The 240,202-nt window shown below is 41.4% G+C and overlaps 10 protein-coding genes and 1 long non-coding RNA gene across 18 annotated transcripts; 4 read left to right on the forward strand and 7 right to left on the reverse strand.

Moving 5' to 3' along the window:
- The first annotated feature begins 4,514 nt into the window (after window positions 1-4,514).
- On the forward strand, window positions 4,515-25,926 carry USP8 (ubiquitin specific peptidase 8). 2 transcript variants are annotated; one of them, XM_081337683.1, is made up of 19 exons: window positions 4,515-4,682; window positions 7,545-7,703; window positions 8,934-9,078; window positions 10,166-10,251; window positions 11,084-11,222; window positions 12,481-12,532; window positions 13,719-13,863; window positions 14,681-14,843; window positions 15,775-15,919; window positions 17,035-17,258; window positions 18,069-18,647; window positions 19,547-19,627; window positions 20,135-20,394; window positions 20,952-21,164; window positions 21,373-21,583; window positions 22,349-22,585; window positions 23,847-23,989; window positions 24,163-24,295; window positions 25,192-25,926. In XM_081337683.1, exons 2-19 carry the CDS (start codon window positions 7,600-7,602, stop codon window positions 25,375-25,377), a joined length of 3,246 nt encoding a protein of 1,081 aa, XP_081193809.1. In that variant the 5' UTR covers window positions 4,515-4,682; window positions 7,545-7,599; the 3' UTR covers window positions 25,378-25,926. The 2 variants fall into 2 exon arrangements, with proteins under 2 accessions (XP_081193809.1, XP_081193810.1); XM_081337684.1 differs by having other exon boundaries at window positions 13,725-13,863.
- Window positions 25,927-26,349: 423 nt separating this feature from the next.
- USP50 (ubiquitin specific peptidase 50) lies at window positions 26,350-35,642 on the reverse strand. Its single transcript, XM_081337692.1, has 7 exons — window positions 35,611-35,642; window positions 33,436-33,636; window positions 32,125-32,320; window positions 30,213-30,419; window positions 28,549-28,691; window positions 27,753-27,885; window positions 26,350-26,772 (listed from the first exon to the last, which is right to left on the reverse strand). Exons 1-7 carry the CDS (start codon window positions 35,625-35,627, stop codon window positions 26,581-26,583), a joined length of 1,089 nt encoding a protein of 362 aa, XP_081193818.1. The 5' UTR covers window positions 35,628-35,642; the 3' UTR covers window positions 26,350-26,580.
- A 393-nt stretch (window positions 35,643-36,035) lies between these two features.
- On the reverse strand, window positions 36,036-92,031 carry TRPM7 (transient receptor potential cation channel subfamily M member 7). 2 transcript variants are annotated; one of them, XM_081337681.1, is made up of 40 exons: window positions 91,748-92,031; window positions 70,555-70,634; window positions 70,034-70,072; window positions 68,991-69,189; window positions 67,289-67,502; window positions 66,435-66,559; window positions 65,253-65,424; window positions 63,393-63,567; window positions 62,362-62,485; window positions 62,068-62,140; window positions 61,104-61,204; window positions 60,677-60,811; window positions 60,164-60,217; window positions 59,778-59,918; window positions 58,914-59,048; window positions 58,399-58,679; window positions 57,678-57,906; window positions 56,360-56,515; window positions 54,853-54,996; window positions 54,613-54,741; window positions 53,821-54,105; window positions 52,419-52,593; window positions 52,053-52,179; window positions 51,328-51,512; window positions 49,236-49,368; window positions 47,712-48,823; window positions 45,815-45,891; window positions 45,261-45,320; window positions 44,716-44,812; window positions 44,212-44,282; window positions 43,368-43,405; window positions 42,904-42,929; window positions 42,440-42,490; window positions 42,285-42,350; window positions 41,337-41,620; window positions 40,413-40,495; window positions 39,807-40,012; window positions 38,781-38,832; window positions 38,577-38,683; window positions 36,036-37,943 (listed from the first exon to the last, which is right to left on the reverse strand). In XM_081337681.1, exons 1-40 carry the CDS (start codon window positions 91,748-91,750, stop codon window positions 37,813-37,815), a joined length of 6,075 nt encoding a protein of 2,024 aa, XP_081193807.1. In that variant the 5' UTR covers window positions 91,751-92,031; the 3' UTR covers window positions 36,036-37,812. The 2 variants fall into 2 exon arrangements, with proteins under 2 accessions (XP_081193807.1, XP_081193808.1); XM_081337682.1 differs by having other exon boundaries at window positions 48,111-48,823; window positions 91,748-92,030.
- A 7,065-nt stretch (window positions 92,032-99,096) lies between these two features.
- On the reverse strand, window positions 99,097-122,157 carry SPPL2A (signal peptide peptidase like 2A). Of its 3 annotated transcripts, XM_081337528.1 has the most exons (17): window positions 122,088-122,157; window positions 117,591-117,710; window positions 115,974-116,153; window positions 115,127-115,210; window positions 113,503-113,636; window positions 112,908-113,056; window positions 112,011-112,107; window positions 110,725-110,826; window positions 109,225-109,306; window positions 108,362-108,436; window positions 107,081-107,137; window positions 106,622-106,675; window positions 106,085-106,184; window positions 105,738-105,815; window positions 104,800-104,960; window positions 100,138-100,182; window positions 99,097-99,392 (listed from the first exon to the last, which is right to left on the reverse strand). In XM_081337528.1, the coding sequence occupies exons 1-17, from the start codon at window positions 122,139-122,141 to the stop codon at window positions 99,327-99,329; spliced, it is 1,638 nt and encodes a 545-aa protein (XP_081193654.1). In that variant the 5' UTR covers window positions 122,142-122,157; the 3' UTR covers window positions 99,097-99,326. The 3 variants fall into 3 exon arrangements, with proteins under 3 accessions (XP_081193654.1, XP_081193656.1, XP_081193655.1); XM_081337530.1 differs by lacking the exon at window positions 106,622-106,675; XM_081337529.1 differs by lacking the exon at window positions 100,138-100,182 and having other exon boundaries at window positions 122,088-122,156.
- A 6,679-nt stretch (window positions 122,158-128,836) lies between these two features.
- On the forward strand, window positions 128,837-134,626 carry LOC308673588 (nicotinamide riboside kinase 2-like). Its single transcript, XM_081337379.1, has 8 exons — window positions 128,837-129,071; window positions 130,233-130,323; window positions 131,351-131,396; window positions 131,591-131,765; window positions 132,641-132,712; window positions 132,828-132,934; window positions 133,446-133,537; window positions 134,451-134,626. Exons 1-8 carry the CDS (start codon window positions 129,046-129,048, stop codon window positions 134,454-134,456), a joined length of 615 nt encoding a protein of 204 aa, XP_081193505.1. The 5' UTR covers window positions 128,837-129,045; the 3' UTR covers window positions 134,457-134,626.
- Window positions 134,627-135,684: 1,058 nt separating this feature from the next.
- SQOR (sulfide quinone oxidoreductase) lies at window positions 135,685-151,135 on the reverse strand. Of its 2 annotated transcripts, XM_081337378.1 has the most exons (10): window positions 150,647-151,135; window positions 143,974-144,234; window positions 142,603-142,773; window positions 141,966-142,019; window positions 140,713-140,907; window positions 139,690-139,899; window positions 137,822-138,005; window positions 137,339-137,406; window positions 136,730-136,908; window positions 135,685-135,853 (listed from the first exon to the last, which is right to left on the reverse strand). In XM_081337378.1, exons 2-10 carry the CDS (start codon window positions 144,205-144,207, stop codon window positions 135,796-135,798), a joined length of 1,353 nt encoding a protein of 450 aa, XP_081193504.1. In that variant the 5' UTR covers window positions 144,208-144,234; window positions 150,647-151,135; the 3' UTR covers window positions 135,685-135,795. The 2 variants fall into 2 exon arrangements, with proteins under 2 accessions (XP_081193504.1, XP_081193503.1); XM_081337377.1 differs by lacking the exon at window positions 150,647-151,135 and having other exon boundaries at window positions 143,974-145,684.
- Window positions 151,136-153,807: 2,672 nt separating this feature from the next.
- On the reverse strand, window positions 153,808-159,805 carry BLOC1S6 (biogenesis of lysosomal organelles complex 1 subunit 6). Its single transcript, XM_081337380.1, has 5 exons — window positions 159,430-159,805; window positions 157,688-157,832; window positions 157,263-157,350; window positions 156,349-156,435; window positions 153,808-155,181 (listed from the first exon to the last, which is right to left on the reverse strand). The coding sequence occupies exons 1-5, from the start codon at window positions 159,497-159,499 to the stop codon at window positions 155,062-155,064; spliced, it is 510 nt and encodes a 169-aa protein (XP_081193506.1). The 5' UTR covers window positions 159,500-159,805; the 3' UTR covers window positions 153,808-155,061.
- LOC308673590 lies at window positions 154,461-155,686 on the forward strand. Its single transcript, XR_014027684.1, has 2 exons — window positions 154,461-154,586; window positions 155,110-155,686. It is a non-coding gene; the product is annotated as an uncharacterized lncRNA (long non-coding RNA).
- A 6,047-nt stretch (window positions 159,806-165,852) lies between the features above and the next one.
- On the forward strand, window positions 165,853-184,930 carry SLC30A4 (solute carrier family 30 member 4). Of its 3 annotated transcripts, none has more exons than XM_081337225.1 (8): window positions 165,853-166,967; window positions 167,883-168,543; window positions 170,905-171,051; window positions 175,284-175,437; window positions 176,936-177,149; window positions 179,720-179,825; window positions 180,158-180,292; window positions 181,737-184,930. In XM_081337225.1, the coding sequence occupies exons 2-8, from the start codon at window positions 168,162-168,164 to the stop codon at window positions 181,883-181,885; spliced, it is 1,287 nt and encodes a 428-aa protein (XP_081193351.1). In that variant the 5' UTR covers window positions 165,853-166,967; window positions 167,883-168,161; the 3' UTR covers window positions 181,886-184,930. The 3 variants fall into 3 exon arrangements, with proteins under 3 accessions (XP_081193351.1, XP_081193352.1, XP_081193353.1); XM_081337226.1 differs by having other exon boundaries at window positions 167,991-168,543; XM_081337227.1 differs by lacking the exon at window positions 165,853-166,967 and adding an exon at window positions 167,143-167,364 and having other exon boundaries at window positions 167,991-168,543.
- Window positions 184,931-198,612: 13,682 nt separating this feature from the next.
- Window positions 198,613-204,444, reverse strand: LOC308673541 (normal mucosa of esophagus-specific gene 1 protein). The gene is made up of 5 exons (XM_081337286.1): window positions 204,427-204,444; window positions 201,072-201,126; window positions 200,782-200,867; window positions 199,556-199,616; window positions 198,613-198,992 (listed from the first exon to the last, which is right to left on the reverse strand). Exons 2-5 carry the CDS (start codon window positions 201,105-201,107, stop codon window positions 198,921-198,923), a joined length of 255 nt encoding a protein of 84 aa, XP_081193412.1. The 5' UTR covers window positions 201,108-201,126; window positions 204,427-204,444; the 3' UTR covers window positions 198,613-198,920.
- A 1,291-nt stretch (window positions 204,445-205,735) lies between these two features.
- On the reverse strand, window positions 205,736-215,076 carry AFG2B (AFG2 AAA ATPase homolog B). Its single transcript, XM_081337284.1, has 8 exons — window positions 213,719-215,076; window positions 212,754-212,939; window positions 210,726-210,881; window positions 209,951-210,160; window positions 208,497-208,724; window positions 207,178-207,312; window positions 206,376-206,501; window positions 205,736-205,992 (listed from the first exon to the last, which is right to left on the reverse strand). The coding sequence occupies exons 1-8, from the start codon at window positions 214,790-214,792 to the stop codon at window positions 205,849-205,851; spliced, it is 2,259 nt and encodes a 752-aa protein (XP_081193410.1). The 5' UTR covers window positions 214,793-215,076; the 3' UTR covers window positions 205,736-205,848.
- Window positions 215,077-240,202: the final 25,126 nt, after the last annotated feature.

A 240,202-nucleotide genomic window follows, 5' to 3' on the forward strand; every position in this document is an offset into this window, starting at 1 on the left:
ATTTGGCTTTTTTGTCCACCTATAGAGGCCTTCCCAAGAGCCCAGGATAGACAGGTGGTAAATATTATTAGACATTGCAGGATGTCAGCTATTCCAAGTAAAGCTGCCTTTTGCAATTGACCAGTGGTGAGTTTGTCAATGTTGATGGCGTAATCAAGTGGTGCTCCAGATGTTTTAGATTGCATCCAAGACACCTATTACTCTTGGTACTGTCTTGCCCATTTATTTTAGATGTTTGTGGAGCTTCTCAGTCATCCAGGTCATGGTTGTCCCAAAAGTGCTTTTTCCAGAGGCAACTGGACTTTGTTGTTTTACTTTGAAGAAGTTTCGCTTCTCATCCAGAAGCTTCAAAGAAAAACAAGGAAGTCCAGTTGCCTCTGGAAAAAGCACCTTTGGCCATGTTTATTTTACTTCTATTTGCAGGCCTTTATATTTAGTGATTTTCTCCAGTGTTTTTTTCTGCTGTATTGTAACGTCCATTGTCTAGAGATTATTTTTTTTGGTTGTATGGCAGATGTTTGTCTGCTTGAACTCTAAAGACTCAGCAATTTAGCTTCATTTTCTAGTCACCAGGAGCCAATGCTGACTTGAAAGTACAAAATTATTATAGCTACATCGTGATGTACATTATTATATATAACCATATTTATCAGATAACTATAATGCTAACTAGTCTTTTTGTTTCAGGCAACTTATTACTTGAGACAAAACTGAAAGAGTTTGAAGATTAAAAAGGGTGTTCATCTCTTTACATAAGAGGATCCTGTATTTACTGATGGATCATTTTGGATAAATTCCAAAGGCTGTCCAGTTAGTAGATGGAACAATGGCTAACTTACCATGAAGATGCTCAAGTAAGAAAACGTATCCCATTGCTTGATGTAGGGAAACAGAGTTGACGTAACTGGATTATATACAGAACTTCTGTGATTTACAATATAATCTGAACTTCATTTAAGTCCTATCAGTAGATAAAGAGATTCTGATTAAACAACATATCAAACAGTATACTGTGTTGTTTCTTTATTAAATACATTGAATTAATATTCAGTCTTTGTTGGGAGAATTATGTGAAGCATGAGTAAATTACATGTTCTACTCTATTACAGTCATGCCTCTTCACAAAAACTCACTGATAGATTTATACTGTATTACATGAATAGTTCATTTTGAGTCATGTCATATTTTGGGTGGGCTACAATCAGTACCTCGGTCATTCAAAAATTGGTGTGTTTTTTTTCTGGTTAAACTATCAATTGTAAATTGTGGGTTTAGGAATGTTGTGCAACATAGCCCATGCTCATTTAATATTCAGTTTCCAGACAGATACCCTGAAATTCAGTACAATTTCCTAATATGCTCCAGAATCCATTGTGGATATAACACAGTATATTGTTTTGTGTATTATTTGTGTAATCAAAATGTTTTTGTTAACAGAACTTAGATAAAAGAAGGAAGAAATGAGGTGTATGAATGCATTTACATGTTCAGTGACGAGAAAAAATCTGAAAAGCAAGTAGGCTCTACAAATGAGAATTACTTAAACTATATGCTTGTGTGTTTAAAAAAGACAATTCAGTTTCCAGTTGGGACATTGTTATCTCCCATTAGTGGCTATCGTATAATAAATTTGCAAGTTTTAACAGAAAAAAGGAAGTGAGATAAATAATAAAAACTTTCAAGAAAACATTTTTTATAGGAAGTTTGAAATGGTTAAATCTGGCTTCTGAAAAGTTGATTGTTAGTTTGATGCATTGGATGGAACATAGAGTGTGTAAGCTAACATGCTGCAATATCAAAAAGTCATTTGGACTTAAAACACAGTTCTACTAGCAAACTGGATCCTGGGTCCGATTTGCAACTACTGTTACTTCAAGCTCCTGGTAAAAAGATGGAATAAAACTGCTATCAGTAATTATAATAAGTAGGATCTACACAATATATGCCACTGCAGAATAACTTTGAATAATAAGCCTAAGGGGATAATAAGATTCTAAGGGGATCTACCGTTCATTGTTTTCTGTCTTTAATAAAACCATGTTTGCAGATTTGAATGAAACTGATTTTTAAGTCATTTGCCTTCTCTAATCATTACATTCCACTTATTTATTTCTGAAGAATATTTATACACCCAAAGGCTTTTTTTTCTTTCTAATTTGTGATATAGTTTGTAAAATCTAGTTTTGCCCCCTTGTTCTGTATTACACGGCAGAGGGTCAGTTATATTAATAGCATCGAGTAGGTTCACATAGCACGCTAAGTTAAAATACAACAGGCTGGTTTGTAATTCAATGTATTGCCTAAATCCAGACATTTAGATTCAAAAACCTAATTCAATACATCATGGATAACATGTATAAATATAGTAATATTTTATTGGGGCTTTTACATGTCATTTAACTATAATTGCTTATAGCAAGCAAGATTAGTTACATTCTGTAGTAAAGAATTAACAGAATTCTTGTAAGGAGTACTGTACCACCACACAAAATAGAATAAATAACACTCAAGATTAGGGGATATTAATTGCTTAACTTAACATACTATTGAGGACAGAGCCTTGACCACTGATTTGCTAAAATTTAGAGTAATAATAAAGGGCTTTTCCCTTCCAAAATTTAATTCCTAATATTGCCCTGTTGCGTTTATTGGAAGATTATAGGGATTTTTTTTACTTGCATGGCCTTTTATTGAAGAAACAAAAAACAAACTGATGAGGAACCACCACCACCCAGTCTTCAGTTGTACTGCTGTTCATATTGTAAGCAAAATAGACAGTTTAAATTCCATTACACTCACTAAGTGATCTAGTCTTTTAAGTGTCCTCATTGATTTTGCAATCCAAGGCTATTATGTATGTGTACAATCAATTTGACATTCCATAGGGTTCTCACTTGATACATATAGCTGCCAGCATATTCATATTTGGCACTTTGTGATCACTCTTCATTATTTAGACATCATTTTTAAAATGCGCCTCCAAGTTAATTCATAATGTATTAAGCACAAAGCATCTCCATATATGTACAGTACTGCAATTAAATGACTACAGTTGTGACAGACCAAATACAGCCAGGTGCTCCAAGTCATATTAGCCTCTGTGGGCTGGAAGGGCTAGTCCTTCCCTCATGCAAGTACACGTAGACATAGTCTCATCCAGTGTGCAAGTTTCTCACCTGTTTTGGTCAACAGGTAAACTGTGGTTTCAAACACAGAATTAACTACCCCCTCCTTTCCCCATTGGAGTTTGCAGAAAAGTCTGAGAGCACACACACACACACACACACTTTATTACATTCTCCAGCAAAGTCCCAAGTGGAGAGAAGCAGAATAAGTTGCAGCAAACCGTGGGTAAAATAAAAGACCAAATAATAAAAAAAATGTTTTCTGCAAGAACAGAAAATTAGAACTTGCAACAAAATGCATTATTCTTTTGGAATACATCATTCCAAAGCCGATTTACACCTAACTGGGTTAGGCATACTTGCTGACTGAGGAATGTGCTTGTCTAGAGAGCTCTCACTGCTACTCCTACATAATGTTGTTTTCAAGGTTCCAGCCAGGTTCCAGCCTCCCAAAGGACTGGCTGACTTGCAAAGCATATAAATCCTTCCATTCCCCACCAGTTAGTTAGAACCGAAAAGGTTTCTTGAATGAGAAGGGAAGCATTTTCAAAGTAAATAAACAAGACTGCCCAGTTACCTTTTGGAGGGGAAGGGGAAAAAAAAAAGCACCTTTGGGATGGTTGGGTGACTTGGATCTGGCCCTTCCTTCTTCCCTTCCCCCAAAGGTAGTTCTGGGCTTCCTGGAGCTTCTGCAACAGAGCCCTAGAAACCCCCCCCCCCCCCGCCCAAGATCGAGGCCTGGCCCCGAACCCCAGCAGCTGCACCCCACGGCGGCCTTTGGAGGCGAGGGCCCGGCAGGGCAGGAGGGGCCAAGCAAGCGAGGCAGCGGCGGCTGCAAAAAGCCAACCCGGAAGGTAATAATAATAATAATAATAATAATAATAATAATAATAATAATAATAATAATATAAAGTTGGAAGGGACCTTGGAGGTCATCTAGTCCAACGCCCTGCTCAGGCAGGAAACCCTATACCAGGGGTCTTCAAACTTGGCCCTTTTATGACTTGTGGACTTCAACTCCCAGAATTCCTCAGCCAGCAAAGCTGGCTGAGGAATTCTGGGAGTTGAAGTCCACAAGTCATAAAAGGCCCAAGTTTGAAGACCCCTGCCCTATACCATTTCAGGCAAATACCATTTCAGGCAGGTGGCGATGGCCAGCCGCTTCCCACGCCAAAGGAAGAGGCCGGGCGCTCGCTCGCTCGGAGGCTGGCCGGCCCTCCGCAGCCCAAAGATCCGGCGAGGCTCTCCAGATGCGTCCTGGCGCACGAGCCGGGCAGGGCGCCTTCGCCTTGCAAGCCACCCGGAGGAGGAGGAGGCGGCGGCGTTGGGGCGCCTGGCTGGGAGGAAGCGTCCGGCAGGCCTCTACGCCCGGCCCGGCCCCTTTCCGCGGAAGGCCGGCCCGAGCCGCGCAGGGGAGGCGGTTATCCCCGCCCCGGCTCAGTTCCGCCTGCCCGGCCATGGCTGCCTAGCGCGTCGGCTGCCCGGCTGCGGGACATGGGCCTGGCCCGGCTGGGAAGCAAGAGGAGGAGGAGGCGGCGGTTGCGGAGGCCCCAGGCGGTGAGCGGCGGCGGCGCCGGGCGAGGGTCCCTGGCGAGCGGCGGCTTTGGGGCTCCGCGCCGGGCCCGGCTTGGTGGGCGGACGCCGAGAGGGCTTTGCGGGGCTGGGAAGGCGGCAGAGGCCGAAGGGGCGGCGGCGGCGGCGGCGTCTTTCCTTCCTCCTCCTCCTCCACGGGTGACCTTGATGAGTCACGGAGGGCGCATTCCCACGTTACGGAACTAGGGAGTTTTCACGCGCGGGTTGGGTGAGGTGGGGGAGTCCCCCTCCGGGCCTTGACAGCCCTAAGTTGGAAGCTCCCGCCGGGCGTTTTCTTGCTGGGGCTCTGCGGGGTTCTCTCTGCGGCTGTGCGCGTGTCTAGACGGGCCAGGGGCTGGGTTCCCACGATGGACTTAACCGGGCTAAAGAACGAAGGGCTGTGCTCGCGGGGAGACTCGGCTCCCACCCGTCTTTTCCAGAAACTTTGCGGGGATGGTGTGTGTTGTGTGAATGCAGCCCACGTGGCTGGACCGCACTGGGTCGATCTGGACCAGGGGTCTTCAAACTTGGCCCTTTTATGACTTGTGGACTTCAAGTCCCAGAATTCCTCAGCCAGCAAAGCTGGCTGAGGAATTCTGGGAGTTGAAGTCCACAAGTCATAAAAGGGCCAAGTTTGAAGACCCCTGATCTGGACCATAGTTGCACAAAAGCCGCCGAACTCAAAAGTGGTTGGCTTTTTTTTTTAGTTTATCTTAAAAAAAACCCCATTCTGTAAACAGTGAGCAATTTGTCCCAGAATTGTACCAAGTCCTGCTATTAAAACATGAACATTTATGTTTTATTTATTAATGTGTAACTTCTTTGGATGGCCATGGCGGGCGGGGAGACCTGTGGCTCTCCACTTCATCGCAGCTTGGAGGTGGCCGAGTCTCCTCGAAAACATAGACTAACAACATCTGGCCCTGCCAGGTGTGCAATCATGTGCAACATATCTGTACACTGACTGGGAGGAAGGGACAATTATGACTCCCTGTTGTGTGTATTTGCTGTGTTGTGTACACATTCTTCCTTTGTGACTTCCTTTGTGGGGGAAGATCGTGTGGAAGGCAGAAAAAGATGCTTGCTCACGCATTTAAATTATGCACTTATAGTTTTGGGAGGCTGTTTTGTAAGCACACTGTGCCTGAATTTTGGATGTGTGTAACCAGACACCAGAATGTGTGTGTGTGTGTCCCTTGGGGCTCTTTGTTTTCTATAGAAGTAGGGATATGTGATGCTGTGGGGTTTTTTTAGGAGAATATCTGTGGTGGGCAAAAGTTTATGGTGAAATCCTGAATTAAAATAGCCAGCGGAAACGCCAGCCTTGTGTTAGTTACCGAATAAACTCATTTTCTGGGTTCTCACAGGATGCTAAATCATATTCTTCAGAGTCTTCGGAGAAGGGCGGGATATAAATGGAATTAAAAAATAAATATTCTAACCAACCAGGCTGGGGTTATAGAGGCAAAGGCCTTGACCAGGCTAAAAACTGGGAGACTGTGAGTTCTAGTCCCATTCTAGGCATGAAAGCCGCTGGCTTGGCAATTTTGGGCCAGTCACGGTCTCTCAGCCCAACTCACTTCACAAGATTGTTGTGGAGGAAAAAAATAGGAGGATTGGGTATTAGGTACGTTTGCTGCCTTGAGTTATTTATAAAAAATAATAAAGTGGGGGTATAATAAACAATCATACACATACATAGAAGTCAACACTGTATTATGTCAGCAGACATCACCAAAAATTTATTGATTTGGGATCTGGTGATATTTTTGTCTTTTTTAAAAAGAATATATATATCATGTAACCTGGGTACTTTTGTACTGTCCGGAGCAGTGCGCACAACCCCACTAAAAAAAACAAAACTTTACCCTATAATAACAATGATCTATTCTCGTACTCTTTGAGAAAAATATTCTTTTGGAAAGAAAACGAATAATATTCTAACCAAGAAGCTGTGACTGCGGTTAATGTATTCGGAGAAAAGCTTTCGCAACTGAAATTAGTCTGGGCAAACAACGTGAAATGATAAGTTATTTCTTTTCTTTGAAAATGTCAGGTGCCTGTTTAGGGAAGCTCCAAAGGGTTTATTTTTTTTCATAACTTTATCTCAAGTAGCCACTTAGGATATTTCGATCTCTGATGTCTGCAGCCGAAATGTTTGTGTAGGCTATAAGTACTGAAAAAGTTAAGTGCTACCAGCAAAAGACTTTGCAGAAGAAACAGAAAGGAAATACTAATTATTCCTCTGCTGGCTAAAGTGTCAATGTCCTGTACAGGTAGTCCTCAACTTACAACACGAGCCCAAAATTTATGTTGCTCAGTGGGGAATTCTGCAGCGATCATAATGTTAAATGTATTTGATATTGGGGTCTTTTTTTTCCTTTCTTGTACCCATTGTTTTTCCTTTTTTTGTTGTTGTTAGTGTTGGATGTATGTTTTTCTGTTTTTTTTCTGCTTCGTGTTTCTTGTTGTTGCGCTTGTCCAAGGACGTCTCCGTGGACATGTGGCCGGCATGACTAGACGCCAAAGGCACATGGAACGCTGTTACCTTCCCACTGGAGTGGTCCCTATTTTTCTACTTGCATTTTTACGTGCTTTCGAACTGCTAGGTTGGCAGAAGCTGGGACGAGTAACAGGCGCTCACTCTGTTACGTGGCACTCGGGATTCAACTCGCCAAACTGCCGACCTTCTGATCGACAAGCTCAGCGTCCTAACCCACTGAGCCACCGCGTCCCTTTTTTTATGATTAGGTGACCAAAGTTGGCTGCAGTATTCCAGGTGTGGTCTGACTAATGTTTTATAAAGCAGTACTAACACTTCTTGGAATCTTTTCTTTTTTTTCCCAGAAAACAACGACTCAACCTGTAGCATCCTTTTGAGGGGACCCTGTGATACGTTAACATGCCTACCTTGGCTTCTGTGCCAAAAGACCTCTATCTCTGCACTTCGTTGAAAGACCTGAATAAGAAGACAGAAGTGAAACCGGAGAAAACAAGCACTAAAAAGTATGGATGCAACTAGATTTATTTTCCTAATGTTGGTTTGATGAGCGGGATTGAAGGGAGCACAGTTTGTCCTCGATTTACAACAGTTCGTTTAAGTGACCGTCCGAAGTTGCGACGGCGCTGAAAAAGGTGACTGGCAACCGTTTTCCGCGCTTATGACTGTTGCAGCATCCCCAGGGTCACGGGATCACAATTCAGATGCTTGGCAACAGGCATGTACTTATGACGGTTGCAATACCCCGAAGTGATCCCCTTTTGTGACCTTCTGACAAGCAAAGTCGGGGGGGGGGAAGCCAGATTCGCTTAACAACTGTGTCGCTCACTTAACAACAACAGTGATGGACTTAACGGTCATGGCAAGAAAGGTTGCAAAATGAGGCAAAATCCACTTAACAACTGTCTCGCTTAGCCACAGAAATGTTGGGCCCAGTTGAGGTGGTAAGTCAAGGGCTCTTCACAGATCCTTGAAATTCTTCTCACTGTTTAGGAGGCCTTTGTCACTGACATTTTCTGGCCAACCAGTTTTATTTAGTTATTTTTATTCATTTAGAAAATGGATATGGCCGCCCGCTGCCTCTCAGTGACTCTGGGAGACTAAAATTCCAGCCATGCTCCGTGTTTTGCGGATCATAAATAACCATTCCTGGGTCTGGATTATTGAGAGCTGTTAGACTAACTTAAAACAGGGGCATCCCTTTCCGTATGAAATTAAGATCCCTTCCTGATTGAAGCGTGATGCTGATTCATTTTCCAAAAGCTGCCTCATCCTTCCTCGAAGAGCTGAATTCGGCACACTCTTGGGTCTCTGGCAACGTAATTATTTTACTCTTAATTCGTATGCGCGACTGCTTAGCCTTAGGAGAAAGGCCAGCATTTTAACGGGGAGTAAAATCGATGGAATTCACCAAGATTTAAACTTGCAGTGGGATTGTGGTATAAATGATTAATGATGTGTATTTAAAATAGCAGCATGGAACTTAGCAGCTTGGCAGCAGTGACAGAAGATAATTGAACAAAAGCAGATCTCCCCCCCCCCAAAAAAAAGCCCAAATGGATGGATTTTATCAGATGATCATTTTTAATCTTGTTCAGGCTCGAAAACAGTTTTCTTACTTGCTTCTGTAGGTGGGGTTCTTTTTTTTTTCTTTTTTCAAAAAAAACCCGGTGTATATTTGCAGAAAGTAAAAAATCCAGCTTTTTATGACTTCCATTCTTTGCTTCAATTTCAAGTTATGTCCAGAGTGCCATTAAGATCTTCAAGGCCGCTGAAGAATGCCGGTTGGACAGAGACGAAGAGAAGGCCTACGTACTTTACATGAAATATGTAACTGTATATAATCTTATTAAAAAGAGGCCTGACTTCAGACAGCAGCAGGTATGGATTCAGTTACCCAATGCCTTTTTATACGTTTCCAGATCAAGTATTGGGCCGAAGCTTTTAAAAGAACTGAAGAAGACCAAAAAGCATGATACTATTGCTTAAGAAGTCTTTGTAATTATACAGACACAGATATATAGATATAGATACAGGTAGAGATATAGATCCATAGAGAGGGAGAGGGAATCAATCTATATATTTTGGTCCCATCTGTTGATAATTGTCGTGTTTAACTTGATCCATAATACTTCCGCTTTGGAGCTCTTCATAGCTTAAAGTTACAATGCAAGAAAACATAGAAAACCGACGGCAGAAAAAGATCCAGTGGTCCATCATGTCTCCCCTTTGAGTTATTTTGTTTGTTTGTTTACTTTTGTTTTCTTTCTAATTTATTTATATTGCTTTGTTACCTTTTTTAAAAAAAAATATGTCCAATGTTAGAAATGTGTTTATCCCAAGCGTGTTTCGGCTCAGTTACAGATGATTTCAAATGAAAAGTGCATATAGAAAAGGTAAAGGTTCCCCCGCACATGCGTGCTAGTCGTTTCCAACTCTAGGGGCCGGTGCTCATCTCCGTCTCAAAGCCGAAGAGCCAGCGCTTGTCCGAGGACATCTCTGTGGTCATGTGGCCGGCATGACTAGACGCCAAAGGCGCACGGAACGCTGTTACCTTCCCACCGTAGTGGTCCCTATTTTTCTACTCGCATTTTTTTATGTGCTTTCGAACTGCTAGGTTGGCAGAAGCTGGGACGAGTAACAGGCGCTCACTCTGCTACGCGGCACTGGGGATTCGACCCGCCAAACTGCCGACCATCTGATCGACAAGCTCAAGCGTGTTTCAGCTCAGTTACAGATGATTTCAAATGAGAAGCGCATATACATACAAACACACACACATACACACAATGTAAAAGAGCAAAACCCTGGATGTTTTCATTGCAAAGGAGAGGGCATATCTGTCTGTTTTATGAAGGCAGGGCAGTATGTATGTCTTGATAAGTTTTGGTCCCAGCAGGACTGCCTGTATGTATTGGACTGGTGATACCAGAGAGAAATGGCTAATTAACGCCTCTTCTAATTTCAGGACTACTTTCATTCATTACTTGGACTAACAAATATCAAAAAGGCTATCGAGGAAGCCGAACAACTTTCGGAGAGTCTCAAGCTCAGGTAGGCTTTAAAAGGCATTCAATGTTAATAAGTGTGCTCTACACTTTTGTACTCTACAAATTTAGTTCATCTACCATATTTCTATCTGTTAGTCACAGGGAGGGTATTCTTTCTATTTAGCATTATGTTTCCAAGTATCAAGAATCTGGAGACTTTTCTGCACAGTGCCCTACCGTGGGGGTGGGGGTCAGCTCTGTGTCACATATAGGAAGGGAGAGTGACTGCATAGAACAAAAGGTTTTAGATTCAGGTCCCAGACTGCAAAAGAGTTTAGCAAATGTGTCAGACCTGACCTTTTTTGTGTGTTCCTCCAAATATTGCTCTTTTGGGGGATCTTGGTGTTCTCTGAGACGGATGGTTTTATGGGAGCCTCGATGCTCTCTGAGCTTGGCTGTTTTCTTGCAGACATTTCATTACCCAACTAGGTAACATCATCAGTGCTAGAAGGGCGGGTTGGCTTGTCCTGTCAGGTTGGTGGGAGCGTACTTGATTAGGCTGTCAGCAGTATCTTTTAAATGAGGTTGGTACGCTTTCCATATTTGGAGCATTGTAATAAAAAAAAAAGATAATATGAAAGGCTTTATTTGGCAACCCTCTGCCAACCCGCTTCAATTCAATTTCCATTTGAGCTGCTGCTGCTGCTTCATTTTTATTTTTAATCTAGTCTTGTTCGCATTTTTATTGCTATGACATGTATTTGCCTTCACGTGAACATATGATAGCCAGTCATTTAAGAAAGGCGTTGAATCCTAAACAGTCTGTGTTTAAAAAGCCACCCTTGCCACGCTGCCTAATGCTTGCGGGGGGGGGGGGAAATGTCTCCTTTAATTAGATATGAAGAAGCAGAAGTACGAAAGAAACTGGAGGAGAAAGAAAGACAGGAGGAGCAGCAGCAGAAAAAACAAGACTTGAAAGACAATGCTAAAACCTCTTCCGAAATTTCATCGGATCCCAAAGGGAAAAATCAGCTGGTAAATTCAGCCGCTTTTTTTAATCCCTCTGATATTTCTGCTCTGTTCCATTGGGGAAAGAAAAAACAAACAAACCTCTTTGTAGAAAAGGAAGCTTTTTAAAAAAAAAATTGGTTAGCTTGATTGCAACTACAAATATGACTTGCAAGGTTAAGATCGAAATCTGACCTTTAGCTTAAATTTGGAGATTCCTGAATTATGGAAGTTGAACACCAATCCATTTGGAGAGAATTGGATTCAGATATTCTGAACTTAAGAAGATCCTGTTACAGCTAAACCTGCATAATGAAGGACGTATTGGCAGTCTAGTTCATCATGAATACTCATTTCTGTTCATTCCCTTTGATTGTGTGAAAATGCTATTGAGATTACTGTTGAATTCCATGTATACATACATTATATCTATATATCTATCTATCTATCTATAGATATATAGATATATAGATATAGATATAGATATAGATATAGATATAGATATAGATATATAGATAGAGATAGAGATAGAGATAGAGATAGAGATAGATAGATATATAGATAGATATAGATATAGATATAGATATTGTCCATGTTCCATATATATATATATATATATATATAGATATATATAGATATATATAGATATATATTGTCCATGTTCTATAGCCAGAACATCATTAGTTAGAAAATGCCACATGACGTTTAATCCCTGTCCTTATTAAAGCCGCCGTGTCAACTCTATTTACTATTGAAGTCAGATGATGATTTCTGTCGCCCAGTGCATAGATGCTTTACGAAGAGTTTGATGCCAGCCAGCTAGACACTGTATATTCAGGCAAGAGAAAGTCTAAGTATCCAGTCCAGACAGGAACTTTTTCCAACAGAATTCAAATATGACGTTAGTTACGTTGCATTATGCTAGAAATGCTTCGATGCAAACAATATAAGGTTGATTCACAGTGTTTCCTCGGTTTGTTTAAGGAACAGGGTGTTTGCAAGACAGAGAAAAAGATAAAAACAAAATCTAGTCTTTTGAAAACCACCAGGAAGAAAAAAACTGCTCCGGATCCACCTTCTTATTCTCTTACTAGTTGTATTGTATCCCTCTCATTTGGCTCCTTGTGTTAAGAGTCTCAGTCTTCACATCTTCCTGAGGGTGAAGACCCAATTAATGGAGATTCTGTCACGAGGCGGGTGGCATAACAATAAGTCTGGGAAAGCTCCACTTACGATGCCTTTTTTCTTACATTCCAAACTTATTTTTAATGCTGAAATAATGCAGGTCAACGGAGACAAGAAAAATGGGGCTGATGAAAAGGATTTTTCTGAAACCGGTGAGCATCATTTCTTCATCAATCCCTAAAAAGTAGGGAGCACAAGTGGAAGATGTCCAGAGACGTACATTATTTCAGAGAAACATCTTTGATCTCTGATAGCCCCTAAAAATTGGTGGCTCCCCTTGGGGAAGGAAATATCCATCTCTTTGTGATTTAGACCAGAGGTCCCCAACCCCCGGTCCGTGGATCAGTACCCGGGCCACGGCATGCCAGCAACCGGTCTGCACAAACAAGCAAAGCCCCATCCACGCGATGCAGGCAGCACACAAAACCATGCACCCTCCAGTCCACGGAAAAACCTTTCTCCACGGAACCGGTCCCTGGTGCCCAACAGGTTGGGGACCTCTGATTTAGTCTGAGATCTCCTTCACAAGGTTAACCCTCGTAGAGCTATTTTGCTATAGCAGCAGTAATTTTGATTTCCATACACCCATAGAAAAGAGGAGAAAATCGTGCGTTCCACCATGTGCTCTCAAAATGTCTGCTTAAGAGATTTCTTCTGCCATTCATTCTGTCACCTGTGTAAGTGGTCAGGACCACACACCTCCTACTACCTGGGTGATAAGAGAAGCTCATTTCTTTATTTTTTTGCATGGCACTAAACAGCATGACGATTACAATAGTGGAAGAATGGAGGGAAAGAACGTTATGGCCTATTTTCAGAGAGGGCTTTTTAAAAAAATTTGGATTTTTTTTAAAAAAAAAAGTAATAGAAGCTTACCAAAGCTGTTGAAAGATCAACATAACTATTTTGATTTTTTTCTTTTATTTTGTTTTTATCTCCCCGTAGATACCCACAACTGCCATCAAGGTTTGATGGTGTACAAGCTGCTGACATTTGAAAATTCAGGGTGGAAAACTTTGAGATACAAAACAAATACCGTATAATTGTCAGAACTCCTGTTCAGTTCGAACTTCATGCTCAGTTCACAGTGTTTTAATTATCTGTCCTTGCCAATCATAAATTTGTAGCCCGTTTTAACTGTTATTTTCTCCAGTGGGAAACTAGTAGACTGTTGCCAAGATGAATGCTGAGTCATATTATAAGTCAAACTGTACGTTTCTTTCAGGGAGGAAGTTCATAACTCATTGCAAAAGCTTAGATCTAGCCGTTTTCAAAATATTGTATTGAAAACGTCTGCCTTTCGTGAGTTTTTGTTAAATGGTTTTCTGTCTCTTAAAGGAACAGTCACTGCTGAGAAGCTGTTTACAATGATGATGGATAAAAGCATCAAAGTTATGATCATGGATGCCCGGTGCTTAAAGGATTACCAGGAATCCTGTATTATAAATTCTGTTTCTGTTCCAGAAGAAGCTATCAGTCCTGGGTAGGGAACAAATTTTTCTCTTAGACCTTAAGGCTGCAGAGTGCTAAATAGCTTACCAGGGATCAAGCAAAGAATAAAGGAAATGTGAACAGGGATCATTAATTTGCTTGGCCATCATGAAAGGTTTAAAGTACAAATAGTAGTTTTAAATGTTTTCTTTTTTAAAAAAATGCTTAATTAACCCATGGAACCTTTGGCCATGTGATGTGGCGATAGCAATAGCACTTAGACTTATATACCGCTTCACAGTGCGTATAAAACCCCTCTCTAAGCGGTTTACAGAGTCAGCAACTTGCCCCCAACAATCTAGGTCCTCATTTTACTGAACTCGGAAGGATGGAAGGCTGAGTCAACCTTGAGCTGGTGAGAATCGAACTGCTAGCAGTGGGCAGAAGTAGCCTGCCGTACTGCATTCTCACCACTGTGACACCACGGCTCTATGGTGACAGTCAACTAGTAATAAATGCATATATTCAGAACGGCAAAGAAACCCTCGAGTTGCATGCATATTGATAGCGGTGCAGATAGTTCTCGACTTAACAACCGTAGCAGAGCTTTCTATTATGGTTGTAAGTCGTAGTGGTCATAAATCAGGTCGCCCATGCAACCGACCAGATTTTTCCGACCTTTGATTGTGGCAGTTGTTAAGTAAATCACTGCAATCATTAAGCAAATCCACGGTCATTAAAGCAAACCCGTTCATTATTAAGAATGCCAAGGAAACTCTTGAGCCGCATTCATTGCTCTGTGTCTGATTGACTGGCCAACTGTACCTTCTTTTCTTGTTTCCTACTTTATGGCCCGCATCAAACTTCAGAATCACTGCTAACTGGATTGAAGCTAAGCTGCCAGACTCATCCAGGGAGCCATGGAAAGAGAGGGGCCAGGTTGATTATGTTGTCTTGCTGGACTGGTTCAGCTCAGCAAAGGACCTACAAGTAGGCACAACTTTGAGGAGCCTCAAAGATGCCCTTTTCAAGGTAGGCAAGTTCGGATTTATAGTTGGATACTTAGCTTGATATATGAGCAGCCCCGTCGTGATTATATAGTCGAGCGGGGAAGTGTTGGAGAGCAACTGTCTTGAGTTGGCAGGAGGGTTCAAGCAGGGAATTAGCCTAGACCAGGGGTAGGCAACCTTGGCTCTTTTATGACTCGTGGACTTCAACTCCCAGAATTCCTCAGCCAGCATGGCTCAGCATGGAAACCTCTCCATTTCCCCTCAGCGTGGCTGGCTCAGGAATTCTGGGAGTTGAAGTCCACCAGTCATAAAAGAGCCAAGGTTGCCTACCCCTGGCCTAGACTCATTATGTAAACACAAGAGGCCAAGATCTGACACACACACACCCATGCCTTTGAGGCTGGTCTTTCCTAAGAAAAAGCTGCCAGTCTGGGTAGATTCCTGTAAAATAGGCATACAATAATGAAAGTAGCTAGTTTGAACCCCACGCATGTGGGTCCAGTTGTTCGAGCCTGACAGGAAGTGACTGGTTGATTCTAGCCTTGATAACATGGCATCTTCTTTTTCGTTGCATGCAAAAAGATCATGGCTCTTAGCTTCCTCATATGCGTAAGCAAGCCTTTAAGTAGATTAGATGAGTGAATGAGAAAGGGGGTGAGATGAGTTAAAATCCAGCCAAAAATTATCTGCCTTTAGACACTTACAGCAAGGCTGTTGCAAAGCTGAACTGCTATTTTAATGCATTGGTTCTGAACAGTATGTATTTCTTCACAGTGTTCCCTGAGGATGTCAGAGTAACCGCAATTTTGCATTGTCCCTCGCTCTCCCATCAACAAATATTGGTTGCGAGAAATTTAATTGGGGAAAGGTTTTACACCTTCACATGCTCTGTCGTTCGGCCCAGTGCTTGGGCCTCCTCTTGCTTGTGGTCAAATCTGTTTTGCCTTTTCCAGTGGGAATGTAAAGCCGTGCTACAGAATGAGCCTTTGGTCCTAGAGGGAGGTTATGAGAACTGGCTGCTGTGCTATCCACAGTATACGACCAACGCCAAAGTGACTTTGCCCCAACGTAGCCAGGAGGAGAACATTTCTGTCTCTTGTAAGTAGACAAGGCTCTCTCGTTTTGTAACCTGGGCGGTTTTTAATCAGTTCTGCAATCCCAAGGACAATTACAGATAGTCCTCGACTTACAGGGAATGTAGTTCGGCCACATTGGGTTTCATAGGTTGTGGGAATTCAGTCACCGAAGTTGGGAAGCTGCAGTTTTAAGGTCCTGCGTGTTGTGTGAACCTACCGGGCTTATGCAAGAAATGATGGTTAAACCAAAATACAGTTTAGCACAGTATGTAGACCTTGCCTTTTAATTGACAGCCAGGTTCGTGCAGATAGACCTGTAGGTAGCACTACGGCATATATTACTTTGTGTAGGTGTTAGTTTGTGTGTGTGTTTTGACTCAAAAGGCTAGGCCCTGCGGTTTTGTCAGTAAGATTTTGAAAGTGGCTTGACTTCTTCCTAGGGCTGAGAGAGAGTAACTGGCTCAAAGTCACCTAAGGCTTTATGCCTAAGGCAGGACAAAAACTCACAGACTCAGTGCCTTAACCAGTACACCAAACTGGCCCTCTCTCTCTCTCTCTCTCATATATATATATATATATATATATATATATATATATATATATATATATGAGAGAGAGAGAGTCAGTATTATTAGCCTGCAGTACTGCATTCTAACCACTGCGCCACCACGACTCATCATGATTTAGAATTACACTCCTCTTAGCTGGAGGGACGCGGTGGCTCAGTGGGTTAGGACACTGAGCTTGTTGATCAGATGGTCGGCAGTTTGGCGGGTCGAATCCCGAGTGCCGCGTAACAGAGTGAGCGCCTGTTACTTGTCCCAGCTTCTGCCAACCTAGCAGTTTGAAAGCACGTAAAAATGCAAGTAGAAAAATAGGGACCACTACGGTGGGAAGGTAACAGCGTTCCGTGCGCCTTTGGCGTCTAGTCATGCTGGCCACATGACCACGGAGACGTCCTCGGACAAGCGCTGGCTCTTCGGCTTTGAAACGGAGATGAGCACCGGCCCCTAGAGTCGGAAACGACTAGCACGCATGTGCGGGGGAACCTTTACCTATATATATATATATCACATAAAAAGTATATAGTATATGCCTCTTAATACTTAGCATCTTCCATTTGTATCATTGTTTCAGTGGACTTTACTTACCCGTCATTGGAAGAGCCAGCTCCAGCTCCCCCACCTGTTGTCTATGTCAAACCATCCGTGGTAGAAGCACCTGAGAAATCGGGCATGGCAAGCGAGCAGCAGGAGAAGAAAACGGATGTACTTAGGTCGCTAATTCCTAGCGGCACCATCGCTGCTGCTCGTACCGGTATTCTCAGCCAGCCAATCTCTGCCATGAAGGTTATTCCTCAGGTGAGCAATCTCTCTCTTCCTTTTTCTTTTTCTTTTTTTTTTGCAAGCAATGATCCTATGTTTAGACTGCATCATAATAACACTGGCAATGTATCCTTCTCATTCCCATAGGCTGAATGTGTGTATGAGTTTTGTTTTTAAAAATTGGTATAAATGTCCAGGGCGGGAAACCAAGAACAAAACATGTGAAAGCCAAGCAGTATAGTAGGGAAGGGAAGGGAAGGGAATGCCAAGCAGTATAGTAGGGAAGGGAAGGGAATGCCAAGCAGTATAGTAGGGAAGGGAAGGGAATGCCAAGCAGTATAGTATGGAAGGGAAGGGAAGGGAATAGAACAGAACAGAACAGAACAGAACAGAATAGAATAGAATAGAATAGAATAGAATAGAATAGAATAGAATAGAATAGAATAGAATAGAATAGATATGGAGGAATAGAATAGAATAGAATAGAATAGAATAGAATAGAATAGAATAGAATAGAATAGAATAGAATAGAATAGAATAGAATAGAATAGAATAGAATAGAATAGAAAATAATAGAATAGAATAGAATAGAATAGAATAGAATAGAATAGAATAGAATAGAATAGAATAAAATAGAATAATAGAATGGGATGGAATGGAATGGAATAGAATAGAATAGAATAATGGAATGGAATAGAATAGAATAGGACAGGACAGGACAGAATAGCATATCTTGGGTTTGGCATTTTCCCGAGAGGCCAAGCTATTTTTAAAAAAAGCTATGAAGCAGAAATGAGAAAAACTAGCAAGCAAGTGAGTCCATTAATTCTTTTTCTTTGGGTCCAGGTTGATCGTAGCAAAAAACCCTCTGCAAAAATTCCAGAAGACCATAAGGCAAAGGTTGAAAGCCCAGCGGTGGTTAAGCCGCTAAATTCCAACGGGAAACTGGTTCCGGATCGTTCCAGGAAGCCACCGCTGGATACAAAGCCCAACCTAACGGACGAAGAAAGGAGCTCGGGGCACTTGAGGAAGACTACTGCAGTAGAAAAAAACGAAGGAGACGAAGACGCAGAAGAGCAGAGAGAGGTCCAGAGACGGGAAAGGGCGGAAGAGAGGGCCAAGGACGATCATGGAGACTGGGAAGGAGAAAACCTCCAGAGATATCAAGAAGATCAAGAGAGGAAAGAGAAAGAAGAGCCCGGCAAAGGGGTCGAGAGAAAACAATCGGAGAAAGTTCCCAGAGATTCAGCCGACTTGAAAAAGAAAAGTATCGCTGGCAACGAAAGCCCTGAAATGAAGAAAGCCGACGTTGACAGAAGCACGGCCAACGAAAAGGAGAAAAATATCTGGACCCCCGAAACACAGAGGCGCAGATTCGCAGAGGAGCCCCAAGGTCCTTTGAGGGGGGATTCTGGCTTGAACAAGGTGAGCGACCCGGCCGCCACCTGGCGGAGGGGCAGAGGAGCCAGGCGGCCTTTGCGTTTTTCCAGCCCCGTCTGGGAACAGTGGAGGGAGGCTTTACAAAGGTGAAAGTCCACTATAAAACTCAATAAAACCCATGGTGGCAACAGTCAGACCAGTCATTTGATGGGCTCTGTACCACTCTGGGGTCCCCAGGCCCCTCGGCCAAACCAGGTCTTGCAAAAGAGGGAGCCAGTCTTATCTCCGCAGGGATGATGTTTGCCAGGGAGGGAGCCACCATGGAGAAGGCCCTTCTTCTTGGTCAGACTAGATGGACCTCTGTAAGAGAGAACCTCTAATACTCGTTGCCTCCCTGCTCTGGTGGGCCAGGTAGATGTGACTGGGAAGGTATTTTGGAAAGGTGTGAAGAATTAAATTATAAGAGAATCTACTTCTCTGCCTCCCAGTGCCCCCATGGGCTCATTCCACGACGGGACAAAGTAATCATTCCCTTGATGGCTAGGAAAGGTTAGCCAGATTCCCCTCATGTAAAAAAAAACAAAACACAGAATTGCACTGTGCTTCCTACTTCCTAGTTCTTTGTATTCTCACTGGTAAAGCAGATTCCACGTTCTCACCTTCTCTTGCAGAGATCATTTCTTAGTGCAGCCCGTTCCCAGATCAACAACAAAACAAAAAAAGCTGAGGAAAGCTCCCCACCTAGAGATCTATTCTTCTCCCAAACAAACGTTGCTTGTCACTGAACGGCTCGAATCTATTTTGTATGATGTCAGAGAGAACGTTTAGTATGTCAAGAGTTTCCACATCTCAGTGAAAATCAGAGAAGTGACACAGTATGTTATCTTGACAGGGTTTAATCTTGGTTTTTTTCCGTGGGTGGGGTGTATTTATTTTATTTTTAGTCCCAACGAGAGCCGTTAACCAGAGCCCGGAGTGAGGAGATGGGCAGGATCATCCCAGGATTGCCTCATGGCTGGGCCAAGGTCAGTGCAACTTTTTTTAATTTTATTTTATTTTATTTTATTTTAATCCCATTTATATCCCGCCCTTCTCCGAAGACTCAGGGCAGCTTACAATTTAAAGCACAAATCAATGTGCTTACCAGTAGCCTTCATTCTATGTGTATGCCTGCTTATTAGGGCTTTCACACACACACACCCCAAGCGGCATTATTACAAAGTCAGCTTATTGCCCCCAACAATCTGGGTCCTCATTTTACCTACCTCGGAAGGATGGAAGGCTGAGTCAACCTTGAGCCTGGTGGGATGCGAACCTGCACTAATTGCAGGCAGCTGGTGTTACTTAAGGAGGCATTAGCCCACTGCTCCAACAAGGCTCCTTCTAAGCTTAAGTAGAACTTTTAAGTATCCCAAGAAGGTCCGGTCATAAAGACCAACTCTACATATTTTACTCATCCAGTCTTAGAAATCTAGCTGAACTTTCCCCCTCTTTGTTTTTGTGCTATTGTCTTCTGGGTATGCCCTTTGAAGTTTCTGGATACAGTCACCGGGACTTTTCGGTACTACCACTCGCCCACCAATTCAGTCCACATGTACCCACCGGAAATGACTCCCTCGGTTACTCCGCCCACTACTCCACCAACTCATAAGGCAAAGCCTGCGTCGGCCGATCTGCGGGACAGGGAGCACTCCAAACTGAAGCGGTCCTACTCATCCCCAGACATCACTCAGGCTGTGCAGGAGGAAGAGAGGAAGAAGATCCCCACTCCGACAGTTAATCGTGAGAATAAGTACGTTGCTTGCCCATTTCCCCAGGGGGTTTTGGTGGGATAAAAGAAGGATTTTTTTTTTAAATCCCATTTATATCCCGCCCTTCTCCGAAGACTCAGGGCGGCTTACAATTTAAAGCACAAATCCATGCACTTTCCTACCTGAGCCTGTCTGGAGTGTGTAGGAACGAGTCTCCTTCCGTGATTTTTTTTCTAAACCAGATTTTCTAAACTTTTTAAGACCTGTGGACTTCAACTCCCAGAATTCCCCAGCCAGGTGTGATATGCTGGCTGGGGAATTCTGGGATGGGAGTTGACGTTCACAGGTAGTAAAGGTGCCAAGGTTGGATACTCCTGTTCTTAATGGAAATCCTTGACCGAAAACAATCAGGCATTTAAAAACCTTTGTCCCTTGTGATCCTTATTTCCTGATTTTATCTGATATCATTTCATCTGTTTGTGACCTACTTGGTAGGTACCTACTTGGCACCACCTGACCACAAGCAAAAGTCTGCTTTTACAGATCTTTAACAGGGAAAGGCATCTGGTTTTACTTTTTTCTTTTTCTCCCTCTACAGGCCTGTGTGCTACCCCAAAACAGAAATTTCCAGGCTTTCGGCTTCACAGATCCGCCATCTGAATCCTGTGTTTGGCGGGATGGGACCGGCTCTGACTGGCCTTCGCAATTTGGGAAACACTTGCTATATGAATTCAGTCCTCCAGTGTTTGTGCATTACCCCCCACCTAGCTGATTATTTCAACAGGAATTTCTATCACGAAGATATCAACCGGTAACTGGCTTCTCCTGAACCCCCATTTAAATGCCAGCATGATTGCAGTGAATTATTTCCTTAATGAATCATAACCGCTCCTGGGCTCCATCCGTAACTAAATCGTCTTAAACTTGCAGGCAATTCTTTTGTAAATCCCTCTGCCCCCCCCCCCACCGCCGCTTTCCCCAGTACCCATTTTCGGAAATGTCATTCGTTCCCTTTGCAGGTCCAACTTCTTGGGGTACAAAGGAGAAGTGGCTGAGGAATTTGGCATCATAATGAAAGCTCTCTGGACCGGACAGTACCGATACATCAGCCCCAAAGACTTCAAAATCACCATTGGGAAGATCAATGAGCAGTTTGCTGGCTACAGTCAACAAGATTCCCAAGAACTGCTTTTGTTTTTAATGGACGGCCTTCACGAAGACTTAAATAAAGTAGGTTTCCATTTTCCCCCCCAATATTTCTCATTGAAGTACTGCACAGCACTAAGAAGAAGAGAAAAAAGGGAAGGTGCTTTTCACCCAAAGTATCCAATCTTCATCCCTCTCAGAAAGAAAATGGGTTTTGTTTAAATAATAATAAAAAAGAGGCATCTGGTGTCATCTGCTGCAGAAAATAAACCTAATTTGAAAACAGGCTGTTTCTGCTGCTTTGCATGAGCAATAAGAAAAAGGAAAACTTCCCCGTGCTGGCTGGGGAATTCTGGGAGTTGAAATCCAGAAGTCTTCATGTTGTCAGGGTTGAACAGCATTGGTTTAGGACAGGGGTAGGCAACCTCGGCTCTTTTATGACTCATGGACTTCAACTCCCAGAATTCCTGAGCCAGCATGGATTCTGGGAGTTGAAGTCCATGAGTCATAAAAGAGCCGAGGTTGCCTACCCCTGGTTTAGGAGAAGAAGGTGGAAAGGTTATCGAAGTCTATGGACTGCTTTTAGAGCCATAGACTTTGATAATCTTTAGAACCAAGTATCTGTGTGGATGTTCTCCATCTCTGTCTTTCCATAATAAATAAATGCGGGTAATCATAAATAATAACGAATGATGATTGTTACTGCTTTCTGCCCAAAACATGCCTTCCAACCCTTCAAGTGGGTATTTTATTTATTTATTTATTCAATTAATTAATTAAATTTATATGCCACCCTTTTCCCTGAGGATAAAAGTTACTGATAAAAGTTTTCGTTTACCAATGTTCTAGGCGGACAACCGAAAGCGCTATAAAGACGAAAATAACGATCACCTGGATGACTTCAAAGCAGCTGATCTTGCCTGGCACAAACACAAACAGCTCAACGAATCGATTATCGTGGCCCTCTTTCAAGGCCAGTTCAAATCCACAGTGCAGTGTCTGACATGTCACAAAAAATCGCGGACTTTTGAGGCTTTCATGTACTTATCGTTGCCACTGGCCTCCACTAGCAAATGCAGCCTGCAGGTGGGTCTTTCATTAGCAACGTATTGTCTGGGTTCCAACATTTAACTTACTAATACATGTTAAATTCCTTTCTCTTGACTCGTTTTTCTAGCCATTGATAAAAGGTATCCCATGTTCTAAAATGTACTGAATTTTTTTTTAGTTAACTCTTCCTCCGTTGGTAAATCTTCATTTTTCCAATGTTGAGCGAATACAATTCTCGTTGCAGTTAATACATGTAAAAATTAGATATATGTATGCACTCTTTCTCATAATTTCCTACAACTATGCCTAACAAAAATAATTCGGGCTTAAAATCTATATGTTTTTTAGTCATTTTCTCTAACCATATGTGTATTCTTGACCAGAATCTTTTGGCTTTGGGGCATGCCCACCAAAGATGATAATAAGTGCCTGGTTTTTGTCTACATTTCCAACAGTTGCAAGATGTATTATTAAGCATTTTTTGCTAACCTTGTTCTTTTGTTAATGCAGCAAGAGACTCCACTCACATTGCTGCGTCTTTAAAGGAGGAATAAAACGGGGAACACTGTTCTTTGGCTTCTCCCAAGAATAGGGAAAATAAATGACCATTCGCGAGACTAAAGAGTTTTTTTAAGCATATAGTTTCTGCTCTTACCTACCAGTGCTCCGGCACCATTTAGTTTTGCCCTGCCATGTCGAAAATAGTAAAGGCAGGAACTCCATCTCTCCTCCTACCAGCAAGAAGTTAATTTCCAAACAAGCTTTTAATGTCCGAGGTTGTCTTTTGGTTTTTTTAATAGTCCTAGTTTTACTGTACAGTTTATCCATCGGGTTTCTGAGATTTCATTGCATGCGTTAAGTATATTATCCTAGTATTAAGGGCTAGGGTTTTAACAATAAGGGGGGAAAAATGATCCCCCAGGGTGTTATATATTTATGGCTAAAGTTTGTGTAGCGCCTCGAACAATTGATCTGAGTTGGAGTAGTAAAGAATTACATCTATCAGTGGCATTGGATGGAGCTGACTGAAAAATGAGCCGATTTGCCATTTTCATCCCTGAAAAATGGTTTGCTGTTGAATCTTCACATTGATCTTAAAGTCAAGAAAGTAGTTTGTTGTTTTTTTTTAAAAAAAAATGACATTCTCTCTCTTCATGAAAGGTTAAGGCCTCTGTCTAATCCTTGAAGCACTTACCATCAAACACATATTAAAGATACCAGTGAAGGAGTTTGTTTATTTATTTTGTTCGTTGAATTCACCCGGAGCATTTTTTTGTTTTGTTTTGTTTTCTTCCAGGAATGCCTTAGATTATTTTCCAAAGAAGAAAAACTGACGGATAACAATCGATTTTATTGTAGCCATTGCAAAGCTCGAAGAGATTCCTTGAAAAAAATAGAAATATGGAAGTTGCCACCTGTCCTTTTGGTACATTTGAAAAGGTAAGGCTGGATGTTTATATCTGTTGTGTCTCCAATGATTATGTGCACCCAGAGTCACTGTTGGTGAGATGGGTAGCTGTGTAAATTTGATTAAGGAATGAACCAGTAAATATTGATTACTTTTGGTAGACCCAGCATTGTCTTAACACTTACTCCCTGTTGCTCATGGTTAGATTTTCATATGATGGGCGATGGAAACAGAAGCTGCAAACATCTGTTGATTTCCCTTTGGAGAACCTTGACCTGTCACAATATGTCATTGGCCCCAAAAGTACTTTGAAGAGATATAACCTGTTTTCAGTATCTGTAAGTAACAGCCTCTGGAATTTATTGTTGGGGAGGGTGGTGGCACAGTGGTGAGAATGCAGTATTGCAGGCTAACTCTGCCTACAGTTTGGAGTTCAATCCCGACAGGACTCAAGGTTGACTCAGCCTTCCCTTCTTTCGAGGTTGGTAAAATGAGGACCCAGGATTGTTGGGGGCAACAGGCTGACTCTGTAAATCACTTAGAGAGGTCTGTAAAACACTGTGAAGCGGTATCTAAGTCTTAAGTGCTATTGCTATTGTTCAGACACTTAAGTCGTGTCCGACTCTTCATGACCCCATAGACCACAGCACGCCAGGTCCCCATCCTCCACTATCTCCTGGAGTTTGCTCACACGTTCACGTTCGTATTCATGACACTAGCTAACCTTTCTCCTTTTGCCTTCCATCTTTCCCAACATCAGGGTATTTCCCAAGGAGTCCTCTCTTCTCATTTGATGGCTGAAGAGTTGAGCTGGGTATTTCCTTTAGGATTGACTGATTTGAACTCCTTGAAGTCCAAGGGATTCTCAAGAGTCTTCTCCAACACAATTCGAAAGCACCAATTCTTCCATATGGTCCAACTGTCACAGCCATACATCACTACTGGGAGAACCATAGCTTTGACTAGACCAGGGGTAGGCAACCTTGGCTCTTGCTGGCTCAGGAATTCTGGGAGTTGAAGTCCATGAGTCATAAAAGAGCCGAGGTTGCCTACCCCTGGACTAGACGGACCTTTCTCAGAAAGAGCCTTTTGAATGCTATTGGCTAATTAGTTAATAAACAGACTCCCTTGTGTTCATATATGTTAATCAATAACTTCTATTCCTAGAGTGTTTTGCCACATGTAGCTTTCCTTAAAACTCTTGATCGTAATTTATTTTTTGTTTCCTCCGCAGAACCATTATGGAGGGCTGGATGGTGGACACTACACAGCTTACTGCAAGAATGCTGCAAAGCAACGATGGTACAAATTTGATGACCATGAAGTCTCGGATATCTCTGCATCCTCAGTGAAGTCTTCAGCTGCTTATATTCTCTTTTATACGTCTTACGAGCAACGGGCTGCAGATATAGCCACTTAAAGGAAGGACCGACGGATACTTTAGCTGGTTTATAATGACTGAGCTGTGACCAATGTAAAAGTTGCCTGAAGAGGGCTGCAGCAGTTCCTTGTCCAAAAAAATGTATTTTAGTGCTATTGCTGAAAAGTAAATTATTAACTCTGCTGCTTCGTATGGAATAATATGTTTCAAACTGACTTATTTGTAGCTACGCTCGAAAATTATAAATCTTGCTTAGTCCTTTGAAAAGTATTAAGAGTTGGGTTCAAGATGTGTTAAAATTCAAAGCGTATCTTCCTTTCCTCTTTCCCACGATTATGGCCTTTTCACACTAACCTTAAGCTTGATTCTACTGTGAATATCTTAGCCAGAGATAAAGATTGGAATGTATGTGTACATACCGATTGCAGAATTGCACATCCAACATGTATATAATAAAGAAATCTGATCCTTTGACAAGCATTGCTAACAAGAGAGATGGCTGCTTTCTCAAACTAGGTTTCTATATGACTATCTCCGCACTTTACAATGTACTCTGGAAGACTGAAGCATTACATAATTTTTAATATGTGTCTTGCATTCGTGTCTTTTTTTAAAAAACAAACAAAGAAAAAATCCTACGCAATTGTCTCAAAATGCATTGGCCTGATAAATATTCCTTGCTTTGCAATTTAATAAGCGTACATTATTTCAGGATGAGTAGACTAGATGAGAGCAAATACAGAACCTAGGGTTGCTGGAATATTGTTTTTAAAGAAGCATGGGTTTTGGAAGGGGGGGAAACCATTTCATAACTAACTTTTACTCCAGGAACACTTTTTGAGAGGATGTGGTTGCGATTTATTAAATAGTACACAATTTATTTTTTTTAATCAGAAGGCTGGCAAACTTAGGAGCTTCACTCAGCAATGTATAATCCGTTCAGAAATGTAATCAGCAGGAGGAGGCATCTAGTTCTCGGTGGATTCTGCAATAATAATGAACACTCAAGTCTGGCTGTCCAAGAAGAATTTATTTAACTGCAGGTGTCGTGTCACCTTTTGTGTAAGGCTGGCCGAGTAGCGTTCTTTTCACTGAAAGAAAGTGGCTTGGAAGGGCCAGCTTCTAACTCACTCCCATCAGTACAATCCAAAGACACGTGGGGGAAAAATGCAGTTGTTCCTGAATGACAACCAAAGAATAGGCCAACTCGGTGTGGCCACTGGAACCTACGACTTGGTTCTCCTAGACATTTTGGTTCTTTACGGGCGCCGAGAAAGCTTGACTGCTATAAAACAGAAGGTAGGCAGCAGATGTTTGCACAGAGGATTCTGGGATGGCTGTGATCTGGGAATCGTCAAAGTCGTACCAATTTTGGCTAAGAGTGTGTCTGCAGAATGCCGTGTAATGGCCACCGTCCAGATCTCCAAAATGATTCTGCAACAATAACACATTTCAAATTTACCAAGGAAAGGTTTCTTTCAAGCCACTCAAGGCAGCAATATGGGCCTCATCTCCTTAGTTGAATAATCACTTATCATTTTTGGAGGGAGGTGGTCCTGAAAATTGGTAAAGTGGAGATTTGTTTCTGACTCCCCAGCCCTACAGTGTCCATTCTTCAACATATATTTATTAGTTGTGCAGTGAGACACACACACAAACACACTGTAATTCAGAGCCAAATTTAACTGAGATTAACTACAGTACGCCTTCTACTGTTATGGAGAACAAGCTTCGCCCAGCTCTTTGTACGAGGTATGGACGTGCAAAGGTTTTACGTCATGTTGCATATGAATTCTGTCATAAGGACAAAGTGGTAGAGATGGATTTGTTTTTGTTTGCTGTAAACGTCGTGTGACCAGTATGGAAAACCTGAAAGTGACTTTTTTAAAAGAATAACTTTTCTTCATTGAAAAGCATATCTGGGGAAGCCATCCAGCATGAAGTGTGGATCGGAATATTGCTGTCCCCTCTAATAATCTGTTTTAGGCACATACCTTTCCTTCCGTTCTCACCCACCCACCCGCTTCTATTTTTTCTCCAATAAGAGAGTTATCCTGAATAAAAACTGATAGTAAACATCTGCACCTTACAGCTGTAATTTGGAAAGCATTTTGCTATTTTGTTTTTATAACATCTTTATTTATTTAATTTATTTAATTGGATCTTCTACCACTTAAAGGTTTTTTCTTGGCTGCATCCCTAGGCAAAGCTTGCTGACAATCTGCTCAAGCAATAGCACCATACATTCATCCTTTCTAGTTACTGAATAAAATTATTTTACTGAACTCAAGTTTTCTTACTGTCTATTCATTTTTATCCCGCCTTTATTAATTTTCAGGAAGTGAACATTCTTGCATACAGATAACTGAAATGTTATCCTGGAAAAACACTAGAATCCTCTATGTGTCACTTACCACTACAGCAAATAAGTTGTATTTTGGATTTTTCCGAAAAAGTGGATATATATAAGGAGACAAATCCAGGTTATTTAAAGGATAGTAGATGTCAGTTTTAAGTTTCTTTTTGTAACTGCCTTGACAATCAAATCTGAAAATAAAATACGATCTTGATCAATAGTACAATAGAAATGGTTTTTTCAATCATCTTGGTATATTGTTTAGAGTCATATTTATAATGGAAGAAGTGGGTAGAAATAAACAGAGACCAGACTAGCATCTAGTTCTGGTTTTAATAAATTTCATTTCTGAGGTGCAGAAAAAATATATATGAAAAAAACACTGGTTTTGACGATGAGGAGTTTGAATGGTTTTCTTTGACAGAAATAGAAGCAGCTTCTAATCTTTCAAATAAAATACAGTGAGAGAGATATCAAGATGGATGCTCCAACTCGAGGTTTTAAAGAAGAGATTGGACAACCCTTTCAACTCTGTTTATTCTATTCTATTCTATTCTATTCTATTCTATTCTATTCTATTCTATTCTATTCTATTCTATTCTATTCTATTCTATTCTATTCTATTCTATTCTATTCTGGGTCCCTTCCAATTCTGTTATTCTGCTAAGTGCCGAAATCTCTCCTTAATCTGCTTTTTTATTGATCTAATGAGGTCCAATTTCTGTCCTGTTAAGTTGTCAACAACTTCCTAACTAGTCAAACTCTGCCACTGAGATCCTTTCAGCATCTGTAAGCAATCTATTCTAGCAGAACGGATATTATGCAAGTCAGCCCATGAAGAAAAAAACGCCTACCTCTTTAAGTGGAAGATGACCATCTTGGGTGCTTTGGCTATGCTGGCTTTCACTGCAGCATCTGTCTTGATCCCACAGCAGGAGCAGTTGATCTGGTTATTCCAGGTCAACACATCCTGCTGAAAGAAGCAATCCAGACATTCCTGCAGAAGAAAGGAGTTTGGGAAAGAGGCATAATTAATTACAGGGATTACATGCTTGCAATGAAATCCTACACTGATTATCTTTGAAAGGGTGCATTGCATTCAACGTTTAACACAACAAGTAGCCTTTTTTTTTTTTTGCTAGTCGGTGGATATAGCTGAAGTCTGGCAAGCTTCTCATCGTTCCATGTGAAGGTCTCATTGGATTAACTTACCCCATCATAAAATGCCCTTCAGTTGGTATTCTACACTACTGAGGTTGGCCCCACATAATGTCCCAGGTTGCCTTCTTTTGTTTTAGAAAAGCAAGCACATGCTAGAACAAAGCTCCGCTATGCCCCTCCTACCACTTTTATTTTCTAAGCATGCCCCACAAAGCCTAGAACTGGTCTTGCGAATAAACATAGGTGAAAGTTCAGCATTTGTAGCACAGCATGCTACTTCCTCCATTTAATTTATATAAGTAAAAGGTAAAGGTTCCCCCGCACATGCGTGCTAGTCGTTTCCGACTCTAGGGGCCAGATCATCCAGATCTCCCCCCAAATAAACCAAAGGTAAGATTTCTCTATAGCCTCCCCTTCATCTCTTAGTCACCCCCGCACATGCGTGCTAGTCGTTTCCGACTCTAGGGGCTGGTGCTCATCTCCGTTTCAAAGCCGAAGAGCCAGCGCTTGTCCGAGGATGTATCCGTGGTCATGTGGCCGGCATGACTAGACGCCAAAGGCGCACGGAACGCTGTTACCTTCCCACCGGAGTGGTCCCTATTTTTCTACTTGCATTTTTACGTGCTTTCGAACTGCTAGGTTGGCAGAAGCTGGGACGAGTAACAGGCGCTCACTCTGCTACGCGGCACTCGGGATTCGACCCGCCAAACTGCCAACCTTCTGATCGACAAGCTCAGCGTCCTAACCCACTGAGCCACCGCGTCCCTTTTTAATTTATATATATATATATATATATACATATATATGCAGGGCTTTTTTTGTCATAGAACGCTCAGAACGGAGTTCCGGCACCTTTTTTGGACGGAACCTTGTAGAGTAGGCAAGGCGAGTTGTATGGCATGTGTGAGTTCTGGCACCTTTTTCTTTTACAAAAAAAGCACTGTATATATGTGTTAGATTTCTTAGGTAATATCAACATCATCACTTCTTAGGATCAGATTGCAGATGGAAGAATGAATATATTTTCCTTTCCTTTCCTCTCCCCTTTCCTCTCCTCTCCTTCCCCTCCCTTCCCTTCCTCCCCTCTCTTCCCCTCCCCTCCCTTTCTTCCCCTCCCCTCTCTAACCCTCTCCTTTCCCTCTTCCCCTCCCTTCCAATCACTCTTGACTCTGAGCAGAACACATACCTGATCTTCATAGATCAGGGTAAAAGAGGAATTTTAAAAATTAATAAAGAACAAACAATGCTGTGACATACAAAACAACGGCACCACTCTAACCCACTAGATTAGGCCATATGTGGTTTGTTTAAAACAACTGAATAGGGACGGTTTTCATCCCTGGAGAAAAGCCAGTACCTCAAGGGAGCACTCCGATTCATAAGGTATGGGTAGAGATAGCACGGTGAAGATCTCAGTTTTGTAAGTAGTGGTTTGACATTCCAAACACATGATATCATAGCTAAGATGTCCTTCGAAAAGTCGGGTGATAATGGAGCATTCGCTAAGGCAACTCCTGGATTCCCAAGCAGTCGATGAGCTTCCCTGGCTTTTTTTCTTATTTGTCTACAGAAGACAAATGGTATGGAAAAGTCAGACAATGTCCATCAGGCGCAAAAGACCAGGTCCACCCGTGAAAGTTCAATCAAACTGATTTTTTGTTGCTACTCATGCCAATGCACGGGAATCTTCTCAACCAATGGTTGGCAGTGGCTTGGAGTCTCAGATAAGGATGGGCCAATGGAATTTTAGCGGGGTTGGACTTTGTTCATTTATGGCTACATAGAGATTCTAGGCTGATCACTCTTTCAGCTCCGCCCCCAGGTTCCGCTACATCTCCTACAAGTTCTCACTTGCTACTGCACCAATTCAAAGCTAAACATTTTATGCTTTCATCCTCAAGTGCTGACTTTTTAAAAGTGTAATGCAGTAATATATTTCAGATTCACCATGATAACTTCACAATGAGTTCAACAAAAAACCGTGGATTAGGACTGGGGAAACCCGAGTTATCGGCCTCCATTAGGCATGGAAGCCAACTGGGAGGCTCTGGACCAGACACTCTCTCAGCCCTAGGAAGGAGGCAATGGCAAATCCCTTGCAGAAGTGTTTTCTAGAAAACCCCCAGGAGTCAAAATCTGGTTTTGAACAAACCCAAACCACCCAATGAGTTAAATAGGCATATATTGACACCCATAACTTGAATTGTGAAATACCTTACAGATTAAGTGGAAAAAAGGATATCGCCATTTCCTACAAAAAAGGATTAAAAACTCCATATGGAAATATGTTATGAACAGGTTCAAAACATGGCATGGCATATACTCCAGTAGTTTATATATACAACAAATGGCTATTAAGGATATATTTTCTGTAGCATTGACATTGTTTTTCTTTTCTTTCTTTCCTTTGCTTGGTTCTTTAAACCAAATTCCAAATCACAATATTACACGGATAAGCCCCATGTACGTACAACATTGGACAGACTATAGTTTATTATGCCTTCAAACTATGATCGAAACCATCATCGAATAGGATTTTGCCATCCTGCAAAAATCCTGTAGGTTATTCAAACCATACTTTAACCTTCTCAACACATGAATCAGCAAAACATGACTTGCTGAAAGAGAGAAATTAAAATAGGAGAGCAGAAAAAACTCAGTGTTTGGTACCGTAGTACTAGAAGCAAAAGATATCCAGGGTTAATTATGCCTGATTTGGCTGATCAGCATTCTACCTCTAGATGTAGAAACTTTTTCCAAGCTTGGCGTGTTACATAATCCTTCTTTCAAGGCTGCCTAACTTCCATAACCCAGTTGCAATGTATGGCAGTGAAAGTTGGACCATAAGAAAGGCTGAGTGCCAAAGAATTGAGGCCTTTGAACTATGGTGCTGGAGAAGACTCCTATGAGTCCCTTGGACTGCAAGGCGATCAAACCGGTCAGTCCTAGAGGAGATCAACCCTGACTGCTCTTTAGAAGGCTAGATCCTGAAGTTGAAACTCAAATACTTTGGCCACCTAATAAGAAGGAATGACTCACTGGAGAAGAGCCTCATGCTGGGAAAGGTTGAGGGCAAAAGAAGAAGGGGACGACAAAGAATGAGGTGGCTGGATGGAGTCCCTGAAGCAGTAGGCGTGAGCCTAAATGGACTCCAGAAGACGGTAGAGGACAGGAAGGCCTGGAAGAATGTTGTCCATGGGGTTGCGATGGGTCAGACACGACTTCACAGCTAACAACAACAACTTCCATAAAAGACGAACGCTCTTTACCTTTTTGAGAGCTTCATGAAGTTCATTCAAGACATAGATCAGAAACTCTTGAGCATCCTGTTGGGTTTTCTTGATGAAAGCAGGGTATCGTTCACCAATGACCAATCTAAAAACCTCTGGAGAGACGCAGTCAAAGTCCCCAAGCCACATGTCATTCATCAGGTAGGCAAAGGCTGTTGCAATCTCTCCATTCTCCCTTAGAAAAGAGGTAGCATATATAAGAACGTGACAATATTACCCACACCTTGCTGGATCAAACCTTGGCTCATCTACACTGAGTATGTCCTCACTGGGCCAACCACCTACTCAAGGAAACCCGCTGGTCTCCCAGCCAATGCCCTCCCCCACCCGCCACCATCAAGGCTTGAAAACCATGTTGAAGAAATGGATCAACCAACAGAAAAACACTGGAAGGATTATGTATTTGCAGGCTCAGCCAATCAGGCTAGATGCCAACTGTTCAAGCAGCTTTGTTCAATTTCTATATTTTCCATCCTGATTTTTTTTTACAAAAAAAATTAATCAATAATGATATGACTTGATTTACTGCCATTACCATTATGAGCATCGCTATTTTCTAGCCGCATTATAGATCACCTTGTAATTTCCACATGTGCTTCTCTAGGGCTTCCTCAACCTTGGCAGCTTTAAGTTGCGTGGATTTCAACTCCCAGAATTGCCCAACCTGTCATGCTGGCTGAGGAATTCTGGGAACCGAAGTTCAGACAGCTTAAAGTAGCCAAGGTTGAGGAACACTGCTGGGTTAGAGTGACAGAAGATTTCTTTTTGACACCGTTGAATTCTGAAATAGTATGAGATAGCAATTAACTTGCTCATGATACTACATGTAGTCAGCATTACTCCAGACTTCCTGGAACAGAGATGAGTCCCTCTGTTCAAACCATGCATGTTAAATATCTTCGTACGTTGAGAACCAATGTAAAAATTAGGGAAACTGCTTTTTTGTATTAAATTCACAGGTCAAAAGAAATGTCTTACTTGCTTTTTAATTAAACTTTCTGTCCCTCTCTCTATTTAGAACCACTTTCCCATATTCCTTCAAAAAAGAGATTAGTCCAAAGCTTGCTTGAGATAAATTCATGGTCCATACATTAATAACAAAGTGTTAATAAAGATGGCAATCTCAAACAGGAGTCATTAAAAAAAACAGAAAGCCCTAAACAAACGCGAGACTTGTGAATTAATTCCTATGGAACTTTGTGGCTTCAGGGAAAAAGAAATTATCTTTAGCTTAATAATAGTGAGCAACGTCCTAAAGAACATTCTTGCATAACAAAGCAATCCACTTACTTGTCTAACGAGGCTATATATTTTCCAGAGAGGAAATATTCCACCAACGGGGATACACTGCAAAGGCACTGAATTACAGCATTCATATAACATGTGTTGCCTAAATTACGCAGGCCGGTAAGTCCTTGGTATTGTGGGTTTGTGTCATCTCTGGATATATCCATAGATTCTTCTGAAGGCTGCCAGGGAAAGGCACTCTTGCTGTAGTTCCAAAGCCAAACAATCGTCAAAGAAATTTGAGTCCCAGCATGAACAAAAATATTTATTTACAAGTGTTTCCATTCCAATTTCTATCAGTTAATGAGTTTCCTAGATAGCCAAACAATTGATAGGATAACCTTTATTGTCACTTTTTTACTGTGGGCGCAACAGCACACACCAAAAATGAAATTTAGTTGCCCGCTCTCAAAGTGAACACGTACAATTTCAAACAAGTTTTTCTTTTTGGTTCACGTCCTAACATGAACTAAATCTTCTATTTATGAGTTTTTGTTCCAGTTTGTATAAATTAATCAGTCTCCTAGTCAACAAGGAACTGAATATAGGACAAGGAAGTTGTTTGGTTGATACAATAAGCACATGAGAATTAAATGAGCCAGTTGGTGCTGAAATCAAACATGTTCAAAGCTGCTCAAGCCAAACTAGGATTATCATCATTTAGGGGTGGGGGACTTCCAGTTCTCATCCATACAGGAAAAAATATATAACATAAACAATAACAGACTTTTCCTGGGTCATATCAATCCACAAACTATACAGAAGACATTGCCTAATAATGCTAGCTTGCCTGCCTGTATTTTTACCGTAATTTTCCTACCACACTGACTTGTTAACACATTTTCAGTTCAGCTTCACAATTTATGGAAAGTAGTGCAAAATCTGTAAGATCTAGGAGTCAACACCAGAATACAAAGTTGGAAGGGACCTTGGAGGTCTTCTAATCCAACCCCCTGCTCAAGCAACATACCCTGTATCACTCTGGACAAATGGCCATCCAATCTGTTCTTAAAAACCTCCAGTAATGGAGCACCCAGAACTTCTGGAAGGAAACTGTTCCACTGATTTAATTGTTCTCACTGTCAGGAAATTTCTCCTTAGTTCTAAGTTGGATCTTTCCTTGATAGGTTTCCATCCGTTACTTCTTGTAGCTGCCTTCAGGTGCCTTGAAGACTAGGATGACCCCTTTTCCTCTGACAGCTCCTCAAATATTGGAAGACCATTATCATGTTGCCTCCTTCTCTTTGTTGAAGTAGACATATCCAATTCCTGCAGTCATTCATCATCCAGATCTCCCCCCAAATAAACCAAAGGTAAGATTTCTCTATAGCCTCCCCTTCATCTCTTAGTCACTAGGTAAAGGTAAAGGTTCCCCCGCACATGCATGCTAGTCGTTTCCGACTCTAGGGGCCGGTGTTCATCTCCGTTTCAAAGCCGAAGAGCCAGCGCTTGTCCGAGGACGTCTCCGTGGTCATGTGGCCGGCATGACTAGATGCCAAAGGCGCACGGAACGCTGTTACCTTCCCACCGTAGTGGTCCCTATTTTTCTACTTGCATTTTTTACATGCTTTCGAACTGCTAGGTTGGCAGAAGCTGGGACGAGTAACAGGCGCTCACTCTGCTACGCGGCACTCGGGATTCAACCCGCCAAACTGCCGACCTTCTGATCGACAAGCTCAGCGTCCTAACCCACTGAGCCACCGCGTCCCTTCTTAGTCACTAGATAGTAATTAATTAGAAACAAAAAAAAACTCACAGAAGATAATATATATTGAATTCTTCTGGCATATTTGTTGACCTGGAAGCCATCAGCTGGCTTGCAAGGAGACAAAGCAATGCTTGAATACTTCAAGTTTCAGGGGAGCCAATTTACCACCTCCTCTTCATTTTGATGCTTGGTTTCTGGGTTTTCTGGTGCAATGATCAGATGGTTTCATCTTACTTGCAGTTCAGGAGGGCTGCCCCCAAACATAAGGGTCTGTCCCTTCGACTATTTGCAGTTCTTCCTGATGTTTCAATATAGATTCTTCTGGCATCATAAATATACTCTACCTTGTTGCTAGGCAACGCCATTGGGATATTTCTAACAAAATACAACACCCAGTGATTCCGGAATCCCTAGTTCACAATTCTAGTCAATTGCTTTCCAGGAGCTGATTTATTTCATACACAGCATACCTGAACCAGAGAGACATTGGTTTCCGTGGACTCAAAAAGCTTCATCGATACAGCTTTCTCCTTCCAGCATTTTTTTCCTACTTTCTCCTAAGCAGATGTTACCTTATTTTGGGCTTTATAGCAAGGCAGAACTTTAGCAAACAACACGGACAACTTTTAAGCCACTCCTTGTTCCTCAATTAGTAGTCATGATTTGATTTCTCAAGAAACCAGAACAAAAAATAAACACTTTGATGGCTGCACTAGCTTCTGTGACTAACGCCCTACGACGTCTTGAAAGTTTCAGCAGCTTTGACTAAGCTGCCATGAATGCCCTTGTTATAGGCCACTATTGATTACAGAGCCCAAACAATTCCCAAATCAATAAAATTTCTCTTTTGCATTCCCCTTTCAGGCCATTCAAAGAAGGAAAGAGGTCAGCAGTCTAAACAAGAATAAATTTATTTGGGATTGTTTAAAGATTTATTGATATATAAAATGTATACAGTTTTATAGCTTTAATACATTATTTATTTCCTCCCCCAGCGACATAAACCACCATTTAAACAGCTATTGTGTTCGTGCCTTAACGTCTGTATCTATAAGATACACTACAAATTTTTTTAAAAAAAGAATTACTAAGCGTTATGATGCCTTTTAATTAAAAATTACAATTAGTACCTATTTAACAACAACAAAACAAAACCTTGCAGCATGAAACTTTAATTGGACAAAGAGGTTCTTGTTGAATTTTCAACAAATTTGGACAGGTAAATTACATTTTATTGGCATAAAGTTGCATTGCAATCTCCCGTACAATACATAATGTAAATTCAATCCTATTTTTTCCTCTCTCTCTCTTTTAAATAAGTCCCATAGATAACATAAAAGATGCACTCTCACAGAATAGCAAATACAACTGAAGGGCTCTTCTGGCATGTCACCAGAACCAGAACACACTTCTTTCAATATCTCAAAAAGTTGCCAGGCACGGCTGGTTCTACTCTGCGTCGACTTTGCTTCTCGCTGAAAGCTGGGACAAAAACGGACGTAGCAAGAAGTCCCAAAGAAGACTCTGTCTGCATCATCTGAAATGTTGGATATTTCCCAGCAGTACAGGAAGGCACGCTGCAGGGGTAACTTGGGAAAAAGTCCTAAAATCCATGTGTACATTCAGGTTCTGTGTACAGGTTGAGAAGATCTTTGGAAGGCAACATTAATGAAGCAGCCGGTAGGTTTCAAGAACACTTGTTCACTTCACAAAGACAACTTCTTATCCCAAACCAGATCTTATACTATTTTTTCTTCTGCCGCTGTGATTAACATACACACCCCCGACACACACACACACACACACGCACACCCTCTTTCCAAATCTGGCTTCTACTTTTCCTACTCATAGACAGTGCCTTAATAAAATTGAAATGTGTATCGGTTTGATTTTAAAAAGGGAGGGGGGGAATTCATTACACACAATCCATCCCATGCAAACTGGCTCCATGCTTCAGTGGGTGAATCCTGATGCAGGAGACAAGGCCATTGCACGTCTGGGGAGGGGGGGTGAGAAACCAGAGGTCTCCCCCCCCCTTTGTAGCTCAAAGCTTACTGGCACAATGATCGATGTTCTTAGGAGCAGCTTGTTCCCAACTCAGCCACATAAAACATACATGGCACATTGTCCAGAGAGCAACTTCGGGACCCCCTGAGATGTGTCAAAGAACCCTTTGGCAATGGAGCAGGGGGTGGCAGCTCTCTCTCTCCCATTTCTCTGGTCAGATTGACAGAAACCAGCTGCCAATAACCTGGAACACCCTCTGCCTTAGGACCACTGAAAAGCCAAAATGTCATTTTGGTCATGGACACGTATTGCACTACAGCATGAAGGGGCCAAGAGGGGGGGGAGAGAGAGAGAGAGAGAGAGAGCGCCCCTCCGCAGACCAAGATAATAAAATGGACAGTTTATTCCTTCCGCTAAAATGCTTCTTTTAAAAAAGCTACTTCATAAATACTTAATTCGACTCCACCTTGGAAAAAGGAACTTGGAGAATAAATTGACAGCTTGCCAGCTCTTCCTCTGAAGGCTATGCCCGTATTTCACAAGAACCCCTTCTTAAACTACGGGTCAGCTTCCTTCCCAGGGCCGGAGCCAGTGCAGGGAGAAGCAGGGGCACTGGGACCCAACCGACCGTTGCAAGCGTTTGGTAAAAAGCCAGGGTGTATTTGTTACAGCATCAAGTGTCTGGAACCAGTTGAGTTGGATTCTTTGGTGCAGCTCCCGGGCTGAATATTTAGCTCTGGGGAATCTTCTTGAGGCAGCAGGATTTTATCAGGTGTGTAGTCATTTCTTTTCAAATCTGCCAAAGAATAAAGATAAAAAACAAAGAGCCATTTTCCGAGAAGGGAGGGAAGAGAAGGAAAGGAGCCTAAATTACTATCAATTAAAAAGAAATCTGTGTGTGCCACTAGTAAACGTTTTCTGGACATTTTTTTTTCCTTCCCCATAGCAGCAATACTACACTTTACTGATTCTCCATGCCAGATTGCCTAACTAGCACTTCATCTTAGAAAAGATGCAAGACATTAAAACAAGACAGCGGCAAGCTTTGGTTTGGCTATTTTGTCACCTGTTGCGACATGGCCAAATTTGCCAGCAAGAATTCGGCCTCGGTATGAAGGAGAGCTCAACCTATCTGTGGCCAGGAGCCACACCTAAAAGATGACACTCTTGAGGCTCACAATGGAGAAGACAGCGATGCCAAGGGCGGCAGGGGGGGATCCTTGAGATTTTAGATGGGAGTTTGAGGAGCTCTCTCTTTTTTTTTTTAACCTCAACGTTATTGATTGTGTTGCAGGAAATCACGACAAAATGATCAAAATGAGTTCTACCCTCGCTTGGAGCAACCACAGAGGTGTTACGTTTCTTTTCTATAGGAAAAAGGAGCCGCGAGGGAGAAGTTCCTGTCCTTTAAATAGAGCATTTCGTTTACCTGGGAGTTTAAGTTTCCTACAGCAGGAGTTGCAGTGATGCTTAGCCCTGAAATTCTTAATGGCATCCTCTCCCAAGTTGGCAGGACCAAATACCATATCGCTTGACCTTGAAAACAAAACGGGTTTCCTTTCAAAATCCCTTACAGGCACAAGAGGACCGCTGCCTCCTACGCCATAGGAAGAAGAACCTTTAGCAAACTTACCTTTTTTCTTCAGCTTTTATTACGGAAGGGTCGGTCAGGTTTTCTCCAACACCTTTGCAAGAAAGAGCAAAAGTTATAACGGTGATCGTTTCCGCAAAAGAGGGAAGGGCCAAGCCAAGCACCCTATTTGCACATAGCATGTTTTAAATGGGTGTTGTGTACGTGTACACTTTGAGAGGAAGCAACTAAATTTCATTTTTTAATGTGCGCTGTTGTGCCCACAGGACAAAAATGACAATAAAGGTTAAAGGTGAAGGTAAAGGTTCCCCCGCACATGCGTGCTAGTCGTTTCCGACTCTAGGGGCCGGTGCTCATCTCTGTTTCAAAGCCGAAGAGCCAGCGCTTGTCCGAGGACGTCTCCGTGGTCATGTGGCCAGCATGACTAGATGCCAAAGGCGCACGGAACGCTGTTACCTTCCCACCGGAGTGGTCCCTATTTTTCTACTTGCATTTTTACGTGCTTTCGAACTGCTAGGTTGGCAGAAGCTGGGACGAGTAACAGGCGCTCACTCTGTTACGCGGCACTCGGGATTCGACCCGCCAAACTGCTGACCTTCTGATCGACAGGCTTAGCGTCCTAACCCACTGAGCCACCGCGTCCCTTCAATAAAGGTTATCTGATCTAAAAAAAAATATTTAATGTCAAGAAGCACCTCTCCAGCCTCGCTTTCTCTCAACTGCTGAATTGCAGGTTTTTGCCTAAGCGTTACAGGTGGTCCTCCACTTACAACAGTTCACTCACCGTAGTAACCATTAGAAGTTACAGCAGCGCTGAAAAAAAAGTGGCTTATGGCCATTTTTCACACTTACGGCCATTGCAGCCTCCCCGTGGACACGTGATCGAAATTCAGACCACTTGGCCCCTGGCTCATATTTATGATGGTTTAAAAGATTCTTTTAAAGAAACAATAAAGAGGAAGAAGGAAAAGATAAAAAGTTCTCCTGGAACATTTAACGTCACGAGAAGGAAGTAGGCTGGCACAGTCTTTCTGTACATAAAGCTACAAGGAACAAATCTCAACCTGCCTTGCAAATCAAGGACTAGCAGCTCTCCGCGCGTGTATTCGTACGTCCAGTGGCTGAAAGCCAGCATGACCTCCTCCAGCATGTTGGTTGGGATGATTTCATCCCCATTGTTGTTGTTGTACTTTCTGAATTCTCCAGTCATGCATTCTTCGACGGCAAACCACTGCCCGGCGGAGTGGCAATACAAGAGGAACACTTCCAAAAACCTTGTGAGGAAACAGTATAAGTAGTTTGAGGGGAAAGCTCATTTTCCCCGCATACACACAACTAAAAAAAAAGGGAGTATCACAGATCCAAATCCTCCTTAATACATTAGTTATTTGTTTAATATCCAGGAGAATTAAATTAGTCATTTGGGTATATTTTTCTAGAAATCTGTTCTGTTTGTACACACACACACACACACACACACGCAACAGCTGGCAGCAGCAGTTATTGTAGATGAGCATAATCTACTATTTTCTGCATCCAAGTAAACAATTTTCTGCATCTAGACAGCAAGCAATTAAATCCACCATCTCTGGCCTTACCTTACTCCTTGCATAATTTAGTCTAGAAATGAAAATACGAAGGTTTTTAATATGGAGAAGACATTATAAGATTTACCTCGGAGAATATGGAATTGATTTGGGCTTCATCTGATTGAAGGCAAAAGTGAGCTTCTGTGCAGCCCGTTGCTGCTGAATTTCCTAGGTGGGATAAGAAATCCACTTTTGTAGCACAAAAAAGCGCCTCCCAACCATATTTAAATCTTTTAACAGACATTTTCTGTGCCACATATTCACGTAAGGTACACATGACATACACATCTGTGTGTGTTGACACGACCGAGCTACATTTGCCATTGTGAACTAGAGAGCAACTACAAGTGGCTTTGTTAATTTGAAGGGGAAAAAAGAATACTTCTAGAACCATCATATAAGATTAAAGGTTGTCCTTGACTTTCAACCATTTGTTTAGGGACTGTTCAAAGTTACAACAAGCATTTTTTTAAAAAAGTGACTGGACACATGATGAAAATTTGGACGGTTGCTAACTGGCATGTACTTATGACAGTTGCAGTGTCCTGGGTGTGGGTGTGGGTGTGTCTGTGTCGTGCGATTCCCTTTTGCGAACTCCTGACAAGCAAAGTCAATGGGGAAGCTGGATTCACTTAACAGCCGCGTTACTAACTGAACAACTGCAGTGATTCGTTCAACAGCCGTGGGAGGAAAAGTGGTAAAATGGGGCAAAATCCACTTAGCAACCGTCTCGCTTAGCAACAGAAATTCTGGGATCCACTGCGGTCGTAACTCGAGGATTACCTGCACACGGAAAGCACTAGCTTGGATACAGGCTGACTCCACTAAAGGGTACGCGACGTTTAGCAGAGGAGAACGGAGGCGCCTTTGGCAGAAAAGAAAACAGAAGGGGGAAAAAAGAACGAAGGAGGAGAAAGAAACCACAAACAGAAAATCCTAAAGCATTGGCTTTGGCCTCTGTGGTAATGGCAAGCATTTGCCCTTTCTGAGCAAAAGTACGACGACTTACTCTCAAGCAAAGGTGTAACACTGTGTCTTCTTTGTAAATGCTTGACCAGGTATTGACAACCTCAGGGAGAAACGATTTGATGATGTAAAGATGACCTGATTTCAGAATGTCGTACTCGGACCAAGTGCAAGCCACCTTGAGGGCGCGTCGCAGACCCCCTCCCATCTCCTCCTTGCTCAGGAATTCGATCTTGGCACAGAGACCCAGCTGAGACCAGGAAGACATGCTGTTGTTCAAAATGCTGGGAGAGCTTTCTTCCAGACGGTACACAGTGACTGGTTCTCCTGCGATGTCACCAGAACAAAGTTAAAAAATACGGGTTAAGTGTAAGAGAATTTTAATGGAATGGCCTTATGGGCCAGTGACTAACCGATCCAAGGTAAGCCTTGCCTGGGAGAAAGGAAATCTAAAGCTCGTCTTGACCAGATCAGCAAAGGACAAATATAAATTCATGAACTCAACATTACAGTATAACGTTTGCTTTTAGATTTTCATCTCCTGTGACTCAAATCTCCTGTTAAGAATCCGAAAAAGGACAAAAAAGGGAGGGAGGAAAGGAAGAAGACATGGCGCTCGTCTATCTTGTGCAAATTTCATGGTAAAATACAATAAGCATAGTGGTCTCTTTATCAGAAATTGATTTTATATCAGGAAACCTCCTGGTATGAGGCCACATTCCCTAAAAAAAAAAACCCACCAATGTTAGAATCTTTTTGGTAGCCAGTGAAGACAAACTATATTTACTCAGGCATTTTAGTTTGCACGATCCTTTAACCTGCTGACATTCTATTTGCTCTTTTATATCACTCTTGTCTGATTTTAGGGCCTTATTCGTTTTCTTGGGTTTTAAATGCTATATTATCTAAATCATTATGTCTGCCAGGCCTGTTTTGACCTGATGAAAGGTCATCTAAAAAAAACTTGAAATGAATAAATGAAAATTCTTACCTCTCGGAGGCACTGGAGTGAATGGTATGCTTTGTGATAACCTCATCAAATTATTTCTCTCCACAGCTGTAGAGAAAGACAAGGCAATCGGATGTAGATTAGGCATGACACTGCTTTTAACTTTTTATTTCATTTCAGGAGGTTAGGAGACTGACCTGAATAGTAGTAGGTGGTATCAATAATGGGTTTGAAAGGGGAAGCTATACCTAAAATAAAGAAATAAGTAAATATCTGCTTCAAGCAAGTACATACTTGCTTCATGATTAAATTAGTAAAATGTATTGCATTTTTAGAAAGACAGTAACGCAAAAAAAGGAAGCTTTTCAAGTAAAGTTTCATCAAACTTTAACAAGTTATAAAGTGAACCACACTCAAATTTATTGTATAAAAAACCCCCATGATGTTCAAAAACACTGAGGAGAATTTAAACCCCAACAAAGACAACTTCATCTTGGCTTGTATGGAATGAGAACAAAGAGAAAATTTCTTTCTGAAGAGCTGAGGTAATAAAATGTCCACCAACATTTCTATTGAGATACTTTTGGTCTGCAGTTAAAGCTGAATGATTATCAATTATTATCAAGACTGAAAATACGGCACTCTGTTAGCAATAACTTACCATTCAGTGCATCTTCCTCAGAAGACCTACAAGTAATAGAGATACCATTAAAACCTTAGTGATATTTGCATTTCTTGGATTTTAGTTCTCTCATATTGCATTGTTATTTAAAGGAACAGAAAATTGCTCAGGAAGAATATCCTCAAAACAGGGAATGTCTGTACAGGAGTATTCTACCATGCAATGTAGGCTATAAACCCAACCAACCAATTCAGAATATAGGGCTTCAAATAAAATGTAATTTATGATTATAGCTACCCATGTCTACTATTAACATAACCTGGCAAGCGTAAAATATTGTAGCCAAACTGTATTTTTCTCATGTTTCCTCATTTGCTCTCTTTCTTGTATGAATTCTTATACATCAAATCAAGATAGCCTTAGCAATCACAGAGTTACTAACCAAAGGCATAAAACGTAATCCTCAGTACAGGAAGTTTTAATGCTGACAACGGTTTACTTACATTTCATTTCTGTAGGAAGTTCGGCCTTTCAACCAATCCTGGAAAGGAATACCAGAAACGAGTCCATGAAACACAGATTAATTGCTGGGTTTAATGTCAAACCATGATACACAGGAGCACGCTAGCGATACGGTTATCATGTTCTTGTTGTGTGATCTGTCATGTTAGGTTTCTCTAATGATGTTTTGCTGATCAAGGACAAATCATTTAAATTGCTCCAAGTGGCTGAAGGGGCAGGCCAATTGTAACGATTTCAGCTATACCCAATTGTCTATTTTTCCCAAGTTCTTTCATAAGGAAGATAGAGATGACACTCAAGAATTAAGGAATCCAAAAGTTGTTGAGGAACTGCATTTCTTTTTCAAGGTTATCTCCATACTGCAACAAATGCTAGATTTCCTGAGCTGTCCTGGGATTGCAGTTCACAATAGTCTTAAAACATGAGTTTAATACAGAGGCGGAGTGGATGGATTCTCTCTTGTGATGCTGCTGTCAACTTTCCCCTGATGTTCCCATGCTTAAGTGAAAGTGTAAACAACCACCATACCAATGGGGTCTGTGAATATTCTACTCAATGATCTGTTTCAGTTTGCTCCTTCCCTGACAACTACAGAGGTCAAAATTTCCCTGCATATTCTAAAGGCATTTTGAGATGACATATCCACCATTTTGAAAAGCATCAACACCATGGGTGATAATGTGTATTATTTTGCAAGGAATAGCAAAAATTATCTTGTATTACTTATTGTCAATCACCAAAAAGTTTCACTTTTGTATTCTTGGGTTCTGCTCCTGAACTTTCAAGAAAAACACAGCACAACAATTTGCATTATGTTTTACTCACTGTGAGTAAGGCTGCCTTGGAGTCTACCTCTTGAGTCTCTTCAGTAGATGCTCTTCTGCTCTTATTGTGAGCTAAAATAAATAATAGATCTTACAATTAGGATTTCCACTCAATTGAATAATTTTGATGGATTTATCATCTAGCATTGACTGAACACATTGAAATAAATATTAAATTGATCCAAGTAAATAACTCAAAGATAAGGACAATGTTGTCTATGGTTTGCTAAAAAAAAACAACTACTTATAGGGGTAGTATAGTGTCAGACTTTTATTTTAAGAATTGTATTTTAAGGAATAGAATAGAATAGAATAGAATAGAATAGAATAGAATAGAATAGAATAGAATAGAACAGAATAGAATAGAATAGAATAGAATGGAATGGAATGGAATGGAATGGAATGGAATGGAATATAGAATTTTTCAGTATTTAATACTATTATAACTTTGCAGTGATATTATACTATTCATCAATTAAAAATGAAAATATTTATGAATACTTACTTTGCTCTGATTTTGCAGCTAATGAGTTTCTATAATAGTCACTAAAGCCTTCACAAGAACTAACATGTCTTAGAGGGCCTTCTGTATTACTGCTGACCTGTACATTAAAAAGAAAACAATTCTAGCGATCATCAGTATTCTACTAAAATCAGTGGTGCACTTCTTGGTAGCTACTATTATTTAACAGTAGTTATGCCAGTTTCTACCAACCTTGCAAGAATTCCTATCATCCTCCACTCGTATTCTTAGAAATAGGAACAGCTATAGCGCTTAGACTTATATAGCGCTTCACAGTGCTTTACAGCCCTCTCTAAATGCTTTACAAATGTCAGCCTATTTCCCCTAACAATCTGGGTCCTCATTTGACCGACCTCGGAAGGATGGAAGGCTGAGTCAAACTTGAGTCGGTCAGGATTCCTGGCAGTGGGCAGAGTCTGTAATTCTGCATTCTAATCACTGCACCACCAAGGCTCTTGTGTTAAAAACAAAATACGAACAATGCCACCCAACACTTGGTGCAGAAATGAACAGCTGGAATATTTTACCTTATCTTTCGTTTTCTCCATGCCTTCCAGAATTGCTTTTTTGAAGTCTTCCTGTTGTTCCTATAAAAGGGAACGTGGACCGCATTTCAAGTTACTTTCGATGTGGCTTTAACCTTTTTTTAAAAAAAAGTTGTCTGTGCATTTAAAATCCAGAGATTAAAAAAACCAACCATAATCAGTTTGGCACAGTAGTTTCAAGCACCAGACTGGAAACCACAAGGCTGGGAGTTGTAGTCCTGCCTTTTGCACAAAACTCGCTAGGTCACTTTGGGCCATTCTTTCATGGCCCCAATGGCAAATAACCTCTGAAAATCTTGCCAAGAAAATTACAGGGATTTATCGAAGCACTTTCCAGGATCAATCATGATGTGAAAGCAAACACAAACACAAATACACACACACACACAGCTTGTTTTCTGAAACTACAATTCAGCTGGTGCTTCAAAAGTGGCATTTGCACATTCTGTCCCTACAGGCTATGTCTCTCCTTACATTATCAGCCAAGTTCTACATCAATTATCTACTGCTGGATAGTTCCGGTGTCTTCCACTTACCTCAATGCTATCACTTTTCTCTTTACTCATTATCGGTGTCTCCTTAAACCGCTGCAAATCCATGCTGTCCCTGTGACCTTTGGTAGCAGCATCACCATGCAAAAAAAAGGGGGGGGGGGAGAAAGGAAAACAATAACATTCCACTTCGCTGTATTCAAAAATAACTTCTCTTCTTGTTTTCTAGGAGTACGTAACATGGATGTGCAACATTTTTACTAAGGGCTGTTCAGCGGAAAATGCAGACTTTGATATCAAAATTTCAAAATGTCAATATCCCTTAGTAAAAATTATTTGACATGCAGGTGTGCAGACTTTAAAAATACACCTATCCTAACTCTTATGTAAGGAACAATGATGGCTTGCTCTGTCCACATTATACACTGGATTGCCCATCCACAAATACAGAGACTATATTTGAAGTGTACAGATTGTGCCATTCAAGGTAAGATGTATACGGCCTGGGCTCTCTGCAAAGATGGAAGTGATGTAGAAATGGGAGCTATCACGAGGAACTTTTACTATGTGTACATTTTAAATGTATCAGCAGAACATTTAAGTCACGGATGTCTAACCTCTTGGCTTGCTTTGGCCACACTGAGTGAAGAGGAATTGTTTGGGGCCTCATATATCATATAGTTTTACAATGTAAAATCACATAATAATGTTAAAAGAGTTTACAATTTTGTGGGGTCCATTGTTAGCTGTCCAGGACTGCACGGGGCCACAAAGTTGGGACACACCTGATTTAAGTTAACCTTCCCCAACTGATATTCTTACAATGGTGGTTTATGGAACCTGACATCCAACAATCAATAGGTTTGCAAAGGGCCCCAGAATTTCCTTGGTTAATGACATTTAAATTAAATGTGACCTGGTTATATTATCAATTGTTTTTAACAACACAAGATAAACCATTACAGTTACGAGCCACCAAAACAAAAATGACTTACAAGGGAAAAAAATCTGTATTATCTAAACTCCACATTTTGTTAGTACACCTCTTTCCCAATATCTCAACGAACACCACCCTGCCACTGTTTTGTTTTTGTTCTGATTTTTCAATTAAAAGAGGATGCAAGTTAAGTAACACAATTTAAGGGCCTTTTTGCTATTAAGAAGAAAAAATAGAATACTAAATTTTGATTTGCATAGAGAATTTGCTGTAGTAGCCCGTTCGTCAAAGGTGAACAAAACACTGGCAGGTTACAGACATAGCAACAGAAGTTAACAGACCCCGTTACAGAAGCAGAAATTTGTACAAGGAATTTTACATTTTTTCATGGAACTGACAATATTTTTGTATAGATATCTTGATATTTTATATCAAGATAGAAATAGAACATTTGAGAGCAGCACTATTCTAATTATAAGCTCTGATTTGTAGTTGATAGACACAAACATTATGTCCGAAAAATATTGTCTACATATCAGATATATGTAAATATATACGGTATGTTTTCGTAGATTTTCACGGGTATAGGTATGTACGTCTTGGCGTGTTCGGGTCTTTTCCCGTGTAGGATTGAGGGTGTCTTGGCGACGTTTCGACGAGGTCCCACTCGTCATCTTCCGGCTGGTGTCTTCGGTGCAGCACGAAACCGAAGACACCAGCCTGAAGATGACGAGTGGGACCTTGTCAAAACGTCACCAAGACACCCTCAATCCTACACAGGAAAAGACCCGAATATACGCCAAGACCTAATATATATATGATATATATGATATATGATATAATATATATATATATATATTGATATATATGTATGTATGTATGCATGTATATATAAAAATGGAGTTTATGGAGAACTTGAGGAAATCAAGGTAATTAAAAACAGAGTGCACCCAAAGTACCACAAAATCCAAAAAAAGGCAGCACACAATTCTTGGTAAATCAAACCTTGCAGTTTAGATTTGATCCACACTTTCTGATGATGTACAGTGACACTGGAACTTAAACTGGAGTCCTTGCTTGACATTTCTGGACAGCTTCTGTTTACCCTTTCAACTTCCTGTCTGTTTTTCAATCCACCACAAGGAACACTTCTGACTTTGTAGGCAATAGACAAGCGTAATTTACTTCGGGCAACAGTCTTCACAAAACTGGAAGCAGCCTGGCCATTCTCTTTGTCTGGAAGGCTTTTCGCAGCCGCATCATTTTCGTCCTCAATAAATCCGGAGTTGACATAACCTCCGCAATTTTGGGAGATGGGGGCAAGACGAATGAAGCCAGGGGGTGGAACTCTGCAGCCACCCCCAGCCATAGCTGGATGCCTACGTTTCAGCTGGCGATACTTACCCACAAACGCGCCAAACTCAACGGTATTTTCTCCTTCGGCAGCCTTTGGGATCAGAATGTCCTCCTCCTCCGCCGCCTTTGAGGTGCTTCCCGACTGGTTTTTACAAATGGGTTGCGAAGGAGTGCTCACAAAAAACTTAGCGGACAAAGATGACAGATACGGTAGACTGTTTAAAGAACTGCCGCCCTTTTTACCTTTATTACTGTATTTGGCTACTTGTATACCCTGTACTCTTTGACGAAGTTCTGTGGGAGAAATAGCTTTTGGAAGTAAGGCACCACTTGAGGAACCTGCCTCGGGAAAGTTGAACTCGTCCCCCTTGGTGAAACCAGTCATCTTGAGTCCTGGATCTTTTTCTTCTTGCATAGATATGTTGCACAGTACAGCATTATTGTTTTCAAGGCCTCCTTGGGGGAAAGAAGAACCGAACACATTGCCGATACTGTGCTTCCTCCACATGGAAGATCTTAAGGGAACATCGTCAATAAGGTTCTGGGCCAAGTGTTTCGAAATACTCAGTTCCCGGGTGATTTCATTGTGGACCTTGCTCGCTTCTGAGGCTTTCTGTGCCGTGAGAGTTTTCAACGTATCGACGGTGAGAGCAGAAAGGTCTTGCAAGTGGCCGATCTGCGTATCCAGAGACTGCAAGGAACGTTTGATGTAGTTGACTCTGTCACCAACCTCCTTGATTTGGATGCACATCTGCTCAACGCTGGGGAAAAATAACCAGAGAGAGAGAGAGAGAGATCTAAGGCATGCTTTGATAAGATACTAGACATCTACAAGTTATAAACCAGAGGACTTTAATTCTGCCGTAAAAGAAGAGATCTGTGGGCATAAAGCTACTTTCCAGAGATGTCATGGAATATTTCTACTTGAACCATTATTCTGGACTTACCTCCTTCTCAATTAACACCATCCGAAGATGATTTTCCTGTTATATTGTGTACAAATGGCCCAGTATATCAGTTTTCCATGCTGTGGTGTTTTTTTTAAAAAAAAAAAAAATGGCAAGGACAGAATATTTTTTTTAAAAAAGGAAGCTCCCCTTAGGATAAGCAATGCTTATTTTTTTACTTCAATTTTTTTTTAAAAGAATTTTGTGGGTTAAATTATTTGCCTACCGTTCAGAGGTGACTCTAATTCTTTCTTCGCTCCGAGAATGGAATTTGTCGTCTTTTTCATTGAAATACATCTCAACACACAACTCTTCAAAATCATGGAGCTTCTTCTGATCTTCTTCTGTTAGAAACAGTTCTACAGAACAGACAAGAGGGCCAATTTTAGAAGGTCTACGAACAGTCTGTCAGGCTTAAGAAAAAAAGGCAAGATACTCAGTGCAAGAGAAGCAGTAGCATTCGGCTCTTTTATGACTCATGGACTCATGGACATGCTGGCTCAGGAATTCTGGGAGTTGAAGTCCATGAGTCATAAAAGAGCTGAGGTTGCCTACCACTGGTCTACACTCTACAGATAGGTGTAGTCTGTGTAAAGTCTACAGATTTCAAGATGAGATGAATCCAGCCTTACAGAGGAACGTTAAAAAGGAAAGGAGAAACCTCCCTCCACAGACATAACAGGAAGAATTGACGCTGGAGCCTGTGACTCGCAAAAGCAAAAATTGTTTCTTGACCCTCCTTTAAGATCACCCCCAAAATAGCAGTTCCCACTTTCTTACAGTCAGCAAGTTAATTTAAATAGATAAATAAATGCAAACTATGTGATTTTTAACAAAGTATCCATCTCCAAAGGTGGGGGGCCCCGAGATGGTGAAAATAAACAGCTTTGGGCTAATCTCATGTTTAAACCTTATCATTTTGTCCCATTCATAGATCAGAGAGACCTGCTCAAGACAATATCCAAGTCCGGATTGGGAAACTAGGGGAGGAGTGCAAGATACAGAGTTCTTTTTGTAGTACAGATTACTTATAAGTGTGTTGGGGGGAGGGGTTCCTTCATTACTTTGACACACACACACACACACACACACACACACACACACACACAAACCCAGTTGATAAGCGACTGGTCATATGTCAAGGACTACTTTTAAGCTACTTTTGACTTCTGGAAAGGAGTAAGATGAACTTGACAAAAGAGCCTTGGTGGAGCAGTGGGCTAATGCCTCCTTAAGTAACACCAGCTGCCTGCCATTAGTGCAGGTTCGAGTCCCACCAGGCTCAAGGTTGACTCAGCCTTCCATCCTTCCGAGGTAGGTAAAATGAGGACCCAGATTGTTGGGGGCAATTAAGCTGACTTTGTAATAATGCCGCTTGGGGGGGGCGAAAGCCCTAATAAGCAGGCATATACATAGAATGAAGGCTATTGCTAAGCACATTGGTTTGTGCTTAAATTGTAAGCCGCCCTGAGTCTTCGGAGAAGGGCGGGATATAAATGGGATTAAAAAAAAAACTTCCCTTCCACTTTCAATTCTTGCAGTGGTTTATTTTTTATTTATTTTTTTTAAAAAAACTGTTTAGGATGCTGTTTGAGAATCAGCCTCAAAAGCGCTTCATGAGTCAAAGGAGGCAGTGGCTTAAGTATTTCACATAGTCATTCTCCAAACTAGTCGATATGCTTGCTCTTACAATTCCCATTCCCTGGAACGAGGATTTCAAGCAACTTCTAAAGATATCCCGTGACATTTTTTTTAAGGCGAAGGAGGGGACTGTTGTGATTCAGGGTCAGCCTGTGGGTTCGGCAGTTGGGTCGGACGATTCAGAGGAGGAGGAGGGGGGTGTTGGAGAGGTTGCTGAGAGTGTTGGAGAGCTTGCTGATGAGAGCCCTCAGCCAGGCCCCTCCCACCTGGTTACGACGCAGACCCAGCTGTGTGAGCCTGACAGCGTGGATGAAGATGACCCACAGCTGGCCCTGTTCAAGGACGCCCGACGCAGGAGGCAGTCAATCAGGAGTAAACAGAGGAAGGCAATGGGGCACCTCGGAAGGAGGCAGAGAGAAGCCACGCCCTGAACTGTTTAAAAGGGGAATGCGTGGGAAGGCTGGTTTGCTGAAGGCAACCGTTTGAATAGCTCCTGTTTCATGGTTCGTGTTTGCTCTCTTTGCTCTGTTTATGTTTTTATGTTAATAAATTTGGCAGGCTTAGTTCCAGCCTCTTGCCTTCTTGTAAAGGGGTTGTCCCTGCCTTATCTGCAGGGCTGGTAGTAGGCTGGTACAGAACAGGGACAAAACGACACTACATATTCTGCTGGTGCTTACTTGGCCCATCTGAAGTTTTATCTCTCTTTCTTCGTTTGCAGATGCAGTAGCACAAAGAACCCATATGGCTGAGAATAATCAGGGGGGGAGGCAGGATGGGTTTCTCATGATAGGCCATGACAAAATGATAACGCTGATATTTCCACACAAGGTTAGAGATGGCTTTCACTTGTAAATACACATTGCTAAAAAAAAGAAGAAGAAGAAGAAGAAAAACAGGTAAGTGTTTTAGTACAAAAATATCCTACAAACCAGTTTTGGCCATACGATGCTGGAAAGAGTCCTTCAAAATCTGTATTTACAAGAATTCTATTGTGGTTCGTGAGCAGAGATGGCAAAATTAACGGTTTTCATTTATCTAGTTTTGTTTCTACCTGGAAATCGCTTCTAGACTTCGTGCCTCAGACAGAAAAAAAAATGAAATGCTGACTTAGGCATTTGCTGATTAGATAGCTAGTATTTACAATTATGTAAAAAAAAAGTTGAGGCTGCAATTTTAATTTGCATTTTAGTACGCTAAAAAAGTTTGAAGTCAATGGTTTTTTTTTCCTTTTCCTCTTTATCCCACACTTCTTGTTTCTTTTCCTTTCACTAGCTTTATTTTCGTTTATATTATGATAAACTTAATTTTTTTAAAAATGACTTCTACTATGGTTCTACAATCACCAAGGTAATTTCTAAACCTCAGTTTAATAATCAAATGATCGTGTGAAGTTCATACATACTTAAAAAAGGCGATGAGAAGGTTGACCATAATGATGTACTGCACAAAAAGGTATACAGACTGAAGAAATGGTGTTAGCCATGATCCTGTCACACAGAGGTGCTTAGATTCGGAATTATTCGCACATACTAGGCAGATTTAAAAGAAAAAAAACAATGATAAAATCTGCAAGACACAAAGGCGACACAAAGCCTACAACAACATTAATCTGTTTTTAAAATCAAAAATTCTGAAACATTTCATTCAAAAACATCCCTTGTTAATCATCTGAAGGTTTGTAAAAAAACTCTTGAAACGTAACTGTCGAATGTCAGATCAAAGCTCATTTTTTTCTTATAAATTAACAAATGAAATCCTAATTACCCACCGTCAATTTCATAGGCATACACTTCACCAAAGATCATCCAGTAAGGCTGAAATACGATATCTTTTGCTAGAACCCAGGATGGTTCTTCATTAGGATAAAGTATTGCTTTCCTAGGTACTCCAAAACTGAGCAGGACCAGGGCCATGATCACTACAATATAAAACATGTTCGCCACCTGTTAAAAACAGCAAGAATCAAGAAATTGACAGTATTAGTAGAAGACCAACCTTGCCCAGCGGGGAAATATTCAAGATAGGGATTTCAATCTGCTACAGGAAGTCCTTGACTTAGATCCATTCTTTAATGATCGTTCACTGGAAAAAGTCACTGATGACCAATCTTCATACTTACGACCATCACAGCATGGTCACATGATCAAAATTTGGTTGCTTGGCAACCGGCATGATTTACAGTGGTTGCAGCATCCTGGGATCACGTGAGCTGCCATTTGTGATCTTCTGACCAGAAAAATCAATGGGGAAGATTCACTTAATAGCCATTGGGGATGGGGGGGAGAGAGATCATAAAATTGGGCATGAGTCACTTAGCAAAAGCCTTGCTTAGCACTGAAATTCTGGTTACAAGTGTCGGCGTATGTCAAGGATTACTTGTATGGATATTGCCAGGAAGTCTGTTAGCAAACTAGCAAATGCTAAAGATTACTAAGTGGGTTTCCATCTTCATGTCTGGGGAATGACATATTCTTATGGTTTAACGAGTAAAGAAAATTCAAAACTTTCAAATTTGGTTAAGATTCATATAATGCAAAACTATTCTTCTGCAGATAATATATAAAACCAGAGAGGAATGGAATAGGATCCTGATCCTCTTCGGGCCACTCAAATTTTTGGATAATGCTTTTCCATTCCTCCTCATAGTTGTCACCAAACTGTAACTGGAGCTAATGTTACATCTTCAAGATGAAAATTATTACAATTAATGGGAAATACTTGGACTAAATCTGGGAAGCAGCTATTTGGGCTTCATCTGTAATTTCTGCATATCAGTTCTGATCCATGTTTACCTTTCTATGTATAAATCCGTGATTTCAATGCAGAAAACAGTCCAGGCCACACATGTGGACTATATCTATGTAAAGTCTGTGTAAATCACACATGTGCAGCAAATACAATATGGGGGATGGGCAAGCAATAAAATGTGATCATTCAATTTCAGACATTTCCATTCTATATCATATTGCATATAAGATCAAATACACCTATATTTGCTTATATCCATAGATATATTCATATTATCCCTCCCATACAAAGAATTAGCTACTAAATTCTTTTTTAGCTATCAATCTTTATTTACGGAAAGTAAAATAAAAACTAAATTTATATGCATTAAAAATTCAAGGAACAAACCACAATAATATTTTTCTTATAAAAAAGAAACTTACCATTTTCCCAATCATCATGACATAGGGCCCAGCATGTTGGTTTACAGCCAGAAAATCCAACAGTCTCACATACCAAAAGATTATATTCAGGCAGTAAGTGAGTCTTCCAGCAACGAAAACATAATTTATTTGGTAAGTATTTTCATGGAAGTTCCCTTTTGCTCCAAATCTTAGTACAAAACCAATGAAGAAAGTGATAATGGCGATTGTATCGCTGACGTTGAAGTAATCGTTGAACCACACTTTAACCTTCTGACTAACCTTCCCAGCCTCTGACATAAAGATCTGTATTAAAAATAACAAGAAATTGGGCATGGTCAATTTTGTTTTGTATCGAGGACATGAGCGGCCTGATTAGATGGCCATTACATGTGAATCACAGCAATCTCTGTTGTATGCCAGAAAGCGGAGACCAAAAATCATGGCAGTAGCTTTACAAACCAGGGTTATAAGGCAGTGGTTTCCAGGGGGCCCCCTTTTATATAGCAATAGCAATAGCTTTTAGACTTGTATGCCACCCAATAGTGTTTTACAGCACTCTCTGGGAACATATTGGCCTCAACAATCTGGTTCCTCATTTTACCAACCTGGGGTTCAAACATTATGCAAACATTATTCACAGGGTCAGATGAATGTCCAGCCTTGAACAATTTATGCTGGACTGGCAAAGTACAACTTGTGCATACCATCTTTATACAAATAATTCAGACCACTGATTTTTGATTTTTATTTTTTTGGGGGATGAAGTTATCTGAAACCTTCTTCAGTGGAACAATGTTAAGGTGGACATACCTCTCGGATTTTCTCAACCGCCAATGTGAAAATGTAAGCAATGACAATCCATTCCTGAACCGAAGGCAATTCTTCCATTTTCACAAGAACCACAAAAGTATACAGCATCAGGAATCCTATATAGGCCAACTACAAAAACAAGCCAAACGTTAAGATACCCATCTGGATAAGTAAAAAATAAAAAATAAAAAATCCCGGGGGGTGGGGGGGGATTCCTTACCACAACTAAAACCAACTCACCGTGTTGAACCAGAATTTCACGATTGGAGCGTGATAAAAAGCATAAAACTTTCGTGTAATGGGGAGCCTCTTAGGTTTTATGATGCTCTCCATATCATGCTTTCCGTCAGAATGATCCAAGACCCTCACTTCTTTGAACACTTCCTAAGATTGAAACGATATGTTTAAATGAGCTACATTTGGAAAGGGCTGTATTTTTGTTATTAAGAGTAGCTGACTGGATCCAGACATAGTCATAGTCAGTGACAGAGTGGCAACACAATTCATTGGCTCCCAGTTGTCTTCCGAGTGAGATTCAAGGTTCTGGTAATGGTTTTCAAGGCCCTACATGGCATGGGTCCGGAGTACCTTAGGGATCACCTGCTGCCGGCATCAACTTCCCTCCGCCCTGTGCGTTCCCACAGAGAGGGCCTCCTCAGGGTGCCACCGGTCAGAGAATGTCGTCTGGTGGCCCCCAGGGGGAGGTCCTTCTCTGTGGGCGTCCCGGATTTATGGAATCGGTTGCCGGTTGAGCTCCGGATGGCGCCCGACCTTTGCTCCTTCCGGCGCGATCTGAAGACTTATTTATTCGAAGAAGCCGGCCTGGCCTGATGGGGGATGGGTTGGGATTTTATTGTTGTTGTAAATATATTTACCTATTGTTTTAGCTTGGGCATTTTGTTTAATTCTTTTTTAACTTTTGTATCTTTGTACTTTTATATGTCTGCCCTGTTCACCGCCCTGAGTCCTTTGGGAGAAGGGCGGTATACAAATAAAATTATTATTATTATTATTATTCACAGACCAAAAGTCCCAATTCAGTGCTCAGGATTTCTAAGCAGGACTGAAGAAACATCTGAGGACCCAGATTGTTGGGGGCAATAAGCTGACTTTGTAATAATGCCGCTTGGGGTGTGTGTGAAAGCCCTAATAAGCAGGCATATACATAGAATGAAGGCTACTGCTAAGCTTGTAAGCCGCCCTGAGTCTTCGGAGAAGGGCGGGATATAAATGGAATTAAAATAAAAAATAAATAAAATCTACTGAAGCTCCTGCTATCCATCACTATCAGCAATACTAAGCTGAACAAACCAGTGACTGATCTCGGTCTACAGCAAGTTATTTGCTATATAAAGCCTATTTTCCAAAGTTCCTATAGTACCTATTTTGGAAAATATACTATTTGGAAAATAATACCTATTTCCCAAAGTACCTGAAAGCAAGACAAAAAGCAAGGGATGGAATCTAATCAAGGGGGGAAAAACCGACCTAGATCTAAGGAGGAATTTCCTGACAGTTAGAACAATTAATCAGTGGAACAACTTGCCTCCAGAAATTGTGGACGCTCCAACACTGGTTTTTAAGACGAGATTGGACAAATATTTGTCCGAAATTGTATAGGGTTGTATAGGGTTTCCTGCTTGAGCAGGGCGTTGGTCCCTTCCAATTCTGTTATTCTGTTAAGTTCCTAATTTGTCCCATTGGCTTTAATGGGGCCTGGATCCATTGAAAGATTGTGAAGACTTACCATTGGTATTTCTTCTGCCATGTTCTGAAAATTGTTTTCACTGTCTTCCATTGTCATTTGATGTGCATCTTGGGACTGAGGAATGTGTGACATTTCAGCCTTGGTTTTGTACTCCAGCATTAATATAGTAGGAGGAAGAAGGATGCTCAGGATTACCTGCAAGATGTAACATTCAAACAATTTAAAGAATTATTTCCATGTAGAGGTACTTAGAAAACAAAACAGAAGGGGGAAAAAAAAGGAAAAAAAAACACCCAGCACACAGATTCTCTGCTTTCTCTCCCCACCCTAATTTCAGCAAAATATGTCAGGTAGCAAGTAAAAGATGTAGAAGAATGCTTATATTGAGCAGCTTACGAATATATGCAGACAATTTCATAATACTCTTGAGGGGGAAGAATGCTCACCATGTCTAAATTATTATCTTAACTAAATGGGTTTGTACAAATTTCCATCCCTCGTCGTATTTTTCCCTCCACAATATTGCATTCTGACTTCTGCAGCCAAGTTTAGCTGATTCAATCTTTGCAAAGCTTCTTTTCGTATCATTTAAGAAATGAAGCACGGCCACTTCTGATGATTCTTTGCTGATGAGCAAAGCAAGCGAGGGACCCACAAACCAAACCCAAGAAAGACAATCACGTAGCCTGGCTTAAAAGGAGACCTCAGAAGGTTGTGTAAAAGCACAGGTTTTGTTTTTTTTTTAAACAGAAGCATCTTCTTTCATTCTAACACGGTGGGGTAAATTTTCAGCCTGGTGTCTGGAGAGAAATGGAACCTCCTGTTGTTAATCTAGTCTATGTGGTTTACTTGTCTTGTACCATTCTGAAAACTTACCCCATTCACACCCTGATGCTTTGTCTGAATTCTGAGGAAGCTCTCACTTGCTCAGCTCATGCTACTAAAATGAAGCATACATGTGAAGACTTTCTACATCGCGTTTTACTTTACTACCTGTAGGAAGCTCAATTATAGTTCAGTTTTACACAGGGATTGAGTCTGTTAATGGGTCACCACTAAGGTTTTAGTAGAAGATTAGTTCTCATGATGAACTAGAGATTCATCTCCACTTAAGGACTACTTGCCTGGATTCGGCCTTCTATAGGACTGTACCTTTTTCAAAAAAGATAATAAAGCATCAACAGAAAAGTTATTGTGCATTCCAACACCACCTCTAGCTTTGATTTTTACACATCCCTAAATAAAAGATGATACCGACAAAGACTATAGAACTAGCTTGAAGTTGTCTCCTTTCTTCATATAACTCTATTGCAATAACTCTCAAGGCAGACACTGAAAACAAACATGAAAGGCATACCTTGTACCATGAATTTTTCCTCATGTTCAGTCTTCCCATCCACATATCTGATAGTAACATCTGGGTACAAGTGTGTGCTACAAAAGGACGAAGGCGTGAAGAAACGGCTAGTTTAAGGCAGGTGGCATTACTCCAGTTTTTTAGCTCGTAGGTTAGTAACTTCATTGCCATAGTTTCATCTTGTCGAAAGGACTGCTCTAATAACTCAACAGCCAGCTCCCCAAATTCACTGAAGAAAGGAGAAAAAACCCCCAAGACACTTAAAGACACATATGAAGAAAGACAAACTTGTTCACCCATAATGAACCCGACTTGCCTAGACTGAGGGAATGTACCCGTTTTAAAATTCTATGCGTTTGAGAGGAAGATTTTTTTAAAAAATGAAAGATTTTCTTTCTAAAATATAATAAAAGTTTTAATTTTAACTCAAGTCCAATTACTTTTCTTCCTGAGGAGAACTAGTATCTGATTCAGGAAAATGCTTCATTTATTCACAATGTTGCTGGAGCCGTTGCTGAATTTCCACAAAAAAACGTATCTCACCAAATCAAATGTGAAAAACTAACGCAAATGATTGACTGGCCATTTTGAAGAAAATAAAAGGAAACGTCCAGCGTTAAGAATGAAAAAGACAACTGACTCTTAACTGTGGGACTGTTGTTGTTTTTACGAAGTGTAATTTTGTCGCACAAGAGATGACACAGCACAAGAGATGACTCACCTGGAGTATTCTTTTAGTTCTTCTGAGGTATCGTCAACCAGGTCATTTTGTTTTGATTCATAGGCCATGGAACGGTAAAGCTTGCAGGCCACTAAAGCTTTCGCCATGGACTCTTCGCCGTGCTGCCAGAAAAAGAGCGCCATTTTTTGTCTCTTCATTAGCACCGCCCAAAGTAACAACTCATTAAGAGGGTACGGAAAACGCCTGGTTTCCGGATCATCAATATCGACAATGTCATCTTTGGTTTTTTTCTTTTTTCCTTCATCTGTGGCAGTGTCAGCCTTTCAAAAGAAAAAGGAAAAAAAACACAAACACAAGAGCCTGTAATTGAAGAACTTATAATTTATTTTTTTAAAAAAATATATTGTGTTGGACCAATTACGCGCTCAATGGCCAAACCACCCACGCTTATACTCTGACGATGTTAGCAGGGGCTAACGAAAGCTTAGTATTTAATAAAACACACAAACACACACACACACACACATGCCAAGGGAGCAGCTGCTATTGCATACCTTTGGTTTGTAAGGCTGTGCAGTTTTGATGAAGTGATTGTGCCGCATTTTTTCTTTCTTATCCACCCTGTTCCCAAAAGGTTCGTGGCTTTTACGCAACTGAGGGGTGCTGCCTGAAGCATTTCGCCCGGAGCGCTACATATACGTTACATGTATGTTTTTTAAAAGGTTAAAAACAAATTAAAAAGAGGGTTATTCAAATACGTTGCCAGGCTTGCACAAAACAATAGAAAGCATTACCTAAAGTTATAAAACCCAGATGGGTTTTAAATACGTCAAGTGATACACAGCCTAATTATAACCACAGAGGTGAGAGAATGTGGACATCAGAGATTAATTGCATATCAGTTATGAATGCACTGGAAGGAAACTTCTCATCCAGCTTCTGTCTACAAAACTGGGATAAAACTCGCCTATCTTAAAAGGCTGTTTGAACATTCAGTGGAAATAATATTTCTGTTCTCTTAGAAAACACATGTGAATTGCTCTGGACCTAATCTAAGTATCCAGACGGAGGCCACTTACCATGAACATTATCACTTCAGTTCTGAAAGCATTTCATGGGCTGCTAGGTTTCTACTGAGATGCTTGCAATGTCCTGCAGTGCTTTATACAGCTTAGCCTTGAATATCTGAGCGAGGGCCTTCTCCCTGGTGTACCTGCACATCAACTAAAATCTGATGGAGATTGCCAACTGAGGGTGCCAGGTTTGCCTAGGATTAAAGACTACAATTGGAGCATCTGCACAAGATCTTAATGGACAGGCAGATCCACAAGGGAGAAAGGCTGATTCGTAAGAAGCCAACTCTACTTACACATTGGAAAACACGCTTTCATTTGTCACACAAAATAAAAATCATGTACCCGGCTGCTGCCACTGAGGCTGTTGTAGATCACTCGGAAGCGTTTCCTTGTGTATGTGCACCGATAGGTTCCTCCCATTAAGTATTCAACAACAAGCCCAACGTCAATCAGAGTGAGCTTGTACCCTGGAGGAAGATTTCCCTATGAACGAAAAATAGAAATTTGGAACTGCGTTTCAAAATTTTTTGGCATTGTTGAAAAAAAAGAAGAAGGATCTGCTAAATAAAATAGCCTCCTTACCCTTGATTAAACCCCTTCCCCCAGGTGTTTTGGAACTGCAAACTCATCAGAAACAAAACTATACTAAACTGGGAGAAGGGAGGAGATGAATATGGTTTGTGAGATTCTGAAGAACATGAAAACATTTTATCAACTGAAGCCTTTACCTGTTTGACATCTCGGACAATGTGAAACAATGCTGGATTTGTTGGGCCTTGTTTCTTGATGAAGAAAGTAGAAAATGAAGAATTTTAGATAGTTTCAGGCAAGCAATAAATAGAAGAATTACAAAATGCTGATTGTTCCCTTATTTTGGTTTAACTAGCCAAACGGCTATACTGTTGCAATATCTAAAATGAAAATTGAAGCACTTTAAACCGTTATAAAATAGTTCTGCACAAGCAAAGTTTTCACTCAGCAGAAGGGGGAAAAATGTACAAATTGATATGGAGGAGCAAAATTTCTGTTCTGCTATTGGATTCCATTCCAATAAAGGTGGAATACAATAAAATCATCTATTAAAATTATCTTAGCAAAGAGTTATTGGCCAAATTTGTTTTTCCCCTCAAATCACCCAATACGTTTTGCTTGGTTTCCAGATGAAAACGTAAACCTCGTTCCATGGCAGAGATTTTAAAAACAGTGTGTGGACATTTTGCAATGGATGATCCTCAACTTACAGTGTTGTAAAGTTCTTCCAGTCTGGGAATTGTCAGAAATTTGTGCATGCTTATTCCATTTTCAATAAGAAGTTTCACAAAGGCAACTCTGTCCATCACAAGAGCATCCAACATAGCCTGCTCTAAAGAGCCAACCTGAATGAAATGTTAAGATGACCATGCTTAAATTGAACAATATACAGAAATACAAAACGTGACGCAATATTGCCCGAATATGGCAGTATTATGCAAACAAAGAGTTTATTTTTAAATGACAATTCCTACTTTGAAAATACTGATAAATTAAGAATCTGCTTAAGTAAAAATTAATGTTGTTTAATTTGCCTTGGGGTTGTGGAGACGAGGTAGCCCAGCACTCTGTTTGCTCATTCTGGTTATCAGCAATCTTATTTATGTTGTCCGTATTCCAACTGCCAGCTTTACTTACCAGCCACTGTTGTCCATAAACAAAAACATGATTTTTGGCAATGTCAACTCGATCCCAAGCAAGGGTTAGAATAAGCTGATCAAAGGCAGAAGCATTTGTCCCTAAAAACAAATGTAAACAAACAAAAAAAGTTTTGAAATTCAATCTGTTAGCCACAAAAGTCTAATTCCAAAAGTATCCAGAGCCAATACAATTGGCTGATTTTAATATTTTGCTAAAGGGAAATAACACATGTGGATTGGAGGAAAGGCCCTGAAGCTAAGAAAGATCTATTATTTTACAGAGCTACAGAATGAAGTGTACAGACAGAAGAGAATATCTGTAGCTCAGGTTGAACTGTGGGGGTCCTTGATGCTCTCTGACAGTTGGTCTTCAAACCTGGCCCTTTTATGACTTGTGGACTTCCAACTCCCAGAATTCCTTAGCCAGCGTGCCTGGCTGAGAAATTCTGGGAGTTGAAGTCCACAAGTCATAAAAGGGCCAAGTTTGAAAACCCCTGCTCTATGAGCTTGGTTGTTTTCTTGCAGATGATCCCTCAGTGCACTGATGTTACTTAAGTTTGGCAATAAAACATCTGCAAAAAAACAACCAAGCTCAGAGAACACCAGAGATCCAATAGAATAAAGTGTGCCTGAAATTAATAGATCGGTGAATGTTGTTCATATCTGACCACCCCATCAATATGCTGGAGGGTACCATAAAAGAAATGGCAAGTTTATGCAGAATTAAACCAAGAGTTATCCAGCATTCAGACAATTGCATATAATTGTCACACCCTTATAAAGAAATGATGAAATCAGGATCTGAAAGAATCAATCAAATAAACAGCAAAAAGATGATTATTATTTTTTTCCTAAAGGGTATTCCCGAAACAATTCCCAATCAGAAACAAGACAGCCAAAAAGTAGCGTGGAACCATCTTACCTTCTAAGATAAACAATATAACTTTAAAAGAAAAATGTACCTTTCAGTAGAGCTGTAAGGATGGCAACATCAATATCCTGATGTTCATCAGATCCAATGTGGAACACTGTAATCTGTTTTAAAAATTAAATTAAGAAAGAAAGAAAGCAAAGTTTTTTAGATGTGGACACTGCCTCTCACGTACACAGATTGTATCATGTTAAAGTGAAATGGGAATTCTAACTTCAGTAATATTTGCAAGTAGACCAATTATCTGGATTTAGTAGAATATATTTGAATTCTTCCCAGGGTAAAATATTCATTGAGCAAAACCTTGTAGCACGTGGAGGCTTACCAGTTCCCTTTTTTTCATGCATTCCAGCAGTGTCTGGAATAAATGAACCGCTTCACTCTGACCAAAATTGAATGTCTTTTTGATGGTTGAAATGATTTCTGGTTCAGCTCCGTCAGGGATACTCCTGAGGTTAAATAAAGAAATCAGAAATTTCTGCATAATTATCATAGGTACAGTATCAGATATGTTTACAAAATAAATTTCAAAGCTTAGAGGGGAAAGACAGATTCATTACAGAACTAGGTCCCAGTAAAATGTTTCTCAGGCAGCTGCGCTTAGGTCAGGCGTAGGAAACCTTGGCTCTTTTAGGACTCGTGGACTTCAACTCCCAGAATTCCTGAGCCAGCACAGCTGGCTCAGGAATTCTGGGAGTTGAAGTCCACGAGTCCTAAAAGAGCCCAGGTTGCCTACCCCTGGCTTAGGTTAAAGATTCAACTGCAGAAAAATTGCTCTCATCCTAGGGAGACGCTATAGTTCAGTGGTTGAGCACACATGCTTTTGCACAAAGGAAGCCTCTACTTCAGACATGTCAAACTCACGACGTCACGTGACGTCGCACGACGTATCGGAGCTTTTTCTCCATTGCCGTCAATGGGATAGGCGTGGTTTTCTGATGACGTGTCCGGCCCACGGGCCGGCAGTTTGACACCCCTGTTCTACTTGAACACATTTCAGGGTAGCAAGGCTGAAATGGATTCTAGTCCACAAATCTGGATGACATTTGGAAAAGACTGAGCAAGAAGGACAAACGACCCAATTTGATAAGATAAGATAACCTTTATTGTCTTTTTTTTTTTTACTGTGGGCACAACGGCACACATCAAAAATGAAATGTAGTTGCCCGCTCTCAAAAGTGAAGCACATACATGACACACACCTAAACATACTACATACAACATATGTATAGACCCACACCCCTACATATACATAACAAATAAATATTAAATACTGTCCACCTTGAACGTATAACGGAAGGAGATGGAAATGGAGATCAGCCCCGCTGTAGGTGGCTGATGCTTCAAAAGGCTTACCCGCCTTCTTCTGTTTGCTTATAAACATAAGCCAGGATATCCGCAGCTCTGCCAGTCCCTTCGCAGACCACCACTGGAACAGGAGGGCTTTGCTGAAGATACTCCAGGACAGTAAGGACAACATTGGGACCCCCTTCAAAGATAAGTGCCACCACAGGAACACCTTGACCAATTCCTAGGTAAAGAGGTTTTAAAGAAAATATAAAAATGCTCTGTTCACTTGAAACAGATTTCTTTTTTTTTTTAAATTAAATTTTAAAGCCCCAGCTTTACAATATAAAAAGCTGAATGTGCATCCTCTACACAGCAGGGCTCTTCAAACTTGGCCCTTTTGTGACTTGTGGACTTCAACTCCCAGAATTCCTCAGCCAGCCTGCAGATTTTGTTGTTTTGTTAAATTGACTTCGCAGTTTCTGTTGGTTGGCAAAATTAATTTTACTGCTATTCATCAGTAAGCAATGAACATTATTGCTTAACTGTATTGAGCAACTCTAACTGAATGATCAATATGTGCCGGGGATACAGACTGAACTATGGAGGATATGAGAGCCTTGCAGAAATATTTAAGCACGTACATAATATTGCTGAGATATTTCAATGAATGTTATGAGTAGGCAAAGAAAAAGAACAATGAACAGGCATTAAAAAGTAGAATGCAAATGAATAATGAAAAGATTTACAAAAGCCAGAGAGGTCACGATTTTCCAGTATAGTTGACTATGGAGAGCTGAACACATTATATCATTTTAAAAGCCTGAAAAAACACTCAGGTTTGCAGAAATTAAATAGGCCCGGCTGCTGCTCACAACCACATGAAAGAACATGTAGGAAAGCTACAGTGACTGCCTTGAACAACCTGGCAGAAAGGTGAAATACATTTGCAATCCTTTCTATACTCAAACTCTCTTTCCTGTAACCTGTAATTGGGTGAAACGGTGCAGCAGAGGGCAAAACCTTTTGAACCAAGGTACCGCAGGTGGACTAACTTGCAGAAGGTGTCCAAAATCCGGGACCCAAGACTCCCATGGAATTGAAACATAGACTAGCCTCGACATTTGCCTTTCATTGCACAAACAAGTCAAAAGTTGAACAGCACCCATTTTAAATATAGGTAATCATGCACAAGGTCTGAAGTGTGGTTTTACCACAGTCAGCTAAGTCAGCATAAATGCAACCCAAACACTGTAAATACGCAATCATTTTTCACAGCAATTTTTTTTATAATTACGAAACATTGCACTATCGAAGTTTTACCATAATCTATTTGAAAAATTGAAATAGATGCATTGCATGTCTTACCAATGAATATATGTGAATTGACCTTCCACAAGTAGAACAATTTTTTTAAAAAAATCAGTTCCTACTATTACACAAGCTCCATAAAACCTTTACCACTTTATCACCCATCTTCTAGCTTGAAAGTCATATTATTTCATCCACATTAAAATAAATACTCAATAAAAAGGTAAAGGTAAAGGTTCCCCCGCACATGCGTGCTAGTCGTTTCCAACTCTAGGGGCTGGTGCTCATCTCCGTTTCAAAGCCGAAGAGCCAGCGCTTGTCCGAGGACGTCTCCGTGGTCATGTGGCCGGCATGACTAGACGCCAAAGGCGCACGGAACACTGTTACCTTCCCACTGGAGCAGTCCCTATTTTTCTACTTGCATTTTTACGTGCTTTCCAACTGCTAGGTTGGCAGAAGCTGGGACGATCAACAGGCGCTCACTCTGTTAAGCGGCACTCGGGATTTGACCTGCCAAACTGCCGATCTTCTGATCAACAAGCTCAGCGGCTTAACCCACTGAGCCACCGCGTCCCTATAATACTCAATACTATCATTATAATCATATACCACACGTACTTGCATGAATTCGTTGCTGACTGATTGTTTTTTCCAGTTCTCGCCGCAATTTCACTTCTGCTCCGTATTTTCCCACTGTGCCATCATCCACCAGTATGAAATGGGAATGAAGATTATTCAGGACGTTTAATTTACTTAAAGGATTTAGCAGAGTTTGATATGGAGCAACAACCTAAACATAAAACAAAATTAATCTGTTCCTGTGTAATAAATCAAGGTTGCTCTTTCAAACAGACAACAGACTGCAATCTCCAATGATCGTCCTATCAATTAGTGAAGGGCCAATCCTCTGTTCTTCAGAAAAGGAAATGGCAATACAAGATGAACTTGCAGGTGGCTTTATTCAAAAGTGGAATACTGTTCCACTTTTATATCTGATGGAGGTGGTGGAGAGAGAGGGGCATGGGGATTGCTGATCCACAGAGTGGTCAAGGGTCAGACATGATTGAATGCCTGATGATGATGAAAGACTATTACAATTAAACTCCAATGCATTGACACATTTTTTTTGCAATAGTGGTGAATATCTGTAGCTCGGATGGAGAGTGAAGGTTCAATTTCTGAGCTTGTGGGTTGGTTTCCGAATGTTTCGTTACCAGGCTAGGTAACATCTTCAGCGGAGTTTAAGAGGAAGATGTTACCCAGCCTGCTAACGAAACGTTTAGAAACCAACCCACAAGCTCGGAGAACAAACCTTCACCCTCGCATTTCAAAATATTTATTGCAAAATCAAGGCCTTCTATGTGTCCAAAATAGAGTTTTGTTTAAGTATCTTGCTTTGCTCTGATATACTGTACCAGTTTGTTAACTAACACAAAGTATAAACTCTCTGCAAAAAAAATCCAGCTTTCAACCCCATTCATTTTACAATTACATTTTATAACCTTAAAAATTCAGATCAAAACCCGAACAGGAAAATGGCCTGGTTATGTGCTGGGCCTTGGGGTCCCAAGCGTGTTATGGACCCTGTTTCCTGCTTATCTATGGATTATAATTTTTCTCAGCTATATTTAGTTTTTCTCATTGGGTTTTTCTCATTGGTTTCAATTGGTTTTATGTTTTGTGACCCAGAATCGCTTGTTTGAAAACGGCAGCCATGTAAATTGAACGAACGAATAAACAAATAAAATAAACAATTTTCATCCCCAGTTAAGAGCACATACAATGATTTTAGGAACTTACGTCTTTCCCAACGAGGTCATTTCTGTTCTCAATCACTCCCCAAGGAGCTATTCCAATAGTGCAAATCTTTCGAGATGAGTGGGAGGCATGCTCCTTGAGAGCATCACCAACGTGTTTTGCAACTCCTACGCAAGAACAAAAGTACACGTGCATTGAGAATAAATCTCCACAAAATTCAGTACATAATTCAGTACATTGGTTCATACAAGACAACCAATTAATACTTGTCAATTAAAAAGCAATTCACTGTCATCCTTTTATTAGTCCTTTTCATCCTCTCCCTAGTCTGGTTCACTAGCTTCGCCCCTCTTCTGATCACGAGAATGTATATACTTAATATACTTACAAACTTTCGTTCAGTGACCGAACTTACAATGACGCTGAAAAAAAGTGATTGTTTTTCACGCTTACGACCGTTGCAGCATCTCCATGGTCACGTGATCAAAATTCAGACACTTGGCAACTGGCTCATATTTACGACGGTTGTAGTGTCCCGGGATCATGTGATCCCCTTTTTGCGACCAAGCAAAGTCAACGGGAATGCCAGATTCACTTAATAACCGTATTACCAATCTAACAACTGCAGTGATTCACTTAGCGACTGTGGCAAGAAAGGTCATGAAATAAGGCAAAACCCACTTAGCAACCGATATTTTGGGCTCAATTGTGGCCGTAAGCCGAGGACTATCTATGTTATCTCTCAAGCTCGGTGTCATCCCAGGGTTCCAAATATGCTACCTCCATGGACCTTTAAAAGAAGTTCTGACTCATTGTGACATCAAAACAGTAACACGACTCAGGACCAATTGTCTTGTACATGTACATCAAAAATAAGTTTCAAGTCAAGGCATCACCTGTGTTCACCCCTCCAGTTATAATCCAGGCTCCGGTTGTTACTGCAGCTTTAATAAGGCCTTTCCCAAGCAACTGTTTGATCCGTGGGTGAAGCTCAAATTTTTGCATCCCTCCGTGTACAGAAACAACTAGTTTTGGCAGTTCCAGCTGCCATTCTTTAAGCATCAGTTGGAGAATGGCCTCAGGCCTGGTGTCATATGATAATCGTACATACTGTCAGAAAAAGGGAACGAAACAAGCAAAATATGTAAAATAATTTCTGCACTGACACACAAATATACAGCTGAAAGACTCCTTCAGATTCAGAATAGTTTCTAATGAATGTTTTCAGAGATATGTTTGGATTCATAAAATGATTTGTTCGATTGTGGTTTAGCATATTCTACAAATACAAGCCATTCTAATTTCTACCCCTGGGTTAATCATTTAATAACGCAAATCTAGGCATAAAGGCTTAGTTAACAAAGAATGGTTAAAATAAAATGGAGCTCAGCGTGATACACCAATGACTTTAAGACTTAAAATATAAGGATAAGCTAAATTCTCTTCAAAATAGCATTTAAGAATACCAATTTTGACAGACTTTCTCTGGCTTCCACAATACGTTTGGTGTGAGTTCAAGGTATATATGATGACTTCTCAACAACTGGAATTTTTGCACTGGAGGAAGTAGCACTTTCTCTATGTTTTGGGTGCAATAAAAAAAAACAGTGGAAGGAGGAAGTGTTTTCTCGGTTGTGGCACACAGTTACCGAAAACCTTCAGTTTTTATAGACACAAGACCAGAGGTAGGCAACCTCGGCTCTTTTATGACTCATGGACTTCAACTCCCAGAATTCTTGCGTCAGCTATGAGTCCATGAGTCATAAAAGAGCCGAGGTTGCCTACCCCTGCACAAGACTAACAAGAGAGGTTTTCTTTTATCACAAAATAAAAAATATATTGCGAAACAAGATTGTCAGTGGGGTTGTTTCTGTATTAATTGTCTTAAATATGTTTAGTTCATGAAGTTCAGCATGGTGACTAAGCAATAAATGCCCACATCCCAATGACTAATTCAAGTGTGTGTCTGTCTGTGCGGGCATATACGGACATGAACTTCCTACAAGGGAGTATGAAGAATAAACAAATGGAATAAGGCAGAGGTGGGGAACGATGGCACTTTTATGACTTGTGGACTTCAACTCCCAGAATTCTTGAGCTAGCCATCCTGGCTCAGGGATTCCGGGAGTTGAAGTCCACAAGTCATTAAAAGGGCCATCGTTCCCCACTCCTGGAATAAGGTGAAGTGCTTCAATTATGCCTCCATTTCACTGAATTATCAGAATCAACAAAATGCAAAGAAAAACTGAAATGCTGCATTAAATAAATGGACAAATGTAACATCCATATTAATGGATCAATTAATAGCCACTGATATGGATATAAAATCCAGTTCAAAAGATGGAAGTATAAATAATTGTTAGCCCCATCCATGGAAGCTTACCAGAAGACAAAAGAGTTTAGATAATATTTTAAACGGAAGGGCAATTCAGTCGTATGAGAACTTGACTCAACTCCCATCTATTTCTACCCTGTCACTTCTGGCTTGGATGGCCAATGCTCCTATTTTAATCTTCACTTGATATTGCATTTTAAGATGATTGCAGAAGCACTCATCAGCTCCACCGTGAGAAGACAAACAAAACTCTTGGTACAAACCTTAGCTCGGTAGGAATGAGAGCCTCCTTGAAAATTAATTATACCGTAAGCATCCGTTGAACTCTGCTCTGTATGTTTCTCTACAGACCATTCCTCGTGTTCCTGATTAAAGTTTTCACCTAGTTTCACATCGGAGTATTTCATGGCCAGGCTTGCAGTGAAGCACGCATGTTGCCGTACCAAGCGACCACAGCAGCACCTAAGGACAGGAATGTCACTTCAGGAAACTGGACAGGCACATTGCAGTAACATTACAAGCCGCAGGATATATTCATTGTACTTCACAGTCTCAACCTGTTAATTTCCACCAAATTTAAATCAGATACTTTCTTTCTCTGAAAACTGCAATTCTGATTTTTTTCAGAAACTTGGGAAGAAGTTCCCCTTTCAGAGGTCACATTAAAGAAATCAAACTGCAGTAGAATGAAGATTCATAATGCTATTAGGAAGAGAGATAATATCTAAGGGCTTGAATGCTATGATAGCAGGGATAGTTTTGTCTACTGCTCACTTTTAATTCATGCCTACATTCTCCATGCTCTTCATGTAAACACCTTTTTTCATTTAACCTTCTCTACATTTTGACTTATTTCTGCTCCCAGAGACTCTTTAGACCAGGCATGTCAAACACAAGGCCCGGGGGCCAGATCCGGCCCGCGAAGTGGTTTCATGCAGCCCGCAAAGCCATCCTGGAAACAGTGAGGGAACGGCCCCCACTGCCATGGCCCTGGCCCAGAGACCCTCCTTCTGCCAGAGACCCTCAGATCTGTCCCACTCCTGCCCAGGCCCCCATAGGCACCCTTGATGCGAATGAGGTAGAGCTGGCCACGCCCACCCAGTAGGCCATATGCACTCTAGCCACGCCCACCCAGTAGGCCACGCCCACCCAGGCCATACCCACCTGGCAACTGCAATGCTGATGCGGCCCTCAATGAAATTGAGTTTGACACCCCTGCTTTAGACAGACTATAGCTTACAGATATTTTACTTATATTATTCAACCTAGCTTTTAAGAATATTTTATTTCATGCAAAACTACTTACCTGACAAGTTGCTGACATATCTGACATCCTGGAAGACATCTAAGATTAAAAATGTAAAAAGATAATCTAAAACTGGTGACAGTTTCAAAAAGTACATTGATAAAACAGGATACCATATGACTTTTTTTAATAAAAAAGATTATTTTTGTTCACTACAGAACAACAGGAAAAAGAGTAAAACAAAGCAAACATGATGTAAGCAAAACAAAAAAATGGTATTGTTTCCAGCTGTGGGATATATTCAATAAATTAGCACAAATTAAGAGAAAAATCATAATTCCTTCTTCTCAATTATATCCCAACCTCAAGGAAAAAAAACCCCTCTTTTTACGTTCCTATTTATTTTCCAATTCTTAAAGCATTCCCATTTCATGCCATAGAATTTCCTCTTCAAATTTCTTAAATCCAAATTGCTACTGAAGAAATTAATAGACCTCTCAGATCCCTCATGAGAATGCTTAAATCTTAATTCTGAAGCGGATACCAACAGCTGCAATATTTGTGCATCTCTTTTCATTTACCTGTGAGGATCCTTTGAACTTGGTATTATGTAGACACATTCCCGTTTGGTGAAAGTATTTTCTATCCAAGATTTCTGGGACTGTAAAATAAAATGTTTTAAATATCATACCAAGGCAATAGTGGAGTTGCAGAGAGTTGTTTTTCCATGGGATCTATCGCCCATATTTCTCAGTAACTTAATGTCTAACTATGTCTCTCCCCTGTCAGTGTTCAAGCATATACAATTCAGGCCGTTAGATAAATCTACCGTTTATGCCTCATTAACCTGAAATAGATTAATCTTGCCAAATACGTTATTGCGTACAATATCTGATTCTTAAAGTAAAAATGTGTTTTAACTAATTTGTTATGAAGCAACACAATCTGAAGTTTTTAAAAATCAAGCTTAAGTAGGTTTTAATTTGTTATTTTCCTATAATGTTATATTTGCAACAGATATTTTGAGACTTGGTTTAATAAGAATATTTAATTCTTATTAGAGATTAATTCAAAATCCTCCCCATCCAGATATTGTGCAAAACACAACTGTAGTTTTCCAATAAATGTACTTTATAAACATCTTTGAGATTGTTTCATCTGAATTTCATCTGACTTTTCAAATTAACAGTATGTTTATTAGGCAAAGAGAAACACAAGACATCCAATTGGTAAACAGCTCACAATTTAGCACAAACATTACTACTTTACCATTAACAGGGTTACATTGAACAGAGAAGAAAAATCGGTCTGCTTTCAAATACAAAATGCCTGTTACATTTTCTCTTTATCTCTGTAAGGCATTTAACCACCTCTTATCAACAGCTCATTTGTTGATAAGAGGCTGAAATGAGCTAAAATCTCACAAACAACCCATTATATCAAACAAAAATAGGATGTTTAAGGCAGGATTGTAAGCAAGAAACCAACTGCTGGAGGACTCCCTAGAAATTGATTAACTAAAAATTAAATGTTTTACTCCAAGCATTCAAGTGAAAACGTACCCAACAAGTTTACCTTTACTTAGCTAGTATATTTCCTTAGGGGAAAAAGACAAAAGCTGGTGATAGGCAAGTTAGTCTCCACCAACATTTACCGGCATGCTGTTAAAACCTCTCATCTCTAAACATAAGAAGAATGTTAAACTCTGTTAATATAGTTATTATTCTAGGTATCTTAGGTATTTGTATAATATTAAAAGGAAAAAGGTAAAATCATAAAGCTAGCAAAATATTTTTTAAAAATACCTGATCAAGATACAAGGTCCACCTTATTTTGTTTTTGCAGAAATCCATGCCCAGCAACTACTAGCAGTCTCCTTTGAGGATCAATCTTATACCACAAAGTTTACTCTAATTTAAGGTTTTAGAGATGACAGGTTATAACAACGCACTGCTGCCTAAAATGCAGGATGAGATCAGACCTTAAAATAATTTAACATTACATTATAGGGACCATTCTATTATTGCATTTAAATGAAGTTCGTATTTTAAGGGGTTTTCTCTTTAATGTACCCTTATTATTTAACTATAACTCCAGAAATTAAAGTCTGTGATGTAAGAGAATGGATATGTCAGAAAACATTAAAATTAACATGAATGTTCTGCCATACTACGTTAAAGTTGTTCTTTGGTGACTGATGGTTATGCTTTGTTAAAGGAAAACATTTTAAAATTCACTAATATTTAATTTTTGGTTAATTAATATAACTGAGCACTGGTTGGCATCCAAGAATGGCAATTAAAAAATTCAACGAATCAATTTGAGCCCTTCAATAAACACTGAAATATAACAGATGTTTGATCCAGAGTTCTGAGATTAGACTATAGCACATGTGTGTTTGTTTATAATCCAACTATATTCTGTAACCATCAGTTCTATTTATATGGAACAGAAAGCAGGAATTCCCATTTATACGTTTAGGAAGATGACTGTGCATTGTTCACAAGATTCAGAAACTGTATTACCGGTAGACCTAAGTTCCTAGTTCATATAATACAAGAAACAAGTCATAAATGGAGTTGTCTGAAAATCAGACACATCCAACAGCAGGAGAAAATAGATGAAGATTAGAAAAAGTTTGACAGCATGCCAGTCATTCATCTGCACGTTTGACTTATGGTTCTCAGCAAATCCAGACATGTATTGCTATTCTATCATCAAGGACTGAGCCTATTCAAAAGACAAATCCTTCCCATGGCAATTTATTCATTTATATTAATTACTGCAGCATTTCACGCTGTGTAAATTGCCTTATGAATAAGCAAACAGTGTTTTCTTGTATTGGGCAGTTATTCAAACGTATATTAAGTGTAATGGAGTATGTAATAGCAAGCACTACAAGTCAGATATCTATGACAAACTACCTCCATTCAACCCTGGGTCACCTTATCTATCTAGAAAAGCAGAGAGGTCAGATCAGTAACAGACACAAACTAAAAGAAAAAGATCATGTTCGAATCAGGAGAAAGAGCAAAAAGGCAGCATTGGATAAAATGTTTCCTCTGTCTGAATTAAATGGAATTGTAGACATGTTTACTCAGAAATGCCAGAGTTTCTTACAGCTTATCCTCAAAAAAACCACGCATGAAATTGCACTGTCAACAGGAACTTACAAACCAAATGGGATGTTTGTGTCTCCAACTTATTAATGGAGAGAAAAAAAGTCACAACTGCAAACAAAATCACAAGGTGATGTAAAATCCCTGTCCCCATCACTGATGTAAAACTTGGGGCAATTGAGATGCTACTTTCAACCTCCACATGTCTCTGCCAATATTCCAACGTTCTTCATTGTCTCATTTTTCCCCCCCAAAGAAAAATAGAATGAAGTCACTGGGGGATACAGCATGTATATAAGTGTAGCCCTTTTCTTCTCTGTAAACAAACTCCTCAAATGCAATAAGATTGAATGACCTTTACAATCAGATATACCACATTTTTCTGTCTCACACCAATTTTCCTTCTCAATTTGGAAACCCCTTATACCAGAGGTCTTCAAACTCGGCCCTTTTATGACTCATGGACTTCAACTCCCAGAATTTCTCAGCCAGGCATGCTGGCTGAGGAATTCTGGGAGTTGAAGTCCATGAGTCATAAAAGGGCCGAGTTTGAAGACCCCTGCATACTGTATGTGAAAGCTTCCCTTAGAAATATGTACCGTATTTTCCGGCGTATAAGACGACTTTTTAACCCATGAAAATCATCTCAAAAGTTGGGGGGTCGTCTTATACGCCCAGTCGTCTTATACGTCGGAAAATACGGTATAATATACTTTCCTTCCTTGCATTCTGCAAAGTCTTTCGATTTGATGGAGTTTTGGAACCTAATGGACCAAATTGTGGGTGTTCATCTTGATACGAATATTGCTTAGTAATGCTTGCTTCAATCAATTTCTATTTTGTTGAACACTGGGGTTATACAACTGGGACAATCTTCATATGATGTAGGTAGATTAACAAATATTTTTAAATATACAATCCCCGTTTATTAAAAACACATGCGTACACCTCTTATGATATCCACACAACTTTTAGGCCAAAAAAAAGCATACATTTCAATTGTAAAGTTCTTCAGTGTAAGTGACAAAACCTGACCTTAATTTTTCAATTAAGAAAACGTATTATGAGGAACAGTGCATTTTCTTGCAATACTTATGTAAAATCACACACTATATAGAGGTTATCTTAAAAAAAGATCGCCACAACTCGGACAGTAAACAAGGATACATTAACAAAACCATGAATTTCTCCAATTTGCAAAAGGCCTAACTGAACAAAAATACTTGATTAACCAAACACATGGTGATCATGGGAGAGAGCTGTGACCCATAGCTAGTTGACTGTAACACCTCATTTTACAAGAGGTTTCTAGAGCAATAGCTGCAAGGCAAACATTCCAGACTTCGTTTTCCCATCATCCTGAATCTCATTTGCAAACTGAGCACCTGGGGACAAACTAAGTTCACACATATAAAGTAGGTAGTTAGCAGCATTTCTTCCTTGCTCAATAGTCCAAACAGAACAATTTAGCAGAGATTACAATGTACACTTGGTACTTTGCAAGGAATTTCTTCTCAAGGAGACCTGTGTAATATCTAGGGAGTTACATTTTCTCCAGAAATGTCCCAGAACGGTATTATGCATTCTCTTCCTAATAGATATTTTCCTTGTGATAAATAACTCTTATTTCAAAAAGACCTTTTCTCAGGAATACTCAAACAGTATACATTAGCAATGCAATTTTTTTCCATATTTTTATCCTTTAAATAGTCTCATCCTGGCTTTACACATATACTATCAACACTAGCTTAATTTCGTTTGTGAAAACTCTGAACACCCATGGGAAGTCTAGCTTTTTGCCATGTCCCAACTACCAGACATGGTGGTCTGTAATACCCATTGTAACCTCACCTAGCAATGGCATTTAGTTGAAAAGGTGTTGTCATATTTGTACTTTTGTGTGTTATGCTAAACTAACCATATCTCACTGGCTTAAAGTATGAATATCAATATACAGAATGGAATCATCTAACTTTGTTGCCCATCTTATCCTGGAAGATATAAGAGTTTGTGGGTCCCAAATAGTGTGGAGTTTTTTGTTGCAAGGAAATATGCAGGAAGAGGAGGAAGTTGCCCACAGTCAGATATTATCCTTCATCCCGTCAAAGTGCTTTAGAAAAGGTTTCAAGGCTGAAATGTCCTGACCCCAAAACATCTTGTTCAAATCTTATCAGAATGTTCACATGTTGGAACAGCCATGTCAGAAGCCATCTGGTGTAGAAACAGACCATGTTAACTGCACAACAAAGATCAGAATGGCTCATTTCCAGGTCAGATCAATTTTGATAAGGTAAGAACATTTCCAAGGAGGCTGGAACAGCTCTTCCCATGCTAGAATGGGACATTTGGAAGTCCAAATGATTTCAGTACACCTCTACCTTCCATTTATAAAAACAATTAAGATATTAATTAAATTAATATAATATTGTTTGTTAAGGTATTAGAATGCCTGACTTATAACATTTCGTGCTTCTTTGCAATCACCGGTTTTACTGTGAGAATTTAGCCTCCGATGGTACAAATGAAAAAGGAAGTTTGATTGTTTTGTGATGCAAAATCTTAACTTTTTTGAGATCCCTCTTAATTAGGAAAACCTTTTGAAGGTGCTACCTCAAGGAACACTGCGTGTAAAAAACTACACTGAGTTGCTTGTGCATTTGGAAACAACCTACTAAGAAAGCCTGATTTTATTTTATTTTTAAAATGCCCCAACATTTCAAGCTTTTTTTAAAAAAAAATATACATACTCCAAATCGGTTGTATTTTCAAAACAATTTTGTTTCATTTGGGACCAGAGAAAATAGCAGAAGGATAAACATCAAGTTATGTATTTCCTACAGTTGTTTAAACATCTAGGCTCCAACAAACCCAACAGACGCCTCAGTGCCTTGCTGCCATAGCAAATGCAAGGTTACCTATTCCTATAATTACTAAGTCTTAAGCAAGACAAAGAAGTACCAGCTAGCTAGCTCCTGTACCAAGCTATATTTAAAGCGATCTTCCAAACAGCAAGATCCAAGAAGTTACTAAAATATGATTTGCACTGTCAGATACACGATTTCAAGAATTCTTACTAATCATGAAATCTACGGAGGACAGAAGTTAGGAAATAAAACTGAATTTAGATAAGTGCAACCTGAAGCAACTGCTCTAACCTGGCTTGTTTCAGCAGTCAAATAATTTAGGAACTTTCATCCACTTTTATAGCATTATACCCAAGTTAGGACCTTTGGTTTGCCCCTCAACAGGTAGTCCTCGACTTACAACAATTCGTTTAGTGACCATTCAGTTACAATGGCACTGAAAAATGTGGCTTATGACCATTTTTCACAGTTAGGACCTTTGCAGCATCCCATGATCATGGGATCAAAATCCAGATGCTTGGCAACCGGTTCATATTTATAACCATTGGTATGTCCCAAAGTCAAGTGATCGTTGTTTGCGACCTTCTCACGAGCAAAGTCAATGGGGAAGTCAGATTCACTTAAGACACAGGTTACTAACTTATCAACTGCATTGGTTCACTTAACAACTGTGGCAAAAAAGTAATAAAATGAAGCAAAACTCACTTAACAAATGTCTCACTTAACAACAGAAATTTTGGGCTCAATTGTGGTCATAAGTTGAGGACCTGTATTATCAACTGTAAAAAATGTACAAGCCTTGCAATGCAGTCAGAAACCAGTCAGGAATCTAACTTGGACAATCTCTTCCTAGTTTGCTTAATCAGTAATGCCATCAGGAGCCAAACAAGAACAACTGCTTATCTACGGGAAAACACTTGCTCATTCTAGAAAATTCTGGCACCGGGTTTATGAAAGTGTCTGCAAGAACCACACGCTGATTCTCAGGTGCAAAATAAGGAAGATAAACTAATCCACTTGTAGAGACTGCTACGTCATTGTTAGGACACTTTCTCATCCTGGAGACTTGCTAAGCATCAATTTCCTTGTGGACCAATATTGCAAACTGGAAAAAGTGACTTACGACCATTTTTCACACTTATGACAGTTGCAGCATCCCGCGTGGTCACGTGATCAAAATTCAGACCCTTGGAACTGACTCCTATTTATGACGGTTGCAGTGTCCCAAGGTCATGTGATCCCCTTTTGTGACCCGCTGACAAGCAAAGTCAAGGAGGAAGCCAGATTCACCAAACAACCATGTTATTGACTTCATCATTGTAGTGATTCTCTTAAAAACAGTGGCAATAAAGGTCATAAAACGGGGCAAAATTCACTTAACAACTGTCTCGCTTGGCAACAAAAATTTTGGGCTCCGTTGTGGTCGTAAGTCGATAACTACCTATATTAAGCAAGGGCAGATTGCTTCCAGTCTAGAACATACATTTCTCCATTCTTTTATTTGCTACAGGCCTTTTAAGATATGCAAGCAACCAAAATACCCACATTTTCAAAACACAGAAAATGAAAAGGCTCATTTTTGAGGTACAAAAGGTGTCCTTGGGTGCAAATCTCTATAATTCAAAACCTAAATAAGGAAGTGTTTAAAACCGGCTGCTCCTTAACATGCTTACCACTTAGATAGAAAGCTATGTTATTATTGCTCAGAAGCCCTTATCTTGTATTATGATGATGCACTAAAAAGCAGATGCACAAACACTTAAACACATTTTTTTTAGAATTCAATCTTGATTATAACTATTGAAGAGCGAGTCTTTGCAGTGTGCCATAAATCTCTGTAACGACAGAAGAAACAATACACTATCCGTTTTCCTCACTTTTCGAGAAACCAGAACAAGAGGTTCTATGTTGATCCTGGCACAGTTTATTTAAGTCAAGGGGTCTTCATACTTGGCCCTTTTATGACTTGTGGACTTCAACTCCCAGAATTCCTCAGCCAGCCTGCCTGGCTGAGGAATTCTGGGAGTTAAAGTCTACAAGTCATAAAAGGGCCAAGTTTGAAGACCCCTGGTTTAAGTGGTATGCTAAAAACAAGAACTTAAATATAGAGGCTGATTTAATAGGGTATGGACAATTGATCTCCTCCAACATCATTGATTACATTGTTCTAAAATGTTAGTATATTTTACTTGCACGTTGGTTAAATTGCATGAAATTGCAGCCAAACAGCCAAAGATACACATTACTGAAGGAGTATGACTTCTCTCTTCTACAACTTTGCAAGGCAACATTTGGAGACAAATAAATAAATAAATACAGAGCTCTCTCTGTATTGTATCCATCTTCAAAAACAGATAATATAAAAACTTTGCTAGTTACCAAAAATATCCATTCCCTAACAAATATTTGGGTTTGTATCAGAATGGTGCTCATCATTCAGGCTATAGATGTAAGCACAATTAAAAGAAAATAATCAGTTTTAATTTTTTTAACTCTAAACTTTATCCACTATAATTACTTTTCAAATAGAATAATTCCCATTAGGGACACTTTTAAGCCTTCCCCCCCCCCCCGCCACTACTATGAGAATGTAACAATCTTCGTAAGATGATTTATGATCTCCAATAATATTGTTTTCCCAAGCCAGAAGCAATACTTAGAAATCTCCTGACTTATCAATTCAACGGGTTTAAAAGTCGCATCGTTCTTTGTTTTGGTCCTTTCAACCATTTCAGCCCAACAAGAGGCCCCTGATTAAGTTCTTAGTTAAGTTTTTTGTGGGGTTAGGGAGGGGGGTGGGAGAAGACTATGGTTGCTCGGGAAAGGCAGGCCTTCCAGCTACCATAACGCAGGCCAGGCCTACGACCATTCGCGATGGTGAAAAACGAGGACCAGTCGCCGATAATACCCAGTGGCGTACTGACGAACAGCCTATTCCCAGGATGGTGGGGAACGGCAGAAGGTGCACAAACAGAGGGCCGTATCGTCACCGGGAGTGTCATCTCCGCTCTGTACAAGCGGTGAGACGCTCCGACCCTCTGTACTTCCCCGGAGGACCCGGGAGCGAAGGTGTGCAGCCTCCTATGCTAAGGCTGGTCTACCTGAATGCCAGGTCCGTAGCTAACAAGGCTCACCTCGTTCGTGACCTAGTGGAGAGTGAGCATGCGGACCTGGCTTGCATCACGGAAACCTGGCTGGGCCCAGAGGGTGGTGTCCCTCTGGTTGACCTCTGCCCGCCAGGTTTCCAGGTGCTGCACCAGCCTCGGACCCATGGGAGGGGCGGGGGAGTGGCAGTTATCATCAGGGAATCCCTTAGCCCGCGAGAGACCACCGTCCCTCAGATGGTCGGGTGTGAGTCTCTCCTACTGAGATACGGCCCGGGGGCGCAGTTGGGCCTGCTGCTGGCGTACCTACCACCTAATCGTGCAGCGGCAGCCCTGCCCGAGCTACTCGATGTCCTCTCAGGGTTGGTGGTTGAATTCCCAAAACTCATGGTCTTGGGCGACTTTAACCTACCGTCCCTGGGAGGATCGTCCGAACTGGCTCGGGAGTTCATGGCTTCCATGGCGGCCATTGACCTGTCGCAAATAATTTCTGGACCGACTCATGAGAGAGGCCACACCCCAGACTTGGTGTTCTTGTCTGGACGGTGGCGTGATGATATCGGTGGGGGTGCCACGACTGTTACGCCCCTGTCATGGACCGATCACCACCTCCTGCGGCTAGACTTCCCCTTTGCCACCCCCCGCCGTGGGTGCACGGTGCCAACCAGATGGTACCGCCCTAGGCGCCTAATGGACCCTGATAGGTTCCAGGCAGCGCTTGGGGACGCACATGCACTCCCTGCTCACAGCTCGGCGGATGCCTTAGTGGAAGCCTGGGAAAAGGCAGCCACGGAGGCTCTGGACCGAGTTGTACCCTTGCGGCCTCTGACCCGGCGCAGATCCCAGCGAGCCCCATGGTTCACCGCGGAGCTCCGGGAGATGAAGCGTCGGAGACGGGGCCTAGAGAGCCGTTGGAGATCTAGTCGATCCGAATCCGACTGATTGCGATTAAGAATCCTCACCAGGTCTTATCTCGCTGCGATAAGGGTGGCAAAATCCAACTACTTTTCCACCCTCATCGCGTCCGCAGATAATCGCCCGGCTGCCTTGTTCAGGGTGACTCGCTCCCTAATGAACCAAGAGGTGAGGGAGGAACCCTTGCAGGGTCGAGCCGAGGAATTCGGTCAATATCTGCTGGATAAAATTGCTCGGATTCGAACCGGCCTGGACTCCAACTGGGCTGAGTTGGAAGAACAAGACATGGACAGTCTTGTCGACGTCATCTGGGAGGAATTTGATCCTGTGACTCCTAAGGAAGTGGACAGGATTATGAGGAGGTTGAGCTCCTCCACATGCTTACTGGACCCGTGCCCTTCCTGGCTGGCTTATGCAGCTCGAGAGGGGACACGAGGCTGGTTCCTGGCGGTCATCTCTGCTTCTCTGAGTGAGGGTCACTTCCCCACCTCCTTGAAGGAGGCGGTTGTGAGACCTCTCCTCAAGAAGCCCACCTTGGACCCATCCTCATTGAATAACTTTCGTCCAGTCTCCAATCTTCGCTTCCTTGCGAAGGTTGTTGAGAGCGTGGTGGCGCACCAACTTCCTCAGGTCCTGGATGAAGCGGTTTATCTAGACCCGTACCAATCGGGTTTCAGGCCGGGCTACAGCACGGAGACGGCATTGGTCGCTCTGATGAATGATCTCTGGAGAGCCCGGGACAGGGGCCATTCCTCTGTCCTAGTCTTATTAGACCTTTCGGCGGCTTTCGATACCATCGACCATGGTATCTTGCTGCGACGCCTCAGGGGACTGGGAGTGGGAGGCACGGTTCTGCGTTGGTTCTCCTCCTTTCTCCAAGGTCGCTCGCAGTCGGTGCTGGCAGGGGGACAGAGGTCGACCCCGAGGCCTCTCGTTTGCGGAGTCCCTCAGGGGTCGGTCCTCTCGCCTCTCCTGTTCAACATCTACATGAAACCGCTGGGTGAGATCATTCGCAGCTTTGGAGTAGGGTACCATCAGTATGCTGATGACACCCAGCTTTTCATCTCAACTCCAAACAACATCAGTGATGCCTTCGACGTGATGTCCCGCTGCCTGAAAGCGGTCCGGGAATGGATGGGGAGGAACAGGCTTCAACTGAACCCGGACAAGACTGAATGGCTGTACGTACCGGCAAGCCAGGATACTCAGAGCATCCCATCCCTTAACATCGGGGACAAGTTACTACCCCCTGCTGATAGGGCCCGCAACCTGGGTGTCCTCCTAGACTCACAGCTCTCCCTGGAAGATCACATAGGAGCTGTGACCAAGGGGGCCTTCTCCCGGGTTCGACTGGTGCGCCAACTACGGCCTTATCTGGACCTGGATGCCTTACGTACAGTCACCCATGCCCTTGTGACCTCTCGCCTAGACTACTGTAACGCTCTCTACATGGGGCTGCCCTTGAGATCCACTCGGAAGCTTCAACTGGTGCAAAGTGCAGCGGCACGGACACTTTTGGGAGCCTCCCGATACTCCCATATCACACCTCTCCTCCGTGCGCTGCACTGGCTTCCGGTTGCCTTCCGTGTGAAGTTCAAGGTGCTAACAATGACATACAAAGCCCTACATGGCATGGGTCCGGACTACCTACGGGAGCACCTTCTGCCAATGTCAACACCCCACCGCCCTGTGCGCTCCCACAGAGAGGGCCTCCTCAGGGTGCCACCGCTCAAGGAATGTCGGCTTGTGGCGCCCAGGGGGAGAGCATTCTCAGTGGGTGCGCCAGCCCTCTGGAACTGCTTACCAACTGAAATCCGGATGGCCCCCGACCTCCGCACCTTCCGGTGCGACTTAAAGACTTACTTATTCCAGCAGTCCGGCCTGGCCTGATAGCTCTGATAGCTCTAATTGGGGTCCCAGTTTGTTTTGTTTTGATTATTGTTTTTCAATACTGTTTCGTTTTGTTGCCTATCTTACTCTGTACACCGCCCCGTGTCCCTCGGGAGAAGGGCGGTTTATAAAAACAAATAAATAAATAAATAAAATAAATACTTAGAAATCTCCTGACTTATCAATTCAACGGGTTTAAAAGTCGCATCGTTCTTTGTTTTGGTCCTTTCAACCATTTTTGTCTAGTAGCTTTACACAAAATCAAATAGAGGTAGTCCTCGACTTACAATAGTTCATTTAATGACTGTTCAAAGTTAAGACACTGAAAATGTGACTTACGAGCCTTTTTCACACTAATGACCACTGCAGCATCCCCATGGTCATGTGACTTGTATTCGGGTACAAGTATTCGGATGCTTGACAACTGACTCACATTTATGACAGTTGCAGCGTCCTGGGGTCACGTGGTCACCTTTTGCCATCTTCTGACAAGCAAACTCAATGGGGAAGACCAGATTCACTTAACAGCCGTATTGCTAATTTAACAACTGCAGTGATTCAGTTAGCAAATGTGACAAGAAAAGTCGTAAAATGGGGCAAAACTCACTCAACAAATTTCTCACTTAGGTACATAAATTTTGAGGTCAACGGTCGTCGTACGTTGAGGACCACCATATGGAAATTCCTCTCAATTTTGGCTCTGATCAAAACTGTAAAAAGCACCTGGGGTTTGTGCTAAAATAAAACAAGCAGCAACGGAATCTTTCAGTAGTCCCACATATTTCCAAATTATCACAGAGCATGACACCTAATCTCAGCGTGGAAGAAACAACAGTAGCAGAGATAAAATATATTCCTTTTCCATCTCCCTGGGTAGTTAAACTGTTGCATGCTAAACTCTCACCTACAAAAACAAATTAGACAACATTACTAACTGAATGGAAGCATTATATTTTATTACCCAAATATTTTAATATGAAATCGAACTTACTTCAGTGAGTTCGAATCCTGATCTCTTAGATCGCACTTATCTCTTAACCTGATACCTTTTATAAGATTTTTATCAGGATAAAATTAATACTAGAACTGAAATAAGCATTTTAAATAATTACATTAATTTAATTTTAATTAAGTACAAAAACTAAATATAAGGAACTAAAAGGGTCCATTTCTATGAGCATAATTTGCTACAATAAAAGCTGCACAATTGTTAACTGTGTTACTGGAGGCAAACAACAAGTAAGTTAATATATATTGAAAAAAATACTAATTTTGATTGCCACAAATCGCCAAATATAAGCAGAACGATGAGGGTTGATTAAGTTTAATCCTTTTAATTTTAAAAAATGCTTCCTTATATACCAATCTCCATAAAGATCAGAAAAAGGCTCGTGTCACAATTCCGTCTTTGACAGATACTAGACAACAATGCCAGATTTTTAACAGTACGCAAGTGGTACCTTTTTATGATTAAACAATGAAAAGGCATCATAATATCAAGCACAGCAGCTTCTGAATTTTTTGAATAAATAAAAAGATAAGAATTGACGCTCATGAAATATGAAGCTCTCCTTCAACTACAATGAATGCATAAGGAAAGCATCCAACAATATCTTTTTATGGTCTCCTGTAATTCTGCTAACCGAACAGAATTCGAAAGCATGCAAATGAGTGTAGATAAATGGGTACCATTTTAGCAGGAAGGAAACAGCGTTCCGTGATGTCACTCTAGCCACATGACCGCGTAAGTGTCTTCGGACAGCGCTGGCTCAATGGCACTAAAACAGAGATGAGCAGTGCCACCGATAGTTGGCAACAACTAGCCGAGTAAAATCCGCAGGGACCTCTTTACCTTTTTACCTTAAGAAGCATAGCATAGAACAGGACACAGAACGCTATGAGAAACAAATATGAAGTAATCTAAACTGGCTTAGCATCTCCCGCAAAAACAAACACCTACACGGGCTCAGCCACCTACATGGGCTACATGTTAAGAGGCAGAAGAGGAGGAATCATGTACCATCTCCTCTTAGGCTTAATGTCCCCAAGACAAGTCAGCTGGCCTGTATACTGGTTGCAACTGGTCAGTAGCAGGCACATTGCCTGAAGTTTCTGCTTTCCAACCACCAGCTCCCCGTTTTTAACAAATGCAGGTGATGATCTATCTTTGTATGACTAACTGAATACGGGATGTATTTCCAAACAATCCCGTATCTTATTTGGAGGGTGTATAATTGAATCATACTCAAAAACTTCCCAAGCCTCAAATGTAATGCCTTGAAGAAAATGCTCACAGGCAACAGAATGACAAAGTTTACGATCAAGGTAATTTGGCTGGGGAGTTTTGGATTCCAAAGTTTTTACACAAGGCAAAAGGTGAAACTTGTTAAGGAGAAGCTATGGGTTGGATACCAAACTTACTTTTTTTTTCTTTTTCCTTTTATTGCCTTGCCTAAACTATGAGATCAGAGCACAGCAAGTGAGCATATGTTGAGCGTGCATCTCGGATTACTTCATACGTATCTTTTACTTCCCTCTGGGTATGCACGCCTAGAAACTGCTCCTTGGCTGCCCAGAGAGGAAGAATTTTAGTGACTTAAAACACCATAAAGCTAGATTGCTAACGATGAATTTGGGATTATCTGAATTAAAACAGTTGGCACTGACTCCACTCGTGCCTTTCCCTAATCTTAAAAACTGCAATAGGCACAGTATCAGCATGAGCTCTGGCAGTAGACCTGCTGTGGATGTGCACTGTGTAGGCCTCGTCCCTTCCAACGTGAACATTTCTTCCACTAGAATTAAGTACTGTGCAGTGCCTGTTGCTTTCACAACTGGATTTTAAAGCAGAAAGGAAGACTCGATTGCAAACCCTGGTAAGCACAATAAGCAATACAAAATGAAATCGTCTACAGGTAGTCCTCAACTGACCACAGTTCATTTAGTGACCTTTCAAAGTTACAACGGCACTAAAAGTGATCAAAATTCAGACGCACGGCAACTTGACTCATACTGAGGACGGTCGCAGTGTCCTGGGCTCACGTCATCACCTTTTGCAACCTTCTGACAAGCAAAGTCAGTGGGGTAGCCAGATTCACGTAACAACCATGTTACTCACTTAACAATTGTGGCCGTAAAATGGGGCAAAACTCACTTAACAAATGTCTCACTTCTCAACAGAAATTTTGGGCTCAATTGTGACCGTAAGTCGAGGACTACCTGTACTGTGGTTAAAGCTAAGCATCAAAAGGAAGGAGTGGAAATGTTTAACTACAGTGAGACGGGGATCCCGTTATGCCTGGAAAAGATTTAGTTCTACCATGGTATAAAAGAGCAAAGCTCAACTCAGAAATTCTGGATTTGCCACCTAAACAGTTCTAAAGCCAGAAATATTTAAGTATAGCAGGGGGCATTGTGTATTACTAAAAAAAAATACCCACATGTAAAAAAAATCTTTATACACTCCTATTGGAATAACTGAGCTTTGTTCTTCATTCTAATCTCCAGTGTTATGCCAAAAGACGCATGATTCATCATGTAGAAAAGGCAGAATGAAGATTAATTGAAACTGATATATCCAGAATAATTCCTCCTAACTGGTTTGCCCCCTAAATTCTTCCACAATTTGCATCTATCCTAACAAAATGTTTTGTGCCTTAAGAGATCCACAAATATAATGCAACAAAAATTAAAAGGGATACAACACATATCATTTAGTCAAAAATAAAGGGGGGGGGGGAAATACAGAAGTTGTTATAATGGACAAGTTAAACTTACAGGAAGGCATATATAATCAAACAATAAGAAAGCCAATGTGCTTATAACCCACAAGATTTACACAAGTTAAGGCAAAGATACAAAGTACGTAAGTATATTTATAATTATCTCACATAAGCCTGGATTGGAGAGGGGAGAAAAACTTTGGGGGGGGGGGAATTAACGTGGACTACAGTATTTCTGCTAGGTGTGACAACCCTGCAGGAGGAATCTACAAAGGATGTGGTGCTGATCAGATTACTAAAAACCTCAGAATATGATTGTAGTAACATCAGAGTAAACTTCTTAACCTTTGCTAAAAGAAAAGATCAATGGAACATTTAGCTCTAAGGGCTGATTCAAAAAGCATTAGCAATCCTTGGGATCAAAGCAAATAAGCAAAATTACTGTCCCTCTTGCCTCAGCAGGTTTATTATTATTATTATTCAAAATCTTCTTGAGTAAAAATTGGGAAGAGAAAATAAAGGAAAACAGAAATTGGAACAGAAGGATGGCTTCATGCTGATTCATTAAAAAAAATGTGCCAGGGCAATTTTTTTCTCTGTGGTATCGATGTGCAATACACAAAAAGCTTCTTAATACTGCATACTAGAAACTGCTAAGTTAGTCTGAAGTAGATGATTTGCTGTAATTATGCCCTTTTCTTATGCTATAAACTGAAAATTCTTAAAATTGTACTGCTTGGAGTGTTTTTTTTACCCTTTTAATCAAATGTTCCTCTCTGCTCAACTCTCTTGCAAAAGGAGTTGCTCAACAAGGATATTTGATCTGAAAGACAATAACTGATTCTGGGAAATATGCAAAACCCAGTCTCACTGCCAACTTCCATTATTAAATCTTTGAGTCTGACTAATAGATAAAAAGATTATTAGGAAGGAAAAATGGAGTTCTTACTCAACAGCCGAAGTAATTAGAAACTACAAAATTACGGCATATTCAGATTTGAAATGTGTTGAATATTAGTAGCTCAGGATGGTAGACGGGCTGTTGGTTTGATCACTGAGCTTGGCGATTTGGCTGCAAACATTTTGTCCCCATTTGGGGGGTGGGGCATCTTTAGCATGCTTTGAATTGTGCTCATCTGTCAGAGACCTGGCCTTTAAAATACCTTTTTGTGTGATGTCATCACACAATGGATATGAAATGTTTGCAGCTACATCGCCAAGCTCGGAGAACAAACCAAAGGGCTGTATGTAAAATTCTCTACAGCAAAAAGTTTCTTACTCTGCTTGGATCTATTTGATTAGGTCACCCAGACACATACTGATTACCTTCCCCTTCTAACTGCATGTATGTATGTATTGACTCTGCATACTGCTGAATGCAAATACTCATGGCTGCTGACAGAATAACATTAAGGAGATAGTGAAACAAGTCACATCTATTTGGCTTGTCAAAAATAACTACTTGTAAACTAACTGCAAAATATGACTTCAATTCAATTCTCATTCAAAGTCAATTCAAACATAACCACTTAAAGGAAAGCACATTTTAGATTATTTGGGAGTGTTAAATATAGATCCTACAATGCCTACTCTGAAGCCTATACAAAATAATAATGCTCTATACCAGGGGTGTCAGACTCAATTTCATGGAGGGCCGCATCAGCATTGCGGTTGCCCTCAAGGGACCGGGTGGGTGTGGCCAGGGTGGGCGTGGCCTACTGGGTGGGCGTGGCTAGAGTGCACATGGCTTACTGGGTGGGCGTGGCCAGCTCTACATCGTTGGCATCAAGGGCGCCTATGGGGGCCTGGGCAGGAGTGGGACAGATCTGGGGGTCTCTGGCAGGAGGAGGGTCTCTGGGCCAGGGCCAAGGCAGTGGGGGCCGTTCCCTCCCTGTTTCCAGGATGGCTTCGCGGGCCGCATGAAACCACTTCGTGGGCCGGATCCGGCCCCCGGGCCTTGTGTTTGACATGTCTGCTCTATACTCACCAAAGGGGGGGGGAAGCACTTTTGAGTCATATTGCAGTTGCCAAATCTATTGACTATTTTAGTAGAAATGTTTAGAAACTATTAACAAACACTGAAAATGTAGGAATGTGACACTTCAGAATGTATCTGTTTAATTCTTTGTTTGGTTGATTGTTTCAAAAATCGACATGCTTTGTAATTACTTTTTTCTTTACATAAACAAGTGGTGACTCACCGCCACACCAAAGAGAAAATTTAATGAACTATCCCAATGTAAACTGTTAAGAACTGAAATTAAAGCAATTGGCTATTTGAAGCCCAACACCAACTATTCTACACAAAAGAATAGTTATAAAAACAATGAAAAAGATCTGCTGCTTGATATTTATAACCTAACTTTGAAGTTGTTCTGATCATCTACGCAAATGATGCATTAATCATAGTTCTACAGATGGAGCTGCATTTATGGAATAGCTGCAGTGATGTTATAAAATAATGTTTCTCAGGATGGAACTTACTAACATATGTAATTGTACTTGATCGGCAAGCTCTAATTTTTCTCTACTAAGATTTGAGGATATATTCAAGAAAACAAATTCCCATATTTCTCTTTTAAAACTTTCATTATTCAAGATAAGAATGGTAGCATTCAACTTAACACAACCCTAATGTCTGAATCTTTCTGAATCCTCAGAGGTTGGTTCTAAGCACAATTTTTCATATTGCAAAACTTACTGATGAAGTACCAATAAAAAATGACTAGATAAAAATAGCATATATTGCTAACGTCTTAAACTGAAGCATAAAGATGCTGAATATTTATATAGCTCAAATAATGCCGCTGGGGTGTGTGTGTGAAAGCCCTAATAAGCAGGCATATACATAGAATGAAGGCTACTGCTAAGCTTGTAAGCCGCCCTGAGTCTTCGGAGAAGGGCGGGATATAAATGGAATTAAAATAAAATAAAAATAAATAAATAAAGGTTTTATAACACAGAATTGTGTTGAACATTCAACATCGGGGAAACAAATGGGCCTCAGGAAAAATATGAATTAATAATAACTGGAGAATTTGTTCACATATCTCAAGAAGTGACAGTACTTGGCCCACCATGCTTCAACTCAAAAAGATAACTCTGGTTAATACTTGTATAGGCTAAGCTGGAAAGTAAAAAGAAACTGAAGAGAATGGCAAATCACTTTTGGTTTGGTCAAGAAAACACAGCCACTTCTTTCTAAATTGTGGAAAACAAGGCTCTGACAGATATATAGAGATCTATAATTAACCAAAAGTGACTATTTCCAAAATTATCTTTAAGCTCAGCTTAAACATTTTTGCTTTCCCTTAAAATATAAAATCTCATATCTGCAATCAACATAGTCTGTTATTAAGCATGCTTATTTTAAGAACCTCCAGGGAAAAAGAATAATGGTGTGCCAGTAAAATTTGTTCAGATCACGTTAGACAGAAGACTACCTCGCCCTGTTTACATTTCCACTGTCTATTCTGCCCCACTTTGCAAATCAAGGATTGCTTAACAAGGATTTACTGAATAAACCACTACTGGTTGATTTTGCACCATCAACCTTAAACCAAGTTTACCAATCACAACAGTTAACTTCACACAAAAAATTAAGGCAAACAAAATTAAACCTCATTGTGACTTAGCATGACTTGGAAATCTAAATGGCATGTGGAATCTTCACGTTTTGAGAATACTCTACAATTCCTTTAATAGCTTTCAAAATGACGTGTACCTCTTTCAAAGGATTGCAGGGCTACTAGAACTGAAATAAATATATCTTCACTATTGTATTGTATGTCTTAAACTGCATGAAGAAGGGGTTGATGCATTTTTTTCTCTACAGCACCTCTTTTAACTAGGTAGGTTTGATGGGGTTATTTGAAGATTTTATCAGGATGCTACAAGCTCTCAAAGTTTCTTGTTGGGTGAATTCTAGAACTGAGTATTTGTGTTAGAACTGGGAGGCTCTGATGATTCCTTTAATCCAGACATGTCAAATTCGCGACATCACGTGACGTCGCGTGACATATCGGGAGTGTTTTGCTCAGCAATGGGATGGGTGCGGCTTCCGCGTGACGCATCCGGCCCATGGGCTGGCAGTTTGACACCCTTGCCAATCCATACAAGTTAGTTATTTTGAAACCGGTAAAGGCATATGATAATTAAATCTGATTATCTTTCAATTCTTCTCAACAAAACATTCAAGGTATTCTGTAGGGATAAGAAATACTGTTAAGAGATAAACTCAGCTGTGGTCTTTTTTTTATGAATCTCTCCACTATAAAGTCAACAGAATACACAGAGGCAAGGTTAACAGTCACTTCAAATAATCCTTCCTGTCTCTTACGATAAATTATTTACTTAACGTGGGAAAGTTTGCTTATGAAAAGTTTCAGCTATCAAATTGGGTAAGAGGTGGGTGTTGGCAGTTATAACAGTAGTTGAAAAATACATACAGCAAACAAATTTAACCAGTCACATCCCACTAACAGGACTAAGCCATACCTTTGAAGCTCCCTTCAGCAGGAAGCTGAACATGGGACACTTTTGAAAGCCCTAGAAAATGGCCTTAGCTTGAACACATTTGAAAGGGCAGGTCAGTTAACTGATCCTACAATCAACCAGCCGATTCTGCTTCTTCAAAGTTCACCTCAGATGAGAACCTACAGGCATGGAAAGCATGAAAACCCACACTTTCAAACATGCTACTGCAAAGCTGGACAGTTACTCAAGAACTTGGCAGGAGAAAACTCATTTAGTCTTTTCTGGGATGCAGCCTGTGAGTCTTTACTCCTTTCCCATGGGGAGGGGTAAAAGTCCTTGACGGAAAAGATCATTAAACTGTCATTTATGGGGATTACACTACTTTTCCAAATGCAAAGAAGTGAGAGAATTCTACCCCACTGGCCTCAAGTGAGAAGAATTCAAGGCATCCTGTAATTTCTTTAAACAGACCGTCTAGAAAATTAGGCCTAGAAGGCGGATAAATGTTTCACATCAAACAGTAATACAAATTGTTCCATCTGAACTTAAGAGTGTGAACCCAGCCTATTGTAATTTGCTCCACACAGGATAAGCAAACCTCACTGAGCATAATTTGATCCCAACAAAATGTTCTGAACACGTGCTGAAACTCAACTCTCAGCCTTGTCCCGTCCCCCCCAAAAAAAGGTTTCTGCTGGACATCCAAAGCTTTGTTTCAACGAAACCGTACAGACATCTATCCCAATAAAATCAAACGTCTGCCAAACCTGCCTTACAGATACAAGAAGAAATTTCCAGGTTTATTTTAAGAGGCATTCCTTGAGGACCTTATCGTAAAATAAAACTTAAGTGTTAGCCCAAGGCTCTCTCCTCTTCGGGAGATGGCAGAATCCATGGAATAATGTTTGAAACATACATTTATGAATATGATATAAATGGATTCTGACACCAAGGACCAAGTTGTGTTTTGCATTATTATTTAAAATAATAATAAGGGGTTTCTGAATAGTTGACATCAGAAAAAACCTGGATATATTAGACCACACATCTACCTAATCTAACATGACCGGCATCCAGAGCTCCGAAGCAGTTCTTCTGCCCATGTGGCCACCCAACCCCAGGACCGGGTGGCATCCAGGACTATTCTCTGGAGACACCGACACATTGCAAATTAAACCCTATTTTATGCAGGTAACCCAGTTTGCAAGGTTGGCACAGCTTGCCAAGCCCAGTTCAAGCAGTAAAGAAGACAAGGGGAGACCTGATGCCTTGGGAAAGGGGGCTGCTACCTCTTTTCCCCTGCTCTTTTTCCAAGGGAAGGAGCAACTTTGAATAGGTTTGTTATTTAGTGGTGCCTTATACTAAGACACAGATTTTGTTTTAAAACAAAACGAATTCATTTAGGCTGCCTTAACTGCTAACAGACCCCAGTGCATCCCATTCCCCCCCCCCACCCAGCGATTCCCCCCACCGCCAACCTCTCCCTTCCTGGACTACAGTTCCCATATGGGGCCCAATCTGCGGGGCGGGGAAGTCCGAGGGAAAGGGAAGGAAGCGAGTTGGGCAACCGCCAGGCGCCGTTCCCACGTTCCCCACCCCAAACACGGGTCTCCTCGATTTCACCCAGCCCCCGCCCGGTTGCTAACGCCGCTGCCGCGGATCGAGGCCGGCCTGGAGGCCTCACCATCCTCCTCAGGGGCGTCGGGCGGCGTCGGGGCTGTCTGGTGGCCGGCGGCTCTGGCTCTGCTCACGCCGGGCGGCTCCGGTTCGGGCTTCGGCTCCGGCGGCGGCGGGGCCTGTCTCCATCTATGGACGCCGAGCCCGGCAGCGGCGCGAGGCCGGGGCGGCCGGGCGCGAGCGGCGTCGTCGTCGTCGTCGTCTCCACGCCAGAAGGCCGCCGCCGTGGCGGGAGGCTGCGGAGGGGGCGGCCGCCGAGGCAGCGGGCACGGCTCGCGGCAGGCTCCGGCTGGGGCTCCAGAGCGGCGGCGGCAGCGGCGGCAGCGGCAAGGAGGGCTGGAGCGGCCTGGTGGCTCCTTCTCATAATTGTGCGACTGGGCCGGCGGCAGCAACAGCGCCGCGGCCTGGCGCGTCAGCTCGCCCCGCCCTCCCTCGCGCCGCCGCCGCCGCCGCCGCCGCTGAGGGGAAGCAGCCCGCGCGGCCTGGCTGAGCCCCGCCTGAGGCGGAGGGTGGGGGGCGTGTTGTGTGTGATTTGGGGGCTGTTGTGTCGCTGTGGTGGGGCTTGCGTTGCTTTATGCACGCGGAGGGCCGAGCGGCAGGCGGCTGTGTGAGGCACGCACGTGTGTCTGTCTTCACACACACACACGCAGACACGCAGAGCCTCTGCCGTGCACACGTGCCCCCTGCCCTTCTCGTCCCCGAGGGGTGTCTCGTTTCACATAAGCCCCGGGTTTGTTTTTTTTGTCCCCTCGCCCACCCTTGTCACTTTTGAACGGCTTTCCTTTCAGTGTTCACGTTTTGGAATCGTTTTGTTTTGCCTTGTATGTGGGGTTTTTTTTTTCCCCACCTGGGTCTTTTTTTCTGTTTTGTCTGAAGTGCATTTTCAAAACGTGGGAGCTTTGACATTAACATGGATGAGTTACAAACTGTCACACCTTTCTTCCAGCCCTAATAGCAGTGATGTGGTTGAGAAGGAAACAAAAAAAAAGATTTTTGGTGGAAAAGCAAGTTATAAATCTATTCAGATAAAAACAAAAGAAAGAAAGAGGTAGCAATAGCTTTGTAACTTCTCTGTTCTACCGATCCCACCCAATCCCTTCAATTTTCAGCTGTCTTTCAGCAGTAAACATGTCCAATTCACTTTCAACCCTCATTCATAATAATAATAAAATAAATAATAATAATAATAATAATTAATAATAATAATAATAATAAAATAATAATAATAATAATAATAATAATACAACATTTTAAGAAGATACCTGGTTGATACCTAGGATGCTGGCAGCAACCCGTGTCAACCATTAGTGCCAGTCAATTTGAGTGTTCAGTAGACTGAGTTTCATGTTTTATGAATAAAAGTTTTATAATAATAATTTGGAAGGGATCTTAGAGGTCGTCTAGTCCAACCTGCTCAGGCAGGAAACCCTGTACCATTTCAGACAAATGGCTGTCCAGTCTTTTTAGACTGAACAGGTTACCATTTATTCAAACTAAAGTTGCTGGAGGGAATGATGCTATCGCTTCACAAGTTGTCCTGTTGATGATTTTTTTATTTAGCATTACTTAATACTTGAGTTGTATAATCCAAATAATGAAGACAATATGCCTTTGGGCGTTCTTGGAACAGAGCTGTGTTTTCAAGCTATTCTGTCCATCTAAGGAAAAGTTACTTACATTGAGTAAAAGCATTCCAAAATTCTTATATATCAACTGCAAAATCAGGAGCATCTTCATTATGAAATTCTTTCCCAGAGAAAGTATATACCCTGCTGGTTTTAAATGCTCTCAATGCATGTTAATCTAAGCATTTCCAAGAAAAAATATTCTTCCAGCTCAAAATGCTATTCTACAGAGGGCTGTCTCTGTTGTTATTTTTAAGTGAACATAAATGGTTTTGAATTGTCATAGAGATCTTTATCATCCTCGCTCTATTGTTATCGTTTTGTATTTTGTAGGACATTCTGGGAGACCAGGAAGAATATATGCAGTAACTATTACAGCAAGGGGTACATTAATACTACAAATTTCGAGATGCTGTCAGTTTCATAAAAACGGAACTAGGCCAGTACAGAAAAGAAAAATCTTCAGTGAACTCCTGTTTGATGTTGTGAGCACTCAAGATTCACTTATCTAGAAAAAAATATGTGTGGATAAATTATTTTCCAGTTAAATTACTGTATACCACTTTTGAATCCAAGAGACAGAGAATATTTTTTTAAAAACCCAGTGGAAGAAGGTTGACACATGGAAAGCACCCTGGAGGGGGGTCTGAAAATGCAAAGTACATTTTTAATATTCTGTTTCAAGTATATATTTTATGAACAATTTTCACATTCACCACATCACTCAACCTGGCAGTGATATTAAAGGTAAAATGGATTTTCACCCAGCATACAGTATTTGTGTTTATGGGAGGGAAAGGATGCACATACTAAATTCTGTTATACCAACTCTGGTGATTCATCTTTCCAGCCCAGATGTTCTGGAGGAGTAATTAGATACACAGTGTGAATTTGGGAACATAAATTTAAAAGCAGAGAGGAAGAATGGCAAAAATACCTTGAAGGAATTTTCCCATGCAAACAGCCATCAGGTATGCTATAACTGATCTGCTGATTAGAATAAATTAACTTCTCACACCGCATCAACAGTAAAGTAATCCTGGTGTCTTCTCCACCCCCACACTGGTGGATTGTGCTAGTAAAAAGCAGCATTGTTGAGACTAATCCCAACCAGGCAGACAATGGTCAGACCTGTTTTAAGATTTACGATATTACACAATCTGGTCAATTCAGAACTTTCTTACTTTCTCTTTATTTCGCTGGGTTAAATACCAACTTAAATGAAAACAGAACTAAAAATACCCAGAGGGGTTTATCTGGAATCCTTTTGGTAACAATTTGTGAATGATCAAATGTGCTAATGAAAATATCATTTCTCTTGATATTGATAACAGTGAGGACAATTAACCAGTGGAATAGCTTGCCTTCAGACATTGTGAGTGCTTCATCACTCGAGGTTTTTAAGAAGAGACTGGACAACCACTTGTCTGAAATGATATAGGGACCCCTGCTTGAGCAGGGGGCTGGACTAGAAGACCTCCATGGTCCCTTCCAGCTCTATTCTGATGCTGATTCTTTGTAAATCCCACTAATATCACACAATCTGCCAGATTAAGCCAAGGCATTATTTTTATATACTGTATACATTCATGGATAAATCAAGAATTTTAGGTCCCAAGATACTTGGGTTTGGCTTATCTGTGGATGGGCTTATATGCCGGTATATACGGTAATATAATTGAGCCTTCCCCTCCATAGGCGTCTCTTCTAGTACAGTGTACAACCTCTAGAACATATTGGATGTGTTCCAATTGGCACACTCACTCTGACATCCACTTTGACCTTCCACTTTGAGGCTTTTAAATCCTTTGAAATATACTTTATTATTTATTTAAGCAAACAAGATTGCAGACTGGACAGAATTGCTCAGTCTTACCTGGTTCAACTATGCCCTTTCCAGAAGGCAGGTAACTTCCTCTTCCAGTGCAGGTAAAACCACCCTTTCCCACAAAAAAAGCATTAAGCAGTGCGTGGACCCAGTTGCATTTCACCTCTTGGGAGAACTTGACCAGCTATAAGGTAAAGGTAAAGGTTCCCCTGCACGTGCGTGCTAGTCGTTTCCGACTCTAGGGGCCGGTGCTCATCTCCGTTTCAAAGCCGAAGAGCCAGCGTTTGTCCGAGGACATCTCCATGGTCATGTGGCCGGCATGACTAGACGCCAAAGGCGCACAGAACGCTGTTACCTTCCCACCGTAGTGGTCCCTATTTTTCTACTTGCATTTTTTACGTGCTTTCGAACTGCTAGGTTGGCAGAAGCTGGGACGAATAACAGGCGCTCACTCTGTTACGCGGCACTCGGGATTCGACCCGCCAAACTGCCGACCATCTGATCAACAAGCTCAGTGTCCTAACCCACTGAGCCACCGCGTCCCTCCAGCTAAGAGGAGTGTAATTCTAAATCATGATGAGCCGTGGTGGCGCAGTGGTTAGAATGCAGTACTGCAGGCTAATAATACTGACTGCCAGCAGTTCGATTCTCACCTGCTCAAGGTTGACTCAGCCTCCCATCCTTCTGAGGTTGATCAAATAAGGACCCAGATTGTTGGGGATAATATGCTGACTCTGTAAACTACTTAGAGAGGGCTGTAAAGCACTACAAAGTGGTATATAAGTCCTAAGTGCTATTGCTAACTAACACTTCCAAGGTCCCTGTCCTTTTCCTCAGGGGTAACATGCTTGAAGCCTCTGAAGGACCAGTACTTGGCTTCCGTAATAATATATAATTATTCTATTGTATTTTCTGGAGAAGATATCTGTGAATATTGAAGTGAGACAGGTGAAATTGATGACAAATGTTGCCTTTTTTTTTAGTTTTCTTCCCTGGAAAGTAAATAAAGATGATTAACAGCCATATTGATGCCAAACAAGGCTACACTTTAATGTGTAAATCACACAGGAAATAATAACACAATATCCCAATTATTGCTGAAAGTTTATTTGATACAAAATGTTTTTCCAAATTATAATAATCTTAGAAAACAAAAATGCACAATGTTTCAAAAATAAAGCAGCAAAGATGATGATTATCAGACTGGATTATTGCTTTTAACAGTGTTATGATTAATACTATTCTTATTACTAAAGCTGTTAAAGTGAAAATGGACAACTTGATTTTTAAGCTCTTTTAGTAAATTCCAATGTAACCCCTAGCATATTATTCAGCAGCCAATAATTAAAGCACCCAACTTTAAGAATATTGTTAAATAGTCCATACAGACACTGTTAATTTGACATTTCAAAATGAGAAGCTTGGAACATTTGTCATAATTTGAATCATACTTATTCTACTCGTTATTCCAAAAAAGCAAATGCATGTTCAGTGGACAATATTATATGATTTGTCAGTTCTATTCCTTACAAATGTAATTCAATGAACCTTAGACATTAAAACAAAATTAAATTTGACATTCCTCCACAAATTAAATTTATTGAACTTAATTTCCAAAGTAGCAAATAAAATAATGTAAAAAAATAGACAAAGTCAATTCAGAAAGTGTATTCATTTCTGGCTGTCTTTCACTCTTCCAAACACAGCAAAATTAAAACTAAAACTAACCTTTTTACAATTTCAGCTTGCCTCTTGTCAAAAGACATTTTAGAGAAAAGGATCTGTTTTCTGTCCCATCATGCTAATATAAGCTTCAGGTTCCCTTGATTTATTACAACCGGTGTTAAAAACGAGAAGTCTATTTGAATTCATGTTGACTAAGGGATAATTAAAAGGAATACAGAAAATGAAAGATGGATCATGTTGGGGATGGGATAATAAAGCTTAGTATTAATTGTTTCAAGTTTCTTAGATCTGTAAACCTGATGTTCCGTCACCAATTGGATCCCTGTTCTGCATCCCTGGTTGTTTTAAATGTGTCTCATATGATCAGTAAGACTTTTGACAGAAAGGACTCAGGTAATAATTAAAGGTTCATCAATTATGACTGGGGAAAAAACCAAGAAATAGCCCAGCTGTGTGCTTCCGCTCCCTAACAAGAAAACGTATACAGAAGACCCCAATGGTATATCAAGAAAATGTAGGCCATTTTCCATTTCTATATTCTGCTCAACAATGAATGGAAACTTTCATAAAACGGTCCAGGAAAGTCCCTAAACATATTATCTGATATACGGATTAAGGAATTGTAGCTACGGTACCTCAATCTATTTTCCCCTTCATTGCCTACATCTTGGGATATGGGAGAAAGGTTTCCATGAAGACAACCTTCTTCATGCAGGTGTCACCTCAAATCAGAAGCCCACACAAAATCAAAACTTTAAATTGTTATGAGACAGCCTCCATGTTCTTAGGGAGATGACTTACAAATATGCAACTATTAAGAAAGAATAGACAGTGCTTTTAAATTGCTTTTTTAGACTTGTTCTCATTAGCTTAAATGAAGCTTCATTTAAATGAAGCCTATTTCTCCTGAGTGAAAACATCATGAAAAACAGTTATTTCAAAAGCTTCTGGTTTCTTCGCTTGAGCTACAAGATCTATGCTACCTAATTATTCCAGCTTTTCCTAACTCAATGGCTTTTAAACATGTGTAGAATACAATTCCCAGAATTCTTAACAATATTCTGTAGCTGCAGTCCTAAGATATTTGGAAGACACCAAATGAGGAAGTTTATGTTATACTGTTGTTCTTATATTACATCTAAACTAAAGTCTTTTTTTCCCCTTTTTTTCTTATCCACATTTGTATCTTTGGTTTAAAACTATGCTGGTCCTCAAAGTTACTAAACTTCTGTTCATTAGCACTTCCAGGAGATGCTAAAAGTAGGAAATCTCTTTCAAATCAAAATGCTAGAGCTGAATTTATTTTATTAATATTATGATGACCGTTGTAAAAGCTTTGCACTAAGGCACAAGCTGAAATAAAAATTCAAATGATGGATGTGTTAACAGTGATGACAATAAAAGGTGAGTTAGGGAGAACTAAAAAATGAACCTCTGATTTTTAAACTTAGACTTTGTGCTTACGTTTAAAGAGGAAAAATAAGTTTCTGGTTTTTATCTTCTTTTATCTTCTTCCTGTTTTTATCTTAAGTATTTTTAAAAAATAATATTCATTAGCTCGTGATGGATTAAGTACAGGAACTCCCAATTATAATAATAATGAGTTAATGGGCTCATCCCAGCTGATTCTTTGTCCATCTTACTCATTTTATGACTTCCTAACCCCTCTACATCTTATTATCATACATTATAACATTATTATTATAATACGGGTAAGGACCTGCTTTGCGACCACACGTTGTATATCTTTTTTCTTCCAGCCACTGATGATAAAGAGATTTGTGACAGTGACTTTGCTATAAAATGCAAAGGGCAGGGCTGAACATTTCAGGTTGTTGTTTTTTTCAGGATTTGATAAGCTTAAAAAGGGGGAATGTTGAGGCCTCAGTGCCACTGATTTTCTCTTTTGGGGAACAATCATTGCATGTAATCAAATATATATTTTGCTGCAGAATATTGGCATCAACCTGGAACTTTGGGAACTGTACTCATGGGATTACATGGTTGCATGAAACTCTTAGTTGCCCATTGTTACTTTCTTGTATTTGCATAGTAACCTATGGCGTTTTTTGCTAGCTGGACCTCTGATAAGACACTTCTGGTCTGCATTATTCAGCTCCCAAATGCTTCAAATACAAGAATTAGGTGGAAAGCCTGGGATCCAGGAGCAAATTGGACGGTTGATTAGAAATACTATCTATCTCATAGGCCACAAACTTTTGAATTGAAGCAAGGCACAGGTTTATTGAATATGGTTCGGTACCTCAAGAGATAACGTTATAACAATTCTGAGAATATCAATAGTAAACGTTTCACAAAAATATATGTGCAAGTGTAAAAAAGGTGATTCTTTTCATAATAAAGTGTATGAAATATTCCAGTTTAAAAATTAAACCAGTCTCTATTATTTGAGTAGAAAATCATAGTACATTATTTTTGGTGATGCGTTATTGTCCCTCATGGTGTTGGGTGGCTTGGGTGGCATTTTCTTCATTAGAAGCAGAATTCATCACCTGGGTATAAAAGAAATGGTATGTTAGCGATCCAATTGCTGGCTTCGTATTTCTGCTAGGCAATTACAAGGATCGTAATATAATAAATGTGATGGCATTCAGCCAGAACCAAAGATAAAGTAGGTTTGTCTAAGTGAATAATCAGAACCCCTGTTCCGAAGCAACAAAACAAACAGTAAAGTTTTACTATCAGTTTACAAATTCATATATTTGGAAAATGTGAGTAGAACAATTTGCACCTGAAAATTAAAAATGATTGCTTCTTCTTTTAAGGAATCCCTGGAAAATGAACTGAGCAAAAACATTAGATGTTCTCAGCCAGGTACAATTTGATGTACTTCATACACATAGCACATTTATGGAAATGTTTAAGAAAGCATTAAAAACTATATTATAGTAGAGAAGCTATACTTAAAAACTGCTGGGAGATTCTAAAAACAAATTGATTCATGGGAAGAGGACAAAAAACCATTTCTGCTGAAAGTCAGAAACAGAAGAAGCAAACTGAAGCATCCATTGGATTATACAATTATAAAACACAATGGCTGGTTTCAGATTAACTGCAGGAGTAAAAAAAAGTGTTAGTTTGGGACATAGCAAATTGTTTGAATTAAATATTTAGTCAATAAATCATGCGTAAGCAAACATGTGAACCTGATGTACATGTTGCTGAAGTATCTTCACTCTTACTAAATGTATACTCTTACTATCCAACTATGAGAGAAAGAAAGCTGTCATCACTCACAAAATCAGCAGCTGATATCTTAGTGTTGGAGAAAAAACCTGGGGACTTAAAAGAAAAACAAAAAATACCCATAACTCCCCAGAAAGGAAAGAACCAATAAATAGGTAAGTCATTAGTTCTCTTGAAGTTAATCAATATTTTCTAAAAGCTAATGGGGGAGAGGGGGAGAGTTTTTCTGCAATGTATATTTGCCAGAAAATCTGTGAAGCCAAAGAGGGTGACTTTAAAATAAATAAATAAATAAATAAATGCAAGCAGAAAACCAGAGGGATGAACACGCCTCCTTTGCTTCTGTTTTAATGAGTCAAATATTTTCCTGTGTGAGTTAATTCCTATGGCTTTCTTAAACAGGGATAGACGCCAAATAAATCTGAATCTGTTGCATGGTCAGAGCTGGGATAAATTTTTCATCTTAAACTGGCTCAAGACATGAGGCTAGGGTAGCCTGCAGCTCACCTGTTGCAGAAAACTGGGCATCTGAACCAGAGGTCTCCAAACTTGGCAAATTTAAGACTAATAAAAGAGAATATTTATAGCTCAGGATTGAAATGAGGGGTCCTTGATGCTCTCTGAGCTTGGCTGTTTTCTTGCAGATGTTTCATTACTCACACTAGGTGACATCATCAACGCTAGTGATGATGTTGATTTTCATGATAATGATTAGCTCTGCTGATGTCACCTAGTTTGGGTAATGAAATGTCTGCAAACAAGCTCAGAGAGCACCAAGCACCCTTAACTTTAAGCCTTGTGGACTTCAACTCCCAGAATTCCCCAGCCAACATGGCTGGCTGAGGAATTCTGGGACTTGAAGTCCACAAGTTGCCACATTTGCTGACCCCCGATCTAAGCAGATGCTGCTAGAGAGATATAGTTCTACTCATTCAAATGCCCAAACATCTGGCTCTTAACACATCCGACACAAGAAGTCTCCCAAAACTGTGGCTGGAAAAGCAATGAAGGCTCTCTTTGCAAAAATAGCATCCCAACCCAGAAAAAGATCCAGGAAAGAAAGAAATCATGTAACCGCTATACTAAGCTGAAGACCTGGGCAAACAGACCCAGCCTGAAAAATGTGGCCCTGACCTTGTTCGTGGACAGAATGCTGGTGTCCAATTCTTTCCATGTCAAGAAGCAAACCAAGTGCAGACTGAAAAACCATAGGCTGCCAACTCAGACCAAAAGTAAACATGGGGAGGCGGGAAGTGGACGAGGCAACCTTCAAGCTAATTTTTATTTGCTAGCTGGCTCCATCAACTCAAAAACAGAGGCACGCTGTTGTGGGGAGTGGGGTGGAGAGGAGGCCAGCTCGGCAACCTCAGAGTTTGGCATGTGTGAACGCCTCGAGCTTGTAAAAGCATCCAGTGCAACTTGTGGATGGTAAAAATCAGCCTCCAGGAACCAGTTACAGTCGTTATGGCTGGCAGGCAAAAACAGGTCTGGAAATATGTGGGAAATAACGTTCGACATTCCAAAGAGGCCAGAGGAAGCTAGCTAGGATTTCGCTATCCTTTTCCACCACCAGCAGAAATAAAAATAAAGACAAAATATACTTATTCCTTCCATTTATCCCCTGCCTTTCTACCACAGGTGTACTTAAGGCAACGTACAAACATGAAAGCTGCAGAATTTATTGTGATGCAGAGCTGAACGGAAGTTTCTAGAGGGAGAGAAAAATATCAGGTGCACCTGCTTCCATTTAAGCACCAAGCCCGTAAAATTGCAGATTATTTTTATAACATTTACTAAACTATCACATGGCTTCTTTGGCTGATTCAGCATTTATCATCCTCGCTAAGTTAGACTAAAAGGGCCGGATGGAAAAACACAAGTAGGCAAAACATGGTGATTATTCAGCTCTAACTGTGTAACGGGTTCCAAAGATCTCAAAGCAGACTTCAGGAAACCCCAGAAAGATTCTATTCACATTTAGCCACACGCCTAACTAGAAATAAGACCAAAAAGCAAGCTCCAAATAGCATCACTTTGTGCCACTATAATGTAGGACAATGAGAGTATATCAGTTCAAGAATCAAGATCAGTGCCCTTCTTAAGATTTCCAAAAATATTTAACAAGGAATTATGTTCATCCAATCACTGCTTAGTTAGTAAACACTTTGGGTATCTTTGCCAAAATCTGGTTGGCTGGGAAATTTATTCAGAAACGACATCACAAGATCGCTCACTACACTTTGCAACGAGCATTAATTTCAGTGCAGGTAACTTGGAAGTAGAACTGCCTCCAAAGGATTTCCCACTCAGCAAATCTGGATGACCGTTTACCTGACAGTTAATCAATTCCGGTGACTTTTCCCCTTCTTGGTGTTGAATGTTAATAGCTGGTTGAATCCCACAGCCTGAGCTTGCAGGAAATAAAGTGTGGACTTTTGCTTTGAAAAAGTGCAAGGTAGATAGGATCACGCCAAATGAAAAGATGTCTTGCCGCCGAGAACTTACCGACTAGATTAAAGGTCTCATTGAACTGAGCCCTGTTTGAACTGCCTCCCAATTCTCCTATGGGGAGTTAGAATTTTCATTCCAGACTAAGTCATGCTGACACAAAGATCCAAAGTTCAAAGCAATTTAAATCCTTGCTTGCTGAGAAAAGCATACGAAACTATCGCTATGGCAACTTAAGCACTTCTAAATAATGAAACCTGCAATTCCGAGATACGAGTAGTCAGTTGTTAGTTTAGAAGTGGGAGCGAAGTAGTAGGGGCGGGGAGGGGGGGGGAAAGGCTGCGATTGGAAATATGAATTGTGTTGCATTTTGTTTTCCTCTTTATTTCCCAGGCCCAGCTGGGCCCATATGGGAGACCGGAGAAAGAGGCACAAAGTACATATTGAACTAAGCGACACTGCTTTGGTGCCTACAACAATGATTGCTTCCCCGGTTGATAAAGGTTCAGAAGACCACTCTGTAAACATCCAGCTGCACAATCCTCCATTATCAGTGAACAGAACTGTGAGTTCACTAGTTTACAGGAAGCAGGCTAAAAAGAAAATTTAGGTTGACTCAGCCTTCCATCCTTCCGAGGTAGGTAAAATGAGGACCCAGATTGTTGGGGGCAATTAAGCTGACTTTGTAATAATGCCGCTTGGGGTGTGTGTGAAAGCCCTAATAAGCAGGCATATACATAGAATGAAGGCTACTGCTAAGCCGCCCTGAGTCTTCGGAGAAGGGCGGGATATAAATGGGATTAAAATAAAATCCCTGATTTCCATGGTAATATCAAAAACAGGACCCATCATCAGATGACCTTCAAATCTCTGGTGTCACATCTTATTGCTGAGTAGGTTTGGGTCAAGACGGAACATAATTCTGTCTCTATTTCCTCTTTTTTTCCCCCACCGTTTCCCTTTTTTCTCTTTTCTTCTCTCCACCCACTCACTACAGCTGGGTAGATTTCACATGCCCCGGATATATAAATTATATCCCGGACCTTGGACAAAATGGACTACGACCCACCAAAGCTTACACTGGAATCAACTTGTCGGGTCTTTAACCAGATTGTTTTAAAAATCGGAAGGGAGAAGGATTTCACAGGTCTTAACCGCTACACCTGGGTAATTGACCCACATTGAAGATACACACCGTTGATCAGTTTGAGGATCCCATCCATGTCCTGTAAGGGGAGGGGGGAGCAAGGGAGGAGGTAGAGACCACAGAAGGCGGCAAGGAGCTGGAGAAGATGAAAACAGATTGGACAGGATTGAGCAGAGTTGCCGGAAGTCTGCAAATGAGGAGGAAGGCTGGGTTAACAGCAAATGAGATGGAGAACCACTGGGCAAAGATTAGGGAGTAGAGTGCTGGCAAAAAAACAGTTTGGATGAAGGCAACATCTGGAACGGGGAAGCTACAGAACAGCCAAGCCAATAGGCAGATATGCAGGTGGCAGAGAAGCAAAGCAGTTGAGGACATGGAAAGAAGAAGCACAGACCAAAAGGAGAAGAGAGTCAGATGCACAGAAAAGCAGTGAAGGCAGGACAAAAAAAATAAAGCAGAGCGCAGCACAGGAAGTGGATGCGGGCGGTGAGCGAAGGAATGGGGCAAAGGGCATTGCAAACTGGCTCTGACCCTCTCAGACCCACTTTCTGCCCTCCTGGTCTCCTTCAAAAGAGATTCTCTTTCAGCAAGGTATTTTGGGAAGATTTACTTTATTTGCTCTTAGATTACGGCTTGGTATAGCGGATTAAGGCACCAAGCTAAAAACAGGGAGACTGCGAGCTTTAATCCTGCCATAGGCACAAAACCAGCCAGACGACTTGGAGCCAGTCCTTCTATCTCGACCCCAGGAAGAAGGCAACGGCAAAAACACTTCCAAAAATGTTGCCAAGCGAACTGCAGGGACTTGTCCTGGCGGTCCCAAGAAGTCGAGAGTGACTTGAAGGCACACATACTACTAGACTGATTATCTCCCTTTTTCTCCGAGCTCAAGGCAGCATATGTAGCATCCCAGCCTCAAAATTATTTTTACAGTCACAACAGTCTTGTGAGGTACGTTGGACTAAAGGGCACTGAGTGGGTCAACATCGGACAGAGAATTATCACAACCAAGAGCGACCTTGTCCCTGAACACGCCAATCCCAACCCAGCAGCTATGCCCCTTGTATGAAGAAGAACAAGCAGCATCTACTCCCAGGACCCAAATAGTCTCTCCTCACCTGATAGCTGTTACCATTCCAGAACTTTTTCATCTCCTTGCGGTACAAAGCAATCAGGACACAAGGGATGAGTGTGCAAGGCACTAAATAGAGAAGAGCCGGTTGAGCCTTCTTCATCAATACTAGACACACGAAGGTGAGCACCATGCCGACACCATAAGCTGTAGAACAAGGCAAACATTTTTTTTTAAAAAAAAAAATGTCACTGAATGCCACAGATTTTTAGGCTCCTTGGTTTAGGCTAGGCATGGTAATTTATTTTCATTTATTAAATTTGTATGCTGACCAACTCACCATCAGGCGGTTCTAGGTGGCTTACACAACAAGCCAAAATGAGCATAACTATTCATCAGGCGCAAACAACCAGACCCATGCATATAAGGTTTGAACAGACTACTTTACCGTTTTCTGCCTCTTAATAGAGGAATCTCGCCAGACTGGCAGCTTTCATATGGAAACTACTAGATAAGGCCCTAAGCCAGGGCTCTTCAAACTTGGCCCTTTTATGACTTGTGGACTTCAACGCCCAGAATTCCTCAGCCAGGCACGCTAGCTGAGGAATTCTGGGAATTGAAGTCCATAAGTCATAAAAGGGCCAAGTTTGAAGAGCCCTGCCCTAAGCATTCAGACAGGGTCAGACCTCGCTCTCTTGTGTTTACATAGAGAGTCCTGGTGTATTCTGTGCTTCAGCCCTTCCAGCCAGGATGGTTGCTCTCCATCATTAAAACTAACAAAGATAGCTAGGAAAGAGCAACACACAGAGGGGTAGAGGTGAAATAATCTCTTCATCCACTAACCACCTACAACAGGGAACCCCAGGCCAACGGGCAGAGCCAGGTTTTAAGGCTTCTCCTAAAAGGCCAAGAGGGTAGGATTGGCTCTTATCTCAAGGGGCATTCCCAATTCTGTTTTTCAAAATAATTATTGGGATAAATTACCTATGGTGCATAAAATGAAATACACAGAGGAAGAGCTGGTTTGCACATCAAATCTGTTGCAGTACGCAACCAGGAGACCTTAAAAAAAAAAGAAAGAAAGAAAGAAAGACAGGTCAGAGAGATTTTGTCAGGAAGAAAACAAAGTCCTCAAAACAACAGGATTACAGGCGGTCCTCAACTTAAGACCACAACTGAGCCCCAAATTTATGTTGTTAAGCGAGAAATTTCTTAAGTTGGGTCTTGCCCCATTTTACGAATTTTCTCACCACATTTGTTAAGTGAATCACTGCGGTTCTTATATTAGTCACACCGTTGTTAAGTGAATCTGAACTGAAAGAGACACTGACCTGGAATAACAACATCACCAAATCCAAGTAATGAAAATGGTCTCATACACAACACTGCTGGTGATAAGTCCAACCTCGGCACCTTGAAAACCACCGGCAACTGAAAGACAGTTGTTTTTAACAACTCTGTAGACCAATCCAAAGGAATTTTTCACGAAAAATAACATTTTATCAGAATCATTTACTTATCTAGTTCACATACAACATGTTATGGAGGACCTACATTGAGAAAACAGTAACCAAGATGCAGAGTGTGCAAAAGTATGATCAAACACAAATGCCACAGAGGAAACATCTGTATATAGCAGACAAGACACCACTGACAAATGATTGATAAAATGCACCCCAGGAGAGGAAAGATTTTAGCTTGATCAAAATTGATTGGGCAACACTTAGATCCAAATCCTGAAGAAATTAACATGGAGAGAACAGAGAATCGAGTTTTTTTCCCCTTGCCCCAAAGAATATTGTTGGGTTTTTTTTTTTCAAAGGAGGCCATTGAAAATCAATGGAATGTATCTTAAACACAATCCTTACTTTCTCATGAGGAGCTGACTGTTCAGCAGAGGCATCCATCAAGTTTCCATCATTCTAGGATCAAACCCAAGTCAACAAGCATTTAATACTTGGAAAAAAAAAGATTAAAAAAATGGCTATATTTTGTAAGCAGTTTATATTGGAATATTAAGGGCAATACCCAAGCACACTTTACATGGAGGAGGAGAAAGACTAGTCCTGTATTCACTTTCTCTCTCCCCAAAAGTTTAAGACAATGTTTCTCAACCTTGGCAACTTAAAAGACGTTCTCCAGCCAGAAATTCTGAAAGTTGAAGTCCGCACATTTTCAAGTTGCCAAGCTGAGAAACACTGGTTTAAGAGGTCTCTAAGATGATTTTAGCCAAGATTGCATGTTAATGAAAAACAAGTGGAATATTATAATATAACCCAACCTGTGAAAACAGAAGCGACTGGTTTTCCAAAAGATAATATGCCTACCTTTTCACTGCTTTCAAGCGGTCCGATCGCCACTTCAACCATGATACTTTCTCCACTCTGAAAGTTTGAAAAATAATATTGATGCTGAATCATTCATTCTGGAAATACTTAAATATTAGGCATTTAAAACTCAATGCATTTTTTTCAGTAGACGTTTGGCCAGGACACTCCCTGGCAAAGTCATATAAAACGGAATGAATTAGGAACCAGGATTGTTCATAATCCAATAAAGATTAACATGAGATGATGACATGAAAAAAATCAAAATCAGAACAAACTTGATGACACAGTTGGTTCTATATGATTTGCAGGAAATGCTAGCTGCAAGTATATTTCATGAATTTATTGGAAACAGGCATCAAACCAGGCTGATTTAATGCAATTTCCATCAGGACAGGAAACTTAAAACACATAAACAAGACACTAAAACACTAGGACATGAAGCCTAAATGCATATTTTAAAATAAAATAAGCAGAAGATAAATACAGTAGATATGCAAATGTTTATACAATAAATAAATAATGGACTTTTAGTCTCCGTATTTTGAGAATTGGACTACTAAACCTGAAATAAATTGTTTGGAATATTTAAAAGTCCTGGAATTAAGAGACTGGGATATTATATAGTTCGCTTTATCTAGACCTTATTCTAATTTAATGGCATCACAGTGCCACACAAAGGCAACTAGTGGTATTGAACAACAGCCAATATTCTACAGGTAGTCCTTGACTTAAGACCTCAATTAGGGCCATCATTTCTATTGCTAAGCACAGAGATCATTAAGCGAGTCACGCACAATTTTACGACCTTTTTCCCCATGGTTGTTAAGCAAGTTCTTAAGTGAATCATGTGCTCAATAACCAAATCCCAGGTTTGCCCATTGACTTTGTTTGCCAGATGTTGGCTGGAAAGATCACAAATGGTGATCACAAGATCCTGGAATGCTGCAATCATGATAAATATATCCCAGTTGTCAAATGATTTGATTGTGTGATGGTGAAGATGTTGCGACAGTTGTGAGGACCTGTTGTAAGTCAGTTTTTTCAATGTCGTTATAACTCCCAATGGTCGCTAAACAAATAGTTTTAAGTGAAAGCAGTACCTGTACTGCTTAAGTCTTCCTATTCTACACCAGGTATGGATCAGATTAAACCAAAATGTTGGACTTGTACACTTAAAATTGTCACTGAATTGGAGCATATTTTTCATAAAAACACTACATCCAAAATCGAATCCCCTCTGCATGATGAAAATAATCGTTATAAAACCTGCATACTTACTTTTGTAATGTAAGGTGTGATGAAGACAAAAAATACATCATATAAAAGAAGGAGACCTAGAAGAATCACACATGACTAGAGAACAAAGAACAGATGTTTATTTAAAAAAAAACAAAACAAAATGTATGCAAAACCCTTTCAAACTTAAAGACATTCATTCATTCCATATTTCAGATTCATTTTCTTTTCTCACGGTCTATCTAGTAGTAGCCATACACCTTGCGTTAAGTACAAATTCTTTGGCCACAGAATAAACAGACTAGTTTTCCTGGGCATCCAGTGAAAGTTATCTTGTCCAATGTTTTCGATGGGTTAACTCTAAGTACGATTTACTCTAGATTTAGCCCAAAGATTGTGGTTCAGTAAAAAAAAGATTACATAGCCAACCGATTTTTAGAAAAGTAAACTGTGATCTATTGTTATATTAATATATATTAATCTATTTTTCTTTTTTGTTTTTGTTTTTTTAAAAAAACCATCCCACACATTCCTGCTATCCCTTTCAAATGTATATTCAGGACTTCAAGTCAACAGTAGAAATTTTATTTTTGCCCTTGTAAGTGCTGTATTTTTAAATTTGATATAACCCAATGATTGTATCCCTCTCTCTCTCTTTGACATCTATTAATAATGGCTGAAAACACATTTCCTTCCTGAGCCTTGCTGCCTGCGGAAGAGCAGCTGAAATCCAGCACCTCCGTAACAATTCTTTGCAAAGAAATTTAACTGTAATGGGGAAAATCTTCACGAGCTGCTCTAAACACAAAACGTAAGGCTACAGTGGGAGGCAAATTAAAATACTCCCTTTCCTTCACTCTATTATTTACTATGTCCATATAGTTTAGCTAAATAAGTTACTGTACCTTGAAGTTGGGCATTTTGAGTGTTTTAATAAAGTTCAGACAGAAAGAAATTCCCAGGATATTTTGTAAAATCCAAGCCCAGCTAAAATTAAAAAAAAAAGATTATCTTTAAGCACGGGAACAAGAACACTACACATGCTTGTTTAAATTTCAGCTGTAATCCTCAACACACTCAATAAAAGATAAACTTCCTCTGAATGTAACGGCAGAGGCTTCTGAATAATGTAACGGCAGAGGCTTCTGAATAAATACACACACAGAAGGTTTGGGCAAGCGAAGGATTCCATTTCATCTAAAACTGTTATCAAAAAAGAGAAACCTTGATCCTTGTCCCTGGTTACTCAGTCATGCTTCGATAATACGGGGGAATTAACAGCCAATTTTATAGGCTTGAGCTCCTGGCCTAAAAAAAATTCCCTTTTCAACCCTTTGAAAATTTAAAATACAGATGTGGATCCTAAAATGCACACGATTTTGGCTGTTTTAAAGAGAGGGGGTGGGGAGGAAGAGCTATCCCGGCAGAGACTTCCACAGGGGAGAGTGAGAGATCCAAACTAGTGGGTACACCTGTGTGTGGATGGGATAAAGGGGGTGGGTGAGATTTCAGTTGCACAATCGCCCATACACCCTGCTGCCGCTTTGCCGAGCAGAAGACATGATTTTTTTTTCTAGCAGTGCTTATTCCAACATGGAAAAAACCTAAAATTCTTCACTTTATTTTGTTTTTTATTTATTTGTGACCCGCCTTTATTATTTTTACAAATAAAGGGGGCAAACATAGCCAACACACCTTCCTCCTATTTTCCCAACAATAACCCTGTGAGGTAGGCTGGACTGAGAGGGAGAGGGACTTGGTTCAAAGTCACCTAGCTGGCTTTCGTGGCTAAGGTGGGACTAGAACCCACGATCTCCTGGTGATTGGCCGAAAGTCACCCTGTCGGTTTTCATGCTTAAGGTGGAACTAGAACTCACGGTCGCCTAGTAAGTGGCCCAAAGACACCCAGCCAGCTTTCATGGCTAAGGCAGGACTAGAACCCACGATCTCCTGGTGATTGGCCGAAAGTCACCCTGTCGGTTTTCATGCTTAAGGTGGAACTAGAACTCACGGTCGCCTAGTAAGTGGCCCAAAGACACCCAGCCAGCTTTCATGGCTAAGGCAGGACTAGAACCCACGATCTCCTGGTGATTGGCCGAAAGTCACCCTGTCGGTTTTCATGCTTAAGGTGGAACTAGAACTCACGGTCACCTAGTAAGTGGCCCAAAGACACCCAGCCAGCTTTCATGGCTAAGGCAGGACTAGAACTCACAGTATCCTGCTTTCTAGCCTGCTGCTTTAAACCACTAGACAAAACTAGCTCTCATGAGAGCTGTATGCAATGAAATTTCCTTTTAATGTATGCCAATCAGTGTACATTCAAAGTAACAATAAAGTTATTATTCTGTTCTGTTCTTTGTTTTTTTTTTTTTGTTCTGTTCTGTTCTGCTCTATTCTTCACTTACCTTTCCTCGTTCCGAAACACAGCCCAGGTAACGGACAGTGCTACGCAAAACAGAAAGAGGAAAACCAGTCTGACTTCAAGGGCGCGGTTCCAGCACGGAAACCTAAAACAATACGGTTACAACACCAGATCAGCCTGGCAAATGCAGGATGCGAGTGCACATTTTCCAGCAAGAAAGGCAGCCTTGCAAATTCAGTATCACACTCAACGAATTTCAAGGATTTCCCCCCCCCCCATTTCCATCTAAGATATAAGTTATACTGAAACAAAGCAGAAGAATATTAGTGCATGTTCACTTCAACTGGAAAGACGGCCGGTGTATATATTTAATTAATTAATAAAAAGTTCTTTCCTCAAGTTAAGGGTGAGCTGCCTATAGATATCCTGGCATGTGGCTTCTACATTGACATACATACATACATACATACATACATACATACATACATACATACATAAATGCCTGCAGACACCTGTGATCCCCAGGTTGCTCCGTGACTAATTCTGAGTCATTCTGTTCACAACTTTCTACAAACTAATAGTTCATCCCATCTACCTTTGCAAAATGTGTTCTCAAGGTTTATTTTCCTTTTCAGCTTTCTGATCACTTTAGCTGCTACTTGGGAACAGATTCATGTCTAGCCTTTCTCCACCAGGAGCTGTTTTTCTCAATCTCTTGAAGTTCCTCCATAAATTAAGGAGATCCTTGGTGCTCTCTGAGCTTGGTTGTTTTCTTGGCAGATGTTTTACTGCCCAAGTAGGTAACACCGTCAATGCTAGAAGGGTCACCTAGTTGGGCAATGAAACATCTGCAAGAAAACAGCCAAGCTCAGAGAGCACCAAGGACCCCACCGTTCAACCCTGAGCTACAAATATTCACTTCTATTGGTAAGTTAAGGAGCAAACCAAGATCAGCCACGTAGGAGTTACTAGGTCAAAAGCCCAGGTCACTTTTTGCCAGTTGTTATGTAGGCAATCAGTGGACCTGTCCACCAGACATTCCTCAATCAGGTTTCTTCTGGATCCATAAGATCCCTGGAACGTGCCATTTTAATAGGCCCACAGAGTTTACAGGCGTATCAGTTAATCTCTTGTGGACCTGGAAGTGATCTGAAGACCACAAGGGGCCAGCTGATACACTTTCCATAGCCATCACTAAATAACCGATCGGCTGCATCCAAAGACTGATCAGCTGGAGGCCAAATTGAGATGTCACCGTGATTTTCATCTGCAAAAGGGAATTATTTTTGCCTTCTTTTTAAAAAGTCATATATAACCAGAGCACTTTACCTGCATTGTCCATAAGGTATTTTTTTCATTAGGGCAGAGAGACAGCAGTACATGCTCGAAATAGATGCTATGCAGAATATGGCAATGACAACATACACTAGACAAGAAAGGAGAACAAGCATGAGAACGTGGTTACAAACAAACTGGCTAGAACCAACTATCAATCTTTCAATAACGGGAAAGAAAAATTCATATAAACATGGATACAGGTAGTCCTCACTTAGCAACCATAATTGGGACCGGCTACTCAGTCATTAAGCGAAGTGCTCGCTAAGTGAAACCACGAATATGCTTAAGATATTACTGCAGCTTTCCTTTTCTTTACAGACCAGCGAAGGTCATAAAGGTGAGGATTGTTCACAAACTTAATTTTTTTTTCATCACCGTCATTAACTGGGAACCGTCGTCCAAGGCAGTCACTAAATAAGGACTACCTATACAGAGGTATCCTTTATTCTTCCTGCTTTTGAGCTGCATTTATCCATTTTCTTGAGGAAGTATCCTGTATCACATTCAGACACAATATTCAGGCAAACCACAGATTTCTTCCTCCAGGACTTATAGCCAGCCTAACAATAGGGGAATTGTAACAACTGCCGCCACGCAGGGCTGTTGTACAAGTTACTCAAAAAATGCTTGTAAAAGCACTTTGGGGTCATGAACAATCTGCCTAAATTGCATTGGGAAGATTTGCTTTTTTAAATGTCCATAATACTTTTGGCATGCAAAGCTGCCTCAGGAAGTAACAAAGACCAAAATCCATCCAACACTTATTTTAAAATAACAAAGGCCTTCAGGTAATGCAGCACCCTGTCTGCTCCTTGGATAGAGATCTAGCAATCTGGCAACAAGTTTTCCCTTCCAATCCCAGGCTAAATAAATTCATATATTTTTTACCGAGCCATTTGTAGAAGAAATACATCAAGACCAGCATAATGCAGCAGAAGGACACAAATATGACAACTGTCAAAGGGGTTAAAGTAAGAGCTTCTTCATCCGATAATGAGTCATTGCTTCCAGGGTTGGGGCCTCGTTTCAGCTTCTCACTGGATGGACAAAAATAAGCACTTAGGAAATTGCCACAGATGATAAACTTTTTAATCTGGGCAACTTTGCCCTAGTGCTCTTATAATTCTTGAGAAAAATGTACCCTCCCAGTCTCTGTTCTTCAAAAACACATGTTTTGATATTTACTACTTGGCTGTGTGTGAACAAGTTGTGTACATTGCACAGATACTCAAGGGGTGGTGTGTGTATCACAATGCCTCTAGCTTTTTGGGCCCGCCTAGCAGATTTATTAAATTTATTTGCTGCCCATCTCAGATCGAAACCACTCTGGGCAATGCCCATTCTTCTGTTGTTCCATTTACTTAAAAGAACTGAAACAGCGTGCAATGAATTCGCAGGGTGAATGGAAGCCCAACGGATGCAACTCTAAGCTAGCAGTCAGCTTTAGGAATGTTTTTCATATTACAGTAAAAATTAAACTCACAGCTCTGCCCTACCACTCCAGTAGCCTCCAAGAGACACACAGAACATCGCGATTAGGAAAATGATCACCATACTATAATCAAAGAGCGGTTGAGGTGGTAAATATAATCCCACATTAACATTTCTTCCAAGACTCTAAAAATTAGAAACATATCAGTTAGAAATTTTGGTTGAACATTAGACATCCTTCCTGCATCTGAATAACCCATCCATAGTCACCCTACGTTAACATAAGATAACCTTTAGTGTCATTATATGCCATGTCCTCCTACTGACTCATGGACTGAACTTTTCTGCTGTCCTCACCACTCTCTGCGCCGTATTCCTGTCCCAAGCAGTAATGCTTCCAAACCAGACAGTAATGCCATATGACAAGATGCTCTTGACTGTCCCTCTGCAGAAAGTGGTAAGGACAGGGAAGGAAGATGTACTTTTCTCATGCAACGCAGAAAATGCAGGCGCTGCTGTGCCTGCTTCACCAGTGTCTCTCACTTTTGAGTGACCAAGCTAGCCTACTTGTTAGCTGCACACCCAGAAACTTGATGCTGCTAACCACCCCCGCAGGTAAATCATTAATACACAGAGGTATGTGGCTGTGCCTGCCTTTTCTGAAATTGACAGTGATCTCTTTCATTTTTCCTACATTTAGAATGAGGCTGTTTTTGTTGCACCAGTTCACCAAACCCTCTACCTCCTGGTGGCAAGCACCCTCATTGTTGGCCAACCAATTTAAGCCCACTTAGAATCAGAGAATCCAGTGGACAAGCATGATTAAAAAAATAAACTCTGCAAGCCTTACAAAGAAGCCGTGCAAAAAGCCATGAGAAAAAAGAGCTAAATATAAGATGGCTCTTAGTTACAAATAAAGTGTTGGCTATTTAATAATATACACAGAAAAGTTTAGAGATAAATTCTCCTCTGCTTCAAAGAAAACTAATCAAGATGTTCTTAGTGTGGTGTTCTCAGCCATTCTGAATGCCGAAATCCAAACATTTTAAAAATGCTAAGGTTGAAATGCACTGCTCAAGAAGATCCTGAGAAAAGCAATGGCTAGGTCTAGAGAGCCTCTGAGATCATCTCTATGATTCTGAGGGGGAATCAGAGGCGGAGGCGAAGAGAACAAGGGCGAAAAGCAAAAGAAGACGCTTGAGAATGTCATCTAGACAAATGCTGCAAAAATCTCATTGAAGTGTTACGTATAATGCTCGTTTCAGGAAGGAAGAGTTACTGCTTTATTCAGCGTCTCTTTAAGGAACCCACCAAGGGGTGACAAATACCGAACTATGATAGATCAGCAAAAGAAAGGATTTCTTGGTAAAGCAATCCTTCTCAAAATACAAGTTAATTAACCCGCAACCCCAAAGTATTAATCAGAAAGGCAAAATAATGCAAAGATACCACCTGCAGCGCGTGTCACTAAATATTTAAAGATGGAAGCAGACCAAGAAAAAAAATTAATTTTAATTTTTAATTTTAATTCCATTTATATCCCGCCCTTCTCCGAAGACTCAGGGCGGCTTACAAGCTTAGCCTCAGGGTGTACTAAAAATCTATTATTTCCCAACAGAAGCCCATTTGTTTTTCTCGCTCACACACCCAAAAAAGTCACTGTGAAAAGGAGGTACCTGTTCCAAATCCTTTATATCTGTGTCTCTAACGAGCGCAATGGGAATAGTCAGATTCTGGGTTTTGTTTCCTCCAGGAGGACCCTAGAAAAATGGAAAATAAATTTTTCTCTGCTTACCCGAGCCAAGACTTATTAAATCACAGGCATTTCTCGAGAAAACGGCTCCCGATTCGTCCAATCTTTTCTAGATACCATTATTAACAGAGCCACACACCCCAATTCCACCACTATCCACTATGTAGACATTTTGGCTTTTCGTATATCATACATAATTTGGCTTTCATTCTTTGCCTTTATTAGCTCTTGAAAAGACTCCACGTGCCTTAAGTTAAACCTGTCTGGATAAATGGAAAATTTAAACTCCTAAACGAACAGTTGCAAGTCAAGGATTACTGATCATTACTAATTTTTTTAATTTACAGTCATTCAGGGGGTCCCTATTAGCTGAAAATCCAGGAATGATAATTTCACTTAATAAAAGATAAAGAAAACTGTAGAATATATTTGTCTAGTGTGTTTAAACATCATACTGCTTAAAAGTTACATAGGATACCATAGATTCGGATTCTAGTAGGCCTAACCTACTAGAACAGGGATAGGCAACCTTGGGTCTTTTATGACTCGTGGACTTCAACTCCCAGAATTCCTGAGCCAATATAGCTCAGGAATTCTGGGAGTTGAAGTCCATGAGTCATAAAAGAGCCAAGGTTGCCTACCCCTGTATTAGAATAATCGGTGAATGTTGATCCAAATCACATAACAATTGAAAAAAATGGGCAAGTCAGTTTCCAAGCACCAAAAGACCGACAGAGAGCAAACAACTGTGCAAAAAAACTGGACCTTACTATGGAAGTTTCGCTAGCCACCAGCAGTAATTTAGCACCCAACCGCTGAGCAATCTCTGCCTTCTCTAGAAAAGTACAATTTCCCCTCTTCACTACGATCGCTTTGTTCTTGATGTCTTGCGTAACCTCAGATGGGCTGCAGAGCATCTTGGGGGTCAAAAACTCCAGTCTTGCATAGGCCTGAAAGACCATAAAAATAAGTCGTTTGAAAAAAAAGGAAAGCAAAAATTAAAGAGCAAATATGCAAGAGATTTCCGCAGTTTATTTAAAAAAAAACCTTTTTTTTTCTCACTTCCTATGATTTACAGGAACCAGAATTAAAATCCTGGGTCCGAATGCGTTTTGTGAGAATGCAAAGAGGACACACCATTTTCTGTTAGAGGCTAGAGCTGTGCAGGGCTTCGGATTCCAAAGGGAGGCATTCCTGAAGCTCACTTTGCAATCCCTTAAAGCACCCAGGGCTGCTAAAGCTTCCTCTCATGCCTGCAACTGTTTCCGGGGGGAAAGACGCAGCTGCTTTAAAGAGCTGCAGCCAAGTCCTATCTGAGGGTCCCTGTTTCCTGACTCAACTTTCTGCCTTTGCATCTGAAAGGCAAGTAAAACTGAAAACCAACATTTTCCTACGGGGCTAGCTTTCTGCTTACCGAAACTTAACAAGGATGGTATTCCCGGCATTGCTACACCCAGCCCAATCTTATCATTTTCAAATATTTCACTCCCACGTTCTTCTACTACGTGTATGAATACAGACTTATCTGCGTTGTTTCCTTACAATTCTACTATACCACACTATAGCTTGGCCAATGACGTCTTTTAAAGGGATGCCAAATGCTTCTGACTATGTTCCTACACTATACCAACAGGATTTACTGGCTTATTCCTTATTATAATTCAAGGTCCTGGTTATCACCTTTAAAGCCCTACATCAGACATGTCAAACTCGCAACGTCACGTGACGTCGCGCGATGTATCGGAACTTTTTCCCCATTGCCGGCAATGGGGTGGACGCGGTTTCGTGATGCGTCCGGCCCGTGGGCTGGCAGTTTGACAACCCTGCCCTACGTGGTTGGGGACTAGGCTATTTGATGGATGGCCTCTCCCCTATTAGAGTCACCCAACCACCAGGATAGGAAGACAGGGCATGTTACAGGTCCCATCAATTAAGCAGGTAATCCTGGTGCAACAACAAAAAAAGGCTTCTCCTTAGTCTTTATGGAACATCCTTCCTGTCAAGCTATGGTTGGACCCCACCCTGTTGTTTTGTCTGAAAGCCCCTGAAAACATGGTTTTATTAGGAGCCTGGGACCACAAATGGAAATAGAGACAGTCAAATGGCTGGTTTGATTCTGTAGTTGCTGCCATGGAGGGTGGGAGATGTTTTTTATCATATGGGAGATTTTTTAAAAAATTATAAACTGGCCGGAGTCATCAACATGTGAGTTGGGTGGCTATATAAATTTGCTTAATAAAATAAACAAGTAATGTGGTTTAGTATTACGCATTGATCCAATCACGATGGGTTAAAGAAAAATAAAGACAGCTTGGCACAATGTCTGAAACTTGACAACAGTCCCCAACTGAAATTCATTCAGTTCTTAACAGTGTATAAATACTTACAATGTTAGATAAACTATCAGGAAGGGAAGTCCAGGTATAATTGTAATAGATGCAATAATCCTTTGTTAAATAGGGGCTGTCAATTTGAACTGCATGCAGAACCCCTCCCTGGGCACTTATCTATTATCAGAAAAGGGGGAAAAACAGATTATTTAAAAAGTATTATTGTTACATTTTTTTGTTATGAACTAACAAGAACCACACAAGGCAATAAATAGATCTCACAGACTTTAAAAAATGGAGTATTGCTTAAAGTTGGGGCTAAGAAAGCTGACTTCAACAAGACCACCTCCATCCCAAAATTGATTTATGCAATGAACTCAATTATTATTATTATTATTATTATTATTATTATTATTATTATTATTATTATTATTATTATTATTATTAATCAAATTTCCATACAAGTCATTCTTTATTAAGCCAACCAAAACTATGCAACAGTTTTAGGTTTTTGAGTTTCTCAAACCCTTTCTCAGCCAAAATTAAAACTGCCCCCCAAAATAATAATCTTTCAGTCAGTTCTTCAAACACTTTCATTCGAAGAATTCAACAAGATTGTAGGTTGAACTGCTGGACATTTTCACACGTTGTGATTTCCCTTAACTAATTTTAAGATTAAGCAAAAGTTGCAAGACCATTTAATAGATGGCCCAGGATTTAACTTAACTTTAACTGGGATCATTCTTCATCCAGAAGAATTTAGCATTAACCATTTCCATAATTTTGTTGCTGTTACCACTTCATTGTTTACTAATAATGTAATGTCTGTTTTGTTCCTTGGAAATATGTAATCAAAAACACTCTTCAGACACCAGATGCTGATTGGCTGAGTCAACAGAATCCAGAGAGTGACTCAGATTGTGGCTCGGGAGGGAATTTAACCACATGTCAGCCTGTTTTTTCTGTCCATCCTTGAAACTGTGCTTGATTTAGGATGATCTCAGGGACACAAAGTGGTTTGGTTCTGTTTTCTGGGTTCTAGACTACAGCTCCAAAATCCTACTCTAATTTATTGTTGTTGTTGTTAGTTGCGAAGTCGTGTCCGACCCATCGTGACCCCAAGGACAACGTTCCTCCAGGCCTTCCTGTCCTCTACCATCTTCTGGAGTCCATTTAGGCTCACGCCTACTGCTTCAGTGACTCCATCCAGCCACATCATTCTCTGTCCCCTTCTTCTCTTGCCCTCAACCTTTCCCAGCATTAGGCTCTTCTCCAGTGAGTCCTTCCTTCTCATTAGGTGGCCAAAGTATTTGAGTTTCATCTACAGGATCTGGCCTTCTAAAGAGCAGTCAGGGTTGATCTCCTCTAGGACAGACCGGTTTGATCACCTTGCAGTCCAAGGGACTCGCAGGAGTCTTCTCCAGCACCATAGTTCAAAGGCCTCAATTCTTTTTTTTTTAAATTAAACTTACATACCGCCCTTTTCCCGTAGGACTCAGGGCGGTTCACAAGGTTTTTTAAAACAGTCCAACAAATTACATAAATTAAAACAATTAAAATGATTAAACTAACCTTGAAACTAAAAACCCCAATAACAATTAAAATACAATTAAAACCCCAGTTAATATTCTCAGTCCAGGCCAGAAAGCTCGAAGAGCCAGGTCTTCAGGTCCCAGCGGAATGAGCGAAGGTCAGGGGCGCTCAGCCTTTCTTATGGTCCAACTTTCACAGCCATACATTGCAACTGGAAAGACCATAGCCTTGACTATACGCACTTTTGTTGGCAGGGTGATTTATTAACCTGACCATTTTAGTTTCTGAGTCCAGACTAGGTTAGCCTAAAGTTGTAACCTATTAATATGTGATTATTATACATTATTTTAACCAATACATTAAGAGGAAAGATATTCAAGCAATTCAGAGAAACTTAATGACTTGACCATGAAATGACGGCTAGAGCTTTGTTTATGCAGTTTGCAATACTCTGTATCCTAACTTCCTTTTTTCCTGGCATCAAAGCTGATGAATGAAACACTGTGTGAATTTTGTGGTCCTGATTGTATGTTGTTGTTTACGGACTATACACTTACTCGTGGCCACAGTATTGGGTAAGCAGCTATTAAACCTCTAGAAAAATGTTATGGGGCAAATTTGTGTCTGTCGATTTTGCTTTTTTTTTAAAAAAAACCAGGAACTGTCAATTACTGCAAAGATTTGGTGCGTTGTGAATCGAAATTGGAAACATTTAGATTTCTGTGACAATTCGTAAGTTTCATGCTATCTAAAAAACATCACCAGTCTATGCTGGCTACAACTGCATTTGTCCTAATTCCTTCATTTGTTATTTGTCTCCTGCCTTTATTATTTTTACAAATAACTCAAGGCAGCAAACATATCCAACACACCTTCCACCTACTATTTTCTCCATAACAACAACCCTGTGAAGAAGACTGGGCTGAGAGTGAGTGACTGGTCCAAAGTCACCCAGCCGGCTTTCATGCCTAAAGTAAGACTAGAACTCACGGTCTCCTACTTTCTAATGTGGTGCCTTCACTACTAGACCAAACTGCTCCCAGGATGGAATTAAGCCAGGCATTTGGGAGACTGAAATACCCACCAACGAAACGATTCCCAAGACAGACCTACTAAAAGACAGACCACAAAAACAGAAGCCCCGCCAGTTGTCACCTAGACTAGAGCTCACAACTGAAATCACTCAAGTACAATCTACAGCCCACACTGGACAATCTACATGACACTTTCTCAGGCACTGGGTGGCAAGCCCGTAACTGATTATAGAAAACCGCTGAACCTGAAGCAGATTTTCACAAGCCACAAGGAAACAACAGGACAAGGATGCCAACTTGGAGACCCTGAAGTAAAGCCAGAGGTCTATTTTGCCCCCACATCTATACCAACAGCACCATCACAGGCCTCAACAACTTTGTACCCAAGATAAGAGGTGCCTTCACATGGTCTTCTTCTTAGGTGATACATGCCACCATCTGCTGACAATGCCTCTCTGGATTCTATGGGGGACAAATAGGAGAAACATGGGGCAGAGTTTGACATCAGGACTCAAAACAAGGACAAAATAGTGTCTGAGAATTTCAACCTCCCAGGAGGCTCTGCTACAGATCTTAATTTATAATAATACACTTATTTACAATATATTTATAAAAATAATCTTCCTTGGGAGCCCACGCATGTGTTTGCCAGACTATTTAATACTGCAGGGGTCTTTTCCAGCACAGAATGAAAGCCTCACATGCACATTTGCTTTCAAAGGACTAATAGAAACCAGGATGCAAAATATTTGGGAGTCACCAGCCTGCCTACCTCTGCCATATTCCCACACTGCTACTGTTCATATCACTCTAGGCAGAATTAGCCCAAGACAAACAAAGCACAAAGTAACCCTGCAATCCAGCTAATGTCAACACAGCAAGAGTACGTCCACACTTGGTGTCCAACAAGATGGCTTTGTTGCCATTCATCATTGATCATTTCTGATTGAAACCAGAACCTGACCATCTACTAGCCCGGGGGGGGGGGGGAGGGGGGGGGCAATGAAGAAGGCAGTGCGGATCCCCATGGCCGTTGAGAGCCAGTTTTCTAGCTAGCACCTGGGCAGGTAAACAATGGTCTAGGCCAGGGGTAGGCAACCTCGGCTCTCTTATGACTCATGGACTTCAACTCCCAGAATTCCTGCAACCTCGGCTCTCTTATGACTCATGGACTTCAACTCCCAGAATTCCTGCAACCTCGGCTCTCTTATGACTCATGGACTTCAACTCCCAGAATTCCTGAGTCAGCTACGCTGACTCAGGAATTCTGGGAGTTGAAGTCCATGAGTCATAAGAGAGCCGAGGTTGCCTACCCCTGGCCTAGGCCAGCAGCCCGTGAGCAGGCAGGTGCCCCGTTCCCCGAAGCTGACAGAGGCAAAGGCCAAATCCAGCCACCAACGCTGTCAACTTCCGGGACCCGTTTCTCCTCCCTCAACTTCAACCACCACCGCCGCTCATTCTGGGGGGGGGGGAGCCCGAGTGTCCTGGCTGAGACCGGCGCGCACGCGCAGACGAAGAAGACCCGGAGCAGCAGCAGCAGCCTACCTGGCGGCTCTTTTTACGGTTCGGACGGAGCCGCCGACGGGGATGCACGGCAAGCCCGTCCCTGACCGGCCGGCCCCACGCTCCCAGCTAGGGGCCCCGAAGCCTCCGGTCTGGAGGGGGGCAGGGGGGGGCACTCAGGACCGCTCTCTCCCCTTGCCCTCCTCCTATGCTCAGAGGCCAGGTGCGCAGGAGTTCGAGTCCGGTTCGGGGCGAGCTATATCACCCAGGGGTCTCCCGACCGGGGGCTGGGTGGGAAGCCGCCGGGGCCCGGCCCTGCAGAGAGGCTGGTTGGCGCCCACGGAGGTTTCACTTCTAGCGCTGGAAAGCCCGGGAGCCTCGGCTCCGGCAATCGGCGCGCTTCCCCCCCCGAAATTCCTCCCTCCGGCTCCGCCAGGAGGTCCCGGCGCCCTAGCCGCCCCCCACCCAGCCCCCGAGCCCTTACCAGCGGCAGGAAGAGGGCCCACAGCGCGGCCCGCAGCAGCCGGGCGGCCCCCATGCTCCCCCCACCCCCGCGCCTGCCTTCCACGCCGCCCCCGCGGAGGCGCTGCGGCCAGCCGCCCCCCGCAGCCAACCGTCCCCCCCGCCGCCGGTTCCGCCGGCTGCTGCTGCTGCTGCTGCTGCTGCTGCTTTCTCCGCCGCCGTCGCCGCCGAGCGCGTCTCCTTTCCGGGGCGGCTGCCGGCGCTTCGGCGCGGCCAGGACTTCGCCTCCTCTTCTGGGCGGGCTTTCCTCCGGGGCAGAGGCGGCACAGACGCCGGCGGAAAAAGCCGGCCCGGAGGAGGGGAAGAGGAGGAGGAGGAAGCCGCGGGGGCGAGCGCTTCTCCCGGGCCAAACGCCCCGCACCGGTTCCCGGGGGCTTCCTGCCCACCCCGAGCGACGGTCCTGAGCACCAGCAGAAAGCCAAGCAAGCAATCAATGAGTCAAGCCAATCAATCAATCAATCAATCAATCAATCAATCAATCAATCAATCAAATCTCTTGTAGGGCAGGAAACCTGCTAAGGATCCACCGCCAGGTTAATGGTACCTTAGGTCAGATCTGGGGGGGGGGTGATCCTAAAGGGATGCTACACTGCAGGCAGTCCTCAATTTACAACCATAATGGAGCCCAACATTTATGTTGCTAAGCGAGACATTTGTTAAGTGAGTTTCGCCCCGTTATACGACTTGTCTTGCCACATTGGTTAAGGGAATCACTGCAGTAACACGGTTATTACGCGAGTCTGGCTTCTTCGTGGACTTTGCTTGTCCTAAAGTCACAAAAGTGTCCTGGGACACTTGTGAGCATCATAAATGTGAACCGGTTGTCAAGCATCCGAATGTAAATCACGTGACCACGGGGATGCTGCAACGGTCATAAGTGTGAAAAAATGGTCAGAAGTCCCTTTTTTCCAGTGCCGTTGTAACTTTGAACGGTCACTAAATGAACTCTTGTAAGTTGAGGACTGCCTGTACAATGCTGTCTCAGAACCACTTGAGCAAGATCTTCGCTTAAGCTCCCCAAAATTGTTACTAGACATTCCCGGTCTAAGATAACAGTATTAATTCTCCCTACAGATGTGCTTTCATTGGCCTTTCCCCAAGCAAAGCCGGACTGTGGCTGCAATTAAAATCTCTGCCCTCTGAACCATGAAGAGCTGGCTTGGCTGCCCACTGTTTTAGGGAGGTTGTTGAATTCACTGCCTGCTCTTACGGGCAATGACAACAGCTCTCCTTTTCTGCAAGACCTGACTCACTGCCCAAAAAAGCCCCGGCTGCTACAAGGGAGGAGCCTCACGCCGATTTATTTTTGGTAGGAGAGAAATTGTCAGCTGTAGGAAGTGAGCACATGACTAGCCTGCTCCCGAAAGGTGGACTAAATTATGACATTTAAGGCAGCCATTCAGAGATGTTAGATAACATTCAGACACAAGTGGAATCAGTGGAACTTGTGATAGCTGGAAAGCACTATAACAAGTGCAGGTCAAATGATCAAGCCACAACAGAGCAACTCTTGAACTGCTTAAATAGCATGTGCTTAATTTCTTTTTTTGGGCAATGTTTCTAGGAAAGTTACCCCTTTGGGCATATTCTAATAAAACCTAATTGGCTCTCGCCTTGTAGTATTCGCCATGCTATCGTGTTGTCCTATTTTCTCCCCTAAGAAGAGCACTCTGCCAATTTCAGGCTTGTTATGCAATTCAGTCGATAACATTGAATCCTTTATAAGAAACAATATTGAGATAGTTGGCAAATAACACACTTGCATTGCGCCTCATTTTAAAGCAACCTTAAAATTCAAGGCAAAACTGGGTTTTCAAAAGTGTTTAATTCATCTCCAGTACCTGATCTATATTATTTAATTCCATATGTATTACACGGACTGCTACAGCACCTTCCAGTCTGTAATGCAAACCTTAAGACTTTTGCACTCAATAGTTTGACATATTAATAGTCAAGAACAAGGACGAACATCATAAAACTGTCAAATACTTGATCTGTTTTCACAAGAGTATAGAAGCCTTCTGCAGAAGACATGCTATCCTGAATAATATTCACACAAACACACAAACATTTTAGTAAGAGCGAGTTACTTAAAACTGTAGGCAGGTCACTTGTTAAAAATGCCTATTTTAAAATTTGAAGCACTTGTTTGGTTTTCACAGTAAAATTAATGACAACCAACTATTTAAAGCAAATTTATTTTCCAATAATAGAAGGTCCATTAAATCTAGGAGTTCAGCCCTCCGTTTCACCTCATGCAGCTGAAATGGACTTGAGATAGATTATATACACATTTGGGTGCATCAGTAGAATGCTTCAGTTCTGTTCTACAAATACCTTTTGTTTCGCGAACTAAAATTTGATCACTTTTTAAATTATAGTTCAGATACTAGACTGCAGTTTCAGGCAAGAATTAATAGCACAAGAAAACTGACTGAATTTGACTCAGGCAAATGTGTCTGGATTCATTTGGGTCAAAACTCAGTAAATTCAGAGTGTGCACCCATCTTCCAATGGTAGAAAATACAGCTAAGCAACACTGTGTATAACAAGTCTTGAATTTTAGAACAGAAGCCACCACTGTTAAAAGACTTTCATCACACACCTTACATATTCTGCAGTTCCCAGTAGTAGCAAGAATCCTATCTCACAGTCCTACTTCAAAAGCTCATCAATAATAAAGTATTGTCAATTTTTACATTATTATTCTTTACCCAATCCTTTTATCTGACAACACATTCACAAAGCTTTTTAGCATCTAGCATGGCTGTGATGCAAAACCTCTTTCAAATATTTAGTTTTTGTCACAACAAAGTAGACCTTAAGGCATAGTATGGGCTCCCACTCATAGCCGAAGAAATATATTAGCCAAACAAAACAAACCTTTTATTCTCATTTTGTTGAGTCAGCAAAGGGCTATTTAATCTGAAATTCAAAATAAGCTCTAAAGTACTTAAATGTCTTCTCAAGCATTTTTTTTTTAGAAAAATTACACCAGGTTAAATAATCTATGCCCACGGTCAGACTGAAGATCATTTTCCCAAGACAGAATTCTCTGTGTTAGTTTTAGAACTGAATAGAGTATTATTTCTTCATCATCCTCACAGAATTTAAAACCCCAAGATTTATAGATGGGAAAGAGCCATTAATTAAACCTGTAGCTAAATATAGTACTTTAAATACTATATTTAGCACAGATTTCAAACATGTTGCTAACCATTAACACAGCTTTATAGTTTTGTAATTGGATCCCCAATATGTACAGACTGTCACAGAATAATGAGGTTATTTTAGCAGTTAACCAGTATGCAAATAATTAATAAACTTAAATATACAATTTTCTATCTGAGGAAATTGGTTAATTACTTGGACACCTAATATGAACACCTTCTAAATCTGCGTACTCATAGAATTGTTGCTGTAGCCTCCTTTGGAATTCATTCGTTCTTGAATATGCCCAACCTGCAAAAAGCATAAGATTATAAAAGGCTAATTAGTGCTACTAACATTATATAGTATATTTTGCACTTTAAAAATATTTCAGAATGTTTTTGTAATTAGTAATGGGTCCCCCTTACCCCCAATATCGGTCACTTATTCTACTCTCATATATTCAGTATTTTTAATGTAGTTCCAAACTACTTTTGGATATACATATTATGCTGAAGCTGCAATAAAGTAACTTACATTTCATAGGTTTACTATATCTCGATAGTCATATCTAAACATTGATAAAGAAACCAAATGTAACACTTTGTTGCTTCTCTCCCCGACATACTTACTGATGGGCGGTTACCGGCCATCTCTTCTGCTCCAAAATGAGTGATATGAACAAAGTTCTTTGGTTCTCCTATCATTCTTCTGTCGAGTCTCTTCTTAAAGAGAACAGAGAAACAAATATTTTAGGTTCCTCATAACAATTACCATAAAAACCAGTGATATCTGAGTAGGGAGGGAAAATATACCAAATCTTTGATTTTTATAATAGAATTTTATTTCAGATTTCCTATTCAATAGTTTGTTTTTTCTCTATATCCAAGTTTTGTATTACAAAGTCTGCCATAAAATAGGTCTTGAATTTAATATTGATATAAAATGGCTGGAACTTAACTGGTCAGTCTTCTAGCTGTTTTAATATATTTAAAAATTAAATTGCATTTTTTAAAACCTGTGTTCTATATGATGGTTTGAGTATGCCGCCTAGGATTGCTCTCTGAAATACAGCATATGCATTTTTAAATAAAGCAACTCACTGTTTGAGGCTGATCTCCAATGCAACAGCTAAAACAAACCAGGAACTCTGTCATTATGGCACACGGTAATAGCTTCTAGAATTAAAAATTAAAGCAATTGCCATAGTTACAAACATGCTATTGATATTTTTTGCAATAAGTTATTTTAATAGACGTTAGAATGGTTGAACCTTGTTGTTTCTTATCCCACTGACCTATACAAAAAACCCATCATACTTGATTTTGCCTATGTCCTTTAATTTTTTTCCTACCTGTGTGCCTGAACAAATGAAAGAAAAATACAGCTACAACAGCTGCAGTATTCACATGCCACATGTAAAAAAACCTATAAATATCAGTATCAACTATATATAGCTGTATGAAAGTAGGAGAAAAGACATTAGATACAACTAGCTTTCTGAGGACACAAAGCAAAACTTGAATATTTTTAAATGTCATTATTGTAGTCTTAATCGCCATATACCAGCTACTAAATTTAGCAAAAATAGGTCACTTCTACAGATTCTTACCAAAGCTAGTGACTATACTAGTTCATGCAATATATAGTTTGTGGCTTTGACTACTCATAAAACCAACCTTTGTAGATAAACAATGAATTATGGTTAAGCAGATGAAGTAGCTTTATAACTTATTCAAATACAATAAAGCAAACTATACCTCAGAGTACTATAAAGGTGCTCATGTTTCATAGTAACTTAGAATATTCTATTAAATAAACTATTCTTTGCATAGTTATTCAAAACAGATATAAATTCTCTTATCCTGACATCTCATTGTATAACAATCTTGGATAAAGGTTCAAACCTGATTCTAGTATCTAATTATTTCAAAACAAGAATACAAGTCTTTTCAACCAAATTATACTAAGCCACAGTTGTAACAGTTAAACATAACATAAAAACATAACTTTTTTCAGAAGCTGATTCTGTACTACCGGTATTAACCCCAAAGACACATCTACATTTTATATCCACAGCCTATTACTAACTCTATTTTATATAATACAATAACATGTATTAGAACACACACAATGGGAGATTAAGAACTCACAACCACAATACTTCTGTAAACTTTAACTTTCTTAAAACAAAGACTACTAAGCAATCTCTGCTCTTATACAAGCCCCAAATTATCCAATTACCACTCTTACATCTTCCTTTTAACACAACTGCTCTCTGGGTGGAGCCATTTTCACAGCTGATTATTTTCCCTTCAAGACTCATTCCTAACCTTGAATTTGGATATCATCTTTTGGTTCATGTTTATTCAAAATCACATTTGTAATTTACAAATAAATACAGTTTAACAAGTATTATATAGTTCTAAAGAAGACACAGAACAAATCTAGAAGTGAATCTGACTTGATAAACTTTTGTGTGCTTATTTTTGCACACCAACCTTTGGCCTGGTTCATGGATAGATACTAAACTGCTTAAGTAACACCAGACTGTCCACAGGAAGCACAAGAAACAATGCTGAAGCCAGTATTTTGGACACATAATGCAAACACAAGACTAATTGGAGAAGATGCTGATGCTTGTAAAAATCAAACATTAAGACACGTAAAACCACAATGAAGATTCAGGAACTCAAAAGAAGCAATTACAGATAATCCTGGCCAAATTATGTCATTATTTCCCAAAGACCTACTGAACACCTGAATCCACTAGATGGCAGCAAAGCATTAAAAATTCCTGTATCTTTGCTGCCACCTAGTGGCTGCTCAAAGTACAGCAGCCCAGATCTAGCATTCCTACATTAGGCCAAAATTTGTTTCTTCGTATGAAATATCTGCTACGGCAGTTAGCTGTTTTATATGTAATCAATTGTGGAAATGGGGCCAGCAATATCATGTTCTATGGATGAGCTTGATACACGAACCTAGCCGTTTTTCCCCTCAAAGAAATATGTAATCACGTTTTCCAAAGGGGCGATATCTAATTTATTTATTTTAATTCCATTTATATCCCGCCCATCTCCAAAGACTCAGGGCGGCTTACAAGCTTAGCAGTAGCCTTCATTCTATGTATATGCCTGCTTATTAGGGCTTTCACACACACCCCCAAGCGGCATTATTACAAAGTCAGCTTAATTGCCCCCAACAATCTGGGTCCTCAGGGTTGGGTTTTTGTATACTTTTTGTGGAAAATTCCCTCAAAATTCGTATTTAAAAAAGGAGCAGGCAACGCCACCCAGCTCCCACCCGCCTCAGAATGCAACTGTTGAGGCGCGGAATCGCCACACGCCGAGAGGCCGGGCCAACAACTAAAGCGACCAATCGGAGAGAGCCTGCCCTCGTTTCCAGTCCTTTATTGGATGCCAAGGCTTGGGTGGGGGGAGAAGGGAGGCGCGGAAGGAAAGAAAAAAAAAACCCGGCGCTTTGAAGCCGTCGATTGGCGGCACCCTTCGCCAATGAGCGCGCTCGAGGGCGGGCGATGGGTGTGTGTGGGGAGGAAAGAGCCGCGCGGCGTTTGCGGCGCCTTCTTTCGTCTCAGGGCTCGGCGGGAGCGCGGTCGGCTTCCCTCCGTTGTCGCCCTTGTCTCCGCCGCGATGGCTCCCCTCGGCAGTTGACGCTCGTGGCTCTTTCTTTCCCTCCCGTTTTTTTTTCCTCCTCCTCCTCCTCTTCCATTTCCGGGCTCTCCGTGAGGCCAGCGCGCTCGCGGCACCATGAAAGTCATCATCGGCATCGGCGGGTGAGAGGAAGGACGAAGAGAGGGAGGGAGGGAGGGGGAGGGGGGGCTTGGGCGCGGGGTGCTCCGGCGCCTGCGCAGTGGGGAAGGTGGTGGTCCTCGGTCCTGCACGTGCCAGGCCCCCATTCTGCGCTGCAGCTGTTGCCGCAGCTGCTGCTTTTCCGGGCAGGTGCCGTCATATTCCTGGGTGCCTTGGGTGGTCCTCTCCCGCCGCATCATCTATCTATCTATCTATCTATCTATCTATCTATCTATCTATCTATCTATCTATCTATCTATCTATCTTTATTTATTTATTTATTGAGACTTGTATGTCGTCTATATTGGTGGGCGCTCCATCACTGGAGGTTTTTAGGAAGAGGCTGGACAGTCCCTTGTCTGAGATGGTTATAGGTTCTCCTGCTTGAGCAGGGGGCTGGACTAGAAGACCTCCGAGGTCCCTTCCAGCTCTATTCTATTCTAACTCTCAAGAGGGTGGGGTTTTTTTTCCCCACTTCCCCCTTTTCCAGGGATGATCTTATGACTTAACGCAGTCGATGGGCAGAGGGTGCGGCCGCATCCTGTTTAATTTTGAGACTTTTGAGCGGCTGGTGGGTTGGCTTTTCTTTTTTTTTTTGGAAGAAAGCGAGGTGCGCAGCCACAATTATCCTTTCGTTTATTTCGATTTTCCTCCCCGGGTCTCAAAAGTGCCTTTTTTTTTCAAGAGGCAACTGGACTTCCTTCGTTTTTTTTCTTTTCTTTGAAGACGTTTCGCTTCTCATCCGAGAAGCTTCTTCAGATCCGACTGGATGGTGGGGCTGAAGAAGCTTCTTGGATGAGAAAGCAAAACGTCTTCAAAGGAAAAAAAAAACGGAAAGTCCAGTGTGGCCTGTTGAAAAAGCAACTTTGAGACAAACCGTGACCTGGATGACTGAGAATCCCCATAGACATTTTCCTGCCCGAGAAAAAGCATTGGAGAGGTGGTATGAGAGCCAGTGTGGGTGTGAATTAGGAATGGGGGAAAGTCGTTTCTGGTCTGCCTTCAGTCCTGGAAGCTGGATGGTCGAGTCCCTCTCACTTCCATCCATCTTCAAAATTCTCTACCCTGACAGGAGTTTCTGTTATCTGCAGAGGTTTTGATTCGCTGCATTTGTTGATACCCATTGTGTGAAATTCCCGTTATAGGATCACTAATGGCGGGAAGACCACTTTGACTAACAAACTCAGACAGTCGCTGCCCAACTGCAGTGTGGTCCATCAAGATGACTTCTTTAAGGTGGGTTGGGAAAATTTGCTTTTGCTTTTCCTCCCGATTGGTTTTGCTTTTGCTTTGTCAGGCATCCAAAAGCCGTTATGTAATTTCCTCTCCCTGGCTAGAATATTCTAGTGGATAAAGGGTACCTTTGGAAGTATGTTAACACGTGAGCTTATACTTTGTGATGGTGTCAATACAACTGGGAACTGCTATGACATTTGCAACAAGACAGCTGAGGAATGGAATCACATGGGCAGAATTGTTCCTGCACCTTTTGGAGTGTCTACTGAATAAATAGATACAGAAGCAGTACATTCAGTTTTAACAGCAGGAGACTTAAGGATTCTGATTGCTTGCTCCTTTCAAGTGCATACTGGTTTGCTTACACTTAACTTAGAAGAAAAGACAGCAGAAAAAATGGCAGATGGCACATTAAGAAACCCCTTTATTTTGCTCACTTTGTACTAAACCCTCTTTGGATGTTGGGATGCTTTTTTAAGTGCATAGCAAGCTATACAGTAATTTGCCTCTAAATGAACATCTTCAGCCTAGGTTTTTGTCCATCCTTGCAGATTGTTTCAATCTTTTCATACTTTTCTCCAATCCTTTCCCATCATATCAAGTACACTGAATTCCATGTGTTTGCAGACTTTTGTTTTCCCATGGAGTTTAATGTTTTAAGTCTTAAAGCATTGGTGTTCCCTTTAATGTGTTTATCTTGTCGTATATTGGTTTACTTCTGGAGGGTTGGGATATAAAAGGTTTTTCTGTAGTTACTGGATAAGATCCTAATATACAGTTGGCATGACTACTGTTTTGAAAGTAGGATAGGTACCTATTTGTTAGTGATGAGATAAAGGACAAACTCATTTGTCGTTGCCTTGTGACCCTATATTATGTAAAGTTATTGAAACTCTAGCTACTGTCTCTTAATGTGAGCTTTGAATTACCACAGAGTCAGTTTGAACATGGTTTTATCTTGCAATTCTTAAAATTAGCCTTAGGAAATCTGTGACGAGCTCTACAGACAGTTTTTATTCTGTTTCAGCCCCAAGATGAAATACAGGTTGAAGACGGATTTAAACAGTACGATGGTAAGTCCTATTCATATCGATGCAGTAACTCATTATTTAAAAAAAAACCTTTAGTTGTATCACAGAACTACTTAATGAACAGAAGAAAGAATAAGAATGCAAGCTTGATCACCAACTGAGATCGGGGCATTTTATATCTCGTTATACTGTTTGTCTCTCCCTTCGGAGCTAACATTTCTGTTCTTTTGCCTTAGTTATTAGTGCTTTGGATATGGATGCAATGATGAATACCATCAGTGCCTGGAAGAAAAATCCAATTAAGTTTGAGCGATCTCATGGCATTAACACACTTGATACCAGAATCATAGAGGAAAATGATGACACCATTCATATTCTTATTGTGGAAGGATTTTTGCTTTATACTTACAGGTAACTGTAGTCAAGGCAATGCCTTCTGATAGAACATTCTATGGCTTCTGGTATTTTGGTCGCTTTTGGCTGGCGCATAAAAGTTTCAAATATCCTGAGAACTGTCCCAGCTTTCTATATCTAATCAAGTACCTGCTGACACTTGTTTATTCTTAGCAAGCCTTTGACAGATAATGCAACAGGCGTTGTGCGAACCGTTTTGATTGTACACGAGAGCAGGTGGCGATTAGATAAATTTCACTTGTTCCAGTGCTCTCAGATTATATATAGAAAAAAAGCATGAAGGAGGAGCGCTTTCTTGAGGGATTCTTTGGTTGCGTTTAACCCATAGCTGATAAGCTATTTTATTACAGGGCATAAACCAGGAAGAAGAGGTTAAGGTAGGTAGGACATCCCTGGAAGCTTACTGAATAAAGAAGTCAGAAAAAACAAAAAAGCAAATGATGTACCTCTGAAGTAATATAAGTGCAGCCTAAAATATTCCAAAATTCTTTGGAGAGTTAGAAAGGCTAGTGTTTCTCAAACTGGGCAACTTTAGGATGTGCGGACTTCAATTCCCAGAATTCCCCAACCAGAATGTGAAAACAACTAATCACGATTTCACATGGTGTGTAGGTGCAGCTGTGATCTTCAGAACTGGACACTGACTTAAAATGTTTTTTTTTAGAAAAAGCATTCAGTGTTTTGTAAGAAAATTAGATATTTAAATAGTTTGAGCTGCACTTAAGTCAATGGGGAGGGCTTCATTTTCTGGTGGTGAGCTTCCCAGAAGCTTTCAGATACTGTTAAAAATAGAATGGTGCACAAGATGGGACTTTGCCCACTCTTGTGTTTCTGTTACGTAACAAAAGCTGAGAAATTTTCCTTCTTTTCAGACCCCTGATCGATATCTTTGACGTCCGGTATTTTCTTTCTATTCCTTATGAAGAATGCAAGAGGAGGAGAAGGTAAGTCCATGATGTGAGAAGCTAAGGTTTACAGGTGGATATGTAGGAGGACTGGATGGCTTTAAAAGATCTACATAACAACCCAAATGCAAATGGATTTTTTTTGTTTCTCTAGTTCAAGGAATTACACCGTCCCAGATCCACCTGGATTATTCGATGGTCACGTCTGGCCCATGTACATCAAACATAAGAAGGTGATGGAAAGCGTTAACGTTGACGTTGGTAAGTTCAACTGGATTTTGGAAGCCCCTTTTGAATTTGAATTTCTTGTGTCACTAAGTTGGATAATTGTGTTTCAAAATGCAGGTCTTTCAATAACATTCCCAGGGTTGTTTGCAAATATGTTACTGTTACAAAAAAATAATAATTTTACTTAGATGTTACTGTTACAAAAAAATAATAATTTTAGTTAGACTGCAACAATTTATAGTTAGTTCTGATTATCATTTACCTTTTAGCTCTACCTATGGACTGAAAATGAAAGGGAGAGGGATTGCTTGGGTCAGGAAGTCAGAATAGTTTTGCTTAGTTGTCTGGATTGTAATAGCCATGTTTTTTTTTTTTTTTAAAAAAAGATAGTTTGAATAAGCCATCATTTACTAAATTTGTAAGTGAAAAAGCTGAAATATCTTATTTCTAGTTTCTAATTCTTATTTCTAATTATTACCTAATGAAAAATAATACTGAGCCCAGCAAAATTGTTATTTTCAAATGGTGCCGCTTTATATTCCAGTTCATTTGGATGGGACAAAATCCAGGGAGGAACTTTTTGACATCGTTTACCATCACATCCAGAACAATTTAGAAGAACTAACTCAGATGGAGGTATGTATTTTACTTAAAAGATTGGGAGCAAATCACGTGCAGATTATTATGTGCAAAGAAATCCTAGCAACTTTTTTGTTTTTTTAGCACCGATTCCTGAATTGTTCTGGACATAGTTCAAAAAAGTGGTTGTTCCAAACAGTGGTATGGAATTTGGCAAAAATCGAAGACGTTAGGGATTGAGGAAGATAGGGAAGGTGCTAAGGATTGGGGGACAGAATAAGTTGCACTTGCTGCCTACTGATGAAACTGTATAGCTCATTAAGTATACAATGAGCTAACTGGCATTTTCGGTGGTTGCATCCTAGAGGAGGCACAGAAAGGATGGCCTGGGAAGCTGGTGGAATGTGCCATACTGGGACGTGGGTGGTAGGTCAGGAAACTTTAGTTTATGGGGTATGTTGTGCTTGCAAACTGGCTGAGGGGAGAATTGGACAGAGGGTGACAGCAGCCTTTCCCTGCTCATTCTATAAAATCACTTTAGGAAAAAATCACTTTAGGATCCCTCTGCTTTTGTTTCATTGGAAACCTGGAGCCACTAAAAATATTCTGGGTTTTTGTTTTATCAAACTGTAGCTAATTTGAGATGGTTCTACAGAACTTCCACAGTACAGCGGCTTATTCGGATTTTGAAAATAGATTTTCTGGTTTGTACTTCACACCTTTTAAAAAGGCATTATAGAGTTGTTACGTTAAAGGTAACCCTCGTTTACCAACCGGTTGTTCAGGGGCCATTAGAAGTTACACTTCTGATAAAATCATTTTCTCTTTACCGTGAATTCCTAAACTGCTGGAACACACTGCTGTTGATTTCAGTGGAACTTTTGGTTCTGTGAGACTAGGAGGAGAAGCTTTGCTGTATTTACAAAGATGTGCAACAGCCATTCCCCATACTTTTTTTTTCCTTCTACAGCATTAAACAAATAGCTGGGACACTCCCGAGAAGATATTTTCTTCGGTAACTGTGTTTTAATGTGTGTGTGTGTGCGTGCGTGTGCTGACGGTACAGTTGATTTTGTATAAATCCTGATTGTAAGGGTCTAAAATCTGGCCTTGATTAAAACACGTCTCTTACTTTTTTTAACTGTCTCTTTGTGGAATTGTGCTTTTTGCTTAATGCAGTCTTCAGAAAGCTGCTTTTTATCAGGACAGGCATCTTTTTATTCACCTGGATAGGTCCCTTTGACAGGTGCCAAGTCAGGAAAAGAGGGTTTTTTGAGGTCTCCAGCTACCTGACTTTTTCACAGCTATTCTGTTGGATACCGAAGCTGCCCCTTCCCTTTGCAAAGTTCTTAACCGTCCACTGACCTAGGACGCTTCACCAACCACTGAGAAACAGTGCTATAATTGAGCAAAGACATGGTAGCTGAAACAGGAAACCTTGAAGTGGGAAGCTAATTTAGTCATGCAAATCCTCCCATTCATTCTCACAACAGAATAACCATTGTGGTATTCAAATGGAACAGGTTAGAGCAGGGGTGTCAAACTCAATCTCACTGAGGGCCACATCAGCATTGTGGTTGCCCTCGGGGGGGGGGACCGGGTGGGCGTGGCCTACTGGGTGGGCGTGGCTAGAGTGCGTATGGCCTACTGGGTGGGCGTGGCCAGCTCTACATCATTCGCATCGAGGGTGCCTATGGGGGCCTGGGCAGGAGTGGGACAGATCTGAGGGTCTCTGGCAGAAGGAGGGTCTCTGGGCCAGGGCCAAGGCAGCGGGGACCGTTCCCTCACTGTTTCCAGGATGGCTTCGCGGGCCGCATGAAACCACTTCGCGGGCCGGATCTGGCCCCCGGGCCTTGTGTTTGACATGTCTGGGTTAGAGTGTTTTCTGTTTAGTGATCCGTGCCTCCTGTTTAGAAACAAAGCAAGGGGTTCTTGATATGTTAGCAACAGTTCGGTCAACGGATTATTTTTTTAAAAAAAACATGTAAAGTTCATGAACGAGGTGAGATGAGTTAAATGAGGGTCATTTTAGGTTACAGCAGCAGTTAACTGAAGCTTACAGAAGCTAATTCTGTCAACTTGGCATTGCTAAAAATACAGCTGCTGGCTGTGCTTAACCAGGCAATCCTTTGCTACTTGTTAAGAGCAGAAATAAGGAAAAAACTGTACCTGTGTTTTAAGGTGCAGAGGACTCTGGAGGTTGATTCCTACAGAGAAGTTATTTTATTAATTTCTGTGGAGAATCTCTGAATGCTTTCTCTTTTTTAAAAAAAGTGTTTACATGATTTGTAGCTGGCAGAAGATGGTTTCAACGATTACTTCAATCCAAGGTGAAATATTTTCCTCACTGGACCTGGACCACCCCAATATCCCCTGTAAGAAAGGAGGGGAGGGAAAGGAACTTACACCTTCACAGAATTAGACTTGTTAAATATTTCCCAACATTAAATGTAGCACTGTGTCAAGAGTAAACATTGCTGCTCATTATAATGGAAACAAAGGAAGCAGGCTCAGCATAGACGTTACCCGTTAAAAAGTGATTTTTCTACACTAAAAGTAATGCAAGCTAGTTTGGTGGAACAGGCTAAGACAGGGGTGTCAAACAGCCAGCCCGCGGGCCGGATGCGTCACGACGAAACTGCGCCCACCCCATTGCCGGCAATGGGGAAAAAGCTCCAATACGTTGTGCGACGTCACATGATGTCGTGAGTTTGACATGTCTGGGCTAAGACAATAATTTCTGGAGATTCAGTTGATATTTATGTATAAAAAACTAGGGTACACCTTTGTTCATTCCTGCAGGAAGTGGCCAAAGTTAAAATTGGCACACAGGAAGAGATATGACATTAATAATTCAAGTTTGCGATAGATAGATAGATAGATAGATAGATAGATAGATAGATAGATAGATAGATAGATAGATAGATAGGGACAGATGATAGAGAGATGGATAGATAGAGACAGATAGATAGATAGATAGATAGATAGATAGATAGATAGATAGATAGATAGATCGAAAGATAGATAGATAGATAGATGATAGAGCAGATGATAGAGTTTACAGTTCAATCTATCTCATAACATTCATATCTTCTTTACCATTATTCAGAATTTTTTAAAATAAATGGCACTGCTCAAATTAAGCCTACCTTTCTATGCAGTTAATAAATACAGAATTAACTGTCTTCCTGGGAGTCAGTTCCCCTTAACTCCTACATAGTGTGGACTGTGGTACGGTAGAATACTTACTTCAGAAGTCCATACCAATACAGATAGGGCATCATATTAGCCTTCAGATGAAAACTTATCAGTCTCTCTTTGCTTTGATCAAACGGAAAGGTTTCTAAAGGCTGAGCATTGTAATCAAACTCAGCCAGGATTGCTCGGTTGTAGTTGGTTATGAGAGGACAGGAAGTATATCCATCATACTACAAAACATTAAAAATATATATGCCTTTTAGGACAGGAAAAACACGGTATCTTGCATATTATACTTTAAGAACTTCATGCTCCATAATTTGTCTTAATTCCCTTTTAAACTAATTCAAACTGGTAGCCCTTGTTAAATTTAACGGATTGCGGAGTTGAATGTACTGTAAGAAGAAATTCTTTTTCTCTTTAATCTCATAATTCACTATCATAGGGGGAATCCAGCTTCCAAAATTAGAAGCCATTATTTCACTATCAGCTTTACTATACTGTTTGGAGATGTATATAAAACCTCAGTCCAAGGAGCCTTCTAAATGAGTTTTAAAAATTATCACATTGCATTGCACATACGAATATTTCCCCCAAATAATAAAAAGCCCATTGTTTCAATAAGAAGCAAATACATTGTTCCTTTTCAGGAATAGTTACCTTCTTAGTGGGAGTTTTGCCCTTCATGATACATGAAATTGTTTTATCAAGTACACCACACTGACCAGCTGTGGAAGAGATAAAATGTTTTATTTTGTCCCGTATTTCTGCTGAAAGGAGAGTAGAGTTATAACTTTTTAAAGGTAGTTTAACTCTTAAACCTGGTGGCAGGTAGGAGATTTTTAGGATCATGCCGGGAATGGTCCCAGTAGCAGCTAAATTGTGGATAAGCATAATAACGTAGCCATTTATATAAATTGGTGACTTTAGTGACCTGTCCTAGGCTTTGAGGCCCTCTCTTTTCTGCCCTATTCCATAGAAAACTGTCTTATGTTGAATCCTATTGGGGACCTCTCTGCTGATCGAATTGGTCAAATACTTTCAGACACAGCAAGATTCAGTTCAACATTTAAAACTGGCTTTTGGCCTCGCATCAAGGAGACCAAAATGCAAATACCTAAAGTACCTAAAAATTAATCTCACCTATAGCTGCAGCAGTCTTGGAGGTAGGGAGGTTGGTGCAGTCTCCAATCCCAAAAACATTGGGGTATTTCACATGTTGCAGTGTCTCCTTGTTTACATCCACCCAGCCAGCGACGTCCGAAACTGGGCTGTTTAGCAGTACGTCAGGGGGACCCATGGGTGGGGTGACATGAAGCATTTCATACTGGAGCAGAGCAAAAACAACGAGATTCCAATAGAAGAGAATGAACTGAGGGGGTCTTTGGTGCTCTCCAAGCATGGTGGTTTTCTCGCAGACGTTTCATGACCCAACTAGGCAACATCAACAGTGCCTGAAGTTCTTACCTAATTTGGCAATGAAATGTCTGCAAGAAAGTCACCACGCTCAGAGACAACACCCCCCCCCCCAAGGACTCCTCACAAATGAGACTGATTTGCAGTCTCAGGTTAGACGTCGCCAAATTCCCCAACTGAGATGAGGGTTCCTCGATTATGAGAAACTGGGAAAACTAAACTGGGAAACTTCCAGGTTTGGCCCTTTCTTCTGTAACAGCATATGGATAATCGTTGCTTAACAGCCATTTGTTCAACAAGTTAAGGCAGTGCTGAACGAATGGTACCTTGTCATTGGGTCCTTGAAGTCAGGTCTTTAGATAGTCAGTTAGGGCACTTGGCACCCTAACCGCAGAAACAATAGAAATAGCCCTTAGACTTATGTGCTTTACAGCCCTCTCTAAGCGGTTTACAGAGTCAGCCTCTTGCCCCCAACAATCTGGGACCTCATTTTATTAACCTCCGAAGGATGGAAGGCTGAGTCAACCTTGAGCTGGTCAGGATCGAACTTCTGGCAGTGAACAGTGAATTAGCCTGCAATACTGCATTCTAACCACTGCGTCACCACAGCTCCTAGAGAAGGCCATAAGCAGCCAGCAGCTGCCTTCTACAGGGCCGGACTTGGTCAGCAATGGAAAAAGGAAAGGAAAAAGATGGTGAAGGTCAGTTGGGGACAGCAAAGTAGCAACTTGGAGAAGAGGGGAAGACAGAGGGATGCGGGGATGTTAAAAGAGACAAGCGGGGCAGGAAAGGAGAAGAGTGATGCCCTTGAACTAACAGCTGAAAATGGGACTGGTGAAACTGCTATTGCTAAGTGGTCAAATCGTGTGATGTTTCATCTAATGCAGAGGTCCCCAACCTTTTGGGCACCAGCGACTGGTTCTGTGGAGAGGTTTTCCTGCGGACCGGAGGGAGCGTGGTTTCATGTTCTGTCTGCATCCCACAGACGAGGCTTTGCTTGTGTAGCTTGGTTTCTGGCATGCCACAGCCCGGTGCCGGTCCACGGACCTGGAGTTGGGAACCCCTGATCTAACAGCTGCATTGAATTAAAACTATCCACCAAGAATCTTGCTGCCTCTAACTTCCATATCATAAGGATGGATAGTGCTGCATAAAGGTAAAAGGTAAAAGTTCCCCTGCACATGCATGCTAGTCGTTTCTGATTCTAGGGGCCAGTGCCCATCTCCGTTTCAAAGCTGGAGAGCCAGCGCTTGTCTGAGGACGTCTCCATGGTCATGTGGCCGGCATGACTAGACGCTGAAGGCGCACGGAACGCTGTTACCTTCCCACCATAGTGGTCCCTATTTTTCTACTTGCATTTTTACGTGCTTTCGAACTGCTAGGTTGGCAGAAGCTGGGATGAGTAACAGGCGCTCACTCTGTTAAGCGGCACCCAGTGCTTAATGCTGCATGGGTATGTTTAAAAAAAAATGATCCTATTCTCCATCCACCATTTTCCCCCCCTGCCAGTTCTAAAGAGACAAGCAACCACAAACAAGAATTTACTAGTCTAAAGAAATTCACCTACAACCCTCTAAAAAATTCCATTTGCTCACCTGATAAACCTGCGTCTCCCCAGCTTTGTCCAGGTTTTCAAATACGGCTTCCTGCTTATCTGCTCGGACTTCTACCAGGTTCCACCTGTAGTTCACAGCGATATCTCTTTCTTTTATAATCTCTAGTAGAGCATCAGCATACTTCTTAACACCAAATATCACTCCAAGAGAAGTATTGAATATGATCTTGGCTTTGGACCGTTTTCCAGTCTAGGGAAAATGAGAAGGAAAAGTGATGCGTTCTTGAAAATCCCTGAATTCACAATTCTTGTTCTTATTGGTACTTTTATATTTGAGCAGTCAAATCACCATAGACTCGAGAGGGCTGGAAGGGACCTTGGAGGTCTCCTAGACTAGCCCCCTGCCCAAGGGAAGAGTCCTTATCTCTTATCATCCATAAGTGGGTTTATATAGTCTGCCCAAAATGATTTAAGCCAGGAGTAGGCAACCTTGGCTCTTTTATGATTCGTGGACTTCAACTCAGAATTCCTGAGCCAGCCATGCTGAGGGGAAAGGGAGACGTTTCCAAGCTGAGCCATGCTGGCTCAGGAATTCTGGGAGTTGAAGTCCATGAGTCATAAAAGAGCCAAGGTTGCCTACCCCTGATTTAAGCTAACGGGTTTTGAAGAAACCACAGTAAATGATTCACCCAACCTATCGGGTGAATGGCACCTAATAAAACACAGTTTACACTTGCAGTAAAGGGATTCATGATACATACAAAATGAAACTGAATCCGAATGTCTCAATTTGACATCTGCATCAATACATTGGATGTGCTTAATTAATACTATAGTTTTTGTCCTATGTGCAAATTTATGCTGATTTTACTAGTTGGTCCTAATTGCTAATAAAAAATTGCTTGTATTTTTTTCAGTTGGAGGAGCATTCTAAAACTACCCATACCTTACACTTATAATCTAACAGTTTAAACTAGAATAAGTGCATTTTCAATAACCTTGGTCTTTGGGATTACATTTTTGTTACCTGTTTAGGCAACAACATTAGTTGGCTGGTACATACCTTTCTCAAATACGCCTCTGTCAGGTACATGATCTTTTGTGGAGCCCCTGCGCATTTCACCGGAGTATTTGGAAAGGTAAAAATGGCATTTCCTTCCTGGAAATCCTGCAGAGCTTTCCATGTTTTTTCCACTGTGTGAATGGAATAATTGGAACCAATTTTAGGAAATTTAAACCCCTCAGGCAAGCCTTTGATCTGTAATGAGATAAAATCAGCAGTATAGTATTTCACTGGATTAAACATGCTGGCTGTCACATGCTACACTCAGGACCATTTAGTTCCAAGCCTCACCAAACATGCTAAGCCATAGTTCCTTTAGCAGTGCTATATTGAATAAGCCACCTCTGGATTCAGTTCACACAACATACACATCATCTACCAACCACAATAGCAGAGACTTCACACAACATACTACATCCAGAGTAAGCTCAACTGAAAGTTTAGCATATTGTGGTGGTGTCATGCATCTGCTCAGACTTCCCTAGAGCCAAGATCATATCCCAGAGATACTCCGTTCACATTGAACTTGATTTGTGAATATTATCCTGATGTGTAAAATATTTGCAAAATACTCGGATTAAATCATCACATCTCCACTGGATAATAAAGGGTAAAACTGGCACTGACTTACATCTACTGTAAACCGTTGGTTGAATTAACAGGAGAGATGTATGGCAAAGAGATTAAGATGTTCCCTTAGCTATCATCTATTCCAACTTGAAGCATGATTTAGATAAATACATGAATTTAAAAAGTTTGGCTGTGGGTTTCATCTTTATTTTAACAGATGAACCCAGAATAAAGATAAATAAACTCATTTCCAGTGCCGAATGATAACCTAGCATCCTTAAGGAAAAAAAATACTACACTCACACAGCCTCCCAAAATCCCCAATTAGTGATTTTCTTTGTGTTCACTTTGTGCGTCCACCATTAAAACGAAGCTCATTTCCCATTAACATGGTTAGGTGTCCTTGGATGCCTTCAATTTCCTGATAAAGCACTAGAGGTCTCTCATGGGTTCCTTCCACTGGATTTATCTATTGTACAGGCTGCACAACCTCAGTTGCACAATTTCCATCGAGTGCTTCCTTGTGGGAAAGACGCAATGCTATTTCTCACATCCTGCTCAGAATGTGGGGGCTTTCATGCGAGGAGCAGGCAAGCCATGGAGCCTTGCTTCCTATCAGTAGAGAAAATTGCCAAGAAAATGCTAACAGAGCAATTTAACCCATCGGATCTTAAATAAAATACCTTTTCAAAATTCAGCTGCAGTCCGAGAGCGACAATCAAATACTTGTAAGATACCTGCAAAAGAAAGAAGAGAACTAGTATCTTAAACGGAACCAAGGATTTGTTCAACAGACTGTTTTTCTCAAAACCTGGAAAAGCAGTCTCTCCTATACGCATGGAATACAGCTGGTCCTCAACTTACAAGAGTTCATTTAGCGACCATTCAAAGTTACAATGGCACTGGAAAAAGTGACTTATGACCGTGTCCTAGGCTCATTTGCTTTCAACCTTCTGATAAGCAAACTTAGTGCGGAAGCCAGATTCCCTTAACAACTGTGTCCCTGACTTAACTGCAGTGATTCACTTAACGGCTGTGGCAAGAAAGGTCATAAAATGGGACAAAACTCACTTAACAAATGTGTCACCTGTCTTACAGGCAAGATAACACAAAAATAAGTAAACATCAGACAGGTTTTTTAGAAGCTCAAGTAAACATAAGAGATTGCAGAAATAATTCAACTTAGGTGTTAAATATTACTCATATAGATGAGTAGCCTATTTGAATCAAAGGGTCATGTATTCAAGCTCTGTCGATGGTTTATGCAGATAAAGATTTAACTGAGCAGACAAATCTCCCAAGTTTAAATGGGCTACCTACCTTTTGGTTGTTCCCCAAATAGACACAGTTGTTGTCAGGATCCAACTTTTCCACCTTGGATTGGATCCACTTTACCCCCGAAGGAATAACACTTGCTGTTGAACGTCCTGAAGTGGCCAACTGCTTTGCCCCAGCTCCAACTAAAGTCCAGAGGGGCTGATAATAGTGTTTCTGAAAGAAATAATTGGGGGATAAAAGCTGCCAGCAAAGCATAAGAAGAATAGAAATGGAACGTATGAAATCAGACAGCTGACACTTCTAGAGAGTATCTGGTCAACCAGGTTCAAGAACTTCCCTTGATTATGCTAAGTGAGAATTTTGAGAGACAGAAATTCAATGTATCTGGACACTTCTATGTTGGGAAAAGGCTGCTGTTTTATGCAATCATGGATCCGGAACGGAGAAGCTCCAAGGATGCTATAAAAGTACTTTGATATCTCCATATCATATCCACTCACACCCATGTTATTACATTAGGTGTGTCCAACAGTATACTACACCTAGTGGGTCATTACCCTTGTTCATGAAAATAACAGCTCTCACAAACTGCTTTTTAGATGTCCCTTCCTTTAAAAAGTGTGTTTTATTATTGGTCAACAAATAAAGTTCTAAGTCCATTTCAGTTGTACAGATCTGGGAAGACGTTTTCCCAGATATAGTTACATGTACAGATATGGGAGAATGTTTTCATTAATTTAATTTAGTTAAGTAATTTATCTCCTCTTGGCTGATTTTATTTAAACAGAGTTATATTTCACCTTTTAGGCTTAACACAGTAGAAAATACCTATTTTCCAGAGCTCAAAACCATTTTTAAAAATATAACCAATGCAGCCATATACCGGTAATTAAACTAGCTAAAGTCCCGCAAATCCTCAAATTATATTTCCTGCCTTGACTAGAAATTTCAAGAGTTATAATTTCAGCACATCTGGAAGGCACAGATTGAAGACCTAGAGAAAGAACCAGTAGATTAAAATGTTATGCTAAGCTATAAGCAAAAAGTCCAGATATAAAGAGAATATCAGAGAAGGAACCCTTTCTTGGGGACATATGTGGGACACGACTGTTCCACTTTGGAACACTATACTTTATGTATTGCATTGATGATGTTGCCTAGTTTGGCTAATGAAACGTCTGCAAGAAAAGAAGCAAGCTCAGACAGCACCAAGGGCTCCACAGCTCTCTTCCTCCTCCTCCTCCACCTTCTAGCACTGGTGATGTTGCCTAGTTTGGTTAATGAAACGTCCGCAAGAAAACAAGCCCAGAGAGCACCAAGGACCCCTTGCTTCAACCCTGAGCTACAAATATTCTGCTTTATATATTTTGCATAAGGCCTCCAAATTCCAGCATTTCAGAATTCAGCATTTACCTCCTGGGGTTCCACCACGGCCACATTGTCCGCTCCCACTTTTCGTTTCATCCTGGCACTCATCGTGATCCCCCCGGAGCCTCCACCAAGCACCAGCACCTCGTAGTAATCTTTTGAAGCAGACGCAGCTGTCGTGTGCAACTGGGACGAACATGTTTTGGGGATCCCCAACCTAACTAAAGGTACCAGAGAACGGGCACATGCGCAGGAAGACATCAACCCAACCGTAGCCATCTTTGGTGAGCATCAACTTGTGAAATTCTAGAGAAAGAGGTGGAACATCAAAAAAAAGGTGATTTATTTTTTTTTCCAAATGTCATTTTCATTTTCAGTAGCGGCCCTATCTAGACCGGGATGCCCTTTGTACGGTCACTCATGCGCTCGTGACCTCTCGTTTGGACTACTGCAACGCTCTCTACATGGGGCTGCCCTTGAGGACCACTCGGAGGCTCCAACTGGTACAGAATGCAGCCGCGAGAGTCATGTTGGGAGTCTCCCGATACTCCCATGTTACACCTCTACTCCGTGAGCTGCATTGGCTCCCAGTTGTCTTCCGAGTGAGATTCAAGGTACTGGTAATGGTGTTCAAGGCCCTACATGGCATGGGTCCGGAGTACCTTAGGGAGCACCTGCTGCCGGCATCAACTTCCCTCCGCCCTGTGCGTTCCCACAGAGAGGGCCTCCTCAGGGTGCCACCGGTCAGAGAATGTCGGTTGGTGGCCCCCAGGGGGAGGTCCTTCTCTGTGGGCACCCCGGAGCTATGGAATCTGTTGCCGGTTGAGCTCCGGATGGCACCCGGCCTCCGCTCCTTCTGACGCGATCTGAAAACGCATTTATTTGAACAAGCCGGCTTGGCCTGATGGGGGGTGGGTTGGGCTTTTTATTGTTCTTAATATTTGTATTTATTGTTTTTTACCTTGGGCATTATGTTTAATTCCTTTTAACTTTTGTATTTTTTGTATTTTATACATTTGCCCTGTTCACCGCCCTGAGTCCTTCGGGAGAAGGGCGGTATATAAATAATAATAATAATAATAATAATAATAATAATAATAATAATAATAATAATAATAATCATCATCATCATCATCATCATCATCATCATCATCATCATCATCATCATCTTATTCTACTAAAGCGCTTTATAAGTATCTGAATAGAGAACTGAAAGAAGGTCCTTGAAGATACGGTCTAATGTTCAAAATGTGATAATAATACTTTGGCTCCAAAGTGTGACTCGGTCATTGCTGCTGTTGTTTTTAATCGATCTTCCTCTGACAGTTATAGCAGTTTAAATCCAGATGGAAAAGGCAGTTTTTATGTGAGAGGCAGCACTCAGAATTTTTACTATGCTATTCCGATACTCAATATGCTATTAAAAAATGATAAAAGCCTTCTTTTGACACCTATTCTAAGAAATTATTTTTGTGTTTTGTTCAGCAGTGTTTTGTCCTATGAAAGATGCTTTAATTTTTTTTAACTCTACTCTCAACTGTTGTCCGTACTCAATTTTAACCTTTTCACTTTTTTTTTACTCCTTGAAACTTATGCTAATTTTAACTTACGCAAATGGATTTATTTTTTTAATATTGAGACACTAAGGACATCAACTGATAACTGAACTTTCTATTGAAAGTTCAAGCTTTCCCAGTTGAAATGTTTGCAGGACAGCATTATATAAATTGACTGCTATTTAAAATGGACTCATCCGTCCCCAAAATGTGACTGTGAGGTGTGCGGAATGATTTCACCGCTGGCTATAAAAATATCCATATGGCTTGTACTGGTGTTTGAACAGCTGGCAAGGTTTTTAAAAGGATGCTGGCTCGACAGCTCACTGACCCTTGAGGGAATCCATATGAGGTCAGCTTGGGAGTAAAGCTAAGGTAAAGGTAAAGGTTCCCCCGCACATGCGTGCTAGTCGTTTCCGACTCTAGGGGCCGGTGCTCATCTCCGTTTCAAAGCCAAAGAGCCAGTGCTTGTCCGAGGACATCTCCGTGGTCATGTGGCCGGCATGACTAGACGCCAAAGGCGCACTGTTACCTTCCCACCGTAGTGGTCCCTATTTTTCTACTTGCATTTTTACATGCTTTCGAACTGCTAGGTTGGCAGAAGCTGGGACGAGTCACAGGCGCTCCCTCTGTTACGCGGCACTCGGGATTCGACCCACCAACCTGCCGACCATCTGATCGACAAGCTCAGCGTCCTAACCCACTGATTGCTAATTCTGACAACCAACACTGAAGCATCTTTGTTTTGCAGATCTGTCCCATGTCACAATTTTTTAAAAAACACAGTTGGCTAGGTTACCCTCCAACAAAGGCTGAAGCATAGGCAGAGCAAATTATAAGATGGCAATTCCAATGTTGTAAAGCTTTTTCCATCCCCCCAAGTGCAGAAGAAGGGAATGGTATGCAACCAAGTCTATTATGACACTCAAGCCTTTGAGAAAGGGGGGGTTGAGAAATATTTTTCCTCCCACGCATTCAGCTTAATTTCTTTTAACCCCTCCACAACTGGTCAAAGGAGTGGGAAGGGAAGCTAATTTAGGAAGAAAACCTAATTTAGGAGAGGTGGAAAGCAACTCCTGCAAATTGGCAAAGAAGGCTGGGGTTTTGTACTGGCGGGGATACATTTTAAACTAATTTATGAACTGGACTGCAGAGTTCTAGCTTTAAGGAAGATTGATCATTTTTCCTTCCTAGGTCAGAGGCAATTTAAGATTATAATCCAGGCAATCAGCTTCGAAACAGCACATCTAGTGTTCTTTTGCTTTTGGCTTTAACACACACCTAGGAAGCCTCAACTGGTAAGAGGGCCTGGATAATCTTGTCTTTGCTTGGAAGCTAAGCAGAATTGGATCTGATTAGTAAGGCTTGACTGGGAGAATTAGAAAGTAGAAATTAGAAAGTGTAATCTTATAGGCCGGAGATTAAACCCATACACATTCCAGGAGAAAAATCACTGTTGCTGACAAGAATAATGTATGGACAAGGAGTAGGAGGAGATTAATCCAGAGAGTTATTAGAATTAGCAGATGTAAGACAATTTATAGGGAAGTCAAAAGTTCAAGTCTGTGCTCGCCTGTGGAAAGTCCTGGTGTCAGGTTTTTTTTTCCTTCTACCCAAATGCAAGATGATTGGTTTGAAGTGAAATAGGACCCCCATAGAGGAAAGGTGGGACATGAATATAAATTAATGTAAGTTTATTTGTTAGATTTTTATCCCACCTTTATTACTTTATAAGTAACTCAAGGCAGCGAACATACACAATGTTTCTTCCTCCTCCTTTTCCCCCCACAACAGCCTACAAAGCAAGTTAGGCTGATGTATATTCTCTTTCTCCATGTGTGTGTACCCACACACACACACACATATATATTTCATAATGCACAATTATGGACATTAAAGCCATGCAAAGTGGACAGTCTTCCAGTTTTCACACCTTGCACTTGGTGAGGCACATTGTGACCTACTGATTGGCAGGGTAGAATTAATAGGTTTTCTCGCTGTATCTTTCAACCCAGAAAGCAAACATTCGCTCCTTTATTTATAGTGGCAAAGGTCTGCCTTTTGCAGAGTAAATGAACAGCGTCCAATGCTATCCTCCTTATGACCCCGTATACTGCTTGAAGACCAAGGGTGGGTTTTATGCAACCTTGTCCTAGTCTTGAAGACAAAGAATGAACGGTGGCCACCAATCTCTGTATGCCTGCCCTGTTCACTCCAGATCGCCACTACTGCCTTGTAAATAGCTTTTCGGTTATCAAGATTGCAATGGGAACCATCACCTTCCCACTTGACGAAGGACTATGGTTAATGATTAAACAGCCATATCCTTCCAATGGAATAATAGCACCTAGCAAAGATCTAACTTCTCCTCACAATCCACGCAACATAATGGGTCAAGAGATTGAGAAACAAGAAGCTTCCTTCAGCTCTGACTGGATGGTGGGGAACAGAAGGATTTATACTCCTTGCAGACAGCTGGTCATTTGCCTTCTTTTGGAGAGTCCTTGGGGCCGCTTGGAGGTTTGTCTGTGTCCTCAAGGTCACCTGAGCCGTGCAAATGGGTGAGAGCCTTCTTGGAATTGCTTTCAGCACACCCATTTGCACCACTCAGGTGACCCTGAAGACACAGACAAATCTCCAAGTGGCCTCAACGACTCTCTAAAAGAAGGCAAATGACCAGCTGTCTGCAAGGAGTATAAATCCTTCCCTTCCCCACCATCCCAGTCAGAGCTGAAGAAGCTCCTTGGATGAGAAGCGAAAGGTCTTCAAAACAAAAACAAGAAAGTCCAGCTGTCTCTTGAAAAGGCACCTTTGGGAGAGGTAGGGTTATCATCTTAATGGGGAGGGGAGCTTTTCCAGAAGAGAGCCCACCCCTTAAAGCTGTTTGGCTTCAGGGCCCCACTGATAGCATTCTCTAGGCCAGGGGAGGCAACCTTGGCTCTTTGATGACTCGTGGACTTCAACTCCCAGAATTCCTGAGCCAGCCATACTGAGGGGAAAGGGAGAGATTTCCAAGCTGAGCCAGGCTGGCTCAGGAATTCTGGGAGTTGAAGTCCACAAGCCATGAAGGGGCCATAGTTCTCCCATGCTGACTCAGGAATTCTGGGAGTTGAAGTCCACGAGTCATAAAAGAGCCAAGGTTGCCTACCCCTGCTCTAGGCGTAAAGGATCCACAGCAGATCATCTCTTGAATCTCCTTGGTTCTGGCAGCTTCCTGAAACGTCCACCATGCAACTTTGCCTACAATTACCTTTTAATTTAACGTAACCTACGCACATTACCTGCTTTTGCTGATCACACATTTTTCGGGATTGATTGATTTGCCCGCTTGGGGGCCCTGCCTACCAGGGTGAAGATTTTACTCTCCTGAAACTGGAATAAAAGTTAAAGAGAGGCTCCCGAGGTTTGTGATGCAACCAGCCATAAATGCCACTGTAGAACAGGCAGTTAACTTCGTCAAGCGAGTTATGAAATCTAGAAAATTCCCGTAGAGAGGTTTCCTCTCCCGGCGTAGCTCTGACTTGTTTAAAGTTAGAAAAATGATGGCTGTGAGATGCCAAAATTCAGCTAAACATGGCTTGGAAAGCAAATTAAACCTGTCTGGGTAGCAAGGGTGTTTGCTCGGGGAATATTAAATGGCCCCAAAGCCTCGTTCATCACAAAGGACTTTATCTGAACCAAAGTTAAGCAGGCAGAGGCTTGCTACAGGCCATAGCAAAATGGCAAAAAGCCAAAGCAGAACTAGGCTATTGCCCCCTTTCTCTCAGCTTGTATCTTTCTCTCACGCAAACACCCATTAAATAAATGCCAATTTCTCGCAGGAAGCCTGCAATGCACAACCCTGGACCAGGTGGCCCCCGAATTCAAATATTTGGCTGCTAAATTCCAATCGAGAAGTGCAAATTTTGGAGACCAGATCATTTCTCTTCTCCTTGCCCCAATTTCCTTTCCTATTCAGATTGTGCTTTCTGTTCCTCCCTTGAGCCTTCCCTACCCTTCCTGTTAGGTATGAGATTTTAAAACGTCCACTTAAAAAGGAATCCAGCTGATAAATGAGGGTTGCAGCATTCCAAGGTGACATGATCACCCTTTGCCATCTTCCAAGCTGGCTTCGGACAAGCGAAGTCAATGGGGAAGCCAGATTCAATTAACAACTGCAGTGATTTGTTTAACTGTGGCAAAAAAAAAAGTTCCTAAAGTTGGGGACGACTCAATTAATGAGGGATGGAAATTCCAATCCCAATTGTGATCCTAAAACGAGGCGTAAGTTCAGGCTGTTAACTGGAGAGAGGTTTCAATAAGCGACCTGTGGCTTGTGTCCCTTGGATCTGTGAAGCTTTTATGTTCAGGAGCAGTCTACCATCAAATATGACTATCGGAGGCAGATCCAAGATAAACCCCAACTTTTCTCCGCATTCAACTTGTGGACCTTTCAGCTGCAGCTGACAGCGACTCTTTGCTGGATTAAGCAGGCCTTTAAACTGAATCTGACACGTTTCTTACAATCAATCAATCAATCAATCAATGTTACATTTCACAAAAGAGGGCGAGTTTTAAATTGAGACACAGTAAGCAGAAAGCTGAAGCTGGAAAGTCTGTCTCGGGAGCTACACCCTTATCCCCCAAATAAATGTCCCTTGAATAAAACAGCACCTTTGCTTTTCCCATAATCTTCCTTAGGAAGCAAACCGAGATCCCTTAGCTCAGGGGTCTTCAAACTTGGCCCTTTTATGACTTGTGGACTTCAACTCCCAGAATTCCTCAGCCAGCAAAGCTGGCTGAGGAATTCTGGGAGTTGAAGTCCACAAGTCATAAAAGGGCCAAGTTTGAAGACCCCTGCTGCTACAACCCCTGTAGAATATTAGCCTCCAGAAGCTCAGGGCCAGGAAATGGAGCTGGCGACTGACAGCAAAAAAACAAAATTCCGCTCACTAACTCTTAACCGGGTTCAAATTGCGCAGCCTTTTTTTCTGCAGGGAACGCGAAACTCGGCGAAGTTTTGGCAAGGAGGTTAACTGGGGCTGCTGCTCCCTGCCGCTTGGACCACTTTTTGCCCAGGATGATGGGCACCCAAGGATGGGCAGTGAAGAAAATCCGGGGTGCGGGGGAAGGACCTCTGCGCCCCAATCTCCTCCTCCGAAACGAAGGCCACTCGCACTCACCTGCTCGCTTCGCCCAAGCCGCTGCGCCCGCCTGTTGCTCTGCACCCAAGCCGCTGCCCGGTTGCGCAAGGCCCGCTACGCCGTCCGCCCGCCCCGCCCGGGGAGAGGCCACCGCTGGAGACAAATAAAAGCCGCTCCTTTCAGCCGCTGCCTCGGGTCAGGGAGGAGCCGCCGAGCAGGAAGAGAGCAAGCGGAGGTCAGGCGCGCCGAGCTGGCAAGCCGAGGGTTCCGGAGCGCGTGCAGAGCGCGCTCTCTCTTTAGTGCCAAGTTCTGGAGCTGCAGCGGCTCGGCTGCAATCGCCCCGCGCATCTGCGGCTGGCTTTTCAACCTTGGGAAGGGGGGTGCAGCTCTGGTGGGCAGGGGGTGGAAAGGAAATCAGGGGTTTGAACCCCCGGCACCTTTTTTTTTTCCTTACCTGTCCGACTCGGGGCTGCGCTGCTCTTCCAAGCCTGCGCGGCCCGTGAGGTCAAGCGGCTTTCCTCCTGAAGTTGCTTTCGCCTCGCCTTGATCTTAGATCTCTCCCTTGCAGGGTGTAGTCAAAAGAAGTCATGAAGGCAGCCACGAGGAATTGATCCAAACACTGCTTTATTTTATTTTTTGTGTGTCACCCTTCAAAGAAGGCAGAGCCTTAATTGCTTTTTTGACTGTTTTATTAACGGTTTGGACCCCTACCTTTATTAACGGTTTGGACCCCAGGGATTTTGCTGTAATCCTTGGCGGCTGCCCACAGTCTGGAGCGCTTGGGGTTTTTAGGAGAAGCGTTGGCTGGGGATAGGGGGGATTGTAGTCCACCCCAGAGGCTCGGAAGAAAGGGGCTTTGGGAACATCTGTCCCTGTTAGGTTATTCTTCCCCCACTTCAGAGCCCTCCAGATGCGCTGGCCATCATCTGCAGCCCTGGCCTGAGGGGTCCTTGGTGTTCTCTGAGCACGGTGGTTTTCTTGCAAGACTTTTCATTACCCAAAGTAATATTAACACCAGTGCTCTATTGGCACAGCTCTTGTCTGTTGGAGCAGGGGTCCCCAACCCCTGGTCCGTGGACCAGTACCCGGCCACGGCATGCCAGCAAGCAGTTTGCACAAAGCCCCGTGCGCGAGATGCAGGCAGCACACAAACCACACACCGTCCAGTCTTGTGGAAAAATCTTTCTCTACGGAACCGGTCCCTGGTGCCCAAAAGGTTGGGGACCTCTATGTTGGAGTATAACTTCTCTTTGACAATGGCAGCCCGGGTTTAGTATTTAAATTATCTGGGAAAGAGCTTGGCTTTGTGAAAAGTGGCAAATCAAATTAAATAGATAAGGGGGCTAGCTCCGCTTAAATAGATGGAAGGAACTGGGGGGGCGGGTTTCCTTCTGAAAAGGTAGGGGTCCAAACCGTTAATAAAACAGTCAAAAAAGCAATTAAAGCTCTGCCTTCTTTGAAGGGTGACACGCAAAAAAATAAAATAAAGCAGTGTTTGGATCAATTCCTCGTGGCTGCCTTCATGACTTCTTTTGACTACACCCTGCAAGGGAGAGATCTAAGATCTTGGATTTATTGAGAAATTCTGGCTGATTGCCGAGACAAAAAAAAATGATATTGGTCTAAATCAGGGGTAGGCAACCTCGGCTCTTTTATGACTCATGGACTTCAACTCCCAGAATTCTGGGAGTTGAAGTCCATGAGTCACAAAAGAGGCGAGGTTGCCTACCCCTGGTCTAAATAAATAAACCTTTGGTCTAATTCTGATGATGATTCTCACTGCTTACTTATCTCAGTGGGGTTTTCCTCAAGTTGCTTAGATGCATAGCCTTTCCTCCAGGACGGTTCTCCACCTTGACAGCTCTAAGAGGTGTGGACTTCAACCCCCAGAATTCCCTAAGCTGCCATGCTCCAGGAGCTCAAGAAGTTATACATAAGGGTCTCCTTGCCTGTTTTCCACACAATCACCATCCTTTCTCACCTTGTGCTGAAAAAGGGGGGTTGACCTAAATTGACCCTAGGACCTTTCATGGTGGAAGGTGGACTTCAACCTGGGCTTCCTTGGTGCTGATCCAACATCCTCCCAGCTACTGCACGTGGACTCTCTAAAACAGGGGTCCTCAATAAGACTTGTAGACTTCAATTCCCAGAATTCCTCAGCCAGCAAAAGCTGCCTCAGAAACTCTTCCGGTTTACTTAACATTCTTGCTGGCAGGAGGAAGCCAGTTGTAATTTTTCTCCTTACAGTATCTGCATCCAGCATCAAGCTAGTTGCTATTTGTAGGTATGACACCAAAAGTAGGTTGTGGTTGATTCTGGAGACACAAAGATGAATTTGAGGAAACTCCCAAAACTTATGGAAAGCAACTGTTGGGTGCATGTTACAGATCGATAACATATCACTCTTGAGCAGCAATGTCCTCATAAACAGGAAAGATAGAGATCTTTGTTGTGGCATTTGATAACGAGGAAAAGTAGGGTACAAACACACATAGCCGGAACAGATCTGGTTGTGACCATGAAAGCTTTTATACTTAAGAGCTGCTTGACACTAAGAGTTCTTCCAAGCGTTCACACAATTATGAGCACCAAAGTCTTTGGCAAGATTTTTAAAAGGGTTTTGCCAGGACCTTCTCAAGTCTATTTCCAACCCAGTGACTGGTCTGAAGGCTCCCAGCTACCTTCTGTGCCCAGACATGGTTTCTTTGCTCCTTTAACTATCAAACAGCCTAGCATTCTAAAGATGCTGATTCAGTTTCCCAACAACTGAATGGTTGTGTAGAGGGAGTCCACCATTAAAATTATGACAAAGCAGGGGTGGAAACATAGCTGAAAACACCAACAGGGGAGTTGAGCTGAGACTTGAGCCCATGGATCATGCTTTTTAACCCCAGTGAAGGAAGGATCTCCATTGTGTAGGGTAACATAAAAGTCACATAAAATGTAAAACTCGGCTTTTGTTGTATTATCGTTTGCTGATTTTCTTCTATTTTCATCAAACCACATAATCTAATTTTATTTATAATTGATTATAAAAATGATTTTGATGCTAGGTTTATTACAATCTGTCTCTATACCTGTTTCTTATCCATAGCAACTTTAAGATGTATGAAAGCTCAAGTCCATACGTAGTAAAATTGCTGAGGTTGAGAAACACTGACCTACCCCTCTCTTCTTTCTCTTCCTTTCTTCCTTCCCTCCTTCCTTTCTTCTTTTTCTCTTTCTTTCTTTTCTTTTTTCTTTCTTTCTACATCTCACTTCTGTTTGCTGGTTGAGAATAATACAATCACACCAATTTCTCCCCACAGGCAAGCAGACTCTCTTTTTAATCACACATTTTGTTGCCTGAGTACAGTATTACAGATCATGCTTGATGGACCCCCCAAATTACAGTAACCAAAAGAGACTGGATTTTAAACGGAAAAATATTTGTGGTGATTGACATAAAAGCAACAACTGTTCAGAACACAAGAGGGAGCCTTCAGACTGCCACCAGCATTCAACTGGGCAAATCCGTGTTGACACTGTTCTTTTCTTGTTGTGCTACCTGTGTATTTTGATTTTGAGGCTGCACACCCAGAATTCTAATGCTGCTTGTTACCAAATGTCTTCTTCAAATGTCTTCTTGAATCGAACTGAGGGGGGTGAACTACAAAAACTTTCCTGGCATTTCCCAAGAATGTGTTTTATTTCCTGAAATTAGATGTTGGGCAAGTCATGCCTCTACCTTACACCATTTTTGAATGGATGTTTCTTCTGTTGTCCCATCATTTCTTAACCCAGCAAGATTCTATAGAAGCAAAGAGGTCCTAGCTAAGATATTCTACCTGCCTGTCTTTGGAGAATCTGTACTCAGAAGACTGCCACAAGGATTCCTGCCTGTGCTCCCCGCAGTTGCAAAGCTTCCTCCCTCAGCAAGGGGATATGGACAGATGGGCGATAACCACCCTGAAGTGTGCTGTAGAGTACATTTAATGAGGTAGAGTTAACCATTAAAGAACTGGGTTTGGGACACGTGCACACCAATGGAGATGTTGTAAGATGTGGCAATTAATGCCACAGAGAAGGAGTTTCCAATCTTGGCCACTTTAAGACTTGTAGACTTCAATTCGCAAGATTCCCCAGCCAGCCATGCAGGCTGGGGAATTCTGGGAGTTGAAGTCCACAGGCCTCAAAGTGGCCAAAGTTGGACACCCTACTACAGAGTATCCTATTTCTTCAAAAAATAACCTGACCCAGCAATATTACCAAAGCATTAATCAAAAATTGGTTAAGGGTAGCTAATGTAGAACACTTTCCGTTCCTAGCTCCTTGCTAAATGGCAAGATAGAAATATAAAGACTGAACTAATACTTTCCTTGGCAAAATAGAACGGGAGAGCACGAGGTCATCGTATCCCCAGAAAGTCCAAAGGTGGTTATAATTAGCGCAACAAGTCAAAACGTGTTGGGCTTTCATGTCCTTTTGGCTGGTTTGGCAGTTAATTGCTTTTCTCTTTCCAGATCCTTCTCCCGTTGCTGTTCTCGGTCTAGTTCTTCCTTCTGTCGTTTCTGCTGGAGTTTGAGCGCTCTTCTCTGAAAGAAGGAAGCATCAGAAAGCCAAAGGGTTACACTGGAGGATACCACAGCTCTTTGATATTAGAATAGAATAGTGCTGGAAGGGACCTTGGAGGTCTTCTAGTCCAGCCCCCTGCTCAAGCAGGAGAACCTATAGCCTCTCAGACAGGTGAATGTCCAGTCTTTTCTTAAAAATTTCCAGTGATGGAGCGCCCACGATTTCTGGGGGTAAGCTGTTCCATTGGTTCATTGTCCTCACTGTCCTCACTATTCTGCTATTGTTTTTCGCAGGTCTCTCAGCTTTTATTTCCTCTTCATATAGTATTAAAAGGGACCCTGAAAAAAAGCTTAGTTTCATTCTATAAAGATACATCGGTTTCAAGGTGATAGCCAGTCCTTCCAAACAGGTCATTCTAGTCTCTTTCCCTGATCTTTAAAACACATTTTCATTTTCCAATTGATACTCTGTACGGTTGAAAAGATTCAAGCCCTTTTACAAGCATTAAAGAAAAACTGTTGTAGATCTGTATTTTACTTTTTGCATTTATGCACACTTTGTGTTCTCTGAACTGTGCCAGGTTCACTATTATGAGAAGAGCTGATTTCATCAAGAGAAAACATTGTATACAATGACCATGAGCTGCAATTCTAAATTCTAAACAATAGGTTTTTAAAATTACAGGGCCTTACAAAATTTCCGTGGCATGGTTCGCTAGGTCAAGTGACAATCCAGTATTTCATTTTCATCTTTTTTGCTAGAATTTGTAAGAGAAACCTATTTCCTCAGATATCATTTATAAGCAAATATCACCCAGTCCAAGCTTATGAATATTTACTGAGAAATAAGTTTCACTATGTATTAGTGGATGTAACAATACATAGGATTACAGCTTTAATCCATGACAGGCCTCATATGCAATTACTGAATTATTTTACCAACAAATTTTGCTTAAGGCAGAGAACTGGCTTCTCTGGTAATGGATTAAATCAAACCTGATGTTAAAAGATGAAATTTGAATTTGAAGGAATGGCAACATTTTTAAAACTAAAGATTCATGAAAATACTAATTTAGAATGGAGTTATTTGGAAAATACAGGACTTTTGATTTGATCTGCAAGACTAAAGAGTCAAAATGCGTATCAACAATGTACATTTGTCCACTAGTTAAGTGAAATAAAACTCACTTTCAATTTTGATGTCTTCTCATGCAGCATCAACATCTCTTTCCTAATGTTTACCAATTTATTGTGATAGTATTTCGCTTCTGAAAACTTAAAAAGAAGAAAACTTAGTGGGAAGAGAAACTTATAGTGTATCTAAAACAAATCTGAGTAACTTTTTTTCAAAAAACAAGTAACTTGTTTCTTGAAGATATTAAAATACACGTAAAAACTATTCTAGGCACACCCAAAGCTGCTTTTCAAGAGGCAACTGGATTTCCTTTGTTTTCAAAGTAAGTCCAGCTGCCTCTTGAAAAAGCACCTTTGGGACAACCATGACCTGGATGACTGAGAATCCAGATATTCTAGGTATAGTTCCTTAAAAGAAGGCTTAATGCAGTTAGAGGTATCTATCTGTAAACTGCTCAGAGTCACTTGGATAGTGAGATGGGTAGTGTATAAATTTGATAAATGTTTGATAACTAAATCAATCTCCATAAAAAAATACTACAATATAAAGTCACTACAGTGAGGCCAGAGTTCACTAAAAATTAAATACAGAATCCTTTCATAAACTCTGGAAGGCTACAGAATATCAGGAGCTATTTCTGAAGCCCTTCAGAGCAATATAGTATGTTTTCCACGATTTACTGAACTTAGCTCCATCCATCGACAATCATCGTTAGAAGCAAAGTCTTTTATCTCCTGAACCATATGCACAGTCAGAGTGCTTATACATGCCTAAATCAGTTCAAGATCAAACGGCTAACGTTTTAGTACATGAAAACATATACTCTCATTGCTGGATGTTTGCAAAATTAGCACAAGATACCATTGTACTGTTATATAAACAAAACACTTCATGTATTTTTGCAGAAAAGGGAAGTTCAACAGCCACAGTCTTCCAATTAAGTCAAATCTAACAAAAACACACTTACCAGCATGTTGATATCAAGAACTGAATTACATTCTTTAAATTTTGAAATTTCTTGTTGTACAGTTTCTAATAGTACTTCCTGGTTCTGTCTGAAAGAATAGACCAATTTAAAATGCATTTTGAAATCAGTGCTAGGAAAAATAAAGTACTGACATGAAAAATTCCATTTTAGAAATTCTGAATGCTATCTCCCTCAAGGTTCAGTAGCTTTTCCAAATGTATTATACCAGCCACTTCTATAAATATCTCAGCTTGACATGATAGACAAGGAAGTGTAAACAGAGCTGTATACCCCTGTAATAACTATGGAAATAATTTTGATCTTTCAACACAAAACTCAGTTAAGAGGAAGATTAATTCTAATACCAAGCTATGGGTCTGGGGTTTGTACTGTATATAAAAGACTATTTTTTAAAAGTTACGTACGTGAGTTCTTTTAAGGCTAGTTTTGATCGTTGTAGGTCAGGCAAATAATGTGAAATCAGCCCTTCTGTTAGTTGCTCCACAGCTTTCTTATCTACGACAGGAAAGTCATCTACTAGGGCTTCATCAGGAGAATTATCATTAAGATCTAAAACAAAGGGGTTCATAAAAACTGTTAACAGAAAATTTCTGAACCATGAACTCTCAGAATCATTGCAGTTTTTAATTTCCAGTTATCCTGGAAATTAAACAGCCTGAGACTATTAAAGCCTCTTAAAAATGAGATATCTTTAAATGGAAAATAATTATTAAATAAACAGAAACTTCACTGGCTTAAGAGAACTCTGTAGCAAGAAACCTTACTTCATTTAAAAATGTTCCATAGATGTGAGGCTAGTAGCAAGAACTGAACTATAACACCTTTTTTCTTGAGCATAGTGATAATACTAAAAAATGAAAGATCCACAACTGCATGCTACTCTGTTTGATTAATTGCTAATAGTATAATTATTTATCCTGTATTATTAGCTCAGAGCTCATTAGCAAAAAGGATCACATATACTACTGCAATTTTAGTTTTAATAGAGGTCATTCTGGACATATAACCACAATTGGGATCATAATTCCCATTGCTAAGCAAAGTGGTTGTTAAGTGAATTATGCCTGATTTTATGCTTTTTTGTTGCCATGTTTTTTTCAGTGAATCACTGCAGTTGTTAAATGAATCATGCAGTCATTAAGCATGGGAATGCCGAGAGGGTAATTGGGTCATAAGTGTGAAGACTGGCCACAAGTTACTTTTTTCAGCGCTGCTGTAACTCCTAATAGTCACTAAATAAATGGTTATAAATCGAGAACTACCTGTGCTTGGGACTTGCTGTTTATCTTACTAATTCTCAATAACATGGACAAAGAAGCTGAATTATCAGCGTGTTTCATTCTACTTCTTAAGTGATTTATTGCCCAAAGGAATTTCCTACTGTTGTGGGGATAATACTGCAATTAAGAACCAAGCAATTTGGAGAGAGACACAACAAAGTGTGTTTACTAGCATGCATAAACTACTGTGCGCTGAGTTCCTTGCCAAAGGATTGCCAAAGAGCCCTGCCCAAAGCAAACTACAGGTTGTATAGGTTAATTACATTAAGCATTATACACACCCATGTAAATAAATTCACAACGTTAACAATATTTATTTATTTATTTATTTTAAAGCACATTGATTTGTGCTTTAAATTGTAAGCCGCCCTGAGTCTTCGGAGAAGGGCGAGATATAAAATGGGATTAAAATAAAAATAAATAAATGAAAAATATTTAGGTGTGAATGTTTTTATGTTATGTATTTGGGTATGTGTATAAAACTGTGCATGATGGGTGGCTATATAAGTGTGTGTGTGTGTGTCTGTGTGCCTATATACACATATAGGGTTTCAGCAAAACCTTTTGTGTGTGTGTGTATACATATACACATATACATATAAAAGGTTTTGCCGAAACCCTATAGACATGTGTGTGTACACGCAAAATCTTACCTTACACACACACAATCTTACACACCTATACGCACATACACACACACACACACACATGTAAGGTTTTGTGTGTGTACATATAGAAATTGGAGATATATACATACTGTACACACACACACACACACACACACACACACAGGCTTGGCTCCTTGGACTTCAAGTCCCATCACCCCCAGCGGGCTTCGGCCTACCTCGCGCTCCAAGTCCACCTACCTAAGGCGGGGTCGTTCAAGGCTCCGGGCGGCCATCCCGCCTCCACCTCCGGCGCCTCCGCCAAGCTCATCGCCCACGCTCGAGGACCGCGGCTGGACTAATCCCGCAGGAAAGCCGCCACCGCCTGCTAAGTCTCCCGGCCTGGCCGAGGCGTAGCTAGCCCGGCCGAAGCTCCTCCAGGCGGCGGTGTCAGGGAAAGGTCCCTCGAGGCGGCTTCCCCGGACCCCCGAGTCGCCGGGAATCCCCTCCAGGGCGTGGGGAGTGTGAAGTACGAGAGGAGCAGGCCTCAACCTCGCAGGACAGTAGGCCTTCCGCCGACACACGGGCGAGAAACGCCCGGGGGAAGCTAGAGATAGGAAATGAAGAGTAGCCACGAGGCCCGATCGTCAAGTGATCTTCCGGGTTCATTATGCAAATTGTATCCTCCCCCAATAATTACTAAAATGATTCGGGGGGGAAAAAGTGAACTGCCCTTTGAAAATCAGGGAGACGAAGAAAATTCGGATTAAAGGAAAGAGGGGTCATACTGTGCCATCAGATCGTCTTTCTTATAAAGGGGATTGTTTCTTAGCTATTAAAGCCATTTGCCAAACTTAACAACAATGTTGCCCTTCTCATTATTTTTCCATTTGTCAAAATGTGTAGGTTTCCCATATTCCCATCAATATCTAATAGCTTTAACACTGTTGTTATTTTTACATTTTATATATATGTGTGTGTGTACACACACACACACACACACATTTCAATGTGTCACTTTTATAATACGGTAAATATCGATCAATGTCAACTATGCCAATAAAATCTCGGGGAGAGGGTTTCCTGCAATAGTTTTAAAATAGTTATAAAAGTGGGAAAGGGTTGACTCTAAGCAAAAAGTAATACTTAGATACAAATACTTAACAAATACTTAGCATACATCTATATAACTGTATAGTTATATACAGTTATATACAGACAGTTACTTAACTATATACAAATACCTCACATATATTTATATAGCATACATCTATACAACTGTATCCATTAGCTGTAACTATATAAACGTATGTTTCTGAGACAAATGTGCAAATACACTCACAAACAAACGCAACTATTTCTTCCTTAGGTGCAGAAATCAGCGGTTTCTCTCTCTCTTTTTTAACCCCGAGATTTTTGTGATTGGTTGCTCTATACTCCCCCCCCCCACGCTTTCTATCTCTTTCTCTACCTGGTTGCTAGGCAGAGTGGGTGGGTTGCCATAGCAACACCAACTCTAGAGAAAGTCCTGGGCCCTTTCTATCGGGGATGCTCTTGTCAGATCCAGCCCCTCTGTTAGTATCTGCAGGGCTGCTTATGCCTCCCTGTTAATTCTGGGTGCCCAGGGGTGACAGCAGCTTTTTCAAAATAATCCTTAAGGTTGAGTTATGGCAGTTTGTTGGGAAACTGATTTTCTAGAATTGCATGGCAGATAAGAGGAATCTATTATCCTATGCAATGCACCACCCTTTTAGGTTTTGAAGGATGCTCAGATATTGAGGTCAGCTAAAGAGTTTTTGCCTCCATTTCTAACGTGAACGAGATATAGTTTCCTATTTCCCTTCAGATGCAGTATATAATTGTTAAATTAGGCAGTATACTACAGCAACTCTTTCTGGCTCAGTCTGTGAATGTCTAGGGGATATCAATGTTTGAGTGTAGTTGTAACTAAATTGCATTGTTGATATTTGTCTATTTGCCCTTTGAATGGTGAGAAAACCAGCACCATCAAAATATCAAGTGGTGTGTTATAGCCTGAACAGTCTTTGTGTGTGGATTTGCCTCTTGCCAGTCCAAGAATTACAACAGAGTATTACAACTCCCTGTTTTCTGGCAGTGGATAAATCTTGGTGCAGCTTAGAGGACTGGGATTCAAAATCCTTAAAAAAAACGTTTGTGGGGGACCTGGACTTCAAACATTTTGAAAATGCTTTATACCCCAGAATTGCATTTGTATACTGGATCAAGTGCAAATATATCCAGGTATGTAATTAGTTAACAAGTGAGAGAGAATAAAATCAGGGAAATAAAGTGTGTTTATTTATAAGCAGGAGGATTACAATTCTGACAAAGCCAGAAAAACTGCCTGTGCATGTATGATTGAGAAGTTTGCTTTAGTTATCAGAACAAAGCTTTATCCTTAATACAGGGCCTACAAGCTTGAATAGAACTGCTTAAAATAGCAGACAGCTAGATCCAGCTTCGTCCATCCTCCAAGAACAACTGTTCCAGTTATAGATCTCCCTGATTCACATAGGTCGATTACTACAAGATGTGAAACTATACTGTGGTTTGCTTATGACTTAGCTTACTGTGTAAACCCAACAATTGTGGTTGGTAAATCTTGGGTTATGCATTAGCATGTTGTGTGAGCCTAGTTACTTGTGGCTTATTGAATAAGACATAATTAAGCAAATCATGGCTTACAGTTTTATATAAACAAAGCCATATTTTGAAGTGGGGGCAGAGTACTCTTTGTCAGTCTGGGGTAAGAGAAACTACAGTGCTGAAAAATCTCTTCTAATATGCAAAGGTGTTTAGTGAAAGCCATAAGGACATCATAGAACAATGACACAAATTATTACTGGCAGAATTTGCATTACAGATAGTTTTCGACTTACAATCACAACTGGGACCAGAATTTCCATTGCTGATCAGGGCAGTTAAATGAATCACATCTGATTTTGCAACCTTTTTGCCACAGTTAGGCAAATCACAGCAGTTGTTAAGTGGATGTGCAATTATTGCAGATGTGTCAAACTCACAATGTCACGTGACATTGTGCCATGTATTGGAGCTTTTCCCCCAATGGGATGGGCACGGTTTCCTGGTGACGGGTCTGGCCCATGGGCCGGCAGTTTGACACCCCTGGCTTATTGAAAGCCAGCAGGGGAGGTCTCATATGGCAATCACATGACCCCATTACCATGGTAAATACATGCCACTGGCCAAGTGCCTGGATTCTGATGACATAACCCAGGGGGATGTGATAATATGGGTGGCCAATAAATTTGATAAATGGTCATAAATGTGAGGACCAGTCGTTAGTCACTTTTTAAAAATAGTTTATGATCTTATTATGCCTCCTAGAATGAGCATTTCCTTATGTGAGAAAATGAGGGAGAATCATCTTTCTAAAATGAGACCATCTACAGCAGCCAGTCTCAGCTTATCTGCAGGAAGTTGATCTGCAGCTTTTAAGATATATGATATGTGCCTTCAAATAGATTACAGTGAACTATGGACTATTTCAAAAGGCTAAAAACAAAAGGATTAGAGTGTTCTTGCATTCATTTATTACAAAAAACAAAATGTTCCAAACCAGGAGGGGGAAGAAAGATTACAGTGTCCCTTCAGCCAAACTAAATATCCAGATGAAACAAAATTTTCATCAAAAGTGGCAAGCTTCATTAAAACAAACGAAGCATTTTCAAAATATTTATAACTGCTGGTGACTTAATAGTATGGTATGGACTGTATCTACTGGATTTGAAGGCCAATCTTACGCATACTTATTCTGAGGTACATTCCTGTGCATTGAACAGAATTTATTAAGTAGTCTTATGATTCAGTAGGACTTAAAGGAAGCTTATGAGCTTGTAAACTTTTGTTCTAAGCTAAAGCTGAACATAGGATTACTTGCAGGTAAACATACATTTAGATTGAAAATGGACTCAGGATTGTAGGCTTCTCTAGAAAAGACCAAGGTTAAAAAAAAAGCAGTGGGTTTTAGTACAGGGTTAGATCGGGTTCATACAAGCTGTAGTTTCTTCTAACAGTGATTTATGGAATAAGCCACATTGCTTCTCATACTTTTCTCCTCCCCCACCCACACCCCTTTTTTTTTGGACAGAAGCTTGGATCAGGATCTAAAAATCTCCCTGGCAAGATGAAAGAAGAAATGCCAAAGTCAGGCTGAAGATGCCAATCATTGCTCAAAGGAAGCAGGAGCACACACTGCAAACAGGTTTTTGCAGTTTTGGTTCATATTGCCTATTGTTATGAAAGCTGAGATATTTAAAAGACAGGAAAGGCAAGTTAAAAGGATCTCTCCCTTCCCATAACTGTGAGCGGCTGTAGTCAGTAGGAAACTCTTGAGGTACTTAGCAAATATCCAAAGCATTGGAAGCCAGACAGTGAATACTCTCAACTCCATAGGCCAGGTGGGAGTGGAAATGATAAAATGTGCCCTGTGACATTTTTACGTGCAATATTCTAAGGCTGAAAGGTGGAGCAGGTATCATTAAACTTTTGTCAATCTCATGCGGGCAGGGACAGGCCCCCAGGCCTGCCTCTCAACTGCTTAACGATGCGCTATTAAAAATGCGCTATTAAAAATGGAGGCCTTTCCTATTGTATGCTTAGATAAAGATGGTAAGGATAATTGTCAATTATCTTTTAATATGGAGGTGTGATGGCTCAGCTGTTAAAGATGCAGAGCTTGTCAGCTGTCCAGCTGACAACCCTGGTTTTGAGCTCCGTGTGATGGTTGAGCTCCTGTTCTTTGCTCCAGCTCCTGCCCACCTGGTAGTTTGAAAGTATGCAAATGTGAGTAGATAAATAAGTACCACTTTGGTGGGAAAGTAAGAGCATTCTGTGCATCTTTGACATATAGTCATGATCACAGAAATTGTCTTCAGACAACAGATATGAGCACCCTAGAATTGGATATGATTGAGCAGAGAAACCTTTACTTTTTTAAAAAAAATCTCTTAATGGGTCCATTTAATTCAATATTCCTTAAAAGTACATTAAAGTTTAGGGGAATCATTTCATTGCCTTCATATCAAAGGGGGAGAAAGACTGAAAACAAATAGGGGAGAAAATAAATGGTTAATCTACTTTTTTGAGACTTGTGTTTTCAATTGTCTCTAAAAGGTTGCAAAATTTGCACCTTTGCGGATGGCTAAAGAAGCCACAAGAAAGGACTTTTTTATTTTTCTAACTGCAAGATAACAAAAGTGGCAAAAGTGTACACAAACGTGGTTACCTGGTGTTGCAAGCATAAGGGAAAGTTGTTCCAGTATTTGCAAGAGGTGTGACCTTGCTTCTCTTGAGAAATTACTATATTTTGTTAAATGTGACATTTAAAACCTTTCCACATGTTCCACAGTCCTTGCACTGCAAACATTTTGCAGCTGAGCAGGGTGTAAACAAACCCCAATTTATAAGGGAAGACTCACTTCTATCATTTTTCATTTCATTGGGGGAAAAAAAACCAGCAGACATTGCCTGCAGCTCCTAACTACTGAATTTTCGCAGTTTCCTCCCTCTTAAGTTATGGTTACAGACCGCAATTGCTGGATTCAGACTGCTCATTAAATCAAACTCAGACCAATTACAGGTAATCCTCAACTTATAATCAAGATAGAGACCAGAAATTGTTAATCAAGGTGGTTAAAATGACTGGCCCTTGATTTTATAAGGTTTTTTGGCCAGGGTTCATCAAATTGCTACAGTGGTTAAGGGAATCTAGCTTCCCCCCCTCTTGACTTGACTTGTTGGAAACCAATTGACAAGGTTGCAATGCTGATCACATGACCCTGGGATGCTGCAACCATTGCAAACACGTGCCAGTTGCCAAGCCCCCAAACTTTGATCACCTGACTGTGAGGACACTGACTTTTGTAAGTGCGAAGTCCAGTCGCAATTCACTTTTTTTCAATGCTGTTGTAAGTTCAAACACCCACTAAATCAGACATGTGAAACTCGGGACATCGCGTGATGTGTCAGAGCTTTTTCCCCATTGCCGGCAATGGGGTGGGCGCGGTTTCTTCATTATGCGTGGGCGGGCAGTTTGACGTCCCTGCACTAAATGAATGGTTGTAAATCAAGGACAACCCATGTGTGTACAGCAGGGGGTCTTCAAACTTGGCCCTTTTATGACTTGTGGACTTCAACTCCCAGAATTCCTTAGCCAGGCACACTTGGCTGAGGAATTCTGGGAGTTGAAGTCCACAAGTCATAAAAGGGCCAGGTTTGAACAGCCCTGATATACTGGCTTTAACATTTGCCTGACAGAACCTCGTATCAGGTTATAAGGGCAGGGCAGGGCAGGGGTAGGCAAATTTGGCTCTTTTATGACTCGTGGACTTCAGCTCCCAGAATTCCTGAGCCAGCTGGCTCAGGAATTCTGGGTGTTGAAGTCCACGAGTCATAAAAGAGCCAAGGTTGCCTACCCCTGGGCTATGGTGAGAATAACAGTGAGCAAAACTGCCGTTCTGCAGGGTAAAAATATTACACATCCAATCATTCAATGCAAGCAAGTAACCCCACTCCGGTGTGTGTGTGTGTGTGTGTGTGTCTTCAAACTTGGCCCTTTTATGACTTGTGGACTTCAACTCCCAGAATTCCTCAGCCAGGCACGCGGGCTGAGGAATGCTGGGAGTTGAAGTCCACAAGTCATAAAAGGGCCAAGTTTGAAGACCCCCCCCCTGCTCCACTCCTTCCCTTTCATTCCCATAAGGATTTTCCTCTTTTGCACGGGAAGCCACTGGTCGCCTGCCCCGAATTCCTTCCTGCCTACAGCTCCCAGCCTGCACCGCGTCCGCGCGCCCCCTCTTAACCCTTTCGGCGCCCTCCCCTGCCGCCGCCTGCGAGCTTCCCGGCTTGGGTTGAGCGATCCAGCCCGAGGATCGGCGCATGTGGGAAGAGGCGGCTCTCCTCCTCCTTGAAAAAACGGGGCTCTGCCTCCTCGCCAGCTGGAGGATCCCCCGAAGCCTGGGGCGGCCAGGCAGATTCCCACCCTCCCCCAAGCCCCATCCCCACCCGGGGGGTGGAAGAGGCTCTCTCGCCTTTTGCAAGGGAGGGAAGGAGGGGCCGGAGAGGCTTGCCTTTTTTTTTTTTTTGCAAAATAATTTTTTGTTATTTTTATTTTAATCCCATTTATATCCCGCCCTTATGACGAGGCTGCCAGGGTGGCCTTCCAAAGCGCGGAGCTGAGGAAGCAGCCGAAGCAGGATTTTATTTTATTTTATTTTATTTATTTCCTGGCCCCCTTCCCACCAAGGCCCGCCTGGTTGTGCCTCTCGGCTGTGTGTGTGTGTGTGTGTGTGTGTGTGTGTGTGTGTGTGTGCGCCCATGCATGCATGCATGCGTGCGTGCCCATGCATGCATGCATGCGTGCGTGCAGCGAGCCCACGCGTGATTGTGGGTAGCGCGACCCACCCCGAGGCTCTGGCTGGGCTGGCCCCGAGGGCTGGCTAGATGGAGCGATCCGGTCACGCGAGGCGGCAGCAGCAGCAACAGCAACAGCCGCCGGAGCGGCAAATGACTGCCTGAACGAATATTCCGGCATGCCTCTTCTTATCGTGCAGCCCACACCCTCCTCCTCCTCCTCCTCCTCCTCCTCTCTGGCTAATCTCCGGGCAGCCGGGCTCTGCCCCAGCGCCAGTCGTGGCTTCTCGGCGCGGCAGGAAAGCTCAGGAATTGCTGGCCCTGCGCTCCCCACCGCCGAGGAGGAGATGGCCCGGAGGAACGCAGCTCGTCCCCGCGGCGGCCGCCTCCTTCTCCGCCTGCAGGTAGAGGAGGGTCGGCGGGCTCCCCACATGCATACATACTTACACACACACACACACACACACACACACAGACAGACAGACAGACACACACACACACACACACACACACCCTCCCGGGCCCTCTGCAAGCCCCGGTAGTCGTCGGAGGGGCGTTTTTGTGCACTTGTTCTTGGCCGGGTTGAGGGTGGTAGGATGCCTGGCTGAAACACCTGGTTCTCTCCAGGGCGGGATTCCCCCCCCCCACCCTCACCCCCACCCCCACCATCTGCTGCCTGCCAGCCAGCCAGCTGCGGTGGAGAAGCCACCGGCCTTATTTCCCCCCCCCCAGGCAAATGGGTCAAATGCGGTGGCATATTGATTGCTGGGGATTGCTCAGCCTTCCATCTTTCCGAGATCGGTAAAATGAGGACCCACATGGTGGGGGGGGGGGAGGGCAAGAGGCCAACTCTATAACCCTTTAAGGGAGGGCTGTAAGTGGTATATAAGTCTTAAGTGCTGTTGCTGTTGCTACCTGGCTGTGCAAGGCTATGGAGGTGTTTATGGAGCCATCTATCTGCCGGGCTTCCTCGGGAGGGGTCTAGAGTGGGCACAAGGCAAAGCCAGGATGCCTTATTGATTTGTTTGTTTTATTTATTTGGGGGAAAAAATCATTGGCTGCTCCCCACAAGATAACTCTGGGCGGCTTAACAATCTTAAGGAAGAAAAAAAAGATAAAAACTATACAAAAGCTTAAGATATTAAATTATATTTAATATATTTAATACATACTTAAATCAAATACTTGAGAAGATCCAATGACTAAGCCCCAATGAAATGATGGGGAGGGAAGGGCGGAGGGAGTAGGACGTGAAGAGGGGAAAGTGGGATCAGTTGTTAATCTGTCAATCACATGGGTATCAAAATGTTCCTTTCTAGGTTTGGGGAAGGGACGTCTTCGCCCTGGCACGGCGGCATGGCCTGGACTTGACGGAGGGTGAAACTTGTTCATTGACTTCCTAACTTGCCTGTCCTTGCCTTTCCCAGCTTTAATTCCTCAATGAACCTGCCCAGGTTGGACGTCTCTGCCTAGATGAGAAACGGTTGGCGAAAATAGCCAAGGCATGTTAGAGATATAGTCCCCCCCACCCCCGAGGCAGACAGCTGTCCCTCGGTACCAGGGGCATCCAGCTGTGTTTCTAAAACTGACCGCCTGCCATGGCTGGCCCCAGCATCTGGAACAGCCTCAAGTCGGTCCTGAGAAAGAACAATGATTCCTTGTTTCTGAACGACTGCAATGCTTTTGATTTTTCGGACGAGATTGGGGAGGAAGACTTCCCCCGGTTCAAAAAACTCCAAGTTGTGGTTTCGGATGATGCAGCCGACACTTCTGCCAACGGGGCCTATGTGGGACCTCACTCCGATGACGAGTCCTTGCTGGACAGGGACATAGCGCTGCGGAATGCTGTGGCTGGATCCCCGACGGACCCTTGTAACAATTGTACCCAGCAAAGGGAACTCCTAAAGCAAAGGAAGGTGAAGAGGCGGCTGGCTTTAGCTGCAATTCTCTATCTTCTCTTTATGACGGGCGAGCTTGTAGGTAAGAGTGCCCTGCCCGGGGTGGCGGGGGGGGGGAGGGGAGGGGGAAGGAGAGGTTGCATTGTAAGGTGGGAGTGCTGTGGAATAGCTGTTTAATTATTTTCTCAGGCTGGATGATTAACGGCCACTGTTAAATTGGCAAGCTTACATTGCAACAGGACAATAGGTTGAGAGAATGTCTTAAGTAAGCAAAAACTGCCTGCAGCAAATGCCAGGGATGGGGGGGGGGGAAGAGAGGATGGATTGTGCCAATCTTTTGATCTGCCCTTGTGTGGACTGATTTGGTTGAACAGCGTGCATGGGTCTTTGACTACCTACATTCACGGACAGTACAGCCCTGGTACATAGCTTGGTCTTGACGGTTTTGAAGCATAGATACCCTAAGATTGTGTTCGTATCTTGTGTTGACTCATGATTTGTTTTTCCCTTTACTAACTCCAATTCGCTGGAGTCACATAACAGTGGTTCATACAGAAGGTTGAGCCTAAAGCCAGGTTTATGGTTCAGTACAATAGAAGGCTGTTTCCAATATAATAGCCCTAAGGAGATAACCTAATCCTGGATCCAGGTTTCTTGGGTCTGGCCTTTCAGTAGAAGGAATTACAATCCAATAAGGAGGAATTTGGGGAGTGCCTTTTCTGATGAGCACAGTTTTTTCAAAAATAACCCTTAAAAAAACCATAAGCTTATAGCTTTGATAAAACTTGTTGGTTGAAACAGACGCTACCAGCTCATGCTGATTTTTGCTACCATAAACTAACAAAGTCCCAAAAGGGATGGGTGAGACCCAAGATAGACCATATTTGATCTCATTCCATCCATTTTTAATTAGAAATCATTAATAAATATAGACTTTCAGACTTCCATCAACTTTCCCTTTGTTATATTAAAAATTGCTTCTGGAGGTTGCACCCTACTCTTCATCAGCTGTATGTCATTCTTTGCATCCCTCCAGTCAACAATTCTGGCAACTCGAGTAAAGTAGGCTAAAGGCTTGGTGCGTTAAAGTCCTTCATTGCAAGAAACCAAGGATGGATTAATTGGATGAACTTTCTGGGGCCTGCTGGATAACCATTTCGGAGTGTTCCACCTGCACACTGGTGTCTCATCTTGCTTTCCCCCCCCATCCCTGTTCGTTTTCGCTGTCTGCCTCTCCTGAACTGCTTGTGAAGATCTGCTACCCATGAGAAGGGTTCTTGCCCTTCATGGCTCATTGAAGGCAGCCATGAGACATCCAACTCGTTATTGATGGGGATGTTCACAAGCCTCTTTGAACTCTTTTCAGGGAGGCAGCAGCGAGGCAGACATTTCTGCAAACTGAATCCCAGACCTGGCAGATGGTACGAGTTGTTATTCTCCAAATCTGAACCGCTGCGGATCAGTGTGTTCCTCTGTGCACCAAGAATGCAAATGCACAGTTACTTCTGCTTCTCCTTTTCCAGTTTCAGGCCTTTAAACATAGAAACCGGATATGCCTATTAATCCCACACACCACATCGTCTTGCGTGGCTGGCTGGCATAAGAGGTTGAGCTCAGAGGAAAATAAATCATTGATCAAAGTTTTTTCTCTGTTCCCACTCTGGCTTGCTTTGTGAATCAGGCTGGAACGCTTTGCTTTCTTTAGAGCAATCCTTAAAATGTTAGGCAGAAGAGAGACAGGACACACCCTCCCCAGTCCCTGCCTCCTAAGCCCATTTCTGCCAAGTTGAGGTGGTGTCTTAAAAGTACTATTTTTTTAAAAAAATATTTCTGTAAGTTGAAACAGAAAAAAATGGGGCAAGTTTCTTTCAAATCCTTCCTGTAAATAAAATGAGCTGAAGAATTAAAACCCGTAGCTAGAGCCATTTAATAACAGGATGTAAATCTTCTGGACGTTTGCTAGTGTAAAGGCAGGTTCTGAGTTCTTAGTGTTTAAAGAATCGAGTCCTTTGGCGAACATTGGTGCGTACTGAGAAGTAAGTTATGAAATAAATGTAGTGCATGGGGATTGCTATCTGTGGTGATTTCCTGTGGAGGATGTAAAATACGGTTATAACTGCCAAAAATATATTTGACTGGAGCTATTGTGACCGTTGTCCATGCCTCAGTCTCCAATGTGTCTGTTAAAATATTTGCAAATGTGGCAGCAATTTGTTGCACAAGAGATGCTTTGGAAGTTGGGAGGATGTGGGAGAGACCCACCATAGAATCGCCACGAATTGGACGCAACTGAATGGATAACAGCACCATTGCCAGATGTTTTGGGGAGCTGTGATTGATGCAACTCCTTGCTGAATATATGTGGGTTGGGTGTTTTTTTTTACGTGTGTAATATGTGAATATATCTAACATCTCCCTCCCTCTTTTAAACTTGTGCATTAAGGTGGATACATTGCCAACAGTCTAGCTGTCATGACCGACGCGCTTCACATGTTAACAGATCTCAGCAGCATTGTTTTGACTATTCTCGCCTTGTGGCTGTCTGCAAAAGCTCCCACAAAACGGTTCACCTTTGGTTTCCATCGATTAGGTAAGACGGCCTTTTAAATTATCCCGCTACCTTTGCCCGTGCCAATTGGCAGTGAAGCATCTCTCTTTGATTTATCTTCTCCAAATGGATGCCCTCCATCCTTACCAAGCCGATTGCACTGTGGCTGTGACAGGTTAACAAAAAAAAAACAACAACACATGATCTACCAAGGTGCCAGGGAAAGACAGCTGCTTAATTTGGTAAGAAAATGGCAGATAAATAACAAGGTGACTTATCTATAAAAGTGGTAATTTGTGAGATCCCTTTTGAGCTGTTGACTTAAGGATTCAGTATGGGCAGACAGCTGGGGAAAAGTCACCACATTCACACCCTCTAGTTCCAGTACTTTTATGCCTGTTCTGTGTATTCCCTCATAACTTTCTCAACATAAGTCCACACCTTGGGCATATCTGTTGCGGCCCAAAGAGATTTATTGTGACATCAGTTTCCATAGGGAGATCTTTCACAATGAGATATGATTCAGGGCCAATAGCTGCTGCAGTTTGGTATTCGTTTACCCAATGGAAACTAGCAGTTGTTGAAATGTAGATCATTGTAATGTTTAATGATGTCTTAGGTCCTGTGCTGTGGACAATATGTATACCTTGTTTTCTCAACTTGGAAGCATATGATTTTAGATAAAAGAGGACAGAGAGAAAGATCCTGAGTGGGCATCTGTTTGAGGTTGATTTCTCTAATTTCTGCGGTTTATTTTTGCCTGGTCTAGCAATTCAGGTTCAGTTGCATCCGATTGAAAGAGAAAGTAGACCTACATTTGAAATGTTCGCTTAAGTGACTTGCATTTGCAGTGTGGAATCAGATCATAGTAATAGCAATAGCACTTAGATTTATATACCATTTTATAGTGCTTTACAGCCCTCTCTAATAGTTTATATAGTCAGCCTATTCATCCTAACAATCTGGGTCCTCATTTTACCGACCTCGGAAGGATGGAAGGCTGACTCAACCTTGAGCTGGTCAGGATCGAACTCCTAGCAGTGAGCAGAGTTAGCCTTCAATAACTGCATTCTAACCTTTATGGCACCATGGCTCTTGTCAACATCCCTGCCTTGACAGAAGTTTTCCTGTCTCAGATCTAGCAGAAAACTAGGCCCCTTTTGATAAGTTCAGTGTGATTAGACTAGTCCAAGGGTAGGCAACCTTGGCTCTTTTATGACTCGTGGACTTCAACTCCCAGAATTCCTGAGCCAACATGGCTCAGCTTGGAAATATCTCCCTTTCCCCTCAGCATGGTTGGCTCAGGAATTCTGGGAGTTGAAGTCCATGAGTCATAAAAGAGCCAAGGTTGCCTACCCCTGGACTAGTCACCCTTCTCCCAACGTGGCACTTCTGAGATACGTGGGAGACAGTTGGGAGGCAGAGATAAAGATTGTCTACACCTCTACCTTAAGGTTTGGGACTAGTAACAGAGACCCAGGTAAAAGGTTTTCCTCCACCATGGAAGCTGCCTAGATGAATTTGAACCAGTCAAACTCCCTCAGTCCAACCCACCTCATAGGATTGATGTGGGGATATAAACCTTACAAGCAACTTGAATCAAATCCACTTTGATTCCTAGAGACTGCCTGGACCAGTCCTTGCAGTTTTCTTGACAAGATTTTTGGAAATGGCTTGCCATTGCCTCCTTCCTAGGGCTGAGAGGGAGTGATTGGCTCAAGATGACTCAGCTGGCTTTATGTCTAAGGCACCCCTAGAACTCACAGTCTCCCCGATTTTAGCTGGTACCTTAACTGCTGCAACAAATAATTGTCTTACTTTAATTCATATATTTCAGCGGGACTAACATGCCCAAAAATGTGTACAGGAGGATTGAGCTGTTCTGAATTTTCTGGTCTCACCAGGCTCAATCAAAATGGCTGTGAATAAAGGATTCCTGGAATTGCAGTCCAAAATAGTACCAAAAAACAAAACAAAACAAAACACATTCCTGTCTGTTCTTCCTTTCCCAGAGGATGAACGAATGAGATGTTCTTCAGTTGCAGTTCCCCTGTGAAAACCACATTAGTCTTCGCAAGAACTTTCTAAAAATATGTTTAGATTAGTTCTTGGAAGGAGAAGTCATTCAGCCAAAGAGAAAGAAGAGAAATATTTTTCAATTAGATGTGCTGATTCAGTTTTGCTCCTTCAGGCCTCCACTAGGCTAGTTTAGGCTCACATTATTCAACCCACTGTTCATAAGATTCTTATTTCCAAAGCTGTAATTAGATTTTTCAGCATTTCCTCCCCCCCCATTCTTTAATGTCCAGTAGGAGCTGTATAATGAAAGTCAAGCAACTGGTGTGCATTCAAATGCCTTTGAAAACAGCTTTTAGCTCCAATGGCTTGTATTTCAGTCATAAGGATATTCATTCAACAAAATTAAGAACTCTTGAAAGAAAAGTTTCACAACTGCCAAATGCTGTGTTGTTTGAGATCCAGGATGATTTACGCTCTACAGTAAAGTACAGTATGGCTTTAATAAGTGAACTGATGATGAGGTTACCGTAGTGGAGGAAAATATCTCAACTGGAGAGTTGAAAACTTGGCAGTCCAAGTTTATGAAATGCAACTCTCCTCTCGTACAGGCTAAAAAGAGACTTCGTACATATTATCTTACCTTCATTTTAATGCCTTTACCCGCTACGAAAATTGAATTTCTGCTGCCTTGACAGAGGGTTTCTGTTGTCTGTAGTTCGAAATAACCCCCCCAGCCAAAAACAGCCCCTCCAAACCCTACAATAATAACACTAGTTTATTATTATACAGTGCTGGGTAACCCATGTGGCAAGCTTGTAGCGTCATTATAATGGGACACCCCAGATTGTGTGTCATAGGGCTTTCACGCCGATGGAATAACCCATCTTGTCAAAACATCACGAGAGACAATTGGACTTGGCATGATAGATTTTTGCAGGTCGATAACTGACTGAAAACTTCATGAAGCGATCAGTGTGCTGATGAGTCTGAGGACCCTTATTTTAGACCAGGGGTCCCCAACCCCCGATCCATGGACCGGTACCGGGCCGCGGCATGCCAGGAACCGGTCCACACAAACAAGCAATGCCCCATCCGCAGATGCAGGCAGCACACAAAACCACACACCCTCCGGCCCGTGGAAAAACCTCTCTCCACGTAACCGGTCCCTGGTGCCCAAAAGGTTGGGGACCTCTGTTTTAGAGGGACTTCTTTTTTATTTTACAAGAGCCTTGGTGGAGCAGTGGGCTAATGCCTCCTTAAGTAACACCAGCTGCCTGCAATTAGTGCAGGTTCGCGTCCCACCAGGCTCAAGGTTGACTCAGCCTTCCATCCTTCCGAGGTAGGTAAAATGAGGACGCAGATTGTTGGGGGCAATTAAGCTGACTTTGTAATAATGCCGCTTGGGGTGTGTGTGAAAGCCCTAATAAGCAGGCATATACATAGAATGAAGGCTACTGCTAAGCTTGTAAGCCGCCCTGAGTCTTCGGAGAAGGGCGGGATATAAATGGGATTAAAATAAAATAAAAAAATATTTGTAGCAGACCAGCTTCTGCTTATGTCCCACCACAGTACAGGTGGTCCCCAACTTACCACCACAGTTGAGCCCAAAATTTATCTTGCTAAGTGAGAAATTTGTTAAGTGAGTTTTGCCCCGTTTTACGACTTTTCTCCCCGCCTTTGTTGAAGTGAACCACTGCTGCTGTTAAGTTAGTCACACGGTTGTTAAATGAATCTGGCTTCCCCATGGACTTGGCTTGTCAGAAGGTTGCCAAAGGGGATCACATGGCACACACACACAGACACACACACACACACACACACCCCTGGGACACTGCAACTGGTCGTAAACATGAACCAGTTGCCAAGCATCCGAATGTAAATCACATGACCCTGGGGATGCTGCAACGGTCCTAAGTGTGTTAAATGGTCTTAAGTCACTTTTTTCCAGTACCGTTGTAACAAACAAACTGCTATAAGTCAAGGACTCGCTGTACTGCCTCTCGTTTTAGAGCAGGGGTCTTCAGACTTGGCCCTTTTATGACTTGTGGACTTCAACTCCCAGAATTCCTCAGCCAGCGTGGGCTAAGTTTGAAGACCCTTGTTTTAGATATTTAGTCATTTGGAAGTAGCTGCTTTATCAAGGCAACGCTCACTCTTTTTAAAACAGTGTTGAATGAACCCATTTTAAGGTTTAAATGTTGTTGTGCTTAACACTCTCTTTTTCAAGTGCTGCTGTTTTGCTTCTTTTCTCGCAGAGGTTTTGTCTGCCATCTTCAGTGTATTGTTGATTTACATCCTGATGGTTTTCCTCTTATACGAAGCCGTTCAGCGAACTATCCACATGGACTATGAAATTAATGGGGATGTGATGCTTATCACCGCGGCTATTGGAGTAGCAGTAAACCTCCTGTAAGTTGTTGTTTTCCTTCTATTTAAGACCGATAGTCTATTGATCTTGATGGCATCTCCTAGCTGCAGCTGGGAATCTCATCTGGATAGGTTTTTGTATCCTAAGGTCTGAGGTTGGACACCGTTGGGTTGTCCAGTCTCTTTCCACAGGGACGTTTCTCAGATCATTTGCACAGCGCTTGAAATTTTGTCCTGAAGGACTTGTTGTAAATTGGATGGTTACTGCTACGCCAGGGTGGGAGCTAGAAGCAGTGAGGGGGCAGAGCAATAGAGCCATGTTGCAAAGCAGGACTGTCCAACCTTGGCAATGCTGGCTTAGGAATTCTGGGAGTTGAAGTCCCCGGGTTGTAAAAGGGCTATGGTTGCCCACCCCTGCTATTGACGATAAAAAGCAAACGGCAAGTAGCTACAGACAAACATTGATTAGCCTGGGCTGAATTTGTACCAGCCAGAGGTTAATTGACCAGTTATGGTGGCTTGATAGTCCAGTGCCCGGGCACCTGTAATTTCCTCCCCTCTCAAGAAAAGCAGAAAGAAAGGATTTGGAGAACATGAGAGGACAAAGTTTTTTTCTTGCTTCTCTGTTTAGATCAAAGCATATTTGAATAATGGGCATAAGGAAGATGAGGGGATTTCTGCCCCGCTATTCTTCTTGGCAAGCATAAGCCTGGAGTGATTTTTCTCCTTGAAGATGGGCAGGAGGCCAGGCCCAGCAGATTAGCAGGAAGAGTGAAATATAATAGATAAAAGTAACTCTGCAGAACGATGTTAGGATAGGCTGTCTGGCCAGCAGCTGATCCGTAAGCATATATACATTTACAGTGGCTTTGCAGAACAGTGTTGGAAAGCACTGCTGGCTCCCATTAATTGATTATTTTTCAGACTTTGTGCTGAAAACCTGGATCCCTTTGGATCCAATAAATAAATAAATTGGCTTCATAGCCTACAGGGGCACAAATCTCGCAGCTGTCAACAAATCCAGTGTGACTTTCCTGGGGTTCAAGGAGCAACTGTGCAAGGAACGGTGCTGCGTTTTGCGCTTCGGTATGTGGTTAAGATGCTGGGAAGATTGGCAGTTCAACACCCAAGCATCGCACGACGGGGTGAGCTCCCGTCCCTTGCCCCAGCTTCCTGGCAACCTAGCAGTTCGAAAGCGTGCAAATGCGAGTAGATAAATAGGTACCACTTTGCTGGGAAAGTAACAGCGTTCCATGCAAGTTTGGTATACATAGCCATACTGGCCAGATCTTTGGACAACGCCGGCTTCCTTGGCTAACAAAGGGAAATGAATACCACCCCATAGAGTCGGACACATCTGGACAGGGAACTCTTTTTATGTATCAAAACACCACTTTGGCTTTGATTGTGATGCACTGCATAGCCTTACTAAAAAAAATATATCCTATAACCAATGTTGTTTTCTCTGTCGGCGTTTCCAAAGTGAAGTAGCCCTTTTCCTGCTTAAAGCATCTTTCTTCTCCTCTGCTTTTCCTTTCAGAATGGGCTTTCTGTTGAGCCAGTCTGGTCACCTACACTCCCATTCGCACACGCCTTCACCTCTTCCTCCGTCCGGTTCTTCCGTGGCAGCCCCTGGCCACTCTCAGAGTCAGGGCCAGGGCAGCTTGGCTGTGAGAGCTGCGTTCGTCCACGCCCTGGGAGACCTGGTGCAAAGTATTGGCGTGCTTGTGGCTGCATACATCATTCGATTCAAGGTGGGTGGGGTTTCTTCGCTAGACTTGTGGGCCTCTCTGATCTGGGATGGCTCAGCCTTGGGAGGTTGTGATGGTGATCGTGGTTTGTAGCTCAGGGTGCAACTGTGGGGTTCTGGGTGCTCTCTGAGCTTGGTTGTTTTCTTGGAGACGTTTCATTGCCCAACTGGGGAACATCATCAGTGCTAGAAGGGAGTGGGGTTTGTGGAGTAGAAGAGGAGGACTGTGGGTCCTTGGTGCTTTCTGAGCTTGGTTGTTTTCTTGCAGATGTTTCATTGCCAAACTAGGTAACATCGTCAGGGCTAATAGGCAGTAGCCACTAGAATACAAAATGAGAACAAAACCCAGAGCCTACTGGCATTGATGAAGTTATCTACTTTGGCAAGAAAATGTCTGCAAGAAAACAACCATGCTCAGAGAGCACCAAGGACTCCAAATCTTACCCAGAACTCCATTTTCCTTTTAATTGTCCGACTTCTGTTTTCAGCATGGGAAAAAAAGTCTTCTCTTTTGCTGAGCTGGAAAGTCCTTGGAGAATGTAGTATCTGCTCAGACAAGAACTGATGTGAAATGGCTGGGGATTTTGCAAACAATGCAATAGTATTGTACAGTGCTTTTTTATGTAAAAGAAAAAGGTGCCGGAACTCACACATGTCATACAACCCACCTTGCCTACCCTACAAGGTTCCATCCAAAAAAGGTGCCTGAACTCCGTTCTGAGCGTTCTATGACAAAAAAAGCCCTGGTTATTGTATTTGCTTTTAAATTTGTATAAAGATTTTGAGGGACTTTTCGAAACAACAGACTTTCTTTGAACACAAACTTACCAGAAACTGACTGCATGATGTATTGCTGGATGTTGTGACATATTGCTGGAATTGATACCTGCCAAGTTTCAGCGCAGGTTTCCATATAAGCCCCTCACCCTCCTTTTGAAAGGAATTTGCCAATTCTCAGATTGAGGATAAGACTAGCAGTGATTGAAAACAATCAACAGTTGAATTTTATCCACTGTTTTGTTAAAGAGACAAGCTTCCTGCTCCCATTATCATAAACATGCCAAAAAAAAATTGAACCAAAAGTTCTACTGCCATAAAATTGCTTATATATACTTGCCACATTTCAAAGTAACACTACCTTGTTGGAATTCTTGTGCTGGAATTTTTAACCTTTTCTTCTGATAAATACTACCAAGCACGGCTTTTAGAGACTTGTTTGCTACTAGTTAAGAGGAGGGAAATTGGAAAAATAGTGTCTTTTCTGCTTTAATCCCAGCTCATTTCAGTGGGACATTTTTGAGATAGATAGATAGATAGATAGAGAGAGAGAGAGAGAGAGAGAGAGAGAGAGAGAGAGAGACAGACAGACAGACAGACAGATATCCTCAAACAGTTGCAATGCATGTGACCTCCTTTTCTTGTTAGCTTGTGTTTGTAATGTCATGTTATTTTTCCCCCCAAAGGTTTTGACCTATTTTAAAAGAAATTACACTTTTTGATTCTCTTGGTACTTTTTAACACTTTGCAAACCCTACTTACACTTTACAGAAAGGTTGTGTGCAGCTATTTGAATGAACAGATTATTTTCTGAATAATCTATAGTAAAGGTGGGGAGCATGTGAAAAAAAGCCATATGGAGTTACCCTAATACATTTTAAAACTAAATAAATATAGTATGTGGAGTTATGCCATTGGACCGTTTTACACCATCCATACTGAGCTTTCAAGGACTAAGAAAAAACTCTTTGAAAGGTCTCCTTGTAGATAGTAGTTGGTGTATAAATGTTGGGATTGAAACTTGGGTGTTTCTGTATACCAAGACCGTACTGTGCTACTGCACTCATTTGCAAAAACATTCAGTACAGTACAAAGGTTAACTGTATTTCAAATTGCATATTAGCCCAAGCACTGCAGCTGAAGATGATTAAACCAGGTAGTTAAATAATTTTTTGTTTAATCTGAAAAGTTCAGTGATCCTCTGAAGCTGATTTTTTTCCCCTCCCAAAGGGATCTAATATCCTGCATACAAAACAGTCTTTGTTCTACAGTTGCATGCTCCTTATCTGTCGTGGTCCAAATTATAGTTGCAATGAAGTTGCGTTAAAGAATATTATTCATGGGAAAGTTTGGGAAGACTCGGTCCTATTGTACAATTTTAAATAAATGGAGTGGGCTGGCATCTTCTTAACAAGGAAAGTATTTCTTATGTGTGGGGAGAAAGCACATACCAATTAGCCCACCTCCACAAAGCTGCTTCTTGCAAGTATAGCTTATTTATATAAGCTGTGTGGAAAAGGGCACATTGCAAACGCATATTGTATATTCCTCAAATTTAGCCCAACGTAACTGTGGTTGTTTAGTTGTTGTGAAAAACAGACACCTGAGTTCGTGAAAAATTGAATGGATAGGGTAGGAAACGAATAACTATGGCAATCCTGTTGATTTGGCACCGATTCTTGCATCCATCCTTAAAATATTAACTGATGGGATTTCTTCCCACGCCCCCGTTTCTAAGCCTTCAAAGTATTTATAGCCAGGGACCGTGTTATGAGGCTTTAATCTTTTTCGTTTCAGCCAGAATATAAGATTGCTGATCCTATATGTACCTACATATTTTCAGTTCTTGTGGCTTTTACAACCTTTCGGATCATATGGGACACTGGAATAATTGTGCTTGAAGGTAAGAGCTGCCGATGACTGCGAAGGGATACATTTCAGAGGGCTTTTTAAAATGGCACACACACTCTTAATAATTTTCATCAATAACTTGATGATTTTAGAAGGACGCATGCTACCAGCTGAGTACAGTTAATCCTCAATTGACAACCACAACTCAGCCCAAAATTTCTGTTGCTAAGCAAGACACTTGCTAAGTCACAAGATATTCAAAAACTTTGCTGATGCTCAAAAGGTCAAAAACATTTGTTTTGTTTTTATCGTTTTATGGCTTGCTCATATATTTTTCAAGTTTAAACAGAAAACTCTGTTCCTGGTTCTTTGTTTCACTTGTAGGAGTTCCAAGACATTTAAATGTGGACCTTATTAAAGAAGAGTTGATGAAAATCGAAGATGTATTTTCAGTGGAAAACCTGTATGTCTGGTCTCTAACTTCAGGAAAAACAATTGCTATTGTCCACCTACAACTAGGTAAAATATGTTGATCCATTGCTTCTAAAATAGTTGCTTCAGGAGGTACCTAGTTATTAGGTAATATCTGTAAAGTAAAATAAAAGATAACAGCTTTAATCAAAAGCTCACAATCAAAAAACACAAATCAGGCAAGGGATGGGAAGAAATAAATTAACTGATCATCCCAAGTCAAAAATTAATTTTTAAAGAAACTTTTAGATTGAATTGTATTCCCCACCCCCCACCCCCACTGGGATACAGATATGAATATAAATATATAAATATTAACCTCATGAAGCTTCCTCCTTCCATTATGTATTCAAGATGGACAGTGATTAATATTTATATGTTACTTATATGTGAGGGTGTCGGTCTATACATATGTTGTATATAGTACGTTTAAATGTGTGTTATGTATGTGTTATATACACGCTGAGAGCAAGCAACTAAATTTCATTTTTAATGTGTGCCATTGTGCCCACAGTAAAAAATGACAATAAAGGTCTGTCTGTCTGTCTGTCTGTCTGTCTGTCTATCTATCTATCTATCTATCTATCTATCTATTTACCTATTTATCTATCTTCTATCTATCTATCTATCTATCTATCTATCTATCTATCTATCTATCTTCTATCAATCAATCAATCTTTTATCTATCAATCAATTTACCTGTTTATCTATCTTCTATCAATCAATCTACCAATCTATCAATCTATCTCTATCTCTTGTGTCTATCTATCTATCTATCTATCTATCTATCTATCTATCTATCTATCATCTATCATATTTCCATTTTTTCCCATCATTCTCAAGAACAGGAGAGAGCAATTGGAGAACAATTCTGAACTTGAAAAGCTCCTCAGTTGGTTCATTAAATAGAGGATATTCAAGGTAGAAACCCTAAAATCAACTGCCGAGACAATCCTAGCAGACAAATCAATAAACTGTTGGAAATTTGCTTATGTATTCCCAACAGATCAACCCACTGGGGACTTCCTTAGGTTTGTTTATAACAACAATCAATTCCCATTTAAGCTGCTTCCCTCAGTCTAAAGCATTTGTCAAGATAATAGCAGAGCTATTAAGGCATCTGAGGCATGCATACATATATATACCCAAATGATCTACTAATTAGATCTCCAGCTAGGATCAGGAAGGCACCCAGACTGTAACTCACAATACATTGCTGGTAGGGCTGGAGATTTCTGGTTTGCTGCCTTCAACAGATGTTTTATTTGGGGGGTGGGGTCCTGATCAACTTGGAGAAGAAATAGTTCTTGGTCATCCTTGTGGAAGGAAATGAGGTGACGTTCAGGTAATCCTTGTATTGGGCCATTAGAGTCAAAATATGATAGTTGTTCATCTGGAGAGCTGTCTTCCATAGAGGCATTGCAAGAAGTCGACAAACAGTTGTTTTAATTTTGGGTTGGTTGTTTTTTTTTGTGGCTTTCTTGTCTTTCAGTTCCTGGCAGTTCACCCAAATGGGAGGAGGTCCAATCCAAGGCCAGACAATTGCTGCTGACGACCTTCGGCATCTATCAATGCTCCATCCAGCTCCAAAGCTACAGGCGGGAGGAGAACAAGCCCTGTGTGAATTGTCAGAGTGCCTAATTTTTCCACCCTTCGGGAAGACTCACTGCCTTATCCTTTTTAATCTTGCAGCCCAAAGGCCACAAAGCAATAAACTTAAGATATAAACAGAACGGAGGGCTTTGAGCCCCGATGTGTAACATCTGCATTGAATGCAGTATCAGCGATTGGAGCTGTTGGTGTTGGCTTTTTTCATGAAGACAAACTTGGATTCTTCTATCACTGTTTCGTTTCCATTAGGGTTTTTCTCGCCAATATATTTCCAAGGAGTTATTTATAGATCCCTTGATGGTTGGGCAGGTTCCTTACTGAACACAGCATCCACATTGCCGTTTCTTAACTGTCCTGACTGACACTCCCAAAGGAGCATCAGGAAATTTATCTACTTGAGTTTTCAAAAGAATTAAAACAACACAAACACGATCATGTTCACAATTTGTAAAGTTAATGATCCCTGAATTGGTTACCTTAGTATTCACCCTTTTCCCTCTTCCAAGTTTTTAATTCCTTATCTTAAACAAACAAACAAACAAAAAATGCTGCAGGGATAACAGAACTTTTTTTTAATAAGTTGTCTCTTAATACAAACTTGAATTGGTATTTGGCTTTTACGTGTAACCAGTTTTTGGACATTTAGCTTTAAATAGTACTCAGAGATAGAAGGATTTTATCCAGGATGAACCACCACTTGTTTAACTGAAGACTTTGGGGCAGGACCCACCTGTGTTTGCAAAGATTGGTCAACTTTCATATGCTTTGATATAGGTCCTGTATTGTAGAAGTGTATATTTAATTTCTTCGAGGCTATGGGACTGATTTTGGAAGCTTTCCTATTGGTCCGTCTGAGTATCTGAAGTAACGTGTTGCCGGCTTCAAAAGGCTCTTTGATTAACCTGAATCTTAACTCTACTAAATAAATGTGCTGTAGAAACTTCTTTGTGATTGCTTGGCTTTGCTGAAAGAGAAAGGGCTTATAGAAAACTCAAAAAAATAAAATAAAATAAAAAATCAGATCAGTAGACACCAGGGTAGATATTGATGAGAAAAAGAAAACAAGGATTTGCAATTCCCAGATCTTAAAAAGGTGAGAATCTGGTTTTGGTTTCATCTTGACGTATCTTTCTGATAAATATATATAATGGCTTTTTCACAATGTCCCGGTGAAATACTTGTGGTTATGAAAGAAAACAATCGAGCGTACAATCCAACGGGGGAATTTTGTTGCTGGTATAAAAGTAGCCTTTGTAATCTGTGCCGCATCACAGGTACAAAACTTGCTGATGGGATGTTCTGAATCATGAAGAAAGATAAACTAGGACAGGGGTGTCAAACTCAATTTCAGTGAGGGCCGCATCAGCATTGCGGTTGCCCTCAGGGGGCCGTGTGGGTATGGCCAGGGTGGCCGTGCCCTACTGGGTGGGCTTGGCTAGAGTGCGTATGGCCTACTGGGTGGGCGTGGCCAGCTCTCCATGGTTCGCATCAAGGGTGCCTATGGGGGCCTGGGCAGGAGTGGGACAGATCTGAGGGTCTCTGGCAGAAGGAGGGTCTCTGGGCCAGAGCCAAGGCAGTGGGGGCCGTTCCCTCACTGTTTCCAGGGTGGCTTTGCGGGCCGCATGAAACCACTTTGCGGGCCGGATCTGGCCCCCGGGCCTTGAGTTTGACATGTCTGAACTAGGATAAGGAAAAACTAGCAATACATGAGATCTTCTGCTCAGTTCCTAGGCATATAAAAACCTGGATTAAATGAAGGAGAGAGATGGACAACTTGTTTCCCCAGTGTCTGAACGCCTCATAAATTTCTGGTTCCAATCTGGTTCGCTCATCAGGATCAAAGATTTAGTCTTCTGAGCTTTCAGACGTTTGCTAGAACCCAACTTCATTTTGGTGAGACAGAAGTTCCCTGAGGAAGACTAAACTTCTGGTCCCGGTGACCTGACCCAGATTGGATCCTGTAATATTAACCTGGGGCCTGTATTCATAAATTTCTTGTTGATGGCAATTGGGACTGATAGAATATGATACCAAAGACATCTGGAAGGCAACCTATCTTTGATGTGGGTAAAAGTCATCACAAAAGGTACAGTATTAAAAACTAGATTTAAACCACAATTTCTTCTCCTTTGTACCTCTTTATTTCTTCTAAAGAACTAGAAACCGAAATTAATCTTTTGATGTTACATAGTAAAGTCTACGGCTGAGATTGGATGCCTTACATTTTTGGCTTTGAAATCTAGGACAACCAGCCATAAACATATGGATTTTTATAATTTGCTGCAAATGAAGCATTGGTTTGAGCATGACTGAAATAAGAATCTTGCCAGTAAATTTTGGTCTATTAGTTGAAATGTGGCATAGTGGAAAATCAGTTAAGTGACCTATAGTTTTTAGGAAGAATACTTTATCTTCTGATGAATCAAGTTCCTTTTATTGGACAATTTCATAAAATTTTAATAATTATTCAGACTATATCGCTATGGAGAATAAATCACATATTTCAGGCAAACAGTATAATAATTTTAGGATCATCTGGTTGATGAATTACCTACATGAAGTTGGTGTTGTACCTTAATTAAACTTATCATACAAGTTATCTTTTTGGCTTTCTGACATTGTATGTAATTGGAACTTTCAATATGTCTACCCACCCCAAGACAAACTGTATGAAAATTACGTATATACACACAAATCACCCATCCATACATATATGCAAAAACAAAAAGAGAAACCCTGTAGTAGAAAATTGTATGTCTAACCTAGAGACCAATGGGAGAAATCTGGGTTGCTACGTTGTGATGTAACACAAAGCCATATCACACTTTTTTCAAAAACAAAAAAAGTATAATTGTCTATAAGTCAGATATTTCTCCACACAAAAAATATTTAGAGTGGCATACTTCAATTTGGTTTACAGTGCCAATTTGTTGGAAATGGGTTTTGTTAGATCTGTATTGTGATTTAGAGTTTTTATAAAAAGCTGTAATTACATAACATACGTTTGTTTAATGAAACCAATCTGTTAACATTCCTGTGGATTTATTACGTTGGTTATTAAACTGTTCACCTATATCTTCTTCTGCTATTCTTTTGTGGCATGGAAATCCTTGGCATTTGCATTTTTGACTTTCATCTGAGTTTGCAGTGGACTTTTAACTGAATAGAGATAAGTACTGTATGGTGCATATAATCTGCTTAGCCAAGCTTATGTCAGCACGTACCACATTTCAGAGATAAGCAAAAAAAATTAAGCAATCCGGTGCCATCTCTGCGTAATTACAGAAACGCAGTAACCAAGTTCAGTTAATTTCTCTCCCGTGGGTAGTTTTAAAGGAAGAGGATATGCGACATTCAGAATTGTCATTTATCTACTCTGCTCTCGCAGCTGATAATTTTTGAGACCCAGCGGAAGGGAATCATTTTAAACTTTTAACAGGCTAAGGTGCAGTGTTGTTGGTTTGGTATGCTGTGGAAATACAGATAATTGTGGTTTATTTAATCAACAAAGATTAATATCTGAATGCCGCGTGTGGCATAGAGGTAGCCCTTGACTTACGACCATTTGCTTAGTGATTGTTCGAATTTACAGCGGCTTTGAAAAAAAGTGACTTTGGGCCGTTTTTTACACTTATGACGGTTGCAGCATCCCCCGTGGTCACGTGATCAAAACTGGCAAATGACTGGTATTTGTGATGGTTGCGGTGTCCTGGGATCATGTGATCCACTTCCGTGATCTTCTGACAAGCAAAGTCAATGGGGAAGGGCAGATTCACTTAACAACCACGTTGCCAACTTAACAACTGCAGCGATCTGCTTAACAGCCGTGCCAAGAAGGGTCTTAAAATGTTGCTCAGAGAAAAGCAGTGACCTATATTTGCATACATATATGGAAAACTCACTGAACAGCTGTCTTGCTTAGCGGTGAAAATTTGGGACTCAGTTAAGTCGAGGACTATCTGTGTGGTCGTAGGAAAGAGCACAATAGTTACGAAGCTGCAATAACAGAGGGGTAAAACAGGTCCCCAACCTTTTGGGTACCAGGGACCAGTTCCATGGAGAAAGGTTTTTCCGCGGACCGGAGGGGTGTGTGGTTTTGTGTGCTGCCTGCATCCCGCGGATGGGGCTTTGTTTGTGTGGACCGGTTGCTGGCATGCTGCGGCCCAGTACTGGTCTATGGACCGGGGGCTTGGGGACCCCTGGGGTAAAAGACCAACCTCTCTTATCTGTGGCTGTTGCGGTAGGAGCGTATTTAATGGAACTGCTGATGACAGCAAAGCAGCCCTGTTTCCAAGTGAATCCGTATTGTTCCCGGAAAATGTTTTCTCCGGGGCAGATGGGTGGCCTGCCAGGTGTGTGCATGCAAATACAGGTGACTGCTTTTATCTGAGCAACAGCAGATTAGCAGCAGTTTCTCAATATGATTGTTAGTTCCTGCATGGGCAGGAGGAGGAAAAAAAAACCCCAAACATCTGCCACGCTTTTGTTTTTTCTCGAGTTTCTAAGGTGTAGCATTTAGCCGTCAACCTTTGCAAGTGGCTAAGATAGAAAACATGCGTAGCTTATCTGAGATGTAGAGTGGTGTGTGGATTCTGTGCAAAGCGGACTTTGGCGAACCCCGCTTTTCTGAACAAGCCACAATGCGTGGGGCTCAGACCTGGTGCCAAGACATAATCCGAGTTGTGCGTTGAGTTTATTTCAAGGTGGGTGGAATAACACTGAAAGGTCTTCTCCAACAGTTGATCAAGGGGCTTCTGGGTAGGAAATTCTGGGAGTTGACGTCCACAAAGCTTAAAGTTCTCAAGGTTGAGAAACACTGCTCTAGACCAAAACCAAGCCAACTATATTATAGTTCAATGCTTCTACAAGGGGGAATGCTGCATATGGGAAGGAAGAGACATGACCAGGACTTTGGGCCAGCCAACATCCTTGGTGGCATCCCAGGTCCCTTTAGTTTCATTTTATGATCCTGCCTACCTTAAATCTTCTTTTCTTCAAACTGAATACCTCACTTTGCTTCTGTCTATCTTCATAGAGCATGTCCTCAAGTATTTTCAATTTTAGTAAAGTAATGGAGGAGGAACAGGACATAGCGAAGGCAGTGATGATGATGATGATGATGATGATGATGATGATGATGGCAGCAACTGGTGTCAACCATCAGCTCCAGTCAATTTGAATGTTCAGTTGACTGAGGTTCATGTTTAATGAATAAAAGATATAATAATAATAATGTTGGAAGGGACCTTGGTGGAGCAAGTGGGCTAATGCCTCCTTAAGTGACACCAGCTGCCTGCTATTAGTGCAGGTTCGAGTCCCACCAGGCTCAAGGTTGACTCAGCCTTCCATCCTTCCGAGGTAGGTAAAAGGAGGACCCAGATTGTTGGGGGCAATTAAGCTGACTTTGTAATAATGCCGCTTGGGGTGTGTGTGAAAGCCCTAATAAGCAGGCATATACATAGAATGAAGGCTACTGCTAAGCTTGTAAGCTGCCCTGAGTCTTCGGAGAAGGGCGGGATATAAATGGAATTTAAATAAATAAAACAAACAAACAAATAAATAAATAAATAAATAAATAAATAAATAAATAAATAAATAAATAAACCCCCTGCTCAGGCAGGAAACCCTATACCATTTCAGACAAATGGTTGTCCAGTCTCTTTTTAAAAACTTCCAGTGTTGGAGCATTCACCGCTCCAGGAGGCAGGTTGTTCCACCGGTTAATTGTTCTAACTGTCAGGAAGTTTCTCCTTAGTTCTAGATTGTTTCTCTCCTTGATTAGTTTCCATCTGTTACTTCTTGTCCTGCCTTCAGGCGCTTTGGAGAATAGCTTGACTCCCTCTTCTTTGGGGTAACCCCTGAGATACTGGAAGACTGCTATCATGTCCCCCCTCGTCCTTCTCTTTATTAAATTAGACATACCTAATTCCAGCAACCGTTCCTTGTATATTTTAGCCCCCAGTCCCCTGATCATCTTTGTTGCTCTTCTCTGTACTCTTTCTAGAGTCTCAACATCTTTTTTACACTGTGGTGACCAAAACTGGGTGCAGTAATGAATGGTGAAGGTTTGTAAACATACAATAAAGACATCTCTTTTAGCTTCAACCTGCCCTTTGGGAACTGATTGGGAGATCTCTAATGAATCTATTCCAATTCAGCCTTCTATAGGAGGTTTAACTCATTAACTGGGTTTGTTATGCTAAGCCAGGATTTGTTTACAATTTATTAAACTATTGTGGCTAGGTATACGTATAAGTAACCATGAGCTGAATTGGCTGGGTTCATATATTGTACTAATAAACTGAAAACGAATAATATATTTATGCTCCCTAAATTTATTCCCATTTGCACAGGAGTTGGCATAAGAATGTCAAATGATTGATATATTAAAAGATGAAATCTTAAAAAATAAATAAATCTAAAACCTGGAATGTTTTCCACGTTGGCCGCTAGATGTCTCACTAACCATTAGTATTAAAAAAAACTTTCCAGCAAAAATTCTTGCTGTTTCATTTTCAGTTCGAAGTTGATAAAAAGTTCAGTTCAAGTTGAATAATATTGCATCCTGAGCACATTAGAAGGCAAGTTGATCAACCCTGCCTTGTATATAATAAAGATTATTTATGGGTGATAGAAATAGGGCATTCTTTATTAAGACTGTGTAAAGCATTATACAATAACATACCCTAGTCGCTTGAATATATATTAATTTAGTTATCTTTCCCCCCCTCTTCTTTTTCCAAATAAGGCAGGAAATAATACATTGGGACAACCTGATAAAGGTTTTCAATTAGAATAGTATCTGCACATTGTTTTTTTCTTCTAAAAGCGAACAAATAAATGCATCGTTTAAAAGAGAACAGAGATTAGGCGTTTCACCATGGAGGCGTTCCTTGGGACATATTTGCAAAATCTTCAGCAGAGAATAGAATAGAGTTATTATAAATAGTAACATTTCCCTCGCTTTATGCCCTCTCCATTAGCTTCAGAGACATACAATACTCTCCAAAGTGCATTAGTGGGTTAAGTATAGAGGCTGAAAGGGAATAAAGAGCGATACCCAGGAGTCTATTTATGAACACTTATTTAAATATATTTTTCTTTCTTGCTCCCTCCTTTCCTGCGCACTCTTCTACCGGTTATGTCGTACATCCATCTTTCTGCTAAATTTTCTACCAGGTTGAATCACCTTTATTGTGTCTATTGACACGGGAAAGGAACCTCTTTTTAAGAAGTCTTCTTCTAAAATTCTAAAAGAATTTTTCTTTTTGTTGTTCTGGAGTAAAAATTTGCGCTTCTTTCTTGAAACGGATGTTTGACAACATCCTTGAGGTTTCCCTCCAGTATTTCCTGAATGAACACTTGCAAAAGATTTGTTGCTGGTCCTGCGCTAGTTTTGGGAGAAGATTAATTTTCTAGAAATAAACCTAGCGCACAACCGTTTTAAAGGAGGGAGACTCCACAGGCAATTTCCCTGTTCCGAAGTATATTTTTAGCCTTTGAAATGATCAAATGGGTGATTATTTTTCAGTCTGGGCAAATGGGAACTAATCATTTAAGTAAGAGATATTTCCATGTTAGGCCTTCTCTTTCGGCCCAACCCACTTCGTGGAGTAGTAGTTGTGGGGAAAATAGGAAGAAGAAGAAAGAATATTATTAGGGATGCTCATTGCCTTGAGTTACTTGTCAAAATAACAGACAGGATACACACAAATAGATACGTATGTATAGATAGGTGTGTATTTCATCCTTTGCAAAGGTTGAATTGTCCTTAAGGAGGATGGGTACAGACACTTGCACACACACAAAAATGTTCTTATTTCTAAACACCGAACAAATGCAACAACTGTAGCTGCCTTCCTGTAAGTTCTCAGCTCATTTCCTTGCTTTTAAGGTCAAGAAGTTAAGCAACCCTGAGTGTTACCACCGCCCTATAAAAGCCCAAGGCGGTTAGAAGAAAAATCTACCTTATATAGGCAAATTGAATTGCCCAATCTGTGTAAAGGGATTGGCTGTTGAAAAAACGGGGTTGGAGAGATTTTTCCCTTTGACCTGGGTGGACCAAGTATTCTGGACATCTACGGATGATGTTGACTTGATAAACAGCTCTTGCTGGGTGTGGATATCCTCATATTTCAATAGCATTATATAATAAATAACCAAATTCCAGGAAGCAGGGAGAAGCCTGGGATTTTCAGAAAGCTTTTTTTTTGGTATTCAAATGCTATGCAAAATAGCACCATTATGATGCAATTTCTTATGGCCTTATGAGTAATTTCTCCTTTAGTTCCTCTTATGACTTGTTTAGTAATTTACATATTAGATTTACCTTCCTTAAATTTGAATTATTCCCCCCCCAAAATTGGGATGTTTTCTCCTCCATTCATTTCTAAACGCAAATCATTAAATGTCTGAATTGGGATTATGAGACGAGAATTCTGCAGTGGCCCAGCCATTCATCATCTTGATAGCAAATGAGCACCTGTCCTAGTTGCAAACTTTCCCAGTTGGTTAAACGGCTTTCAGGTAGTAATTTGGCAAGTTGCCTGCGGCCTGCTGGTCTTATCTGGTGGTGGAAGGGGCCTGCGATAAGAGATATTTATCCTTTAGCACTTTATTGTTCTGATCGCACGTTCCAAGAATGAAAGGTGGGCTCCCCATCTCACAAAGGATGGTAGTTAAATGTTTATTTGTGCCTTTGAATTCATGGCATAAAGGAAAAGATGTTTGTGTGGATGTGTGTGTTTGTGTGCTTGATTACACCTATTTAGGTATGAGTTTATATCCAATGTCACCGATGATAGGACCTTTGAACGCTTTTGACTCAAAGGAGACTTTATGATGTTTATTTCCTTGCGTTTACCACGGTGACGTCACCGTGGATGGCTTTTGTGATGTCTCTTATTCATTTAGACGCCACTTCTGTGGAAGTTTATTGCCCGTAAAATTACTTATCAAGGGTACATAGAGAACCACAGAGCTATAAACCGAGCTCTGCTGGACACAAGGGAGAGATTGTACGCTACAGCGCTCAGGATGTTGAACAGCAGTTGGGGAAAACTGGGTTCAAACCCATCCTCAGCCATGACCGTTGGCTGGAAGATTATGGGAAAAATCTCAAGGTTTCAGCCTGTATTTTTTGCCACCTTGGACTCCTTGAGAGGATGTCAAACCAGCAATTTAAAAAGTCGAAAAGCTACCAAGCTCTTAGCACGTGGCAGCACCTGGCTGATCTTCCTTTAGAGTCAGAAGCAAAGCAGGCCTGGTGAACGCTTGAAGAAGAGATTTTCAGAACGTGTCAGACTCATGTCTAGACTGGGCAACCAAGAAAACATTGTGAAGAAAGATAAGGGCAAACTACTTCCATACTGCTGTTGCAGATACGACATGTGTCCTCAAGTCGCCAGTAGCGATGCTTGACTTGAAGGAACCTTATTGGACCAATTCCTCAAAGTCTGTGGGGGGGGGGGAAATAGCAAGCAGGAGCCTTTGCTTATCTTCTGAATTGCAGAAAGTTGCTCCCGTTCCTTATCTCTAGTCTAGAGGGAAGAACGTTTCATAAACAGGGTGACCCTTTAAAAAAAAAATCATTGCCCCAAGCCCCATCAGTGCTGTGCTTGTTTAGAAAAAGTAGAAGGCAACCAGTTTTGGTTAGAGTTGTTCTTTCCAAGGGTGAAAGTTTGGTGACTGTCTATCTCACCAGGGATAAATATCCACAGTTTAGGCTCCCCATTTTCCAGTTCAGGCTCCCCGCAGGAAAGGATTCAGAAATAATGGATGTGGTAACATCATAGCAAGAAGAATGTCTGAGCTTCCCCAGCTGTTGTTTGGGGAGGAGGAGATTTACAGATGGGAATCTGGGGGCAATACTTTCATAACTTCTCTTAAGTCTCCCCAGACTTCCTTATACTGCTAAAATTAAGTGGCAGCTTGGTAGTACACCTCCGTAGTTACTTCCTGTCAGCTTCACTTGGTAGACTAGACCAGGAAACTAACTCCACAGAAAAACTAAAACTACTTTTGTTGAGATTGGCTGTAATTTAATTTAATTAATTTTATTTTATTAGATTTATATACCGCCCTTTCCCGAAGGATTCAGGGCGGTTTACAGGGCATTTTAAAATCACACCGATACAAAATACAAAAGTTAAAAGACAATTAAAAAGATTAAATTATCCCTGAAAATAAAACCCTAGTTAAAATTCTCAGCCTGGGCCAGAGAGCTCAAAGAGCAAAGTCTTCAGGTCCCGGCGGAATGAACGCAGGTCAGGGGCAGTCCTGAGCTCCACGGGCAAATCTTGGAAGTCTGATTGTGTTACACCTATGTGTAAGCCGCCTAAATTTGCCTTGAGTTGGAAGAGCAGGATACGAGAGAGAGAGAGAGAGAGGGGGGGGGGGGATATATGATAGATAGATACATTCAGATAGATAGATAGATAGATAGATAGATAGATAGATAGATAGATAGATGATAGATAGATAGATAGATTGATAGATAGATAGATAGATAGATAGATAGATAGATAGATAGATAGATAGATAGATAGATAGATAGATCCCCTTTCCCAGGTTACACTCTAGTAGGCATCTTCCAAATATTATCTCATTGTTCTGGGCTTAAAATATGGTGCAACAGTTCTTGCCTATCTCCATCAGGATCACCTCCCTTACTCTCTACACCTCCCACTCTCCTTCGCCTGGTACCCAGGATTGGCAAGTGGCTTTACTTTACACAAGGCAGCTGCTTAGGCTCAATACAAAAGCAACAATCGCCAAGGTAAAGGAACTTTCAAACCTTCCATAGATGCACCAGACACACCTTGTAATTCTCTATGCAGTTCAGAGTTCATTCCCTTTTTGTAAAGTGTGTAGAAAGGTGGTGTTGCATTTTGCTGGTGACTTCTAGGCCTGATGCCTATGACAAAAGCTGTAGGGGAAGGATATAAATCAAACTGATAGCAGCAAGGCAAGAGGGAGGTGATGTTCATCTAATGTGAAAGCTTTACTGGGCTTTCTCCAAGAGCTGGTCCCTGCCAGAATCAATGACTTATTTTTATCACTGTTGTTAGCACTTTCCAACCTGACCTGGAGCAATGAATGGGAACTGAAGAGAACCCGTCATGTAAGAATGGTTCCCAGATCAGACAGAACTGTTATGTCAGGACTGAGCAGACACCTTACAAGGACTTGAAAAGATGGCTAGATCTCTCAAAAGGACAGGAGGAAAACTTCTACTATTTAATGCCTGGGAGATAGATGTCTACATAGTTTTCTGTAGATAGATTTTTGTATGTATAGTAGTTCATTTTTAAGTTAAGAAATAACATCGCTTATTGTCTGTGGAATGGTATGTGGGAATGACACAGTAAGGTTTATCTGTGCAAAAGGACATGTTGTCTTGAACATTGTCATCAGCAGGAAAGAAAAAGCTAATCTAAAAATATCGATCTTCTCACGGTCTGTCTAATATTTGGACTTATCACATCACACTTTTCAGCTGGACATGAATTCCAGAAAGTTCTAGAGGGATGACAAAGAATAAGGCAGATCTTCTTTGTCGGTTACTTCAGATCATTTTAATTGGAGAGGGCAAAAATCTGGGGACTTCTTACATATTACTTCCCACTGACCTGTGAACTCAAAGGAATAAAACTGAGCAAGTTGAGACCATAATGGAAAGAAGAACTGGAGTGGATGATACAAAGGACATTAGTGTCCTTCCTTGAAGCTTCTCCACCACCTTCAACTTAAAATAGCTAGTCAACTGGTGGGCATTATTGCTTCAAAATTAATTACAGCATATTGTTTCAGTGGTAAGAAGCCAAGTCTATTATTAGGGCCTCTAATCCATAGACCATCCCATAGTTAATGGGGTTGGGCTGCCATGATTATTTTCTTTCTAAAGTGCTTTTGATGGAAAAATACCAAGGCATTTATGGCTTGCATGAAAGACCCTCACAAGAAGATGCATCCGGAGCTCCCAGAAGTTTGCAAGGGAAGCAGTCAATCCTTGACACTTCTAAAAATGGCCCACTCTTAACTATTTGGGGAACACAACACTTAAAAATGTGGGCACAGGTTACTGTGGCTGCAATGAGCCTACTTTAGTAGTGCAAATTGCACAGTCATATCCACTATGGAGAAATGGAGACACTGTCAAGGCAAAAAATAGCTGATCTCTTGCTAAGAATTCAACATAAGATGGAGTTGTCCTTCTCTGACAAGAAGCAAGGTGCTTTCTGATTTACAACCTTTTGCTTCTCCAAGATCTAGGAGAAGCTGTGTGAGGAGGAGAAGTTTTGAGTAAGATGTTCTTGTGAGGCCCTTCTTCTTGTTTACAAATCAACCAAGCTTGTCTAGGAGTGGACAATTAACTAGAAGCCCTTTAAGACTTGATTGCTGCCATCCTCAACATTTGGGCCCAACCCACGTAACTGCCCAAGGGCATAGTCAAAGATATGAAAATAAGGAAGATAATGTTGAGAACCGTAGGTTGTCCATCTTGGCATTCAGGCAACCAAATTTCAAGGAAATAGAAAGACCATATAGCATGGTGTTTACTTATAGTTAAACATATGGTTCCTTCCTCCTCTTCTTCTGTAGCACGTACGCAAATGAGTCAGCTATGTGACAGACAATCACGCCTTTCACCACCCAAAGAAGGAAATGAAATCTTGGTTTCTTGCTACCTTTTCAAACCTAAACAGCTAGAAGATACTCTACAACAGATAAAAACACCAGCTGTATTATAGTTGCCCATCCCAAAGCAGGAATGGGTGTAAAACTCTTCAGGAGTGAAACAAAACGTGGTCTATCTCTTAAATACATCTGCATCCATGTTCCCTTGCCCTCTCCCTCAAAAAAAAGTTCTTGATCCTATATAGGTCCTAAAAGCACCTGAGGCTGCAGAAAGACGAAAGTAGTTCTCCTGAAAAATCAGCTTGCTTTTCCTCAGTGGTCTTAACAGCAAGCATCAATTCCTGAGGGACTTCTGCATATTCATAAGGAGCCCCGGCTGATCAGTTGACTTAGCTTTAGCTACTGCCATTGATCCATCCTTTCTGAATACTGAAAAAGAGCAGCGTTACCTGATCTGCAAACCTACAGAAGGCTGAAGAGTGATATGGAAAATCCCAATTCTTTGCTGTCCTTCAACAGCTGCTTATCTATTTACAAATCAGGTCTTAGGAATCCCACACAATGAAGGTGTTTCCCATTGGCTTTGTCTCATAATACACTTCACTGAATCCATGAGAATTATTGTCGTTTTGGAAGGGCAAAAAAAAGGGGGGGGGGGAAAATTGCACCATTAAGGAACCTGCTGGAAGTTTAACAGTCCTAAGTATGACGAAATTAATTCAGAAAGTCTAAACAGGGTTAATATAGGAACACGGTGGCTCAGTGGGTTAGGACGCTGAGCTTGTCGATCAGAAGGTTGGCAGTTTGATGGGTTGAATCCCGAGTGCCACATAACAGAGTGAGCGCCTGTTACTCGTCCCAGCTTCTGCCAACCTAGCAGTTCGAAAGCACGTAAAAATGCAAGTAGAAAAATAGGGACCACTACGGTGGGAAGGTAACAGCGTTCCGTGCGCCTTTGGCGTCTTAGTCATGCCGGCCACATGACCACGGAGACGTCCTCGGACAAGCGCTGGCTCTTCGGCTTTGAAACGGAGATGAGCACCGGCCCCTAGAGTCGGAAACGATTAGCACGCATGTGCGGGGGAACCTTTACCTTTACCTTTTAAACAGGGTTAAACAAATTTCATCCATTCGGTTGCGTTGGGGGAGCACCTGTAACCAAGTCAATTGGCCTGCGACTAGCACGCATGTGCGGGGGAACCTTTACCTTTACCTTAGACACCCCAAGAAAAAGAACTACAAAGCCCAAGAAGCTGGGAAAGCCAATTTCCTATTGGCAATGCTAACCACATTGGTTTGTGCTTAAATTGTAAGCCGCCCTGAGAAGGGCGGGATATAAATGGGATTAAAATAAAAAATAAAAATAAAAATATTTTTTTTTAACTACAATTCTTACTGCCAAGATTGGGCAGCGCATATCCCAAATATGTCGTAAGAGCAGATGGAATGCCAGGCAGTCATTTGCAGAGAAAGCAGAAAGGGACTTTGTGGTGTCTTTTGACTTAGTGTGATTGTGCCAGGCAGACAACAAATGGGTTGAGCATGTCATGGAAACAGGTACTGAGGTGTCTATGGAGATTCTCCATCATCCAGGTCAGGGGTAGGCAACCTTGGCTCTTTTATGACTCATGGACTTCAACTCCCAGAATTCCTGAGCCAGGTGATGGTTGTCCCAAAAGCGCTTTCCTCCCCCCACCCCCACCAAAAAAGGCAATTGGTCTTCCTTGGGGTTTTTTTTTCTTTGAAAACCTTTCATTTATCAGTTCTGAAGAAGTTTCTTGGAAGAGAAGTAAAATGTTTTCAAAGAAAAAACCCCCCAAGAAAGTCCAATTGCCTTTTGGAAGAAAAAGCACCTTTGGGACAGGTGTTGAGGTAATGCATCCCGTAACTCTGGATACCAAATTTCTGTTTCACCAGATCATTTTTTTTAAAGTGGCATTTCAGTCCCAGCATTGTGCAGTGTTTGAATTTAATCAGGGATACATCGCTTTTTAGTTTGGGTTTTCTGAATGTTGACAAAATTGATTTACTTCCTCCTTTCAGCTGGAGACAAATGTCAACTAAGCTGCAAGTGTGGGCTTGCTCAAAATAACCGCCACATGTCCTTTCAAAAATCATCCTACCGAAACTAGTTTGTGAAATTGTTTGTAAGCCGATGTCGTGCAAAGGAAACGGTTTAGAAATCTTGAAGGATTGCGACAAACAAAAAAAATCCTGGACGATGTCTTTTTATGGAGTTTACAAAGTAGGCTGGTGAAGGCTTTGAAGACCACTAGTGAGACCACACCTGGAATACTGCAACCAATTCTGGTCACCATACCTCTAAAAAGATGTTGAGACTTTGGGAAAAGTTCAGAGAAGAGCAACTAAAATGATCAAAGGCCTGGAGACTGAAGAACGGCTGGGGGTACTTGGGTTTGGCTAGTGCTAGTCGAAAGAAAAGAAAAAATAGGGGAGACATGATAGCAGTGTTTCAGTATTTTGAGGAGCTGCCACAAAGAAGAGGGCATCAAATTATTCTCCAAAGCACCAGAGGGCAAGACAAGAAACAACGGTTGGAAACTGACCAAAGAGAGAAGCAACTTGGAATTAAGGAGAAACTTCCTGACAGTGAGGACAATCAACCAGTGGAACAGCTTGCCTCCAGAAATCATGGGCATTCCATCACTAGAGATTTTTAAGAAGAGGCTAGACAGTCATTTGTCTGAGATGGTGTAAGTTCTCCTGCTTGTGAAGGGGGCTGGACTAGAAGACCTCCAAGGTCCCTTCCACCTCTATTCTACAGTATATTAGAATATTCCTTTTAACGACCAAAAAGTGAGAAAAACTCAAATTCTGCCTCAACATAGGAATGATTTAAAAGTCAAGACTGTGGAGTGCAAAAAAGAAGGGCTATAAAGCTGGGCCTTCTGACCAGGGATAAACTATTTGCCTGATATTTCTGATAATTCCTAATGAATGTTCAGTATAAAGTAAGATTTCTAGGCTGCATATAGATAAAAAAATATGGGGAGAAGAGGGCTTTTTCATTTGCAACTTTAAAAGAGGGTGAAAAGTTAATAATAATAATAAAGTTGGAAGGTACCTTGGAGGTCATCTAGTCCAACCCCCTGCTCAGGCAAGAAACCCTGTACCATTTCAAACAAATGGCTGTCCAATATATGTCTATATGTCTCTTAAATTTTGATTGAGAACGGTCCAGAGTTGGTTGAACAGTGGGCGGCTATATAAATGTTTTAAACAAAGAAAGAAACTGTATATCAGCTGACATTCGCTGTGAGGCAGGTTGGTAAATCTCTGTTATTGTCGTTATTGTCTTTTTCTTTTCTTGTCTACTTTGATTTTTTTCCCTTTTTCCTTCTGTATTTTTTTCTTGTTAAAGTTTAGCTTTTTACTATGTTTATTAAAAGTTTCAATAAAATTATTTAATAAAAAAGAAATCTGGAACGGTAGCAGTTATCTGCATTGTGTCAAGTCATTCTTGTACTCAAGAATAATTAAGTAAAAACAAATATTGCATCTTTTCTCTGTTCCTCGCTCTCTCTTTCTCAACATTATTCTTTTTTCAAATAATGTTTGCTTTTAAAAGATTTTATAAGCCTGTGCCCTTTGGATTTTCAGAAGCACAATTTATAATTTAAAGAAAATGTTTCTTGATAAGGGAGATTTTATTTCCCCCACCTAACGTTTCCTAGAAATCTTATCCTTGTAAAATCAGGAATGTCTACAGTAAATGGGTGGGTCAACTATGTCCCATGATGATCGTTGTAACCAAGGGGAAGCAGGTGTAGAAATTAGCATGAATGTGGATTAAACACAAAAGTGAGTGACCCCTACAAAAGATGTGGTTTAGTGATACAAAGAAAACGAAATGAAGATAGAATTGAAAAGCAAATACATACAGAAAGTTGGTCAAGATGAAGGGGAAAACCAAGAATGTTAGAGGTGGCTAAACATATTGTGGCTTATTAATAAATGAGCAAACTATCTTAGGATGTTTGGGTGAACAGAAGGATACAAAGAAAAGTAGCAGATCCTTGCTTGAAGACGATGCAGTGATATTCTTTTTAATGCTCCCAACTAAATGAGAATCCCAATCAGTTTGAGACCTGATAAACTACTTGATAAATTCCAAGTTTATTGAAAACATGAACAACAGCATATGTTTCCCCCAACCCAACAACCCAACTCAAAATCAGTACAACAAGCTGCTCTTTCTAACACGTTTTTCTTTTTTTCACCAAGATAAGGTTCTAGGTTGGGCGGTTTCGAAAACCAACAGTAATCTCCTCCAGAGTCCACAACATAATGGAGAGAGACTCTAAAAATGTAGCAGAAGCATTTCCGCACACTGGTTTCGATCCTCTAGTTTGTGCAGAAGTGATTCCACTAGATTCAGAGAGTGTCGTTTGGAAGGGCTGGGACCTCACCCCTTGAAAACCTTTCGGACCTCTTCCAGTTCTTGGATGGGCTCCCATTTCTGATGGATTGTAAACAGCTGCCGCATAAGAGAAAAGATTTAAAAAGACAAAAGATTAACGAGCTTAGTGGTATTAGGGATTCCTCCCCCCCCTTCCCCAAATATCACTCATATTAGCGTTTCACATTATAGAAGAGCCAAAGTAAAATAAGATTTTTTATTCCAGCCGAGATGGCAAAATGGACTGCTTTTGATTCGAGATAACGATTTGACTGCTTTTCTTTTGACGTGGGCACCATTTTTTGGACTTTCAGCTTGAGAAAGGTGAAAATGAAGCTCTGAGATTTGATGATTAGATACATTTTCACTATAGAAAGATGGCGTATTGTTGGAGTTTAATAAATATACATTTTATTTTATGCTGTTGCCCAGTATTGATTTCAACTGGAACCTTTTAACAACACTAATCACAACTTATTGACAACCTACAATTCTAGTTATATATTAGCCAATATTATGAAGTATTAATAGCACTAAAAAGTTAATTTAGTTATCTGTTACATATCTGTATGTTTCTTACTTGTTGACTCTAGATTCTTAATAATATAGTCCAGGACTTGTTACCCTATCAAGTTCATTACCTTTTGGGGTTGGGTAGGATCCACTTTTTCCCATGGTTCAGGATTGCGCCACCTATCAATACTAAAAGCAAAATGCAGCATTTATTAAGGATGAAATAAAAATAACCTCTGGCTAATTTTAAAGCAACGCGGTGGCTCAGTGGGTTAGGACGCTGAGCTTGTTGATCAGAAGGTCGGCAGTTTGGTGGGTCGAATCCCGAGTGCCGCGTAACAGAGTGAGCGCCTGTTACTCGTCCCAGCTTCTGCCAACCTAGCAGTTCGAAAGCACGTAAAAATGCAAGTAGAAAAATAGGGACCACTACGGTGGGAAGGTAACAGCGTTCTGTGCGCCTTTGGCGTCTAGTCATGCTGGCCACATGACCACGGAGACGTCCTCGGAGAAGCGCTGGCTCTTCGGCTTTGAAACGGAGATGAGCACCGGCCCCTAGAGTCGGAAACGACTAGCACGCATGTGCGTGGGAACCTTTACCTTTTACTAAATGTCAGTTTAATAAAACTGTATTTTAGCTGTTAAAAAAAAGACAACAGCACCATCTGATTTATTCTGAAGTTAGCATCATGGACTTCCACTGACTTTACTTCAGCTGAGTAAATTTAAAACTCAGGAAAGCTACTGATTTAAGTGTCAGTGCAGGAAAACAGTTCCTTGCGAGAGTAATATGGAAAATCTGCTTATATGCTGCTCAGCTACAGAAAGCAATTTTCTTTTATAGTAATCCGATTCTTCTTTAGTTGCATAATGAGAAAGTTCCGCATCCAACTCAAGGTAAAGCATTTTAAAACCTTGTGGGTTTTAAAACCTAAACTCAGTTCTTGCTCAGCTTTATTTCTAACGTTCCACTAAAAAATAAATGAACACAGATATCAACACCCCCCAATTAAAATAGAAAACATTTTTAAATTAGAAGGAATTCTTTCAATTTCTGCATTAGAGGCTCTTTGAACTTTCCCTGAGAAAGACTCTTGTCAAAATTCCATTTCCTCCTTGAGAAAGAAAGCAAAAAGGGCGAAACATTTCTTTTCCCCAACCCTGTCTGATTTTATTCCTTGTTACACAATTTCATAATCCTGTTAGCATCGTCAGTCCTGGGGGGGAATGCTATTGTCTCTCATATCCCATTTGTCTTAGATTAAAAAAAAGCAACAAAGCAAAGAACCAGATATGAATTAAAGAGAAGAACATTTTTTTTGGAGGGGGTGACTATAAAGAAACAGGTGCTGCTTACATTATATCTGATCTTCTCAAGGCTCTTATGCCGGTGTAAACCATCCCACTCAGCGTGGTAGTCATGATCATAGCCAGAGGAATCAGCTGGAAGACACAAAGCATCAAACTACCTTTCTACTTTGGGAGAAAACAGGATTTTGTGAAGGACCTTTCTTCAACAACGTCTTTTCCCAATATTTCCTTGTCCCTGGAGGGTCTAGCAACTTCCCACCCCAGGATGCTTTGTACCTTGCTGCGCACGGACAATTTGATCCTCTGATGTGTCCAATGCCAAAGCCCAAAACTTACCCCTTTATGCTTGTTCAGATACCGGAAGATTAGCATGGTGTAAGCAGGTGCAACTCTGAGACAAGGAAAAAGAAAAAGTTCCCAAGTTACCTTGGGGAAGCATCCTTTGGGTACCACTCTGGGCAGGTGTTCCCTACTTCCTTCCAATTTACCATCCCTCCCTGGAATAAATTAAAGATCCCTCTTTTCTCCTCCATCACAACCACCTGGTTAAGTAGATCTGCAGAAAATTTCTGTGATACGCACTTCTCCTTTTATATACCGTTAACGCCCAAGGGTGCTGGATGTGTCCCAAGTCACGTAGCTCGGATGGGCAGTTCAGCCACCTACGGATGTTCTAGGAGCATTGCACAGAATGAGGGTGCTCCCTGCTGGGCATGTGAACCAACGGTCAGTGGGTTGGGTTAGTTAGATAAAGTGAGATTGTGATGATGGACTCTGGATGTAAGAGTCACTTTAGTGTAGTGATTAAGGCACCAGGATAACAACAACAACAGTAATAGTAATAGCAGCAGTAGTAGTAGTAAAATACAAAGACCTGCCAATAGAAGTAGAATGACTATGGCAAAAGAAAGCAAAGGTAGTCCCAATTGTTTGGTGTAAAAGAGCCAGTTTGGTCTAGTGCAGGGGTAGGCAACCTCGGCTCTTTTATGACTCATGGACTTCAACTCCCAGAATTCCTGAGCCAGCCGGCTCAGGAAGTCTGGGAGTTGAAGTCCATGAGTCATAAAAGAGCCGAGGTTGCCTACCCCTGGTCTAGTGGCTAAAGTACCAGGCTAGAAAATGGGAGATTGTGAATTCAAGTCTTGCCTTAGCCATGAAAGCCAGCTGGGTGACTTTGGGCCAAGCACCAGGAGAGGATGAGTTCTAGTCCTGCCTTAGCCATGAAATCCAGCTGGGTGACTTTGGGCAAGTCACTGTCTCTCAGCCCAACTCACCTCACAGCCTTGTTTTTGTGAGGAAAATAGAAGGAGTGTGTTGGATATGTTCGCAGCCTTGAGTTATTTGTAAAAAATAAAATAAAGGCAGGCTACAAATACATAAATAAAAGAGCAACAGACACCTTCGGTGCAATCCCAAAACAACTGGAGCACCACTTGAACACCATCGGCACCGACAAAATCCCCACCAGTCAATTGTAAAAGGCAGCTTTACTCGGAACTGCTTACATCCTACGATGTTACCTGTTATGCCATCAAACAACAATATCTGCTTATCTCAGGTCAGGATGAAGGACTCAATAGGTGGATAAATAGGCCAAATCCAATCTCAACATCTGGCTGACTGAGCCACCAACCGTATTTACACAATTTACACAAATAAAAGCAATTGATTAAATTTGTACTGCAAGAAGAGTTGATTTTCGGGGAGATCCATGCTCACCTTGGAGAAGGTGAGTGTTAGATGAGCTAAGGAAAGATTGTGGCTCTTATGAAGTACTTATTATTAGGTTTATTTTCAAATCCTATCTCGGGAATATCTATTGGTAGAAGCCTTCCCTTGCTAATTGCATCTAAATAAAGATACTACTGTATATCCGATGCGTAAGATGTACACCTGAGCCTGTATGGAACATGGGCAGCTGCATAAAACTTTTAAATGAGAAAATAGAGGGGGGAAAGGCCTCTCAGATCTACAAAGATGGTAGTTTTAAGGAATTACTTCAATACACAACCTCCACTGCCCTAATGTCACACTGTATTAAGAAAATGTAGAGCCAATTTTGGGGACAGTGTTATAACTTGTGAACTGCCTAGAGTCACCTAGTAGGGGATATGGGCAGCATCAAAATATAACAAACAAACAATTGGGAAAGGAAGGAGAAGACAAGGAAAAGGAGTTTCAGGCTCCTGTAAAACTGACAGAATGTTGACAGAAAACCTTCCGCATTTTCAGATGTTCAAAAAAAAAGGCTTTAAAATTTGGTTGTTAGAAAGGGCTGCATCTCTTAAGAGAAGGGTCATAGCAAATCAGGGCTAGCTGGCTGTACAAATGTATGGCAGTGAAAGCTGGACCATAAAAAAGGCTGAGCGCCGAAGAATTGAGACCTTTGAACTATGGTGCTGGAGAAGATTCCTGCGAGTCCCTTGGACTGCAAGGCAATCAAACCGGTCTGTCCTAGAGGAGATCAACCCTGACTGCTCTTTAGAAGGCCAGATCCTGAAGCTGAAACTCAAATACTTTGGCCACCTATTGAGAAGGAAGGACTCACTGGAGAAGAGCCTAATGCTGGGAAAGATTGTGGGCAAGAGAAGAAGGGGATGACAGAGAATGAGGTGGCTGGATGGAGTCACTGAAGCAGTAGGCGTGAGGCTAAATGGAGTCCAGAAGATGGTAGAGGACAGGAAGGCCTGGAGGAACGTTGTCCATGGGGTCGCGATGGATCGGACATGACTTCGCAGCTAACAACAACAAATGCAATCATAGGACAAGAAGGGCACCACTTTGGGCCTGGCCTCTGGCAGCAGAGAGGATCAGGTTTGTCCAAAGTCCTCAAACCAGTTTGCTGAACTGTGGTTTATTGCAGGCAACATAACCTATCCCTTCCCAGAACTTGGCAAAGCAGCGAAGTGCAAAATATTTGCAAGGCCGCAACCAAGTTAAGCTGCCTCCTAGTCGGGGCCTGTGTGTCTGGGCTGCAATATGGCCAAAGAAGGCCTGTCTCTTTGAAGGATGCTGGAGGGGACCCTCAGCCATGGACCAGGAAAAATGATACTGCAAGGGGGGGAGGTGGGGAGGAGGTCCCCTCTCTCACCTGTTGCCTGGTTGCAAGGGGAAGCCTGCAAGGCCCAACAAGTGGAATGAATGTACCTCCCACCCTTCCCCAGATCCATGTGCATCCTGTTTCAGTTGGATTTCCACATCCTGTTCACACAACACACTTCTCTAGTCACCTGGAACCTAGTGGTTGCATTCATATTACATGCTAAACTTAGATCTTCCCTTCCCTTCCCTTCCTTTTCGACTGCCACTTGTCTGAAATGGTATAGGGCAGGGGTAGGCAACCTTGGCTCTTTTATGACTCGTGGACTTCAACTCCCAGAATTCCTGGGTCAGCCTGGCTGGTTCAGGAATTCTGGGAGTTGAAGTCCACCAGTCATAAAAGAGCCAAGGTTGCCTACCCCTGGTATAGGGTCTCCTGCTTGAGCACGGGATTGGACTATTAGTTGATCTACAAAGTCCTTTCCAACTCTTATTATTCTATTCTATTCTTTCCCTTTCCTTCCCCTTTCCTTCCCCAAGTGCTTTTTTCTTGCTTAGCCTCCTTGCCCAGCCATGACTGGTGGGTCAGAGTTTCCTTGGCCCCCTCGGCTCCATTTTGTTGCCCACCCAGCTGGCCAAGCCCCCTTCTCACCCTGTTTCTGTCACTGTTAAGGCCTTTCTTGGTGTGGCCTGTGAGATGGAGGACAAGGAAGGCGACCTCTCACTTGTCTGTCTTGCTTTGCTAGCTTCTAGTGGAGAGATGCCTCTTCTCCCCACAAGTCAAACCCCGGAGAATGACAGGAAGAAGGCAGCAGTCTGAACACAAAGGGGGAAAGTCCGTTAGAAGCAGTTGGTTCTCCCTTCCTTCCTTCCTTCCTTCCTTCCATCCATCCATCGCAGCTCCCCCCAACTCTGTCATGAGAATATGGGGCCTACTCGTTGGGGCAGTTTTATTTTTAAATTAGCCCTAGCTAGCACATCATAGTAAATAGATGACAGTGATAAAGAACTGAAATTCTATGGCTGTAAATAATTGTGTACCATCAAGCTGCTGTTGGTTCTGTGACCGTATTGGTGAATCTGTCCCTAACTTCGCCCTTCAGATCTTTTGGTGGTGCACTGATCGCCATGGTAACTGAATCTCTCCACCTTCTTGCTGGTCATCCTCTTCTCTTTTCTTCCACATATGGCAATAACAGTTGCCTATAAACAAGGCATTTTGCCTGGCTAATCAATTACATCTTAACCGCAAAATTGATGAACTAGCTAAGAATCCCTCAAAAAGATATAAGACCTTTCATTCAGTAACTTATATTTTGTTTGGGCTTAGTATGTTGTCTGAACTCAACCATTACTGTTTGTAGATAAGCTTATAATTTAGCATGTTGTAGGGACTCAGCAAATTCTGCCTTTTTTTAATGATCCATGATTTGTTCCGAATCAAAATCTGAATGGCATTTAGAAATATTGGGTGAATAGAGAATTACCTAATCCTAAGAAATGTGAGAGTCCATTCAGTGCCTAACAATTCCCACAATACTGACGGTCACTACAGTGTTTGCCCAAGTTTGGTTCAGCACTCTGTGAACAGGATATAACCTGTGATACATAAATCATGATTTCTAGTTTAATAGGTAATGCAAACTGTCAGTATGTTTGTTGCCTGGTTTAACTTTTTATGGTTTAATACCGAACTATGAACTATAGCTTACAAGCCACCATGGCTGCATTCCATTACATGCTAAGCCAAAATATAACATTTATGCCAGCTCAAGATAAGAATCTAGTCAGTGACTTTAATAAACTTCCCTCCAGGTGTAAAGTAAGTGGTAATTCAGTCTGTCCATTCTTGACAGTGAAAAACAGGGGAATCAAATTTCAGTCGAAGAGAAGCAGTGGTGCACACATTGAATAATTCTGGAGAAGCTGGATAAAATATTTAAAATAAGTACATTCAGCCATTCAGGCTAGCCTCCCTTCATTATTCCATCCTCTTTTTTTTTACATATCTTTCAACTTATTTTTCAAGGTGAACATATCTGCGTATTGGTATACAGTCATTGTGCAAATTATATCACTGAATTCTAAATAGATTTTCATAAAGTTGCAATTCTTTGTGAGTTAATGAGGGCTTTATGGTCTCCAGGGATTTTTCAAAATGTTTATGTTTCACAGCTGTGGCTTCAACTTGGTTCTCTTGCAATGCTAGCAAAGCAGCCTAAGGGGGAAAAAACATAAAAATAGGAAAGACACTTGTTATAAATGAAATATAAGTCATCCTCATACATAAATACATATACATGTATAGGTAGTCCTTCGACTTGCTGAATCTGGCTCCCCCATTGACCTTACGTCTCAGAAGGTTGCAAAAGGGGATCACACGACCTCAATGGTTGTAAGTGTGAAAGAAGATCATAAGTCCCCTTTTCCAATGCCGTAAGTCTGGTCACTAAACGAACTGCTGTCAAGGACTACCTGTACACACAAACACACACACACACACACACACACACACACACACACAAATGACAGTTTACTAGTCTGTCCCCCACTTTCTTTGAATCTTGTCACTGAGGCATGATCAATTAGAAAGTGACTTACTTCCTTACAGAGATTTGCAAGATCAGCTCCAGAAAACATATTAGTTTGGCTTGCTATGTCCGCTAGAGAGACATCAGAGTCGACTGGAATTTTTTCCGTGCAGATTTTCAAAACTGAAAGCCTTCCCTATTTTGAAACAGCAAGAAAGAGGCAGAGTTTTGTTATTTTTATTTTGGAATAACTTTATGCAGGGGTCTGCAACCTTGACAAAATTAAGATTTGTGGACTTCAGCCATAATTCCTCAGCCAGCTATGCTGAAGTCCACAAGTCTTAAAAGTTGTCAAAGTTGCAGACCCTTGCTTTATAGGTTGTGATGTACACACTCTTAAAAGCAAAGTCCCCCCCACTCCCCCTAGTTAAAAAAGTAACTATTCATGCAGTGTTCGTTAAGCATATGGGTTGCATGGATTAGACCCAGATTACAGTGTACAAAACTATATTTTCCTTAATGATGGTCTGTTGAAAGGATGAGAGAGTCACACATCTCAGTAAGCCAAATGCCTTTGATTTGTTGTTGCTTAGTGGCTTTAGTCACTATGTTCTGTAAACTAGTGTCTATCACAGCTTATCTGATTATGTCAATCTAGCCAGTATTGACTCCAATAAGTACAATTAAATAAACCACAGTTTAAGATGATGTAGAAGCCCAGCCAGTATCTTTCAAGGGAAAGCTGTATATATATGTTTAGTATATATTCATAATTCTTATGTAACGCTGACTGAGGAATTCTGGGAGTTGAAGTCCACAAGTCACAAAAGGGCCAAGTTTGAAGACCCCTGATCTACAGTTTTATGCCATACCTTCTCATCCGGTGGTGGAACATAGATGATCTTGTCTAAGCGTCCCGGACGTAACAAGGCATCATCCAGCCGGTCTGGTCTATTTGTTGCAGCGACAACTATGACGTCTTTGTTAAAAACTTCCTGAAGTTCTAACTAGTAAGTTGAGAGAAATGAAGAACTGTTATTTATTTATTTATTTTATTACATTTATATACCACCCTTTCCCGAAGGACTCAGGACGGTTTACAGGGTGATTAAAAACAAAAATACAAAAGTTAAAAACAAATTTAAAAAAATTATATTCGTCCCTGAATAAGTAAAACCCCAGTTAAAATTAAAATTAAAATTCTCAGCCTGGGCCAGAGAGCTCGAAGAGCCAGGTCTGCAGGTCCCGGTGGAATGAACGGAGGTTGGGGGCAGTCCTAAGCTCCACTGGCAGCTGGTTCCAAAGGGCAGGCGCACCCACTGAGAAGGCCCTATCCCTGGGTGTCGTCCGCCGGCAATCTCTTACCGGTGGCACCCTGAGAAGACCCTCCCTGTGGGAGCGCGCTGGACGAAGAGAGCTTGATGCCGGCAGCAGGTGTTCCCTCAGATATCCCGGACCCAAGCCATTCAGGGCTTTATAGGTCGTCACCAGCACCTTGAATCTCACCCGGAGGGCAACCGGGAGCCAATGCAGCTCGCGGAGTAGAGGTGTTACATGGGAGTATCGGGAGACCCCCATCACAACTCGTGCTTGTGTGTTAGCCATTTAACTGCAGTATTTAAACCATTTTGCCTTTCCTTGGCTGAAGATAGCCCACAAACAATGCTTCATACTTTATTTCAGCTAAGGAAACAGAGGCAAAAAAGAAGTTTATCCTGTCCCATTCAACAGGGTATAATTATGTGATCTTTATAAAGCTTGACTTATCGAGCTCAGAATAAACATTGCTAAGTGAGACACTTGTTAAGTGAATTTTGGCCCCTTTTTATGACCTTTCTTGCCACAATTGTTAAGTGAATAATTGTAGTTGTGAAGTTAGTAACACGGCTGTTAAGTCAACCTGGCTTCCCCATTGACTTTGCTTGTCAGAAGGTCGCAAAAGGGGACCACATGGTCCCGGGACAATGCAACTGTCATAAGAACATGTCAGTTGCCAAGCATCTGAATTTTGATCACGTGACCGTGGGGATGCTGCAAGTCTGAAAAATGGTAATCGGTCACTTTTTTCCAGTCCTGTCGTAACTGCGAACAGTCGCTAAATGAACAGTTGTAAATTGAGGACCAACCTTAAGAGAGGAATTACAGAATCACCTTAAGTAAAAAATTCCAGTTGTTGTGCCTATCTGTATACCTCTTTATCACTTTCAGCTGAATCTTGATCCTCACGTTCCATCTTTGCTTTATTTCCTCTTCGCTCAGTTAATTTGACTCCGATGCCATCCAACTCATTGAGGAGGACAGAAAGAACTCTCTCCTGGACTCCACACCCAGTTTTAATTCCTGATCGGGATCCCAAGATGGCATCAATTTCATCCAGGAAAACGATGGCTGGAGTATTTGCTCTTGCCTGACGAAATACCTTGGAGGGGAAAAAAAACCAGACAGAAAAGAATCAAATAAGCAAGCCTATTAGGTTTATCAGCTGTGAAATAAACAACAAAACTACACAAAGGTAGTCCTCAAATTACAACAGTTCTTTTAGAATATTTTTTTAAATTTTAATTACATTTATATCCCGCCCTTCTCCGAAGACTCAGGGCGGCTTACAAGCTTAGCAGTAGCCTTCATTCTATGTATATGCCTGCTTATTAGGGCTTTCACACACACCCCCAAGCGGCATTATTACAAAGTCAGCTTAATTGCCCCCAACAATCTGGGTCCTCATTTTACCTACCTGGGAAGGATGGAAGGCTGAGTCAACCTTGAGCCTGGTGGGACTCGAACCTGCACTAATTGCAGGCAGCTGGTGTTACTTAAGGAGGCATTAGCCCACTGCTCCACCAAGGCTCTTGAAATGACGAAATGAAAAGCCCCCTTAGCCCATCATCATATTAGAATATGATGATGATGATAATAATAACAATAACAATAACAATAACAACAACAACAACAACAACAACAACAACAACAATAATAATAATAATAATAATAATAATAATAATAATAATAATAATAATAATAATAATTGGAAGGGACCTTGGAGGTCTTCTAGTCCAACCCCCTGCTCAGGCAGGAAACCCTATACCATTTCAGACAAATGGCTGTCCAGTCTCTTCTTAAAAACCTCCAGTGTTGGAGCATTCACCGCTTCTGGAGGCAGGTTGTTCCACTGGTTAATTGTTCCAAATGTCAGGAAATTCCTTCTTAGTTCTAGGTTGCTTCTCTCCTTGGTTAGTTTCCATCCATTATGTGACTGTTCAAAGTTACAAGGGCACTGGAAAAAGTGACTTATGACCGTTTTTCACACAACCTTTGTAGCATCCCCATGATCATGTGATCAAAATTCAGACGAATAGCCACTGACTCATATTTGTGACGGTTGCAGTGTCCCGGGGTCATGTGATCCCCTTTGGCGACCTTTTGGCCAGCAAAATCAATGAGGAAGCCAGGTCCCCTTAACAACCGTGCTAATAACTTAACAACTGCTGCGATTCACGGAACAACTGTGGCAAGGAAGATCGTAAAAGGGGTCACAACTCAAACTTAACAAATGTCTCACTTAACCACAGAAAGGTTGGACTCAGTTGTGGTCGTAAGTCGAGGACCACCTGTACTTTTCAGTCCCCGTTTGAACAAAAACCACACCTGAGACAAAATCTTCTCCGACTCTCCAACCAAAGGGGAGAAGAGATCAGCTCCGTTCACAGCCAGAAAGGAACAATGAGAGCAAGATGCGGCTGCTTTCACGAGCATCGTTTTGGCACACCCGGGTGGTCCATAGAGAAGGATGCCCTTTGGGCGGGCCAGCCCCATCCGGAAAAAGGCTTCTGGGAATTTCATTGGCCATTCGATGCTCTACAAATAATTAAAAGAACAGAACCTGCCATGAATTTCTCGTGGCGCATAATCCTGCAAGGCAAATTCACCTTCCAACCGGTTTTAGGAACAATCGACAATTACCTGGATTCACACAGATCATGATGAATCCTAAACCATGGTTTTTGGGACTGGGCTGGCGCACATCATACGGTGGCCCAGCAAGATGTGTCGAACCTCTTGTTGTTCTGAATTTTGGTCCGCTTTGTGAGCAGAACAACTTTATTTTTAAAACAAAAACTTATAACCCGATCACCCCACTTAAAAATTATTACGGCATGGACATGGGAGCAAAATTTGGACATTTGCCAACCAACTAGTATTTATGACCATGTGATCACCATCTGTGACCTTCCAACAAGAAAGATCAATGGGAGGGGCAGTTGGATTCACTTAACGGCCGTTTGATTGACTTAATTGCAGTGATTCACTTAGCAGCCATGGTGGCTTTTCCAAATGTACTAAATAAATATGAAAATCTTTTCCTGTTTGCAGACCAGCCATAATATTCTTCCTTTCAGACTCTGTAAGTCTGTAAGTCTACCTGTTTTAATTTCAATTTCACATCTTCAAGGCCACCAATCCGATCCCAAGAGACGGGCTTGAAGTCTGTTAGCCCAATTCCGCTTCGGAAAGACGATGGCTGAATCTTCTTCAGGGCCTCGTGAAAGTCTGACATCTCAATAGGGAGAATTGAATCCTGAAGACAAAAGCAGACAGATGTAGGATAATCTAATTCACTTTGAGCAACAGAAGAAAGCTACTAGCTTGCCAACGATCCCATTAACCTAGAATTAGTTGATAATCTGGGGAAATCACAGGTTTACATCTGCTTCTCCAGGAAAATAGATTCCATTCCACTGATGTAATGGAAGCTTGCGACAACATGGAAACCTGCCTTGCTAAAATCACCGGGCAAATTTCTGAGGGTTATTTACAGTAATATCATAGGGAGAAGAAAGAATGGTGGAGCTGAAAAACAAGAAAACCAGGCTAGCTACTTGTCTATGGAGATTCTCAATCATCCAGGTCATGGTTATCCCAAAGGTCCTTTTTCACAAGGCAACTAGACTTTCTTGCTTTTCTTTGAAGACATTTCGCTTCAAGAAGCGAAACCTGTTGAAAGAAAAACAAGAAAGTCCAGTTGCTTTGAGAAAAAAGCACCTTTGGGATAGACTAGACATTGTATGGAAAAAGTCAAGATAGGCTGGATTCCCCTAATATGCCATACCAGGGGTGTCAAACTGCCGGCCTGTGGGCCGGATGCAACATAGCAAAACTGCACCCACCCCATTGCCGGCAATGGAAAAATAGTTTTGATACGTCGCGACACATCACATGACGTTGCGAGTTTGACACCCTGAGCTATACCATAGAACAGGGGTCCCCAACCCCCCAGTTTACGGACCAGCACCGGTCCGTGGTATGCCAGCCAGTGTTCTGAACCAGCCTGCTACCGGCCTTGCAATAAGGCAAACCCCTGTTCAAACAGTAGAGACTGGAGAGCGTCTGAGGCTGCAAAGCGTCTGCCAAGATTTATTACACAAACAAGAAACAAAAACACTGGAACTTGAATCCTCAAACGGAAGGGTTGCTTTCAGCAACCAGCCCTTCCCCAAACACTCCTTTTATTTAGAGTTCAGGGCGTGGCCTCCCTGTGCCTCCTCCCGAGGAGTCCCACAGCCTTTCTCTGTTTGTTCCTGCTCGACTGCCTCCTGCGTCGGGCGTCCTTGAACAGGGCCAGCTGTGGGTCATCATCCTCCGCACTATCGGGCGCACGCAGCTGAGAAGAGGGCCCCGGCTGGGGGCTCTGCGAAGCCTCCAAGCCATCATCAACCAGTTCGTCTTCCACATTCTCCTCCTCCCCCTCATCTGAGTCATCCGAGACATCTGAGCCGGCTGCCGGACCCACAGGCTGGCCCTGAGTCACAACAGCCAGCCGGTCCATGCAAACAAGCAAAGCGGAATGCAGGCAGCAAGCGAAACCACGCCCCCTGCAGTCTGCGGAAAAAAACCTCTCTCCACGGAACTGGTCCCTGGTGCCTGAAATGTTGGGGACCTCTGCCATGGCACATGGTTTACAAACCACCATGGCAGGATTCACCCATTATGCCAAACCAAAACCTAATAATGCCTTTATGCAATGTATGAACACATCCTCAGTGTAAACAGTTGGGACTGCCCTTCTGAGCATCAGTAGAAGTAACCAAGGGAAGATCAGGCATTCAGTATCCTGTAGATCAGAGGTCCCCAACCTTTGGGGCATCAGGGACCGGTTCCATGGACCACAGGGTGCGTGGTTTTGTGTGCTGCCTGCATCCCTCAGATGGGGCTGTTTGTTTGTTTGTGCGGACCGGTTGCTGGCATGTTGCGGCCCGGTACTGGTCCACGGACCGGGGGTTGGGGACCCCTGCTGTAGATGAGACCAGCCATGTTGGCCAGAGTTTAGAGAGAGACTGAAATCCAACACATCTGGATATCAGCAGCTGGGAAGGCCAAGTTAATTCACAGCAGAACGATCCGGGTAGAAAAGGAAATGGGCCACACGGAGAAATGCGAAAGAGCTCCTTACTGTGCAATTACGAAACAGGGCTTGCATTGCGGCCTCTCTGCAGAGCGATGTCAGGTCGGCCCCAACAAAACCTGGTGTCATTTCTGCCAGTTCTAGCAAATTAATGTTGTCTGATACAGGCATGCCAGAAGTAATCAGCTGCAGAATAGACTTCCTTTGCTTCAGAGTTGGGCTCCCAATGATAATCTAAAGCAAGGATGGAAAACATGGGCATTTTGTTAATTCTAGCACGCACAAAGGTTTGTTAAACCAAGGGCTTAATCTGAACCAGATCTCAAAAGGCCCATGAGGATAAAGGCTGTCTCAAAACAAGAATCGATGTGCACTTCCTTTCATTATAAGCGTTGTACATATTACTCATTAAGATGGGATATCAAGTGGTACTTTCATTCAGAGTGATGGCCTCCAACAGACACAATTGGCAGCATGTCTATGGAGATGGTTGGAAACTGATCAAAGAGAGAAGCAACCTGGAATTAAGGAGAAATTTCCTGACAGTGAGGACAATCAACTAGTGGAACTCCTTGCTTCCAGAGGTTGTGGGCGCTCCTTTACTGGAGGTTTTTAAGAAGAGTCTAGGCAGTCATTTGTCTGAGATGGTATAGGTTCTCCTGCTTGAGCGGGGGGCTGGAGTAGAAGACCTCCAAGATCTTATTCTATTCTATTCTATTCTGTTCTGTTCTATTCTGCAGCTCAACTCACATGTAGCAGGCCGGTGCACGTGTACGCATGCAGCTCAGCTTGCAGAGGTTGAGCTGTGCATGGATATGCATGTGTTCTGGCCCGCCGCTCACATGGCCCAGTTCCCCTCTCCCTTCCCCAAAGTACTGTTATAACTTTGAATGATCGCTAAAGGAACTGTGGTAAATTGAGGGCTACCTGTACACAGCCTACGACTTTTTCTAACCATCTCCATGAAGCACCAACCAGTTGCCTGAAGGACTGAAGGCACGACTATCAGTTACCTCCTGATCAAATCTGCCTGGTCTCCTCAATGCAGGGTCCAGGGAATCTGGCCTGTTTGTTGCCCCTACAATGACCAGGCCATCTCTTTGGCTAAATCCATCTATAAGAGTTAGCAGCTGAGCCACCAGGCGATGCTCAGGGGCATGACCTGTAGCTCCCCGCCTGGGGCACAACGAATCCATCTCGTCAATGAAGAGGACAGTGGGCCCTTCGCTGGAGAGGTCTCTGGCTTGCTCAAAGACTCGCCGTAAGTTCTCCTCACTTTCGCCGGGCCGTGAACCATAGACAACAGGCCCATTGAGGCTCACCAGACAGGCTCCGACTTCTCCAGTCACCGCCTTAACCAGGAGTGTCTTGCCAACCCCCGGTGGGCCCACCAAAAGAACTCCCTTTGGGACCGACAGGTTTAATTTTTTGAAGCTGTTTGGAAAACGCAGGGGCAGTTCAATCATTTCTTTGAAAGCCTGGCTGGCTTCCTCCAAGCCAGCCACCTGGGGTTTTGAACCGTCCCCCATCAGCCGGCTGTATCTGTCCAAGGTGATTGTCTCCTTAATGTTGATGTTGGTTTGGGGGGTGATCAGGCCAGCTCTTTCCGGGCCAGAGGGCCCCACAGACAATATTTCGACGCACTCCACGGGGTTGCCCAGAATTGGGGGGAAAGTCACGACGTGTTGGCAGGCCACACATGCCTTCCTCAAAAGCTCTCGCACCACTTCCTGAAGCCCCGTTTCAGGAAGAGCTCTTTTTGAGGCCTGGTTTTTAAAGACGACTCGGACCATCACATGTCTGAGCTTGGGGCAGGCCACCAGCTCCAGCTGGTCCATGCTCGCGGTCTGCCTTCGCAGCTGACTCTCGGTTAATCCCCAAGTCCTGCATTTGAGGTCGAACTGCAGGTAGCCGTCAGCGGAATCGTGCCTCGGCCAGGCCGTGCACAAGCAACAGCCACCTGGCAAGGTGATCTTGATCAGAGAGCCCAGTTTAGCACCTAGCAAGGCGAACGCGGCGGGGCCAAGCCTGCACCGCTGGGTGCCCTCGTCTTCTGGATCCGGTGGAAGCAGCTTTAACAAAGCCATCTTCTGAGACAGGCACGGATCAGGTAGCAGGGCAGGTCCCTGAATAATCTGCAAAAAAAGGTAAACAATACTCCAATCAAGGAACTTCCAACCCAGACAAACAACCCAACAATAAGCAACAGCCTAAACAAGGAACCACCAAGAACACTCCCCCACAAACACTGACAGCAGGGCAAAACCACTTGTATATATACAGTATATAAAGGAAACCCGTCTTCCTTTTAACGCTGATCACGTTACCGAGTTGGGTCATGAAATGTCTGCAAGAAATTATGGCTGCGTATTAAATGTGTATGTTGCTGGCTCCCGACGACTTTAGCCCAGGGCTGTAGTCAAGACTGGAAAGATGAAAGCACAGTTTGAGGAAGGCAGAGGCTATCCACATCTGTGTTAATTAATTATATTTAGGTACATTTAGGTATATTAGGCGCTTCATACAGTATTAACCTTGTGAACTCTAAAGCTTCCTCCTTCCGTTATGTATTCAAGATGGACAGTGATTAATATTTATATGATACTTATGTGTAAGGGTGTAGGTCTATATACATATGTTGCATAGAGTATGTTTAAATGTGTGTTATGTATGTGAACACTTTGAGCGCAAGCAACTAAATTTCAGTTTTAATGTGTGCCATTGTGCCCACAGTATATAAAAAAATGACAATAAAGGTTATCCATCCATCTATCCATCTATTTGCTAGAATCCTAAATAGTAATCATTTGTTATATGGTCAGTTTTAAGTCAGAAGATAATACAATTAGATTAGATCAATGGCACTACTCCTTTGAAAAGTACTCAGATCTATGCTGCTGTAAATATAAAAGTAATCAACTATACTTGGTTACATCACTCTATTTGTGTCTGCTTGTGTATGTATAATATGGTTATAAATTATCTATCATCTATTTATTGTCTGTCTGTCTGCCTGCCTGCCTACCTACCTAGTTATCTGCAAGAAATCATTCCAGGTAGTGCCCCAGGAATAGGGCTTGGTTAAAAGGAACAAGAACACCAGCCAGGACAGAGCAGCTTTGGGGCACTTCAGCAGCAAAGTTGCATTCCTACAACAGAGTGAACTCCATCATATACTGGAATGTGTGAATGCAGGAAACTGTCTTAAGGTAGTAATAATAATAATAATAATAAAGTTGGAAGGGACCTTGGAGGTCATCTAGTCCAACCCCCTGCTCAGGCAGGAAACCTTATACCATTTCAGGCAAATGGCTGTCCAGTCTCTTCTTAAAAACCTCCAGTGTTGGAGCATTCACCACCTCTGAAGGCAGGTTGTTCCACTGGTTAATTGTTCTAACTGTTCTACACACACATACAAAACACACAACACACGGCTCTATCAATCTGTGAACCTTCTGATGCACTGGAACTACGATTCCCAGAGTTCCCAGCTCACATCAGAGGACGAATTCTAGCTAGCCTAAAAGGAAGTCAATGCATTGACTGACAGATAAACGGATACAAAGTAGCAATCTTGAATACTGACCTCATCAAAGTGCTGGCGGCGGGAGGAGAGCGAGGAGCCTCCTTCCGTCTTTGCAGACAGGACGGGAGGGAGGTTAAAAAGAAAAGAAAAGAAAAGAAAAGAAAAGAAAAACGATAAAACGCCTTGCTGCAAAAAAAGGACCGCTGGAGTTAAGGCAGTTATGCAATTGGCTAGTCCCCCTGCCCATCAATGCTTGGACCGGTCCTCGCGCTCGCTTGGTCCAATTGGAAAAGGCTCTCACCCCAAAAGGGCCGGGCAGGAAAATCGGGCTGGGGATTGGATAAAGACCTCGAATGGGCGGTGCAGAATTACAAAAAGAGAGAGAGAGAGAGAGAGAAGGGGGGGGGGGCGCGCGCTCTAATAATTGAATACAGGTGGGGCTCTCTAAGTGACGTCATCGAGGAGGAGAAGTTTGCGCGGTTTGTTTTTGTTGATGCTGAACGTTTAAAAGGATTTCCGAAATAGATTTCGCGTTGTTTGTTTTTGAGGAAACAGTTACATATTTACTGTCTCTGTCTGGGTACAGAAGTATCTTTGTCTCTGGAAAATTAACAATTTGGCCAGAGGCTGGAATTGGGCTCATAATTATATAAATTCAGGGTGTTTGTTATTTTTGCTTGTGGAAAAAAAAAGCAATACGAATAAAATGAACTGCAAATAACAGAAACATGGGAGACTAAGGGCAGAAAAAGGCCTGGTGGTCCACGGAATCTGTGCTTTGGGTTTATTTGGTTTTAATTTTATTACTTAGTTTCAACTATTATATTTTATTTTTAATAACTTGGAAAAAAAGGGTATGATGGTGCCTGTATGTTCATCTCCAGTAAAGATATGTCTTTTTTTCCCAGTAAGAGATTAGTTCCACGAATTAAAGTGAGGGGGAAAAAAGTTATATTTAGCACCCAATATGCAAAAAAAGGTAAATTGAATTTCCTGTGGTTGGATGCCAGCAAAGTGGAGAGCTGAACACTGACATACAATCAAGCGAGTTTGAAATTTTCCAACTAGAAAGTCTCATAATTCAATACTGGTGGCATAAAGAGAGGGCTTTACAATGCTAATTAAAATATTAAAATATGCTTATTTCTGTGCAAGAGGGTTTAATATTTTTACGTGTGTGAGGGGAAAAGAAATCTGTCATCCAAATCCTGGGGTGACTATGTCTTTATGTAGGGAATTGAGAAATTCTTAATGTCTTGAGCTATATGAGAGATTTTTCCTGGAAAAGTGCCTAATTTAAATATTGATTTGCATGACAATTCTGTCATTAACAAAATATTTTAACATATGGTCCACAAGTACAGATCCCTGATCCTATCTTGTTTCAGAGCTCAGTAATACTAAATACTAATCGGTTCTGCTTGTGTAGTCCTAAAAGTCTATTAAGCACTTTTATTAAGATTATTAAGCACGTTTGTTTTTGTTTTTCATCATAAACAGTACCCTGTACTTGTAAAGTCTCTGTGCATAAAGTTACGTTTCTTCCCTTCTGCTATTTGCCTTACTTGAATACACAGGAGAGCCACGGAAAATCTGTAATTTGATTTCTGATTCTTGAAAATTATTTCCCTTGCTGCTAGAATCCTAAATAGTAATAATTTGTTATATGGTCAGTTTTAAGTAAGAGGATAATATGATTAGATTAGATCAATGGCATTACTCCTTTAAAAAGTACTCAGATCTATGCTGCTGTATATATAAAATTAATCAACTATACTTGATTACATTATCCTATTTTTCTCTCTCTCTGTGTAAAATATGGTTATAAATTTATATCTATCTATCTATCTATCTATCTATCTATCTATCTATCTATCTATCTATCTATCTATCTATCTATCTCAATTGAGACTGAGACTTTCCCTCATGCCCACTAGGTAGCAGCAGAGGATCAGTGGTGATGATTTATTTTCAGAGTTAGCAAGGTTTAAGAAAATAAGTTTAATTGGGGAAGCAGATTTAAATCCAACATCGCTGCAGACTCTACACAGAGAGAATGCAGACAGGGATAGCAATATTATGTGCAGTTCTTGTGCAATTCTCTAAAGATGGCTTCAGCTTTCATTTTATTCCAGAAGTGGATAGTCTGAAACCACAGGGCCACACAAAGCCCAAAAAAAGTCTATTCAAAAGGCATTGTTGCCCAGTTGTAAATTCTAAGATGACACAAAAGGAATGTTATTAAATAAATGCAAATACAAATATTCCTAATGACATTACCATGCTCGTAATGGCACACAGTTAATTTGCTGTATTAAGTTCAGTGAAATAGAATTCCATTTCCTTTTTTCCCCCCTTTCCTTCCTTCCCTCCCTCCCTCCCTCCTTTTCTTTTTTCTTTTGGGTGTGTGCGCGTAATACTCCAAAGGCTAAATGTGGACTTTAGCCTGGAAAACATTTGCCCTAGCCTAAATGCACATGATGTGTGTCTGAAAGTTCTGCTTTAGGGGTGGTCTCTCCCCAACTAAAAATATTTTCAGAAGGAAAGAATATCAAGGAATGAAGCCAGGTGGACCTGTTGAGTCCTAACCATTAGGTGTCTCCAGATTTTACCTTAACCTGAGTGACTTCTTGCTGAACACTTCTTGACTAGTTTGGTCAAATCTTTCGTAGCTGGGAAAGGTACAGCAGCCCTGTCAGGAAAGAAGGTGACAGCCTTAACAATAGCTGTTCTTGTTTTATCTGAAGCTTTCATTTTTCTAGTTCTTTATACCCTGGGCCAGACACATGGTTTCTATGAAGCACTACTGTAAAAACAGAGGGGGTGGTCCTATTTACTCAAACGAGAAGAGTGAGTGTGCATGGTTAGCATCATAATAATCAGGGCAATGTGGAATATATATATATATATATATATATATATATATATATATATATATATATATATATATATATATATATATATATATATATATATATATACCGTGTGTGTGTGTGTGTGTGTGTGTGTGTGTGTGTGTATGTGTATATATATATATATATATATATATATATATATATATATATATATATATATATATATAATGTATGTATACACACACACACACACACACACACACACACACACAGAGACTGAATTATGTTTACTATTCATGTAGGTGTTATGCTTGTGTTTCAAGAGAGTGTGGGAAAAACGTGTGCCATCCTGGCTCTGTAAATAGAGTCTCCTTACAGACTTTGAATTTGAGCATTGGAAAGACTCTGTAGGTAGAACTATCCAACTATGCAAAATAGGGCGAAGGAAACAAGACCCTGGACATCTGGAAAAGATGCTGTTCCTCTGTCTCGGTTAACTTGCAATTCTAACAAATGCCCATTTTGCAAAATGTGAGTTGAAAATATGCACCGTGGACAATCACTACATTTCCTCCCCAGCCTTTGGAAATTAATTGTATAGTTCCATGTTTCTATGGTGGTTCATCCCCCCCCTCCCTTCCGTTCAGTCCTGTCCAGTTCTCAGAGATCGCCTGGACACTCCCAGCAGTTTTCTTGGTAAGTTTTTCTCCAGAAACAGTTTGCCATTTGCCTCCTTCCTAGGGCAGAGAGAAAGTGACTGGCTTTGTGCCTAAGGTGAGACTAGAACTCCTGGTCTCCCAGTTTCTGGCTTGACACCTCAACCATTGAATGAATGGTGATTCATAGGTCTTGGCTATTGTGGCAATGAGTATAAATTACTGGAAGATGACCGGTTTTGCATGCTGAAAGTCCCAGATTCAGCCTCTGACGTTGGAGGTAGAAATTCTAGAGAAGTTATGCTACTCAACATTATGTTAGATGAACTTATGGCTGATGGGGGTATGCAGGTTGCCCAATCCTGTTTTTGAAATGCTTTGCTTGTAATCGTCCATTTGGCATCTTCCTTTAACAGTATGTTTCTTGACTCATCCTGCTGTTAGAGAGGGTGGACTTTAACTCTTCCAACCTACTGTATCCTCTCTCTCAGTCTTTTTAAAATAATATTCCCCCTCCATAGTTCTCTAACCACACAAGACAAATTCCTTGTAAGTCTAACCACACTTGGCCAAATAAATAAAGTCTTATATTTTACAAGTAGGGTTTTTTTTAAAGGGAGAAAAAACTCAATAACTTTCTTTCTTTCTTTCTTTCTTTCTTTCTTTCTTTCTTTCTTTCTTTCTTTCTTTCTTTCTTTCTTTCTTTCTTTCTTTCTTTCTTTCTTTCTTTCTTTCTTTCTTTCTTTCTTTCTTCCTTCCTTCCTTCCTTCCTTCCTTCCTTCCTTCCTTCCTTCCTTCCTTCCTTCAGATGGAAACTTATCAAAGATAGATCCAACCTAGAATTAAGGAGAAATTTCCTGACAGTGAGAATAATTAATCAGTGGAATGGATTAATCACCCTCCTGAAGTTGAGGGTGCTCCATCACTGGAGATTTTTAAGAAGAGATTGGACAGCTATTTGTCCAGAATTGTATAAGGTCTCCTGCTTGGGCGAGGGGTTGAACTAGAAGACTTCCGACGTCCCTTCCAACTTTGTTATTCTGTATTTCATATTCTATATTCCCATCAATATTTTTATTCTTCTCCTCTGATCAATAATTAGTGAACATATACAAATGCATTTTAGCAGATTTGAATTCCTTGGGCTAATAGGTCATTCAGTTTTACCCAACCGTTGTTCTTTTCTAAATTGACAGTACTTTTCTTAATTTTTAATAATATTCTAACCTCACCAAAGTTCCTAGCAAATATTGGCTACCTTCCAGATTTGCAAATTTTAAAAACGTTGCTTGAAAATCTGAAGCCAAACATCCACCACTAGACTTGAAAATGTTTTGGCACTGCCACTTGTCCCTCTCTCCTTCTCTTTATATCTCTGATTTTCATCGTTTCCTCAGTTTTTTCTTGCAGCATTGAGGGAGGCTTCCCCCCCCTCTGTTATGGGCATGTGACTTAAAGCCTGTAAAATGAAAGCAAATAGTAAATGGCTCCTAGTTAAATAATTAAAGATGGTTTTTGCAAATAGTGGAAAGGAAACAAAGGAAATTGCTGGTTTTCGTGCTAAACTGTGGCTAGTTTTAATTGCTGAATAAACCATCTTTTTGGCACGGCTCAGGTTTCGCGAGCTAAACGAAGGCCAATCTTGGTCATTCTGGTTGCAGATGACACAGCCTGAACCTGAAATCTTGAAAATAAGATATATTTCCACTGAGCTGTGGTGTCTTCCTTACAGTAATTGCAAAAGGTCTGTTTCATATCTACAAGACATGACTCTCTCATAGCAACATTAAGATGTGCAATGATCTGCAAAGAAGATGTTTTAGATATCTTATATAAAATAAAAGGGTGTCAGTAGCTCAGAGTTGAATTGTGTAGTGCTTGGTGCTGCCTGACTTTAGTTATTTGGAGATGTTTCATTATCCAACTAGGTAACATCAGGCACACTACCATTTTAATTTTAATGCGTTTAGGATAATTTATTCCTTTCCACCTGTGACATAAACAGAATATTTATTTTAGCAGCATTTCTTCTACCAGAATGAAAGGGCCAGGTTTTATGGTATTGTGTTCTTAGTATCTATGATCTTCCTGTAATCTATCCACCTTTCTCAATTCTGCTGCCCTCCAAATATGTTGGACATCAACTCTGTTAACATTTCAGCCAATGGGAGATTCTTGAAATTAAGATCGAACGCATTTGTGAGGTACCGTATTGGGAAAGGCTGTCATCCCACTTAGCAACATTTATCAAAATGATACTTGATAAACAGCCAGAGTGATGTTTTAATATATAAAGTTGGAAAAAGAAGCTTTTAATTATCTTTGGTGTTACTCGTTCTCTCTCTCTCCTTTTTTTTTTTTTGGAGTAATCTAGTTTAATTTCATTGCAAATTTCTCCCAATCCTTTTTTCCTGGACCACACAGTGTGAAACACGAGGTTTAGAAAATGCCTCATAACACATTCATTCATAACTTGAGTGAGTTGTCCTATTATTGTCCATTGGATCAAGCGAAGCCTATGGGCCTTAAAACCTCTGGCAATTAGGATCAACTCATCAAGACCTTCCACTGATTAATTGGTGAATAATATGTCTCTTTTTTTTCACATTGGCTTCACCTCATTATGTTTGCTTGGGAGGAGGTATGAGATAATTTGTCATTTAATAAACAGATTTGCCTTTCCTTCTTAGAAAAGTCATTTAATTGTCTCTTTTCTGTTTCTTATTACAGTGACACATCAGGATCTCATATGGCTTCAGAGCTCCTTGGTGGGTCTGAAGTTGGACAGCATAATAGCTGCCTGGTAGAGTAATGTTTGTGTTTACACAATGATCAAGTGATCACGCTTGAAATTCTGGTCACTTCACTTTGAAGATGGTTGCAAAGTTGGAAAAACGGCAACTCAAATTCTTCTCAAAGGAAAGATTACAATGGTGAGGAAAAACGAGCAAGGAATTTGAATCTGGTTAAACTCTTCTTCTATATAGCTACAAATTAATTTAGGCATAGTATGAAGGACAATAGATACCGGATATTTTATTTCCCTCACGTAGTAAAAGGGAAGAACTACGTTGAAGTAACTAGAACCGATCCAGTGAAATTGATAAATTATACTCAACTCATTTGTTAATCAATGAATAAACTTAAAGCATATATTAGCTTGATGTGTGGGTTAGGTTACTAGCACTGGTATCAGTGTTTTAGCGACCCATATTAGGCAAAATTACCTGTTCCTGCTCATGTTTAGTATATATGTGTAGCCTAATGAAGAGAAGGAGTAGAAATGACACGATAGCAGTCTTCCATGTTTGAGGGGCTGTCACAGAGAAGAGGGGAATAAATTCTCCAAAGCACTTGAGGGCAGGACAAGAAGTAACGGATGGAAACTTATTAAGGAAAGATCCAAGCTAGAACTAAGGAGAAATTTCCTAACAGTGAGAACAATTCATCAGTGGGATGGCTTTCCTTCAGAATTCCCAACTGGGTCATCTGGTTGGAAGTACAGGCTTTGGATCTGATTTAGACGGATTTTTCTTTTATATATTTGAAAGCAAAAGCAGTATCCCCAAACGTCCCAACTTTTAGTATTCAGAAGTTGGGTAATGTTTTCCTGCAACTTCTCGTTGTTCAAGGCAGCAATAAAACTAATTTTCTTTTGTGTGTAGGTTTGCGCATTGTACTAAGCATAATCTAATTTGGTTTTGCCTTGGTGTGACTTTATCCATTTTGAGGGTTCGGTGGCTTGGTGTTAGCTATAGAATATGGCTGATGCTTTTCATGGTTTATTTAGGCATTACATTTATTTGGTAAAAGCCATCTTTTAACAAACATGGTCTCAGGAACAAGGCCACTTGGTGTTAGCCCGAGAAAGACATTGTAGAAATATGTGCTTTTTGGTGCTCCCTTCCCCCCCCCCAAACAAACGTTTTGTGGTTTACATTAAATTCTAAACTGTATAGTGGTATTGTTATTTAGCTTGGCCCACGTTCTGCAAAATTTGGACCTACACAGAATTGTGGCCAGATGGAAATGCTCAAATAATTACCTCATATAATTGGCCCAGGCAAAATTTTATTTCTTCTGCAATCAATAAAATGTACATTAGATTATTGCCATGATTAAATCTTAATAATTGGGGATTTTTAGAAAGTGTATTTATGAAAACTTCAGATTCTTGGCTTGTGCTGACTCACACCCTGCTCTTATGAATGTCTACTTAAGAGGAAATCCTGTAAACTTCCTTGAAGTTGAGTTACAAATAAGGATGCACTTGCAATCTTAGGCTGCAAATGAACTACAGGTAAGTCCTCATTTAGTGACCATAATTGGCAACTTGGCTGTTAAGCAAAGCAATTGCTACGTGAAACCACAGCTGTACTTACCTTACTTCAACTTTCCTTTGCCTTACAAGTATTGGTCATAAAGTTACTTTTTCATCACATAACTGTGAATGGTCACTATCTGAGGCCATCACTAAATGAGTACATGTACCCATTTACTTGGAATGCATTTGTCTGTTTAGGGATGGTTCTTCTAAAAACATCTAAATGGAGCTTTTAATTGCAATCTCTTGAGTCTTTTTAATGTGGATTTTGCGTGCCAAAACACGGGCAATTTAGGCTTATATTTATTTTATGGCTTTTTAAAAATATATACTCTGTAAATTGTTCAGGGTCCATGTGGGGCCACTGGTATGCAAATACAATAAACCAATGCATCCTGCACATAAAGTTAAAGAAGCATTTTAAAGAAATCTTGGCAAGGCAAATATGAATAACATCTTCATGGGTTTCCTAGTCACTGAGGCTAACTGTCAGGGTTATAACTTTTCAATAGATATAATTTGATTCCCCCCCCTCCCAATCTTGTAGCAAATTATAAGGAAAATGTGTGCTAGTTCTCTTTTCATCCAGAAAGATCATTAACGAATTACAGTTTGTACCAGGAAATCTGAGATTCTAAGTACAGAAGGACTTTCACATTTTAACGATAGCTATTAAACTCTTGAACGCTTGATAATTAGACAATGGCACTTCAGTGAGTCTGATGTTGCCTCAGATAAAGCTGTGTGGGCTTTTTGTTGATATCCTTGTGCCACTAAATGTCAAGCCCCAAGGAAATCAGAAAATCCAGGCAGTTCAAATGAGTATAAGATTCATTGCAAGCTTAAGCTCTCTACAAGAACTATGGTCAAAGCAAATGGGTGATAGATAAGAGTCAAAGGAATTCAAGGTGGGCTGGATTTAGATCTTTATGGGCTCAAAGGAATTCGAGACTTCTAATGCATTTGACCCCTCCCTCAGGCTCAGCCTGGTCATCTCCTACAATAAAAGCAGAAAGAGATATAATTCGTCTTTCCCATTCAAGTGGCATCTTCCTGATTCTGGCTTCCTCTGGTTGTTCATTTTATTGCTCCTTATAGGAGGACTTGAAGAAGCCACAAATCATTCTCTACACTAACACTGCTGCAATTTAATTCCGCCCCCCCTTTTTTTTGGGGGGGGGTTCCCTGCCGATGCACACCTCTGTTTTGAAATTGCACAGCAGACTTCCACCTCCCTTTGGCTGCCTCACATCGATGACAGCAGTGTATTTGCAGTGAAGTTTTCAATGCCATTTTCATGCAGTGGCTTGAAAACAATCTCCATGGATTTCCAAGCTTTCTACAACAGGGAGAAGTGATCTAATGCAGAACATAACGTCGTCTCGCTGTCCAAGATTCTTGGATTGGGTATATCATGCCAGGATGGTTCTGTTTATTCCTTCAACATGTTCCTGCACTTTGTATGCCAGGAAATCTGCTCCCCTCTACCAAGTGAGTCGGGCAGTGTAAAGTCAAGATATTGTTATGTGGGGCACAAGGAGCACACATTGTCAGCAAAACTGAGTTGGCAATGGTCTAATTGTACTCCTAGATTATATGAACCACCATCCTATTCTGACTGGTAGAAGTCATTCTTAGATTGTGTAGTTTTGAGTGAGCAAATTGTATTGAAATTCATTCTGGGAAAAGAACAATAATCCTGTGACACTATACTCTAGAGAAAGGATGTGCATCTTACTGCCTCAGGGCCATATGTATTGCCCATTGACTGTACTGCCAAATTTGTTTCTTACTGTGTTGAAGTGGAAAACACATGAAAGCTATAATATAAACCTAAAGCAGCTTAAAATCCATCCGTCCTGAACATCAGAAAAAAACATTCATCTGCATGCATGACAAAGTTCTAGCTTCTTCTGGTTGTGGCCCGTCTCTTGCAGCCCAAAACTCTGGATAGCATTGGGCTACTCATGTATACAACAGAGTGATTAGGTCTACTAACCCAAGTCAAATGCAAATTTGCATCTAGGAAAGATGCAAGTAGCTTTCCGGTCCTGCAAGGGAAGATCTGCATATCCTACTTGATGTGCATCAAACTTCTGGCATTAGAACAGGGGTGTCCAAACTTGCTAACTTTAAGAACTATGGACTTCAATTCCCAGAATTCCCAGCCTTTCTGAGAGTTGAAGTTCACAAGTCTTCAAGTTGCCAGAGTTGGACACCCCTCTATTAGAGCTTAGAACAAGGGGCACGATCTGATCTCAGAAAAACTAAACAGGATTGGAGCTGATCAGGCTGGGCTCCACTTAGGCATTATTGTAATCATGCAAAACTAGTCCATAAGAAAGAAATCCCCCTTTTTTGGGGTGTGTGTGTGTGCAATCTGGGATTCACTGGAAAAGTGCAAAATCTTCCAGGCTCAGCTTTCAGTGTCAGTAAGCGGAACACGAAAGGATTCCTGGCTGAGAATTGGAGAGCTGTTCCTACTTTATGTCAGCCATGCAAAGCTACATAGGGATAAGACAATATCCTGCATTGAATCGGACTCCAGAAATATATGTTTTAGAGCTCTATGACTCTTTTAGAAAAGATCCCCTACTCACACAGAATCAAAGGTATCTGATAAAAAAGGTTTAAACTCTTGTGTGTGCGTTTTTGGGCAGGGGGAACAAAGCTAATAGTCCAGGGTGGCAGTTTTGCACAAATATGGAAGTTTTTTGTGTGATTTCCCTTAGAATTCCTGGAAGTTGAGCAATCCTACCCTGAGAGACGATAGAGACTTGGATTTCTGAGTAAACCCTCCCCTGAGCTTTGAGGATGTCATCATAAACATGCATCAAACTGAAATGAATCAGAGGGGAAAAAAGTGAAAAAATAATAATAATTTGAGTGGAAACAAAACTCTTTAGTTTAATTCTACGCCGGACAACTTTCAGACAACTGTAGGAAAGGAAGGGAAAGGACTTGGCAATTTTATTTTGTTCAGTCAGCTTTATTTTACTCTTTTAAGATGTTTGCATCAGTTTTTGTGAATATTTATGAATGGCCTTGGGTGGCTGAGTCTCGTGGAATTGAAAGTGATGGAGGCCGTTTTGCTTTTCTGCATTCCACTGTATCAGAGGAACATGGGAACAACTGTTATGATTTGGCCAAACCATCTAGCTAGGACATTGGAATAGGGCAATTAATATTGTAAAATCTTCCTTAATTACAAGATTGATCACGTCTCTGGTAATCGGTTTCTGAATGGGACAATGGCCTACATGTCTTTTTGAAGCGGCCTCCATGTTGTAGCGGAATAGTTTTTGGCTCCCCTATTTGATATTCTCCAGATGTGTCAGATTACAGATCCCATCAGCAGCAGCTAGCATGAGGATGAGAGTGGTAGTCCAATGCATCTGGAAAATGCTAAATGGAAAAAAAGATATGTTCTAGACTTAGCCATAGTTTAAGAAATATTTGAGGCAAGCCATGACAAGGGTAAGTTAACAAAGTTTGTAGTTTCTTTTGCTGGACTGGCAAATTCTTGCTACTTTTTGCCTAGCCAAGGCCATTTGTCCATTTTTCTAAGTTTGAATTACCAGATAATCTGGTAGTAGATTCCTTAGAAGGCTTGGGCAAAGGAAATTTTTGGGTCAGTGAGGAAAAAAAAGAAATAAAATCAACGTATTAAACCTTTGATGAATTAGTGCGCTAATTTTATTTTACCTCCTCTTACCTCCTCTTTCCCTGCCCTTTGGGTAAATTATTTTTCACTTCTAATCAAGAATCAAAAAGAACGCTTTAGCAGTATTACTATTTTATACAGTATGCATTTATACGTAACATTACTGTAGTCGATGCTTGTTGTGGACCTAATTGTTGAAAACTGTACATCATATTGGGAGTTTGTTTCTTTTTACTCTAAATTAAACCCAGGAATAACAACTAAATCAATAAGCAGTAGGCCAGAGCTCTTTCTGATGTCATGTTAGAAATTCATCTTTGTAACTCCTCCTTGTAACCATGGTTTGCTGATTTGGTTAAATAGATGCTTTTCTAAATTCAGAATAAGAATTTTCTAAATTCAAAATAAGAATAAGAATGATTTAAGAAACTCTTGGATAAGCCACTCACAATCTCTCCCATCAGTTCTTTGTTCTTCTTCTTCCTCATTTCTTGATCGCAGGACAAACTCTCACAATACCTGGTTTGCTGTAATCAAAACACATGGCAAGGATCAGCATCTTTGTTTCTGAATTTCAGTCGCATGATCTTGGTTGCAGAACAACAACAACAGCAACAAAAACAAGCTGGGGATCAGCATGTGGCTTCCAGGATGCAGGTTACACACACCCATGGCTGAATAATATGAAGACCAAATGTGTGGGCAAACAGCAAAGCCAACCACAGCTAATGTTCTTGTCAGAACTCAACTCAAGAACGCTTTGGCATCCGTGCCGTGTTTAATCTGATGAAGGTTTTATTAGTGACATATGTAAGTCACCCATGAAGCAAAGCAGTCCATGTGCAAGTATTTAAAGTTGTCATAATTGTAATTAGGCCTCATGCAAGTGACATTTTTTGAATCTGTGATTTACTCTGGGAGATCATCAAGAACGATTTCCAGTGTTGTCCTTTTTCTGTCTTATGCTGGAGCAGAAGATATTTAGCAGAATAACAGAGTTGGAAGGGGCTTTGGGGGTCTTCTAGTACAACCCCCTGCACAAGCAGAAGACACTATACCAGGGGTGTTAAACTGGTGGCCTGCGGGCTGGATGCGTCACGTGTAGGTCACACACACCCTGGCTCCGCAAAGGCAAAACCGATGCTATACGTCATGATACGCCACGCGACGCGATTGAGTTTGACACCCTTGCCCCATAACATTTCAGACCAATGGTTGTCCAGTCTATTTTTGAAAAACCCCAGTGATGGAGCACTGGTTAATTGTTCTCACTGTCAGGAAGTTTCTCCTTAGTTCTAGGTGGCTTGTCTCCTTAGTTAGTTTCCATCCATTTCTTCTTGTCTTGCCTCCTGGTGCTGTGGATAACAGGTTGACCCCCTCTTCTTTGTGGCAGCCCTTCAAATATTAGAACATTGCCATCATGTCACCTCTAGTCCTTCTTTCCACTAGACTAAGCATATCCAGTTCCTGCAACCTTTCTTCATATGTTCGAGCCTCCAGCCCTCTATTCATCTTAGTTGCTCTTCTCCTCACTCTTTCCAGAGTCTCAACATCTTTTTTATATTTCTTACTAGTGGTTTTCCCAGAAGATTTCTGGATTAGTACGGCAGGACATTTTTTGACAGGCAGAAGAGAATGTTATTAAAGGTTCGGGAAAATATCTAAGACCATCTGGCTGGATCTGCTGCCCTTATATAGCAAGCTGCGGGATTATTTCCTGCTCAGAATGTAGATGTTCTGTAGCCTAGTTCCCTCTACATATCTCCAACAGTCTCAATGTAGGAAAGATTTATACAATCTGAAGAGAATCCTGAGTCTTATGAATAACACTGCTTTGCTTGTTGCAAGATGCTTTAGCTTCACTTTAAAGGAAACGGTGTAGTCTCTTTACACTTGGATTGAAAATAGTTGGTAGCTAGGACCAACAGCACAATTGTTGAGGCAGGCCTTACGTGATGGAGAGACGAGGCAAAGTAGAACTGGGTTTTGCTGGTGAGTTTAGCAAGCACAAATGCAGTTGTTGTTTCAATGGGGTTACCGTAGTGTATTTTGTCAGCCACGTCCTCTGAAAGCTTTTTAAATGCCTGCAAATTTAAAAGACGGCACTTGCTTTTTGACTGTCTGCTGGTGACTGGTTTCATCCAGCTACTGCTTTGGCTAAGATTTATTTTCTCAAGTTGTTTCCTTCGTGTCACCTACCTTTGGGGCACTTTAAAAAGCATCAGCCAGGCTGCATTCTTCTGCCGCAGATAGATTTTTCTTCGCCAAGGGAGAAAAAAAACCAGCAGAGGAAAAGAAGCATGGTGACTGTCCAGAGATATTCCGACTCAAGGCAAAAACGCTGCATTTGAAAACTTTGCAAGACCACGTGTTCTTGGATTTATATAAAAGAAGAAAACCTGCAAATATTTAAGCCAAATGATCTGTGGATGCTGGTATGGAAAGCATTTCTAATGGTCATATAAATATTTAAGGTTTCTTTTTAGCCTATAAAAAGTTGATTTTTTAAAAAAAAATCAAATTGTCCTTTAAAAAAAAAGTGATGCACAAAATCATACATGTTGGGCTCAATCAACTGTAGCAGTTATGTAAGAAAATTGGATGATGCCCCATTTTAACAGAATAACAGAATTGGAAGGGACCTTGGAGGTCTTCTAGTCCAACCCCTTGCTCAAGCATGTGTACCATTCTGGATAAATGGCTGTCCAATTTCTTCTTAAAAACTTCCAGTGTTGGAGCATCCACAGCTTCTGGAGGCAAGTGGTTTCATTGATTAACTGTTTTGTCAGGAACTTCCTATTTAATTGTAGGTTGCTTCTCTCCTTAATTAGTTTCCATCCATTGTTTCTTGTCCAACCTTCAAGTATTTTGGAGAATAGCTTGACTCCCTCATCTCCGTGGCAGCCCCTGAGATACTGGAACATTGCTATCATGTCACCCCTAGTCCTTCTTTTCATTAAACTAGACATTTTCTTTTTTGTTGTTGTTGTTTTGCCCATCTAATTATTTTGAAATGTGTTTTTAAATGTGTTGATAATACCAGCACCATTGGGGTAAATGTTAAGTATAATATTATTCCGTTAGATTAGGAGAATCTTGTTTTTCCTATCTAGAAAGGCGAATGTAATTGGGTAGCTGTTACTATGTGTGGTGTGTACACAGCCAGCCAGAGGTTCACATGGGATTTGGCATTTTTATCTATCTACTGAGTCCTTTCCAAGGACCTGGGTTGAGCTGAGGATGGTGTTTGATGGTGTTAAAGATATTGTCACAGGTCGTAATCTGTTCCAAGTAAAGCTGCCTTTTGCAATTGACTGATGGTGATTTTGTCAATGCCGATGGCACTCAAGAGGTGCTCAGGTTGTTTTGGGATTGCAGCCAAGGCACCTATGATTGTTGGGACTATCTTTGCTTTCTTTTGCCACCGTCATTCCATTTCTATTTGCAGCTCTTTGTATTTGGTGATTTGTTATGATTATTTCCCCCGGGTAATTTGCTGCAGCCACGTTCCTGCGATAAGCATGGGGACAGAAAGCGGGAGGATCTTCAAACCGATGTGAAACTGTGTTCATGCTTTGTTTCTGAAATAACCTATGTAGGCCAGCTAATAAATTTGTCTGGTGGCTCATTTTATGCACTAATTTCATTGTTCTGTCTGGAACCTATTAATACTTTTGGTAACTTTCTGGTTTAGAAATACTTAATATAGCTAGTGTTTATATGAAGAAATTGAATTCTTCCAGACTGACAAGGAGGATTTAGATTGTTAAAGACAGAAGAATAGCCAGGAAATAGTTGGCCCAAGTGACATTTTGGTTTGGCCAAAACAAATGATGTTTTTTCCACATAGTGTGGTGTTGGGGGTGGGGTGGGGTGGCTGTGTGTGGATATGCGTACATACATACAAATGTTTTTTTTAAAAAAAGCATAAATAAATGAAGTTAAATAATATATAATACCCGTAAATGTTTGTTCAGAGGATGGACTGAAATATTCATGGAAAAATGTTCCATAAAAAAAGTTGCTTAGGAGGTGTCCTCATCCATTAAGCTATTTACAATTCACTCTGGCAATTAGAGGGACGCGGTGGCTCAGTGGGTTAGGACGCTGAGCTTGTCGATCAGAAGGTCGGCAGTTTGGCGGGTCGAATCCCGAGTGCCGCGTAGCAGAGTGAGCGCCTGTTACTCGTCCCAGCTTCTGCCAACCTAGCAGTTCGAAAGCACCTAAAAATGCGAGTAGAAAAATAGGGACCACTACGGTGGGAAGGTAACAGCGTTCCGTGCGCCTTTGGCGTCCAGTCATGCCGGCCACATGACCACGGAGACGTCCTCGGACAAGCGCTGGCTCTTCGGCTTTGAAACGGAGATGAGCACCGGCCCCTAGAGTCGGAAACGACTAGCACGCATGTGCGGGGGAACCTTTACCTTTACCTTTACCTGGCAATTAGCTCTTCCCTAGTTTAACTTTGGTTTAAAAGTCACCCTGCAGCATAAGCTAATTTAGGTTAAACTGTTCTATGTCACAGTTACAGGAGGGCTACAGTAGCTTTCCTCAGTGTGATCCCTCTACAAAGTGCTGAACCTCACCATGGTTAGTGTAGAGCAGGGGTAGTCAACCTTGGCTCTTTTATGACTTGTGGACTTCAACTCCCAGAATTGAAGTCCACGAGTCATAAAAGAGCCAAGGTTGTCTACCCCTGGTGTAAAGTATGGGAAAGATCAGTATTTGGAGAGTTTGTTGTCTCGTAAGTTGATCTTAGCTTGGCTATGGATATAAATGGGCATCCCAACCTGTTGAAACACCAAAAGATCCACACAGAAGTGTTTGTACTCTGTAACATTTTGCCTCAATACCTGGACACTGTTAGGATCTGTTGGACATGGTTAGGGGAAGAATAGGTTCAGGCTGAACCCTAGTAAGCTTCAGTGACTGTGAATTCCTGGATTCATTTGTCAGAAACTTCCAACTTAGTTCTTGATGGAGTTGCACTTCTCCAGATGGAACCAGTTCATAATTTGGATTTGTGACTCTTCTCCAAGAGCAGGTGGAAAATAGGGCCAGGAGGACCTTTGCATAGTTCCCTTTTGTAGGTTTTGTCAATTCTTTGACCAGGACATGTCTTACTCACCTCATGGCTAGATTATAGCAACATGATGTCCAGCCAGGCTGTCCTTGGAAGCCACTCTGAAGCTACTGAGGGTCTAGATAGAATGCGTCAGCTCAGATGCTCTTTGGGTGTATCTCAGTTCATAATGTCTCTGCTGTGCAAATTGCAACAAAGCTAATTGGCCTTTAAGGTAGAATTCAAGTGTTGGTCATGATCTGTTGGTCATCATGGCTCAGGATCTAGTTATTGAAGGATCACCATCTTCCATCAGAATAGAATAGAAGAATAGAATAGAATAGAAGAATAGAATAGAATAGAATAGAATAGAATAGAATAGAATAGAATAGAATAGAATAGAATAGAATAGAACAGAACAGAACAGAATAGAGCTGGAAGGGACCTTGGAGGTCTTCTAGTCCAGCCCCCTGCTCATGCAGGAGTACCTATACCATTTCAGAAAGGTGAATGTCTAGTCTCTACTTTAAAATCTCCAGTGATGGAGCACCCACAGTCTCTGGAGGCAAGCTGTTCCACTGGTTGATTGTCCTCACTGTCAGGAAGTTTCTCCTTAATTGCAGGTTGCTTCTCTCCTTGATCAATTTCCAACCACCGTTTCTCATCCTTCCCTCTGGTGCTTTGGTGAACAACCTGGCCCCCTCTGCCTTGTGGCAGGCCCTCAGATACTGGAACACAGCTATCATGTCATCCCTATTTCTCCTTTTCTTTAGACTAGCCAAATCTAGTGTGCTCCAAGTCCTGTTGAAATTATGTCATCTTACGGGACTTCAGAGTTGTGGAGTTTTTTATGACAACATGCCCTGTAGGAAGCATGCCCCCCAAATTCAGCTATTGTTTTAAAAGCTGAGGCAGTCCAAATGTTTTGGGGCAGGATACCACATGACTGTGCCCTGATACTGGCACTTTATTCCTTGGTCCTTGCATTACACATTACTTGTTTGTTATTTATTACTGTGCACTATTTGTTTTATTGATTTAATATGCAGTGTGATTTCTATAATCTGTTAGTTGACTGGTGCCTAAACTGAACAAATAAAGCAAATAAATAAATCGTATGTCACACCTATGGCCAGTGTATAAGTAAAACTTATGAGAGGTAGAAAAGCATCAGCTAATTCGCAGCAGGAAGATTTTATTGTTTAGCAATAAAGAAAAAAGATACGCACTCAATAACTGTTTTTGTAAAGTCGAATCCTGGTTCCTGTTTACAAAGCCCAGTCAATTAGTTAGACCTTACGTGTTAACCAACCCACAATTTTGGAATTTCAATGTTGTTTGATGAAGTGTGGCTTCTACAATTTGTGCTTGGTCAAGCTTTCAACCCCGAGGACACACAGATTAAAGACAGATGGGCGTGCAAATTTAAAAGGCATGATCCAAACCAGGGACACACGGACTACTTGTGCAGAGATGTGTCATCTTCTACTTCTCTTGGGGATTTGCAGCAATGGGATGTTTCCAGCCCAAATATACTGATTTCAATTGGCTGCTCTGAATTTGTTTTTGCTCTGCCCTAGTATACAAGATGTGCTTAATAGGTTTCATGTGTTTGGTATCCCATGGACTCAGTGCTGTGTTGAATTCTGCATTCTCTCCCCTTAAAAATAATGCATTTTCTAACCAGGGAGACAAAACTAAGCAGACTTACAGTTAAGAATTTACAAAAGACAGAAAGCCATCAAACATTTGGTTTGATTTTGTGGGCCTAACCTTAACCCTAAGTAGATTTCCATCCCAATGGGATTTTCCCCATGCATTTTTCCTTGGAATAAAAATAGTGGGTATTGTGAACATAAGGGCCCCTCTATGCATAAAGTACCTCTCCCAATCCCTCACTGATTTTTGTTTCCAATTTCATGGATCCTTTCTGAGATTTAGCTCTAAGATTTGAAATTTTGGAGTTCTCTGCCTAAATCATGGCTCATAGGATAGTAGGGGGGCTTAGCTGTCATCTTCTTCAACCTTCTGGGCACTACAGAATCCACTAGAGCAGTGTATTTCAACCTCAGCAACTTTAAGATCTACGCTGGTCCGGGAATTCTTGGAGATGAAGTCTTGAAGTTGGTGAGGTCTTTTAACAGAGAGTGGAAGGGGATCTATGACCCAGCATTAGACCACATTCCACATTCTCTGTTTGAAGACTTCCCAGAAGGAAAACTCACCTTGCTGTGTGAAAGCCTGTTTAGACTGATTGACCACTCAGAGTCAAAGAGGTTTCTCCTAATGCCTAGTCTGAGTTTGCTTCCTTCCCGGTTCTGCCCTTGTGTTGACGTTTTATCTCCAACATGGCTACCTAGGAGTCTCTAGTGGGACATGTTGGCAGAATGTTTGTAGGGCAAAAATAGAATAGACTCTTCCCTTCTGCCTGAGAGAGGTTTTTCCTCATTTCAGTCCCACTATGAGTAATACATTGTTTTTCACGCTGAAAGGGCAAAGCCCTCAAACAAATGCTCGCTTGTATATTTCTGGAGCTAATGGAAGCGGTTGTCTCTTGTAATGCAATTTGCAAGGCCTTTTTGGGCAAAATGTTAAAAGGCAAAACAATAACAAACACTTGATCTTTTTTGTTTCACAGTGTACATGCCAAGACTTTGCAGCGAGGACATCACTGATTAGTTTTCCTGGACTTGTAGAAAAGGAGGGTGACTTGTAGAAAAATGGAGAGTAACGACTTCCAACTTTTGCTTATGCTTTTGTAGGGGAAAAAAAGGAGAGATATGGATTCATCCTCTTACTCTGTGATTCTCAAATTCTACGCTGGAGAAGTTAAGTGAAATTGTATTGTTCCTAACAGATTAATTTCCCCGAATTCTTCTGATGGAATGCTGCTGTGGAACATTGTGAGAAAGTAAATGGATGACTCCTATTTCAGTGTCCCACAATGCCCCCCAAATGCACTATGGTCAACCAAACCTAAAAATTAAAAGGTAACTCTTCCAGGCCCAGCTTTGGATGCATTGCACTCAACACTAGTGATGCCTCCCAGGAGAGTCCCACTAAATTAGAAGGACCCAACAAGAAGGCAGTTACCGGTACCTATGATTCTGTCTCACTTATCCTTCTCCAACCTTAGGACTCTTCAGACCAAGAATTCTACAGCTAGTAGCTATGGGAAATGGCTATGAATTCTGAGAAGGAAACCTCAGAATCTGGAGAGTGCTTGGTTTGAAATTCTCTCAAGATGGTTTGGGGCTTCCAAACCATCTTGAGAGATGCCGAGAAGAGGAAGACCATAATGCATATCTTTATGATAGCGAGGTCAATCCTTAAATTAAAAACGGAATGTAATATTGTGGACTAAAGAACACTGATCTGGGGTCATGTCTGCTTTACCTCATGCAGGATCAGTGGAGGATAGAATTATCATTGCCTACAAATTACGATCTCTGTTTGTCATCTTCACGATCAGAAAGAATCTGCTATGTATACCAATTTCAAGGAAATGCAAGTAGGGAGAAACAGAGGAGCTTGTAGATTTGCCAGGATCATCCGATTGTCCATTGTAGGAGTAGTAGGCACCCTAAATAAGTTTCTCATACAATCCAACAGGAGTCTTAGATTTTTTTTCCAAAGGACTATTTGATTTATCTGGATCATATGGCATTTTCCTGGTGCTGTGGCAGGTTCAAGAAAAGGAACGTCTCATACTCTAGTGATTAACTTGGATGCAACACATTTTGGCTTGCACTGATGTGTATCTGTTTTGCGACATGATCTCATAATGTACAATTGTACTGTTTCAGTACATAGGGATGTGGGCTTTTCAACTTCAAACGCTGCAAAAATCTTCAGTTTGTGATGAAAAGCCAGTTGTTAATCCAATGTAGATTAAAGCTGAGAAATCATAGGCAAGGACTTTGGAATAAGTGAATAATTATAAATGAGAATCCTTGGCTAGCACTGAAAGAGTCTATCTTAATATTTCAGAAAGCTTTTGGGAAAACTGTGGGAGTGCTGTACGTTTTCCACCAGCCAATCCAAATTTTAACCTAGAAATGTACAAATTTCCACATTACATCCCATCACTAAATGGCAGACTTCTCCAGTTTGATGTTCCCAGATGTGTAGACTTGACAGCTTCCATAATTCCTTTAGGTATGAAATTTTGGCGAGTTACAATTCTAATGCATTAAGAAGGCATGAAATGGTGAAATAGTGTAATATGACATACAGTAAATTCTGTTTTCTAATTGTTAATGAAGTTTTCTTGTGCTTTTGGATGCTCTTATTTGATTTTAGCAAAAAGAAACATCATCCTTCAAAATGATTCAAGCCCTGAGGTCAATTGGAACTTGGCCATTTGAAACATATAGAGGGTTATGAAAGAAATAGAATAAGGTAAGTGAAGACTAGAAAGCCAGAAACCATGAGTTCAGGTCCTACCCTTAGCCATGAAAGTCAGCTGATGACTTTGGGCCAATCACCAGGAGACTGTGAATTCTATTCCCGCCTTAGCCATGAAAGCCAATTGGGTGACTTTAAGCCAATCTTTGTCTCTCATCCCAACTCACCTCACAGGATTGTTGTTGTGGGGAAAATAGGAGGACAAAGGTGTGTGGATATGTTTGCTGCCTTGAGTTACTTGTAAAAATAATAAAGGCAGGAAACAAACAAATAAATAAGAACATTGTCTAATGTGTTTGAGATGGCTGCCTTGTGTTGAAGATGCTCTGCAAAACTCAATATGAAAATATGGGTTGAAAGGATTGGTAAAAATATCTCTGTTCTTCCCATAGAAGTGATCTGCTCAACGAAAAGGCCTTCACAAAAAAATGAAGTGTTTTTCCAGCAACTGGATGCAGTGAACAGTTTCCTCTCTCTCCTATCATCAGTGCTAATGTTGCGTTGTGACTTTTCCAGGCCTACCTGAGAAATTTCATCTATTTACACATTTGTTTCAACACATTTTTCTGTTGGGTTTTATTGGATCCAGCAACATGGAGTTCTGGCTGGGGAATTTTGGGACTTGAAGTCCAGACATCTTAAAGTTGTCAAGTTTGGAGAACACCAACCAAGATGGTTCCTTCTCACCAGAAGCTGAAGATCGATTAGCCTGTATTAATTTTTTTTTCTAATACATTTTGACTAGTCCTGGAGTTGAGTTAAATTAAACCCTGTTCCAGTCTTGAATTAATAGCCCTTTGCTGATCGTGTCCCAGGCGTGCGTCTTAAAGGACATTTTATATTACTATGGCTAAACTTTGATACTGAGGAAATTACTCATTTTTATCTGTTTATTGGCTCGATTGCATACTAAATCTCCTGACCTTTTCTCTGTGACAGTTTTTCAGCCATAAAAGGATATTTTTTAAGGCTTATTTGGTGACTCACTTGAGTAGATTTGAAGGGTACGATCTTCCAGCTGATGCTCAGGTCTTAGAACAAAATCCTTCTGATTTTGTACCGTATGGTGAGGTACACATATGTGGAAGTTAGAAAGCGAGAATTCTGATTGCATCCGTGTCACGTTGGTGCTGCTCTCTGTATTTAACTAAACCTCTTTCCCGACAGTATAGCTTTGAGCGAAGAAAAGAAAATCCGATAAAGAAGTACGCTGTTTTGTAAAAACAAACAAACAAACCCTCGCTGATTTAATCTGGACATAAAAAGACAGCAATTGCCATGTTGATCTCTTACAGGGAAATTTCTTCCTTTCTTTCTATCTATCCTGCCTTCATCCTTTTATACTGTAAGTAACCTGAGACGGTGAACATAACTAATACTCCTTCTTCCTAATATATCCAACACAACGTTCGCCCCCGTTTTTCCCACAACAACAGTCCTGTGAGGTGAGTTGGGCTGAGAGGGGGACTGGCCCAAAGTCATCCAGCTGGCTTTCATGGCTGAAGTAGGAGAATTAATTTTAAATTAATTTTAGAAGAAAAATCAAACGTTCTGTAGTAGCACAATGCTGCTGTCATGAGGATGAATAGCTAGCACTGTCATTAAATCACTGTTAACTGTTTTTTTTCAATTCTATGGCTGAATGTAGGTTTTTAATTTTTCTTTTAGAGCATCTGAATTCGTTTCTTACTTCAGTAATCTTGGTGGCAGAAGGGAGCAAGGTGACTGAGAATTCTGAGAGTTGAAATATCTTGAAGTTGCCAAGGTTGAAAAACACTGACATATACCAATACGGTTCTCTTATAATGCTTGTTTATTCCTATCAGTATATTTGGGGGTACACAAAAACACTGATAATGTAATGCGATGCAAATAGAACAAATCATATTATACTATTCAGTCGGCTGGAAAAGGTGAATTCATCAACTCTGCTTTGCCACAGACAGATCTGAGTCTATTCCTGCAAGCTTTGAGGATTTTCCTTTGGACAAGCAGTCCTTGTTTACTTGCTAGTTGTCACTGAGGGTTACGGAATAAAAATAAGTGTGGCTTTGTTGGGCAATAGGTTTGAAGTTTTCCATTGGCCATTAAATTTGTGTTGCCATAGAAGCCTGGCTAAAAAAAAATTAATGAAACCCAAACCCCCGTAACATCGATAAAAGAAAACCTTCCCTATGAAAAGGAGGGAAAAAAACATAGTTAAAAGGAAAAAAAACATAGTTTGGACAATTATCCAAATGATATAAACTTTTAGGAAGAAATGCCAAGCTGAATAATCTTCCTTTCAAATTGATGGCTGGTTGTGTACACTGTGAAAACAAAGAATAATAGCCCATGAAGCCAACACTTTCATACCAAGCCAGGCAGGGACTCGTCAGTGTAAACTCACTACTGCTGTGTTTATTCTAACAATGGGAAGCATCTTTTTCCCCCAGCTGAGTTCAACATATGTTCCCCCACTTTGGTTAATCTGACAGTGCTTCATCTTTTTTGACAGTCATAAAGGGCAATATTCGCACAAGAGCATGCCATAAGAATTTAACGCTGCGCCCTATTGCCCTGATCTTGGCCCCATTCAAAGCACTGTTTTTCGAATTGTGATTCACAGTTGTAAATTGCCATAAATGGACTTTCCAGAAGTCAAGTAGTAAGATTGCTCTGTGGCGTTGAAGACCCCAGGCGGTCTCTGAATATCCTTTCTGGGGTCCTCAGGGTCTCCACCCAGAACAGCTGAAAATGGACAGTTGGCTTTCCTTGCTTCTGAGGCTGGAAATAAAGGAAAATCACTTATTTTTATAATAAATATTTTATATAATATTTATTACTTTATTATATTTTATATAATATTTATTACTTTATTTATTAAGTCTGTAACCCATACAGTAGCCTTAATAAATAAAAGACCCTTTTCCAAAAATGCCAATATAAAAGATCTTGCATCACTGATTTCTCAACCCTAGTCATCTACTTTAGTTCTTATTCTTGCTGAAAATGCCGAGTATA

The sequence above is a fragment of the Vipera berus genome (genome assembly GCF_964194415.1).
Source record: "Vipera berus genome assembly, chromosome: 12".
Classification (NCBI taxonomy): Eukaryota; Metazoa; Chordata; class Lepidosauria; order Squamata; family Viperidae; genus Vipera; species Vipera berus.

Bases quoted from the DNA above. Each gene is read 5' to 3' on its own strand.
- USP8 (XM_081337683.1), top strand. From the start codon at position 7,600: ATGCCTACCTTGGCTTCTGTGCCAAAAGACCTCTATCTCTGCACTTCG. The intron at 11,223-12,480 runs GTAAATTCAGCC...GAAATAATGCAG, and splicing joins CCAAAGGGAAAAATCAGCTG to GTCAACGGAGACAAGAAAAA. The intron at 22,586-23,846 runs GTGGGTCTTTCA...GTTTTCTTCCAG, and splicing joins CTAGCAAATGCAGCCTGCAG to GAATGCCTTAGATTATTTTC.
- USP50 (XM_081337692.1), bottom strand. The intron at 32,321-33,435 runs GTAAGTGGATTG...CTCTTTTCTAAG, and splicing joins TATATAGCCTCGTTAGACAA to GGAGAATGGAGAGATTGCAA. The intron at 26,773-27,752 runs GTAAGTGACACA...TTATTGTTGCAG, and splicing joins ACAACTTATTTGCTGTAGTG to AATCATTTTGGAGATCTGGA.
- TRPM7 (XM_081337681.1), bottom strand. The intron at 67,503-68,990 runs GTTTGTACCAAG...TTTTTCTGACAG, and splicing joins CTCATTCCTACCGAGCTAAG to TATGTACGATTATCATATGA. The intron at 60,812-61,103 runs GTAAGTAAAGCT...CATTTCATTCAG, and splicing joins TTTATGGACAACAGTGGCTG to GTTGGCTCTTTAGAGCAGGC.
- SPPL2A (XM_081337528.1), bottom strand. From the start codon at position 122,141: ATGGGGGCCGCCCGGCTGCTGCGGGCCGCGCTGTGGGCCCTCTTCCTG. The intron at 109,307-110,724 runs GTAAGTGAAGAA...TTTTAATTTTAG, and splicing joins GTGTTTCGGAACGAGGAAAG to CTGGGCTTGGATTTTACAAA. The intron at 107,138-108,361 runs GTAAGTATGCAG...TCAAACTTTCAG, and splicing joins TCACACCTTACATTACAAAA to AGTGGAGAAAGTATCATGGT.
- LOC308673588 (XM_081337379.1), top strand. From the start codon at position 129,046: ATGAAAGTCATCATCGGCATCGGCGG. The intron at 129,072-130,232 runs GTGAGAGGAAGG...TTCCCGTTATAG, and splicing joins GTCATCATCGGCATCGGCGG to GATCACTAATGGCGGGAAGA. The intron at 132,935-133,445 runs GTAAGTTCAACT...TTTATATTCCAG, and splicing joins AAGCGTTAACGTTGACGTTG to TTCATTTGGATGGGACAAAA.
- SQOR (XM_081337378.1), bottom strand. From the start codon at position 144,207: ATGGCTACGGTTGGGTTGATGTCTTCCTGCGCATGTGCCCGTTCTCTG. The intron at 142,020-142,602 runs GTAGGTAGCCCA...TTTCTTTTGCAG, and splicing joins ATTTGGGGAACAACCAAAAG to GTATCTTACAAGTATTTGAT. The intron at 136,909-137,338 runs GTAACTATTCCT...AATGTTTTGTAG, and splicing joins GCAAAACTCCCACTAAGAAG to TATGATGGATATACTTCCTG.
- BLOC1S6 (XM_081337380.1), bottom strand. From the start codon at position 159,499: ATGAGCTTGGCGGAGGCGCCGGAGGTGGAGGCGGGATGGCCGCCCGGA. The intron at 157,351-157,687 runs GTACGTAACTTT...CTATTCTTTCAG, and splicing joins CTAGCCTTAAAAGAACTCAC to ACAGAACCAGGAAGTACTAT. The intron at 155,182-156,348 runs GTGAGTTTTATT...TCCTTCTTTCAG, and splicing joins AGAAGACATCAAAATTGAAA to AGAAGAGCGCTCAAACTCCA.
- SLC30A4 (XM_081337225.1), top strand. From the start codon at position 168,162: ATGGCTGGCCCCAGCATCTGGAACAGCCTCAAGTCGGTCCTGAGAAAG. The intron at 168,544-170,904 runs GTAAGAGTGCCC...TTGTGCATTAAG, and splicing joins TATGACGGGCGAGCTTGTAG to GTGGATACATTGCCAACAGT. The intron at 175,438-176,935 runs GTAAGTTGTTGT...TTTTCCTTTCAG, and splicing joins GGAGTAGCAGTAAACCTCCT to AATGGGCTTTCTGTTGAGCC.
- LOC308673541 (XM_081337286.1), bottom strand. From the start codon at position 201,107: ATGCTAATCTTCCGGTATCTGAACAAGCATAAAGGG. The intron at 199,617-200,781 runs GTAAGCAGCACC...TTTTGCTTTTAG, and splicing joins TTGAGAAGATCAGATATAAT to TATTGATAGGTGGCGCAATC. The intron at 198,993-199,555 runs GTAATGAACTTG...CTTATGCGGCAG, and splicing joins ATCCTACCCAACCCCAAAAG to CTGTTTACAATCCATCAGAA.
- AFG2B (XM_081337284.1), bottom strand. From the start codon at position 214,792: ATGGCTTTGTTAAAGCTGCTTCCACCGGATCCAGAAGACGAGGGCACC. The intron at 212,940-213,718 runs GTAACTGATAGT...TCCTTGCTTTAG, and splicing joins CAGGCAGATTTGATCAGGAG to ATTATCATTGGGAGCCCAAC. The intron at 206,502-207,177 runs GTATGGCATAAA...GTTTCAAAATAG, and splicing joins TTCCACCACCGGATGAGAAG to GGAAGGCTTTCAGTTTTGAA.